Raw genomic sequence first — 288,358 nt, forward strand, 5'->3', positions numbered from 1 at the left:
TTTTCTCACGTGCATTTTTTCGACAGGAGGATTAATAAGACGGTTTATGGCGCGGGTTACTGTAGTCACGTCCTAGTTCGTGAACAATGGGCAACGGCGGAGTGGCCTAGTAAGTGGTCCTGAGAGTCGGGATGCCAGTTGCTATGGAATGGTAGTGGGCATATCGGACATATTCTGAGTCATGGCCCCCTTTGTGCTCTGGCGGCTAGGACTATACAATCCACCGGCGGTCTCTAACCCTTTAGAGGAGAGATCCTCACTTGGACTATATGTAAGTAGGGTAGCATCCTGATTCATGAATTTACCGAGCTCAGAACATTTTAAGCAAAACTCGGACCTGTGAGAGTAACGGAGTCCCACTCTCATTTGACAGGCGAGGTACTCTTTGGAAACAACTTGGCGAACGAAATGGAATTCGATGGGGAGCTTTCAATATTAATGGGGCTTATGGAAGAAAGAAGGTAGAACTGACTAGGTCTGCAAAGAGGATGCATCAGGATGTACTAGGTTTAAGTGATATTCGGGTAAGGGGAGATAACGAGGAAGAGGTAGATTATAAAGTGCACATGACGGGTGTTAAAAAGGGAAGGGTAGAGTATGGGGTAAGGCTGTTCATCAGGAATACTATTGCACGCAACATAGTTTCTCTTAGGTACGGAAGTGAGCGAATGATGTGGGTAGATTTGACAGTTGTAGGAATTAGGACGGGAAATGTGAGGGTGCAGATGAGGATGAAGTTGACAAGTTTTATGAAGCATTAGTGACATCGTAGTCAGGGTCAACAGCAAGGATAGGATAGTGCTGTGCCCGCTGTCAGGCGGTCAGCACACTATTCTCCCGGTAGCTCTATTTCTTCTCAGGGTATTCTATCTATCGCTCAAGAAATCTGAGATTTTCCATATGTTTGTTTTTAACGTGGTTTCGGAAGAGACTCGGTCTACTGAGACACGTATCACTGGGGAACCTATTCGCTCGAGTAAGTACCAACGGCCGAAAACCTCAAAAAGAATCTCTTTCATTCATCAAATCCTTCAGTTACTTATGTCTACTTAACTTACTAGCTAACTTATAAACTAGGTGTTACCAAAAGGAATTCATAACACAGGCACTTTCTAGAAAAATAATATAACAAGATTTATTGGAATAAAATAACGTTCAATGAAAAGTTGACGTGGATTCTGGGTAGTATAAGCTTGACAACCTTTATGCATAAGGGATCAGAGTCAGCGCTGGCTCAAATAAAAGTAAAATAATTGAGATTTTAAAATTATTTACACTCATTCTCATTCAATGTTCAAGTTCACATTCATTATTTATGTCTATATTCGTAATTATGTTCCGAAATGAGTTTAAATTACTATAATTATATTCAATAGATCACTGAGCAATCACAGTCTCCATATAAATACTTCTGTCTGTTGATGTGAATACTGTCACGATAATTACATTAATAATTCTCACCACATTTAAGTCAATTCTGTGTAATAAAACGGTTAGTTTGCTAGAATGAAGCGTAATAATAATTAAATGGGTTAAAGTCAGATTGTGAATCTAAATCTGAGCATATCTTTGCTTATATGTCTCCCAAATAAACTCTAGCGTGAGTATGAAATCATAAAACTGCTCTCTTAAGTTTGCATTCATAAATCTGAACTCTGATTATTTGGCCGTTCTTCTTGAATACGCTTAAATAACAACCCAAGGGCTAAGACAATACCTCCCTAGAGCCTACGACATACGGCTCCTAGCTTACCATTTTCCTACTCATTATATTCTTTAAAAACTTCAACTCAATTCATCTCTGCGATAAAAGAAATAAATCATCTATCTAACTGTTTAGGTAGTTTCCGATCCACACACACCTCTACCATCGGCTCGATGTGCTTTGGCTATCTCCTATTACACAATATCTCTCATGTATGTGAGCTACTCAACTCATATGGTCAGTACAGAATGAAATTAATACGCATTAATATTGAAATATGTCACCGCACCAAAGAATATCATAAGTAGACTTAGCCATGAGCATAGTTAAACCGTATGTTATTCTTAGGGATGAAATTTTCTTCAGTCGGAAATAAGTTCTCCGAATATATATTAATTTATGTAACAGCCTTTTTCTCCAGAATTCGAAATGTACTTTTGTTCTTCTTTAAATTCAACAGGGATACACAGCATTTACCAATGTCAGATAAAACTGTCACGATTCACAATTCTACCATAGTACATGTCAATCTTACCTTAAAATGGGTCATCTGCGCGATGTGCACTCTTTTAACGTAGTCTTTCTATGTGACACAGAACTCACCTCATATTAATCTAACGTAACGTTTCGTCAGCAAATAGCAATTCTTTTTCATACCGCAGCACATAAACAAACATCTGCATTTCAAATATTCCTTAATATACTCCGAGAAATAACCATATTATAACACCATTTCAATATACATTATCACACCGCCAGCATGCTTATAACCGTACACATATCGCCGATTACTCTTAAAGTTCTATGCCAAACATCTAAGAATTGCCTTATTATAAACGCATTTCAATAACCTCTTATATTTTAACAGCAATCGAAGTTCAATGCCCTCTTTCTATAAAGTAAGGAGTACGTAACTTAAATATATTCATGTCTGCCGCGCAGGTAAATCGTGACGTAATCATTGTACAACTAATATGAGATCAATCGAAGTTTCACGACTTGTATAGACTCATTGCTATCAGATCTTCAAAAGAAACACTTCTTTCATTTACTCATGCTAGTTTCTACTATTTGTGAGCAAGTGCGGTAGCATGTATATAATATAATAGAACTTTAATTCTACACTGCCATCTTATGTTATAGCCTTAAATATCTCACACTTCACTTTATAATTCACACGTTCTTAATTAATTCATAAATATCACCAATTAATCAGCACATGCCGAAGTTAGAGTGAGGGTGTAGATTGAAAGAAACTACTCTACTAGAAAATGTAAAGACTTAGCTCGTTAGATGTTATGTTTGGTCTGGTTGTCGCTCCATTGCTTGGATGTGGTTAGACCCTCTGTTAGGATCTGGATCTCAGGTTGGACATCGCCTTCCCGGTCATCGGCTGGTCGTCTGGTTGGCCGTTGCCTACTTCCTCATCGGCTGGTCGTCTGGTTGGCCGTTGCCTTCCCATCATCGGCTGGTCGTCTGGTTGGGAAGGTACCTTTCCCCAGTTCAGTCCATCTTGTAGATTTAGCAAGCAGTCATCATTCCAATTCTGCAGACAGCAAAGAAAATTCTTTCTGCGGAGAAGTCAGTCATAATATATTCCATTTCTTTGATGATCTATCCCAATCGATTGTTCTATTTCTTATTCTTAGGGATGAAATTTTCTTCAGTCGGAAATAAGTTCTCCGAATATATATTAATTTATGTAACAGCCTTTTTCTCCAGAATTCGAAATGTACTTTTGTTCTTCTTTAAATTCAACAGGGATAATTTTCTGCCCGTACGAAGTTATCAGTCCTCTGATACAATGAGTCCTTCTTCGCCAATCGCAGAATGGTTGCTCACGGGATCCAAGTCAGATGTAGCTCACCGTACTTTACTTATTTTTGTAATATCTCGGCTCTTCTTATACTGTGCGCCGGTGAATTATTTCGTCTGTTTTGAACGTCGATCATGAAATAGTCAATATCTTCTTCAGAAATCTTGAATAATCTTCAGATGTGAAGCTTGGCTTGGAGTTGCGTCCTTCCTCTACCGATGAAAATTTTTTAGAGATGAAGTTTTTTAACAATTACTCCGCTGCTATATTTTTTCGTAAAACAATCCAATTGACCCTCTACTGTCCTGTAGTGTCTTCCAAATTGGTCCGTTCCGAGACGTGCATGGTCTTCTATTTACCGCATTAATGAGAAGCTCATTGCCCCTAATAGATCGCATGGGCCATACCTTCCTACGCCGCCATTTTGTAAATGGTCTACAAGATGCGAACGGGCACAGTGCTAATGGGTTTTTATGCGAGAGTTGGAAATAGAACTGAAGGATACGAAAGAGTGATTAGTGAATGTGGGGAAGATGTGGAAGCTAATGGGAATAGGAAGCGTTTGCTGGACTTCTGTGTTAGTATGGGTTTTGCAGTTACGAATACATTCTTCAAGTATAAGGCTATTTACCGCTACACATGGGAGGCTAGGGGTACCAGATCCATAATAGACTATATCTTAACCGACTTCGAATTTAGGAAATCTGTTAGGAATGTACGGGTTTCTCGGAGATTTTTCGATGATACAGACCACTATCTGATCTGTAGTGAGGTAAATATCTCTAGGCCTAGGATAGAGAAAGTGAAATCTGTCTGCAAACGAATAAGGGCAGAGAATCTCCAGGACGAGGAAATTAGACAGAAGTGCATGGATATGATTAGCGAGAAGTTTCGAACAGCGGACAAAAATCAGGTTCAGGATAAAGAATTAGAAGGTGTGGCATACAGGGACGCTGTAGTCTAAACAGCAAGGGAATGGCTAGGAAAAGCTGTGCGTAAAAATGTGTAAAAGCGAACATCTTGGTGGAGTGATGAATTGAGAGCAGCTTGTAAACGTAAAAAGGAAGCTTATCAGAAAAGGCTCCAAACAAGGGCTGATGCAGACAGGGAATCGTACATAGATGAAAGAAACAGAGCGAAACAAATAGTTGTTAAATCCAAAAAGACGTCTTGGGAGGATTCTGGTAATAACCTGGAAAGGCTAGGTCAAGCAGCAGGGAAACCTTTCTGGACAGTAATAAGGACTCTTAGGAAGGGAAGGAAAAGGGAAATGAACAGTGTTTTGGGTAATTCAGGTGATCTCATAATAGATCCCAGGGAATCACTGAACAGGTGGAGGGAATACTGTATTTTGAATACCTTCTCAACGTAAAGGAAATCTTCTTGGTGGTGTCGCGAACAACCAAGCTCATAGGGAGGACAAACAGGATCGGTCCTGTTAGTGACCCTTGGGCTACGCCCGCTCTAATGTTTCGCGTACTTGATAGAGTGATGTACGTCTACTTGAAATTTCCTGTCTTTTAGGTAAGACTTAATTAGACTTAAATATCCAGGATGGAATTCATAGTCTATCAGTTTTGCCAGCAGGCCATCATGCCATACTTTATTAAAGGTCTTTTGTATGTTCAGGAATACCATGCCTGTGTCCCTTCGCTTGTTAAACCCGATAGTGGCGTGTTCAAGGAACCGCGTGAGCAGCTGTGTGGAGGAATGTCCGTTACGGAAACCAAATTGTTCGTTCCTTAGTATTCCTTTCTCCTTTTTAGCAGAATTTTCTCAAATACTGTAATTATGGCCGTTAGCAGACTTATGGGTCGATAGTTGTTGGGATCCGATTTATCTTTCCTTGGCTTCCCGAATACTAGGATTTTCGCTAATTTCCATTGTTCTGGGAAGTATTGCAACTTAAGCAGGGCATTGAGTATGTTGGTAATTATTATGAGGGCTTTGTCGTTTAGTTTCTTTAGGACTGTCGGGCTCCATGGCTAAATGGTTAGCGTGCTGGCCTTTGGTCACAGGGGACCTGGATTCGATTCCCGGCAGGGTCGGTAATTTTAACCATCATTAGTTAATTTCGCTGGTACGGGGACTGGGTGTATGTGTCGTCTTCATCATCATTTCATCCTCATAACGACGCGCAGGTCGCCTACGGACGTCAAATCAAAAGGCGGTGAGCCGAACGTATCCTCGGACACTCCTGGCACTAAAAGCCATACGCCATTTCATTTTTTCTTGAGGACTATGTTCATGATGTCATCTGGCCCTGCGGCTTTTTTGGGGTTGAGGTGATTAATGATCCATTTTATTTCGTGGGCATTGATCTTTTTAACGCCTGGCCTAGATGCGTTGTTAAGAAATTCCTCTACCTTTGCTTCTGTTCGCCGCGTGAATTCGGTGTCTCAGGGGTGGTCATTCGGTGTGAATGCCGCCTCTAATGCATCGACTATGAGTTCGGCCTTCTCCCGTGTGTCGAATACTGGGCCATTCGGTCCCTTGTTGGTTGGAATTACGTGTGGCTCGCGTGTGAAGTGTTTTGCTAATTGCCAGACTGGTCTAGTGTTCGTGTCGAATTTTCGCAGCTTGTTGTTCCATTCATTGGACCGGCGTTCTTTTAGGGCATTTTGAATTTCAGTGTTCAGCTGATTTTTCATTTCCCTGTCTATGTCGTAGTGGTATCGGGCCCAGCTACGCCTATGCCGGTTCCTTCTTCGTATGAGATCCTTTATGTTATTTGGAATTTCAAATGTGTGTTCCTTATATGTGTGGGTTGGTACGCTCGCTTCTGTCGCTGTTTGTATCGCTTTGATGAGGTTTGTGATTGTCTCCTCAATCTCGGCTGGGCTTTCGGGGGTGGTATTTTTAATTCCCTGTAGCAGTGTATCAAGTTTCCTTACGAACTTGTCCCATTTGGCTGCTTTGTAGTTTAGCCTTCGCTTGGGATTTAGTTCATATCCCTCTGGGTCAGCATCCAGTGTTAGACGTACTGGCTGATGTTTTGATGCTAGGTCATTTATCACCTGCATATTGTATTCCAGAGGGATGTGGTTGAGTAGGGCAATGTCGAGAATATCAGAGAATTGCCCTTTCGGAGCTAGGAATGTAGGTTCCTTGGGTGCCGCTATTACGTATTCGCGAGCGATCGTACGTTCGTACAGTGTGGTGCCTTGTTTATTAGGCTTAAGTCAGCCCCAGCTTTCATGTTTCGAGTTAATGACTCCGCCTATTATCGTGTTCCTGGCTAACCGTAGGAGTATATCAATGTCGCCTGTGTTGACTGTCTTCGGTGGGGAATACGTTGCTATGACATTGATTAGCGTTCCGCCTACTAGTAGGCGTATTCCGCATGCTTCCATTGCCACTAGTTCTGGAATTTTGAGCTCCGCTTTAGGTTCCTTCTTACCAGAACTTCCTCGCCACCTCTGAGTGTAGGTCTGTCGTACTTATGTACGGTGTAACCTTTAATTGTTAGTTTCGAGCCGGGAGCGAGAAATGACTAACCGTTCGCGGCTAGCCTCCTTTATATTCCTCGGGTGATGTGTACCAGAATATTCGCAACGTGGCTAGAGATGGAACATTCCCACTGCAACTCCCAGGAACTCAAAGGTAAGCCAGCCGACGAGAACAATACACGGAAAGGCCGGCCCCGCCCTCCAGGCCGGCTGGCAGATCCCCGGTCGTGTGACTCACTAGCTCCTTCCAGGAAGTACCCAACGGGGCTACCACAGGGCTGGCATGTAACGATACCTTTCTGGCTTTATCAGGCCTATCATCCATGTTCATCTTGCTGCCGTTAGTAGCAATGAGACCGAGTTTAGTACGCTATCTGAACGAGCGTACCTCCATGGTTTGTAGCTGGAGACAGAGCATAGTGGAGAGTGACTGATCCTATAGTACCGGTACCTAATCAGACAATCTTGATTTGTTGATTGAGAATTCGTAATAATGGTATTTTATATGCACAGATACAACAATAGATACTTTGATATTCAAGTTAGAATGATAATATAATAATAATTTCGTGTGGCTATCTCTAGCCGGGGGTTGGAACACTTGCACGGAGTGACACTTGCACGGAGTGACATTTGCACGGAGCCTTTCACTCTACTTGATGAGTCAGAAGTAGGAGAGCTTTCACTCTACCTGATGAGTCAGAAGTAGAATGGTCATACTAACATAAATTTTGGATACCTAATCTAATTTGATAAGTACTTTGACGAAGATGCACATAAATACTGGCCTCTCCTGGAAATCCAATACCACACGCGTAAATGCTTCCACATGTAAGGAAATGACTCAAAAAGTATAAAAGAGTCTTCAGATCGCCAGGTACAGGTCTTTTTGATTTGACTCCCGTAGGCGACCTGCGGGTCGTACATCCAGCCCCCGTGCCAGCAGAAAGAACCCAGAACCCATTATGGTTGAACTTCCCGACCTGCCGGGAATCGAACCTGGGACCCCTGTGACCAGAGGCCAGCACGCTAACCATTTAGCCATGGAGCCGGACAATAAATTCCATAAAATGACCGCATAATGACTTACAACTTTATAAAACGACATAATATAAAATGGCAAAAAATGACCTAATAAATTAGCATTTTTCTAGCTCTTTGTTTAACGTCGCACTAAGACATCGAAGGTTTTCGGCGACGGAAGGGTGGGAGATTGGGAAGGTAGCGGCCGTGGCCTTCATTAAGGTACAGCCCCAGCATTTGCCTAGTGTGAAAATGGGAAACCACGGGAAACCATCTTCAGGGCTGCCGACAGTGGGGTTCGAACCCACTATCTCCCGAATGCAAGCTCACAGCTACGCGACCCTAACCGCACGGCCACTTGCTCGGTAATTAGCATTTCTGCAATGTGGGAACTATGATAAGGATTTCTGTACAAGTTAGCAATGTCTATTTAGAACCAATTAAAAGATGACATGTCATCAAAAACCCTAGATCTGGCAATCACGGTAGTGAATTTGGATACAATTTATAAGTAACTGTTAATTTTATTAATGCCGGCCCCATGGTGTAGGAGTAGCGTGCCTGCCTCTTACCCAGAAGCCACGGGTTCGATTCCCGACCAGGTCAGGAATTTTTACCTCAATCTGATGGCTGGTTCGAGGTGATTAGATTAGAATTGAGAAGCTATCTGATGGCGAGATAGTGGCGCTGGTGTACAGAGCCAAGAATAACTACCGTGAGGATTCGTCGTGCTGACCACACGTCACCTCGTAATCTGCAGGCCTTCGGGCTGAGCAGCGGTCACTTGGTAGACCAAGGCCCTTCAAGGGCTGTTGCGCCATGGGGTTTGTATTTCTGGTTAATTTTATACATTGTAAAAGACATTTAGCCGACTTAGTGCCGTTTCCATGGAACACCACGGGAAGGTAGTCTCTTTGCGTTCCTCATAGATATATTTTTTTCACTTTATGCAAATTCGTCAAGTTTTTTTATTTTTTAAGTGCTGGTTCAAGATATTTTCATGGTTATGCAGTGATATTCCATTGTCACGTTTTCTCTTTATTAATTATGATTTAGAATATTAATATATTTACAATATTTACATGATTTACAAATCCTGTAATATTCCAGGGTAGTTTCACTGCAGTTTCTGAGCGTAAGCAACACAAACTAGGAATGATCTTAGTTCGCTATCAACTTCAAGTATTTTTAAGATCTTTGAAATACTCTCATCGATCTTCACTGCTGATTTCTTTCTTCTCTTCCCATCGATATTCAAAACTGTCCTGTCAAACTGGTGACCGTAGTACTCTGCATCATCTCGAAGAGTCTTGATCAGCGAATATACAGTCCACCTCCGTAGCGTAACGGTTAGTGTTATTAGCTGCCGTCCTCGGGGGCCCGGGTTCGATTCCCGGTACTGCCAGAAATTTAAGAACGGCAGGAGGAACGGTATGTGGTCAAAATGGTACATCCAGCTCACCTCCAACGGGGGTGTGCCTGAAAAGAGCTGCTTCACCTCGGGATGAGGACACGAGTATACTATATAGCGAATATACATTCGGGTGCGGTCTCGAAATTAAACTGTTTATTCTTTGGTTCCAAACTCCAGAAACGTTATGCCGCCTTCCACAACAGTTCCACATATTCCTTGGCATGTGCTCGTTATCTAGCCATTGATCAACGACGTTATAGTCGTAAAACACCTGTAGATTCTGATTTTCAGGCGAGCTCTCCTGAATACATAGCCAACCATCCATCATTTCTAGGGAAATGTGCGCTAACGCTGAACACATTCAAATATGAAGTCTAATTTCTTAATTTTCCCTGTACTCAGTAACAAGGTCACAATCTTGTACTTTCCTCCTTAGACATTGATTAAAATGATAGTTGCAACCCAAAATCTCAGCTTGGGGAAACAGCGTTTTAGCTGATTGGACGATGGCGATTTCGAAGTCCATAATACGTGTCACAGGGTTCCATCCTACTACGTTGTTTTTAATAGCTTCGAAGAAACGAGCATAATGTTTCCCGTTTCTTGTTTGGTAACAGCGCGTAGACAGCTGGTATCGTGATGGTTTCTTCCCACGAACTTCCAAGATCGGCGTGGATGTTAAGTAACTGCCCAAACTGCTTGCTTGAACTTTTGTAGGTCCCGTCGACATAGAAGGAAGAGCAACTTGATAAAGCAGATTTTCCTTTCTCGCTGGCAAACACTAATATCCTGTTTTTGGCCCCCTGTTGTCGTCTTCAAGTAGGAATTTTCCACCGTCGTTCATTACTATGTGTCTTTCCTGTATTATTACACCTCCAGAATCGATCGGGTCTTTTGTAGGTCCCATTCTTTTCCGTTGGATGCGATGTAATGATTGTTTGGCACTTCGATGTGATGGCAGCGATATCACAAGGTCATAGCCTCTATTGAAGAGCTGGCCGACTTCTTCGGTGTAAACTGTTGAAATCCTACTGTCTGTTTCCCTTGCACGTTTTTTGCATTTACTACACATTCTTTTCACTTCATTCGCCGCGTCGTCCGGAATGTAAACGTGACTTGTCTCGCCTAAAACTGTATTGCCTTTCGTTGTTATTCTTCCTTTACATTTACTTTTCTTGAAATATACGTACCGCCAATAAGTCATTCGATCTTTATTGGTATAGTCCACAATATACTGATGTCCATCGCAAATCAATAAAGGCGGTCTCAGTGAACTCCATAGCTGCAGAGCAATTATCACCAGTTCAACACGGAACACTAGTTGTCACACAGGTATCAACTGTAGCAATGAATTCCACTTACCGGGTGGGCCTTCCCCTACCCTGTTTCTGGTTTTCCAACCCTCCTTGGGCCTCCGTGCAAGTGTCACTGTTTGAAATAGCCATGCTTAGTAATTTCCGGGAATTGTTGGCTTTCCGTGCAAGTGTCAACACATTCCATCTCCGTGCAAGTGTCACTCCGTGCAAGTGTCACAACTTCCTCTAGCCGGTTGCAACCCTTGTAAGGCAGACCCTCCGATGAGGGTGGGCGGTATCTGCCATGTGTAGGTAACTGCGTGTTATTGTGGTGGAGGAGTATTATGTGCGGTGTGTGAGTTGCAGGGATGTTGGGGACAGAACAAACACCCAGCCCTAGAGCCACTGAAATTAACCCAGCCGGGAATCGAACCCGGGACCTTCTGAACCGAAGGCCAGTACGTTGATCATTCATCCAACGAGTCGGACAGTTAGAATGATATAATGCAGCTATTTCTTTCAAAGCTTGCACTTTGAACACATATGTTTGCAGTGATTAGAATTTACAATTTTACCTTTCTATTAATTGTCAAATGAAAAATGATAATGTGATTTTTTATTGTTAAAGGAGAGTTATTAAAATAAAAACTGACGTTGACTTCGTTTGTTAGTATTGTATCCTCCAGAATAACATAAACATTGAGCGGTGTCCGAGACCTCGCGTTCATATCAGTGGTTCTAATGATCTATATCAATTGTTAAGCGTTAATGAAATAATCGAACTTTCTTGGCTGCAAGTCTTAAATGAACACAAATCGTAAAGAGAAGCCCGTAAGTGACCAAGTGGTGCGCAGGCTTGTTATAGGGGCTGCGAGCGTATCGATTGTGCAACTGGTTGGTCTCTCAGTGGGGTTCGAGGAGCGGTCCGGGAGAGTCGTGAGCACAAACCATGTATCCGTTCCACCGCCAACATCGTAACAACGGTGCTTCATCCTCATCGAGTTCCCGCCACTCTAACCACGGCCATGGTATGTCACACACTTCACCATTCACAACATTTCCACTTTCACTTCAGTGTAGTTCATGAACTTTGAAGGACGGAAAGTGAATATTAAAACACAAGCCTTACTTTTCCTTGTTAAAGCTGACAAGTCTGGGCTAATCTCGGAGACTGATCCTCTCTGTTGCTAAAACTGTTTCATTTATATGTAATTAAGTAAAAAATGGATGACATTTATGTACTAAATGAATTTTCTTGAGACAGAATATGACATTTTATAACATTTTAAAAATTGTTTATGAGTAGCCATATACGTATTTTATCGTTCCGACAATGTACCTCTGGTTTACGGGAAGTTAAAGCTTGAAAGAGAATGGAACATTATATTATAAATCTGTTAGTGATGCAAGGTAGCGGTGGTGATTATTGTTTTAAGAGGAAGTAGAAACTAGGCAACCATCCTCTATGCAAACACGCACGTGCAAGTTAAAATTATTATTTTTAACCAGAGTTTCCCTATGAATGCAAGCACTACCAAATACCGTACTACTTCTGTGTGTTACTCTTTAAAAAATATTCTAACATAAACGCAAAGACTGTTGACACGTGGATATTCTTTGAAAGTCCTGGTGCAAGTGAACTGGAAAAATCTAAAGAAAAGCAGCTCGATTTGTTCTGGATGATTTCCGACAAAAGAGTAGCGTTACAAAAATGCTGCAAAGTTTGTGCTGGGAAGACCTAGGAGAAAGGAGACGAGCTGTTCGACTAAGTGGTATGTTACGAGCTGTTAGTGGAGAGATGGCGTGGAATGACATTAGTAGACGAATACGTTTGGGTGGGGTTTTTAAAAGTAGGAAGATATGAAGATAAAGTTGGAATTCAAGAGGAGAAGTTGGGACAAATATTCGTTTAAAGGAAGGGGAGTTAGGGATTGGAATAATTCACCAAGGGGGGTATTCAGTAAGTTTCCAATTTCTTTGCAATCATTTGAGAAAAGTCTAGGAAAATAACAGATAGGGAATCTGCCACCTGCCTTAACTGCTGATCAGTGGTGATAGATAGATAGATAGATAGATAGATAGATAGATAGATAGATAGATAGATAGATAGATTGATTGATTGATTGATTGATTGATTGATTGATTGATTGATTGATTGATTGATTGATTGACTCTAAAATATGTTGACTATTGGAAGATTTTTAAATTCTCCCTGAAAACAAACAGTTGGCATATGAGAAGTTTTCTAAATTTCGTATGGAAATAAATACAAAGACTGTCGACTCATAGTGGTGATTATTGTTCTAAAGGGAACTTCAACTGGGCAGCCATCCCCTGTTGACTTGTAGGAGATTTGTGAAAGCTCCACTGAAGATGAATGTAAGCACTGCGAATTGTTAGGAGATTGTTTTAAAAGTCCATATGGATGTGAATGCAAACACGGTTGCTAGTTGTAATGTTTAGAGAAGGTGTGTTAAGGGATCATGGATATTCGATTTGTAATACCAGAGAACGTAGCAGTTGTTTTTCTTTAAATTATTATTTTGCGAGTTCTTAAAAAAATTCGCATTTATACAGTGAATGGAAAGCTACTTTTAATTTATGAAGGAAAGAACTCTCGCCCAAAACTTTTACAACTTCTGTTTACCCTAGATTTATTCACGTTGCCTACTTCTGTTCTTCTTGTCATGTTAAATGTCCTTATATACAATAAAGCGTATAAGTTATTATTTTCTCTACTTTAAATATTATATGCCGGCCCCGGGGTGTACGGATAGCGTGTCTGCCTCTTACCTGGAGGCCCCGGGTTCGATTCTCGGACAGGTCAGGAATGTTTACCAGATTCTGAGGGATGGTTGAGGTTCACTCAGCCTACGTGATTACAATCGAGGAGTTGTCTGACGGTGAGATAGCGGCCCCGTTCTAGAAAGCCAAGAATAACGGCCAAGAGGATTCGTCGTGCTGACCACAAGACACCTCGTAATCTGCAGGCCTTCGGGCTGAGCAGCGGTCGCTTTGTAGGCCAAGGCCCTGCGGGCCTGTTGCGCCATGGGGTTTGTTTGTATATTATATCTACAATAGCCACAATGAAGCATTAACATTCACTTGTTGATTTAAATACTACTTCAACATAATACGAAGTCGGTCCTCTAAGATTGAGAACTGCCAACATCATTTCTCGAGACACAGTCATTGTTATCTCATGTATCAGTTAAATATGTGGCTTGTTGAATCGTAAGGTTCTTTACTTACGAAAACAATAACGCAAATATATCGTGTATGTTGTTTACAATGTTTCATAGAGTGTGCCTTCGAATTTCAGTGTCTTCTGCATAAGAATAAGAAACGTTTTTCTGTAAGTATTTGTTTCTTTTCATACGAACAGAGTGGTCTCTTCATATTACTGGGGCGAAGAGCAAAACTAACATCCCCTCTCAGTTACACTCCATTATATTTTTTCTCACTCTTTGAAGTTGCGTACGTATGAAACACCTGTTGCAAGTTAATTTCTTTTAAATCTCAGTGTAAATTACATTTAATTTAAATATACAGATCTGTGTTAGAAGATTATCATTTTGTAGTGTTGTTGAGAGCAGGAAAATCGCGTTGTTGTCTGACGAATTCCTGAAGTCCACATAGGAAACATTTTAGGATTCGTTGTGTGATTTGCGTAGGATGGCGTTCATTGTATGCTGCAAATGGATGATAATGATGATGATGATAATGTGAATATAGAGAAAAATCGACATACCGACAATCTACTAATAACAAATTCTTATCTGCATGAAGTAGGACTTATCGTGCTGATACTGGGAGTCTCAAATCTCACGGGCTAAAATCAGCAGAAAATAGTATCAAAACTCACGACTACAGAACTAGTAGCTAAATTAACATTCTTCGGAATGCAGAGTTTTTCTTCAATGCCGTAACGCATTAACTCGCGCGGCTACTTCGCATTACAAAGCCTGCAGTGAAACGTGTACATTTTATTTCATACAACCAATAGTGCCAACTGATAGTACTGTACATTAGGTAATTTTTTGACAGTCTCCATATCGGTTTAGGCAGACGTCGCTTTTTACGATGAGTTATATTCCCTTCTGGTACAAATCATGTCCTTGCGTGATCAGCCACTTTATCGCAAAGTGTTTCACCTCCTCCTCTCAAGCGAATCGTCGGCCTCCCAGGTGATCCTTGAAGTGAGGAATTGGGGGAAAGTCGCTTGGAGCGAGGTCCGGGCTGTACAGAGTTTGGTCGGTGATGTCTCAGCGAAAACTGCTTCAACACCGCGGGGGTCTGGTGGGCTCTATGACGGCGCGCGTTGTCGTGAAAGAAAATTACGCCCTCGGTGTGAAGTCTTGGCCGTTTCCTCTTGATTGCTTCACGCAGTCGTGTCAAGCTCTCCTAGTGTCGGTCACCGGCGACTCTGCGCCCACTTTCCAAGAACGCGAGTATGACACCCGCGCTTTCCCAGAACACTGTGGCCATCAACTTCCCGACAGATGGCCTCACTTTAAACATCTTTGTCTTTGGAAAGGAGGTTTGTTTCCACTCTATTGACGACCGCTTACCGCTGAAGGTGTAGTGGTTGATCCATGTTCCGTCACGCGTGACAATGCTATGAAGAAAACTGTTCCCTTCCGTGGAGAACCGTTGCAAAAGTTACAGACTTGCTTCCATGCGCTTCTCCTTGTGTTGGCAACCACAGACCTCGTGGAACCCATCGGGAACAAACTTTCCGGTTCTGCAGAATATCCCAAACAATGTGACGAACGCTTCCGAACAACATTCGCAATTCTGCCGTCATATGCCGTAACGTGATCCTTCTGTTGTCCTGAATCAGCTCCTCCACGCGAGCTGTGTTCAAATCTGAGGATGCCGTGCTGGGTCGGCCACTGCGATTCTCGTCGGTGACCATTTTTCTACCCCTCGCAAACTTTCCACACTATTCTGCGACATGCTGACGAGACATTACAATCTCTGCGTAAACCTCTACGAGCTGCCGATGAATTTCAGCCGCGGTTACATGTTTCACCCACAGAAATCGAATAACTGAGCGGAGTTCTTCGCGAGACCAGTTTTCCAAACGAGTCGGCATTTGTGTTTACCTGCATCTAGCGCTGTAGGTGGCGGCTGGATGAAACTCTGCACAGTTGCCAACCGCATGTATTAAAATTACCGCACACTACTAATTTCTCTAGAACAGACGAAACTCCAGGAATATCGGGTTGTAACCTTAGTTTCTGATCATCCCTCGTAGTATTAGCAATCTGGTGAAACGGACAAGTATATTCTTCAACAGTTGTGAAATGATTGTCTTCCTCTCATTGTTGGAAACCGAGCAAGTGACTGTGCGGTTTGAGGCACGTGGCTATCAACTTGCTTTCGGGAGATAGTGGGTTCGAACCTCAATGTCGGCACCTCTAAAGATGGTTTCCCATATTTTCTCATTTTCACACCCGGTAAATGCTGGAGCTGTACCTTAATTAAGGTCACGGCCGCTTCTTTCACACTCCTAGCCCTTTCCTATCCCGTCGTCACCATAAGACCTATCTGTTTCAGTGCGACGTAAAGTAAATTTTTAAAAATGTTGAAACATAACACTATATGTTTTTTATTATTTTTCACTCTATCAACAGTTACTCCTGGATCAATAGTAGAGTGTCGGCTTCAGATGTCAAGATCGCCTGTTCTCACCCTACTGAGATAATAAGTTAGGATTTCTGAAGGGCAGAAAATATCAATTCGGTACACCGTGGTGTACGATGTAGGCATGTAGAAGATCTCTGTTGACGCATTTGGTGTTTGTACGACAAAATTAATTAAATCTCAGTCATAATTCTACTATGTGGTAGAGTAAAACTGACCCGCATGCAGCTTGAACGGTATCAAATAGAAATACATGCACCCGGTAGCTGAGGCTGTACGAAATTAATAACTAGTTCGATAGAAGGCAGTTCGGGTTTAGGAAAGATTATGGCACTGAAGCTCACCTCTTAGGATTTCAGAAAAATATAGCAGATATCCTATATTCAGGAGGTCAAATGCACTGAATTGCGACTGTCCTATCTAAGGCATTTGACAGGGTAGATCATGGGAGACTACTGGCAAAAATGTGTGCGATTGGACTAGACAAAACGGTGATTGAATGGGTGGCTATATTTCTAGAAAATAAAACTCAGAGAATTTGAGTAGTCGAAGCTTTATCTGACCCTGTAATAATATTAAGAAGGCAATTCCTCAAGACAGTATTATTGGATAAATAAATGATATGAGCGAATGATGTGGGTAGATTTGGCATTTGGAACAATTAGGACGAGAATCGTCTCAGTGTATTCACCATGTGAGGGTGCAGATGAGGATGAAGTTGACTACCTTTATGAAGCATTGCGTGACATCGTAGTCAGGGTCAACAGCAAAGAGAGGATGGTGCTAATGGGCGATTTCAATGCGAGAGTTGGAAACAGCACTGAAGGATACGAAAGGGTGATTGGTAAATGTGGGGAATTGGAAGCGTTTGCTGGACTTCTGTGTTAGTATGGGTTTGGCAGTTACGAATACATTCTTCAAGCATAAGGCTATTCACCGCTACACATGGGAGGCTAGTGGTACCGGATCCATAATAGACTATATCTTAACCGACTTCGAATTCAGGAAATCTGTTACGAATGTACCGGTTTTTCGGGGAGTTTTCGATGAAACAGACCACTATCTGATCTGTAGCGAACTAACTCTAGGCCTAGGATAGAGAAAAATCTGCCTACAAATGAATAAAGGTAGAAAATCTCCAGGACGAGGAAATTAGACAGCAGTACATGGATATGATTAGTGAGAATTTTCGAACATTAAACAGTAAGCAGGTTCAGGACATAGAAAGAGGATAGGTTGCATACAAGGATACTGTAGTATAAAGAGCAAGGGAATGCCTAGGAACAGCTGTGTGTAAAGATTGGAAAAAGCGAGCATCTTGAATGTCGAAGTGAGAACAGCTTGTAAACGAAAAAAGAAGGCTTATCAGAAATAGTTTAAAACAAGGGATGGTGCTGACAGGGAATTGTACATAAATGTAAGAAACGGAGCGAAACAAATAGTTATTGAATCCAAAAAGAAGTCGTGGGAAGATTTTGGTAATAACCTGGAAAGGCTAGGTCAAGCAGCAGGGAAACCTTTCTGGATAGTAATATAGAATCTTAGGAAGTGAGGGAGGGGAAAAAGGAAATAGACAGTGTTTTGGGTCATTCAGGTGAACTCATAATAGATCCCAGGGAATCACTGGACGGGCGGAGGGAATATTTTGAACATCTTCTCAACGTAAAAGGAAATCTTTCTGGTGGTGTTGCGAATAGCCAAGCTCATGGGGAGGAGGAAAAGTTGTTGGTGAAATTACGCTCGAGGAAGTGAAAAGGATGGTAAATAAACTCCATTGTCATAAAGCAGCAGGAATAGAAGAAATTAGACCTGAAATGGTGAAGTATAGTGGGAGGGCAGGGATGAAATGGCTTCATAGAGTAGTAAGATTAGCATGGAGTGTTGGTAAGGTACCTTCAGATTGTACAAAAGCAGTAATTGCACCTATCTATAAGCAAGGGAACAGGAAGGATTGCAACAACTATCGAGGTATCTCATTCATTAGTATAGCAGGCAAAGTATTCACTGGCATCTTGGAGGGAAGAGTGCGATCAGTGGTTGAGAAGAAGTTGGATGAAAACCAGTGTGGTAACAGACCACAGAGGGGCTGTTAGGATCAGATTTTCAGTATGCGGCAGGTAATTGAAAAATACTAGGAGAGGAATAAACAACTGTGTTAATGTTTCGTAGATCTAGAGAAATCATATGACAGGGTACCGAGGGAAAATATGTTCACTATACTGGGGGACTATTGAATTAAAGGTAGATTATTAAAATCAATCAAAGGCATTTATGTTGACAATTGGGCTTCGGTGAGAATTGATGGTAGAATGAGTTCTTTGTTCAGGGTACTTACAGGTGTTAGACAAGGCTGTAATCTTTCACCTTTGCTGTTCATAGTTTACATTGATCATCTGCTGAAAGGTATAAAATGGCAGGGAGCGATTCAGTTAGGTGGAAATGTAGTAAGCAGTCTGGCCTATGCTGACGATTTGGTCTTAATGGCAGATTGTGCCGAAAGCCTGAAGTCTAATATCTTGGAATTTGAAAATAGGTGCAATGAGTAACTTATGGTATGAAAAATAACCTTTCGAAGATTAAATTGATGTCAGTAGGTAAGAAATTCAACAGAACTGACTATCAGATTGCTGATACCAAGCTGGAACAGTTACATAATTTCAAGTATTTAGGTTGTGTGTTTTTCCAGGATGGTAATATAGTGAGATTGAATCAAAGTGTAGTAAAGCTAATGCAGGGAGCTCGCAGTTGCGAACAACAGTATTCTGTAAGAAGGAAGTTTGTTCCCGCAGGAAACTATCTTTACATCGGTCTGTTTTCAGACCAACTTTGCTTTACGGGAGCGAAAGCTGGATGGACTCAGGATATCTTATTCATAAGTTAGAAGTAACAGACATGAAAATAGCGGGACTCAGGATATCTTATTCATAAGTTAGAAGTAACAGACATGAAAATAGCGAGAATGATTGCTGGTACAAACAGGTGCGAATAATGGCAGGAGGGTACTCTGAATTATGAGATAAAGGCTAAGTTAGGATTGAACTCGATGGATGAAGATGTACCCGTAAACCGGCTTCGGTGGTGGGGTCATGTGAGGCGAATGGAGGAGGATAGGTTACCTAGGAGAATAATGGACTCTGTTATGCAGGGTAAGGGAAGTAGGGGGAGACCAAGACGACGATGGTTAGACTCAATTTTTAACAATTTAAAGATAAGAGGTATAGAACTAAATGAGGCCACAGCGCTAGTCCAAATAGAGGATTGTGGCGACTTTTAGTAAATTCACAGAGGCTTGCAGACTGAACGCCGGAAACCATAATGTTCTATAATGATGTATGTATGTATGTATGTATGTATGTATGTATGTATGTATGTATGTATGTATGTATGTATGTATGTATGGTATAAGTAAAGAAGTGGATCAGAGATAAGGCTTTTTGCGGATGATGTTATTCTGTAGTTGGTTGTAGTAAGGATGTAAAGGAGAGGGCATATAAGTGTCTGGTAAGACCCGACTTGAGTATGGTTCCAGTGTATGGGACACTCACCAGGATTACTTGATTCAGAACTGGAAAAGATCCAAAGAAACTCGGCTCGATTTGTTCTGGGTGATTTCCGACAAAAGAGTAGCGTTACAAAAATGTTGCAAAATTTGGGCTGGGAGGACTTGGGATAAAGAAGACGAGCTGCTCGACTAAGTGGTATGTTCCGAGCTGTCAGTGGAGAGTTGGCGTGGAATGACATTAGTAGACGAATATGTTTGGGTGGTGTCTTTAAAAGTAGGAAATATCACAATATGAAGGTAAAGTTGGAATTCAAGAGGTCAAATTGGGGAAAATATTCGTTTATAGGAAGGGGAGTTAGGGATTGGAATAATTTATCAAGGGATATGTTCAATACGTTTCCAATTTCTTTGCAATCATTTAAGAAAAAGCTAGGAAAACAACAGATAGGGAATCTGCCACCTGGGCGACTGACGTAAATGCATTTGAGTAGTAATTGATTACTGCATCCACAAAATCTGTTGGTTCCAGATAATCATACTGAACACAATGTTTCTCGTTCAACCTTTAGATAAATACTTTGTTCATCAGTGGAATGAGTTTGTCAGACGCTTTTGTCTGTGAATATTGCTCGAAAATATTGATATCGCCCTCCAAAGCCTATCACCAGCCTCCATACGCTTATCTAAAGCCACTTCAGCGTTCCGATATTCAATAAGGTGATAAAGCACGCTTGGAAGGAAGCTACATTTCCAGTTGAAAATCATATCTATAAGACGGAAGTTTCGAGAATAGATGTTCTATTTCCAACCGCCAAACGAATCATTCATCCAGGGTAGCCGGGCTAAGTGGTTCAGACGGTTAAGGTGCTGGTTTTCTGAGCCCAAGCTGGCAGTTTCGATCCTGGCTCAGTACGGTGGTATTTGAAGGTGGCCAACCCATGCTGCGAAGTTACGCCAGCCCCACGTCGGTAGATTTACCGGCACGTAAAATAAATCACGCGGGAAAAATTCTGGCTCTTTAGCGTTTCCGAAAACTGCAGTAGTTAATGGGACTTGAAACCATTATTTTTTTTTTCTATTGACTTTACGTCGCACTGACACAGATATGTCTTATGGCGACGAATGGACAGGAAAGGGCTAGGACTGGGAAGGAAGCGGCCGTGGTCTTAATTAAGGTACAGCCCCAGCATTTGCTTGGTGTGAAAATGGGAAACCACCGAAAACCATCTTCAGGGCTGCCGACAGTGGAGTTCGAACCCATTATCTCACGAATACTGGATACTGGCCGCACTTAAGCGACTGCAGCTATCGAGCTCGGTATTATTATTATTATTATTATTATTATTATTATTATTATTATTATTATTATTATTATTATTATTATTATTATTATTATTATTATTATACAGTGTGCTTTTTGATGTGCACATTTGTATGCTTCAATATTACTGTACCAAGATTCTACAATACTTCTTCCTCTCGTGTTAATATTAATAAGAGCCCTCCCCCCCCCGCCACCTCCGCGCAAAATCAAATAATTTTGTTGTCAAATAATGGAAATATATAAAACAAACTATGTTCATCTTAATTATTCTGTGAATGAATTTCAGTAATTCCCTCGCAGTCAAGGATGACCGCCGACTGGGGTGTGGTGGTAGTGGTTATTTTTTAAGAGGAAGTGCAACTGGGCAACCATCCTCTATTGACACTACGAAGAGGGAATCATGGGAGGGACCTCACCTGATGAAAAATGGTGTCGATCAAAGAAACAAGGGCCATTAAGGGCGTGAAAATGAAGGACTTCCTGGACGTCGGAAACCTAATGCTGTCGGGGTCAGAAAAGAGCAAGATTTGACCGAGGGAGGAGCCTGGCACAAATAAGTGGAAGCAATGCCACGGCTCAGCTAAGGGCCCCATGGTAACCGACCCATGCTCCCAAATTAAGAGACTCTGTGATCCCACTTATTCGCCTCTTACCGCCCCCACCCAAAGGGGAAGCCAACTGTAGAAAGAGTATTATTATTTATTATGATAATTAATTACTCAGTGGTTATTTTAATATTTTATTCTCAACTCAGGATTCCTCTAAAAATTAGACAATGTTGACAAATATATATCTTCAGGAACAAAACAACTATTTTCGCTGGGTACACGAACGTTGGCTTTAGAAGACACCGTTATTTTCTTGTTCGATGAATCCTGCAATAGTCCTTTACGTCCCTTAGCTGCTCTGCTTATTTTAACTCATGTTACCTTACACAGATATAATCTTACGTACAACATATATTACATAAAACTTTAAGACGAATGAATAGAGAAGTTTGATATTGTATAGGCTTTTGGGCTTGTGCCGTGTCAAGAAAATAAGGTGAAATTCTTAACGTTTCGCAGAAAACTGTGCTCCGTGTCCTCAGAATAATTCTTGACTGTCTACGAAAAATGCTTCTTAAACAATGACACTTTCGAATTTGGAATGCTATAATAGAAGCAGAAGTGGAAATGGTATCGTCATTCACCACCAGATGGCCCCCAGGACGTGGCAAAAAGATAGCGTTCGAAGCGGAAGCTGACCGAACTATCACAATCAGACTAAGTGGTTCACATAACGTGTTTGCGTAACATATGACAGGTGTAAGACATAGACATGTACGAATCCAAATAATGGAAATATAAAACAAACTATGCTCATCTTAATTATTCTGTGAATGAATTACAGTAATTCCCTACTAATTCACTACGAATCCAAACTCGTACGTTCCTCGTCGCCAGATGTTTCATTCCAGGCTTATGTCTATGTCTTACACCTGTCGCATGTTACGCAAACACGTTATGTGAACCACTTAGTCTGATTGTGATAAGATCGGCGAGCTTCCGCTTCGAACGCTAGCGTTGTGTCACGTTATGGGGGCCATCTGGTGGTGAATGAACGTACCATTTCCACTTCTACTTCTATTATAACGTTCCAAATTCAAAAGTGTCATTGCTTAAGAAGCCTTTCTCGTGCACAGTCGAGAATTCTTCTGAGGACGCAGAGCACAATTTTCTGCGAAACGTTAAGAATATATACATATATTTATTTGACACGGCACAAGCCCAAAAGCCTATACAATATCATATCTATAAGTACGGACCGTGAAAGCATTAATGGCAACAATAGAGGAGTTTACTTCACGGCCAGAATTGCCAATATGTAGCCTCTCGTCCAGGACAGAAAATAAATAAATAAAATAAATAAATAAATAAAATAAATAAATAAAATAAATAAATAAATAAATAAATAAATAAATAAATAAATAAATAAATAAATACATATTATATTATATTATATTATATTATATTATATTATATTATATATATAAAATAAGAGTTTTGTCTGCACATTGCTCAGAATGTGAAAAGAATAGCATTTCTGTATCGGTCATGTATACAGTAACAAGGAAATACACTTTTTACTTCTCTGTAATTTGTCTGGCTGTATGTATGTACACGCATCACGAGAAAACGCCTGAAGAGAATTTAATGAAAATCGGTATGTAAAGTCGGGGGATGAGCCACTGCAATCTAGGCTATACATTATTTTATTCACCCTGAGAGAAATGGTAGTTTAGGGGATGGCCTAAAAATTTAATTCTCAAATATTTATATTATTAGTAGTCCTATCGATAAATACTACATAACTTAAGTTATATACAATTACATTTCCGACCATTTATGTCTTATACATTTTTACTACACCGGCTAAGATAAAACAGATATTCATGAATTTGAAATTTTGTTGCTAAGTCAATATCAAGGCCGAGCCACGAGAAAATGGGTAAACAGAATTTAATGAAAATCGGTATATAGAATCAATCAATCAATCAATCAATCAATCAATCAATCAATCAATCAATCAATCAATCAATCAATCAATCAATCAATCAATCAATCAATCAATCAATCAATCAATCAATCACTACTGATCTGTATTTAGGGCAGTCGTCCAGGTGGCAGATTGCGTATCTGTTGTTTTCCTAGCCTTTTTTTAAATTGCAAAGAAATTGGAAATTTATTGAACATCTCCCTTGGTAAGTTATTCCAATCCCTAACTCCCCTCCCTATAAACGAATATTTGCCCCAATTTGTCCTCTTGAATTCCAACTTTATCTTCATATTGTGATCTTTCCTACTTTTAAAGACACCGCTCAAACGTATTCGTCTACTGATGTCATTCCACGCCATCTTCCACTAAGAGCTCGGAACATACCGCTTAGTCGAGCAGTTCGTCTCCTTTCTCCCAAGTCTTCCCAGCCCAAACTTTGCAACATTTTTGTAATGCTACTCTTTTGTCGGTAATCACCCAGAACAAATTCGAGCTGCTTTTCTTTGGATTTTTCCAGTTCTTGAATCATGTAGTCCTGGTGAGGGTCCCATACACTCTAGCTGGGGTCTTACCAGAGATTTATATGCACTCTCCTTTACATCCTTACTACAACCTGTACATACCCTCACAACCATGTGCATAGATCTGTACCCTTTATTTTATTTACAATCATATTTATGTGATTACCCCAATGAAGATCTTTTCTTATATTAACACCTAGATACTTACAATGATCCCCAAAAGGAACTTTCACCCCATCAACGCAGTAATTAAAACTGAGAAGACTTTTCCTATTTGTGAAACTCACAACCTGACTTTTAACCCCGTTTATCATCATACCATTGCCTAATGTCCATCTCACCACATTATCGAGGTCATTTTGCAGTTGCTCACAATCTTGTAATTTATTACTCTGTACAGAATATCATTGCTTCTTTACACATGTATGTATGTTCAGTCCGTCAGCGATTCCACCGGTGGGATCCTCAACAGCTCTGCCATCAGCTGTCATAGATGGCCTAGGCATCACTGAAGAGGAGTACTAGGGAAATGAGGAGTGAGGTAGTTTCCCGTTGCTTTCCTCACCGAACCAGAGTTGCTATTACATATCAGTCTGCCAAGCCCACTGAAATGCGTACACCAACCGACCCTATGAGCAACATTTTCACACCATTCATAGCAGGGACTGGCTGCATAAGGATTGGCATTACAAGCATCGCTCATACCTCAGTCACTTTCATATTGTCAAAGCCAAGGATATGACAGAGACAGATCTATGAAAGTAACAAAATTGCTCTAGCCTATACCAGAAGACATAGTGCACTGTAAACACTAGGTCCTGCCAGCAAAGGCATTCTTTACACATATCATTGATATAATTATAAGAAAACATAAAGGTCCAATAATACTACCTTGAGGAATTCACCTCTTAATTATTACAGGGTCAGATAAAGCTTCGCCTTCTCTAATACTCTGAAATCTATTTTCTAGAAATATAGCCACCCATTCAGTCACTCTTTTGTCAAGCCCAACTGCACTCGTTTTTGCCAGTAATCTCCCATGATGTACCCTATCGGGGTCTAAGAATAAGAAACTACAGTATAAGCTATAAACAATTTTATTCACCCTGGATGAAACTGTAGTTTACTGGAAGGCGCCTAAAATGTAATTTTTAAGTGCCTATGTTATTAGTCCTATCGGAAAGCACTATATAATAAAAGTTACAGATAATACAATTTCCGATCATTTATGTTTTATTGAGTTTTACCTACCGACTATGATAAGAGTGGTATTTCAGAGTTGGAAGAAAACTAAATGTGAAGGGCTTCAATATCTAAAGCGCATAACATTGATCAACAATAACATTACACTGACCATTGTTTTTGTTGTGATATTCTTTGTCTCTTATGCTGCCACTCAACTCCGATAGATGGGATTACTGCTGCATACCGAGTATAACAGCCTGACTGAATATTGGCTGGAATTAGCTGGGGACTTAGAAAACTTTCTTCTTTAGCATGCCATTCCTCTGATTCATACATTTTCTGATACTACTGGTACGGAACACACTGGTTCATCACAGCATTCCAGCTATTCGATCCTTACTCTGAGGCAGTGTTTTGATTGAGCATTGTGGAAACTTAAGGTAGGGGCTTACTTAGTAGTAGTATAACCTGGTCTAAAAAGGCGCATTTCAAATTATAGCGCCACAATTCACTAAATAACTCAAAATTCTACCCTGAAAAGAGCTGTTTCATAAGAAAAGCTTCTTCCTCTTCACTGGTATTAAATTCTACTTTCACTTTATTCAAAATTAGCAGTGAAAATTTGCCTCCAAGTCAGATAGATTTTTCTGCCGCCAGTGTAGTGAATTGAGATTTTCCGACTCATCGGGCACATCTGGGAAACAGTTTAGTAAAAGGACATAAGTTTTGCCCTGGGACTCTATACTATTCGCCGCCCTCTTCCCCTCAAAATTAAAAGAGTGTTCACGGCTCACAGCTGTCTGCAGCCTGGTCATTCCAGGTGTGGAACTTTGGACTGTTAGATCGGCAGCGTAGTGTTGTTCCTTAAAATGAGAAAATGTGTGGTTTTTCATTTGATTGAGTATTTCATATAAAAGCATTGCTTTTAATCGCGCCATTCCTATTGACGTCATTGTAATGACCTATGTTCATTTCAGTTTGGGAAACCACTAAGACAGTCTTTCTGACGATGTAAAAAGGCAGGTGGAGAGTGAGTGTCTGTCATTATAATGAAAACTCCCCAACCTGATTGTGACTGATGGTAGGAAAGCGGGCCTACCATTACAGTGAAAATTCCCTAACCCAGTCTTCATATGAGAAAAGACGTTTGGTGACTTCCCCGTCGCATTTCTAGGGTAACGTTAAGAGCTATGCAATATAATACAATCTTGCTCACAACGTGAACGCTACTAACCTAGAATTCTGTATACAAGTAGAATTGCGTGGTGAAGCACGGGTACGTCAGCTAGTACATAAATAAATGAATCTATAAATAAAAATAGAAACTGTTGCTAAACCATCGATATTAATTCTTGTAGCGGCATCACCAACCTATAATCTGCTGTCTGGAAAGAAGTACGCCAAAAATGAGCAAAATGAAAATAATAAATGAAAATTTGAACGGGAGTGTGTAGTAGTCATGACCGCCATGTTTGAGTACATTCCGAGAGAGGGATCGACGAAATAAAGTAGCCAGTCTGATATTGTTGATATTTTATTTCTTAATTCTAAACTCCGCCTGTTGCCATTTCTTGATGGATGCAGTATTTTTGTATCCGTCTCTTGGCACAGGCCAGAGCAAAGTGTAGCTTCCACCGAAGTCCCAGTCTCATCCATGGCTGTGACAATATGGAAGCTGCTGGGGTCTGGGTGGTGCTGAGTAATGACATTTGGGGCCCAACTAGTGTCAGAGTGTTATGAAAGGTGTTGCTCATAGGATCAGTCGTGCTGCAGTGGCACCTTCTAGTCCAGTGAGGAAAGCAATGGCAAACTACCTCACTCCTCATCTTGCCTAGTACGCCTCATTTGGGTTCTGCCATTGGTTTTTGCAGTTTCCCTATAACTGCATAGCCTTCGGTGGTGCTATTTGAGGATCCAACTAGCCCCCGGCTGATGACCTAACAGATAGACAGACAATTCTAAACTCGCACGTCTTCCAGACAAAGCCGACGTACAATGGGTCTGTGATATGGGAAGTAGCATACATGTAGTATTAAGAGATCGGCATCAATATTAGGGCCGAAAGTTAAACTGAAAACTTGGATGGGCAGATAATTTAGGTTGAGATGCGATTTCATGAACCTTAGAGCGTGTAATTTATGTTTTACTTGGAGCAGTGTATGTCTCGGCTAGGTCTATAGTAGCGCGGAGATCGCCTCACGATGATCCGCTGCATTAAGGGGATAGTCCAGTGGCGTATGTTGGTATCAAGACGTGGGCTACCACTAGACTTAGGTTACCCCTTTCGATAGTTGAGCTGCAGCCAATAGCCAACGGAGAAGCCTGCTGTGTTGTCAAGGCTGCTTCGCAAGCTACTGCCCTGGCCTCTGCTACTGTCAATACTCAACAACTGATCAGTGGAGATGGTAGCCTAAGATTTTGCAAATTAAAGTCCGGCTTTGTGGCTAAATGGTTAGAATGCTTGCCTTTGTTCTGATAGGCCCGGTTCAATTTTCTGAATCAACCCCTTCACACTGTCATTTTATCCTCATTAGGTCACCCCCAAGCCTATACAGATGCCATGCATTATTATTATTATTATTATTATTATTATTATTATTATTATTATTATTATTATTATTATTATATTAAATAAACATGTTGAATTTTACAGCGATCGTACCCATCGTTCACAGGTTAATTAGCTTCCTGGAGATCAGTGGTGGTGTCCGACCTATGTTAACGGGTTCGATTGCAACCAACAAAAGAGAACACTAAACCTGAAAGATTGCATTTTAGTTCAGCAGACCTACCTGTCCAATCTAGTGCCCTATAGGCACCGTGCGTGTCGCTCTAGCGGCCGGGCGGGGAACAACACGTGAGGCAGCACGGCCGAAGTAAGTAGGCCTACACATACGTACTGCACATGTTTGCAATAAGTTCAATTGATCCGATTTAATTTAATTTTGGTTTTAATTTTTAGCACTGATGGATCACTTTGGCAACCTACGACTTACTCAAGAATATGTAATGCACATTTCATCGGAAACAGAAGATCTGGACACCCACTAAGTCGAGCCTATGTTCCGACAATTTTTTCGGATGAATACAAGAAAAGGAATGTGTCGCCAGGACAAAGGAAGAATCAGACGGAAAATTTTCAAGTACAGTTTGCCCAAGTAACATAACCAAGGATGCATCCGTGGGAACAGATACATCTGATTTTAATTGTTCAGACTTAATGTTTTCTTGTTCAATAACTGAAAACGACGTAAATACACAAGCATGTATTCCACTTAATTTCGGACTGGGAGGGGACATTACAAAACAAGATAAAATGTGTGGAACGGAAGACGATCATGCAGATATCAAGAGTCCAGGTTTTCAAGGCTACAGTTCCATAAGGAACAATACACGAATGCGTGATTTAACAGGTGTGAACTTCGACGTCTTTGCCTTGCTGCTTGCGTTATTACCAAACTGTAACGTTCCGAAATTATGTAAAGAAACCAGATTATTGATTTTCCTAGTGAAAATGGAAACCAGACTGTCATATTCTGCTTTGAGAGTGCTATTCGGTGTTCACAGAACAACATTTTCACGTATTTTTACGACCGTGCTTATGCAACTAGCACTGCGTACGAAACATTTCATATTCTGGCCTAGTAAGTTAAGTGTTCAAGAAACAATGCCTCCAGCATTTAAGAGAAATTACGGTAACTGTCGAGTCATTATTGACTGCACGGAATTTAGGGTTGAACAGCCTCAATACAAGGGTTGCTATACTGCAAAATTTTAAATTGTAATCATGCCTAGTGGTTATGATCGCCTTTAAATTTAAATGTTACGGTGGAAGAGCTAGCGATTCATTCATAACAACCGACAGTAGTTTATTAACTTTCCCTCAACCTAGCGATGAGGTCATGGCTGATAAAGGATTTCCTGGCATCAGAACTGACTTATCTGGCCGCGGTGTCGTATTCGTGACACCACCGTTCTTACATGACGGGAGATTAACAGCTGAGGAAGTTCAGAGTACTCACAATATTGCGAGTGTTAGAATTCACGTAGAAAGTTGTATTCAAAGAATCAAAATATACAATATATTACAGAAATTGCCGACAGAACTTTTTCCACACTTGGATGGCATCGTGCATATGTGTTGCATGTTAACGAATTTGCAACCTCCAATACTTAAAGAATAGTTTGAGAATTGTTCTACCATCAGTTTGTTTTTATATATTCTTTGTTTACATTTTGATCTGTTCAACGTTCAACAAGCAAGAATTGACAAATAAATAATAATAATAATAATTATTATTATTATTATTAGGAATACCGCTAATTTTTGGCAAGTGATTATTGAAATAAAACTTTGTCATTTTGGTGAGACATTCCTCGACATACTTATTGTTCTGATAAATAGGTATTGTCAACTGTTGTGCTTTGCTATATACATATACATAGATCACATTTTCCTAAGCCAGTTACGTACATCAGTATTTGTATTTGTGTGTAATACATATGACTTGTCTTTAACTGTATGTTATTTTGTTCGTCAAAATAAAGATAATGTACTCGCACATTTCCTGACTCATCTACTATTGGTTTATCTTTACAGGAAGATGGACACTTAACTCTAACACTCTGTCAGCTACATTTCCTTTGAGAACTATGCCATCTGGAGATCCACAAATCAAAGGTTGTTTCTTGTGGATTATTAACCACATCGAATAACACGAACACCAAATGAACTTCCACAGTATTCTATTGCTTCACTTTCCATTTCACTTCCGAAAGAAAGATTGTTCAAAGCAGCTCCTCCAACTGGAGATTAAGTTACAAATGAGAGAGCTAAAGTATCAAAGTTATGTCGCCTAGTTTTGATCCGATGTGCTTTCGTGCTAGCAGATATTCTTATCTTTCTTTCTTGAAACCATCGGGGGCTTCCTGATTGAGATAGTGTCCAGGGAGATTTTAATTATATGATCTGTATCAACCTGCACTTTGCTGGTGAAAGCATTTCGACACTCACAGTGTGAAAGGTGTATTTGTCTGGCAAGAGCACGTCGTTAGAGACTTGTAAATGTAATAGCTTTGTCACAATTTCCTCACATTCTTCTCTCTCCACATCTTTCACTACCCTGTCTATCAATGTGGTGACTACGGCCCTGCACGATTGTTCGATTTCAGTACTTGCTTCTGCTCGAAGCATTATACGAAGACTGCAAAGGTATGTGTTTTAAAATATCCTCAGTTGAAGAGATGTCTCCAAAGTCTTTTTACCGAACAGTTCTTCTACGCGTTTGCCTTTTCTATATTTTTCTGTTGACATTGTTTTCGGGCTCGGTTTTCCCCATTGTTGCAGACGGTCTATTTTGGAGACAACACTTTCATTATTTATATAATACACTACCGCAGCTACGTGTTTGCAAGTTTCTCTGGCGCCGGCAGGACAGGAACATTCGCTGGTAGAGACATTACGATTCTGGTCTACGTGAACACAAAATAAAAATGCGTACAACTTAGCAAACATGCATTAAGTAATCCTTACTAAATAAACTTTATAAATTGTTACCTAAACCTAACTACACCTTGATACCTCAAGTTTCACGATATAAGGCGGCAAAGTGACAGACGTTTGTCGGGTGACTTTTCCTGTGATATATCCGAAAGCATTCGAAATTAACTCTTCAACGCCGTTCACGTGGCCACTGACAATATGATTTCTTCCTTTATTGCATGATGATTAGCTGAGATCCCCGAACTGAATCGATTTAAACCCCCAACTTGTTCGAATGTCACACATGTTGTACTGAGACTCTCGCACTACGCCTCACCTCTTGTTTCAGAACGGGTCATTATGTAGTGCTAGTAGTAGCATTTCGATCTATCTGCACGGTGCCTATAGTGTCTTCCTACTAGGATGTAGAAGTAAACGGGAGTGAAGTTTGGGCTTCACCGATAGCCTGGGTAGCCCTCAGTATACGTCACTGGGATAGTCTGGCAAAAAATATTGAATTTTTGTGATTTTTTGCGTAAATATATCCATTCATATATGTGCTTTCGTACTACGAAAGGGTGTTGTGAAATTCGAAAGAGAAACGTAGAAAAAATATAATTAAATACTAGCTTGCAGCTGAGGAGGAGGCGTGGCATCATACGACAAACATTTAAATATAACTTTTCGTAGTTAATATTCTCCAAATTTGATGACGTAAAAATACTATAAAACATGATCTTCGAAAAACTCTTTAAAAAAAACAAAAAATTCTCGAAAACTGTTGAATCAATTGAGTTGTAAGTTTGTATCTATGTTTAATAATACTCACAAATTATATGTTTAAAATTTGAGACCAGTTGATAACTCCTACTAACAGTGCTAACAGTCTTGCATCGCTGACGTGGAAAAATTATTCGGTTGTCACAGTAACGAACTAGCTATTGGTGGCAGTCCAGAAGGTAATGGAGAAGAATATTGAAACGAGAAGAACATGAAGGAACGATCAGTTGAAGAATGAATGAAGGAAAAAGAATCATAAGAAGCCTAAACCTCGAATGTTTTAATATCACTGAGCCGGAGAGAATAAAAACGTGATGGCCTACAATGTCCGAAGTCCCTAAAACGTACCAACAATAACATTGCACTGACTGACTATTGTTGTTAGCTGAGGTGTTGTTTGTCTTTTCTGCTACCACTCATCTCCGCTAGATGGCGTTGCTGCTTCCCAACCCCTTCCCCCTATGGTGCAACAATCCCGTAGGGCCTTGACCTACTCAGTGACCGCTGCTCAGTCCGAAGGCTTGCAGATTACGAGGTGTCGTGTGGTCAGCATGACGAATCCTCTCAGGAGTAATTCCTGGCTTTCTAGACCGGGGCCGCCATCTCACCATCAGATAGCTCCTAAAATGTAATCACGTAGGCTGAATGAATCTCGAACCAGCCCTCAGATCCAGGTAAAAATTCCTGAACTGGCCGGGAATCGAACCCAGTGCCTCCGGGTAAGACGCAAGCGCGCTACCCCTACACGGTGGGGCCAATATTACTGCTGCAGTTATACAAAAACTACACCGCCAGTGATGGGTACGACAGCTCGTATACGGTAAGTTTCTGTACAGAATATTGAACGTAATAATAGCTGTGTTCTGAAATTTAGAGTAAATTATACGTTTAATTAACTTTGGAGGTAAAAGTCGCCCGGTTTATTTGTTGTCTGTGTTAACAGCCTGTTCCTCCACTCCTTCTGAAAGAGATGCCAAGTAGTTCTTCTGGAATTCTTCCAGATGAGGTCGATTGTTTGCCAACAGGGTCCATCCATACTTGTGATATGTAGCTAGGAGGATGCTTGAAAGTAGAGATTACAAATCGATGTGCTGGTTCTAGAATACGTCTTGTAAATAACGTTAACATTGCTTGATTCAAGGATATGAATGGTAATGACTAATGAATGAATATTACAAGCGAGAAATAGGGAGAGACGTGGAAGACTTCGTAGTATGAAAATGTGAGACCAAGAGACGTCGATGGAAGACTGGAGAAAAATCACTGGAAAATAGACTCCTGCTCTCACTTCACTTCTGGTGGTGATTACCTTTTTAAGAGGAAGTACAACTAGGCAACACTAATCAGAGAGAAAAAAATGGAAGGCGTCCAACACTTCGAAAAATGAAGATATCGGCCAAAGGAAGACAAGGGCCACGAAGGGCGTGAAAATGAAAGACTCCCTAGGCCTCCACACGTAATACCGTCGGGGTCGGAAAAGAACAAGAGTTGACCAAGAGAGGTCGGAGTGAGGTGCCTGGCACAAGTAAGTGGAAGCAATGCCAAGACTCAGCTAAGGGCCCCGTGGTCGCCAGCCCACTCTCCGAAGTTCAGAACCCCTGGGACCCCTTGTAGTCGCCTCTTACGACAGGCAGGGGATACCGTGGGTGTTATTCTACCGCCCCGACCCATAGGGGAATGCATGAAGTTAGTTTTTAGTATTGAGGAACTGCTTCGTTCATCTTTCCCGTTCGACTTTCAAATCTTATTCCTTTCCCATTTCAACGATATTAGAAGTGTAAGTCCTAGGAAGTCTTCATTTACAACGTTGCAGGCCAATTCGTTTCCCATCATTATTTAAGAAATCAGGCATACTTCTTTGATTACTTCAGTCAAGATAAAATGTAACATATAAACTTTCCAGTCTGTCAAACACACAAAAATTTCAATATAAATTATAATGTTATAAACATACCTGTAAAAACATATATACAAAAATATACACACTATTGTACAAAGAATGGCATGTTTTGTTCTACAAGAACATCCTCAGATTCTATCAAGTCACTGTAATCATGCGTAAATATGTACAGTATTGTTTACGTTGCTTAAATTTGTCAGCGATAGAGAGAGGTGATAATATGAACAAATGTTAACAAATAATGGTTGTATAAGTATTAAACTATCACAGTATTAACATAATGAAATACTTCTGTACTTATCAAGACTGCCGACTACAAATCGATGTGCTGGTTCTAGAATACGTCTTGTAAATAACGTAAACATTGATTGATTCATGGATATGAATCGTAACATGGGCGCCCGCAAGATCTTTTCCAGGGGGGGCACATTAACAATTTTCTTCAATATAAAAACCAATATAACGTCAGCAACATTAAATTGTTTACAGAAACTTCCAGTTATAACATATGCTAGATGACTGTCAGTAATTTCAGTTTATGAAATAATCTGGTATGATATTAAACAATTGAACATCAACATCTTTAGAATTCCAGGGGGGGCAAGTGCCCCCCTTGCCCCCCCCCCTTGCAGGCGCCCATGAATTGTAATGACTAATGAATTAATAATGAATATTAGAAGTGAGGAATAGTCTAGATAAGTACAGAAGTATTTCGTTATGGTAATGCGGTGGTGGTTGAATACCTATATAACCATTATTTGTTAATATATGTTCATATTATATCCTCACTATCTGTCATTAATAACTTTACGCAATGTAAACAATACTATATATATATATATATATATATATATGTATTCGCAAGATTTAAGTGATTTGATAGAATCTGAGGATGTTCTTGTAGAACGAAACATGTCATTCTTTGTTTAAAAGTGCGTATACACTTTACAGGTATGTTTATAGTGTAATTTATATTGACATCTTAGTGTGTTTGGCAGACTGGAAAGTTTTTATGTTACTTTTGACTAAGCCGACACTGAAAAGTATGGCTTCCTTCTTAACAAATCAATGAAGGTAGACAGTCTCATCTTGAATATTTAGTTTTGACTAATACATTGTGCTTGACATAGACTTCTAGCTTACTAGGTCGTGTCGAGGACGTTCATGTCGGGGAGATGTTAAGCACCGAACAAAAATGGTCAACCGGACACTGATAAGAAATGAACCCACAATTTTCAGATTTCGCACCCAATGTTCTCCCGATTGAACTACGGGAGCCTGTTTTGTTGGTAGGGATTTGACCTATAGCCAGCAGAGCTCTGTAGAGAACCCAGGGACAACTTGCTGGAATTTCATTAAAAATATTAATTAATTAAAAGTGGGCGTACCATTTCACGACAGCGTAGAACTGTACTCGCAGCAGAGAGGCATTAACATTGCATAATTATATCGTGACATGTGACTCACGCTCCAGTTGACAGTTACTATCACAGCGAGATAACGAGGCGGTTCCTACATTCATCATGAACTCTTCTACAATTTCACTAAGTACAAATACGTCTGGAAAAATAAACTGTTATAATCTAATTCCACTGTTGGCAGCCCTGAAGATGGTTTTCCGTGGTTTCTTATTTTCACACCAGGCAAATGCTGGGGCTATAGCTTAATTAAGGCCATGGCGCTTCCTTCTCGAGCTATCGTCTCCATAAGACTTATCTGTGTCGGTGCGACGTAAAGCAACTTGTAAAAAAAAAAAAAAAAAAAAAAAAAATCAGAATCTTATTCCAAGCATTCCTGGGTTTATTGGACCACCCTGATTCATTTATTCATTATGGGTTTAAATTCGGCTGCCTTTCTTGACAGTTCTTGATACTTCTTCCGTAGGGTCATCCGGTATTCGAATCTAGGTGATCCTGAATGGAATCTAGAATTTACATCATTGAACTAATCCTCCCCCTCCTATCCCCAGTAGTGATGTGAAGTAATGAACTGGCTGGTACGTTATATATATATAATAAGAGTTTTGTCTGAACATAGTTCAGGATTTAAAAAGAATGGCATTTCTTTATCGGTCGTGTCCACAGCAACGAGGAAATGCACTTCTACATTTTCTGTCATTTCTGTTGTCTGTCTGTTTGTATGCACGGGCATCACGAGAAAATGACTGAAGAAAATTTAATGAAAATCGGTATGTAAAGTTGAGGAATGTGGCATTACAATCTAGGCTATAAATAACTTTATTCACGCTGAGTGAAATGGTAGTTTAGAGGAAGGCCTAAACTTTAATTCTCAAATATTTATGTTATAATGGTCCTATCGATAAACACTAAATAGGCCTAACTAAAGTTATATAGAAATAAATTTCCAACTATTTGTCTTATACAGTTTTACCGTACCGACATGATAATAGAATTCAGGAATTCAGACTTTTCTTGCTTAGGACAAATCAACGCCAAGCAACATGGAAGTAATTTTTAATCGTGTTAAGTGGCGATGGTTTTTGTCATGATTGTCTTAAGGTGTAAGACCGTGTGGTCATCGGTCTGCATCGACAAGGAAATCTGTGAAGATGATTACAAAAAATGAGAAAAAATCGCTTGAGGAATAAGACAAGAGGGAGTCATGCCTTTACCGCCCTTTACATTAAATGCTCTAATATCCCAGAGTCGGAAGAAAAGTAAATGTGAAGGCCTACAATGTCGAAAGCTCACAAAACTGATCAACAATAACATTTCATTGACCATTGTTGTGATATGCTTTATCTCCTCTACTGTCACTCATCTCCGATAGATGGGATTGCTGCTGTGTTCCGAGTAAAACAACCTACATCAATATTGGCGGAAAGTAGCTGCACGTCGCGTCAACGACCGGTTCTGCAGCTAGTTAAATTAATATTTGCAATTAAACCTTTTTCCTAGAAGTGCAGTGAGAGTGAGGTGGTGTAGGAATAGCGTGCATGGACTGCGTGACTCTTGCCCAGAGGCCCTGGGTTTAATTCCAGGCCAGTCCAAGGTTTTTAATTCTAGACTGTGTCGGGAACGGTGTTCAATGAGTCTCGTGAAACCAACCGAGGTGAGAGGCAGCGGAATCGGTCGCGAAAGCCAAGCAGTAGGTTGGGGATAATATCACGCTGATCACGTACACTCCTATATCAGCAGGTCATCCAGTTGCGCAGTAGTATTCTGGCAGGCCTTTCCTATCCCATCGTCGCTTCAGTGCTATGGTTTTGCTTTTTGCTTTAATGCAATTGTGACAAGATTCAATTTATGCATTAAAAATTGATTAGACTAGGTAATGTAGTTTTCCGCTTGCATTCGAACCCAGCAGGCACATGCCGGGACAGTTCCTGTTTATAGGCCACAGCCAATCACCATTATTTCATTTTCATTAGCTCCTTAACTAGCCATCTGACGGTGAGATGGCGCCCGCAGTCTAGAAACCCAAGAATAACGGCCGAGAGGATCCGTCGTGCTGACCACACGACACCTTGTAATCTGCAGTCCTTCGAGCTGAGCAACGGTCGCTTGGTAGGCCATGGCCCTTCAGGGCTGTTGCGCCATTGGTTTGGTTTAGCTCCTCAACTCAAGTTATCGTCAGGAAGGACATCCAGCCACAAAAAGATGCCATATATTTTCATCTCATCTCATTCCCGACCCCGTATTAGGAAACGGGTCTATGGGGTTGAAATACTAGATATAGAACACGTTGCTGATTTACTGCTCTTCCAACTGAGAATTAAATGTTGGAGAATGTTTTTTTTTTAGCAAATAATGGTTAGATCAAAGAAAACTGTACCAAGCTCGACAGTTGCAGTCGCTTAAGTGGGGCCAGTATCCAGTATTCGGGAGATAATGGGTTCGAATCCGACTGTCGACAGCCCTGAAGAGGGTTTTCCATGGTTTCCCATTTTCACACCAGGCAAATGCTGGGGCTGTACCTTAATTAAAGCTATGGCCGGTTCCTTTCCACTCCTAGCCCTTTCCTATCTCATCGTCGCCGTAAGACCTATCTGTGTCGATGCGACGTAATGTAAATTGTAAAAACATAAAAGTAGACTGACGAACCAAAGTCAGTAATTACAGTAAATAAATGACTCTAATATACGGGGTCGTGATGCTTTGGAGAATCAGTCACTTGGCACGGAGGTTAGGCATCATTTGCCGAGAGTTGATATTATTATTATTATTATTATTATTATTATTATTATTATTATTATTATTATAGGAGCCACGTGACAATTTCAATGCTTCATCCTTTGTTGTTCCTTCTTTTTCGAATCACTATGCCTCCTTTTCCTCTCATCAGACCATTTTGAGCCTGTTTTCTTTCCCTCCCGAATTTGGAATTCATCCATTTTTAACACTTTCTTTCTAAAAAGTATCTCTCTGTGTTGCTTCTTTTTTTCCCTTATGTTGTTTCTTTCCAAATCTTTCTTGACTTCATGAATCAAGATTGTTGTTGACTTCTGGTTCCAAAAATATTTGAAGACCTGTTTGGTTAAAATGTACAAATGTCCAAAACATATAATCGCCTCATCCGTATTGTTTCTGTTATATTTTCTATGTTCTTTTTCCAGTACTTCTAATGTATTCAGCTTGTAATTCAGTATTAGACATTCACTCGCCTATAGGCATTCCGGTTTGACTACTGTGTTGTAGGGTTGTGTGTTTATTATTATTATTATTATTATTATTATTATTATTATTATTGTTACGGAGATATCCGTGGTAGGTAGAGGTGAAAGAAGGTGCGGGTGTGAATGGGTTTCAAGCTACGAAATTAACGTGCAATGTACAATTAATTTAAAATTTAACTAGGTTATATTTTCTTTTCAAAAACAAGAGATAACAATCATAACAGGTACTGCACCCGTCCACCTCCCGAGTCCCAGACTAGCATTTATCTCAGGGGTGTCGGTTCATTATTTAAATCATCAAATATAAATATAACGGCATAATAGAACACGGGGATGAACGGAGCAACTTAAAATTAAAAGGGGGGAAGGCTCGATTGTAACTTGACTTTAAGGACTCCATGATAGGACTAGGAAGTGACTGTTACTTTAAAAAGGGCATCATCTAACTACAATAAAAAGATTATGAGAGTGGTTTCCTTTGAAATAATTTGCCAGAAGGAGCGGTTTATTACGCCATTTGACGTATAAAACTTTGATACACGTGGCAACAATATTTGAATTTACACACATGTTACATATATAAATCACTTGCCATACCGCAAGTGGTATCAATATCTTGCTGCGTTGCTTCTGAAATAAAATGACATTTTGGAGGTATAATTTACGGATCGATTCCATTTGAATCGAACCGTCACTCAAAGATATAGCTTCCTTCTATCGGGAGCCCGAGCATAACCCATGTTACGGTCGGCTTCCCGATTTAACTAAGATGATGTACTCCGGCTATATACATTTTTCCGAGACCGGTACTCGGACTGGGTAATGTTTCTCGTGAAGTGCGAAAACTGGATTCCACGGACAGTTCCTATCCTACGATATCCAGCTGATGCCATACCAATGAATCAGCATTTACATTTTATTTACATGTGATCTGAATTGTCACCAGTTAGCCTCAGTAGACTACTGACACAGATGAGATAACGAGAAGCGGTGGGAAATACCGTGCCAGTGACCCCCCTCGCATCGCGAGCGAATTAAACAAACACGCAAGTATGTAACATCGTCCCATACGGAAACCGTACAAAAACGCGGTACAAAATGACTCTAATATTATCACTCTCATTATTCAAACATACGAATAGAGGGATATCGTCACCAAATAATTTAATCCACGCTCGTCACAATCTTCATGAAATTATCATCCTCGAAATTATTATTATTATTATTATTATTATTATTATTATTATTATTATCACGACATCATGATTGTCCCTCGCTCGTCATTACAATGAATACAATATACGACCATTTATGTGGAATCTGAACTCTCATTATCCTTAGATCCGTTGTATCTCAACGAATAACTGTGCAGTCTATTTATTTCGTACATGCTGTCACGGGTTCGAATTCTACCCGCTGCGTAACTCAGTATTTCTCTGTGACACTGCCCGTACATTTTACACTCATATCAATATCCTAAGTGTCTCTCGTACGGAATTTATTTTCCTCTCTATCTCAATATTCCTCGATTCATTTATTTATTCCTCACAGAATTATCAACTGACTTATTTATTCATTTCGGACATCGTACGACCTTTTATTATCTGACTGCAAATTCTTTCACATTTTCTATCTCATTTGGATCTATGCCTTAGTTCATTCTCCACAAATAATCGTAACATCTTGAAATTATATTTACCAAAATTTGACAATCATGGTCTCGTAATATTAGCACTACATGTTCCGGCTAATGAATCGCAACTTCAAAACGCGACATTTATACGTAAAAAAATATTGGACCGTAATTTAAACCACACGTTCATTAACATGTACGGATTATTAACACCGATCTACATTTCAATATTATTAATCGATCAAATTAAATTATCACGCACTTTAATTCCGAATTAAAACGACCTCCCGTCATTAAATGATTCCCAATAAACTCAACACTTGATCACATAAATTATTATTATCTCCAAATCGTATTAAAAAAAAAATATCTTCTTCAAAAAAAATAGTTATATTATTTATTTATTATTATTATTAATATTTAAAAAAAATAATAATTTCGCCTGTACTACGGTAGTCCACTCTTATTATGTTTAACGCATAACCTCTTTTACAAATTCAATTTATTCTGGCACTAATCACTCCAGATATGATTTACTTGGAAATATTATATTAATCGCATCTCACAAATTTAACAACTTCACTTTGAAAATATGACCATATTAATTTCAACAAAACACACTTGGTATGGCGAAGCTGGATTTTCCTTCCATGTCATTAAATGGCTCGTTAAAATGACAAAACATAAAAGCACATATCGGGTCTTATTTAACTAGCATAATCAAAATCAAATGTAAAGAAAATTTATCGACTACAAAGAAAATATGAATGCATGCATGACTTAACGTACTACACTATATATACAAATTTACATCTCCAACAAACTGAATACATAAAAGACCCGATTATTTACATTATTATGATTTACTACTGTCCGTGCTACAAATTTAGGATGGGGTCGTTAAGCGACCCATCTTGTTACAGAAGGTAACCAAGTATAATCAAATTATTCCCATTTTTCCCCTCACGATAACATTTCCCAAATATATTTTACAGTTTAGTACTCATCTTAGTTATCGGTATTCCATTGCAGCTTTGCAGACGAGAGGCTTCATCCAGCCCCTCTCTGCGTTTTACTCCTCCATCCTTGATGGCGTAGTTTCACAAAAGATTTCCTGGCACATTATTATTATTTTACACTCATATCTTGATTACCACAAACCTTCACCATTTACTACGTTAACACTGTATACTTTAATTTGGATACAACAAATTTCTATCCTAGACCCAAGAATTTAATATATTTACACTATTTAATCTTCGTCCACCTACCGCACAATGGACCTGGACACGTACGACGAGGTGTCAACTATTTCGCCCGTCGCGATACGCCCGATTTATACGGCATTCTTGACGTGTTCATTACATCGGTTCGGTATAGCTAAGTACAGGCTACTACTTCCTTAAAGTACTGTTCGTCACACAGTCTATTATGTACGTACTTATGGTGATATATTTTATACTACTCTCTTGCAGGATAATTACTTTACATCACTGATATTCACAAAGGACAAACACTGTCCTATGTTACCATTTTCTAATTCCTGATGCTTGAGCGCGATCACATTTTACAAACACCGGCGGATGCTCGCGCCATTAAATGACTGTACGTCCGTAGAATTCTAAGTTACCGGCGACCAACAGTTCAGCTCCCGATATTCAATTCACGTGTGCTGGCGACCGTCAATTCAGCTCCATCGATTCAAGACAAGTGTGCTGGCGACCGTCAATTCAGCTCCGTATATATGGATGAAGCCTTTTTCCCGCGGATTCGTTGACGTCATGCCCCTTAGGGAGGGGGTGGATTTTTAATATCGGTACTTGCACTCCGAATTGGAAGTTAAAATTTACATCAAATTAATCCACTCCGCTAGCATATCTGCTGGATAAAATATGAACTCCAGGTGATCACAGATTTAGGAGATATGGATGGATTTAGCTCCTCACATTTCGCGCCTTTGTAAGCGTCCCCGACAACGTGGTCTTCTTTCAGCCAATGAGATTCAAGCTGTCCGGTTTCCAAGAAATCCAGCCTTCAATTTATTTAATTTGCCATTAAGTATTGATTATTTTTCCATGCGTGACATCTAATAAATTCATTACATCCATCCGCGTACTCATATTAATTTATTACTGAATACTTTTGTAATTACGAAAATATCTCATCCATCATTCCTTAAGATGGTATCACTGAGTCTCCCATCAAATTTTTACTATTGGCCGGCAAGCGGTCACGTGATTTAAATCTCCACCTGCTCGAACTTAGGCTAGCGAACGTACACTCAGCCGCTGTAATTTTCCATGAGGTCATGGAATTTCCGTCCTACCAAAAATATCCCAAGGTCTTACTCATGTGGTGAGTTTTCTTTGTATGATTCTCCCCCTTCCTCTTTCTGACCAAGACTTATTTGTGGACTCTGTATTTCCTTGTACGCCAACTAATGATATTCCCTGCTGTGAAGTAGCTAAAAGTTGTCGGGTTGAGCTAATCCGTCAGGCTCCAGTCTGTCGTCCTTCCTTCGCTCTGATTTCGACATTACCTAAACGAAATATTTTCAACTACACTCCTCTGTATTTCAATAAATGTCTCATATTATTTTACCGATCAAATCATGATTGATTATGGGCCTAAGTCACTCGGGTTCATCACAGAGTAGCAAAAATGTAGGTACAAGATTACTGGGTTCGGGCTTAGTGCCCTTACTTCATAACTCTTGGGCAATCGGCCCCGCCTTACTCCCAAAGAAAATTTTAGCCAAGGGGCAGAAAACCCCATTCATGCCCAGGAGCACTGGCTCCAAACATTACACATAAAACCTGCACGAGGCATACAGAAACAAATTTCAAAGAGCGATCCGCTCTCAAAATTGTAAGCCTATCACAAGGCCACACCAAACTCTACCTTCAAGCTGTCCTCTAAGGACGTATTTACAGGGGTAAAATACCCAAACTACGGAGGTCTATTACATGAAAAGAAGCTTGATTACATGACCTCTAAAATAACAATTTGAGAGGAGGCGAACTTGCACTCCTAATACACTTTGTTTTTAAAACCTAATCTGGCTCTGTGCCACTAACGCAAGGGCTAATCCCATACTACAGAGGTGACTTAGAGAAGAACACTTTACATTACATAAACGAAGAATAGTTTGAGAAAATAAGTTCACCTCAAAACAAATGTGAGTGGGAGCTCGAGAGGGTTAGCACTCTCTATCCCAATATGTAGCTTTACAAGAAAAAGATGAAAAGAGTAATTACATATTAGGAAAAGGTTACATGATGGAAATGCTTCGAACCCGCCGCGAGTGTTAAACTGCCGACCTAGCAAGAAAAGAAGTTATTAATAGGCCATTACCTGGTGTTGAACGGCTGAAGAAGAAAGAGGCGCTTCCCGCCTCCTGCTATGTACTTAATACACTGAAAGATGGAACAGAAGTGGCCCGGAGACCCCAAAATCAGCAGTTTATATACTCTCGCGGAAGTTTCTAGGCGTTAGGGGAAAGAAAACACCCTCCCACAAAATCTTTATTGGTTCGGGAAAAGAAACCCCTACCCAGATGAAGAAGAAACACATTATTGGTGGAAAATTAATTAAGGAAATTCGGGGTTGGCTAGATCCAAAACAAGGGGGAACAAGAGGGGTATACAGCCAACTTAAACAATAACAGAAAGAAATTTAACAAGAAACAAACTTTTGAAATAAAAATTTCTCCAACAAAATAGTTCTTTGACTCCGCACTAGGTCGCACTATTGTTGATCTTCAGTAGTGTCCTCTAGAAGAGAAAGTTCACACTTCTTACTTCAAGCGAAACAAAAACACATCAAAAGTGACACAGTTCAAAAACTCAAAATTTTCCACGTGGTGACATCTTCTGAGAAAGTAGAGAATTAATAGAATAGATAAAGTTCAACCTTCCTCCAGAAGAGGAGTTTCAACTGGCGCAACTTTTAAATAAACGGTGTAGAGGTGTACCGCCCGGTACAGACCTCCCCCCCCAAAAGTTCCTCCAAGGGGTAACACAGAAGAACATAAACTTGTTTCCAAAATAAGGTCCAAGTTTTGATGTTGATATTAAGATTAATTGCGGAAGCATTTATAAGATTTTAGTAATTTGGTTGGTTTCAATTTCAAAATTTTGTTGTTGCAGGTGCAGTAAAGTCTTTCTGTTTGTAGTAGTTGAATTTCTGAAGATAAACCTTTAATGCTTAAAAGTGAAGAAAAGTTTTGCAATGTCCACCAAATATTGTTGTTAAATTCCCAAATGTAGTTATCTCTTATAGTAACTGTCCATGTAGTTGATGTTGATGAAGTTGGATGGCCGGACCGGCCGTTGCAGCTTGCGTCCAAAAGGAGGCCGCTCGGACCCCTCAAGTACCCTGAGATACCGCTCGCCCGCACTATGAGGGGAGCAGAGGTGTTGAAGTACGCCGCGCCCGCGGTGAACAGATACAGGCTGCGGGCATGTAGCAGGACGTGCGCCGCACATCAGCCTTGGCCGGGGGGAGAGCTCCGGCTCGCCGTGCACATGTCGTCCTCGCTGGAGAGGAGGGGGCCCATCCCCCTCCCCAGTCGCTGCACGGCGCTGCGCGGCTGCGGGGGCGCTGAAACATTAAAGCTAGGCGGCAGAATTGTGTTGGACTATCATCTTCTTTGAGGGTACAGGCTTGTGGAGAGGTTGAGGGGCCAGCGGCGTGTAGATATCCATGGCATTTACTATTATGAAGCCACAGTGTAAGGTGGAGCAGGAGACGGGAGCGTGGTAATGGCCGTGGCAAGAACAGGATGGCAGTTTAACGGGTCGGGGCAGGTTTTACACAAGGCTTACATCTAAAACCAAAATATTACAGAAGGGGCAGAATGCCTTAAAAGTGAAACTCAAAAAAAATATAACCTTCATATCCTTTCAAAATAATATGAAGCAAGTTAACACAGAAATTACACCGGTTTCACCTGGGACAGGTGAACTCTAAATATCCTCTCGGTGGCTGGATTACTTAGCAATAAGGTAACCGGCGTAAGAAAATCGAGAATGATACAAGGCCCATGAAATCTGGGGGCAAGCTTGCCCGCGGGAACAAAATTTTTGACCATAACCTGGTCACCTACCTTCAAAGTGGTGGGTCTCCGTCCACGATCATACCTTTCCCTAACCTTTTCATGAGACACTTTAAGATTGGCTTTAGCCTTCTTCCAAAGATCTTTAATGTTATCCGGATCTATTGTCTCGGGTAGAATGTCATTCAAAGACCAGAGGTTAGAGAGCGGCGAGTTGGGAACAAACTTGAACATCAAAGAAGCTGGAGTAAACTTGTGAGATTCATGAACCGCCGAATTCAAAGCAAAAGCTATCCAATGCAGGGACGTGTCCCACCTGGAAGGATCTTCATGATGATAGGCAATGAGTGCGGACCTGAGATTACGGTTAACCCGTTCAGCCAGAGATGGTTGAGGGTAATAAGCAGAAGTAGTTACATGAGAGATGGACAAGTCAAAACAGAATTGACGAAATAAATTTGATGTGAACGCCTTAGCATTATCCGATACAATATATTGACACGGACCAAAAGAAGCAAAAATAGAATTTAAGCAAGTAATGGTTGACTGAGCGGTAGCCAGCTTAGTCGGAAATAACCAGGAAAATCTTGTAAAACCATCTACACACACAAAGATGAACTTGTTGGCATTGCCCTTTGACTGGGGGAAGGGTCCCACATAATCAATATACAGGCGTTCCATGGGGCGCGACGCTTGATGAGAAGACAAAAGGCCTACTTTAGTGGACATGGTGGGTTTACTGATCAAACAAGATTTACAAGCTTTTACGAGTTCCCGAATTTCACCGTCCATACCTTTCCATATGAACATTTCACGAATCTTTTCACGAGTTTTAAAGATTCCAAGATGCCCCCCCAATGGGGTCTCATGATAATACTTGAAGATCATAGGTACAAGAACCGCTGGAACAACAACTTTCATCATCTTATCATGCCTCGAAGGGCAACATAGAACACCATTCCTCAGAACATAAGGGACAGCATGTTCCCCAGAAGAAAGGGTTTCCATTATAGGAGCCAGCGTCGGATCTTCACGTTGGTATTTCTCAATATCCCTAAAAAGCATGGGAGCATCTGTTAAGATGGCATTAACATCGGATAGTATGGACTCGGAAGGTGATGAACTGTCGACCGGTTCATGGGTCTCGACCTCGTTTGAAAACATACGGCTGAGTCCATCAGCCACCACATTTTCGGTACCTCTGATATGCCTGACATCGAATTGGAAGGCGGAAATACGGATGGCCCAACGGGCTATACGACCAGTACGACGCGGTCTACCTAAGACCCAGCTTAAGGCTTGGTTATCTGTCTCCAGGTCGAATTTGACATGTTCCAGATAGAGACGGAACTTTTCTAAGGCGAATAAGACTGCCAACCCTTCGAGCTCATAGATGGAATACTTGGCTTCTTGAGCCGATAGAGTCCTAGATGCATAGGCGATGGGACGCCTCCCTAGTTCAGTCTCTTGAAGAAGGACTGCAGCTACAGCTGACGACGACGCGTCCGTTTGGACGATGAATTTCTTCGAGAAATCAGGCATAGCAAGTACAGGGGCATTACAGAGAGCTAATTTAAGATCTTCGAAAGCGGCTTGTTGAGAAGGTCCCCACTCGAATTTGATGCCTTTCCTACGAAGAAGGTTTAAGGGCGCCGCTCTATTAGCGAAGTTAGGAATAAACTTCCTGAAGAAATTCACCATACCAATGAATCTAGCGATACCTTTGATGTCCTTAGGAGGTTGAAAATCACGGATGGCCTGTGTTCTAGAATGATCGACAGCTACCCCATCGGGTGACACAATATGCCCTAGGAATGACATAGAGGGCTTAGCAAAGGCAACCTTGGACAACTTGACAGTTAACCCAGCCTTACGAAGGCGATTCAGAACTTCTCGCAGATGATCTAGATGTTCTTCAAAAGTCTCGGAAAATACGACGACATCATCCAAGTAGTGATATAAGTACTCAAATTTGATGTCGGAGAAGACCCTATCTAGTAGCCTAGTGAGCACAGCTGCCCCCGTGGGGAGCCCGAAAGGCACGCGGTTGTATTCGTATAAGTTCCAGTCCGTGGCAAACGCTGTAAGATGTTTAGACTCTTCGGCAAGGGGAATTTGATTATAGGCCTGATTTAAGTCCAAGATGGTGAAGAACTTGGCCTTACGAAACCATGAAAAGCAAGAATGAAGGTCGGGAAGGGGCACAGATTGCAACACCACCTTCCGATTGAGAGCCCTGTAATCAATGACAGGCCTGAAGCCTCCTTGGGGTTTCGGGACTAGAAAAATAGGCGAAGAATACGCTGACTTAGAGGGCCTAATAATACCATCCTTCAACATCTGATCGATGATTTCTTTCAGAGCCTTCATTTTAGGTGGAGATAGCCTATACGGTGGAAAACGGACAGGAATCGAATCCGTGACCTCAATTTTGTATTCAATAAGGTCAGTAACACCAAGAGTATCAGAGAACACCTCGGGAAACGACTGACATAATTTACGAATACTATCAGCCTGCTCCTCAGGTAGATGTCTAAGGTCTAACAACATCTCATCCTGGGTAGGCGAAATAGATGAACATGATACAGAATTACACTTTAACAAGGGAATTCTACAATTGGACGCAAATTTGAATGTGCACGACCTACTCTGGAGATCGAGCACAAGACCAGTGTGAGAAATAAAGTCAGCTCCCAATATAATGGGGCAAGACAATTGCTTGGCCACAAACAATTTAATTTTCCATGTAAATTTGAAAATCCGAATTTTGACCAGTAAGGAACCTAGAATTTCTAATGGAGATGAATTAGCCGAAACGTATTGAACAGGAGAAGAGACATAGTCAGGGAGTTTACAAACAGATTTCAATTTAGAATACCAATCAGCCGAAATAATGGAACAAACACTGCCTGAATCTAAGAGAGCTGTTATAGGCTCGTTATTTAACCCAATCTTAAGAAAAGGAACAGGTGCGGGGGTATCCGCCGCAATCCTAAGACACTCTTTAGGGCATTCAAAAGATGAATTTGAAGGCTGGTCGTTCTCTGCATTTACAACCTGTTTACTAGGGGCTGAGTCTCGGGAATATGGATTAGTCGGCTCAGCCGACGCCACTAGTCACTTTTTATTATTGGCATAGCTGGAATTTGCACCAGAAGTTGAGCAGGAGGGGGTGCTATTTGAGTTTGGGCAATTCTTGGCGATATGTGAGAAGGCCCCACACTTAAAACAGCCTTGTGATGACCCTGCTCCATTCCTTGTCCCACTTGACTTGATCAGAGGACACTTATTCCGCAGATGGTCAGGCGACCCACAAGCATAACATTTACGGGGATTGACTGGTCGGCGAGGTGGAGGCCGAGTGTTACTAAAGGAAGGCGGGGGTTCTTTCGCCACACGCAAGGAATCGGCATACCTAACTCCTTCCGCAGAGACGGCTAATGCTTCCAGTTCAGAGAAGGTTTGCGGGCACGCCGCGAAACACAAATATGACCTGTAGGGTGGTGAAATCCCTTCGACAATAGCTTGCACGATCTGATCCTCAGGGAAGTGGAGAGCAAACACCCTAGTATAAAACTTAATATCTTGGATGAAGTCTGCCAGGTTTTCATCCAAGCGCTGTACCCGATAATAGTATTTCTGAATAAGGGAGGACCTGGCCCTAGCCGGGATGAAGTTAGCTAGCAAATGGGCATGGAAATCCTCAATAGAAGATTGCTCGGCGATGGCTCTAACTATTTTGTCAGATAGGACACCAATAGCATAAGGATAGATAATTTGCAAAATTTGACATGGGGAAAGAGAAAACACAAGGGCATGATCCTGAAATTCCACTAGAAATCTTAAAAATGAAATTACGTCACTGGTGGTGTTGACGGAAAACTTAGAGATACCTCTAAGCAACATTGCCAATGGATGAGGCAAGCTGCTGAACCCAGGTGACATAGTCGTTAAAGGTTTCAATGGCAAAGAAGTTAATTCAGAGCGGATGTTACTCAATGACGCACGGCGTTCAGATTCGTTGTTCGATGGGGCAGAGATAGTTTGAGCAGCAACGGTTATCCTATTGACTTCTCCCTGAGGAGGCTCTTCCTCGTTACCTACATTCACCGCGGCGGGTTGATCAGTTTTGGGAGGAGCTTCGCCGGTTAGCAATTGAGTGACCTTATTAGACAATTCAGAAATAGTTTCAAGGAGCGTATTAGCGTCCTTCCTCTGAACGTCATTCACCTTTAGAGACAACAGATCATTAACTCTATTTGCAAAGTGATACAGCCTGCCTTGCACACGCTTAATTTGATTAGGAGATGGATCGTTTTCATCAAAAAAGCTGACTACCGATGCTAGCCCAGTAATATTCTCGACAATCGTGGAAAGAGAGTCATCAATTTCTTTCTCTCCCAAATTGGGGATGGAAATGGGCAAATCAAGGGACTCTCTAAGCTTGTTAGTATCTATTGCAACCGTGCCTCCAGATTGAACGTTTCTGATAGTTAACTCATATATCAACTCCTCTTTGCGCAAGTAGTTAAGGAGGAGAACATCGCGAGGGCCGGGCATGATGACAGAACAATTTTGAAAAACTCAAAAAATTCCAGCAACTGAGAAAATTGTTAGAGTTCGAATTAAAGCAATGTTTAGCCGTCAAAAGGGGCTAAATTGAGACCCATTCAACCACGCTCTGCTACCACTTGTTACGGAGATATCCGTGGTAGGTAGAGGTGAAAGAAGGTGCGGGTGTGAATGGGTTTCAAGCTACGAAATTAACGTGCAATGTACAATTAATTTAAAATTTAACTAGGTTATATTTTCTTTTCAAAAACAAGAGATAACAATCATAACAGGTACAGAGTAGCAAAAATGTAGGTACAAGATTACTGGGTTCGGGCTTAGTGCCCTTACTTCATAACTCTTGGGCAATCGGCCCCGCCTTACTCCCAAAGAAAATTTTAGCCAAGGGGCAGAAAACCCCATTCATGCCCAGGAGCACTGGCTCCAAACATTACACATAAAACCTGCACGAGGCATACAGAAACAAATTTCAAAGAGCGATCCGCTCTCAAAATTGTAAGCCTATCACAAGGCCACACCAAACTCTACCTTCAAGCTGTCCTCTAAGGACGTATTTACAGGGGTAAAATACCCAAACTACGGAGGTCTATTACATGAAAAGAAGCTTGATTACATGACCTCTAAAATAACAATTTGAGAGGAGGCGAACTTGCACTCCTAATACACTTTGTTTTTAAAACCTAATCTGGCTCTGTGCCACTAACGCAAGGGCTAATCCCATACTACAGAGGTGACTTAGAGAAGAACACTTTACATTACATAAACGAAGAATAGTTTGAGAAAATAAGTTCACCTCAAAACAAATGTGAGTGGGAGCTCGAGAGGGTTAGCACTCTCTATCCCAATATGTAGCTTTACAAGAAAAAGATGAAAAGAGTAATTACATATTAGGAAAAGGTTACATGATGGAAATGCTTCGAACCCGCCGCGAGTGTTAAACTGCCGACCTAGCAAGAAAAGAAGTTATTAATAGGCCATTACCTGGTGTTGAACGGCTGAAGAAGAAAGAGGCGCTTCCCGCCTCCTGCTATGTACTTAATACACTGAAAGATGGAACAGAAGTGGCCCGGAGACCCCAAAATCAGCAGTTTATATACTCTCGCGGAAGTTTCTAGGCGTTAGGGGAAAGAAAACACCCTCCCACACAATCTTTATTGGTTCGGGAAAAGAAACCCCTACCCAGATGAAGAAGAAACACATTATTGGTGGAAAATTAATTAAGGAAATTCGGGGTTGGCTAGATCCAAAACAAGGGGAACAAGAGGGGTATACAGCCAACTTAAACAATAACAGAAAGAAATTTAACAAGAAACAAACTTTTGAAATAAAAATTTCTCCAACAAAATAGTTCTTTGACTCCGCACTAGGTCGCACTATTGTTGATCTTCAGTAGTGTCCTCTAGAAGAGAAAGTTCACACTTCTTACTTCAAGCGAAACAAAAACACATCAAAAGTGACACAGTTCAAAAACTCAAAATTTTCCACGTGGTGACATCTTCTGAGAAAGTAGAGAATTAATAGAATAGATAAAGTTCAACCTTCCTCCAGAAGAGGAGTTTCAACTGGCGCAACTTTTAAATAAACGGTGTAGAGGTGTACCGCCCGGTACAATTATTATTATTATTATTATTATTATTATTATTATTATTATTATTATTATTATTATTCAGTAAAGGATTGAAATATGACTCTTTGTTAAACCGTTAATACCATTTCTTATTTGCATTTAATCACTTGAATAGCAAACGAAAAGGTACGCCACCAACTCCTGCCTAGTTCACTGTAGACTAAGTTCATAATAATTTCTTAGTTATGGAGCGAGTTGGCGCTGTGGTTAGGGCAGTCCTGAAGATCATTTTCCGTGTTTTCCCATATTCAGACGAGGCAAATGCTGGGGCTGTACCTTAATTAAGAACATAGCTGCCTCCTTCCCATTCCTAGCCCTTTCCTATCCCATCGTCGCCATAAGACCTCAGTGCGACGTACAGCAACTTTAAAGCAAACGCCTTTAATGCCTCAGGAGAGTTAATAGCATTATGACGTGTAAAGATTGAGTTGTGGGAAAGTAATTTAAAAAAACACACTCCCTTCCAGAAGGATGAGATGCTGTGTCGAGCACCTAATGCAATTTTTATGGTGCGTTATCGACTCTTCTCACACAGAGGCTGGCACTTTGTCTCACCGTAATGATCGATATCCAGGGACTTAGGAGTTCTTGACTACTTAGTTTCGTAATCAGACCAGTAATGTCACCTAGTGGAGGGTGCGGGAGGGCGTGTTTACATCGCTTAGCTGCTGGCTTCCCGCTCAGAATGTTAAGGTTCGCATCCCGGTTGATCCTGGGTTGAGATTTTCTTCTTAAAAATGACCTCCAGCCAAACCCAAAAATTAAAAAAAAAAATTTAAAATAAGCCAGGCTGGTTCCCGCGAGCCCTGAAATATCTGGGATAACACGAAAAAAAATGTTTTCCGTCTGCGTGGCTGAATGGTCAGCGTTGAGGCCTTCGCTTCAGAGGGTCCCGGGTTCGATTCCCGGCCGGGTTTGGGATATTAATCACGTCTGATTAATTCCTCTGATTTGGTTTGTGTTTGCCTCAACACACTCGTATTCACACAACTCACCACTGAAACACGCAATAGTGAACAAATCCCTCCGCCCAGAGGGACATCCGCCTGTAAAAAGGCCAAAATAATAATAATAATAATAATAATAATAATAATAATAATAATAATAATAATAATAATAAGAATGCCATCTAGTGGAGATGAGTGGCAGCGCAAGAGACTCAGCACGCCTCAAATAACAACAATCGTCAGTTCGTTCGTTATTATTGATAAGTTTTAGACCGAATTCGATAGCATCAGTCGCGTAAGTGCGGCCAGTATCCAGTATTCGGGAGATAGTGAGTTCGAACCCCACTCTCGGCAGCCCTGAATATGGTTTTCCGTGGCTTGCTATATTCATACTAGGCAAGTGCCGGGGCTGTACCTTAATCAAGGCCGCGGTCGCTTCTTTCCTGTCCCATCGCGCCATAAGACCTATCTGTGTCGGTGCGACCTAAAGCAACTTTTTTAAAAAGACAAGTTTTAGGTGCTTAGGACATTGAAGGTTATCATATTTTGTTCTCTTTGGGGTGTCTGTGAATTACAAGAAGCTGCCAAGAACCGACGAAACATCCTAACGGCAGGTTCTCTGGAACGCGCGCTTTAACATGTTTTTACGTAAATTTCTAGAGAGTTGTTCGCCTCTGTAGTGTAGCGGTTAGTGTGATTAGCTGCCACGAACTTTTAAAAATTATACGAGGAATGGAACGGGGTCCACTCAGCCTCGGGAGGTCAACAGAGTAGAGGCGATTCGATTCCCGCCTGAGCCTTCTCGAAGTACTGTAGTTTTCTGTAGTTCTCCACTTCTTCTCCAGGCAAATGCGAGGATGGTACCTAACTTAAGGCCATGGTCTCTTCCTTCTATCTTCCTTGTCTATCCCTTCTAATCTTCCCATCCCCACAAGGCCCCTGTTCAGCATAGCAGATGAGGCCACCTGTGAGAGGTACTTCCCAGTTGTAACCTTGACCGAATGTCTCATGCTCCAGGACACTGTTCTTGAGGCGGTAGAAGTGGGATCCCTCGCTGAATCCGATGGAAAAGCCAACCCTGTACGATAAACCGATTAACTAATAATAGATTACTAGACAATTCAGTAACAAAAATAATAATAGATTATGTATCCTCGCTTAAAAACACAACACCCTGGCTTAACGAACTTCGAAAGGACCTCAAAAACACAAACATAAGTTCAACAGATATCCTAGAAAGAGACGTCTTTAGGCACAAAGTAAACAATTGGGACGCTACATCAGAGCAACCACAACAAAAACAGTACAGACCAAAGTGGGCAGAACGTAAACAAGCCGCCTCGGAAAGAATGAAAATCTATTGGAAAAGCAAGAAGACCCACAGAAGAATTGATTGACTTATTTGTTTAACGTCTTCCAGTACTGGGAGAATTCGCTACTATTACTAACACAAATAATTGGGAAGTGGTCCACAGAACGCAAGATGCAACACAGTGTATTCATGAAGAGATGTTAGGAGGATAAGAAGGCGAAAACCATCAGGCCAACGTACAAGTTGAAACGTATTCTTTAAATGGGCATAACGAAGAAGGAAGAATAATTAGCGCTACGAAGATCATGCAAATTACATTTTTGTATCAAATTGAAATGTAAGTACATCTTATGGTCTTCATTTGTGACACGACTATTTTTCCATTATTTTGGTTTTTAGCGGATAAAATACGCACAGATTCGCCAGATACTAACATATTAATGGCCGCCACATTGAAATGGTGATTTATTGCAAAATCAGAATATGTTTGAACTGAACCAGAAAAAGTAGACACTAACAAGGACATTTATATTCCGATGGCCCCCCTTCTACAAAAATTAATGCAATCTGCAAGAGATTGAAGTGATTGGGCTGATGCTTGGAGCACGCGGTCCGGTACCAGCGTTCATCAAGAAGTTCTGGAAGAAGTTTGGCTTGCCAAGAAAATGGAATACAAGACACTGTACTTAATGCAATCCGTCGTTCATTGGGAATTGTAAAATCTCATCTCTACAGTTAGTAACACCCAACACCATACAATATATTTACACAGACTATAAATTTATAGCAATGTAGGCAGCGTTGCCAACCTCCGAAAATTAAATAAACGTACAGAAATTCAAAATGAATCGTATTCTGAATCGTAAAACCGTACAGTACTAATATTCACCCAAATACACTAAAATTCAGAACAATATTAAATAGCAATACTTAACGGAACCGTATTACTAGACGTAAGAAAATGCCGTTTCAATAATAATAATAATAATAATAATAATAATAATAATAATAATAATAATAATAAAAATAATAATAATAATAATACCGGGCGAGTTGGCCGTGCGCGTAGAGGCGCGCGGCTGTGAGCTTGCATCCGGGAGATAGTAGGTTTGAATCCCACTATCGGCAGCCCTGAAGATGGTTTTCCGTGGTTTCCCATTTTCACACCAGGCAAATGCTGGGGCTGTACCTTAATTAAGGCCACGGCCGCTTCCTTCCAACTCCTAGGCCTTTCCTATCCCATCGTCGCCATAAGACCTATCTGTGTCGGTGCGACGTAAAGCCCCTAGCAAAATAATAATAATAATAATAATAATAATAATATTTGCTTTACGTCCCACTAACTACTTTTTAAGGTCTTCGGAGACGCTGAGGTGCCGGAATTTAGTCCCGCAGGAGTTCTTTTACGTGCCAGTAAATCTACCGACACGGGGCTGTCGTATTTGAGCACCTTCAAATACCACCGGACTGAGCCAGGATCGAACCTGCCAAGTGGGGCTTAGAAGGCCAGCGCCTTAACCGCCTGAGCCACTCAGCCCGGCAAATGCCGTTTCTTTACATGTTGGATCAGGACTCAGCCACTTCCTGTACTGTCTGTACTTTCCCACGACTGTCTGTACTTTTGTTTCCTTCTGGCTGTTTTAATTGAAATGTTTAATTTTTTGGGTGTTGAAGGACCTGCTTTATATTTGAAATCAGAAGTTAACGGCATCTCTACTTATTTAATATTCAAAATAAACGCCAAAGAAAATAATAAATAATTAACAATAGTACGCTAACCAACAAGAAATTGAAGCACTGCTCTGTCTTGCAAAATAATTTGTAAGTACATCGCAATATTATTCATAAGTTTGACGAGCATAATATTTGCAATTAGACGCTTAGCTGTAACTTCACTTCGCACTCGTTAAGGAACGATTGGCGGAGTTCGGTGTGGGCTTATCCAAGAGTGTGACGGCTACGAGATCCACAGTTGATAAAGCTTGAAGTGTTGATAAAGCTTGAAGTAGAGTAATCCCGGCCGCAGAAAGTTTCTACGTGTCAGACTCTTCAGGCCCATCGTATGTTCATCTGAAACCAGCTCAAAGGTGAATCACGACATTCGAAGCTTGGGAGTCCCCTGGGGAAATGGAGACTACGTCATACATGCCCAGGAAATGAGGTGCGTTCAAACAGGAGAAAAAAAATATTGCATACAAAATCTGAATAATTCCAATAATAAAAAGTATTCATTTAAAAAAATTCACAGAACCGTTTATAACGCGCACGTTTTGACATTCGAACAGTACATCATACATAAAGGGTTGAAAACCGTAAATATACGGTTCAAACCGTACGGTTGGCAACGCTGAACGTAGGGATAAATTCTGTGTTGCACTAGTTCACTTTGTCCACGTTGGCAACCTCTAAATTCAGGAAGTTGATGGTTACACAATAAATCATCTCCCTCTCACACATCCTTTTACAATTGGCTTTACGTCGCAGCGACACAGACATGTCTTATGGCGACGGTGGAATAGGAAAGGCCTAGGAGTGGGAAGGAAGCGGCCGTGACCTTAATTAAGGTACAGCCCCAGCATTTGTCCAGTGTGAAAATGGGAAACCGCTAAAACAATCTTCAGGGCTGTCGACAGTGGGGTTCGAACCCACTATCTGCCGGATGCAAGCTCAAAGTTGCGAGGCTCTCTCTCTTTCTCTCTCTGAGATACGGGACGTATCACAACTATACCGACAAAAAATCAGGAATGCTCTTCGTACTATGTTAAGCACGATTGTTCAATCGGATTGGCGGAGAAAATCTTTCTTTTCGAGAAAAATGAGGTTACCTTGTTCCTTCCAGCCGCGCGATTCACATTGAAGAACTCACCGTATTTGCTATGGCAGCCGCTGCCTGTTGTGCGTCGGAGGAGGGAAGGGAAGTGAGAAGTGGGAAATAGAGGTAATGCGTGACACACCACACATCCTGAACAGAGTCCAAAAGTCACTAATACACCGTTGTGAACTGTGAATTGAAGTAGGAGGAAAGCATACGGAACATCTACTGTAGTCAAACCATCAAACCTTCGTTTAGTATTTCATTCTATTTGCAATGTTGTGAGCAAAGGGATACACAATCGTGGGGCGGAAGCGTTGTATCTTCGAGCATGTTAAATAATAAAGAACGTTACTGCGACCAACAGACGAGATGAGAAACGATCTGGTGCATTCCTTGACTGACAAGTCGGTCTCAATTTCAGTGTGTTCTCGTAGATTGTGTGTAGTTACGTCTGTTTAATAAACGAAGTGTGGATATTGCCTGTAAGAGATAAGGACAATCCTGTGAGAGTCGAACCAGGAAACTTGTGCATACGCGAGGAGCATTATCTCTGTCTCCACCATACACTCCACTTCCCCTCCCTCCCCATTTCTTACCTGAAGCACGGCAGTGTAGCACATGCGGTGAGTTCGCCAATTTGAATCGCGCGCCTGGAAGTGACAAAGTAACCTCATTTTCTCGAAAAGAAACAATTTTCTCCGTCAATCCGATTGCACCAGCGTGCACCACACGAAGTGCATCCCTGACTTTTTTTTCCCGTATAGTTACTGTATAAATAATTTCGTGTGGCTATTTCTAGCCGAGTGCAGCCCTTGTAACGCAGACCCTCCGTTGAGGGTGGGCGGCATCTACCACGTGCAGGTAACTACGTGTTATTGTGGTGGAGGATAGTGTTATATGTGGTGTGTGAGTTGCAGGGAAGTTGGGGACAGCACAAACACCTAGCTCCCGACCCATTGCAATTAACCAATGACGGTTAAAATCCCCGACTCAGCCGGGAAACGAACCCGGGACCCTCTGAACCGAAAGCCAGTGCGCTGACCTTTCAGCCAACGAGTCGGACAGTGTATGATATACCCTGGATATCTAGTACAATTATCAGCTCAATCGGTTCTGTAGTTTTGACTTGATATAGTAAGAAAACCATGGGGACTATCTGATTTTAAGCTAGTAGGCCATTGTTTTTGCAGATAATTTCACAATTAACATAGTTTTAAGTCAATATTTCGAAATAGAACACAGTTAATCCTTTTGACAGTTTCCTCTTGAAAGTGTTTGTGCTTAATTTCGTGGAATATTGCCGAGTGGTTTAAACGTGATGAATTTCCGACAGACAGACAGACAGACAGACAGACAGACAGACAGACAGACAGACAGACAGACAGACAGACAGACAGACAGACAGACAGACAGACAGACAGACAGACAGACATCTGAGTTATATATATATATAATTTAACGATATACCGGTTTTCTTTCAGCCGAAACTAAATTGAATTTTCTAGAACTTTCTCTTTGCTGTATCTTCGTCGCTCAAACCATAATATGTTCCATAGCCAATGAGCAGCTCAGACGGGTGAGCGGAGGTCTTCTGTGCGCAAGATGGCGCAAAAATACGCCAGCCTCATAAAAGTAGTTAGTTAACATGGTAGCGTCATCTTTGCCAAGTCAGACGTTAAAATAAGTTATGATATTTCCCAGTTGGTTCATTTTTTTTTTTTTTTTTTTTGCTAGTGGCTTTTACGTCGCACCGACACAGATAGGTCTTATGGCGACGATGGGATAGGAAAGGCCTAGGAGTTGGAAGGAAGCGGCCGTGGCCTTAATTAAGATACAGCCCCAGCATGTGAAAATGGGAAACTACCGAAAACCATCTTCAGGGCTGCCGACAGTGAGATTCGAACCCACTATCTCCAGGATGCAAGCTCACAGCCGCGCGCCTCTACGCGCACGGCCAGCTCGCCCGGTGTTGGTTATTTAAAGTGGACCTTTGTGGTCTAACAGCAGCTAATATTAGGCACATTGTTGAACGATGTGTGTTTGGGACAGGTGGACGGACAGATTTTACATACTGATCGGATATTCTCTCAGTCACAAATACGAGCCTCGCTTCCATCTTCCACTGTTAAGGGGAACGGGGAAGTGTGATAGACTCAAAAAATGTCAATTTTTGTTTTTTTATCTTAAAATAATCTCCAATCTATCCTGAAGAATTTGGTGTAGCCTACCCATTATTGTGCTGAAGTTATATTTGAGACAGTCAAATTATGTTTAAAACTAATTTTGTACGCTGAATATCATTAGATGCCAGCTACCAGTCAAACGTCAGACTCGTTGGCCGAACGGTCAACGTACTGGCCTTCGGTCCAGAGGTTCCCGGGTTCGATTCCCGGCCGGCTCGGAGATTTTAGCCTTAATTGGTTAATTCCAATGGCACGGGGGCTGGGTGTATGTATTGTCTTCGTCATAATTTCATCCTCATCACGACGCGCAGGTCGCCTACGGGAGTCAAACAGAAAGACTTGCACCTGGCGAGCCGAACCCGTCCTGGGATATCCCGGCACTAAAAGCCATACGACATTTCATACCAGTCAAACATTCTTTTTGGATTTTCCAAAAGTCATATTTTTTTTGAAATTTTGTGCACATTTTTCTCAGAAACTATCACATCAATGTATTTGAAACTTGGTAGGTAGTCGCGCAGATACTATATAGATCTGTTCGCGGAAGTAAATTAAAATCAGATACCTTGATTAGTTCATGGAGGCCAGCTTGAAGAACACTGGAAATTTTACTGAAAATATCAGTTTTCAACTAGGATAAAATAATTATCAACTCCTGTAAAGAGTAGGACAATAATTATACTTCTGTATAGGGTGGCATGGAGGGCTGCATGAACTGGACTGGACTGGCGTCTCAAACAAAAGCAACAGCAGCAGCAACAACAACAAACAACGCAATCGGTAGTGGAAGGGGGTAAGAAGACAATCGTATGGAAAAAAATTAAAATTATAATTTAATGTTATTTATTTTACGTATCACTAGCTACTTTTACGATGCTAAGGAGGACGTGTCGGAATTGTGTCCCACACGAATTCTTTTCCATGCTGGTAAATTTAGGGATAACGCTGACGTAGCCTATTTGGACATTCAACTACAATCGGTGTGACCTGGGATAGAACCTGCTAACGTATGTAGAATGGAAAACCATGTCAGGAAAGGGAACATTCTCCTACTTCAATACACCCTATTTACGTAAACACCTTTTAATTTTCGTTAAGATTTCCCACTAGTAGCGTCCATAAAAACCTCGAAGTGGGTGGCGCTCTTCCTTCAGTCTAGTGAAGGTCAGCACGGACTTGACATTTATACCGCGCGGCTGGGAGATGGTCACACAGCGACGCTGGAAATAATTTACTGTTGCACACTTGAAGTGAGAATTGTTGTAGTGAGCTGTTGCAGTAGAACTAGTGGTGGCTGTGAGTGCATTAAGTAGGATATCCTTCTGCAGCTAGACCTGCATAAATACGTTACAGTTGCTCACTTTCACAAGAGGGAGTCCGACTCGTTGGCTGAATGGTCAGCGTACTGACCTTCGTTTCAGAGAGTCCCGGGTTCGATTCCCGGCCGGCTCGGGGATTTTAACCTTCATTGGTTAATTCCAATAGCCCGGGGACTGGGTGTTTATGCTGTCCCCAACATCCTTGCAACTCACGCACCACACATAACACTATCCTCCACCACAATAACGCGCAGTTACCTACACATGGCAGATGCCGCCTACCCTCATCGGAGGGTCTGCCTTCCAAGGGCTGCACTCGGCTAGAAATAGCCACACGAAACGAATTAACTGAGTATAGGGATAAGGATTTCGCTTAATGCGACCTCTTTAATTAATACAATCGTGGACAAAGATACTATTTTGATTTTACCACTTCATGTAAATATATTTCTAGCATACACAACCTCTACAGGTAGGTTTTATAAACTATTATTGACAGCGTTCGGCCTCGGGAGGCAATGGGGTCAGTCTTTACACAATGATAGATCATACAATTATAGATCTTCATGCTTAAAATAGTCATAACCTAATGCAACAGTCTGATAAATATTGAGAAATTATTTTTCTTTCTTTCCTTCTTTCTTTCTTTCCTTCTTTCTTTCTTAATCTGTTTACCCTCCAGGGTTGGATTTTCCCTCGGACTCAGCCTCAACCGCCTCAAGGGCAGTATCCTGGAGCGTGAGACATTTGGTCGGGGGATACAATTGGGAGGAGGGCCAGTACCTCGCCCAGACAGTCTCACCAGCTATGCTGAACAGAGGCCTGGTGGAGCATGGGAAGACTGGAAGGGATGGACAAGGAACGGGGAAGGAAGCGGCCGTGACCTTAAGTGAGGTACCATCCCGGCATTTGCCTGAAGGAAAAGTGGGAAACCGCGGAAAAACACTTCGAGGATGGCTGAGGTGGGAATCGAACCCTCCTCTGCTCAGTTGACCTCACGAGGCTGAGTGGACCCCGTTCCAGTCTTCGTACCACTTTTCAAATTTCGTGGCAGAGCCGGTAATCGAACCAGGGCGTCTGAGGGTGGCAGCTACTGTAATCACACTAACCACTACACCACGGAGGCGGACTATTGAGAAATTACGGCACATATTTGTGGAGTTAGGTTTGATAAGAGGATGGCAACTCAGGTTGACAGTGGAGGTAGAGAAGAGTACAGTTCGCCTCTGTGATGTAGAGGTTAGTGTGGTTAGCTGCCAACTCTGGAGGCTCGGGTTCGATTCCCGGCTCTGCCACGACATTTGAAAAGTGGTACGAGGGCTGAAACGGGGTCCACTCAGCCTCGTGAGGTCCCACATCAGCCATCCTCGAAGTGGTTTTCCGTGGTTTCCCACTTCTCTTCCAGGCAAAGCCGGGATGGTACCTAAGTTAAGGCCACGGCCACTTCCTTCCTCCTTCCTTGTCTATCCCTTCCAATCCTCCCATCCCCCCACAAGGTCCCGTTCAGCATAACAGGTGAGGCCGTCTGGGTGAGGTACTCGTCCTTCTCACCAGTTGTATCTCCCACCCAAAGTCTCACGCTCCAGGACACTGCCCTTGAGGCGATAGAGGTGGAATCCTTCGCTGAGTCCGAGGGAAAACCGATCCTGGACGGTAAACGGATTAAGAAAGAAAGAAAGAAAGAAAGATTACAGCATCCATTTTATAGTGACGATTTATTGCTTGATGAATGAGCACGTGTTAACGAAAGCTGCCGAAATAAATGTTTTGCTCATATGAAATTCTGTTCAAAAATGGAAAACTAATAGGCCTATAATCTTTCGTTTTCAAGGATTTCTATTGTTAGTTCAGTAATTTGGCTTGACTCATTTTTTTTCACCGTTTTATGCACATACTTGTAAAAGTAATGGGATATCCCGCTGCCAAGAAAGTTAGAAAATATATCTTTTTGACAAAATATTACAAATGTAGCCCTCATTGTTCCTCACCGCGGACGTACGCTCGCCGAGAGGAGGGATCAGCAGTTCATGTTGAACGACCAGGAATCTCTGTACTGCGGAGAAGTCTCTTTGTCCACGACTGTACAGACATTAGAAAGATACTCCTGCTCCTTGGCTGAATGGTTGAGAGCTCTGGGTTAGATTCCCGTCTGGACCTAGAAATGTATTTATGGTAATTCGTCTGGCTCGCCTCGATAAACTTCTCAAAACACAGCAGACTATTGACCACCACAGAAACACACGATAGTGAATACATCTCTCAACACAAGACTGGTGTAACGAAGGGCATCTAAACGTAAATCTGGACCAGATTCACTGCAAGTGCCTACCCCAATAAATGAGGAAAAAGTCCTACAAGAAGAAGAGTAATTAGAGAGATACCCCACTTTATGAAATGTACGTAAGTGCCGGTGATTGTGGTTTTGTATAATAATGTTATTTGCTTTACGTCCCTTTAACTACTTTTAAAAGGTTTTTCTGAGAAGCCGAGGTGCCGGAATTTTGCGCCGTAGGAGTTCTTTTACTTGTCAATAAATGTACCGACGTATTTGAGTACCTTCAAATACCACTGGACTGGCCCAGGATCGAACCTGCCAACTTGGGATCAGAAGGCGAGCGGCTCAACCATCCGAGTCACTCAACTCGGCAATATTTTTTGTAATCTAAACTTTTGTGCTTTAGATCGCAAGTTCGAATTTTTCCGAGGGCGATTTGTAGACCCAGAGGAAGCAAGAAAGCATGCTAGTGAGTTTGGAGTCTTATAGTAGAGTATCGCAAATCCGAGCGTTATTTGAATTTTTCTTTTTGCAAATTTAATTTTTTTACAGCATTTCATTCCCTACTTATTCCCGCCATGTCGTCGTACTGTGACTCCCCTCTACTGAGATCACGCGCGTATTTGTTGTGCCTGAAACTAAAACGTTTATGAGAAAGAAGGGTCTGCTTTATTGATGGACATCGTAGGGTCACATCCAGATGAATAGGAACCAGTATGTGATGGAACTCGTATTTTATTTTTGCAGCCTATCGTAACAAGTTTGGTACAACCTATGGATCAGGGCGTTTTGGAATGTCTAAAAAAATAGTATGGTCACCGCCTGCTACATTCACTCCTGGAAGCAACACAACGTGAGGAAAACATCACGAACTTCCTCAGACAGATAACCGTGAAGGACCGTTGTGTATTGGTTAGTAGAATCATGCGTCCGCCGAGGTGTCCGGATATTTCGTACCACATAGGTCGTTATATACCCTCGAACGGTTTTCCCGTAATCCTCAAATGTTTACTCAGGACAATCCGTACCATCTGATGTCAAATTGGAATTCCATTTCCACGCCAGCGGGCGTAATGAGCCCGAGAGACTCACTTTAGAAATCAGAAACAAAAATAATTTACAACATTTGCTGAAGTAAACTTCTATATTATTTTAATGATTGCCCTTTATACTTATCACTTATGTTTACATAAATATTATCATAAGAAAGTTGATTCTTTTGCAATATAAATCCTGAAACAAAACAATACAATAGAAATATACTGTACATCGTATTTGGGCGCATGTGCCTGGCAAGCATAAGGATGGATAATATTACTATTATTGTGAATATTTATAAACCACTGCTTTATTTCAATTTCAAGTAAAATAAAAAATTCTGATGAACTGGCCGATATGGCCTTGAAGGTCACGCGGAAACAGGAAACTACTGAAAGGTGGAAGTAGTTAGGTCCCCACGAATGACGAATGCGAAATGAGAATTAACACGTGTGCGAAACAGATCAGCTGCCCCTGACGGAAGGTTAATATCAGTAGTGGTCCCACCGTGCGCAGGCTTCTGCGCCAGTAGTGGACAATGGATATACAAGTGAATACATTCATTAGGAAATCGTTTTTACTTCGCAATACTTCCCACTCTTTCAAGTGGTACGGAATGTCCCCTCCTAAAGCAGACCCTACACGATCAATAAAACTGTCAGTACCGAAAAATATTGACAGTAATACTGATCGCGTGTGGACTGGAATGATGGAATGCAGGCCAGTACTGAAGCAGATCCGGATTTCCTGATCTCCGAGCGTCAGTACTGTAGAGTGGTGGGGATACTGACAGTTATACTGACCGTGTGAGTGCGCTTGTCATTATTTCTGTCAGTATCAACGGAGCAGCGGTGAACGACAAATGCGTTTCTCACCAAGGCCAAGTAGAGGTGCTTGTAGAACCGTCAAGTAGGCCTATTGCAAAAGTTTATCGAGCTATATGAAACGCTGCCAGAATAAACGTATGTACTTAACACAATACTTTACATGTTTCCACAACTGCTGTACTGATGGAAACTGGTGACATTATAGCGGAAAACTTTAAATCTTCAAAATTTATACCAGTTGTAAGATACCTCACTGTCACCGCCAATCTCTCTGCCACCGATAAACAGCACCGCATGTTTGTATTTTGCCTTATTACGAAAGGCTCTACCAATCTTCAAAATTTATACCAGTTGCAAGATACCTCACTGTAACCGCTAATCTCTCTGCCACCGATAAACAGCACCGCATGTTTGTATTTTGCCTTATTACAAAAGGCTCTACCATTCGTAGTAATTTTGCAAAAGTACCCTCACGCATTCGGAGATAGTTCAGATGATCTTCTGCTTCGGTATATTGTGTTTCCCTCAACACTTCATATGAGAATACTCTTCTCTTTTCCTAAACTAATCTTTAACCCATCGTTTACGTTTAAAACTGCGTTTCGTGCAGTCCTAATATGATAGCTACAAAATGCCCGTCTTTTACGATCCATTTTGATAGAATACCGCAATTACATGTTATAAATCTCATCCCGCAGTGACGGTTATTGACTTTATTTGTAAAGTGAGAATGCCGCAATGGTAAGCTAGTGCACTGGTACTGACCAAAATATTGACAGTAATAATGATCGTGTAAGGTCGCTACAATATTGATGCGTACTGTCAGTATTATTGACTCAGTATTACTGATCAGTAGTACTGACCGTGTAGGGTCTGCTTTTAAAGATTCTAGTCATTAGGTGACACTTCGCAAGTAATAATCAGCCGTTCATGTCGTACGAAATGTCCAGTGGTGCGAACTGTCCTAGAACCGTCTGCTGACAGTAACTCCGATGACAGCAATGATGATGACATACGAAACTTGTCAGATCTAACACTGACCACGCAACATGCATTGACAAAAATACTCTCGTAACTGCTGACGTGAAGTCCACTTGAGAATTTCAATTGAACGTAGCGAGCTAATCCTGACTCAGGGTGTGAAGTGTGTTGACACAAATAAGGAGGTAACATAAACTACAGCTCCCTGCAAGATTATTAATTAAATAACTCCAGATGTTTTATGTTTATTGGGAGTCTATGAGACCTCACGTCACCGGTTAAATTATATATAATAACGTTAAAAAACCAATGAAAATCTATATTTATTATTCAGCAGTCTTATATTAAATGCATACCGGTACCTAAGATATTTATTGCTTAGTACAAATGTAAATATTAATGATAAATACTCCATAATTTCAGATTGGGTGTTCACTAACTGTTGGTGGGTCTCATGATTCAACTCCTGACGAAAGATATCTTAACATTATAGCTACCGGGCGAGTTGGCCGTGCGCGTAGAGGCACGCGGCTGTGAGCTTGCTTCCGGGAGATAGTAGGTTCGAATCCCACTATCGGCAGCCCTGAAAATGGTTTTCCGTGGTTTCCCATTTTCATACCAGGCAAATGCTGGGGCTGTATCTTAATTAAGGCCACGGCCGCTTCCTTCCAACTCCTAGGCCTTTCCTATCCCATCGTCGCCATAAGACCTATCTGTGTCGGTGCGACGTAAAACCCCTAGCAAAAAAAAACAAACAAAAAAACAAAAAAAAAAACATAGCTACACTGAAAGATCAATTTGAGCATGATGAAAATCCGTTTGATTCGAGTTCTATTTTATTTGACGATTCTTTTCCCGTATGTGATGATACATCTACAGTAGAGGCGTCATACTCAGAGGAGATTGTAACCTCTAAACGGCCGGGACAGATGACAACATACAAGGGGAATCAGTGACTAAAGCCAGTGATAACGTGGAAATAAACGTACTGATCGAAATATTGTCGACTCCAGCACACCCAAGCACGTTAAAATGACAATGAATGACTGTAAATTTACTATAACCAGTTCATTATCACTTACTAATGTTTACGAAATTAATATAAGACCTCGTACGAAACGGCATGGAGTGGCGCCTCATACCGGTATTTGTTGGAATCAGCTCTAACACAGAGGTAACTACAGCTGCAGTTACCAGTCGTTGCGGAGATAACTGTGAAGAAGCCGATAACTGTTGTTTCGGAAACTCATTTTAAACGTAATGTTAAGTCAGTGATAACTACGCATCTACAGGTAACTGTCATTCCAGAAACCGGCCATTTCTAATCTCACAGATACTCAGAAGTAAAGATGCTCGTGAATTCGAAGTTACACAATGGATGAAGAAGAGTGATGAACAGTATGAACTTACATACGCACGAATTATTGAAATGTTGAATGAACGAACAGAAAATAGCGAGGAAGAAGTTTTCATAGCAAGGGTCTGACTGCATTTGAGGCGGAACTACGCTACGTCGAACGACAACCAGGAGCAACTCCCACCGGCATCCATGGCATGACAATGCTGCGCAGAAACGATGCAACATTCAGAAACAAAAGTCGATTAAGGGCTTTTACAAAAATTAACCATGAAAATACAAGATTTTGGGTTCAATCGTTGCGGAGTTTTTCATGATTCACGATTTTCCCTCTGTTGCTCCGTGCAGTCCGAGTTATTCCAAATCCGAAGTACCCTCGCCCCCATTACGTTGGATCGAGACTCTACTGTATTGCTATTTATTGTCCTCAGAAACTTCGCTTTACCCCAGTGTGTGGCGGGTAGTATACATCAACTATGTCTCCAGCCTGTCGTAGTAGTCCCATGGACTATCAGCTTGGAAGCATGGATTGGCTACCATGGGTCCTCTAGCTGAGACTGACATTGCTTCCACGTACTTGTACCAGGCTCCTCATTTTCATCTTCCCTATCTGCAGTAGCGGCGATCGGGAATTACAAGTGGAGGGGAAAAAATGTATAGATAACAAAAATCACCCAGGTTTGTGGGATATAGCGGACTGTGGGGGAGGACTATATATACATCAACAAAGGTGACGGCTATATACTGAGTAGATCATGGCTACCCTCCATAGTTAACTCATCAACGTCTTTCTCCGTGACTCTGGAGGCCCTGGAAATAACTATATTTCTAACAGGGTCTCTCTATCTTGAGTCTGGTTACTATGGAGTAACCGTAGCCATTTTGCTTTGTTGTTGCTCTGAAGACGATCCTGGTCGCAGGATTGAAACGCGTCAGCCGGTATTTATTTATTATTACACTATCTAATATCCCCAAATAATTATCGTAATGAAAGGAAAAAAGCTACAAATGGTAAGTTTTTTTATGCTCTCTGAGCGAATTTCGACACAGAGGTAAAGGTACACAGCTTACCAACTTAAGTGTGGTAATAGCATCTTTTCGAGATTTTGATTCAATACTGTATAATACAACTTTCACCAAAAGAACAATATTTCACATGTCTATACTAATAATATTATAAAGAGAAAAAATGTGTATATTTGTTTGTAACGCATAGACTCAAAAACTACTGAACCGATTTTAAAAATTACTTCACCTGTAGAAAGCTACATTGCCAGTGAGTCATAGCCTGTATTTTATTTTCAAAACAATTCGAGGGGGTGGGTCTCGGGGGGAGGATATAAAAATATAAAAATAATAGGCTAATATAGGCGAAATCGAATTTGCCCTACAAGGACGAGACAAAGCTCATTTTAAGCCCCTTGATTCAAAGAACCAAACTCGGTAAACCCTACGGGCCAGAAAACCATGTTTTAAGGCCCTAAAACCAACTGTTATGGAGATATTGGCACCTAACTACCCCTGCTCTAGGAATCGGATAAAGAAATGAACTGCCGTAACCATGACAACGTCATCTCCAGGATTCTACAGCAATGAGATTGTGCATGTACGTTTGGGCATAGCTGCCAACCAAAATTGGTACAGATATGACTTACTATCTGGAAGAAAAATATACTGTTGTGTAAGACACTCATAGGAATCCTTTGGATGGGGATGGAAAGAAGGTGAAGAATAAAAGTTATATATGTCATCGTTTGTATGTACAGTATGTATGTATGTATGTATGTATGTATGTATGTATGTATGTATGTATGTATGTATGTATGTATGTATGTATGTATGTATTACACCTCCTCCTAAACCACTGGAGTGATTTTAACCAGATTTGGTACACTTATGACTTAGTATCTGAAGACAAACCGCGTGGGGGTAAGACAACCCTAGTACCTTTATGGGCAGGGGGCGAAGGGGTTAAATTATAAAAAAATCTAGAATAGTATCGAATCAAGAGTTTTCGTGGTCGCTGAAATGAATAGTGACACTCTGAATTTTTTAAAGTTCATGTTCGGCCCCCTTTGGGGTGGGGGTTAGGGGGGGAGTGAGATGTACAAATAATTGAAAATAGTGTCGAGTCTAGAGTTTTAGGGGTCACTGAGATGAATGGTGACAAGCCAGATGTTTTATCTCTTAGGGATGGAGGGCGAGAAGGGAACAGTCTCATTGATAGTTGAAATCCTGTACATCGTATCTATAGTGCGACGGCTAAATTATTTTTTGACAGGATCAAATACTTCCCAGCTAATTCGAGCTTCCATAAGGACAACGTTTTTCTCGAAAATTAAAAAATCTAAAACTTGAAATCAAACACATCTAAATAATTCTAAAACTACATAGTAGATCATAAAATATCAATCAACTAGTCAAAAAGGAATTCTATAAAAATTCACTTGGCACATAACTAACTGGTAATACAAATTTTAAAGCTATACATTCAGAAAATATCCCGGCAACTTCGGGTACTACAGCTAGTATTAGATTTAAATAGAAGTATGGTGTGATTACACAATTAAAAATAATTTAGTATTGACTACACACTAACAAACTAACAGACACTAAAGAGACCGCCAGACTGACAAATGCGCCCGGCCAGCCGGTGAATTATGCCTCAGTGTCCATGACCTTGAAAGAAAAAACCGTAACAACTACCACCCTTCCTTACAGCACATGCAGTCTCCACTACCTGCTGTGGAACTGTACAAATCGGTTAGCCGGGACGAACAATATTGTGTGCGTATTTTCAGCTAAGTATTTTGTTAATAATTAAAGAAAATAAAGGAAAGAATTAGCTGATAAGACAACAGGGTTTGTACAAATTGCCTTTAAAAAAAAATTCCTATAATTCCTAGTTTCAGCCGGCTGAAATGGAATAAAAAATAATTTTTCCCCCCTTAGCCCCACTAATCGCCGCTACTGTCTATCAGTCCATCCTTGATCAACGTTTGTTCATTTCCGATTCCGAAGTCTTTCATTTTCATAACCTTTAGCAAGCAAGCTCATAGCTTTACGTGACAGTTGATATTATGATTACCGGACGAGTTGGCCGTGCGGTTAGAGGCGGCTGTGAGCTTGCATCCGGGAGATAGCGGGTTAGAATCCCACTGTCGGCAGCGCTGAAGATGGTTTTCCGTGGTTTCCCATTTTCACACAAGGCAAATGCTGGGACTGTACCTTAATTTTCCAAGGCCCCAGTTCAATTACCTTAATTAAGGCCACGGCCTCTTCCTTCCAACTCCTAGGCCTTTCCTATCCCATCGTCGCCATAAGACCTATCTGTGTCGGTGCGACGTAAAGCAACTAGCAAAAAAAAATCATGATTATGAGCTTGAGACCTCCAGATTCACGTGGAATCCGAACCACATATACAGATTTTCGTTCCAAGATTACACTTGCACTGACCGGGATTCGAACTACAGTCACTCAGCTATCGCGTCTTTCACACCCTTCGTGGCCCAACCCTTCCTTTAGCAGATATCTTCATTCTCAAAGGGTTAAATCCTTCCATTTCCTCCTTTGATTACCGTTACTACTAAAAGAGGATGGTCTCTTTGTCATATTTCCTCTTAAAGCAATAATCACCGCCACCACTACCCCCATTGACCTTCACTATTACGTGCAGTCCTAGGCATCAAGACGAGACTCATTTCGTAAAGTTCATTTGCACCGCCCGAGGTCCAAACCACGTTAGACTTGATGAGAGGTTAACGACGAAGTCATAGAGCGTGTAATCCATCATTCACCATATCCGTCATGTCAGCGTATAAATGAACCCCGATGTACATGTCACTTTTCCACTCCAAAAAACTCCATTCTGGTCATTCTAATCCATCAACATAGAGAGGCTGATAATCTCGCTGTCGTGTCTAAACTCTATCATAGCGGAGTTCAGAGTTTCGTCACAAGGAGCGCTGGCCGCAGTCTCCATAGCCGTATTGTTTAACACTAAAAATCTTCGCAGCATAAACCTTTAAACCTACTGTATATGACTGACTATTTTATTCATGGCTCCAGTGACCACTGTAGTTAAAAAAAAGGAACTTCAACCAACCATCTTCGCGACAAAATTATATTTCTTATTAACACTTTTGTATTATCGCACTTATTTTCATAGCAATTCATCAGAACACTGCCCGACTCCGTGGCTAAATGGTTAGCGTGCTGGCCTTTGGTCCAAGGAGTCGCGGGTTCGATTAAATTATTTGAACCGCTTTCTAATAGACAAAGCTTATCAAAAACTATTATGCTGGAGTTTTACATAAATTTGCACAGGGAAATGACATATCGATCATTTGACACAATACTGTAGTTGATATTCGAATGAAAGTCTTTACCGTACAGGCCATGAAGGCCCTTGGATGGGTGGAAGGTAAAGGCTTCCACTATCCGTAACCTCGGCACTTGATGGGGTAGAGAGGTTAGCTCTACGCCCGGCCGCCTTTGCCCCCAGGAATTAACCTGGTACTCATTTTTGGTGTAGGCTGAGTGAACCTAACGGCCATGTGCACCTCCGGAAGTGGAAATCTCGTTTCTTAAATTTTAAGACTTCCTGTCGGGGAGTCGAACCCACGTCCTTCCAGGCGAACTGAGCACGCCTTTACCGCCTCGGCCAGGCAGCCCCTATTCGAATGAAAGTTTAACAACAAACTGGATAACTAAAGGGACAACAGATTATATATCATGGCAACGGACTCCTTGATCATCGATCTTCCCGGGTCTTTGAAAAAATGACTACTTCTAGTACTACTACTACTACTACTAAGGAAAAACCGGGCGAGTTGGCTGTGCGGTTAGAGGCGCGCGGCTGTGAGCTTGCATCCGGGAGATAGTGGGTTAGAAACCCACTGTCGGCAGCCCTGAAGATTGTTTTCCGTTTTTTTTCCATTTTCACGTCAGGCAAATGCTGGGGCTGTACCTTAAAATATTAAGGCCACGGCCGCTTCCTTTCCTATCCCATCGTCGCCATAAGACCTCTCTGTGTCGGTGCGACGTAAAGCCACTAGCAAAAAAATCTACTAAGGATTTGGCGAGGATTCTAGTGGCTTTCCTTCAGAGGTTAAATTCCCCCTGTGGGTGGGGGTGGTAAAATAACACCCACGGTATCCCCTGCCTGTCGTAAGAGGCGACTAATGGGGTCCCCAGGGGCTCTGAACTTGGCAGCATGGGTTGGCGACCACTGGGCCCTTAGCTGAATCCTGGCATTGCTTCCACTTACTGGTGCCAGGTTCCTCAATTTCATCTATCCTATCCGGCCTCCCTTGGTCAACTCTTGTTCTTTTCCGACCCCGACGGTATTTAAAGCACTCGAGGCCTAGGGAGTCTTTCATTTTCACACCCTTCGTGGCCCTTGTCTTTCTTTGTCCGATATCTTCCAATTTCTCTCTCTGATTAGTGTTATACAGTATGGAGCAGAAGGGGGGGGGGGGAGGGCAGAGAGTGATAAAGGGTGGCGCCGGCACTGACTGAAATATTTATATTTAATATTCTATAACAAATATTGCTATCCTCAGATTCTCACATCCATAAACCTGGGCAGGAAGCTTTTCCACCGCCATTCAAGACTAATAAACTCGTACTTTTACTGTCTTATTTTACAACAACTGACGGGTAGATCCTGCCCAGCACGTATTCTGAGAAAATATGCGAGTAACATTTTCCACACAGCACCCTTTCACCTGCCACCCGCAGCGGTATCGCCTTACCAAACACATAACAACTGCTAATGACAATAAGCCGCTTGACGATGTGACCGCTACTTCCATACAAGAATAGATTCTTCTATTTCTGCCATTGTCGACTCGATTTGAGACCGGCCTTTGCTGTCAGTTCGAAGACAATGAGTGAGTGAACAGGTGAATTCTATTGCCTGTTTAGTGGAAGTGATTAGCTCGATTTACAATAAACTGTTACAAGTATCGCCATACTCATGGATAACTGGCTTGTTAGCGGTGGTAAAAAGAGACCCTGTGGAAGTGATTTATCGACTGCTTGCCCTCCTTCGAAAATATAGAGTCCTAATAAAGAACAAGGTTTTATTATAATCAAAGTACATTGTTCTTCCTCTCCTACTTGTGCTCCCACCAGCAACATCAATTCTACACCCAAAAGCAGTGCGCAAATATCAAGACGATTATCTTACATTAGGCTTTCTTTCTTTCTTTCTTAATCTGCTTATCCAGGGTTGGTTTTTCTCTCGGGCTCAGCGCGGGATCCCACCTCTACCGCCTCAAGGGCAGTGTCCTGGAGTGTGAGACATTGGGTCGGGGATACAACTGGGGAGGGTGACCAGTACCTTGCACAGGCGGCCTCACCTGCTATGTTGAACAGGAGCCTTGGAAAATTAAGGTACAGTCCTAGCATTTGCCTTGTGTGAAAATGGGGAAACTACGGAAAACCATCTTCAGGACTGCCGTCAGTGGGGTTCAAACCCACTATCTCTCGAATACTGGATACTGGCCGCACTTAAGCGACTACAGCTATCGAGTTCGGTTAAATTAGGCTTTACCAGCATTATTTTGAATAATATGGAAGGACCTCAATGCGTTCTTTGGAGATTTTAGCTAACGACAGTTTGAAGCCTGTCGGCAGTCCTGAAGATGGTTTTCCGTTGTTTCCCCATTTTCACACAAGGCAAATGCTGGAACTGTACCTTAATTAAAGCCACGGCCACTTCCTTCCCACTCCCAGCCTTTTCCTATCCCATCGTTGCCATAAGACGTCTCTGTGTAGGTGCGACGTAAAGCCAATTGTAAAAAAATTAAAAAGAAAAGCACATAACGGTTCCTAAAAATCGCTAAGAAAATCCTTCGAGGTATCCTATTTAATTGCAAAATCCCAACCTGCAGATGTGATTGATCTGAAATTACTTCTTCCTGCAGCCGTGAAGATGTGCGCGATCATGCATGGACTAAAGTTCGGCGAGTGTTTGAAGTCGATACCGCTCTCAAATGACACAGTGGCTCGTCGTATTCCTTCAGCAGCCTCTGACATAAAACATCAATTGCCACCACGTCTTCATGATAGTCCAAACTTTGCCCTGAAACTTGATGACAGTATTGATGTAGTAAATAGTTCCCAGCTTCTTGTTTTTGTACGCTACCGTCATGAAATGAAACACACGAGCATTTTCTGTTTTGTAAAGCTCTGGAAGGGGGAACTACAAGCGAAGATGTTTTCTCTCTTGTGAATTCCTTTTTCATTGACAACAATCAGTCACGGACAAATTGTGTTGGTGTAATTTATGTACCGATGGGTCGGCGGCATTTTCTGGAACTAAAAGGGGATTTATAGCAAAAGTGAGCGCTGTTACTAATTCTGTAAAATTCACGCATTGCATGACACAAAGGGAGGCATTGGCTTCGAAAATATTACAACCAGAAGTCCATAAAAGTGCTGAATGATGCAATCAGTGTTGTAAATTTTGTGAAAGCAAGAGCTTCAAACAGTAGGCTTTTTTCATTTTTTGCGAGGAGATGGGATCTATTGCACACAGAGGTACGTTTGTTTTCTCGTAGTTGAATCCTTCGTCGAGTTGTGAAGCTGAAGAAAGAACTTTGTCTTTTTCCATTGGACACCAATCCTACACTCGCAGCTCTGTTTCTGGATGAAAATTGGCTCCTAACATGCGCTACCTGGCTGACGTATTTGAGAAACTGGATGATCTTAACGTGCCACTTCAAGGACGAAATAGTAATATTGTCTTTCTAAGCGAGAATGTGCTTGCCTTTAAGAGAAAGCTTGAACTTTGGAAAACCCAGATTGACAAAGGTAACTGAGAGATGTTTTCTTGTCTGAACGAATTCCTGGAGGAAAATGAGCTAGATTTTGGTAAAATTAGTGGAATTGCCGCGGCACACCTCGAAAATCTTCATCAACAATTCGGGAATAAATTTCCAGATCTTTCAGCTGAGTATGACCTGATTCGCTGTCCTTTCGATACGAACGTAACAGCCCACTTGTCAACGATAGTACAGGTGGTGGTGATTATTGTTTTAAGAGGAAGTACAACTCGGCAACCACCCTCTATATAACACTAATCAGAGAGAAAAATGGAAGGGATCCGACACTTCGAAAAATGAAGATATCGGCCAAAGGAAGAGAAGGGCCACGAAGGGCATGAAAATGAAAGACTCCCTAGCCCTCGCAAACCTAATAGCGTCGGGGTCAGAAAAGAACAAGAGTTGACCAAGAGACGTCGGATAGGATAGATGAAAGTGAGGATCCTGGCATAAGTGGAAGAAACGCCAGGACTCAGCTAAGGGCCCCGTGGTCGCCAACCCACGCTCCAATGTTTAGAGCCCCTGGGGCCTCTTTCAGTCGCCTCTTACGACAGGCAGGGGATACCGTGGGTGTTATTCTACCGCCCCCACCCACAGAGGGACGATAGTACAGAATGAGCTAGTATATCTCTATATCTCACAGAACACTTCGAAATGAATTTAAGTCGAAGTCTCTTGAAAATTTGTGGGTGCAGATTTGGAATGAATATCCCAATTTATCAAGAAAAGCAATGGACGTGTTATTACCCTTCGCTTCAACTTACTTGTGTGAGTCAACATTTTCCGCAATGGCATCCATTAAGGCGAAGCATCGGTCTCGACTGCAGCTGGAAGGGGATCTGCGGGTTGCTGTTTCAAATATCCAACCAAGATTGGATCTACTTTAATAAAAATTCCCAGCTCACCCGTCACACTAACCCAGTAAGTGTCGGAGAATTACCGACTTCTGAACCATGTACCTTTTTATTCTTCTGTTTTACTGTGTTCTTTCTTTGGGTGAAGAGTTCAAACATTATTTAAATTCACATTTAAATGTTGATAATGGTATATATTATTTCTACTGTCTTTTATAAATCACGGGCTTTCAAATATGAAAAGCATTCTATAATAACTAAAAACAATACAGGCACCACAGCTAAGGAGCTAATTAGTGATTTTTGTTGTTGTTTGCTAGTTGTTTTACGTCGCACCTACACAGACAGGTCTTATGGCGACGATGGGACAGGAAAGGTGTAGGAGTGGGAAGTAAACGTCCGTGGCCTTAATTAAGGTACAGCCCCAGCATTTGCCTGGTGTGAAAGTGAGAAACCACGGAAAACCATCTTCAGGGCTGCCGACAGTGGGGCTCGAACCCACTATCTCCCGAATACTGGATACTGGCCGCACTTAGGCGACTGCAGATATCGAGCTCGGTTGCGGACAACTGAATATGAAGTTCATCCTGGATAACGATCACATACACCCAGCGCTTAAGCTTGTGTCGGACATTTTACTTTAATTCCACTTATTTTTAAAAGGCTAAATCGGAGAGCTCTTGCAGCTGACGTCATACCTGCCCTTCCCGGCGAGATCAATGCCACCCACTGAGTTTGTTTACTGTCAACCACATCTGGGTGTCAGGGGGAAGTCAACATGTTGAGGTTTTATGAGCAAATCTTTCCACACGACTAATAGCAGAAATACATGGAAATACATGTAGGCCTTCATGTGAACCAACACGTCACCCATTACTCGTATAATAACTAATGACTGTTGTACACCATCAAATGCTTCTTTCAGTTCAATACCTTACAAGAAAAAATGCCAAATCTTGTCAAATCTTGTTCAGCATTGCTGAAGGTTTGACAAGATTTGAAAAAAATTGGTAAGGTTTGATAACATTTTGTTTTAACACGGAGGAAAGGCAAACAGCTGTTGTTGGACTAGCAATAGGATACATTTTTAAAACGAAGATAAATGCTCAATAAACCATGGTTTACACGAGGAAAATATTAATGAGGTTATCCTCAACATAATTGTTGTATATTTACTGCCATAAAATCATTTACAGAGATTATGGTATATTGCATTACTCGCATTAATGGAATAAACATTATAGCAATTGAGATCTTGTTGCATGAAAACATGTTAGGAATATGATAATAATAATAATAATAATAATAGTAATAATAATAATAATAATATTAATAATAATAATAATAATAATAATAATAATAATAATAATAATAATAATAATAATAATAATTTACGTTGCAGAAACACCAGCAGAAATGGAAGATATGTCGATTGAAAAAAGTGAAAGATAGTTCCTCAGAAAGATTTTGGGCCCTAAGAAAGTTTCCGACGGTTTTGTCTTCAACTTGAGGTCAAACAAAGATGTGAATGTGAGAGTTGAAGATCACCAGCGTTATGGTCACCTGAAGAGAGTTAACCTGGGGAGATTGGCTCCCAAATTGCTCACTTTACAGGGAAAATGGAAATCTCATCCCCACTTGCTGAAGGAGGTGCACAAAGATATGGGGGTAAATGTTATAAGTCCAGAGGACATAATGGAGAGGACTGTCTTTAGGAAGAAATTTGCGGTGTTGAGGGATGATCCAGAGAAAGAACCTGCGAAACCGCGCAACATCTCGGTGGAAGAACGGCTGAACAGAAGCGTGAGGTAGAAAAACCTTTGGTTGTTTTGTAAACAAGAAGGTGTAAGCCTAAGAGTGACAGGCAGGTAGCTTGTGTAACCGTAGTCCATAGGTTGCTCTATCGATGTAAGTAATAATAATAATAATAATAATAATAATAATAATAATAATAATAATAATAATGAGGAAAATATTGTTCCTGTCCACTCAGAGGGAGTGTGAATGAAACTGAAGTCTCGGGAGCTTTATCAGCATTTTGAAAAGATCACTGTCACCATAAGGAAAAGGCGATTAAAGTTCTACGGCCACATTCTCAGAATGAACAATGATAGGATCACCAAAACTAACGTAACTGGCTTAGTGAAAAAAGAAAAGACTTTCATAAAATTGGCATCCCACAGGAAATTGTTCAAGATTGACTCCAATTCAAAGAAGCAGTTCACAACGATCATTTTGCTGAAAAAATGAATACCAGGACCAATAAATCATGGACTGAAGAACGGAGGAAAATATTCAGTGCCCAGATGAAGAGATTTTCGGAAAAGAAAAGATCACCATCAGCTAAATAAGTTCTATCGCGTTCCACAGATGGGCATAACGCTGTGAAAAATATAATAATAATAATAATAATAATAATAATAATAATAATAATAATAATAATAATAATAATAATAATAATATTATGCCGCCTCTGTGGTGTAGTGGTTAGCGTGATTAGCTGCCACCCCCGGAGGTCCGGGTTCGATTCCCGGCTCTGCCACGAAATTTGAAAAGTGGTACGAGGGCTGGAACGGGGTCCACTCAGCCTCGGGAGGTCAACTGAGTAGAGGTGGGTTCGATTCCCACCTCAGCCATCCTCGAAGTGGTTTTCCGTGGTTTCCCACTTCTCCTCCAGGCGAATGCCGGGATGGTACCTAACTTAAGGCCACGGCCGCTTCCTTCCCTCTTCCTCGTCTATCCCTTCCAATCTTCCCATCCCTCCACAAGGCCCCTGTTCAGCATAGCAGGTGAGGCCGCCTGGGCGAGGTACTGGTCATTCTCCCCAGTTGTATCCCCCTACCAAGAGTCTTAAGCTCCAGGACACTGCCCCTGAGGCGGTAGAGGTGGGATCCCTCGCTGAGTCCGAGGGAAAAACCGAACCTGGAGGGTAAACAGATGATGATGATGATAATAATATTATGGGAAGATCATCATAAATCGATCATTGCTGACAGTGTTTACTTGTAAGTAACCGTACGGTAATAAACATAAACGCTGTCTACTTCCTTGCGATATTTCTCTTGCAATCTCCTCGTACACAGCCGTGGTACTCTACAAAGTCCACTGAATATAGGCGGGGATGTGCCTCATACATAGCAATTAATAAACACACTAACTTGTAAAGTACTGAAAATTCTTGTGAAGTCTTAAATTTGACAAAAATTTGATTGTGTACAACAGACTTATTAGCAAGTTATAACACTACTTTCCATTAAATGAAATACGATTTTAATATGGAGTTTTACTTATTGCAGTATCGTATTCATAAAGACGCACACACGAAATGCTGTCAATTGTGTACACTGGTTTATTTACAAATTATATACACAGTATACACACACATTAATAGACTGCGTCTTGAACAAAACATTGCTACGATGGCGAAGAAGGGGACTGCAATATGTCCAGGGAGTAAAGAATAGGCTACAGGGAGCTGGCCGCTACACTACTCTCTGTGGCTATCGCTTGAAGCCAACGGCCACGCCCCCCATTGTTAGCAAACATGGCAATACTTACGTTGTGGATATATACAAACTAAGACATCTTCTCGGGAGTAGGGAAACTTTGAATCGCTCAATGAAGTACAATCGCTTTTAAAATAACACGGCGATTAGCTGTAACAATATTTTCTGGCAAACAGATCTATTAATGCTTTTTTACTGAGCTCTAATGTAGCGTTTCTCATGACCCGCACCCTTAAATCTACTCTCTCGCTAGTTGACTATCGGTACTAATAAACCGAGTTACTTAAAAACAGGAGATGCCAGATATCAGTAAAGATGAGGAGTAGGCTATTAATAAGGGCATACCGGAATCTAAATGCTTTAGAGGAATGTGCAATAAATCACCAAACTGGGCTTAGCAACATTGCTTACCGGTACTACATATTTTGGAGTGGTGGTGGAGGTGATTATTGTTTTGATAGCAAGTAAAACCATCAAGTAAACCATACTCTGACACAAATGGAAACAATGCAGGACTCAGCTAAGGATCCCTTGGACGCTAATCCACACTCCGAAGTTAAGATCCCCTTAGGCCCTTAATCGCCTTTTACGACACGTGGTGGCGATTATTGTTTTAAGAGGGAGTACAACTAGGCAACCATCCTCTCTTAACACTAACGAGAGAGAAATGAAGATATCGGCCAAAGAAAAACAAGGGCCATAAAGTGCGAATCCTCTTACAGGCTCGGTGTCGGAAAAGAACAAGAGTTGACCATCGGAGGTCGGACATGATAGATTAAAATTAGCCTGGTACAAGAAAGTGGAAGCAATGCCAGGACTCAGCTAACGGCCCCGTGGTTGCCAACCCATGCTCCCAAATTGAGATCTCCTGCAGTCCCTTTCAGTCGCCTCTTACGAAAAGCAGGAGATACCGTGGGTGTTGTTCTACTACCCCCACTTCCACAGGGACTTTTACGACAGGCAGGGGATACCGTGGGTCTTATTCTACCGTCCTCACCCATAGGAGGATACATATGTTAGATGCGGTGGTAGTGATTATTATTTTAAGAGGAAGTACAACTGGGCAACCATCCTCTATTAACACTAATTAGGAGGAAAAATGGAAGGGATCCGACACTTCGAAAGTGAAGGTATCGGCCAAAGGAAGACAAGGGCCACGAAGGGCGTGAAAAAAAACTCCCTAGGCCTCGAGTGCTCTAATTCTGTAGGTAAGAAGAGAATGTTTCAAAAATAGTAGGTACTGCATTCTCCTTCAAAACAACTTTATTTATGGACCGATCAAACAATTCCGGTTTGAAATCTGTTGAACATATTCTGGTGTAAGGAGAAGGTATACAATTTTCCCTACTAATGGCCTTAATCTACTCTGCTCTCCTTTCTCCATGAACAGGAAACCTGAGGAAAATTGACGATAAACAACAAGTCTAACCTAAAAGTTCTTACGAAAAGTGGACGGTGCTTCTGAGACTCCGAAATACTAGCACAGTAACAATGGAGGTAATATAATATACTGTACTACATATTACAATCCATACTTAGAATCTTACCTGTGAAATGTTATTCCACGAATATTTTTGGATTTCCGATGCGTGCAACCGTATGCACAACTCGACATTGTAAGAGCTACAACATCAACTAAATATTAAGTATCTCTTTTACGTTTTAGCGCGTCGTACAGTCTTTGCATCTGAAAATCCCGCAATTACAATTTGCTTTCACCGTATTCACTTCAATGAGCTGTGATAGATTTGACTATCGAAAATCAGCATGCGTTCTCGCGCCTATTTACGACCGCGCCCCCTGTGTAGACCACTGCCATTGGGCTTCACTATCAGAGCTCCAACGCATCTCCCTGTATTCTTTACTCCCTGAACACAACACAACAAAATCACAACGTAAGTTCACATACTTGACTAACGACTTCCACTAGCAACTCTCGCTAACAACTCAACTCCAACTCCCAAGGCTGCCTCTTTACATACATTGCCTGGCCAGGCTTCTAGAAAAGTATGACACAACATGTTTTTTTCGTAATTTCTATAGTCTCCAATAAGTTATTTACAAATGGATCGAATGTTCTGGAACTCTCTAGTGACAAAGATACGTTGTTCTGGATTATTACCCTGTGTTTTATACCATTATATTGGATTTATACATCATATTTACAGGTAATGATAAATTATGTACTATTAATTACGTTTTCTTACATTAAATAATCTCATATTAATATACTGTACATACAGCAGACGTGTTGTGACCTAACCTCACATGTTTTGTTACGACCACGATTTATAAAAAATACAGTCCGTACATAACTACGTAAATAATAATAATAATAATAATAATAATAATAATAATAATAATAATAATAATAATAATAATAATAATAATATATTATATTATATTATATTTATATTATATTATTATTATTATTATTATTATCGAGCTCGATATTTTCATTATTTACCCATGGGTTAGAGAATTGTTTCCAAGTTATGCTAATCCATTACACTTGCATCAAAATAAAGAACCACATTTCTCATACGTAGAGAATAAAGGTATTTTATATCACCTTGGGTCAGCAAATTCCTAGTTGCTGAGTTATTTGACTTCCAAGTGTGATCTTAGTAAATTCAAATATTGTTATTTTCTGTAATTATGATACACTTTGTTGTCATTCTTTAAATCCAGTATTCAAAATATGTACACTCTGTCTGCATGCAGGCCTCGGTTCGTAGCCCCGTGAACAAGCTCCGACCACATTCCCCATGGAGTTCTTATTGTATGATAGCCTTAAAAATCCACTCCCAGAAGGTTGATGTAGCATCTTTCTCTTCAGATAGATACACATTATAATACATGAGTGGTTGGATTCATCTCCAGCCGATGAACCTATAACAGACAAGCTGTTGAGAAATTAAGCATTTGATTTATTTTTATTACCTACATATCAGGAATCTGCCCGGTACCTTGGCTGAATGGTCAACATTCTTCTTATTATTACGTTTATTTAGTAGATTACAGAGGTATAAGAAGGTTCTGGCTTGATTGGGCGAACGGAGAAATGATGAGAGCCTAATTAAAAACACTAAAATTGGAAAATTTCTTTCTTTCCTTTCTTGTTTTTTCTGACTTTAAATTTTGATTAACGACAAATAACAGTTGAATAAATAAATGGTGAGCTTGTCAACTCTGATCACAACATTGACTTAAAGTCACAATTTAGTTACAATAATTTACAAAGTGACCTTGTGACTCAAAAGTTAAAGTATTTTCAAAGAGCACCTTTGCTCCTCTCAATTTACACTCTAGGAGACTGAGCTCCAACACTTACTACAACCCAGCCCCTCCAAGGCACAATTTTCTTATCCAAACACTTGATAAACCTTGAGAACAGAGTTCACTGTCCTTTCATCTCGACAGTCTATTACACGCTCATCCATAATTAACGACACCTTAAACAGAGGGAATAAGTGCCCATTCTATATGGCCTTAGTGGTCAAAAGAAAAGGTTTAAGATATCGGCCATGAACAAAATGCTAGAAGGCGAAACACTTGCCCTTCTTTTGAAATACACTTGAAAACACTTAAAATCCAATATGTGCTTATGGGCCTAAGTTACAGAGGCTAAGCCTATACTACAGAGGGTGACTAGATGGCGAAAAATACTAATTTCCAAAAATGTTTCGAAGAAAGTTTCAGAAAATCCTAGTCACTCCCATACCAAGTTAAATGGGAATTAAAAGAGGGTGCATACTCTTTATTCCCTAAGTTACACCTTTCCCAGCAGGGATGTGAATAGAGTTCTTAGACTTGCTTGAAAATTACATTCAAACGCTGATGTTAAACTTTAGACATTTACATTAAGAATGAATTTTGAAACCTTCCTCTCAAATCGCCAACGGCCGTAGCCGTGTTGAAACACCGGATCCCGTGAGATCTCCGAAGTTAAGCAACATTGGGCGTGGTCAGGAGTTGGTTGGTTGCCACGCGCTGTTGGTGGGGTGTAAGGGAATGGAGGAGCGGAAAGGAACTGGCCACCCTACCGCACGTAAACTCCGGCTCAGGAACACCTCTGTGAAGGTTCGGACCTGCCTTCGGGCAGAATAACCCTTACCTTACCTTACCTCTCAAATCAGCTTTCTGGAGCTTTCACATATTTAAAAGATGCCTGCCATTACCTTGAGCTGGTGGGCCTTCCGAAGACGGGCAAGGCTTATCCTTGCCTCCACTAACGTATGCACGCTAGACTGTAGCGAAGAAGACAAAATGGCCCAAAAGCTCCCAGCTTTTATAGCAGGGGGAAGGTTCAAGAACTCTCTAAGGCCGTTGGCCTATACACACCCCCAATTTTCATTGGTTACAAAATATATCTACCAAAATTTCTTTGGAAAAGATTTCAGGAAGAAGGACGTGATAGAAGTGCACACAAAAAACAATCTACAAATACTTCAGTTTAACCAACTTAGAAAATATAAAAATCCTTTGACAATTAATTGTACGTCCTCCCACTAGAGGGGGCACATAAGTCGACAGTAGAGACATCTGAAGATTAAAGTTCCAAACTTTTTCCAATACATAGTTACAGATTGATAACACATATGGCCTTCTAAAAGGCGCTCAGTTCAAATGCACGGAGAAGGTGTACCTCCGGTGCAATTATTATTACTACCTTCGCATTTGCTGAGTGTTCTAGACTTAGGATTGCGGAGTTCTGAGTTCAATTCCCGGCCAAATCATGGAATTCTTAACCGTTTATCGTTAATTCTTGCAGCTCGGGTGCCGAGTAAGTTTTCTCTCCCTAACATCCCTGCAACTCACACGACACACGCTAGACTTCCTACGGCAGATTCCACCCACCCTCATGGGAGGGTCTGTCTCTCTCTAACCGCCACTCGAAAGTATTACGGTATAATATCATTATCATCATCATCATCATCATCATCATCATCATCATCTCTTACAAGCCGATTTAATGGCTAGTCGATTAGTTCTTGTACTTCTGTTGCAATAATTTGTGAATATCAATAAAATCATGAAAAAAATATATAAAGAAATAACATTACTCAAAAACTTCATTAAATACTTGAAATGAAATGAATTAATAAAAATAATTTATCGAATAGTCCGTAGTATGGGCGTCAGAGCTCACCAGAATGGATCCCTCGAATTTAGATAGAGCATGATAATTCTTTATCTCCCAGGGCGTGTACATAATGATGCGTACTGGTACATCTGCTACAGGCCTTACCTAACCTTCTGAAAACGATTAAATAGGTAGGAACTGCACCTAGGTTCGTCAATAACACCACTGATTCTAAAATATCTAACTATATTCTCAATAAAATCCGTGCATGAGCACCTCATCAACACACCAAAATACACTTATAATACACAAACAAAAGATTGCTGGAAGATTCCATATTTACAACAACAACAATGAAAACAGTGGGAAAACGAAAGCGAGAACTAAGCCACCATTTGCAGTCCGTTGAACAATGCACATATATGTAGATAAATACCCTTCAATGTCTCTGTATTAACACGACTTGCCGATTCTCATAATCCGCACTTATAATATCACACAGATACTGTACCTCGCAATACTGTGTTCACAGACTTTAAGACTTGTTGTAAAGATATATACATTTGAGCAACACACGCTTGTCGATCCTGAACATAAATTATGGAAAGTCTGATGTAGCTTTCACAAACATATAATGCCAGGCCGCCACAAGTGCTATAATACTTAATGCGTAAGCATTCCACAATTTGTCGATCAGGCACTTTCCACGAACATAACAAGACTCTGTTCCACGAACGTTTGAAGTCCAGTCCAGTATATTGCAACCGTGTCACTACCGTACCGCATATCCAGTTTCACTCTCGTATCGTGTGTTAGCACTACTTCATCCCCGTACAGTGTGTCTGCACTACTTCCTTCTCGTACAGTGTGTCTGGTTCCCGCCGTGTGATCAACCTTTATAGCTATCAGCATTCCCCTTCCTCTCACATGATACGCCTAGATTGGTCCTTGCCATCCAATCATGAGTGTCTCCTCTAGTCAAGATCATGCCGTGAATCTCTTCCAGTGTCCCAAGGCAATAACACACTCTGGGGTGATTCACATGAGTTATAGAACTTTCCTAGTACAACAGCAAGCTCATCTCATCATACTGGGATACATACATGACTCATAGAACTTCCCGACGACAACAACAAGTACATCTCATCAAACACTGGGGTAGACACATGACTCATCCAAATTATCAGAATTATTAAAACAATGTTTTCCCAGCCGTACAAAACAAAACAAATTACTCATACTAAATATGTGGAGATCCCCCAGCTTACAAATATAAATGACAAAATATACAGATAAAATACTGACGATAATAATAATAATAATAATAATAATAATAATAATAATAATAATAATAATAATAAAAACATCTAATACTGGCAATAATATCTCTCACTTCTACATATAGTGCGAGGGTGTGATATATGTACTATCACACTGTCCTCACGTTTGTTGGTGGAACTTCTTCTTATCGATTTCCGAAAAAGGTCTGGTTAAACTCCTGCGGGAGAAAATTTCGATATCCTGGCGTCTCTTAAATGATTTAGTAATTACAAGAATCTCGAAACATGAACAACTTTCGTTATGAAAGTTGTTGATCAAATTCTATTCATTTTACGATAGTGACGGTATTAAGTTTACGAGGCTTGTGAGTATTTCTGTTTTCCGATTTTTTTGTCGATATCCTCATACCTTGAGGGGTCAAAATCTTCCATCCCTTCCCTTATTGAGACATGATTTGGGTGACTGCGATGCCAATGCATTTTAGAGAAAAATAAAGGAACTTACCTTTTAATTTGTATGACAAAATGTGTGTGTGTGTGTGTGTGTGAGAGAGAGAGAGAGAGAGAGAGAGAAACAATTGCGCAGGTGAGATAAGTTTATTATTCGTATTGTAATTGTACAAGGCGTGATCAAAAATTTTCCGTTTGAGGGCGTTGCTGCAGTGGACATGCAATACAGCGCGATTCTGATGCGGGTATATAAGCACGGACATGTAGCCAAAGGGATTGGTGTGGCAGTCGTGTCGTGCCAAGGTGCGAGTTTTAAATGTGGCCACGTGAACTATGGTGACGTTATTACCAAATGCGTCCAAACAGGACCAACGTGCACTTATTCTGTTCTTGGCTGCCGAAGGACAAGCACCGGTGGAAATCCATCGGAGAATGAAGACTGTGCATGGGGCAGCATGTTCGTCGAAAACCACCGTTGTGGAATGGTGCACCAAGTTCCGTGTGGCTCACATTTCGTCACAAGGCGCCAGTCGATTTGGGAGGCCAGCCTCATCATCTCAACTCAAGTGGGGACACTCGAGCACCCACCCTAGTGTCCTGATCTCTCCCCAAGCGATTATCACACATTCAGTCCCCTCAAAAAGGCCTTGAATTGTCGACGCTCCCTGTCGGACGAGGATGTACAGCAGGTGGTTTGGGACTTCTTCACGCAGCAGCACACGGTGTTTTACCACACGAGGATCTTCAACCTGCTGCGTCGGTGGGATGAGTGCCTCAATGCTTATGGCGATTTTGCCTGATTGACTTCCCGGTTGAGAAATGCACGGTCTTCGAACGGTAACTTTTTGATCTACTCTTATATAATTTATTCATTAAGTATGAGATGCAAATGTTCCAAATTCCATTGTGAAATTGTATGATATTTTCGGAAAATAAATAAATAAATAAATAAATAAATAAATAAATAAATAAATAAATAAATAAATAAATAAATAAATAAATAAATAAATAAATAAATAAATAAATACATACATAAATAAATAAATAAATAAATAAATAAATAAATAAATAAGTCAAACTTCGATATCTCGAAGTGCCTGCGGAGGCTGAAAATACTTCGAGTTATCAAAAATTCGGGTTATAGGAAAACGCAGATACTGCTACAGCTGCACAAAAAAATATCGCCTGTACACTTCTTAATTTTTGACACTTATTTTTTAATATCTAAGATTTTAATATTTTAGATGTCGTATTAAAAGTTTTATTATATCATAAGAAGCAATATTGACATTTTTTGAAAGAAAACTGTTCCATTCCTGCGTAAATTTCTCTGTAACCGAGTGCTCTTTACAACATTTTCCGACAGATTAACAGCACCAAATGCGTTCCTCGCCAACTGTTGAGTGTCCCCGAGCCAGAAGAATTAATCAGATGCGATTAAAATCCCCGATACGGTAGGGAATCGAACCCGGAACCCTCTGAATCGAAGGCCTCAACGCTGACCATTCAGCCAAGAAGTTGGACTAATTTTGTATAAGGATACCATTCAAATTTATTATCTACTACAGGAAGTGATTTTATCTGGGGATAGTCAAGTACACATAAACGTAATATTCTGCACGTATTTCAAGTTAGAGAAAAGAATTTCACACCTGGGCTTGAAATATCCTCCGAGACGTCATGCCATAGAACTTCGAGTTATCGAAAGTCTATAACACGTGAATTATATAGTGTTCCGTCGGGGAACGAAAATTCCTTCGAGGTACAGAAAATTAGAGTTTCAGACGTTCGAGTTATAGAAGTTTAACTGTAAATAAAAGAGTGACGTCTGTATGCCCGTCTCTCTTCCGAAACGATGTCACGTTAAACTGCTGGGCGAATTTGCACGAAATTTTGCACAAACACTCTCGGAATGATGTGTCTCATGACTGTGTTTTATTTGAAAATATAGACCTGAAAATATATTACTTGTGAAATTATACTGTGCTATAAACAGCTTCCTCCAGACGTGAACGTAGAAATGACATGAAGGTGATAATCAATATATTGTCGAGAGAGGTATAGAGGTTTCCTGCATCAAAACTATTCCTTAGTAAATGATTTATCTTTCGTAATTCACCTCCGATTTCTAACAGGGCAACTGCTCAAAGCTGATCAAATGTCTGGGAGAAACAACATTCAGATTTACAACTTTTTAGTTTATCACTTTAAAACCCAATCATCATTTGAAATTCGAACCGTATAACAAAAAACTTCATTGGAATATAATGATACCAAGCACATACTTAAGTATAAGACATTGAACGTAAGTTGAACCTTAAAGCTTGATATTTTCGTCACTAATGGGAAACGAAAAATAATTCATGCAGTAAAGGGTCAATGACTATAAATCAGAGTAAATTACAGTGTAACGCTAAATGTTTATTCACCGCGCAGTTAATAAGGTACAACTTTAGGGGGCCATATCGCATCACGCTACATTGATTGTAGTCCTCAAATCTCATGCGTGCTTAAAACGTTTTCATATTGCGTGTCTTAGCGGTCAAAAGTTCCGTACACCAGGAGGCCGCGGTTGCTACGATAATTACCATCTCGTGCTGTAGAGGCAGCCTTGGGAAGGAGCTCAGCCGGTGTCACCGTACCCGGGGGGACCGTGTTCAAATCCCTTCTCTGGCGAGCTGTCTGTTCTTCGATTGATACTCTCAAGCCGGTCTTAATAAGGCGTAAACACACTATTGTCCCTTCACGTGAACTCTCGCTGAGCCGAGTCAGCGTGGAGGGGAGATTGATGATGTCACTGCGTGCGGCGTGAAGACAAGAAACACACCGTTCTCACGTTCACAGATCACAGTATACTTCGTCCGATGGCAAGCTACGACTGTATATCCAGTTCATCGGATTCTGGTGATCTTTTAATAACCTAATGTCTGTAGCAAACGACAGTGGGTTCGTGAAACTAATTTGCGGAGGGAAGAAAAGGGTGAACGGAGCTAAATAGGCATTCAGAAAAATTTCAGATGCACTTCAGGCTGAACAAAGATAAATTCAGCAACTTACATAATCTCATCAAGGATGAAATTGCATTTGCAACTGATCCGGAGGAATCCTACACATAGCATACGAGAAAATTTCAAAAGGTTCCGTGCCATGGCAATTACCAATCGTTCGTCAGATCAGTCGTGGAAGAATAAACTGAAGAAAAAGAAAAGAACTGTGTGGTAGTGAATAATAAACATTTATTCACCAATCTCGAATTCAACAGGATAATTTGTATTTGTAATTTGTGTAGCATTTAAATTATTACTAGCAGTTTCCCGCTGGCTCCGCCCGTAGTGTGCAAACTATGGTGTTGTTCGTTACTATCCTCACGGATGTATTTGCAAAGTTTCGAGTTAATGAAATAAAGCACATGATCTTCTGTGGTAATAGAATGTCATATTATGTCAACAAAACACTTGAAAATACATCACACAAAGGAATTGAATTAAATGTTCCTTGGAACAACACTACGCGCCGAACTGTTAAAAAGTCTTTCAAAGATGTTAGTCATGGAGGCAAATGTACTCATAACTTTTCTCAGAATCTACCAATTTAAGGAGTTATTACCTCAAAAGAAAGCGCTTGATCCACTGAGTGGTTTTAGACCAAAACGAACTGCGTATCTCAATTAGAACGAAAGATGTGATTGCTTCAATGAGAAAAATGTTGAAGAAATGAGACGTCAAATTGAATGTGCACTCATAACATTCCTGAGAATCAACCAATTTGAATAGTTAAGAGCTGAAATGAAAGAGCTTGATCCACTGAGTGTTCTTAGGCCAAAACGAACTCCGTACCTCAATTAGAACCAAAGATATGATTGCTTCAAAGAGACAAAAAATTGAAAAAATAAATAATTTGAAGAAGGCGGAAGTTAAGTTATTTAAGGCGGAAACACATTGCTGTCACTTCACGTGAATTCGCGCGTATCGTGACGCAATCGAACTTGTCAAGAAAGATGTGCTATGCCTTTTCCACATTGCATGAAATGTAGAATGATCACACTGCACTCATGTCACGGCTGTTGACGTCGGCTGACGTCATTGTGACGTAGAATATGGTGACAGCGCTCTTCACGCGGAGCACAATTTTCTGCTCTTGCACATTCCTGGGGACGTGAAGTGCGAATAGAAGCAGTTTCTTTTAGCGATATGGAAGAAATGTTAATTGAATTGGTGCGTATGCATGAGAATCTGTATGACATAGGTTCGATTAACTATAGAAATCAGCAAATGCGGCATGAGGCATGGTACAAAATAGGAAATAAATTTAGATCACACGTACTAGTATTAATAGACATTCATTTGTTGAAAACAGTCCACAATTGTGCTTATGATTGTTATCCCAATAATAATAATAATAATAATAATAATAATAATAATAATAATAATAATAATAATAATAATAATAATAATAATAATAATAATAATAATAATAATAATAATAAATGAAATGGTGTATCTAGTTTTAAGAGGCATTCAGTTGTTGAAAATAGTCCACAATTGTGCTTAGGACTGTTATCCCAATAATAATAATAATAATAATAATAATAATAATAATAATAATAATAATAATAATAATAATAATAATAATACTGAGCTCGATAGCTGCAGTCGCTTAAGTGCGGCCAGTATCCAGTAATCGGGAGATAGTGGGTTCGAACCCCACTGTCGGCAGCCCTGAAGATGGTTTTTCCGTGGTTTCCCATTTTCACACCAGGCAAATGGTGTGGTTGTACCTTAATTAAGGCCACGGCCGCTTCCTTCCCACTCCTAGGCCTTTCCTATCCCATCGTCGCCATAGGACATATCTGTGTCGGTGCGACGTAAAGCAAATAGCAAATAATAATAATAATAATAATAATAATAATAATAATAATAATAATAATAATAATAATAATAATAATAATAATAATAATAAATGAAATCTCGTCTGGCTTTTAGTGTTGGGAGTGTCCGAGGACAAGTTCGGCTCGCCAGGTGCAAGTCTTTTGATTTGACACCCGTAGGCGACCTGCGCGTCGTGATGAGGATGAAATTATGATGAAGGCGCATACACCCAGCCCCCGTGCCAATTAAATTAACCAATGATGGTTAAAATTCCCGACCCTGCCAGGAATCGAACCCGGGACCCCTGTGACCAAAGGCCAGCACGCTAACCATTTAGCTACGGAGCAGTACATAATAATGATAAATTAATTCCTACACAAATTACAAATTCAAATTATACTGTTGAATTAGAGATCAGCGGGCGAGTTGGCCGCGCGGTTAGAGTCGCGCAAGAAAAGGCTAGAAAAAGAACAGATAGGGAATCTGCCACCTGGGAGACTGCCCTAAATGCAGATCAGTATTGATTGATTGACTGTGAGCTCGCATCCGGGAGATAGTGGGTTCGAACCCCACTGTCGGCAGCCCTGAAGATGGTTTTCCGTTGTTTCCCATTTCCACATCGGGCGAATGCTGGGGCTGTACCTTAATTAAGGCCACGGCCTGTTCCTTCCAACTCCTAGTCCTTCCCTATCCCATCGTCGCCATAAGACCTATTTGTGTCGGTGCGACGTAAAGCAAATAGAAAAAAAGAATTAGATATCCAGTTCATTTCTTCTTTGTTCAATTTATTCTTCCATGACGAACTGTTGGTAATTGCCATGGCACAGAGCCTTCAAATGAGTTGAATTATTTTTTTAAATTTTCCCATATCTGAAATGCTTGTGTAGGATTCCTCCGAATAAGTTGCAAATGCAGAGCGTACTTCGACCAACAATTTCATCCTTGATGAGATTATGTAAGTAGTTGAATTCATTTTTTTTTTCAGCCTGAAGTACATCTGAAATTTTTCTGGATGCCTATTTAGCTCCCTTACTAAATTGTGGTATTCACCGCAAATTACTTTCATGCACGGACAGTCGTTTGCGACGGACAGTACTCATGGCAACAGAAACATCATAGGCAATTAAAAGGTCATCAGAATCCGATGAATTGGATGTACTATCGTGGTTTGCCATCGGACGAAGTATGCTGTGATGTGTGAATGTGAGGACAGTGTGTTGCCTGTCTTCACGCAGCACGCAGTGACATCATCAACCTCCCCTCCACGCTGACTCAGCTCAGAGATGGTTCACGTGAAGTGACAGCAGTGTGTTTCCGCCTTTATAGTACCTGATGACACATCTGTGCATGAATACCTTTCAGTTAAAAAAATGAAGGAAATCGACCGGATAGAATGGCCGGAATGACTGACTTTAGTTTTCATAATTTTTTAAATATATTCTTCTTATTATTATTATTACTGCGATAATAATCATAAATATATGCGAGGACTGTTTTCTACAACTGACTGCCTATTAAGTAAATTTTAGTGTTCACCTGTGATCTTTTAATTCCATTCCTATTTCGTCCCAAGCCTCGTGCCGCAATTGCCAGTTTCTATAGTTAATCGAACCTATATCATACATATTCTTATACACCCGCACCAATTCAATGGACATTTCTTCCATATCGCTAAGAGAAACTACTTCAATTCACATGTGCTATGTGCTCCGCGTGAGGAGCGCTGTCATCAGATTCTACGTCACAATGATGTCAGCCGACGTGAACAGCCGTGACATGAGTGCAGTGTGATCACTCTACATTTCGTACAGTATGGAAAAGCCATAGCACATCTTTCTTGACAGGTTCGATTGCGTCACGATACGCGCGAACTCACGTGAAGTGACAGTCGTGTGTTTCCGCCTTAAGCCACGTACTAATTAAGTAACAACACCTCGCAAAGCTGAGGGGCTCACTTCAGCAGGTGATAAAATGACAACGGCGGGAGATAAACAATTATTTTAAAAAAATATTTATCAGTATGACCAACCCTTTAACGGTTCACGTTGTTTCCAACTACCCTTCGAAGCCGCAAATCTGCAGCCCAGAGCCAAACGAACGTAAGTACCATACAATTAACTTCGCAGGAGACCGAGAAAACAACATTTTGCTCACATTTGCAGCAATATCTTTAAAAGGTTTCGTTGGAGTTTTATACAACTTTTGAGTGACATACTTATGGCCGCTTCCTGCCCTCTTTCTTGTCTATCCCTTCCCATCCCTTTCACAAGGACCCCTGTTCAGCATGGCAGGTGAGGCTGCCTGGGTGAGGTACTGGTCCCCCTTCCCAGTTGTATCTCCGACCCAAAGTCTCACGCTCCAGGACACTATCCTTGAGGCGGTAGAGGTGGTATCCCTCGCAGAGTTCGACGGAAAAACTGACCCTGGACGGTAAACGGATTAAGAAAGAACGAATCATGCATTAAAAGTATTTTGAATATTTCCAGTTTTAAGCAGGAGTGCGTTAAATCATCACCAAATTTAGTATCGAGAAGTCACCATAATTCCTCGTCTAAAAAATGTGTGTAAAACAGTACAGTACCTAGAGTAGTAATATTAGTTAAAGTAATCATAATAATAGCTTTTGGCCTCTCAAGAGGCCTGGTGCAGGTCTTTGAAGCTGAGCATGACCACGGACATTACTTAAGATGAGAAATATACTCTTTAACCTGTTATATAGCTCGAATTGCGTGGCGTAAGAGGAGGTAATTACGTCATCGCTTCTGGGATGAAAATGGGCTCCGGTTATTCAGCCGGAGGCCGGCACAGGGGTGTAAAATGCAACCCGCTGCTAGCAGTGTCGAAAGGCTTGCCGAAGCGAACTACGTCACGGCTCTAGACAGTTTATTACACTCCCGGCAGTGTCGAATATTAGAAGTTCCCTTTCGTTCTCATCCTGCAAAAATACATTTAAAAAATCACGAATGTTGGGGCCCTTACACTAAATATATAATGGAATCTTTACTTTTACTTGTAAATAACTGGGCCTAGGATTGAAAAGGAAGAAATCCTATTCTATTTGTTTAGGCATTCTTTTGACCCAAGATTTTTTGAAGGAACTTGCTTTCTCTTTTTTTCAAGATCTGAGTCTGCCACCCTTGTCATAATGGTGCAACGTTCTGACCAGTGTCCAGTGATATTTTAATAGAGATGGACTTTATTTTACAATTTGCTTTACGTCGCACCGACACAGATAGGTCTTATGGCGACCTTGGGATAGGAAAGACCTAGGAGTGGAAAGGAAGCGGCTGTGGCCTTAATTAAGGTACAGTCTGGTGTGAAAATGGGAAACCACGGAAAACCATCTTCAGGGTTCTCGACAGTCGGGTTAGACCCCACTATCTCCCGAATGAAAACTGATATCGCGGCCACTTGTTGGCCATTGACATAAGGTCGGGAGCCATTCTTAATGCCACGTGACTTTTGAGATGAAAATATCGATCCAGGATTGACCGAACCCGAACCTTCCGGGCGGGAAGCCAGGAACGAAGCCACTGAGCTAAATACGCCACCCCGCTCAAGACAGTCGTACAGTAATAACAAATGTAGCAAAGCCTCTTTAGATCAAGATATTTAAAAGTCTCAACTCAATAAAAGGATTTTAAAAGTTTAATCTAATCACGTAGCCTATATTACAAAGTTTCAGTGAATAGTATATATAACTGAGCTCGGTAGCTGCAGTCGCTTAAGTGCGGCCAGTGTCTGGTATTCGGGAGATAGTGGGTTCGAGTCCCACTGTCGGCAGTCCTGAAGATTGCTTTCCATGGTTTCCCATTTTCACACCAGGCAAACGCTGGGGATGTACCTTAAATAAGGCCACGGCCGCTTCCTTCCCACTTTTTGCCCTTTTCAATCCCATCATCGCCATAAGACCTAACTGTGTCGGTGCGACGTAAAGCAACTTGCAAAAAAAAAATATATATATATAATAAAATGTCCTCTTCGTATTAATAATGCTAGTTGTTTTACGTCGCACCGACACAGATAGGTCTTACGGCGACGATGGGGCAGGAAAGAGCTAGGAGTGGGAAGGAAGCGGCCGTGGCCTAAATTAAGGTACTGCCCCAGCATTTGCCTGGTGTGAAAATGGGAAACCACGGAAAACCATTTTCAGGGCTGCCGACAGTGGGGTTCGAACCTACTATCTCCCGAATACTGGATACTGGCCGCACTTAAGCGACTGCAGCTATCGAGCTCGGCTATTAATAATGAATTGCACTGTTCGACATAAACAAAAGTCCTATTCCTGGAGTAAAAATGTGTGATTCTTATATACATTTTAACGCAAAATCAAATCTGGTTTTATTTTTCATACATCGGAGATAGTTTAGGAGTAATCCGATTTTTAATTCCTTTTAATATTTTCATATCATAACTTTAATATAGTCATACTGACAGAAATTATATTATGGGGGCTATAAACATTAGGATAGTAACAGAAGGTGTTAGTTGAAGTGCTCACCTATTGTTCTCACTTTTAACAGCCATTATCAGGAATGTTTATAAATGTTTATAAAAAATGGAAAATATGGACAGAAAATTCCCACCACAAAGTTTCATGCCTTATTTCCTCTTTTCATATTGAGCACCTTTCTTGTCCCGAATTATATACTCCAGCAATTATTGGCTAACATTGAGGGCATTCATTTCCCTTCATACAGTTTCTTCATTGTATCTATGTCTTTATGAAACTTTCTCCATGCTCATCTGACACATTACTACAACTCTCTGGAAAGAGGTCTAGATGCGAGTCCATGAAACGTACTAAACCTTTATAAGTTTTGATCATTTATTTCAAAAACTCTTTATGTTTAGGGTCTCTTCTACTGTTACTTTCTTGAAACATATCCAGTCTCGCTTTTTTTTCTTTGTCAGATATACAGACATATCGAATACGAATAAAAAAAGAGAATATCCACAGAAAAACCCACTTCATAGCCTGTATCTTAAAAAGATAAATAAATAAATAAATAAATAAATAATAAATAAATAAATAAATAAATAAATAAATAAATAAATAAATAAATAAATAAATAAATAAATAAATAAATAAATAAATAAATAAATAAATAAATAAACAGATAAATAAATAAATAAATAAATTTAAAATTAGTAGAAATCGTTGCATTCTCGCTATGATTTTGAGGTTAACATGCCACTTTATCTGGAAAATAACATCAATGTCTGAAAAACAATCAGAAATAGTAAAAGTAATGTTGCCGACTATTTGATTTAAAAAAAATATAAATCCCATATTTGCCGCAAACAATGATACCACATATGATATATATGTTCATATTATTAGAAAACTATCCCTTTTAGCGCAATTTTGATTTCAGATTTGAATTTAGCGATGTAAATTCCTATAGAATTACGTATTTTCATCCCATAAATAGAAACTCCGTAGAACAGTGTTATTATTTCTTCTGTAAATTTTGTTTAGAGACAAACCAAATACTGCACAAACCTAAACTGGGTGATAAACTGTTCACAGTTAAGTACAGTATTAATAAACTATTCAGGGATTCATGTCTTCGAGTTTTAACCTTCACCTTCCAAATAAATTGCCCTAATTAGTTAGTATTACATTTTATTTACTAAGTTACAAACTAAAGATAATTAACCGTCAACAACTTTAAGCCATTTTTTATTAAAATAAAGGATGGGATATTTAATACAAAAGACTCTGCCAGAATATTGGGGAGAAGGATCCCTCACACTCTTTGTAAATCCCACTCTGCTCCTGATGGCATTTGAGCTTGTAATAACTAATCTTTTATCAGGGACAGGCTATAATGGTTTCTCTGGGATGCCTCCCACACATAGGTCAGTTGTATTACTGTTCCCACAGCTCCAGTCCTTTATACACCACTCGGGAACGTTAGCCTGCCTGTTTCAAGTTAAATATTGCTGCGTTCCTTTCCGACGATGTTGCTCTCGTAATGTCGACATTAATTTCTGTGACGGGAGACGAGAGAAGATTAATTCTCTCTCTATCTAAACTCTAGATTACAGGACGCTCTGACTAAAAAGTACGTCTCGTCGTAGAATATTAATAACTGTGAAGTAAAAGACACTGAGAGAGCCATCAAAGATATCATTCTTCTTCTTCTGCTTCCGCTTTTCCCAATACACGCTGGTGAAATCGCAGGTGAAAATTGGCACTGTTTTATGGGCAAGTGCCATTCTTCACGCCAATACTGTATGGAGGTGTGTATTATATGGATAAGTGCGAACTGAGAAAATCACCTCCACCCAGTTCTCCAAGTCTGAGAAATTATTCGACCCGGGCCGGCAATCGAACCGAGGACCTCTGAACAGAATGCAGTGACTAAACACTTACTCGAACAGACCACCGAAGAGAGTAGTGCAGTATACGGGCTACACCCAAATAGTTATAATTTAAAGTTCAAACTCCTACAGAAACTATTACGGCCAAGCCGGCTTACGGGATAAAGAATCTATCATGTAACGCTAAAATGCGACACTATGCGATGACCAGTGGCGAAGCGTGAACTAAGTAAGGGGCTAGACAGATATTTCTTTAAACTTAAACTATTTTAATCATATTATGCATGGAATTTTGTTTTCGACGCATACAGATCTGAATTTAATATTATATTAATGACTTCGAAACTAAGACGAACCCTATCACAACCTATAACCCTACGTGCCCGCGTTTTATTTTTAAATATAGCCTACCTATGTAGACTAAATAGGCAGCGGGAGTTGTCAAATAACAACATACTTTTAGAATAAAAAATAGCGATGTAATTCTTTGTTATATAGATTTAATATGAGAAATAAGAATTAAATAGATCTTATTACAAGTCATCTTAAACAATATTCTTGCAAATGAGTTCAATCCTCCTCCCCTTAATTTCAGCAAATTCTCGTATTGAAGTCAGGCATCTTGATAAGATGCTACAGCAGTTCCTTCTCTATAGCTATAGTTCCTAAGTTAGACAGTCTCTGGTCGGTCATCGAATTCCTTAAATAGGTTTTACTTCGTTTGAAGGCACTCATAGCGCGTTCACTAGAAACTGACATTAACGGAATAGACAGCATCAAGTTAAGCAGTTTTGTTGTTTCCGTATACGCACTCTAGAGTAAATTTTTAAGAATGTAAGCCAATAGTTGTTGGGTTTATAATACCGTAACTAATATTGGCGGGCAAGGAAATGTATGTAGCTGAAGGGTTTTGATGCTACCATTCATTTATTAGGTGAATTGGAATATTATTATTTTATTTTTATATTAATACTAGCAAATGTACCCGTGCTTCTCTACGGTATTCAATATTGTATTCGAATATCGAAGTAAATAGTGTACATGCAGTAAATAAGATTGTTTTAAAATTGCATGTCCCTTAGCGTTATCCGAGAAAGAGCATGGGGAGGTCCCCGTACGTTGTTTCCAATGTAAAGTGTTTGTTACGGATTTGTGATATAACGGCAGGCTCACTTGCCCACTGCCATTCACAATCGAGTTGGAAAGTTTACATTATAATTGCAGGCCCCATTGCCTACTACGCGGACAGAATCGATTTGGGGAGTTTTCGTTAAAATGGCAGCCCCACTTTCCTACTTCCAGACAGATTACAGTTGAGGAGTTTCTATTATAATGGTAGGCAATTACCCTACTATCACTCAAAATTGAGTTGTGCAGTTATCGTTATAATGCCAGGCCCATTTTCCTACTGCCAGCCAGCTTACTGCCAGTCACACCAAGTTGGTGAGTTTCCATCAAAATAGCAGGCCACTATGCCTAATGCCAGTCACATTTTAGATGAGGACATTTCTTTATAATGGCGGGCACCCTTGCCTACTGCCAAACACAATCGGGTAGGTGAGTTTTAAAGAAAACTGCATGTTCACATGCCTTCTGCAAGTCAAATAGAGAAGGGAACTATTCATTATAATTGTAGGCCTTCCTTACTAATGACAGTTACACAGGAGTTGGAGAAGGAACCCTTTCCTACTGCCAGTCAAAGTCGGTGTGGGGAGTACTGATTACAATAGCAGACCCACCCCTTCTCGATCGCTAAAAATCGACATCAGTGAATATATATAGATCGACATACGAAAGTATATGCGTGTCTACAATATTGAAGACCTTCATTTACAGATTAACTGCTACTAAACGTACGTCATATTGACAAAGGATTATACCATAAGACGCCGGATTTAGTGGCCTAAGTGGCTGGTCGTATGATATATCATCTATTCTTGCGTCAGATTGAGATAGAAACGTGGAACATGGTAAAGTTTTTGTAAGATTATCTCACATTGCATTACTTTTGGGATAATTATGTGACAGCTACATACATAGCATTTGGCTCATATATGGCTACTGGGTGGGCCAATTTTCGTGAAGAGTTTGATGATTCTGTATTTCATATAAGTAATTGAAAGTATGAATTATGCATGTGAAAATTCCAAATTGACTTAACATCGATTAATAGAGAAAAATCAAACGTAAAAGGGATACAGATACGGCAAAAGTCATAAGACCAAGGTTGTAGATCATTCCAAATTGAACGGAGATTGTGCAATCCGTTATGTGATAGAAATTTCCGAAGGTCTGCACCATCATTAAAATTGCCTGCATATTTCGATATTCTTCGGGGATAAAAAGTGAAAAATTTAATGATCTAGGATGTTTTCCCTTCGTTACAGGCTAAAACGTATAATTTTGTCAAATTTCAATTATCTTCTTTTTCTTCTGGCAGATTATGCCAAAATCTGGATTTTGGGCGAGGCGGATAAAAATTAGGACTTTCAGGAAACTAAACCAAAAATTATGGAGATGGTGATTATTACCCCTTAAACGGAAAGCTGTACGAAAATTTCGCCAAAATAGTCAGTGTAGAGGCACACAGTCGTTACGATTTGATTTATATAGATAAGGAATCTGCTCCATGTAAAACACCTTTTGGGCTATGTCCGCTGGACTTAACCTGAAAAAGTGACCATTCATGATATCTCCCTAATTAATCCTCCTGACGAAAAATTGCACATGAAAAAAGGTTTAGAGGTGAAATTCCATCACGTTTGGTCGATTTCCAGTCAGGTTGGTCTTGTTCTGTATATATTGTGGAAGAGTAAAATCCCCATCTGTGTTCCCTATAAACCGCTAGTCCATTCCGGAACATGAAATGTTTACGTTTAAAACCTACCTTTGGACAGGTGGATGCTAAATATAAATTTTGGTTCGAATGTCTTCAGTAGTTTTCAAGTTGTAAGAAATACGCTTTACACGCACCCGCTCGTGAGTCAAGTCCGATGGGACTTGTACAGAAAAACGGTCCGTTAATGATATCTCCCTTATTAATCCTCGTATCGAAATGATGCACATGAGAATAAAGGTTTAGAAATTAATTTCTACCAAGGTAGGTAGATTTCCATTAAGTTTGGTTGTGTATATTTTGTGGAAGTGCAAAATCACTGTGTCGGTTTCGTATAAACCCCCAGTCAGTTGAGGGATTTAGAAACAATATTTGCCCTAAAACCTATCAAGTACAGGTGTATTCTAAATATGAGTCTTGGTGGAAATACATCCAGTAGTTTGTAGCACTCGCGTACATACGGCGTAATTAAGGAAGAAAATAATACAGTTAAGAAAGTTGAAAGTAATAGAAAATGGATTATAACTGAGGATAGCCGGATAACGACAAATATGTAAATGCCAAGTGAGTGTATTGGAAAATCGAATGCCCCTCAATAAATTATGCTAGTGTGAGTTATGGATATAATAAAGCGGTAACAGAGCAGAAATTTAGGTCCAGTGATTCTTAGGTAAACAAATAATAAGAAGATGACTAATGGTGTTATTACTTAATCTATTCGAGGGCGGTTATAACATCCAACGATATTCCGCCAATATCCCGCACATAGGCCGATTGACGCCTCTCTTGCCTTCTACCCAAGGAACAACCACGAATTTAAAAGCATAATGAGGAAAATGGCAATACGTTACTTCCCTGCTGGCATGCAGTCAGAGGCGTAGCAATGGTAACCTGTAGGTTCGTTGTCGGTCTGTCGGTCACTCAATGCAGAGCATGATACCAGAGGAAAATTGTAAATTTCTCCGTCATGTGAAGAGTAAGGTAAATTATGAACATAACGAACGTTGTTTATAATGAAGAGGCTTTTCACGTACGGTAAACGAAGTTTACAGAAAATCAATAGTATAAGAGAGAATGGAGGTTCCTATAAACCCCTGTCTATTCAAAGATGTTAAAATGATATGCATATCGAAACCTTCCCCGGGATGAGTATACTCTAAATATGAAGTTTGGTTGAGATCTATCCAGCCGTTTCGAAGTGATGGTGGAAAAACCATTCTGGTTTTCCTATAAACCCCCGGTCTATTAAAAGATTTTAAAATGATATGCATATCGAAACCTTCCCCGGGATGAGTATACTCTAAATATGAAGTTTGGTTGAGATCTATCCGGCCGTTTCGACGTGATGGTGGAAAAAACATTCTGGTTTTCCTATAAACACCCCGAGTATTCAAAGATTTTAAAATGATATGCATATCGTAACCTTCCCCGGGATGAGTATACTCTAAATATGAAGTTTGGTTGAGATCTATCCAGCCGTTTCGACGTGATGGTGGAACAGACAAACAGACAGACAGACAGACAAACAGACAAACAGACACGAAACGTAAAAACCATCGATTCCGTCTTGAGTTGACCTAAAACGGATAAATATCTGAAAAATTGGCAAAACAAAAGAAATTACAGACAGCGGACCCCCTACAATTTTATTTATATAGATTTTATTTTAGACGTGTTTTATAATAAAGTAAATTCAAATTAATTACATTTAAAGTATACCACAGATGGGAGCCAATAAAAGCACCTTTACTGAGATTCAAATGAGAGCAAGAAGAGACGCTGGTAAGTCTGTCTACTGGGCGGAGACATCTCGCTATAGGAAAGTCATAGTTCTCTATCTGAAAGCCTTGAAAATCGAAGGGAACATACATAGAATGGACAGCGTCTACTTTCGCCTACGTGCTTCATGAAACTGACGCGATCCCGAGCATTGCCGAAATGAGACAAAAAGTAAGTAAAGCGGGGAATACAATAATGTCATGTATGTGGAAATAATGTTCTAAAAATAATTGAATTAACTAGACAATATTTCGTTCACAAAATGTTAAGGGTACACGCTGTCTACCCTGTCTCCCCTGACGCTTCGCCCCTGACGATGACCATCCAGAACGCTGCATTGTACGCTACTGAGACCATGACATTGGGCAAACGAGCTTGTATTCGATTGGAAAAAGGAGGAAAGAAAGATCCTGAGAGTTATATGGGGTACTAAAAATCAGGGTGAAATATGGGTACATAGATCAAGGCAGGAGATAGGCCTACACGAGAAAGTAGAACCAATTTCAAGTGTGTTACAGAAAATAAGATTTAGTTGCTCGGGACATTTTATGGGGATGGATAAGAGCAGGTTGACAAAGAAGATACCGAGCTCGATAGCTGCAGTCGCTTAAGTGCGGCCAGTATCCAGTATTCGGGAAATAGTTGGTTCGAACCCCACTGTCGGCAGCCCTGAAGATGGTTTTCCGTGGTTTCCCATTTTCACACCAGGCAAATGCTGGGGCTGTACCTTAATTAAGGCCACGGCCGCTTCCTTCTCACTCCTAGCCCATCCCTGTCCCATCGTCGCCATAAGACCTATCTGTGTCGGTGCGACGTAAAGCAACTTGCAAAAAAAAAAAAAAAAAAAGAACAAAGAAGATATGGAATGCGACATGCTTAACGGGAAATAACTAGATGAAGGAAGTAAGGGAGGATTGGAAGGCTATTGGCATAATAGATAAATATCCAGGATAGATCTGTTTACAAAAAGCTCGTCGAACGTCGCAAATGGACCGATACTAAGAAAAAGATCCAAACCGCGGAAGCGGAAAGAAACAGGAGGAGTGAAATAATGAAGAGGTATTGGGAAGAACGAAGACGTGCTGAACAAGTTACTTGATATTCTAAGGGTCAAAATGAATAAATAAAATAATTAAATCAATGCTAACCATGCAAGGAGAGAGAGAGAGAGAGTTTGGGAATTTCTTTGCATATGGAATGAAATTTAGGGAGCAACTCAATTGATTTCAGTTATTATTTCGGTGAGCATTGTTGTCTTCCATTAGAAAGCGTATTTCCTTCATATCGTTATAAACCAAACCCTATGTCGCAACAGTCCCGAAGTGCCAGAGCGTACCAAGCCATCACTGCTCAGCCCGAATGCCTACAGATTACGAGGTCTCGTGTGTACAGCACGACGAATCCTCTCGGCCGTTATTATTGGTTTCTAGACCGGGGCCACTGCCTCACTGTCAGTTAGCTCCTCACTTGTAATGGCATAGGCTCAGCAGACCTCGAACCAATCCTCAAATTCAGGTAAAAATCCACGACCTGGCTGAGAATGGAACCTGCAGCCTCCGAGTAATAGGCGGCCACGCTACTCCTACATCCATCACCTAAGTATAATTACGTTAACTTTTCTGGAATGCAAATAACTTAAATAAAAATGGCCATATGGATGTAGCTTGCATTCTGGAGACCATAGGTTCGAAACGCACCATCGGCGGCCTTGAAGATTGTTTCCTCTAGTTTCCGAATTTGTACTGCAGGCAAATACTGGGGAGAAAAATCCTTGACCTGGCCGGGAATCGAACCCACGGCCTCCGGGCGAGAGGCAGGCACGCTACCCCTACACCACGGGGCCGGCATAAAGTGCAAGAATATCAAGGTAATACGGAGTAGCACGAAAGAATAATGGTCACGATCGTGGCCTATACTAGGAACATTCAGTTTCAAGCCATCCCGCTAGGAGCGCTGGCAATCAGTGCCCTGCGATATCTCGCAAAGTGGCACGTACTGTATAATGCTCGGCAGTTTTCAATAGGCAGTAAATTGGAAATGTAGCTATGAAACAATCTCCTGAATCTTAAAACTGTAAGGACCTAATGTGGCTACGGTTATCAGAGAAGGATACAAAGGACATTGTACTATTATTGTGCCTTACATGGTTCATGAAATCATCATGCAATATAGTACCTTTAAGAACGTCGTTTACTTGATGTTGTGGAAAATAAACCTAACCATTGAGGCAACACAAATTGAAATGTTAATGTTATTGAATTGATATTGGAACTGGAAAAAATCCAAAGAAAAGCAGCTCGATTTGTGATTTCCGACAAAAGAGTAGCGTTACAAAAATTTTGCAAAGTTTGGCCTGGGAAAACTTGGGAGAAAGAAGACGAGCTGCTCGTCTAAGTAGTATGTTCCGAGCTGTCAGTGAAGAGATATCGTGGGATGACATCAGTAGACGAATAAGTTTGAGTGGTGTCTTTGAAAGTAGGAAAAATCACAATATGAAGATAAAGTTGGAATTCAAGAGGACAAATTGGGGCAAATGTTCGTTTATAGGAAGGGGAGTTAGGGATTGGAATAACTTACCAAGGGTGATGTTCAATAAATTTCCAATTTCTTTGTAATCATTTAAGAAAAGGCTAGGAAAATAATAGAGAGGGAATCTGCCACCTGGGCGACTGTCCTAAATGCAGATCAGTATTGATTGATTGATTGGTTGATTGATTGATTGATTGATTGATTGATTGATTGTTCCAAGTCGTATTTAGTTAAAACGTGGTCACAGGACTTTCCCCATTTCACGTTGGATGGTAAAAAAATATTCTGTGACGTTTGCAGCCAAGAGGTGAGTGTAACTTGTTTTCCATTCCCCCTAACGTGTTATTATCAATTTAAGAAATAAACATGGTTTTTAACAGATGACTATTAAAATACGTAGAATTGAAAGTGCCTAAAATTATTTTAGAACCTATTTGAGAGTCTATTTTAGGCAGCTAAAATAATATTTAAGCACCTAAAATTCGAGGTCTAGTAATCACTTTTGCATGTTTCTGTGGTGGTTGGAAGTGCAGTGTGTTGTTTGAATGTGAAGAGGAACGTGTTGGAACAAAAACCCAGTCCCCGATTCAGAATAATTAATTAGATGGGATTAAAACTCTCGATCTGGCCGGGAATCGAATCCGGGACTTTCTGAACCGATGGCCTCCACGCTGACCATTCAGCCAAAGATTCGGATAAAACGAAATCATTACTGAGTTTAATTATTTCTATCAGCATTAACATTAAACTTTCGTAGTAGAACAAAGCAAAAATAATTATTTTAGTTTAATTATTTCTATCAGTATTAACATTCAACTTTCGTAGTAGAACAAAGCAAAAATCATTATTTAGTTTAATTATTTCTATCAGCATTAACATTCAACTTTTGTAGTAGAACAAAGCAAAAATCATTATTTAGTTTAATTATTTCTATCAGCATTAACATTCAACTTTTGTAGTAGAACAAAGCAAAAATCATTATTTAGTTTAATTATTTCTATCAGTATTAACATTCAACTTTTGTAGTAGAACAAAGCAAAAGTCATTATTTAGTTTAATTATTTCTATCAGCATTAACATTCAACTTTTGTAGTAGAACAAAGCAAAAATCATTATTTAGCCTAGTTTAATTATTTCTATCAGCATTAACATTCAACTTTTGTAGTAGAACAAAGCAAAAATCATTATTTAGTTTAATTATTTCTATCAGTATTAACATTCAACTTTCGTAGTAGAACAAAGCAAAAATCATTATATAGTTTAATTATTTCTATCAGCATTAACATTCAACTTTTGTAGTAGAACAAAGCAAAAATCATTATTTAGCCTAGTTTAATTATTTCTATCAGCATTAACATTCAACTTTTGTAGTAGAACAAAGCAAAAATCATTATTTAGTTTAATTATTTCTATCAGTATTAACATTCAACTTTCGTAGTAGAACAAAGCAAAAATCATTATTTAGCCTAGTTTAATTATTTCTATCAGCATTAACATTCAACTTTTGTAGTAGAACAAAGCAAAAATCATTATTTAGTTTAATTATTTCTATCGGCATTAACATTCAACTTTTGTAGTAGAACAAAGCAAAAATCATTATTTAGTTTAATTATTTCTATCAGTATTAACATTCAACTTTCGTAGTAGAACAAAGCAAAAATCATTATTTAGCCTAGTTTAATTATTTCTATCAGCATTAACATTCAACTTTTGTAGTAGAACAAAGCAAAAATCATTATTTAGTTTAATTGTTTCTATCAGCATTAACATTAAATTTTCGTAGTAGAACAAAGCAAAAATAATTATTTAGTTTAATTATTTCTATCAGTATTAACATTCAACTTTTGTAGTAGAACAAAGCAAAAATCATTATTTAGTTTAATTATTTCTATCAGCATTAACATTAAATTTTCGTAGTAGAACAAAGCAAAAATAATTATTTAGTTTAATTATTTCTATCAGTATTAACATTCAACTTTCGTAGTAGAACAAAGCAAAAATCATTATTTAGCCTAGTTTAATTATTTCTATCAGCATTAACATTCAACTTTTGTAGTAGAATAAAGCAAAAGTCATTATTTCTATCAGTTTTAACATAAAACTTTTGTAGTTTCAATCTTGCCACCTGATGTTTAAGGTCGGGCCGCCAGGTGCGCCACTGTCAACATGTCGCTCGGTTTAGTACGGGAGAATATGGAAGTGTCCAGTATTGTCTGACCAGCTTTATGTGGTAGATTCAAGTCTTGCGAACAGATTCGTTGCGAAAATTCTATAAAGTACCGAGGTTCAAAAATTCCATATCCATAGTCACAACGCAAGTATAAGTTTAAAAGCAAATAAATGGTCTTCCGGAGTTCAGTGTATTTTCCGTTACTTTTTTCATGCTTCCATTATCATCAGTTTGATTTATAGTCTTTGTTCGCAGCGATTGCTGCGACAGGCCAATAGTTGTTACTAATTCCAGCGCTGCTGACTAACAACACGGCAATATCACAAACACACCGGATATCAAGCGGCCACCATGCAAAAGGTCGTGAATTCATCCAATTGACAAGGTATTGAAATGCCAGTAAGAGAGTAATTGAATCTGTTATTTTTAAAACTCCTTAAGTCAAGAATTTTAAATTTGTGGAAAAAGAAGAAAACTGAATAATTAATCACTTGGGCAACATTATTTGATTTACTGCTTCTGAAACTAAAATCTTGATTGAACGTGCCATGGAGCCCTGTAGTTTGCTTGTATAAATATTACAATTGCTGCTAGAATGGCTTAAATGTTCATGAGTACGGAATTTCCAAACCTAATGAAGATTTTTTCAATTTTCCTTACGTCGCACCGACACAGGTAGGTATTACGGCGATGATGGGATAGGAAAGGCCTAGGAGTGGGAAGGGATCAGTCGTGGCCTTAATTAAGGAACAGCCCCAGCATTTGCCTGGTGTGAAAATGGGAAACCACGGAGAATCATCTTCAGGGCTGCCGACAGTGGGGTTCGAACCCACTCGCTCCCGGATGCAAGCTCACAGCTGCGTGCCCCTAACCGGACGGCCAAGTCGCCCGGTGAGAATGTTATCATAGCATCCAAATGAACACAAAATTAAGGGACAGTATATTGGTTGGCACATGTTTCTTAAATCATGTCTTGAATTACAATATTCATCTACACAGAGAATGTTTCACATATCACTTAGTAAACAATTTGCTAAAAATATTAAGAACAAGGGTTTCTATTAAAGTAAATACAAATTATTCGGAAATGACATCCTTTCTAACCAATCTCTCGGTCAGTGATATTTCAGTCATACACGGTGTTCTGTAACCTCTCAATTTCCCCTTCTTTCGGTATCTATCCTTCCTGTTTTTTAAATCCTCCATTTTCTTTACATTAATTGGAAGGTTCTGTATGAATGCTCTTTTTCCTGTATCACAATGGTAGCACTGGATAGTATTAACTAAAACAAAATGGTCAATGAAATACATAAGATAGTTACACTGTTACAACTGAAATGTTACTTTCTTATCTGGAGGCACTCCCTTTCCACGAGATTCAGTGAGGACAGATTCCTTGAACAGTGGAGGACACAAGGATTTGTAGTCAACAATAGTATCGCTGTGAAACCGCACAAACTTAGGAGTTTCAAAACCAGACCTAAAGTTCGCAGTGTCATGACTAAGGCCCTGAATTTTGAAAAATGCATATGCGCATATGGGAATGCATATTTTGAACGTTAGTGCATATTTAGAGCGTTAGTGCATATACAGGCATATTTTCTCTTATGTGTGATCGATGCTCAGGATTTCGTGGGTTGCACGACTAACGAACCAAGAAGTACTCAGAAGGGCAAGAGCAAATCGGAAACTCGTTCAAACAATAAAACTCCGGAAGATCTCTTACTTTGGCCACATCCTTAGAAATGACCGTTACCTCATCTTACAGCGGAATGTACAAGGCAAAATACAGGGTCGAAGAGGTATGGGGAGGAGGCGAACATCATGGCTTGGTAACATTTAAGAATGGACTGGAATTCACAGTGTTGAAAGACTTTTCCACCTAGCAAATAAGAGATCGTACTGCATTCGCCACAGTGATCGCCAACGTCAGCGGACGTGATACGGTACTATGAAGAAGAAGAATAAGAATAAGAGTGTGATCGATTATCTAAGATTTCTGAACGAAATGAAAAATCTAATGAACTCTGTATGTTGTACATCCCTTGGCAACATGAGAAACCTTCCCTGATTAAGGAAAGTGCTTTCAATGTCGCAATACAAGCAGGTAGACGGATAATGATGCTTTTCACAATACCTATTTCCTTCTTTCTGACATTCCTCTTTCCTTCTCCTTACAGTAGCCTTCCGAGGTTTGCTTATACAAGGTTTGCTCATCGTCTACTGCAGCGTTTCACCTGATTAAACTGTAAAAAACCTAAAGATTTTGCCAGAAGGATGTTCCGAGCAGTCAGTGCCAGTGTTCAAGTATTACCCACTCGTCCGTCGATGTAGAACGATTATTTTCAGCGTATAAATTAATTCTGACCGGCAACAGAAAGTTAATGACTCCTGAAAACATTGAAAAACTGTTGAAACCTACTGACATGCATCATTTTGCAAGGAATTAAACATGTTTATCAATTTAACATTTAGTTAAAGTTAAATAGTGCGTCTGGTAAGTGAATTTTGTTTTTATTTTTAGTGTATATTTTCGTGCACATTTGCAACATTTTAGTGCATATGAAAATGAAATCTGCAGTATATATGCATCAGATTTCGTTTCCTCCTATAACATGTTAATGACAAAATAGTCGATTCACATTGTTTTAAATATAACTGATTCAATTATTATATAGAGATATTCTCACCTACACCATTACTCCTGTGCGTGGGGACGGTGGAATTCGTCCTACCTATCGTAAGAGGCGACTGGAAGGGGAAGACCAGAAAATCTCAAGTGAACCTAAATCACAATTGAGTGTAAAATAACAGAAAGATCATATAAAAATAATATTGCGGAGTCAGGTTTAGACCAGTTTTTTTGGGAATAAAATTACAAGCAACATAAAATAAAATGAAAAAGTTTAAAGAAGTAGAAATTTAACAGTTATCCCCTTTGTGCTTTGTAGGACAGTGCTGGTTTCAAACCCATAATCTTGAGATTCGGATTACAACACTTTACCACTGATCCACGGAGGGATTGGTGGTGGTAATTGTTGATTCAAGAGGAAGTACAACTGAAGATGAAGTGAGGAGGCTCACTATTTCTCACATAGCGACAGAATGATTTTGAGCCAATTTTCTCCTGAGGCTGAGAGCACTTCAAACCAGTTCCAAAACAGGAAATCGAACCCGAGTCTCCCGGGTTACCCCCTAGACCAGGGCAGTGAGGATCGATCTGATTGACACGTGTTGTTATGGTAACTTAACGGACATGCTTGCCTAGTTTTTAACATTCACAAGGTCTTCATTTAATTTCTTAATGGCTTCGTGCATGTCACTGGAGTCTGCAGTAATGTGCATAGGTTGCACATAAAAGAGAAACTTTTAATTAATCAGTAAAGTCCAAGGTGGAAACAGCTGAAGTGGACTAGGCGGCTGTCGTCAAGGGCGTAGCTGATGTCTGCCGCTCGGATAAGAAACATGGATAATCGTGGTCCTACTAAATATTAATTATACTTGAAGTGCAAACAAAGTTGCATACAATTTAATGTTTCTCCTGTGATTGTGTTCTTCATCTTTTAGGACCTGCATTCATTTTTATTTTCTGTCTTTCCTTTTCGTGTATTTATCCGGTTTTCTTGTTATCCTTTTCTCTTTTACTTGTATCTTATTTCTATTGGCCTCTCTTCCCATTCTAATCTGCCAGTTTGTTTATCCTATTATAAGGCGTTATCAAAACGTTTCCGTTCGAGGGCGTTGCTGCAGCGGACATGCAACGTAGCGGGACACCGATGTGGGTATATAAGCACGGACATGCAGCCAAAGTGATTAGTGTGGCAATCGTGTCGTGCCGATGTGTGTGCGTTAAATGCGGCCACGTGAACTGTGGGGACATTATTACCATATGCGTCCATACAGGACCAATGTGCTGTTATTCTGTTTTGTCGAAAACCGCCGTTGTGGAATGGTGCACCAAGTTCCGTGAGAGTCGCGTTTCGACACAAGACGCCGGTCGATCTGCGAGGCCAACCTCATCCACTACGGACAACAAAAAGCGGGCGGTGGATGAGGCGATTAGGGGGGACCGTCGCATAAGCATTCGTGCGCGAAGAATGGATCTCGACATCAGCTTCCGTAGCGTGCAACACATTATCCGGCAGGAGTTAGGCCACTGGAAGGTCTGCAGCCAGTGGATACCCCGGGCGTTGAATACCGAACAAAATGCACAGCGGATGGCTGTTTTCCTGCAGCACCTAATGTGGAAGGCAAGATCTTCCTGGAGCGCACTGCTGCAGGCGACGAAGGCTCGTGCCACCACTGGGAACCGGAATCGAAAGTGTCGACTATGCAGTGGTGTAATCCATCGTCCCCTCGTCCCAAGAAGTTCAAGAGCCAACCGTCGGCGGGAAAGGAACTTGGTGTCTCTAACTCTGGGGAACGGTACTGCGCAACATTGGAGAATTTATAGTGGGAAATTGAGGCGAAACGTCCGGGAAAACTGCGACAAGGGGTCTTGCTGTTTCACGATAACGCCCGTCCCCAAACCGCAAAGTTCGTCACGCAGAAGGTATTCCAATTCAAGTGGGAGACACTCGAGCAGCCGCCCTATAGTCCTGATCTCTCCCCGTGCGATTATCACGCCTTCAGTCCCCTCAAAAAGGCCTTGAAGGGTCGACGCTTCCTGTCGGACGAGGATGTGCAGCGGGCGGTTACGGAATTATTCACGGAGCAGGAAACGATATTTTATCACATGGTGCGTCGGTGAGATGAGTGCCGCAGTGCTCGCGGTGATTTTACCTGATTGGCATCCCGATTCTGGACTGTACGGCCGTGAACGGAAACTTTTTGATAGTCCCTTAGATATGTTTCTATTAATGTTTCTGCCTCCCTATACAGTGGCTTGATTAAACACTTGTTATTTTTCATTTACTTATATTGACCCTTCCGAATGCTTTCCTCGCTCTTAGATTGTACCTACTGTGTAAAGGATCTCCATCTCTCAAAGAGGGTTTTCCTTCCTTCCTTCCTTCCTTCCTTCCTTCCTTCCTTCCTTCCTTCTTCTTTCCCACCCTCCCTCCTTTCTTTTCTGTCTTTCTTTCTTTCTTTCTATTTCTCGTCCCTCCCTCATCCTTTGTTTCTTGCTATCTTTCTTCCTTCCTGTCGTCCTTATTTCTTTCAACCTACCTTCCTGACTCTTGCTCTCCCTGACAATCGAGCACGGGGCTGAACGTCGTCATCATTAGCCTCTCCCTAAGTGAGAGCTGTAGTTCGAATCCCGGGCAATGCATTATTTCCGAAGTGGAAAGCTACTTATCAAAGACTCGAATTCGACTACCAGCCTCTCGTCAAAACAGCCGCGGCTTATTCTCGACGAGTACAAGTGATGTTATAGAAACTGAAGGCTTCTTCTCAGTGGTTCGAATTTTCGAATTCCACGTAAATCTGTAGATCTGTATAATCAATAACCCTGCAATACTCCAAGTTTTCTTTTGGTGATGACTGTTGTTTTAACGCCTTCGGTGATAGGTTGTCTCTGAGGTCTTATGCCAGAAAGGTGATCGTTTACAGAGGAAATTATACATTTGTAGGAAGCAAGAAATTAATGGCTGTTGTTGAGGGAAAATGATGCTAACACATTCTTATAAACTTCAACAATTATTAAAGGCTTAATTTACAATTTATTTACACTTTTTTACCTTTCTATTGGTGTTTTGTTGGTATTTCGTGAGTGATATTTTGTAATGAATACATATTAATCTCTGGCTTTTGAATTATTCCCATGAACAAAACCAACACAATAAACTTCCGAATTTCACAACAGTTGGTTTCTATCCAAAATCGTGTCCTTGTATAAGGAGATTTATTTACAAGTTTTGGTAGAATTTTCGCTCCTGACTTCCAACCTTAGTAACATTATTACGAAGTGCAATTTTTGGAAATCCTTTTAGAAGAGGGATGTGTTCATTGCGATATCCTGAAATCCATCATCCCACCCCAAAGCAACATTTACTTTTATAACCAAATCAAGAGCAACACTCGCCATTGTCCATTGCTGAAGTAGCTACTTGAATTCCTATTGACCAACGTAAAGTCTCATGTGACGTTATTCCCATAAATAATAATAATAATAATAATAATAATAATAATAATAATAATAATAATAATAATAATAATAAGATTATATTACCAACCTGTTTAGAATAAAAGCACAAAGACAACATATAAAGGTAACAATGGTGAATGCAGGATAGGAATAATTTTATATGAAACTTACCTTAATGCAGAGTAGGATACAGCGCTGCAGCAGTGGTGAGGGATTCAGAAAGGTAATACGCCACAACAGGGGAAACTGTATACTTGTACGCCTCCAGGCCCCCTTTCCTTGTCCTCAGATTACTGGTCTTGTCCACGCCCTACCCTAACCTATCCAGAACAATGGTGTACTTTAACTTCAATTCTTTACTTCCATTCTTTCTTTTCTACCTGCAGGTGTATGTCTCCTCGCCTTAGTTCTTAACTAGACAGGTTGGCAACCTTGTCCACCACCCCGACCACGTCCTCCACGAGAAGGCCGTGGGAAGTAAACAAAAGGCAGTCACTCTGTGCGGAGCAGGGACTCTAATAGCGGAAGTCAGGGGCTGGTATTTTCATAAAGTTTTTCAACGCACTTTTTAGCATCGAATTGGTTTTGATCATTACCAAAAATACATCATCATCATCATCATCATCATCATCATCCATTAGAAATAGTTTGAAACAGTCAATTGCACTCCCCTCTGTTAATGGAAATGGAAATGGCGTATGGCTTTTAGTGCCGGGAGTGTCCGACCTCTGGTAATAATATCAGTAAATGGAATTTTATTAGATCATGTCGTATTTACAGTTTAACATTATTTTTCCACACTAAGTTATGCTCTACATCTTCTACAATTACCGTTGTTTGCAACGTAATATCTTCTTCAATTCCACTAGAAATACCAACAAGATCAGCATCCGAACAATTACCGGTATTCGAATCATCATCACTACTAGCAGAAATACTAATACTTAGAAATTCACCTTCGATGTAGTCCCTTATTTTATTTTCAGACAAACATCTCTTTCGTTTCGTGGTCGCCATTTCTGTTTACCTCGTCAGCTGGTCAGAGGTTGTGTGTGATGGAGAGGAGTTAGGACATATTTTAGGTCAAATATTACATTAATGCAGCTGGGAACCCTTCTGCCGTCTGCTGAGAATGCTGGAAAACTCTTTCCACAGAGATTACAATACCCGAGAAATTATTGGGCGATCGCGAAACGAACACTGTAAGTAAACGAAGATTTCTCGGGAAGTGACATGCGTAAGCGCGCCCCAGCCGATAATTTATCGGGCCTGCAACTGAACAGGTTAAAGGGCCAAACACCGAGGTCATCATTCCAAGGTTGCTTTTTAGTTTTGCTTTCCTTTCTTTAACGTCTTCAATTTTTTTCTCTAACCGTTCCTTTCTTTCTTTCTTTCTTTCTTTCTTTCTTTCTTTCTTTCTTTCTTTCTTTCTTTCTTCCTTTTTCTCCTTACCACTTTCAGTCTATCTCCTTACTTCCAATATTCTTTCATCCCATCTTCCTATCTCCTTCACACTCATTGCTGTATTTCGTCTTCCCCCCTCCCCCCGCCTACTCTCTTTACTTTAATCATCATGAAATATAATAACGAATGCTAGGATTTTTGATATGAAATTCGAGATCTTTTACCCAGCCCTCTGTACTGAATAAATTATGTTACCTTAATAAGGAGCATATTAGAATATTCTGTAATAATTTGGAGCCCGTATACAAAGCAACAAGTGAATGCTATCGAAATTGTACAAACCAATTTCCTACGTTATATGTATTTCAAAAATAATTTTTTTTGCACTTTCGACATATCAGCCCAGTTATTAAGGAATATATTTCAGTTCCTTTACCTAAAACCGCAGGGTCCTTAATTTCTATACAAATACTAAGAAAAATTGAATTAGGACGATTTGTTTCTTTGGCCCTGTTAAACCACTTTTCATTTCATGTTCCGCAAATAAAATCAGGTCAGCGCCAATCATTTCACGTTCAAAGGTCGAAAACATTGCATCAGTCAAATTTACCTTTCGTAAACATGGCAACGCTTTATAACAATAATAAAAGAAGTCGATATATTCACCCAAATCGGACAACGAATTCAATAAGAAACTAAAAACCTGCCTTTACAATTTGTAATTTTTTAAATAATTCTTTTTTTCTGGTATTCATCATATTTCCCAGTGTACTCATTTGTGTTTTAAGTTTGTTTTCTGTTTTGCTTTTTGGTTTGTATTACCGCGTGATTTCTAAGTGCATTTTTCATTTCTTTTAAGTGGTACCATATATATAATTAATATTCGTTTTGTTTTGTTTTGCTTTTTGTTGATTTTTAAATTTGTTTTTTATTAAAATTTTAACTTCATAGATATAGACTGATAATGAATGTTAAGAATTTACTCAATTGGGTGTAATCATGTGTACTTTCAAATAAATAAATAAATAAATAAATAAATAAATAAATAAATAAATAAATAAATAAATAAATAAATCATTTATTGCGGTTACCATTGTCAGCCCCTTCCATGAATTCGTCCTCGAGACGCCTTTACCCAGACACCAACGACCAGAGGAGCGGATGACGTCACGTGTGATAATATTACGCCCACGCCTGCAGGGTGTTACGAAACATTCTGTCACTTGGTAAGTTATGAAATGTTACGAGAAGAAATTCGATATCGGTACGCTACCTTATGTTGCCAGCGCAGCTCTTGCCGAGCGAGGTGTTCCAGCGTTTCTCCGCAAGCGTATGGAACAAAATCTCTCACATGAGGACATGACTAGCGATAGTTTTAGCAGATGGGTTGGATAAATGTAGGATTAAAATTCAATTTAAAAATAAATTTTAAGAGTAAATGTTAAAGTAAATTTTAAATGACTGCGTTTATATTTTATCTAATAAGAGTCGAACTTCTCATTGTTAATCCTAGGACTTCGAAAAGGAAGGCTTTTTGAAACTACAAAGGGGTATAACTTCAGATAGATTTATTACTAATTTTTCATGAAGAAAGGTCAACAGATCCTTCTTCTTTCCTTGTTGTCTCTGGGCTAGTTTATCCTCCTCCTCCTCAGTCGTTTACCCTTAACAGGCAATGGCGGTGTTCACGTTTTTACTGTCCTAATTTGCTTGCTAAAACTCTGGTGGTCTGTCGCTCCAAGGACAGCCTCGTAGACAGAAGCTGCAGCTGGTTCACCAATCTGGGCCCTATTTCACTACAATTATTAGTAAAAGAAACTAACATTATTAAACAACGTGATTGGAATTAAGTTTCATAGAGTTATTAGCTAAAAATATTAGTAATTAGTTCAAGAGTCAAAATTATTAGCATACCGTATATTATTTTTTCTTTGCTATTTGTTTTACGTCGCACCGACATAGATAGGTCTTATGGCGACGATGGGATATGAAAGGCCTAGGAGTGGGAAGGAAGCGGCCGTGGCCTTAATTAAGGTAGAGTCCCAGCATTTTACTGGTGTGAAAATGGGAAACCACGGAAAATCATCTTCAGGGCTGCCGACATTGGGGTTCGAACCCTCTATCTCCCGGATGCAAGCTCACAGCTGCGCGCCCCAAACCGCATGGCGAACTCGCCCAGTAATAGATATTCCTAATAATATTAGTAAATTGTTTCATAGACAACATGACTAATAAACGTCACTCATATTTTTGGAATTATTTCCATGAGTGTATTTTGACTCATAATCCATAATCTATATATTTAAAAAAATTGATGAAAACTAAAGTCAGTCAGTACGGCCATTCTATCCGGTCGATTTCCTTCATTTTTTAAACTGAAAGGTATTCATGCACAGATTTGTCATCAGGCACTATAAATCACTTAACTTTCGCCTTCCTCAAATTATTTGATTTTTTCAATTTTTTGTCTCTTTGAAGCTATCATATCTTTGGCTCTAACTGAGGTACGGTGTTCGTTTTGGCCTAAGAACACTCAGTGGATCAGGTTCTTTCATTTCAGCTCTTAACTACTCAAATTGGTTCATTCTGAGCAAAGTTATGAGTGCACATTAAATTTGACGTCCCATTTCTTCATTTTTTCTCATTGAACCAATCATATCTTTCGTTCTAATTGAGGTACGCAGTTCGTTTTGGTCTAAAAAAGCTCAGTGGATCAAGCGCTTTCTTTTGGGGTAATAATTACTTACATTGGTAGATTATGAGAATAGTTATGAGTACATTTATCTCCATGACGAAGATCTTTGAAGGACTTTTTAATAGTTCGGCGCGTAGTGTTGTTCCAAGGAACGTTTAATTCAATTTCTTTGTGTAATGTATTTTCAAGTGTTTTCTTGACACAATATTACATTATATTACCGCAGCAGATCATGTGCTTTATTTCATTAAGTCGGAACTTTGCAAATACATCCTTGAGGATAGTAACGAACACCACCATACTTTGTACATTGCGGGCGGAGCCAGCGGGAAACTGCTAGTATTAGTGAAATTAAATGAGTGATATTTTAATATTTTGGCATAAAATCCTGAAGATTAGTGAAATGGTCGACTCAGATTGAAATAGTGATGAGGAGTGAGTGTAATTATTCACCGTCCAATAAAGTTTAGGTCAAACTGAACTAATATGTAAGAAACATATGAATTCAATTAGAGATTTAGGTTAGATTACAGAATTTTTGAGCGTTTGCTTGACAGGATTGTTAATAGAATGTTTCACTACAAGAAATGGAACATTAACCTCAAAACAACACTCCACGGGTCTGTAGTTATACACAGTTTCACTGTATTTGTTATAAGTGTATATGGAACAGCATTTCTTGATCGATATGGGAAAACTTCCTTGAACGTAATTCTCTTATGTAGACGAAATTTAGAATTCTACTATGTTTGTCCGAATTGGCCAGGTAGTGTCAGTGATGCTAGGGTTCTGAGACTAAGTGACTTGAACAGCAAGACGGCTAATGGTTGGAGACCTCTCCCTCGTGCCGTTTTGTTCGGTGACTCCATCTACCCTTTAAAATCTTGCGTTATACTACCAGTAAACCGAGATTTTGCTAGTCCATCTCAAGAGAGATTTTTAAGAGCAGATAAAATAAAAAGTAAAAATAACCAGGAGAGTTTAGTGGTGTGCAACAGGCTGCGAATAGCTGACGCTTTAACTCGAGCACTTTTGAAAGCAATGTACGCCACAAGAACGAATATATCAAGTGAGTCTATAGAACATCATATGGGTTAATAGCCGGGTGTAGTCAAGCACTAGCCTACTACTAGGAACAAACGCAAACCAACAATATATCCAACAAACCGATTTTAACCGCCAATTGTATCAGCTGACTAACGAACTAATATTACGGGAGAAGATATTTTATTAGTAATGTATAAATGTTTATGGAACATAATTTGGTTAACTATCGGTAATAATTGTGTGAGTTCTAATATTATGAGTTAGTTTTATGAAGCAGGGCCCTGATTGGATGTCTTCCTCGCGTTCTCCTTTTCCTCCACCACAAGCTCCCATAGGGCGCCTGTTCTTCTGGCCATGTGTTCGAACTATAGGAGGTAAGCCTGGCTGATCCGCTCGAGAAGTTTCGTCTGAAAATAAAGAGGAATACAGGTGCTAAAAGATTGGGAACACAGACATAGAGGAAAAGGATAAACATCAAATGTTATACAATTGTGGGCTTAATGTTGCATGGCTGCAGAATATTATTGTAGTTTGCTCAAAATGTTATACTTTTCTTCCAATACGGATATAGTGGTTCGCTTTTCAGTCCAAGAAATTAGGAAAATGTGCTGTTAAACCCACATTTTGAAGCTCTCCATTTTCCTCTTATTTACCTGTTTGATTATCCAGCTCTCAGCTGTAGAGGTGGGAATGGGGAATATGAGGGAGCTAGCTAGTTCCAGTTTTGTGTTCTTTGTAACAGTACGCTCCTTCCATATCCTACTCTGCTTTGTGCTGACTGCCCCGGTCGTGGCTGTTGTCTTGATTTCATCGCAACATCCTCCTGTGTTAGAAATCATGAAGCCCAAGTAGAGGCACATTTCTGGACGACCTTGAAACCAGTTATCTCCCTCACACTGTGTTGGTTGGGTTTCTATCTGTATTTCTTCTGTTGATTTCTTGGCTATATTCCATGCTTGTCAACATCAGATTCTCTATGAGAATCTGTAGAGAATCTGTAGTCCCCGTGCATTAGTGCGCTGGTGTACACAGACCGAGAAAGAATGGCTATAAGTGTAATCAGTACTCAGTATACTTACTGCTGATGTTAAAGTACATTTTAAAATAAATTATTTCTGCTCTTACTCACTTCTGCGAACATTCCTTATGTGTGATTACTTATGTGGGGTTTCGAAATAAATGCGTATTAGTTATGCCCTATATACCCGAAGCACAAACGAACATTTCCTTATTTTAGTTTAGTGTCGTGTGCACCAATACCTACTGGATATATTTAAAAAAATCTCCATTTAAAATATAATTTAAGAAAGCAAAGTAAACTCATCTCCGTACAGACTTTAAAGGCCCTTGGAGGGGTGGAAGGTAAAGGCTTCCATTATCCGTAACCTCGGCAATTACTGGGGTAGAGTGGTTAGTTCTACCGCCGGCTGCCTTTGCATACAGGAATTAACCTGGTACTCATTTATGGTGTAGGCTGAGTGAACCTCAGGGCCACGGGCACTTCCGGAAGTAGAATTTCGTTTCTTACATTTTCGACTTCCTGACAGGGAATCGAACTCACGTCCTTTCGGGTGAACCCAGCACGGCTTTACCACTTCCGCCAGGCAGCCGCTAATAAGAGCAAAATAAATTATTTTGTTCCTCCAGTAAACAATAATTGAAATTAAGAGAATTCCTTCTATTCAGTACAAAGATATTTAATCACATATCGTTCACATGAGGTACTAGTTTCGGCACCAAATTATGTGTCATCATCAGCCATAAAATATGGTACATGAAGATGTTGCATTTCAGTTTAAAATCCGTTAAAATAACGATGATTCCATTGTTGTATACCCATGGCGGTTTGTCCAGCTTTAGTTTTTGTAAACTGTTAAGTTATGCTGCGGAGTTCAATGTCATATGAAGCTGACACTATGTGTGTTCTGTAGTTTGGATCCGAAAAATAAACATAAACATGGAACTTGATTAAGTCCAAAGAATTAATTCCCACTTCAATATGGGTTTTGGAACCTTGAGCAGCCTAAGTGATCGGCGGACGGAGCTGGAATATTTTATTTCTTATTCATCTGTGCAAGTGTTATAGTGTATTTAAAGTTGTTTTAAGGTAACATTGTGTTTGCCCGATTTGACTTGTTGGCTGATGATGGCACATAGTTTGGTGCCGAAACTAGTACCTCATGTGAACGATATGTGATTCATTCACGTTAATAAATATCTTTGTATTGAATAGGAGGAACCCTTTTAATTTCAATTATTATAATCCCACTTCAATACGGATCATGAAATTTCTAAATATTAATCTTCCAGTAAAGTTACTAAAAATGATTTAGATAGGGTTTTCAAGGGAGTTCCTCAGTTCGATGGTAACTGGCAAGGTGTTCTAGTAGACACTAGTGATGGGTGATATTTCACGAACTGTGGTTTTTTCACTGATATCTAAAAATCACGAAGAACGACTGTTTCTTCCTACGCTGTCACAGTGATCAGCCATGATATCACGACATGTGGTACATATAAAATCGTGTGGCTATTTCTAGCCGGATGCAGCCCTTGTAAGGCAGACCCTCCAATGAGGGTGGGCGGCATCTGCCATGTATAGGGAATTGCGTGTTATTGTGGTGGAGGATAGTGTCATGTGTGGTGTGTGAGTTGCAGTGATGTTGGAGACAGCACAAACACCCAGACCCCGAAACACTGGAATTAACCAATGAAAGTTAAAATCCCCGACCCGGTTGGGAATCGAACCTGGGCCTCCGAGGACGGCAGCTAGTAACACTAACCGTTATGCTACGAGGGCGGCACGGCTTGTGCTGACGTAACGGTATCCGCGCGAAGCGATGTGATCAAGTAGGGATCATCAGCATGATTACCAACCCTATTGGCATTGGTATTATTATTTTTAAGAGACTCATATTACTGTAAAGTATAAAGTATTTACAAAAATAGAGCACATTCTTTACAAACATAAATGTAACATAAACCTCGTCATCGCAAGTAATATCAGTTTTAGGAAACTGTCGTCCTCACTCGAAGTGTGGTATTATTTTTAAGCGCGCGTTCAAATTGCGTCGTGATTCATGGGACTCGCCTAGAATAAACAAGTATAAATAATAATATAGCATTGTCATATTTAGTAGTGATTTATGCATTTTATTTCCTCTGTTTTAGCTTCATTCAGTTTCTTTTAAAAATAAATTTTTCTTTTGGATCACATGAAGCTCCGTTACTCGCTAAAGTGATTAATGATTATGTATTTAGGGAAAGGTGCAATGGTAACCCTAACCTTACATTTAGGTGGTCGAGAACGGAGTTATCGTTTAATATATTTTTCACTTGTGCCAGGAAAATGTGTTGAATTTAATTTTCTATCACGTACCAAATAATTGGTTACACGACTGTCACCAATGTTGGTCCTAACTTTTGTTCTTTTGACATATTGGTTGGATTTCAGCACGTCAAAAAATGTAGATGCAAAAATTATGTTTGTGCGCCCAGAAGTAAATTGGCAACAATCGTGTTCTGTACTGCAACCAAAATGCGGGTTCTTTATATACACTGAGTGGCCAAAACACATGGGAAGACACTGTATGATGTTAATAACGCGCTGCACCTCCGCGAGCCCTCAAAACGGCAACAATGCTGTGAGGCATTAACTCTACTAAGTGTTGGAATCGTTCTAGAGGGACATGGACCCACACTTCTTGCATTGCTACCCACAATTGGTCTTGTGTAGTTGGTGCGGGGTTCATGAAGCGTACACCACTATCGACAGCTTCCCATAAATGCTCAACTGGATTAAGGTCGGGGGATCTGGAGGGCCAATCCATGGTCGTAGCTCGTCGCTCTCCTTCAACCACCTGCGTGCCAGCACAGAACGACAACATGGCGCACTGTCCTGTTGAAACATGGCATCTACATCAGGGTACTCTAAGGCTAGTAAAGAATTGTCTGAAAGAATGTCCACATTACGTGCACTTGTCAGTGCTCCCTCTGGCTGGACAATTTCGCCCGGAGCAGAACTGAGCCACCTCCCGCTTGGACACAACCTTGTTGACACCCGGGATGTATGGCTTCATGGGGCATACGTCACCCTCTTACACGCTCATCAGCTCGATACAACTGGAACCGGGATTCGTCGGGCCATACCACACGCCGCCACTGTTTCATGGTCCATTGCCGATGTTCGCCGGCCCGTGCACCTCGTTGAGCTGTGTGTCGAGATGCCAGCAAAGGGACACGAGTTGGTCGTCGGCTGGTGAAGCCTATGCGGTGCAGGTGCCTCCTTACAGTCCTGGTAGAAATGGGTTCCTGACTCCCAACATTCAACTGGGTGGGGATCTGACTCACAGTAGCCCGTCCAGCGCCCAGTATGGTTCTGTGGAGGTGACGTAATGTGCGTTCGTTAAACTCCTGTTGTCTTCCCGTGCGGCAGTTTACGCGGGTGGTAACATTCTCTCTGCGATATTGAAGATCCACTCTCGACACTCTTGACCTCGAAAACCCGAATTCCCTTGTAATATCCGCAATGCTATGACCCATGTGCTGTGAGCCGATGATCATCCTACGTTCAGAGTTAGTTAATTCGCGGCGTGTTGCCATCTTCACGACACTGGAGTCTGTGACATACTGCTCACCCCATATAGCCGCAACGCTCAGGGATCATACATGGCACATATTCTATTGAACACCCCTTCCCGTGACTTTTGAGCACTCAGTGTGTATTTCACTTGTGCTAACTAAATATGTTGACTTTCATTTTCTAGCACGTACCAAATAATTGATTACAGTACAGAATACGATCTTTGCCAATGTTGGTCCTAATTTTTTTTTACATATTCCATGGTTCGCCTCGGTGGTGTAGTGGTTAATGTGATTAGCTGCCACCCCAGGAGGCCCGGGTTCGATTCCCGGTTCTGAAATGAAATTTAAAAAGTGGTGGTACGAGGGCTGGAACGGGGTCCACTCAACCTCAGGAGGTCAGCTGAGTAGATGGGGGTTCAATTCGCACCTCAGCCATTGTCGCAGGTGTTTTCTATGGTTTCCCACTTATCCTCCAGCCAAATGCCGGCATGGTAACTAACTTAAGGCCACGGCCGTTTCCTTCCCTCTTCCTTGTCTATTCGTTCCGATCTTCTCATTCCCCTACAAGGCCCCTGTTCAGCAGAGCAGGTGAGGCCGCCTGGGCGAGGTACTGGTCCTCCTCCCAAGTTGTATCCCCACGATCCATAGTCTCACGCTCCAAGACATTGCCCTTCAGGTGGTAGAGGTGGGATCCCTCGCTGAGTCCGAGGGAAAATCTAACCCTGGAAGTTAAACGTATTAAGAAAGGAAGAAAGACGTATTGTTTGGATTTTAGCATGTTTAAACAACAAATTTAGATGCTAATGTGTGTTTAAGCACCTAGAAGTAAACTGGCAACAATTGTGTTCTATACTGCCACTAAAATGCAGGCTGTTTATATATGACCTATGAGGGTTGCTTTTCTTATAAATATTTACACACAGAAATAGTCTCAATAACAAGGTCGTCTCGTGATCACAAAGTACAAGTAACAAGCAGTACGGGCGGTCCAGTGATTGTGATTACGTCACGGTTAAAAATCACTGATAGCAGAAAATCACGGTGTGACTCACAAATCACGGTATCGCTCATCACCCCTGCCCCAAGTAGCGCCATGTCAGCACTTGTTAGCAGAGCCCGCACCGCATGTAGAAAATGGTTTATCTTGTACTGCATCCACCCTGCCGCTAAAGCATTGACCTCGTTCTCACTATTCGAACCTGGGAAAACACGGACTCGAGGGATGACGTCTTGTAAATCCAGACAAATATTATCTTCCCCAAGGGCTGTCTTGCAAATATCAACACAAAACTTTTTGAAGAGTCTTTCGTAATCAGCAAGCGAGATCGCTTCGAGGTACGCGTCCTTTAGCTGTAAACGAAATGGTGAGTTGGAGCCTTGTCGTCAGCATCCTGCAAGGAATTTGATTTTATTCCCATTCACAGAATTGATGAACTCTGGAAATTATATCAAAGTCTGTGCAGTAGTTTTTGAGAAACGGGAGAATAAGCCAATCTTGAGTCGGTAGATTTACTGGCATAAAAGAAAACTCCTGTGGAACAAAATTATAGCACATCGGCGTCTCTAAGTACTCTAATATTAATTAGTGGAACACACAACCATTATTATTATTATTATTATTATTATTATTATTATTATTATTATTATTATTGTATTTTTTAAAATCCGTTTACCCTCCAGGGTTGGTTTTTCCCTCGGACTCAGCGAGGGATCCCACCTGTACCACCCAAGGGCAGTGTCCTGGAGCGTGAGAGTTTGGGTCGGGGGTATAACTGGGGTAGGAGGAACAGTACCTCGCCCAGGCGGCCTCACCTACTCTGCTGAACAGGGGCCTTGTGGGGGGATGGGAAGATTGGAAGGGATAGACAAGGAAGAGGGAAGGAAGCGGCCGTGGCCTTAAGTCAGGTACCATCCCGGCATTTGCCTGGAGAGAATTTGGAAACCACAGAAAACCACTGCGAGCATGGCTGAGGTGGGAATCGAATCCCCGTCTACTCAGTTGACTTCCCGAGACTGAGTGGATCCCGTTCCAGCCCTCGCATCACTTTTCAAATTTCGTGGCGGAGCCCGGAATCAATCTTAGACCACCGGGGGTGGCAGCTAATCACGCTAACCACTACACCACAGAGGCGGACGTTATTCTGTACACTCATCATTTCTCTTTACACAACCCGCACCCACTGATTCATTCTCTCTTTCCTTGTTCTTAGACTGTTGTTTCCAATACCACATGATATTCTGTTTCTGAAGATGATATCTATCTACACATCCATTATTTTGGTAATTCCATCCTCTTCTCGCCTTCTGCACTAATTTGTTTGTTCCAAACGAACGTGTCTTCAGATGTTTCAGAAGACCTTCGTTTCCACCATTTAAACTACTGGTCCTACTACGGCCAGCTCTGGTATCAGATTCGCAGGTCATCATTAGGGCCCGTATCCTTATGTAGTTGCATATTCCATTTCTTTACTTGTAGACATCCGAAAATGTCGGCGAATTATGATTCTGATATGGTTATACCTGTATCTCATTTTACATATTTTTACGTATTATGTGAAGAATGCAATTTTTTGTCCATACCTGAGTAATTATTAAAAAATGTTTAAGAAAATGTGTCAGCTCGTTTAATCTCCAGACTACGATTTCTAACCCTTTGTCTGTAAAATACAGTGCGTCAACTGCATACAACAGCGCTAATCCTTACTCAGGATCTAGGATGGCTAGGTGCCTTTCATTGATTTAATTGGTTTCTAACAAACTTTATGCAGACTTGAAACGAGATCCAGGTTATTCAAGCTCTCGATCTGTTTGCAATATCATTAGTGCCGAACAGGGAGAGCCCCTGGAATATATTCCACCAAGCGAGTTTTAAAGTATGCACCTCTGACTTCTTGCTATCTTGAACGGTCCTTCTCAGCTTACAAGAGGTTTTTATCAGATCAGCGCCAATACATCACAATGGAAAATATGGGGAGGTACTTGATGATACACTGCGCATCAGGATAAAAATATTGCCGCATATTTGTGTTACTTAATAGGGGTTTAAACAGATTCTATATTTTATTTAGTAACATTTTCTTCTTTCATTTTCAGGGCACGAGGGCAACAGGAAATTAACTACACCAGTACTCTGTGTAATATACTCCGAGATTTACAATGCATGCCATTACTTTTAAATATTTGAAGTATTTTGATTATGCCTTTATTTCGGTTATTTAATGTCAAAATTAGAAAATAAACTCTATAAATTATCTGAAGCAACAACGGTGACTGTCATCAAATATGTAGGTATTAAAAACAATTTTATTGTGTCATATCACAACTGTGTCATAACAAAAGGAATATACAAACATTTTTCGTAAATGTAGTGCACTAATACGAGGGTAAGCAATAAGTATCAGCAATTTTTGCTCCAATTGTATTTAGGTTGGCTCTATGGCCTTGTGTGCTCACCAGCCGCTAGATGACACCGTTGACTACGTCTGTGGTAGGTTTCAGCGTTATCAGATCAGTACAGCTTGCGCTGTTGCGACGTGAAGATGGCCACGCCACACTCTGTTTGCACCAAGGAAGAACAGTGTTCCGTAATCCGTTTTTTGTGGTCTGAGGGTGAACCAGGAGCGGAAATTCATAGACAACTTTCAGAACAATACGGAGACAATGTTTTGCCACAGCGAAGTGTTTACCAGTGGATTGAACAGTTCAAAAAGGGTCGCACGAGCGTGAAGGATGAGGGAAGATCCAGGCGTCCATCTGCAGCCTTAACTGATGCCAGTATTGAGCAAGTGCGTGATATGATCCCGAATAACAGACGAGTGACTGCTCTATGAATTATTTGGTAACTTGTGAAAGAATGGAAATTTTCGGGTACTGTATGTAAGTGCAGTGAGGAAATTGTATATTGAGAAATTAACAGTAGGGAATATTTTTAGGAGTGAACGGTTTAACAGGGGTTACGAATGATGGGGTCTTTTTTGTCTGCTTCTTATTGTGACGTTACGTAATGGTAAACACTCGGCGGCTTGTTATGTTATCTGAATATATAAAATTAACAGAGTAAAGACAGAAGGACGTATTGTGAAGGTCCTTCGCAAGAAAATTCTTCTAGCTATGTCAACGAATATGATAGGAGAGACAGTGACCTAACTTAAGTAAGGTAGGTCAGGTCTGAATTTACAAGGGAAGGGGTTGGGGGGAGATGGGAGGCTCCTATGTTTGGTGTTCCGACGGGGAAGCCTGGGAGTTGTTCCTCTCTCTCAGTACAGGTTTCCATGTTAGGTGAGAGGGAAGAGAGGAAGGGAATAGGTGGTGGAGTCCCCACCCGCCTAACAACAGGTTAGCCTTTGTGATTGTGTGTGTGTGTGGGGGGGAGGTGATCCAAGAGATGAGACACCGCGTTAACGCAGCTAAAGTTCATTGTCGTAGACTCGACAACTGTAACCTTTTTAATGTTTATTTTTGTTTATATTTTCTCTACGTAGCTGGTGGAGAAATCTGTAGTGTTGTAGAAGGAGATAAAAGTGTGATAGTTATGATAGACAACGGTGCCATCTAGCGGCTGGCGAGCACACAACGTTATAGAGCCAACCTAAAGACAATTAGAACAATATTGCAGATAATTATTGACTTACCTACGCACTATTACATACATAAATACATATTTTTTAGAATATTACATATTTAATTACATTTTCTCTGACATTTAATATATTTTATGTACATATTTCGCATTTTGATATTAGATACAAATTCGGGCCCTACTTCTGGCTCATGCACTGATGACACCCCGATACTCTTGCCGGTTCATTTCCATGGTTCCTAACCTCAGCACTTCTATTCTGTTATTCAATATCAACTCGAACGACTTGACTTCCACTTGTCCACGTACTTCCTGATCACCAAGTATATGCTTTTTCTGTGCTAAGATCACGCCAAACGGAAGAATGCTGGCTGTGTGAGTCCAAGCCGGTTCAATCTCGGCTCAGTCCAGTGGTACTCAAATACACCAGCCTCGTATCGACAAATTTAATGACATGTTAAAGAACTCATACTGGATAAAATTCAAATTCTTGTAAAAGTATTTAGTAGGACATAAAACCAACAGTATTACTGTCTGTGTATTAAAAGAGTATACTAAAAACAGTGTTGGCAAATCCGTCTGTCCGTTCTGCTGGACTTCATTTTTGTTTTATTCTCTCGGGAATTACTTGCCGGTGAATCACGAGGCATTGATAGGTCTCTAAGTTCAGCCAACTTCGAGTAATCATAAAATGAAATCATTAAATGATCATTCCAATAATTGCAGGCGAAGGCTTACCCTATGCTGCTGAAAGAAAACAGTCGATGTACAAACAGACCCCATCATGACAAACGCCTCAGGCATTCATTATTTTGGAACACCTATCAGAGGATAACCTAGCTACACTAGCAGAGTGAAGGCTGTATATTTTAAAAAAGGTCTCTGCCTGGCAAAAACGCTACTTCGAGACTAACCTATGAGGTCACAGGAGAATCTACTACATAGAAGAACTACAATTAAAAATACCATTGCCTTTTACGACACAATACCTAACTTTACATCAAGAACTGCAGGATAAACAAAAAACGAGGATATGGATAGATTTTGACCAAACATATGACATGATGCACGAACTGCGACATACCATAATGCGCTTCCTATTAAATGTTTAAAACCATCGGAAAGTTCAGACAAACAATATAACTACGACAGGCATATCAAGACGAGTTATCTGACCTATTTATAACGAATGCTGCGGAGCAGCACGACTCCTTTAGTTATTAATTAAAATAATCTTTGAATCTCAGCCTCGCTACGAAGTATGAGAGCCATGTCGATAGCGTAACATAAGAAGGATATTCTGAACCCCTGTCATGCACTTCAGATATGATCTTGTCCATAACGAACTTGAAAGTAGTGTGGGCTGAGTGAGTCTCTATGTTTTATTCTGAAAGAAACTGTTAAACAGTTATTGACAGTGGCGTAACGTTAAGGCGTGCAGTGCACACGGGCCTCAGGCTAAAGTGGGCCTGTAAATTTCTCGCGCAAAATAAAAGTAAATCAATAAAAATAAGTAAATAAATGTTAATTCATGGCGTATTTTACCTGCATGCAAAATATTCTTTACATGTGTTATGATAACGCAACGAACTGTCTGAAGTACGATATTAGGTTTTTCATGACAAGTATTAACGATTTCATCTCTCAGAAGTTTAAAAGTTCCGCGGAACTGTACTAGTTCCATTGCTTGACTACGTGTGGTGCTGGTGTAGTCTCGCAATCTATTTCACTCTAGAAAGAAAGAGAGCAATTGGGGAAATTAAGGGCGTAAGGCATTCAATCTTAAAATTGCATTCGTTGGCAGACATAGATATGAAACCCTCCGAATGATGTCACTGCAAATGAAACTTGGTCAGACTTTTTGTCACCCCATACACGTGAAACCCTCCGCCATCTGTTAGCAACTTGGATAAAGTCGGCATGTCCAAGTTTACAGCGAACGGGACCCACGGTTTACTCCCTGGCGAGAACCCAACGTGACGAAAGTGACCAATGCCGCTGGGGTGACTTACCTTCAGTGCTTGAGTTGTGGCTGACCAGCGAGTTCATTCTGTGTGTGTTGTTCCTGTGCTATTCGTAGTTTTCGGTGTTTGATTATATTTTGTGCATATGTGGTATTAACGATGGACGAGTCTAAAATGGATATATTTTAAGTGCGGCCGGTATCCAGTAATCGGGAGATAGTGGGTTCGAGTCCCACTGTCGGCAGCCTTGAAGATGGTTTTCCGTGGTTTCCCATTTTCACACCAGGCAAATGCCGGGGCTGTACCATAATTAAGGCCACGGCCGCTTCCTTCCAACTCCTAGGCCTTTCCTATCCCATCGTCGCCATAAGACCTATCTGTGTCTGTGTGGCGTAAAGCAAATAGAAAAAAAATGGATATCATTGTAAATCTATTTGAAAAGCCATTTACTGGCCGTTAGTTTGACGAAAATATTTAAATAGTTAAAGCCGGGAGACCTCTACCTTCTCCCGCAAATTTAAAAACAGAAAACACTAAATTTGTGCGCACGTTCAATCCAGAAACTTACAGTAAAACTGTTTGGCTTTGCGGCTCTGAGTCACTAAACAAATTATTCTATTGGCCTTGCTTATTGTTTGTTGCTAAAAATTCCCTTGGAACAGCAAGAGACGTGTTAATTCATATCTAAACAATCTGCACACTGCTATTGTGAGGCACGAGAAATCAGATTGACATATCCACGCAACGATATCCTTAGGTACCTTTGGTAAAACTAGGATGGATTTGCAGTTCGATAAGCAGAAGCAGGAAAATGTTCTAAGGCACAACGAAGCTGTTAAGAAAAATAGGGAAATTCTGAAACGGCTGATTGCGGTGACATGCTTTTTAGGAAAGCAAGAGTTACCATTCCGTGGGCACAACGAGTCTAGCGAGTCCAACAACAGAGGGAATTACACAGAACTAATTACATTGTTAGTCGAGTTTAATGAAAAATTAGACAGTCACTTCATTACAGTGAGTGTATTTACAGGACTCTCTGCACTCATTCAGAACGATTAAATTCAAATAATCTGCACCGTAATGACCACTGAAATGAAGATTCAGATTGGGGAAGCTAAATTCGTAGGAATTATGATCGATGAGACTGGTGATGTTTCGAACTTTTCACAGTTATCTATTGTCTTCAGATACGTTCATAATGGTGATGTTTGAAAGATGTGTTGATTTCTATCATATGAGTTCTGATAGGACAGCGAATGCATTGGTGAGACTTGCGATTGAATGTCTGGATAACTTTGACTGCCGCAAAAAAAATTAGTTGCGCAAGACTTTCAATGGAGCGGCGGTGCTTGCAGGTCAGCTGAATGATGTGCAAGCTAACTTAAAAGAAGTAGCTCCTGAGGTTCTATTCATCCTCTGCTACGCTCACAATCTTAATTTAGTCCTCTCTCACACCGTGTCATGCACAAAAGAATGTCGTATATTCATCCCAACGATGAGTGGTTTTGCGACATTTTTTTAGCAATTCTTCTAAGAGAACTAACCTGCTGGACAGTAACCTCAAGAAAAGGTTTCCTAAGCAAGCCCCAACAAGGTGGAACTATTCTAGCCGTTTAGTACAGACCATCGCGGAATATCGTGCTCCTCTCCGAGAGCTTTACGAAAGATTTGGAGGAACCTGGGAGCTGGGATAACAATACAATAATGAGGCAAGCGGGTTTCTCGCGAAGTCAATGAAATTTTAGTTCAATTTTCTTCTGAATGTTTTTAAATGAAATATTTTCCCTGACTGATGTTACATATAACATCTCTCGATCTAACACCGTAGACACTGCATATTGCACCAGAGAAGTGAATTATTTAGAAACTAAAGTGTCTATAACGGAAACAGTGGATTTGCTAACATCTGGGACAGAAGAGAAGAGAAATTTGATCCACCAAGGAAGAAATAAAGGAAGAAACTTCATTTTCGGTTAAAGATGAGTATGATATTACTTTTTTTTTTACGATTTGCTTTACGTCGCACCGAGACAGATATGTCATATGGCGACGATGGGAGGGGAAAGGCCTCGGAGTGAGAAGGAATCAGCCGTGGTCTTAATTAAGGTACATCCCCAGCATTTTCCTGGTGTGGAAATCGGAAAGCATCGAAAACCATATTCAGGGCTGCCGACAGTGGGGTTCGAATCCACTATCTCCCGGATGCAGGCTCACAGCTGCGCGCCCCTAACCGCACAGCCAACTAGCCCGTTACATGATAGTATTCTAGCACAGTTAAAACATCGCTTCTTTTCATTAGGAGACCTATCCTTCATTGAAATGCTTGATTGTAAGAAAATTTAATTTTTTCTGGTGATTTTCCTGAAGAGCAATTCAGTAAATTGATTTAAGTTTATGGAAAATATTTTGATATACATAGCACGACATTTATCCGAATTAAGGGCAATGTTCACTTCTGAACACTTCAAAGATAAGACTGTGGCTCAAATCCAGAAATTCCTATTGACCAGTGGTCTCCGCAGCGGACTTCCCGTGCGTTATAAGTTGTGCACATTGATTACAACTATTCCCGCTACATCATCATAACGATCTTTCTCGGCCCTAAAGCGAATACAATCGTTCGCAATTCTCAAAGTCGTCTCTGTGCACTAGGAGTGATGTCTATAGAAAATGATATTCTTGTTGAGATGAAAACACGTGAGGACGTCTGCAGTGACGTCATCAAGCAATTCTGCAAAAAGTATCGCAGGGTCGAGTTCACCTGCGTGTAATTAGGGTGAGTAGAATTGAAATTTACTTAATACATTGTGTTACTGCATGGTTACTAGTTGCATGCCTCGGTGGTGATTCCAGGATATTCCACTGAGTTAATTAATCAGTTAACTTTACCCGAATGTCACTCTGCACGACGAAGATTACATCACGATATTTATGTATAAGTCCCGAAAAAGACTGTTTTTACAATTCATAAGCAGAAAAGGTTTCAAGTGGTTGCAGCAATGGAGAGTGAGTTGGACGCGCGGTTCTGATCACATAGCTGTGAACTTGAATTCGGACTTTGGTGGGTCTGAATTCCACCATTGGCAGCCCTGAATATTGCTTTCCGTGGTTTCCTATTTTCACAAGAAGTAAATTTGGTTATTTTTGAAAGTGAAACGTCTAAATAAACATAATGACCTAAGACAACCCCACTGTGCTCAGACACCTTAACATCGAATGCGACTTCTACCGATGTCAGGGAAATCATGAGTACCTTTGCATCCCAGAAAGCATAGTCCTGTTTTATTAGACTCTAATATGATTACAGTAAAATATATAAACATATAGTTTTTAAATCTTAATAGTTTTATTTCAGCCAAATGCACTGTAAATAAGTACATTAATTTTAAAAATTCCCAAGCCACGTAAGTCTCATTCTTCTGAACAGAACTTAATCAACGATTTCCCTCTATTAGGACATGTTAACACGTAATATATAACTTATCACATTCACGATCACAAAGTTTACATATGCATCCGAATTCAGGATCATGAAATGTTTTGGTTCTGCAAAGCTTGAAGTGAAAGCCATGAACAGCCAATCTAGTCACAATATGTCTTAGTTCGTAGTTCGCTTCCATCCATCCCCGCGTTGTCATAGCATCCATTGCATAGAATTCTAACCAACTGTCTTCTCTTTTCTGCTTCAGTTCCGTAAGTAGTCGATCGTAATTTTTCGTGGATGGTAATGACATCTTGAAGCGTAGCTCTTCGATTAGGAAAGATTCCCTCAACGGTACATACACAAGTCGAGACAGTGTATATTTTGAAATCCCCAGAGCTCTCTTTAAGTATGCGGCTTTGACTTTCTCTATTCGTCGTAGACTATTAATGTTTGTGTATTCCCAGACAAGTTGTAGACCATAGGTGATTATAGGCACAACTTTAATATTGAAGAGCTGTACCGCTGCTTTAACTGACATCTTACGTAGATCTTTGATTTCGTTCACTGCTTTAAATGCCGAGATTGTCCTATTCTCTATGTGTTTTGTGAAAACATCACCTCTAGTTTGGAATATGACTCCCAGATATTTGAAGTGACTAACTCTTGTTAGTTTTCTAGCATTGTAATGAACTCTGTCAGTCACTGCTGGCGTTCCCCCGTTTCAGCCAAATGGCCATGTAAATAAGTACATTAATTTAAACATTTACAAGCCACATAGGTCTCAATCTTCTGAACAGAACCTAACTATTTTACTCCCTACACAATATTTGATTTTCAAAATAAGATCTATTAATAAACTAATTAATTTTATAATTTTAGGACCAGTCCTCCGCATATATTGAAGGTATACAGTAGAGGATGGTCGGAAACTGGTCGGAAACAACGTGAACCGAGTATATGAACGTTAGAGCGTTGGTCTTGCTGATGAGAGATTTGAAAAAATTACATCGGTATCTCGCGCCGTTCTTATTTTATCAGCTGCTGAAGTTAGCCAATCATATAGCTTCACGAGTGACTTCAGATGGGCTTTGCGAGGCGGTGTTGCTGAGCCTGCACGTGGCTTATGACCGGCTTAAGAGCCATGCCGAGAAATGCGCATCAAACACTAACACACCGTGTGTGTGCCACTGTAGCAAGCTTGCTATGCGGCGAGCCTATCAGCAAGGAGGTCCTTATTCAAGTCCCTCCGCTGGAGAAGTTTATTTTTACTCAAGCCAGTCATAATCCATGTGCAGATTTAGCAACGCCGCCTCGCGAAGCTCATCTGAAATCGCCCGCGAAGCGATCTGATTGGCTAACTTTAGCAGGTGATAAAATGAGAACGGCGAGGGATATTTCATTACCTTTTCCATTTATTTATCACCATGACCAACGCTCTAATGTTCATACAACCGACAACCGTGTCGATTGTGTTCCGGGGTTTGTGTGGAACGCAGAGTTGGTGAAAGAAGGTGCGGGCTCGAATGGGTCCAACTACAACATCAAAAATTGAATTAAAACTTTAAAAGGTTAGATTTATTTTCCGAAAACGAACTTAACAATCTTTTTCACTGAGTGAACCTAACAACATGACAGGTACAAATAGCAAACTTTAAACAAGACAGGGAAATCCAAGATTAGTGATTTTTACAGATTCTGGGCTTTAAGCCCCTAATTTTACAATTCCAGAGATACCGGATCCAGTTTACAACTTTAAATTCAAACCAGGAACCATTTACTCAAGGGCAGAATTCCTTAACTCAAGAGCACTTGCTCCCTAAATACAATATCTGGCCTTCCAGAGGCACTCTTTACAATAATCAAAACTCGGAAAAAGAGCTAACAGGCTCTCCAACATTCATTCAATTTTAACCGTCCGCTTAAGGCAACATTACACACAACTCTTACACTTTCTGGCCTCTCTAGGCGCAATTTAAAATTGACATTATTTTCACAGGGGTATTCATAACCAAACCTACTGGGCCTTCATGGAAAGAAATAACTGGCCCAAACACAAAATGAATGGAGGCGTACACTTGCACTCCTAGATAATAAAGAATAAAATCCTAACGGGGCTCTTGGCCCAGAGATACAGGGGCTAATCCCAAACTACTGAGGTGACACGAATAAAGGTTAAATTAATGCATTACGGAAAGGGAGAAAAACAGTTACAAAACGTAGTCACCTCAAACCAAGTTGAAGGGGAGCTCGAGAGGGTAACACACTCTCTATCTCCGATTTACAGTTAAAGCTTTATGAAGTTTTACATTAGCCAAAAGAAAATTTACATTTTAGAAAAGTAGGTTACATAGTTAAAGATTCGGACCTTTCCCCTCGGATTAAGCTGTGGAGGTAGCTACAACAAGAAAGATATAATTTATGTGGCCATTACCTTATAGATGTTCTGCTGACCGAAGAAATAGGCGGCCCCGCCTCCTGCCTAACACACACACACACACACACACACACACACACACACACACACACACACACACACACACACACACACACACACACACACACACACACACACACACACACACACACACACACACACACACGGTGATCAATTGGGAACGAAACGGGAAAAGCCGCAGTTTAAAAATCCTCAGGGAAGGTTCGAGATCATTCAAGACTAATCAGGACACACCCTCTTAATTTTTATTGGTTAACACAAAGTGAAGAAGAAATGCGGGATTGGTTGAAAATTAATTACCAAAATTTATGATTGGTCCGATTCGAAACTGGCGGAAAGAACAGGAAGTGTTGCCAATCCAAAAATAAATGAACAGAGATCAGTTAGGGACAACCTAGAAATACAAAATTTCTTCAAATTATAAGTTCTTTCACTTTTCACCAGAGTGCATGATCATAATTTTTAGTGGTATCATCTGTAGAAAAATGTACAAACTTCTTGGTGTATAGCAAAACAAAACAAGCAGAAATTTAGTCAGTTTAGACAAATTCACAATAACAAAATTACTTAACATTTCAGTGATGACATCTTCTGATTAAATTTCCAACTAGTTATGTTATCAGTATCACATTTTGACCGATAGAGGAGTTCATTCAGGCACTTATTTTGAATGCGCAGCGTTGAGGTATACCTCCCGGTACAGATTGTATTAAGTTTATGCTTGTATCTGATACAGTTGAAATTTTATGTGTTATTGTTAGGATTTATACAATCAGTGAGTCAGTGGACATTTTTCACTCACCCCCGTCTAAAATCAGACGTGCTCTTACGACCACATGGATGAAAGGTCCTCTCCGTAAAATATATTAATATGTAAATATCTTTAGATGTGGATTTATCATGACAATTATTTAACGAGATTCATTTTTATTTATTTATTTATTTATTTATTTACTACCATGTGCCCCCGGCTTCGCCCGCGTTTATTAATTCAACCACGTTAGATGTTTCTAAACAGTTTAGTGAAATGCAAAATAAAAACTATATTTATTAACATACATCGTTTTCACTTTTAATATTGGTCATTTTCTATTATTTTAATATTTCACCCCTTTCCTCTCCCGCCCACCCTACAGTTTTCTTTCCCAAACAGTACGTCATATGAGTATTATTATGTTTGGTTGACAGCTATGCTGGAATATGCACACGTACATCCATGATCTCGGTCATTTTGGACATTCCGTTAACCCTTTCTAACCCCCATCCCGATTGGGAATGCATTTTGGCTCAAATGGCATCCAGAGTGTCACGGTTCATATCAGCTACCTCAAAGATAATGAACTCACCACTAATATAGGTAATTGTTTTGGATTTTTACATTTCACCCCTATCTTTAGGGGTGCTAGGGGTTTCTTGCCCCTACAGTAATTTTTCCAGATAGGAAGTTATATGTGAGCCTCCGTGGCTCAGGCGGCAGCGCGTCGGCCTCTCACCGCTGGGTTCCGTGGTTCAAATCCCTGTCACTCCATGTGAGATTTGTGCTGGACAAAGCGGAGGCGGGGCAGGTATTTCTCCGGGTACTCCGGTTTACTCTGTCATTTTTCATTCCAGCAACACTCTCCATTATCATTTTATTTCATCTGTCAGTCATTAATCATTGCCTCAGAGGAGTGCGACGGGCCTCGACAGCCGGCACAATTCCTATCCTCGCCGCAAGATAGGGGCTTCATTCATTCCATCCCTGACCCGGTCAATGACTGGAAAACAGTTTGTAGGTTTTCATTTTCAGTAAGTTATATGTGTCTCTAGTTTGGTTCAGAGCTATGCTGAAACATACACATTCACCCGTAATCTCTGTCATTTTCGACATTTTCTTTCTCACTCCTTTTCACAACCTATGCAATGGGGACTGAACTTCGGCTTTTCATTTTTATTTACCGTTTATATAATAAGAATAATAAGAATAAGAACACATTTAAGAAACACATGAAGGGGTCGGGGCAAAATAGTGCCAAGCAGCATTTTCTTAACTTTAAGGGAGAGCAGTTAGAAAGTTTGTTCAAATCGTGAAATCGTACTATTCACGGGAATGATGTAATAATAGCTTTGAAAGGTTCAGTAATATTCATTGTATGTGATTTGCAGGCATAATTTCTTTTGGGCTGTTATCTGTAGAGTCAAAAGTCAATACTTTTAATACCACGTCACAGAATACTGTGGCTTGGCACTTTATTGCCCCAATGGGAGTGACACTTATGTTAGGAATATTATTTTATGATAATGAAACAATTTCTGATATTTCAACTATTTTAATCAGAAATGAAAACTAACACCAATCTTCAATTAAAATTACATTTCCAGCAATAATATTTAAATTGGTAGCAGTGGAAATCGGGGTAGAACTGGCAACTGAAAAGAAATGTAAATAAATCAATATAAACCCATCACGGAAAAAGGTCTGTTTGTATCTTTTAACGATGATGTTCTTTTCAAAATATGGAATTTAGGAACTTGTAACTGCACATGCATAACATTAAAACTAAAATATCAGCTGCTCCTTTCCTACACTTCTTCAACTTCATTAGTGTCTTCAGAATCAGGAATGAAGCTGAGATAAAACTGGTGATGGACAGGTGGGACATAGTCCAGGAGTTTCAACATATATTGCAGTTTACTTTTCTTTATTTTTTGCACAGTAGTGTACTTTCGTTTCAAGCCCAACGTTGTGGTGTTGCCTCTTTTTTGCACGCTACAGTCTTAAAAATCCATATTCACTCTTGTTTTTAGTTTGATAAACTATGAATTACTTGCTTCAAATTTGAACAAATTACGTCTGCGAATTTAAATTCCATGCCACTTACACATGTTTTTCTACTGGTGTTCAGGAGTCCAACTTTTAATGCTGCCAGGTCATAAAAGTCGTCTTATTTCATGTCTGTTACACTGAAAACTTCTTCTTTCTCCCACATTTTTGAATGATACGTTTCTAGTCGGCAGCGTCGTACACAGGTGGTTGATTTCGTTGGTGCTTCTCAGTTTTAACAAAGTCTCTATCTGATGGCAAGAATATGTGGCCAGATGTTAAAAACCAGTGTTCGATCTCATTAAATCGTTTAGTATGAATTAAATAAGGCCAGAGTGCCATTATATTCCAGTTTTTTATTCTGGCCCCCGCAGTTATCAGAAAAAATCACAAGCTTTTTAGCATCGACGGCGTTTGTTTTCAGATAATTCAAAACTGCACTGCCTATTTCGTTACTGCCTCTTACTACAATACTCTCATCCCACAAAAACATGCACACTAAGTCTTTACCACAGTCATGAATGCCTACATTGTATGTCCACAATTTCCGTAGCTTGGCTATCCTTCAGGTGTCCTGTATCTCCGTTTTACAGGAATAGCTCCAATACATCCAAATAAATAAGCATTTTGCTTATCAAAATCAGCGAGATCCCAAAACCCATTAAATATTGACAATATATGTTGTTCTTCAAGTTCAAAACATCTCAGGGGACAGCGACATAGCTCTCCAACTTTTGTTCCTGGAACAACTTTTCCGGTCTTACGCGCTACATAATCTCTTCCTTCGTTTCGCTTCTTATTCATATGTATCTCCTTAATACGTCTATTTCTCTTTTTAGAATTCGGGCCTTTCTCAGGCGAATGTAACGGTGTCCTTGAATGATCCAGGATATCCTAAACAGTGCAAAACACCAAGTCTTAGTACGAGGAATACCAGTGTTGTATCCTCTGTTATGTAACTAATAACGATTACTTTAACAAGAGTGCTGCAAAATGATGCACTAGTTTTTCTGTTAACTTGTATAAACCTCTGGTCGCAAGTGACAATGTAACCTTTCTTGAGAAAACTGATGACTGACAGCAACAGATTTAAAATATGCGCAATATAGTGCCAAGCCACATAATGCATATTTGCGAATGTTGGCCAACAAAGGCCTTAAACTAACCAGAGTAAACTTTGAACTGAAAAAGCCACTTACTATAGAACAAAGAGTGTGTTATAACGGTTCCTAAAACATAACCTAGTGACTTAATAAGTTACATAACCCCAGCAAGAATGGCGGAAATTTTAGTTATGGTCAAAATAATGCCAAGCAACACTTACCTCACTTCCACTTTGAGAGGAAATTTCACATGCTTTGTGAGGAAGATAGTCAGCGTCTACATCAGGATCACTGAGATATTCTTTAGAATCACTCGAAAACACAAGCTTCCTCCTACAATCCATGGTAATCTGCGTCTCCTGGTTGCTTGACACTGTTTTGCTCCGAGTTTTTCTAAGAACTGTTGGGGGCAACAAGATGAAAGTCACCTGCAGTGCCACTTGAATGTGTTTCTATGCAAGTTTCCAGTGTTTACTGATAGCTTATCATAATCCTCAACAAATGGCACCTACAGCTCAGTTTTGTCAAAAATGTTGCTTGGCACTCTTTTGCCCCGACCCCTTCACATGATCTACACGTACTGTTGGTTATGCAACCCACTGATCAGAGTTGTCATGCCGTTTACTTACCTTCCCCTGTTTTCTTTTTTACATCCTTCTCACCCGTATGCCGAACTACCCTTCGGATTTCGTTTAAATCAATTCCTAAACCCACCCAGGAGTAATAAGAACAAATTGTGAAATTTTCGTCCAGATCGCTTCAATAGTTTTTGAGTCCATTCGAGACACACATACACACCAACATTCAGTTTTATGTATAGACTTATGTAGTTAATTAATTTATTTAAGGTGCATTTGTTGCATATTATGTTTCATCGAATTATCTGTAACTGGGCCAATAACGTGTTGAAGATAAATACATCTATCTATAAGGGGGTCCAATTTTGTTTCGTACAGGCGGGCCGGTATCACAGTGGTTACACCCCATTTTATTAATAAGATACGTTTTGTCATATTCAGGGCTTCTAGACGTCAATTACATCCTCTGGCACATTTCCCTCCCCCACTCCCCCTCATTTTGATGAGTTTGTCACATTTCAAGAGCCCAAGACCTGTACATTTAAGGGCATCCCGATCCGACGGAGAACACGGAGAGATCATTGGTAAAAACCATTTATCTGTTTAGTAATGCATACTTAGTTCTACAACAGGAGTTTCCAATTAGTAAGGGCTCGAGTGTTCCACTGGAAACCTTATGTATGATCTCGGGCCGCCTTTTAATAATAGACCAATTTTCGTAGAACTCCGCAAACAGAACAGAGGTATCAGTATGAAATAGTATGCATAGTTCAATCGGATCCTCCGTGGCTCAGGCGGCAGCGCGCCGGACCCTCAACGCTGAGTTCCATGGTTCAAATCCCGTTCACTCCATGTGAGATTTGTGCTGGACAAAGCGGAGGCCGGACAGGTTTCGGCAGGTGGCACAATTCCTATCCTCGCCGCTAGGAGGGGGCTCCGTTCAATTCCATTCCTGACCCGGTCGAATGACTGGATTTCATTTCATGCGTAGTTCAATGTAAATGAAGGTTTAATAATTTGAATGGCTTAAAACACAATTTCACAATTGCACAAGAGTGCGAAATTAAACATAAATACTATTATACCCAGGACGATTGAATTTAGAAGAACACCCAACAATATCAGTTCATTTGAATTAATATTTTATAAATGACAACAAGTAAAAGAAATACTTAAAGACAAACTGAAATTAATAATGTGGTCAGAACAAAACTTAAAGAAGTTCAGTTTAGTGGGAGTAGTGTGAGGGGAACAATGGTATACAGTTATACGAGCTGGCCTGCGTTAACCAAGTGCAAGTGCGGTTTCACAATATGAGTGCTCCCGTATTACAGCGTGAACGTGAAAAAGAAGTGGAAGAAACGAACAGTGGCTCTATTGAATGTACTTGATTTATTTGAAATTAGTGTGGAACGTTTTGAAACAAAAATGTTTTGACTTTTCTGGGTGTACAAGTTATTATTCAATTACTAATTTGTTGTTTGTCAGTTTAAAAGTATAAATAAGTAATACTAAAACAAGCCTAAAATCCCAGCAATGTACTTCCAGGAGAACTTCCCTGAAAATATCTTCGAGTGTGCAGCGCTGTGTACCAGCCGGTAATGCCAATGGCAGGAGAACGGAGAATTGAAACCGCTTCTTACATCAATGGCAATTAAAGTATTTATTGGTATTCATTGCATACTATGTTGCATAAAATGGAGCTCAAATTTTGGTATGGATCCCATAGCCATTTCTATTATGGATAAGACCTAGCACTGGCATTTGTGAGGGCTCATTTTCCACCCAAAATTTGGATTTTAATTTGTTTTATTCAAAATTAATCTATTCATACAGAGTGAATACTTACAGACAGTAAATGATATTAACGAACGAATTAGTTTTGACTTGTGTATAAAAATTAATCCATTCTTTAACGAGCTATGAAATATTATTTTGTAATTTTTTTCACATTCCTTAAAATACATGTTTAAAGCCCTCACGGGCCGCAAAGTATGGTATCACGGGTCGCATTTGGAAACCCCTGTTCTACAACTATTCTGTCTGTTGCAGGTCGGAGTTCCCGAGAGAGAAGTGGCCGTTCAGAGCAGCGCCATGTGGAGTCTGAACCTCCCAGCCCTACTCACGAGCAGTCCGGTGGGTCATTGCATCGTCACATACCAGCACACCACGTGCTCAAGTCTGTGAGTGTCCTGAGAGCCAAGGAGCGGGTGCTTCTGTCCTCCATGTCCCGTCTTTACGAGCCCTGTCCGGCAGACAACCGGCGGCGACTGGGCCCCAGCACCGAGGATGTCTTTAGCAACCTGCGGCACCGCGCCAAGAGCTGTGACATCATCAACCAAGTCCCGGACTCCAGCTTCCCCAAAGACCAGTGCAAAGTGGAAAGTGAGGACCTGAACTTGCCCGGTACCATCGGTAAGAAACAGCAAGCCTCAGATCCTGATCTCAACTTCCCTGTTGCACAGTGTAACATCTCCGGTAGAGACGCAGTTAGTGACTCCGATAGTGATAATTCAAATAAGAAAAAGTTATCTTCAAAGATGAGGGAAGTAGTGAGTTGTGAGGCCGATGTCATGGAACCTCTGAGGCAAGTTGGTTCTACGGTCACTCCGGACTCAGTAGTGGTGGAAATAAACGATGGCAACGTAAAATTACCTGCTGATAACTCTATCAAAATAGTTCTGACCCCTTCAAATATCAGGACAATTAATACCTCACCCAGTGCCAGTTGCAAGGCCTCGTTAGACGAAGCCACCACGCCGAATGTTGAGAAGGAAGTGAGCGATGTGGACGCAGCAGAGCAGATAGCGACTTCATGCGACGAGGCGTCCCAACTGTCCGACAGTCATGATGATGACGATGTGATCTGCAAACCACTCCCTGATCCGCCACCTCTCACCAACGTGCCCGAGCCCCTCACTCTGTCGTCAGCTGTCGAGCTAAAGAGAGTGCTCCTGGGATCAGGGACTAGCGCAATTAGCTCCCAGTGGTTGGTCCAAGGATTCGTCTTCAACAGCCACCAAAGAATGCGATATGGATTCGTCCAGATCAAAGTATGTATTTTATTTCAAATGAGTTTTCTTCAAGAATGTAAGCCTTTAGAAGACAAAATAATTTCTTCCTTTGCAAGTTGCTATTGTTGTTTTAATAGCGACATACGGGTTTACCTTGAAGTAGAAAAGTAAGTTTTCCTTTGCAAAAAGGTAATGATCATGAATATGTCTTTCATTAAAGACAGAGATGGGTACAGAGGAAACATATTTGGCAACCAAGGCCTACGGTAATGACAAACGTGACGTCACTGACAGTACACTTTCTATTTCAACACACTTTTTTTTATAAAAATCCACAGCCGCAGCATCTTTGGCGACCAAGGCCTACGGTAACGACTATCGTGACGTCACTGACAGTACACTTTCTATTTCAACACACTTTTTTTTATAAAAATCCACAGCCGCAGCATCTTTGGCAACCAAGCCCTACGGCAACCAATGTGACGTCACTTCCGTCACACAATTTTTTGCGTTACGCTACATACATTTTCGGATGACCTGCAACCATATTGATGTCCAAAAAAAAAAGCACTGCAGGAAATACAATGTCAGGTTTAAGAAACAAATTTAAGAAATAGGTGTCAGCATCGTGACCACCGTCCGTTTAAGGTGACATTAAATTGGTCACAATCGGTCTGAGTCAACTGCCTCTTCATCCCTAATTGAGTCAAAGATTGCATTGATTTAATTTTGAGTAATCGATTGCAATTTCTCACCAAAACTTTTGCGAGCAATGGTGGAAAATGGCAGGTAAGATATTTGAGTTTCTACTACCTCCCGCAACAACCAATGATGTCAAGGTAATTTGCATATAATTCGAAAGCTAAATGTTATATTGAAGGTACAATATAATAAATTATAGTATGTAAGAAACCTTTAAACTCTTGAAATTTCACACAATATGTCACAAGCAAATAGTTTGTTTGTAATACGAAGAATTGCAGTAACGAAGTTCCAAATGAATCTCGCATATTTTGATATGTTTAATAATTACTCCTTTCGGTTAGAAAGAAAACTACTGTCACATATTCAAAATTACCGCACATAAGCACAACAGCATAGCTCTCACCTTAATTGAAAAAATATAAATCATCACCCAAAACCTTAACAAAAACAAAATCTCACTAAGACGAACTCTGTAGTAGATGGTGGTTCTCATGAGTGCTAAAACACTGCTACCAACTTTATAATTCTGAGGTGGATGTACACGGGGTGTATCAGGACTATACCGACAAAAAAGGCAGGGATATTCCTCGTGTTATGGTAAGAGCGATGGTGCAATCGGATTGGCAGAGAAACTTTTTTCCGTGAAAATGAGGTTACTTTGTTACTTCCGGGCGCAGGATTCAAATTGACGAACTTGCCGTATTCGCTATGCCAGAGTCCAAGCCGCTGCCGTGCTTCGGAGAAGAGAAGGGGCGGGAGGGGAAGTGGGGGTGTATGATGGAGACAGAGATAATGCTCTGCGCGTTTCCTCCTTCGACTCCCACAGGATTGTCCTTGTCTCTTACAGGCAACATCCACAGTTCGTTTCTTAAACAACCGTTACTGCACACACAGTACAAGAACACACTGTAATTACGACACACTTGTCAGTCAAGGAATGCAACAGATCGTTTCTCCTCTCATCTGTTGGTGGCAGTAACGTTCTTTATCATTTAACATGCTCGAAGGTACAACGCTGCCGCCCCGCAATTGTGTATTCCTTCACTCACAACATTGTAAGTGGAATAAAATGCTGAAAAAGGAAACAATACGCCCAAAGGTTTGATTACAGTAGATGTTCAATATGCCCCCCTCCTACTTCGATGCACAGTTCACAACGGTGTAGTGGTGACCTTTGGACTCTGTTCAGATTATTTGGTGTGTCGCCAACGACCTAGAAAACTGCCTGTATTCTTGGTACAAGTTCATACTCTCTCTCTACGGAGTTCACATGGTAGTCAATTTGTGCAGAACAAACTGTAAACTGCCTACTGGGGCTAGGAAGCTACCATATGGAACAAATGATAAACTTGTGCATTCGCACCGAGCATTACCTCTTGTCTCCCACTTCCCCTCCCTTCCCTCCTCTGACACACAACAACAGGCAGTGGCTGGCTCTCTGGCAAAGGAAGCACGGCAAGTTTTCAATTTGAATTGCGCGCCAGGATGTAACAAAGTAACCTCCTTTTCTCGAAAAGAAAATTTTGTCGCCAATCCGATTGCACCATCGTTATTAACATAACACGAAGAGCATCCCTGAGTTTTTGTCAGTACAGTCCTGATACAGCCTGTATATCAATACACCCCATCTCCGTACGCCCGAACAGTTGTGTACGGATCACCTCACGTTAACTAAAGCCTGCATCGTCGCACTTATGGCAGCTGGTTGCTACCACTTTCCTTCATTAAAGCAGAAAATAAAATCTTGGCGATTCCATAAGACACGTTTATTACTCAGCTCGATATTTTCCATTGTCTTCAGCCTCACCTTCTTTGCAATCTTCCCTCCAGTTACCAAGGAGGTCATACTCATGTCGTCGTCCATAATATTTACAAAAGTTATTCACTGCATGAAGGCGGGTCTAATAGCAATGACAATTCAGAAAATGAGATGCTAAACTTTAACTGTCAGCCACCGATCTTGTGGTCATGATTGTTAAGGCATCAAGTCGATATGGTCCGACACCCCGGTCAGCCGGTTGGAGTCCCGTTGGTAAAAAATATCACAAGCAAAAATGTTGGCAGCTGGAAGAAGAGAAGTGGTGGTATACCATTCTTAGTCACTAGATTGCGAGCCAAAAGCCTGAATTCAATCCTGAATCTCTCCGCAGTGCTCATATGGAGTGAGGGCATATAGTGCTCTTGATGGTGATTCGCCCGTCGGATGGGGAAGATAAGCCTTGAGCAGACCCCTTGGTGTTATTCGACAGGAGTAGGCTACGGGCCAACACCGGGTTTCACCCTCTCCCTACCTCATCATCATCTTACATCCAAATACGCAGGTCGCCCATGAGCGTCAAGTAGTGAGACCTGCACCAGGTGAGCCGAACATGTCTTTGGACACTCCCGGCACTAAAAGCCATACGATAAATATCAATGATCAGCTTTATTGACGTCAAATAAGAATGTCTGCACAATGTAGCCAAGGCCATAAGATTTATTATTATTATTATTATTATTATTATTATTATTATTATTATTATTATTATTATTATTATTATTATTATTATTATTATTATTATTAAACAGAGAAAAGCCCTCAAAGAATGTGCTGAAAAATTCGGGCTACAAATATCATTTGAGAAGAAACTTATTTTGTACTGCATTCAACGCTCAGACATTAAACACAAAGTACAGACAGATAAAACGGGTTCCACACTTTAGATACCTTGGTGAGATTGTAGAACCAAGAAAGTTAGAAAAGAAAGCACAGAAGGTTTGCCTACAGAAACTCAAAGAGAGTGTACTGGAGAAGATCCGACATTTACAAAATGCATGTCTACAAACACAAAAATCAGGCACTACAGTACTGTGATCAAACCTGAAGTTTTATACGCGAGCGAAACGCTGGTACTCAATAGAAAAGGGGATCTAGAGAACATTCTGAAGAGGAAACGAAAGATCATGAGGAAATTTCTCGGTCGAGAAAAAACTGAAGACGGATAGAGGCTGAAATCCCGTAAAGCAACGGAGAAACTGTCCAGCAGCTGTTAGAAAATGAAGATTGAAATTATATGGACACGTTCATAGACTCCCAACAACAAGACTTACACACAAGATCATGACATGCAGCAGGAAATTGTAGAGTCTGCCATAGATCCAAGATATAAAAAAGGAGATGGAGAAAGCTCAGATAGATATATCAGAAATATTAGACAGAGATCTGTTCCTTAAGAGAACTAAATAAATGACTAGTGCAGCTAGAGAATGACGTTCCCAGAAGACCAAGAACCAAGTAGACTGAAGAAATAGAGCCCACGGAAAAAAATGAAAGTCATTGGGAACACCAGAAAGGTGAATCATAAAAGTACTGCGTGATCCAACAGGGTCCATACTTAATAATAATAATAATAATAATAATAATAATAATAATAATAATAATAATAATAATAATAATAATAATAATAATAATAATAATAATAATAATAATAATAATAAAAACCTTTGTTAATGTGGCAACAAACAGTGTAAGGTTGGAAGACATGTTACTCACTGTACGCTAGCTTCTACAGTAGTTTATGTTATGGTAGCGATGACTGAACGCGTGGTACATGTGTCCGGTGATATTTATAATAATAATAATAATAATAATAATAATAATAATAATAATAATAATAATAATCATCATCATCATCATCATGGCCCGTGGACAACGAATAATATTATTTGGCATAGTAGTCGTCAACCACCTACTCTGTGGCGAATACCGACCCGCAACACATAACGTCTAAAGATTAATTATTTTGTTCGTTCAAACTTTCAGCCTGACTGCTGAGTCGGGGGGGGGGGGGGGGGGAGAACCCAACGCTGAAGAACCACACTCAAGTCAGGCAACGAGTGTAGGGCGTACTTTCTTTGTTACAAATTTGTGAACCGTAAATTCATACTAATCTACTTTCTGTGTTATGTCAGAATTCATGGAGAGGATGGCAAGAGTGTTGATTCGATCTTGCGACATGGAAAGCTCGTAAATAATTATTGAGTTGGAAAGAGATCTGGTTGTGGTTATAGTGGTTGACAAAAGAAATCGTAACGCGATCACTAAATTAAGAAATATTTCTTGAATGTCGTTTTCTAGTAACACTCTATATAGTGAATTTAAGGAGAATGTTTTTTATATTTTATTTAGTTACCCTTGATGCAGTAAGACGTGCTGAAAGCGGAACTTGAATAAAGCGGAAATTTGTACACTACGAAATATTTTCTCGGTCCCGGCCAAACTTACGGCGTTATAATGTTCTTAGTTTTGTATAATGCGGAATCTCCTCAACAGGGAAACGGAAACGAAAAATGAGAGAATTCTTTAACATCAACTTGTACAATGCGGAAAATATTAGGAACTGGTGTAGTCCTACGTACAATATTTGTGTATTTCTGGCCCTGGCATGATCAATGTCATTACTTGGACAGACTGACGCACGTGTTTTGAGGGAGTGATAATACGGGTGATGGAACGAATGAAGCGCTTGAAAACGCATCAGCAATAACCAACTCATGTCAAGCAAGAAATGTTCCCTGCGAGGCACAGAAGTTCGTTCGAAGTTTTCGAATAAGCTACAGCTTTTCTAGCAGTGAGAAAGGTCGAGAAAGTTGAGGAGACGGAAGAGGACGAGTAAGAAGACGAAGATCGAAACAAGATTCGAACCCACGAACTGGCTTTGTGACGTAAAGCAATTTTCCATTACATCTTCTCTTCCACTCTCCTCGAACTAATATACTCAGCTCAGGACTGCATTTATAAAGACACGATTAGCAAGAAGAGGAAACAAGTTTCTTTGTTTGATCTGTGAAAGAAAGCTTATCGTTGTGAAGTACTCTATAGAGTTTTATGATCGAAGTAAATTTAAGGAGCGTGTATCTTGCGTTCTGAAATAGTATAATATAGTGTTATGGTAGTGTCAAAATGATATACTGTGTATTATGCTGCATTTAACAACAACAACAACAACAACAACAACAACAACAACAATAATAATAATAATAATAATAATAATAATAATAATAATAACAATAAAAATAATTAACAAATCAGTGTACTGCGGTACACTGGATAGCCGAGCGTCATGCGTAGGCAGATACAGGAAAGCTCCTAATAATATTTTAAAACACTGTATACTGCATCATGTTTTGTGTAACGGTGATGGTGATTAGTGCTTTAAGACAAAAACCCGATAAGATATTTAAGGTTATCACATGAAGAGGTAACTAATTGAAAAACGTGCTGTTGATCGCATTGTGACTATGTGACGTTCTTACTAGAACAAAACCTGATGACCTCATAATCCCTAGAAACATGGAAAATTCCAAAAATTCCCCGAAGGGGCCAGGCAGTTTTCTTTTTTCAAATTTGGGGCTCACCAAAAGAAAGCATGTGTAAGCATTTCTTTCGCCTTGTGGGTATATCTTTCCAAAGCGACGGCCTATAGGTTTCATGGGCTTAAAAGTTTCCTGAAAGTCCTAACTTTTACACGTCCCTCTCACCCAAATCAAGATGGTGGCACAATCTGCCAAACGAGCTAGAAAATTGAAATTTGGCAATATTATAGCTCTCAGCCTGTAACCGGCGGAAAAATTCCAGATGTAGAAACTTTTAACTATTTATCCCCGAAAAATATCGAAATATGGACGCAATTTTAATGACCATGCAGACCTTCGTTTCGAGGTATTTGATGGCTAAACGGTAAGTCGTATCACAAAGCGGATGGCCTAATCTTAGTTCAGTTTATAGTGATCTACAACTTTGGTCCTATGATTTTTTGTCGTATCTCTATCCATTATACGTTAGATTTTGCTGTATTTCTCGATTGTGCGTACATTTTTTTTTTTACTTTTTACACGTATCCTTCATAGTTTGACACGCTTATAGATTTATAGTAAAGATAGAATTATCAAATTCAGCACAGTGGCCTATGTAAACCAAATTCTATGTTTTTAGCTGTCGCATAAGTATCCGAAAAGTAATGCAGTGTGTGGATAATGTAGCCAAATTTCACCCTATTCAAAGTTTCTAACTCAATTCAACCCATAAATAGAGGAGATACGAGAAAATATCATACGATAAACCATGTATATGGATAAAAGAGACGTCTTATGGTGCAATCCTTTTGCTGATATCACGTACCGTTTAGCAGCAGTTAATGAAGGTCTGCAACATTGTAAACGTGGATATACTTTCGTACATCGATCTATATATATATATATATATATATTCACTGAAGTCAAATTTACCGATCTAGAAAGGGTGTGTCTGCCATTATAATTATTACTTTACAAATCGATAGTGACTGTCAGCAGGAGGGGCGTCTGCAATTATAATCAATACTCCCCATATCGAATTTGACTGGCAGTAAGAATGAGGGCCTTCTCTAACTCCTGTGTAACTGGCATTAGTAAGCAAGACCTACCACTGTAGTGAATTCCCTTCTCGATTTGACTGGTAGGAGGAAAGGGAGTATGCAATTTTATTCAAAACTCCCCTACCCGATTGTATCTGGCATTAGGCAAGAGTGCCCGTCATTATAAACACATTTATTCATCTAAAATGTGACTGGCATTAGGCAAAGTGGCCTGCTGTTATAACCGAAACTCACCAACTCGAGTGTGACAGACAGTAAGCTGACTGGCATTAGGAAATGGGGCCTGTCCTTATAAGGATAACAGCACAACTCAGTTTCGACTGGCAGTAGGAAAGTTGACTGCCATCATAATGAAAACTCCTCAGCTGGAATGTGTCTGGAAGTAGGAAAGGGGCCTGCCATTCTAACGAAAACTCTCCAAATAGATTGTGACCTGCAGTAGTCAAGGGGGCCTGCCATCATAATTAAAACTTACCAATCCGATTGTGAATGGCAAGTAGGCAAATGAGCCTGCCGTTAAAGTAAAAACGTCCGAAATCGATTGTGGATGGCAGTAGAAAAGAGGGCCTGTCATTATCATCACAACTTCGCAACTCGCACTTTACAAAGAAAACAATGCATGGACACCTCCCTATGTTGTTTCTCGAATAACGCTAAGAGACATGCAATTAAAAAAAACATCTTATTTACTGCGTGTAGAGTAATTTACTTCGAAATCCGTATGCAATGTAGAATACCATAGCGAAGCACGGATACATTTGCTACCCAATGTTATAATTATAAAACCGCATGGTTGACTGACTGACATTAATGTTTACCCATTTCCAGACGAACTAGAAACTTGAGATTTGGCAAACTTATAACCATTAGCCTGACACCCACGAGAAAGTTCCGAATCATAGGCTCAACCATGTAGATCGCTAAAAGAGACGTCTTATGGTGCAAATCAAAATGGCGGACGCAAATTCCATGTACGTTAGAAAATGGAAAATTTAGCAAAATTGTAGCTCTTGGCCTGCAACTGTCAGAGAAATTTCATAAAGTTACGATGTTTAACTTTTTACCGCCGATATATCGAATTATAGAGGCAATTTTAACGACGGTGCAGATCGTCGTTTCGAGGTATTTTGTGGCTATATGGTAGGTCGTATCGCAAAGCGGATAATACATTCGGCATCAATCAAGAAGAGCTCTACAACTTTGGTCCTATGACTTTTAAGTCTATCTCGACCCCTTCTACCTTAGACAGAGTTGCATTTTTCGATTGCACGTCAATTTTGTACATTTTCCATAATTACTTTTGCTGTTTGGCACACTTACAAGACTGATAGAATCATGGAAGTTGGTAGGCATCTTGGCGTGTGGCCCAGCCATCCGCCTGACAAATTCGATTATTCTAGCTCGGACGCATGTATGGTAAAACGAAAGGAATACGCGACAAATTTAACAAAATTACTCTAGGTTAATTTAAGGTTCATCCGATCGAGATAATACTAAACGTAACAAGACTAAAATTGTAGGTCGTTTTATTGTACAGACTCTTGAGAAGTTTGCGAACTTTAGCCGCCCATTAGGTGAGGGTTAAACAGTCATGGCATGTGAAGAAAGTAATCAAATTTCCCTAGCTCGAAACATTTAGGCCTATGTATCTATTGTATAATCATAAAACCAACATTAATAGGTCTACCGAGTTTGAAGAATATAGCTGTGTATTCAATGTAAAATTGTATTTAGGAAGCTGTAAAAAATATATATTTTCAACAGTGGAATGACATCAGTTAACATCCACATCTCGGGAAGAGTGAATGGGGGTTTGGGGCCGGAGCCCCCAACGAGCAAAAGCGAGTAATATCTATATATTTAAAACACAAGGCGTTTTCGTTTGTAATCCGCCACCAACTCCTTACAGGATCAATTTTTATGAAATGTGATTTAGATGAAATCTACTTACATGTGTATGTGGCAAAAGTATTTTCTTTATTTCAACTATTATTAGTGTTTTATTTTACAAATTTAACATACCCATAATGGTATTCGCCTGTATGCGACAAATATCCTTTCTGTCTACAATTCGTCAACGACTTCTTTCTTTTTTTGCTATTGGCTTAGCATCGCACCGACGCAGATCGGTCTTATGACGACAATGGGATAGGGAAGGACTAGGAGTTGGAAGAAAGCGGCCCTGGCCTTAATTAAGGTGCAGCCCCAGCATTTGCCTGGTGTGAAAATGGGAAGCCACGGAAAGCCATCTTCAGGGCTGCCGACGGTGGGGCTCGAACCCACTATCTCCCGGATGCAAGCTCACAGCTGCGCGGCTCCTACTGCACAGCCAACTCGCCCGGTTCCACGACTTCTACTTGGCCGATTTTTAAAATTAAATATACATATCTCTACATTCCGCATCATTGCGGTTTTTCCTTGATAGTTATAACTTGAATATGAATTTTCTTCAGTATTCGGATGGAGCTTCTTTTCGGCTTCAAAAAGCAGCAGTTCCAGTCACTGGCAAGGGATGGCAATACCGTAGTTCATTGTGTATGTAACAGATGTCACTACCACAGATACATTCTAGCAAGGTCAATATACACAGGTCAGGACACGAATGTTATTACTCAACCAAGGCGAGTGGATCCGCGGAAAGAATGTGAACTAGTGCTGTGTCGTTGGTGCAGCGCACGGAAATACCGTATAGTCAGGTTCAACGAACTAGAATAACAGAGAGATGAAAGCGCTGCCTGGCTGAAGTTATTTGAACGAACGTCCGCCATGTTTCCAGTGGTCACATACGCAAGGGGGCGTGGCTGTCGAATGACTAAAAATGTTGAAAATATACATTATAGAATTACTGGTGCAAAATTAAAGACCGTTAGCTAGCTGGTCCGGTTAGATGATATGATGCCTCATCACTTGCATTGTGACGTTCTTTGAAATGCTTGAGAACTTTGAGACTGATTTAGCTAAACCCCCGTGTATCTGTTTAATTGAAAGAACAGGCATTGCCCATTTTTGACTTACAGAGTGGTACACAACGCGATCTATCCAGGCTATATCAACACCACTCACACACAATGGTAAACAAGGAAACAAACAACCTCCAGGTATTTTGAGCTTCCGCGTAAAAGCACCTAGTGATTAAAATACCTCAAATACGTTGTTATAGGTATTGAAAATCACGAGGTACGATCATAAGCAGATTCGAAATAATTATTTCACAATTATGACTTTAACTCATAACCGCGATCACATACAACTTATGCATGGGTGGCTTTCGCGGCCATATTGCCGCTAATCGAAACCTGTCTTACGATCTGAGTATTGTAGTCGGTCTTGGTCAGTGCTCCAGTTGTTCTCCTTGGCTGACTGTACTGCGATGACGTCATGGTCGTTACTAGTGGCGCTGTGCTGTGCAGGACTCCACTCCCCTTGGTCGGGTAATACTTATGGAGCCGCTATTTTGGGACTAAGTCTGGGCGTTCCCCACAGCATTTCGATGCTGCATATAGGCGAGTTTCGAATTTAAAAGAGGGGATTTAAGCACACAAATGGTGTTAAGATTAGTTTTTGCCTTTGATTACATGTAATTAATAGTTTTCCTATAAAATGCGAATTGTGAGATAATGTTATGATTATATATTTTGACATCTGTAAGAAATCGGTTTACACGTATTATGAATAGTTGCAGTGACAATAAGAACAGACTATATGACAAAATTATCATAATAAATTTTTCAGCTCTTAAGCCTGATTTATGGTACCTATGCATGAACAAAGTAATTATAATGGGCACGGGTTCGATTCCCGGTACCGCCAGAAATTTAAAAATGGCAGGAGGGTTGATACGTGGTCGAAATTGTACATGCAGCTGACATCCATTGCGGGTGTGTCTGCAGAAAGAGCCGCACCACCTCGGGATAAGGACACGAGTTTACTATCATAACAGAGAGATACAACTTTTATTACAATTCTCTTTACGTCGCACCAACACAGATACGTTTTATGGAGACGATGGGATAGGAAAGGGCTAGGAGTGGGAAGGAAGCGATTGTGGCCTTAATTAAAGTACAGCTCCACCTTCTGCCTGGTGTGAAAATGGGAAACCACGAAAAACCAGGGCTGCCAACAGGGGGGTTCGAACCCACTATCTCCAGAATGCAAACTGATAGCTACGTAACAGTTGCTCGGTGATATACAGTGCATTCTATATAATAATAATTATTACTTTTAATGAATAGGCCTAAGATATGCAAATTTTATATTATTACTAGCAAGATACCCGTGCTTCGGTACGGTATTATACTGAAATTTATAATTAAATGCTTATCGTTTTGTATATAACCCGCCGATATTCGCGATCTGACTCGTTTTCTGAGAGATTCCGCCAAAATTCGCGATCTGCCTCCTTTTCTGAGAGATTACGGTAACGTTCCTCCTATTTTTCAATCTTTTTTCCAGCAATCGATTTCGTACTTCCCGGGTTAGGTCCAGGTATTCCACCCGGTCAGTTGGGTCCCTAAATCATTGCCATGTTTTCCTATAAGCATTTTTAATGTGGATCAAATCCTTGAGGAGATCCGGCGTGGTGTCGTCTTACGTGCCTTGGCGGTACCGAACTGGCGGCCGGACTGCAATTGTAGTCATTACCCGCCCAGGACCCGTTTTCAACACGGTCCGCACATTTTGACGACGGTCCAGAACATTACTATTATTATTATGGTTATTATTAGTATTATTAGTGTGCGTGAAATTAGTTGAATTTAGGTATTATTATTATTATTATTATTATTATTATTATTATTATTATTATTATTATTATTATTATTATTATTATTATTATTATTATTATTATTATTATTATTGATGTTCTGGACCCCACAGCAAGATGCAAGACCTCTACTTGGCGGTAAATTACATCTGCTGCCATTGCCATTGATGACAGTATGACCAGCACCATTGTTGCCCGTAGGCAAGTGCGCAGGACTTCTGGCGATAAGAATGACATACTTCCGTATATTATTGACCTTATTATAGAAGTTAACAACTGCATGGTCAATCTTATACTTATAGTTTATTTCAAATGTGTTTAAAGTTTTATTTATATGCCAGAAGAATTTACTGTAATCTAAGAAGGTTCTCCAAACGAAAAGATGGCTTTTGAAAACGAACCCAGGAAAGATTAAAAATGATCGGTTTATGATCAGAATAAGTACACTGAAAATCCACAGCCTGTTTCCAGTCATTCAACCGGGTCAGGAATGGAATGAATAAGCCCCCAGCTAGGGGTGAGGATAGGAATTGTGCCGGCTGCCGAAGCCTGTCGCACTCCTCTGGGGCAATGATTAATGAATGACAAATGAAATGAATATTGGAGAGTGTTGCTGGAATGAATGATGACGGGAAAAACCGGAGTACCCGGAGAAAAACCTGTCCCACCTCCGCTTTGTCCAGCATACATCTCACATGGAGTGACCGGGATTTGAACCACGAAACCCAGCGGTGAGAGGCCAGCGCGCTTTCGCCTGAGCCACGGAGGCTCCTTATAAGTACGTTAGGAACAGTAAAATCAATTGGTCTCACCTCCGTTTTCATCCCACCGCAGTTGATTTACCCCCCTCCCCCCAAAAATGAAGGCGTGTTTCTTTATGTTTAAAGGAGATTCCAAATACCAATGTTCACGCGTGTTACCTTCAGTTTTGAGATATAAGTATTCCCATAAAAATAAATCATTTTTTCACTTACTTTCACCCCCCCCCCCTTAAGTGAATTTTTCGGCAAAAATATTTGTTTCTTTAATAGTAAAGGATCTTCTAAATATCGATTATCTTCAGTTTTTGAGATATGTGTCCTCATGAAACGAATTCAACTCCTTTTCACACCCGCTCGCCCCCCAAACGCGTCGTTTTATTTTTAAAGAAAATCTAAATACCAATGTTCACGTCTGTAACAACTTTAGTTTTTATTAGATGTAAGTATCCTCATACAATTAATTCAATTAATTTTTCACTTTTCACCCCCCCTCCTTCCTTTCATTGGATTTTCCGAGAATACCTGTTTCTTTACTTTAATAGGAGATTCCAAATACCAGTTTTTACGTCTGTAACAATTTACGTTTCTGAGATATACTGTAGATATAGTCTTTCTAAAAATACACCCCAATTTGTCACTCCTGTTTGACCCCCTTTAATTAGATTTTCCAAAAACAAAAAAATAAATGTGTCTATTTTTAAAGGAGATTCCATATACCTACTAACTGTCTGGTCTGTAATATCTTCAGTTTCTGAGATATAAGTATCCTCATTAAAGACATTCAACATCTTATTCACACTTTTCACCCCTCCTATTGGGATTTACAGAAAACAAAATAATACGTGTTCTTTTATTTTTAAAGGCGATTCTAAATATCAATTTTATATCTGCAAACTTTTGAAGTTTTGAGATATAGATACACTAATTTTAAAAAACACCCCCACTTTCACCCCCACTATTTGGATTTTCTAAAAACAAAAAATACATGTTTCTTTATTTATAAAGGAGATCCGAAATACCGATTTTCAGGTCTGTAACATCTTCAGTTTCTGAGATATATGGATCCTTATTAAAGGCATTCAACCATTTTTCACTCCTTTTCACACCCCCCCTATTGGAATTTTTCGAAAACAAAAAAATACGTGTTTCTTTATTTTGAAAAGATATTCCAAATACCAATTTCTACGTCTGTAAACTTTTACAGTTTCGAGATATAGATACACTCATTTTAAAAATTCACCGCCCCTTTTCACCCACCATTACTTGGATTTTCCAAAAGCAAAAATATGCGTGTTCCTTTATTTTTCAAGGAGGTTCCAAATTTAAATTTGCATGACTGTAACCTCTTCGGTTTTTGAGAGATAAGTCTCCTCATAAAAGGTGTTCAAACCATTTCCCCCCTTGTCCCCCCCTCCTTCATGGGATTTACCGAAAACAAAAATACGTGTTTCTTTATTTTGAAAGGAGATTCTAAGTACCAATTTTTACATGTGTAAACTTTTAAGGTTTTGAGATATAGATACACTCATTTTAAAAATTCACCGCCCTTTCAACCCCCCACTATTTGGATTTTCTAAAAACAAAAAATACATGTTTCTTTATTTATAAAGGAGATCCCAAATACCGATTTTCAGATCCGTAACATCTTCAGTTTCATAAGGATCCTTATTAAAGGCATTCAACCATTTTTCACCCCTTTTCACCCCTCCTATTGGGATTTTCCGAAAACAAAAAATACGTGTTTCTTTATTTTGAAATTAGATTCTAAGTACCAATTTTTACATCTGTAATCTTTGAAAGTTTTGAGATATGGATACAGTCATTTTAAAAATTCATCCCCCTTTCGACCCTCCACTATTTGGATTTTCCAAAATTAAAAAGTACATGTTGCTTTATTTTTAAAGGAGATCGCAAATACCTTTTTTTCAGATATGTAATATATTCAGTTTCTGAGATATAAGTATCCTCATTAAAGGCATTCAACCCATTTTTCACTCCTTTTCACCCCTCCTATTGGGATTTTACGAAAAAAAAGTGTTTCTTTATTTTGAAAGGAGATTCTAAATACCAATGTCTACGTCTGAAAACTTTTACAGTTTCGAGATATAGATACACTCATTTTAAAAATTCACCCCCCTTTTCACCCCCAGTTATTTGGATTTTCCAAAAACAAAAAATACTTGTTTATTTTTAAAGGAGGTTCCAAATTTAAATTTTTATGACTATAACATCTTCAGTTTTTGAGATATAAATCTCCTCATAAAAGATGGTTCAACCAATTTCCCCCTTTTTTACCCCCTTAACGGGATTTTCCGAAAACAAAAAATGTGTTTGTTTATTTTTAAAGGAGATTCCAAATGCCAATTTTTATTACTCTAAGCCTTTAAGTTTTTGAGATATAGATATTCTCATTTTAAAAATTAACCCCTTTTTACCCCCTTAGCGACGGAATATCAAAAAATCCTCCCTTAGCTTGCACCTACATGTTAATATGAATGTATTTCCAAAATTTCATTTCTCTATGTCCAGTAGTTTCGGCTCGGCGATGATGAATCAGTCAGTCAGTCAGTCAGTCAGGTCAAGTTATTTTATATATATATAGATTATTATTATTATTATTATTATTATTATTATTATTATTATTATTATTATTATTATTGTTACGGAGTTATCCGTGGTAGTTAGAGGTGAAAGAAGGTGCGTGCTGGAATAGGTCTCAACTACAAAATTAAAGTTAATTTAAAACTTTAACAAAGGTTATATTTTCTTTTCAAAATCAACAAATAACAACAACAACAGAGTAACAGGTACCAAGTAGCAGGAAAACAAGTTAAGAAATTACAAGTCGCTACAAGATTTGGGCTTCGAGCCCCAAGATTAATTTCTGAGCTCTCAGCTCATCACCACAATTGCTAAAGGGCAGAAAACCCCTAAGTACGAGGAGCACTTGCTCCTAATTACAATGTTAAGAAAAAGAGCAGACCCGCTCTCAATTTTACAAGCCTATCAAAGGCTACAACAAACTTCATTTCTATCTGCCCTTAAGGCCCACAAGGAAACAGGGTTAATTAATACCCAACCTACGGGGCCTTCGCATGAAGAAAACAAAATATCAGGTTAAGTTACTGGCCCAAAGTACAGAAGAGATTGGAGGCGTGAACTTGCACTCCTAAATACACTTTTAAAACCTAAGTGGCTGTAGGCCGAAACACAGGGGCTAATCCCAAGCTAAGGAGGTGACCCGTGTGAGAAACTTTAATATTTTAAGGAAGAGAAGAAACGGTTATGAAAACGTAGTCACCTCAATTTCCAAATGAAGGGGAGTTCGAGAGGGTAAAGCACTCTCTATCCCCTCTTTACAGTTATTTATAGATTTATAATTTATAGATTTTACATAGACAGAAAAGAATTTACATTTTAAAACGGCAGGTTACATACTAAAGGTTTCGAACCCTCCCCGAGAGTTAAACTGCTGAGTTAGCAAGAAATGAAGGTGTTAACAGGCCATTACCTTGTAGAAGAACTGCTGCTTGAAGAAAGAGGCGCTTCCCGCCCCCTGCTACATATTCACACACTAAGAAAGAGGTTACTGAAGTGGCCCCGAGACAAGAAAATCAGCAGTTTATATACCCTCGTGGAACATTCGAGATCTCTCAGGAATGAGTAGACACACCCTTTCGTTTTTATTGGATAACAGCAAAAACTAATACACAAGACGAGGAAGAAACACCTTATTGGTAAAAAATTAATTACATAAATTCCTGATTGGTTACATTCAAAACGGGCGGAAAGAAAGGATTTATATTGCCAACCCACAAACCACAGAACAAAATTTAGTAAAAACAAAACTTAGGAATACAATATTTCTTCCGGAGAATACATTCCTTTACGCCAGAGTGCGTTATCATAGTTTTTGGTAGAGACATCTGTTAGAGAATGTCCCAACTTCTTGATACGGAGCAAACAAACACAAATCGAAATAGACACAGTTCAGAACACTTCAAAATTACCAAAGTGACATCTTCCGAGAAACCGTTGAGTTAATTCAGTTTGTTAAAATTCAGGCTTTCTCCTGTAGAGGAGTTTCAACTGGCGCAATATTTGAATTAGCGGCGTGGAGGTGTACCTCCCGGCACAATTATTATTATTATTATTATTATTATTATTATTATTATTATTATTATTATTATTATTATTATTATTAAGGAAAACTGTGTCCAAAGGTTCAAGTGTCTGAGAGGCCATAGATTTTAGCGAGGAAGACTCTTCTAAAGGAGAAGAAAATAGGAAATCAGTAGGAGCGCAACAAACCTCTTCCCCATTAGACAATGAGTCTGAACGCCGTACCTCTTTGAATAATGCACGTTCTGAATTAGCTTCTTCGCCATTTAGACCTCTACCTACTATGTCACCAGGGTTCAACAGTTTGCCCCATCCATTAGCAATGTTGCTCAGGGGTATTTTTAAGTTTTCTGTTAATTCTACCAGTGACGTTATTTCATTCTTAAGGTTTTTAGTTGAGTTTCAGGAACATGCCCTTGTTTTTTCTCTTTCTCCGTGTCAAATTTTGCAGATCATTTATCCCTATGCAATTGGGGTTCTATCAGACAAAATAGTTAGAGCAATTGCTGAACAGTCATCCATAGAAGACTTCCATGCCCATCTGTTGGCAAATTTTATCCCCGCTCGAGCTAGGTCATCACTCATTCAAAAGTACTACTACCGAGTACAACGGTTGGATGAAAACTTGGCAGACTTCATCCAAGATATTAAATTCTATACCAGGGTGTTTGCCCTTTACTTCCCTGAAGATCAGATTGTACAGGCTATTGTGGAAGGCATTTCTCCATCATACAGGTCATACTTGTGCTTTGCGTCGCGTCCGCAAACTTTTGCCGAGTTAGAGGCTATGGCTGTCTCTGCGGAAGGAGTTAGATATGCCGCTACCTTGCGTGTCGCGAAAGAACCCCCTCCATCCTCTAGTAATTGTCGGCCTCCACCTCGCCGAACTTTCACTGCCTGTAAATGTTATGCGTGTGGGTCGCTTGACCATCTTCGGAACAAGTGTCCGTTAATTAAATCTAGTGGGACAAGGAATGGAGCAGGGTCATCCCAAGGCTGTTTTAAATGCGGCGCGTTTTCACATATTGCCAAGAACTGCCCTAATGCTAACAGCACCCCCTCCTGCTCAACTTCGGGTGCAACTTCCACCAACAATCAAAAGTGACTAGTGGCTCCGGCTGAGTCGGCAGATTCATCCTTTCAAGGCTCAGCACAAGTTAAATCTGACTAAAATGCAGAAAAAAGTCAGAACTATTCTATATTCCCATTTGAATGTCCCAGAGAATGTCTTAGGATTGCGGCGGATTCAACCGCACCGGTTCCCTTCCTCAAAATTGAATTAAATAATGAACCTGTAACTACTCTATTAGATTCTGGCAGTGTTTGTTCTATTATTTCGGCTGAATGGTACTCCAAATTGAAAACCGTTTGTAAACTTTCTGATTTTTGTTCGACTTCGGTTCATTATGTTTCGGCAAACTCATTCCCTTTAGATATTTTAGGTTTTCTGTATGCCAAAATTCGTATATCTAAATTTACTTGGAAATTTAAACTGTTTGTGGCCAAGCACTTGTCTTGCCCCATTATATTGGGAGCTGATTTCATGTCTCACACCGGTCTAGTGCTCGACCTTCAGAGCAAGTCGTGCACTTTCAAATTTGATAGTAATTCCAAAATCCCTTTGTTAAAATGTAGTTCTGTATCATGTTCATCTATTTCGCCTATCCAGGATGAGATGTTGTTAGATCTTAGACATCTACCTGAGGAGCAGGCTGAGAGTATTCGTAAGTTGTGTCAGTCGTTTCCAGAGGTTTTCTCGGATACTCTTGGTGTTACTGACCTTATTGAATATAAGATTGAGGTGACGTATTCCATCCCGGTTAGATTCTCGCCTTACAGGCTATCTCCGCCTAAAATGAAGGCCCTGAAGGAGATCATTGACCAGATGTTGAAGGATGGTATTATTCGGCCCTCTAAGTCGGCGTATTCTTCGCCTATTTTTCTAGTCCCGAAACCCCAAGGTGGCTTCAGGCATGTGATTGATTATAGGGCTCTCAATCGGAAGGCGGTGTTACAATCCGTGCCCCTTCCAGACCTTCACTCTTGTTTTTCTTGGTTTCGTTAAGCTAAATTCTTCACCATCTTAGATCTTAATCAGGCGTATAATCAGATACCGCTTGCAGAGGAATCTAAACACCTGACAGCTTTCGCCACAGATTGGAATTTGTATGAGTACAACCGCATGCCTTTCGGGCTCCCCACGGGGGCAGCTGTGCTTACGAGACTGCGAGATAGGGTCTTCTCGGACATCAAATTTGAATACTTGTATCATTATCTTGATGACGTCGTCGTGTTTTCTGAGACCTTCGAAGAACATTTTGATCATCTGAAGGAGGTCCTTAATCGTCTTCGTAAGGCAGGGTTAACAGTTAAGTGTTCCAAAGTCGCTTTTGCTAAGCCTTCTATGTCATTTCTAGGGCATATTGTGTCACCCGATGGTGTCGCTGTAGATCATTCTAGAACACAGGCCATCCGTGATTTCAAACCTCCCAAGGACATCAAAGGTCCAGGTTCATTGGTATGGTGAATTTCTTCAAGAAATTTATTCCAAATTTCGCCAATAGAGCGGCGCCCTTGAACTTACTTCGTAGGAAAGGCGTCAAATTTGAGTGGGGACCTTCTCAACAAGCCGCTTTTGAAGATCTCAAATTAGCCCTTTGTAATGCCCCTGTCCTCGCTATGCCCGATTTCTCTAAGAAATTCATCGTCCAAACCGACGCGTCGTCGTCGGCGGTAGCTGCAGTCCTTCTTCGAGAGACGGAACTAGGGAGGCGATTCATCGCCTATGCCTCTAGGACATTATCGGCCCAAGAATCCAAGCATTCCATCTACGAACTTGAAGGTTTAGCAGTTTTGTTTGCGCTAGAAAAGTTCCGCCTCTATCTGGAACATGTCAAGTTCAATTTGGAGACTGATAACCAAGCCTTAAGTTGGGTCTTAGGTAGGCTGCGTCGTACTGGTCGCATAGCCCGCTGGGCCGTAAGAATTTCGGCCTTTCAATTTGATGTTAGGCATATAAGAGGTACTGAAAATGTTGTGGCAGACAGACTAAGCCGTATGTTTTCTAATGAGGTAGAGACCCCTGAACAGGTTGATTATTCTTCACCTCCCGAGTCCATACTACCTGAGATTAATGCCATTCTAACAGATGCTCCCATGCTCTTTAGGGATATTGAAAAATATCAACGTGAAGATCCGACGCTGGCCCATATCATGGAAACCCTTTCTTCTGGGGAACATGTCGTCCCTTATGTACTGAGGAATGGTGTTTTATGTTGCCCGTCGAGGCATGATAAGATGATGAAAGTTGTGGTTCCAGCTGTTCTCGTGCCCATGATCTTCAAGTACTATCATGAGACCCCATTAGGGGGGCATTTAGGCATCTTCAAAACCCGTGAAAAGATCCGTGAAATGTTCATTTGGAAGGGTATGGACGGAGAAATCCGTGAATTAGTAAAAGCTTGTAAAACTTGTTGGCTTAGTAAACCCTCCATGTCCACTAAGCAAGGGCTCTTGTCTTTTCATCAGGCGTCGCGCCCCATGGAACGTCTTTATATCGACTACGTAGGACCCTTCCCCCAGTCAAAGGGGAACGCCAACAAATTCATTTTTGTGTGTGTAGATGGTTTCACAAGATTTTTTTGGTTATTTCCGACTAAGCTGGCTACCGCTCAGTCCACTATTTCTTGTTTAAATTCCATTTTTGCTTCTTTTGGTCCACGTCAATATATTGTGTCTGATAATGCTAAGAACTTAAATCTAGTACGTAATTTTTGGTTTCATTCACTCGTCATTCACTCTTACATTCATTCGAGTCAACTGTATGTACTCTGGAGGAATTTACGGTAGGCTGTTTTAAATGTCCTAGACGAGCAAGACTTTTTAATATCTTCCGGGATCGTATTCCATAACCTCGAAGCAGAGACCAGGAATGAATGGCTGTAGGTATTTGTTCGATGCGGTGCTATTTCAAGCAGTGATCCGGAACGAGTGTTAATTTTGTGGAACGAAGAAAGAGGCCTAAAATTGGACGATAGATAGGTAGTGCTGTTTGAAGAAAGCAACTGATAGACGAGGGTCATTTGGTTCGTTTTTCTACTGTCATTTAAACGTAGCCATCCCAACGTTTGTAGTATGGTGTTATATGTGCATCATGTCGGAGCTGGAAGGCATATCGAATGCAAGAGTTCTGTACAAGTTGTAGCTTTGTTGCTTGTTCACAGGTTAGGTCAGTCAATAAACTGTCACAGTAGTCAAAGATTGGAAATAGAAGTGTTTGTATGAGTTTTAATTTAAGGTCCAGTGGGAGAACATTTTTATGACGCTTCAAAGGATAAACAGATGCATGTACTTTTCTGCACACATTAGTTATATGCTCATTCCAGGTCAAAGTCTCATTTAAGGTGATCCAAAGGTTTGTAACAATCTTGGAGTATGGCACTTCGGTATCATCAATGGTAATTGGAGGAGGATTGTGATTACTATTTAGAGCACATAGTAATTTTTTGTGTCGAATTATTATGCTTTCGGTCTTCCGTGGGTTGATGAGTAAGGCATTGTTCCTGGAATACGTTGTGAGTCGATGTAGGTCTGTATTCATATGCTGGATCGCTTCGCATATGCTATCTACACTCATATGGTAATATACCTGTAGGTCATCAGCATACAGATGGTATTTACAGTGGACAAGTGGGAATGAAACATCATTGATATGCAGGCTGAATAATAAAGGTCCCAACACAGATCCTTGAGGCACGCCAGATAATCTGATAGCCCATTTGGACGTAACATCGTTTACTGAGACACACTGACGACGATTTGTGAGGTAGGATATAAAGAAATTGAGCGCATTGCGGTCGGCGCCAAGGGAGCGCAATTTTGAAAGGAGTAGTTGTATGTTGACTGTATCAAATGCACTGCTAAAATCAAGGAGCGTGAGTACCGTCACTTGTCGCTTATCCATAGCAAGCCTGATATCATCTGTTACCCGAAGGAGTGCTGTCGTCGTACTGTGGCCCTTCCTGAAGCCAGATTGCAACGGGTCTAGTAGTGAATGATTTGTGAGGTATTCAGCTAGTTGCTCGTGAATTAGTCGTTCAAGGGCTTTCGCAAGCAGAGGGAGTATTGATATAGGGCGGTACTCTGATGGATAATTTGATGTGGTGTTCTTTAATACTGGAATCACTAGAGCATCCTTCCAAATGTCTGAAAAAGTTCCTGAATTTATACAGTAATTGAAGATATGAGTAATGATCGGTAATACTGCGCCGATGACATTTTTATGAAGCCTTTTGGAATATGATCTGCTCCTTTCGCTTGAGATTTAATGGAATTTAAGACTCGTTTTACTTCGTTTATATTGACAGTTCGCAGTGAGAATGTTGGTTCAATATTCAAGTAATTGCCATCTTCATGTAACGGGATTCCGGATTGGGGTCGAGTTTCTTTGATTTGTTTACCAGTGAAATGAGAGTTAAGTGTGTCCAACGATATTGTTGGAATATGAGGTTCTTTAATTTTTCCTATTCCTATTGAACGTAACTGATTCCACGCATTAACTGTATTGATTTTTTTGGTTTGATTTCTGACATATTTAAATTTACTGTTTCTGATTAATTGTTCCGTTTTGTTCCGTAGACGACAGTACTGTTCGAAATCCGTTAGCTCTTTTGTTGCTCTGTACCGGCGGAACAAAGCATCAGGGCGGGCCATTGTTGCTTTTATCTCAGTGTTTAACCACGGAGCAGGAGAGCGAGTAACCTTTGCCTGCAGAACGGGAGCATGCTTGTCATAGAGTCCTAACAATAAGGAGTTAAATCGATGTATTTCAAATTCACGTCGTGCAATTGTCGTATGTCGTCCCAAGGCAAATTATATGCGTCATATTGTAGTAGAGTTAAGTCCATATTTTTCATGTCTCTGTAGTTTACATACTTTACACTTCGGCACTCGCAGTGAGTAGCACAGATAGATAAGATCGTGTGTAGAGATACCAGGGACAGAGATTTATCGGTGCTTGACAGCCTTATGGGGATTATTTGTCACTAAGTAGCCTAGTCAATTAGAGTGTGGGTTGAGCTGTTACGTGTGTGTACGTGATCAGTTGCGTCTAATGGTAAAATGGTCTTGTCCATTGAAATGAACAGTCTGCGAATTCGTTCCGAGTCGCTAGTCTGGGTCAGGAGATTTATGTTAAAATCACCGAGGATTATGATGTGTTCGTAACCTGGTATAAGTTTCAGCAGATCCGCTTCAAGTGCGTCTATATTACTTACCTTGGGTGGCTTATATACTACTACTATTAACACTTTCTGGTGGTTGACAATCGCCTCAAGTAACATATATTCAGTATGCGGAGTGTCATTGGGGAAAGATTTACAGATTATTTTGCTCTTAATGTCGTCTCTACAGTACACTGAAACACCACCGCGTCGTTTACCTGCGCGGTCATTCCTGTATAAAGTAGCCTATAGCCACCAATTTTTACAAGCGCGGAACTGATACTGTCAGTCAACCAACTTTCACTCAGACCGATTAAATGCATATTTGTATCAGTAATTATAGAACGGACTTCGTCAAAGTGACTTAAAAGTGATAGACAGTTAATGTGGCAACATTGCAGGGTTCTGGTAAACTGCGACAAGGTACGTTTCAATAGGATTCCTGTGGGCTCGGGTTGGGGTAGGGGAGCTACTGGTGATTGTGAAAGAGGGTTGTCATTGTCTTGGAATACGTCCGGGTCAATGGCATGCAGGAATTCCTCATCTGCTACAAGCACAGGCTCATTAGTCTTAGCCATTATCATGCATAACTAAAGAAACACTTACCGTGAATTTCCCAGGTACATTCGCTGACTCAATTCGCACACACTCAGACACCCACACAAATATATACACATGAAAACTACTGAACATTTTAAGACTTAAACCTTAATTCACTGTTACACCTGCTGAGTTTAGAGTTCTGTTCAAGTCACCTACAGTACTAATATATTCTTTCCTTCCATTATTTAGTAACACTACTATGCGTCCTTCGACTGTCCATACCCGCTTATGCCCTAGGATATCCCTAGCTCTGTTTAGAATCTGTTTCCGGATACTCGTAAGCGATTCAGTTATTAGAAATTTAGATCCTTTGAGAAGTTTTTTAACTCTCCAAACCCGGTTACGATCTTGAAACCTAAGGAATTTCACGATGATCGATCGTCTTCCCATCACTACGGCTTCAGCTGTTGTACGTTTCCGCTCACCAAGCCTGTGGCAGCGGTCAATGTCTCCTAGTGAGATGTCCAGTTGTAGCTTATCCCTGAAGAAGTCCGTAATTTTTTTATACACGTCTTCATCAGGTTCCTCAGCAACGCCATGCAGTAGGAGGCAGTTACGACGGCTATACTGAGCCAAATCGTCAATCATTTCTTCATGACGGGTTAGAGTCTCGTCCATCGTCGATATCTTAATCCTTAGTTCGGCAATTTCGGTGGTCACTTGGTCCTTGAAGGTTTCAAAGTCGGCAGCCAGGCTCTGTATTTCTTGTCGTGGGTTGGTAGTAGTGTCGCCAGCACTGGTGGTCGCTGCTGCTAGGCGAGCTTGGATGTCACTCAGTTGACTTTCAAAGACAGTTATTCTTTAATTAACTTCTTTAAGTGTCATGTTTTAGTGATATATTTCAACTAGAACACTGTGCAAATGTTTTCCGTGACAGAGTTCGTACCTAGATGCGGTTGTTCTTGCTGTTTTCGCAGGATATAACAGAGAGCACTTAACACTCACACTGCACCGGCCGCCATCTTGTTCAAAAAATCCTAAGTACTGAAGGTGAAAATGAAACTCTCCAATTTCCTATACAGCTTTTGAACAGCTTAGAATTAAGTGGCTGGCCTCCTCATGTCCTTAAATTAAAACCTGGAGCAATTGTAATGTTAATAAGAAACTGAAATGCCTCACAGGGGATTCTAAACGGGACAGCATTAATTGTACAAAAAATGCATGACAGTGATTTGGATCTCGAAATCATTACGGGGTTAAGTGTTGGACAGAGAGTTTTGATTCCTCGAATTTATTTAACACCATCCGACACTACTCTTCCATTTCATTTTAAAGACGCCAGTTTCCTATTCGCCTTGCATTCGGTATGACGATTGAAGAAGCATAAGTGCAGACTTAAGACCGTGTTGATTCATATTTACCTCGACCTGTAAATAGCCATGGCGAGCTGTACGTATCAATGTTTCCAGTTCGATCATTTGACAATTTTAAAAGTACAAATAGTGCCAGCGAGCAAATAGGTACCGCACTCTTCAGTCTATAAGTTAATTCCTGGAGTCTGTATTTAGCCACTGAAAACTACATGTAGCAAATGCTGTCACTCAAAATGTGTAAGTGCCAGATAAACATACTTTACAGAACCAGGGACTTAGTATTCCGATGAATTTCAATGTGTTCAGCCTAGTAATTGATTTATTTTACATTGCATATTGAAGAATGAAACATTATAGAAGTATGCGATGTTTGATTCTGTACTCTGTTTCTGTTTTGGTTTCTTTTTAAACAGTTTTAGCTAACAGCGTTTCATTATGGGAAATATATTTTCTCCCGCGATCCTTTCTGGTAAAAACCAAATAGGATATTGATTAACTCACTCATAGATGTACCTTGTGTATTCTGATTTGATACTTCAGTAGGCCTAATATTTTCATGAATATTTTCATTCAACGTATCGCATTATGTATTTGTATTTCTCCTTGGTAGGCGGCATCGTAATATTTCTTGGACAGAATAACGTCCCAATGGAAGTCAGGTTTTCACTATTCTTTGATATATTATCACAGCTTAACTTGATCAAAATAGGCGTCTCACAGCGGAGCAAACAATGGTTATATTTCCTTTCGCAATTCACTCCCCATTTACTACACACTATGAGCAACACTATCTATTGAGAAGGAACACTTTCTATATATAGATCATTCACTTTTTGAACTATGTGAAGCCTCAAACACTATCTAATGGTTTCGAAAATATCACCTCGAATTTCGCTTGTCTGTTATTTGTCACTTCTAACGTTGGTAATTGATTCTCACACTAAGCTATACACTGTCTCCAAATCCATTTAATTGACCGACCACATTGTCACTCACTATTTAAAAACTACTAAACAATGAGGACATTATCAGTAATTCTATAAATTTGTATTTTCGTTGTCTAAATGCCTATCCTCGTTTAGCGCATATGTCATATATGTGTGAAAGTCCTACCACAGTACGAGCATGAGTACATTTCCTCTCCTGCGTGAGTGAGATGAGTAAAGATCATACCGTACTTGCTGCATAAGATAAGCGTTTCACCTCTATGTGTAACTTCCTGCTGCATGCGGTGGAAGTGCAGTAGGCGAGTTGTTTCACTGTTCAACAGACCGACATGTAACTAGCGTGTTATGTACCTTATTGAGGTTAGGAGCCTCCCGATTTTTTGTGTACCGATCTTCAAGTTTCTCCCATATTTTCGGGTTTCCGTTAATTTATTCCGTTGCTATACTTCCTTGCGACTGAACAGATAGTGTCTAAGTATGTATTCAGTTCGTTTATCACTTTTATTTGCCGTATTTCCGGGACCGACTGACACACGACTTATTGAATTCGTACCTCTTTTGGATTCTATTCTTCAGGAGGTTACCCTACTAACGAATAGAATCCAAAAGAGAAATGAAATTTGGTTGGATTTCTATAGTACAGATGCAATGATCGATCTAACTGGACGGAAGCAAACAAAGACTTACGCAGTGCTGTGACCGGATTGGCTGTTCATGGATTTCACCACACCTTATGTACGTGACAAAGGTACCATGACCCTACACCGCAATGTGTATGCAAATTGAGCCAGAGGATATGTGAACGTTACCATTTTAGCGTGTGCACTAGGAGAATAAAATCATCAATGGAATACAGTAAAGAACACTAGTAAAATTCATATTAAGTTACATATCTATATAGACGTTTGTGCGCAATTCATATTAATAATAATTGTGTATTTGTATTCATTGGTTAGCACCAATTTTCTTGAAACTGGAAATGTAAGAGTTCATTACGCATTAAAATGATACGCATGAAATAAAAAGACATTTGGTTAAGGTTATAAAGTGAACTTTACTTTGAGAATATTGAAGATATCTACAACCTTCATTAGGTCTATCTAGAGTAATAAATTTGGTTTATGTCTTCGAAGATCTCTGCTTTCTTCGTGACTCCTCAAGGTTTAGTCGAAGGTAGTGACAAGTATTCTTGTAGACATGATATAGGCTTTTGGGTTTATGCTGTGTCAAGAAAACAAGGTGAACTCTTTACGCTTCGCAGAGAACTTTACTCCGTGTCTTCAGAAGAAAATCTTGACTGTTCACGAGGAAGTCTTCTACAATAATCAATGTTAACAAGAATTCTTCCGCTATAAACTGACAGAGAGATAAAAAGAAGCATACACAATACCTCTGAGCTGTTGTGTGTTTGGGGGAGCCCCACCCCGCTCCCCCAGAAACCGTGGCGACCAACCAGTGTATTATGTCGCCTCAACCTGCCCGTAACATCATGCGAAGAAACATAACGACAATCAGTTTGGGGGAGATTTCAAATTAATCCTTTATATTAAACCTTTAAGTCCAAACAAAATGAAAAGATAGCGGGAACTGGAAACAGCTCAAATAAAAACTCAGTCTAATAGCTCACATTACTGCTGAATCCTTCTACTGTATTCGCCCATTGAGGTCTGTACTGTCTGTATCTGGTGGTACCTCGATTATTTCATTCCAAAGCTGTGAGTCCTGCCGGTGTTCTTAGCTGAGTTGTTTCAGTGTAAGTTTTAAGAGGCTTGGGGAGTCTTTCATTCCATTCCATTTTCTATTTCAATTTTCGAAGATTCAGACCTTTTTCCATTTCTCCTCTATGATTAGTTTTAATTTAGGATGGTTGCCCAGTTGTACTTCCTCTTAAAATAATAATCACAACGATTACCTCAGTGAGTCCTGCTCAGTAGGCACTAGATTTGGCCGAGGACGAACCCTGTAAAGGGCTCGTCATCGAACTCAGTACCACCGATATAACAGCCAGATACTCTAACCGATGATTTCATTTTTTGGACAAATTTGTGGAAATTATGCCTATCCAGCGTTATCCTGCACTTAAGTTCGTACGTAAACTAACGAATTCCTTACCTGTATACATACATCCACTTTAATTATAGACCGTTACGCCATCCATTGTTGTGTCTGCAAGCCTCTGTGAATGTACTAAATGCCACACAAAAATTCTCTACTCTGTGGGCTCTTTTAATTCTACAGTATTCCTCTTCGTCTTCTTTATCTCAGCCTTTCCCACATCACGTAGGGTCAGCGTTGCTTTGGTGGATTCTCCTCTTCCATAAATGTCTATCCAGTGCTTCTTCCCACTTCCAACCTTTCTCTCTTAGATCCCCTTATACCTTGACTTTCCACTTCATTTTTGGTCTCCCTCTTCCTTGACCCTTCAATTTCCAGGTTTCTAATTCTTTTCCACACGTAGTCTCCCCTCTTCTCTGCACATGTCCATACCATCGTAGCCTACTTTCTTGAACCTTATTTCCTATGGGTTCCACATTCACTGATCCTTACTCTATTCTTTCTTAATAAGGTAACCTAAACGGGGAATAATGTAACTTATCCTTTCTTGTAACTCCACTCATCCATCTTGACATTCTTATTTCTACCACTTCCATCTTTCAATCTTGGGCTTTTGTGATGTACTATAAAGCAACCCAGGTCTCATCATAGATTTATAGAGCTTTGCAACTGACCTTCTTATCACACAGTACTCCACTCAATTTCTTCCAATTCATCCATCCATTATTTACCCTGTGTTGTATTTCAGCCTCTATCTTATCCTTAAATCATTATAAACTGTGTCTAACCATTGTCGTCTTGGTCTCCCTCTACTTCTCTTACCCTCCATGGCAGAGTCCATTATTCTCCTAGTCCTTCCTAGTGACAACTTTACCACCTCGTCTGGGCAACCCATACTACTACGATAAATACACAGTTCAAAAAAATTAGGGGAATATGTTTCTGAACGTATGCCACGCTCCACAAACCAATCCTCACACAGATGTATATTGCCTACTAAACCTTTATTCTGTAGCGTTGAAGTATGCAAAAGAACATCGATGGATTCGAGTTCATTTTCAGAACACAAACCTAAATGTTCAAATAGGCGCGAAAACAAAGTGCTAACAGTCCTTCAGTGTGAATTTTTATCACAGTTGGAGAGCTTCAGTATGGTGTATGTCCTCCACGAGCATTTATCACAGCTTGACAACTGCGTGGGATGTTCCGTATATGTCGACTGAGGTCACGTTGCGGTATCAGGTCCCATTTAATGAGAGACTGTTCGAGGTCTTGGAGAGCCTATGGTGGAACAGGACGTCCACAAACACTTCTGTCAATCCTATCCCACACATGCTCAATGGGATTAAGGTCGGGACTCACTGCTGGCCATTCCATCTTTTGAATGTCCAGTTCTTGCGCTACATGAGTCCTGGTATTGTCCTGCATGAGTACGAATTCAGGGCCAACACCGTATGCAGCAACCAACACATGCTGTAGCAGTATCTGCTTGATGTACACCGCAGCGCTAAGATTACCACGGACGACGACAAGATCCATACGGCCATCAATACTGATGCCATCCCACATCACAAAGATTTGTCCGAATCGGTCACCTTCGTTGACAACATTTGGCATGTACTCCTCAACTCGGCGTCTCCATGCACGTTGAAGTCCATCACGCTGTGGCAGGGGAATCTGGACTTGTCTGTGAACAACACAGGTCTCCATTGGCGAAGTTGCCAGTTGACGTGGGTACGGGCAAACAGAAGGCGAGCTGTGCGATGTTGCTGCGTTAAACGGGGCACTCGAACAGGACGTCTGGGTCGTAAGGGCACTTCTCTTAACCTGTTCCTTGCTGTCTGGTCAGACACCGTGACTCCAGTGACCTCTTCTGAGGTCTTGTTGCAGTTCTTTGACGGTTGCTTAACGACGCCGCAACGCACAGATGGTCAGATATCGGTCATCCTGTGGGGTTTTCATGCGTCCACGACCTTGTCCAACTCTCCTTGTGAACTGGCCTGTCTCATTGTAGCGATTCCACAAGCGTTGAGTAACTGACGGAGAGACATTGAGATCCACAGCAACACGACGGAAAGTCTATCCTTCCTGGATCAAAGTGACGGCCCTTGCGACTTGAATCTCGTTAAGACGTACAACGTGCTCAAACGACCGCAGTAGTCTGTGTACCTCACAACGACACACGGATGCACCGCTATTCACTTTGTTTTGAGGGGTCATCTGACAGGTGAAATGCATGGCTACGCCTACAGATGGAGTATAACTTTGATTTGACATACCCTGAGTAGCTAAGGTCTCAAAGTATGATGTACGACCATTGGAACCCCGTCTACCAAATAAACGTTCATATACCAGACGTTAAAAAACATGTTCCTCTAATTTTTTTGAGCTGTGTATTACGAATATCGAATAAACGTGAATGCTTTTTTTCTTTAATTTCTCCCCAAAAATGACACTAAACCGTTTGAAATCAAAACAGGAGTCAGATAAGGAGTTGGATTATCTCCCTTACTGTTTAGATTATAAAAGTGATTAGGATATGGCAAAATGAAACTAAAGGTATAAATATTGGTAGATGTCTCCGAAACAAAATTCATCTTAATTGCCTACCATTTGCTGACGTCATTGCTATCCTATTCAACAACAGACAGGAAGTAATCCAGTCTGTAGCAAAACGCCATGAAATAGCATCCAAAACAAGACTTCACATTTCTTACTAAAAGACAATGTAGGCCTATCTGGAAGGGATTACATCAGGTTTCAACAGTCGGTCGTTAATCACAAATATGGAAATATCGCTCAAGTACACAAATTTAAGTGCCTAGGTAAAATTATTGAAACAGCAGTGTTAAATCAGCAAGCTAACAAAGAAAGAACTGCGAAACTTCAAAGACCATACAGAATTACTTGGAACAGATACAATAAAACAACTTTATCAAAAAAGGAAAATTACGTCATTATAACGCAGTAGTTAAAAGAGAAGCAATTTATGCATCTGGAACTATTACAATTGGTGGAATATCTCGATTAAGAATGATAGAAGAACTAGAAAGGAAAATTCTCAGAACAATCTTAGGACCAAAGTGCGAAAATAGAATTTGAATGAAAAATAAATCACATGTAATCTGTCAAGTTACATAAAAAATCACAGATACAATCAGGAAACGGCGATTACAATTTTATGGTCACTTGTATAGAATGGATAATAACAGGCCCACAAAGAAAATGTTAAACTTAGCCTTATTAATGAAGAAACACAATAATTGCCTTAAAGATACCGGTGAAGACCTAAATGAAATTGGCATTAATGAAGAAACCATTCAAGATAGAATAAAATTCAGAACCGTGATTCACAAAGACAAAATTTTCTGTAAATCCCACCCGACTAAATACAGGATGGACTGAAGAACGTAAAAAGGAACACAGTGAGAGGATGAAGAGATACTGGGAAGAGAAGAAGAATAAACAAAAAAGTGCTAATAATAATAAATAATAATAATTGTATGGCCTCAGCTACCGTGTGCAGACATTTCGATTTGACGCCATCTGGCTGTCTGCTCGTCAATTTCGACGTTCCGTATTACTCTAGGTCCGCTAGATGGCAGACAGAGTAAATCGGATCTCTCTTGGGCGTCTATGGCTGAGATTTAATTAATTTTGTCGGGTAAATACCAAATGTATCACCAGAGATCTTTTACATGCCGACATCGTACGACATGGAGTGTCGAATGGACTTTTTTCCGCCTTTCAAAAATCCGACTACCTCTGCCGGGTTTGAACCCGCTATCTTGGGATTCGGAGGCCGACACTTTACCACGGATCCACAGAGGTAATCTTAATCAGACCACTGTAGTAACTACGGTAATTCAATGTACAGTAGATATTTGAGGTTGGGACAAATATTCATTTATAGGAAGAGGAGTTAGGGATTGGAATAACTTACCAAGCGAGATGTTCAGTAAATTTCTAATTTATTTGCAATCATTTAAGAAAAGGCTCGGAAAACAACAGATAGGAAATCTGCCACCTGGGTGACTGCCCTAAATGCAGATCAGTGGTGATTGATTGATTGATTGGTTGATTAATTGAGTGCTTGAACATTCCAGGAGGTTTGTTAGAGCAAGTCGTCAGCTAATATCGAGCTTTGTAGTGATTTCTCTATCTGTTACCAGGATAGTCTGGCTTTAAGGGCTGGTTTACACGGGTAGAGTAGCGAGGCGAGTAGAGTAGTTAGTAGAGTAGCCACGTTACTCTACTCTACCGCTGTCTGGTAGAGTTGACACTCGTATCGTTCATACGGGAGTAGAGTAGAGTACAGTAGTAGCACCATGTCAAGACGTAAGCACATCGTAAGGAAGTGTTTAAAGACATTTACAAACATATTACTGCAAGAGGTTAGTGAAGCGTTAGAAGAAGAAATAAATGAGGAAAAAAGGGAATGGGTAAGAGGCTGGCTTAGTAGGAGAGATACACTCGGGGCATCGGCATTAATTCTGAGAGAACCTGGCAATTTGGAGAAATATGGGGGGCTCCTTTCCCCAGTTAGACTGTAGTGATGTTTCTATTTCCATTTTTTTAAATTTTATTTCAGCCAACCTAAATCTTATCCGAATGAAATTTTACAGAATTCATTTCAAAAGTTATAGAAAGAATACCCATTGGCCATCAGTGTGTCGTCTCAGAACCCACGAGTCTCAAAACTCACGAGTATCAAAATTCACGAATTCTAAGAAGAGGATTAGCAAGAATAGGTTTCTCTATCTGGGCCAGTCTCAAACCTCACGAGCAGGACCAGTTCTTCCTTGAATGGATATGTGCCCACCCTACTATTGATGATATAGTCGGATATTTTTTTAAAAATCAAATAGCTTCCATCCGGTTATTTAAATAATGGAATAAATAATCAAATGAATTTCAAATATCATTCAGTTATATCGCGTAGAATAATCGGTTGCGTCCTGAATACATTTTTCGGTGTAAGTGTGTCGGATGGATAATCGATAGAATTATGTGAATAGATTAAAAATAGAAGTACGCCTCTTTTTTTGCAATCCATGAAGTCCAATGCTGAAGACGGCACAAATACTCAGTTCCCGAGCCATAGGAATTAACAAATGAAAGTGAAAATCCCGGCCAGGAGTCGAACCTGGGACTCCCTGGATCCATTGGACCACAGACCAGCATGCTAACCATGTATCCATGCAGCCGGATGACTTAAAATTAAAGTAGGTATATTGCCTGCTGCTAGTTAAAATAAATTTTCAGTTGGTAGTAATTACCGGGGCTTAGTTCTATTATGAGGCCAGAAGACGGCATTTACTTATATAAGAAACTTTATTTTACCGATATTAAATATTACGACTGTTAATTCACTCATTTAATTTCATTAGAGATTAATTTGGTCATGAATCTCATCGCAGGGAAATTAAATTACTTATCTCCATTCCCTTCAGAAAGTGGGCGAGTATGATGAACGGTCTCTGATACGCTTTCCGAAAATAATATGAACTCATGCTCCACACGTATGACTGAGTCATGTACTCCCAGATGCCTTACTTAGCATAGATTAATATATTACATCACGCCCCCACGCGATTACACGATACGCAATGTTATATACTTGTAGTATTGACTACTTGGCTCACCAAATTTATAAAATCATAAATTAAAATGTGTCAGAATTTTATCTGAAATATAGCGAAGTAGCCAATCGCTATCTTTGACGTTCTGTTGCTATATGACTTAAAAAAGACTCCACAGCGCTGATGTTGATGATATTTTATGATGGTGGTTCTTTCCCCAGCCAAGAAAATGTGGAAAGGTTCATTAAAAATAAATAAGTGTTGAAAACAATGAAGGAAAAGGTGGTGGTGGTGATTGCTGTTTTAAGAGGGAGTGCAACTGGGCAGCCATCCTCTATTAATACTAATCAGAGGGAAAAAATGGAAGGTGGCCCATGCTTCTAGAAAATGAAGGTTTCGGGCAAAGAAAGACAAGGGCCTTTGCTAAAAAATGTAAGTACCCCTGGGGCCCCTTTTAGTCACCTCTTACGATAGGCAGAGGATACTGTGGATGTTACTCTGCCACCCCAACACACAGGGGAAAATAATGGTCGGTGAATGACACAGAGGTGTATTATTATTATTATTATTATTATTATTATTATTATTATTATCATCATCATCATCATCAAAACATTTTTCTGTGGTCTTAAAGGTAATATAACGTATTTTTCCTTTTGATATAAATTTAATGTGGCCTCAGGAGAGGCCTGGTCAGTGAGTCACCGCTCACCTCACCCCTCCTGCCGTCATCGCAGGCACCTGCTATCCGGAGTCGTGGATTTTGAGACTCATTGGAATATTAATTTAGCTATTAGTTTGCAGTCGTGAGTTTTGATACCATTTGCTACTAATTTTTGCACGTGAGTTTTGAGACGTAACCGGCCATACGTACACTGTAAATTACGCTCGCGTAGGCGTAATTTGCAGTAGCTTCTTCGCCATAAATATCCCAATTACTGATCTTTTTCTTTTTTTTTTTTTCGTTGCTTGTACGGCCCAGGTGTAGAGCTTAAGCTGCTAGATCTGACACTGTACTGTAAACAATAATTATTTTGGATATTCCAAACAATATATGGAAACTATTCAATTTGTTGGGGAAATTACTGTTATTGCTGAAAATTAACGGCAGTGGCAAGTGATATGTAGAAGATCCCTATGTATGTTATTAATATGATTAATGTACACAGCCCTGCACCATTGTATTGCCTAACTTAAACATGTCGAGACACATGATGAACACGCTGTGTAACATTGAAACTTGAGAAATCTTCATATTAAGTGAAAATCCAGCTGACACTTGTTTATATTTTATGTTGCATCTTCGAGTGTAGATGTCTGCGGCACCACCTCCAGACTTCTTGGATCTTCGTATTTTCATGAGTATTTGACTGTATGTACATCGTAATTTTTTTATTTTCTGTTTCAGTTCCGTTAACCCAAAACCCTCTTTACCCATTTTCGCAATCAAGTCCTCTTCCGCCGCCCGTCTCATATTCTTATTTCTATAAGTAACGCTGTTTATGTTCCATAAACATTCTTTTTCGCTGTAGAGCTCCACAAATTTGCAAGTTTCTTCTTCCGTCCACTTCATTTTGCCGCCAAATAAACGCTCGACGTAATACCATCGTATGTACACACATGCAAATACAGCAGTCGAATAACGCGTCAGCTGAAAAATCGAACGTCCTCGGACTTCTCCGCCAGCTCTCGGAGCTCGGTTCCGGTGGAGGGGGAAGGATAGTGGTAGAGTTACTTTACCGCAGCGGAAACCCACTCTACTCTACTGCCTACTAACTACTCTACTCTACTTGCTACTATCCCGGTCGTTTACACGATGCTAGTAGCTCTACTATCCACTCTACTCGCCTCGCTACTCTACCCGTGTAAACCAGCCCTTACTTCCGCTTCATCCGAGGATTTTAATCCTGGTAGTGAAGTTTGGTAGGAGATTAATTGAGGAGCAGCGAACACTGCCATGCAAGTCAAGTAATTCGGTGAAGGTAGTCTTCACGTCTGCGGGTCATCTGACTGGGCAGCAGTCTCTTGGCATGCAAAAGACTGTAGCGAATACTTGTTCAATTATTTTAGCATGGAGGCAAACACGGTAAATTGCCGAAATAATCATAATTTTGTTACATCACTCTACTACCGGTAGAATTGTGGAAGGCTGAGTCAGGAAAGGGAAAAAGGAAACAACTTTTCCCGTCGCAGAAATCAAATGATTATACATACGTCTCTTAGTCATAGCCATCTATCAACGGCTGCTAATTTCACATGACCACCAGCTATAAGACATAGCATGTACGGTTGCTAGGGTACACATCCGTCACGCTAACTTCCGTACGGTAACGCAAATTTTCAGATGACCCCTAGCTATAAGACATATTTATGTCAAAGAATCCACAGTTCTAGCCCTTCAGACAAGCAACTCAATGTTGAAACCAGCATAGGGAAATGAGCTACGAATTTTAGGTAGCCTAAATAAAATATAACAAAGTATGACAATATATCCTTTATTTATTTCTAATAATTACGATCCTTTCCTTGATTATCACTATCCGGTCGATTAGATCAGCAGTTTACCTTTTTCCACCACTACGAGCGCCACAGTGTTTCACTTAAGCCCTTATAACTACATTCGGCGTGAACATATTTCAAAAATTAAAATAACACCTGAGGGTATTGAACCAAGGAACACATTACAAAAATAATAACGTAAATAAGTTAATTTGTCTAGGATTTGAATAAAAAAGAAAACGAGTAAAGAAACAAGCGATTTTAGGCTGTTTTCCCGATGTTAGGCGACCAAGGGCGACGTCACTGACGGTACACTTCCTATTTCCACACACTTCATTTATACAAATCCACAGCCGCAGCATCTTTGGCGACCAAGGCGTAAGGTAAGAACTAATGTGACACCGCTTTTGTGACACATTTCGTCACGTTACTAAAATTTTCGGTTGAACCCCAGCTTTAAGACATATTCATGTTAAACCAGCGTGATTAAGTAAATTAACGTACACTGTTAGAGAGTAAATTACTTGTTGTTGCGGGCACTATTGTTGAGTGTGGTCGCTCTATATTTCAGGGAGGATGTTGTTTCGGAGTGCTGGCCCCAGTACAGGCCTACCTGCTACGTGCTCTGCTGTTCGAAGTTGGCGCCACCAAGTGCACTGAGCCACTACGACCTACTCGCTCGGAGGTGCGGGCTGCGCTTGTCCGAGCCATGGCTCACATTCTGTGGCAGGCCGGCGACCACAGCCGGGCAGCTCTCGCCACGTAAGTGTCGCTTCTTTCCTTGTTCTAGTGCAAGTATGTGGAGCAAAACACCAATGTGCTAATGTTTAATCGCAAATATATCGCAGCTTAGATATAAATCTAATACAGGTGTTTAAACTCCGTTCGAGCATCTTATTACTGTCTTGAGATATGTCCGTAAGTACAGTGTCGCAGTAGTCTAGAACAGGCAAGATTAGGGATTTTATCAGTCGTATTTTAAAATGTTTTGAAAATATAATAGAGTAGCGTTTGAGAAGAAAAAAGGGATTTCTGAACTTTCCGGCATGTATTTGTCACCTATTCGGTCCAATTTATCGTCTTAGTCATTATAACACCTAAGTTTCTTACTGACGTACAATAGAGCATGACAGTATTATTTAACATAATTGGGGATACATGTTAACATTTTAACAAGTTAAAGTTTCTCTTAGTACTAAATATTATAGTCTGAGTTTTGTTAGGATTTCTTAATAAGCTGTAATTTTTGGCATAGTCATTGAGTCGTCGAGAGTCAAAATTTACGCTGTAATGTCTGTGTTTGGAGAGGTATTTTGGTTGTAGATATTCTGGATGAGACGATATGCTATCTCCGTGCATCATTAACACACTTTTCCGGTGATGTATTTCAGACTCTGCTGTGAGGTACTGTGCGCGTTAGCGATCAATTTCTGCATTTGTGGCGACTGGCGAGTTGTAAAACCGGTTAATTATTATGCTCCAAATCCTTTCGTTGCGGACTTCAAACGGTTACGCTGAGTCGAGTTAGTTGCAATCTCATTTCATCCATGTGCTGCAAACATGACTGCACGAATAATGACAATGCTTTGAAAAAAGAAAGTTCTAGACGTTCAATATTCTTGTATTGCGTTTGATAATGATCATTATAATAACTGGCGCTCTTTCGAAGTACTACAGACGTGAAAAACAAGCTAACGCATTCAAATTACGCCGGATTTTCATATGCATACATCTTATAAATTAAGTTGTGGGTGTCCGCTGTCTGTAATGTTATTCATTTCGCCATATTTTGATGTATTTATACGTTTTAGGTCAACTCTAGATCGTATCAGTAGTTTGTCTATGTGTCTGTTTGTTTGTTCGTTTGCTTGTTTGCCCCACCATCACGCATAAACGGCTGAATAGATCTCGACCAAAATTCATATTTAGAGCCTCTACCCATCCAGGAGCAGGTTTAGATATGAATATCATTTAAAATTCACGCAACTGACTGGGGGTTTATGGCAGAACCAGAAGAGCCTTTTGCAATTTTCTTTTACACTATTGATTATATCTCGACAAAACTTCACATTTAGAGTCTACTCATTCAAGAGCAGATTCTATGTGCACATAATTTAAAAATCACTGAACTGACTGGGGTTCTATACGAAGACCAGAAGATTTTCTTTGAAATGTTCTCTTGTACTATTGATTACATCTCCACCAAACTTCATACTTAGAGTGTACTGATCCAGGAGCAGATTTCGATATGCACATAATTTAAAAATCACTGAACAGACTGCGGGTTTATAAGAAGACCAGACGATTTTTTAAATTTTCTCTTATACCTGTAGACTATATGTGAAACGCTCCTTCTTAAAGAATTTTTGTTATGTACTGCACCTGTCCCGAGAACGTCAGGGTGCTGATTATAAAACTTAATTTCACAAATAAATATTTGGATTGAATCTACTGGATGAGGAACTTCTGAATCATTCCCGGGCATCAAAGTCCCATCCTCCCTACTTTCACTTTCACAACGGCTACGCTCAAGAGCATACAGGTCAATGGTCCGTTCGCAAATAAATGGGCACTTAATCTAAATATACAGAAAGTAGGGTGCTCTGTAATAAGAGAGGAATACACTATCCTATGCAATAAGAAGAATGTTTGTTCCCAATTCAAAACATAAATTAAATAAAACTGATAGTCACATGAGAATTGATACACACGAGAAGATGCCATATTATTAAACACAGAAAAATCAATTATATGGGAAATGTCGTTAATGTCCATGTCAGTCCCTTTAACTTCTGAATGTCATTTTGGCATTCCCATATCAGCTTATTAACACACACACATATATATTAGCACTTCATAATAAATAGGGGACTATCCCTTTATATAGTATCAGTACCTGCTGGTGTCCGTTATACTAATACCTAACAACACACACAGAGATGCGTTTCTCACGAGGAAAACAATATTATATGACAAAAATCATAGTTTTGAGATATTTCTATAAGATACAATTCCGGATACTTACCTAACCATGAAAACCATGCCGTCGCTCGACGCAAATACGGTCTACTTGATTACATTAATTATATATCACATATACGCGCTTCTCCGGGATACTATCTTATCCTACTATTTTACAAAGCGGACCATACAAGGTTGGTATCCTGTAAGTCACCATACAATGATATAATACATAAAATATAAACACATGAAGAATGAAGCAATCACCTATAATTTTTTTGCTATTGGCTTTACGTCGCACCGACACAGATACGTCTTATGGCGACGATGGGACAGGAAAGGGCTAGGACTGGGAAGGAAGCGGCTGTGGCCTTGATTAAGGTACAGCCCCAGCATTTGCCTGGTGTGAAAATGGGAAACCACGGAAAACCATCTTCAGGGCTGCCGACAGTGGGGTTCGAATTCACTATCTCCCGAATACTGGATACTGGCCGGACTTATCACCTATAAATACATCAACATACGATATAATTCATACACTTTAATACCTTCTGAAATTGTGACCCTTTACAGGTCTCCTGGTGTCAATCCAACGGCGTCGATACCACACGGTATCGAATCCGTGTTAGTTTGACCTCGAGGTGCAATCTGAAATCCCTATTACGACCTCATTTGAATATAAAATTGGGAGGATTACTTCACCTATCGGATCATGGAACATACAACGCTGATGGTAATACATTATTGGCACGTGAATAATCAATAGAGTGTGATAGCGAGGGAAACATCTTATGTGCTCCTGCGAGCATTGTGACAGATATGACGGGCCAGCCTCGCAGGCTTGGTCCCTTCAACCCCATACATTCTGAGGGCTGAGAGGGACACTTTCACTTAATCACGAGACGTAAATACGTATTTCTCAGTTCATTTCTCTCGTAATTCTCCAAGCAAATAATCATTCATGGCTACCTTCAAATGTAATTTTATCAATGTTTCGACCATATACAACCTTGTTCACTTCATCACTATTATTATTATTATTATTATTATTATTATTATTATTATTATTATTATTATTATTATTATTATTATTATTAGTGTACCGGGCGGTACACCTCCACGCCGCTAATTTAAAATGTGCGCCAGTTGAAACTCCTCTGCTGGAGGAAGTCTGAACTTTATTGACGGTATTAATCTTCTACTTTCACAGAAGATGTCACTACCTGTAAATTTCGGAGTTTTAGAACTGTGTCATTTTTGATGTGTTTTTGTTCTGCTTGAAGTAAGAAGTGTGAACTTTCTCTTCTAGAGGACACTACTGAAGAACTACAAGAGTGCACCCTAGTGCGAAGAAAAATAACTGTTCCTTGGAGAAAATTTTATTTCAAAAGTTTGTTCTTTGTTAAATTCCTTTCTGTTATTGTTTAAGTTGGCTGTATACCCCTCTCTTTCCCCTTGTTTTGCATTTAACCAATCCCGATTTTCTGTTATTAATTTCTGACCAATCATAGGTATCTTCCCCCAACTTGAATATGTTGCTGTATCCTACCCAATAAAAGTTTGTGGGAGGGTGTTTTCATTCCCCTAACACCTAGAACCTTCCGCGAGAGTATATAAACTGCTGATTTTAGGGTCTCCGCGCCACTTCTGTTCCATCTTTCTGTGTGTAAAGTACATAGCAGGGGGCGGGAAGCGCCTCTTTCTTCGACAGCGGTCAACAACAAGGTAATGGCCAATTAATAACTTCTTTCTTTGCTAGCTCAGCAGTTTAACTCTCGGGGCGGGTCCGAAGTTTTTCCATTATGTAACCTTCCGTAAAATGTAAAGAAACTGGTATCTATCCTATCTTTTAAACTGCATATCGGGATAGAGAGTGCTTAACCCTCTCGAGCTCCCAATCATATTGTTTTGAGGTGAACTTATCTTCTCAACCTATTCTTCGTTAACGTAAAACAAATTGTTCTTTTCTAAAGTCACCTCTGTAGTATGGGATTAGCCCTTGCATTAGTGGCCTAGAGCCGGATTAGGTTTTAAAACAAGTGTATTAGGAGTGCAGATCGCCTCCTCTCAAATTGTTATTTTAGAGGTCATGTAATTACCCCTTTTCATTTAATAGACCTCAGTAGGTTGGGTATTTTACCCCTGTGTCTATGTCCAGTGAGGACAACTTGAAGGTGGAGTTCGGTGTGGCCTTTGAGAGGCTTAAAGTTGAGAGTGAGTGGCTCTTTTTGTAAATTGAGTATTGTATGCCTCGTGGAGGCTTTTCAGTGTAATTTGGAGCTAGGGCTCCTAGGCATGAATGGGGTTTTCTGCCCCTCTGTTGAAACTTGTGTTTGGGGTAAAACTGAGCTGATTGCTCAAGCATTGTGTTTTCAGGGCTCGAAGCCCAAATCCTGTAAATATTGTAACTACCCTTTGACTTGCTACTTTGTACCTGCCATGCTTGTTATTTCTTTGTTTTTGAAAAGAAAATATAACCTTGTTAAATGTTAAATTAATTTTACTTTCGTAGTTTGAGACCCGTTCACACCCGCACCTTCTTTCACGCATAACTACCACAAAAATACGGTAACAATTAGTATTATTATTTAATCTGTCATCTTAAACATTTTCACACATACCATTTCACCCTTCACTTGACACACGTGTATCTCAAACCCACGTTATTTACGCATTAAGATGACCCCAAGTCGATAGGTAATTATTTATCATAGCATTCACCCGCGTTACTATATAAATCATTGATTGCACCTCGAGCCATTCTCTCTTTCTTCCAACCATCAGCATCATTAAGATTTAAAGGGGAATAGTTGGGCACATGCATTAAGTCGTGAAGCCTTGAAATAAAATACATATGGATAATTGTGATGACCCATCTCAACTAATTAAACTTGGAATGGATTATGAAGTCTGCTGAAGTATCAATTCCGCCATTAAAAATGCTTCACTCAAGCACAAAACACTATGGGGCCTTACATACTGATTCATACAAAAACCCAGGGATTAAATTCGTGATTATCCATAATTACAGATGAAAAACATAAAATCAAACTAATAAAAAACCTTACCCCATTGAAACACCCATATTGCGTCACCTACACATTATCAAATTACATGCTGGAAAATTCTATATTTACAGTTAAGTTAATGCGACCCTTATGATTTTCATGCTTAGGAATATGGGATGCACTCAACATTTGCTGCATATAACCGCGCCGTCATCAGAGAGTGGTACATCTATGTGTTTAGGCCTCCATCACTGACACCTCGTTAGCAGAGAGTCCTAGGTTCATCTTCTTCGGATTCACGTCCAGGGTGTCTTGATCTGCAGTCACCTACAGCCGGATGATCTGGATGGTCCCTGAAGGAAATATTGCAGGCACAATGGCGCATTCTGGTAGAGAATAATCCAGCAATGCAGTCACAAAGGCGCGCTCTGGTAGAGTGGAATCCGGGATTCGACGAGCACTCACACGCATGTGGATAAATGAGAAACTGATTACTGAAGCACTGTCTATATGCCTTCAAATAACATAATATGGCTATACCCACTCATAAGCTCGAATTCACTACCCGAGTACCGGTTGCAGTCCCTGGAGGTCACTACTCGACTCCCCTTTGTTACAACAAGACACTGTTACTGGCTTTCTCTGTTTTTACGTGAGCGTCACTTGTTCAATTATACATCACTTCTTGGCTAGTCTAACACTTTCTACTGGTTCGAATGACGTCCCCTATTACTGCACATGCCTTAATTACGGCAAAATAATAATTGGTAGAATATAGTCAATAACTCAATACGCTTTGGCGATCATTGGAATTTTACCCGTTCTTTGAAATTTATGGTGGTGTTTTCGTGAACACGTGTATATGCAGAGGCGGCGATAAGGACTACGTAGTCCACGCGGGGCGGGGGGGGGGCATGGCTTGTGAGGGGCCCATGACTGTTTCTTACTTCAGTAGCTGAAGAGTGATTTTACACATCGATAAAGGTGCAGCACGCAACAAAACATTATTTGTATTACAGAGGGTTATTCCAAACATTGGCCGTCGTAGTGCGGAACTTCCTTCGTCAATAGGAGTACGGTAGTTACTTCTGAAATAATGTTTGTTTCCCAGCCTGTTCCAATAACAACGATCCTTTGCTGCCACTCACGACAATCAACAAGGTTTTTGAAGTAATTAGCCAGTTCTGAGAACCCATTAGTCAGCGAAGATACGATAACAAAGACATCCTCGTTATCTTAACTCGAATTACTGAAGTTTCAATTATGTTTATAACTCTCGGTAGTCAGTGTAGCTAAGTAGGCTTACGATGGACGGTTGAGTTGTAAAGTATTTGGTCCTAGGAACGAGATTATTTCTCGATATTGTGACGGAATATGAATTCCTTGTGTGTATGTGTGTTCGTAACATATAAGTGTATTATTTTAATTCCATTGGATTTGAAAACTAAATTGTGATTATTATTAATATTATTATTATCGTCGTTGTTGTTAATTGTGATAATATACAACCTTGTACTACGAAATAAACTTGTAACGTTCCGTAGCAGGAAACGACGGGGCCATTTTCAATTATTGTGGGGGGGGAGAGCTTCTTAGCGCCGTTACTGTGTGTGTGGTAGTTTGCAATTACATCATGGGAGGAAAGGTGGAACAACGAGGCAACGTGAAATTTTTGCGTTAAACTGGGGCTCGGAATTCAACTTGTTTTCGATACGCATTCTAGTGATTACGAACTGGATACCACCACCTGTCCTACGGTGGAGAGCTCGTCAGTGCTATTCCTGACTCTAAGGAACTTGGGTATTGATATATGAATTGTATAGATATTATTAATATCTACGTACTGATGTGTGATTCCATGTCATACATTTAATAATAATCTTCTACTCTGCCGGTTAACATTCCAGTGAACAAACGGTTTTCCACCAACGAACCTGATCCGGCTAACTACGCTGTCAAACCATAAAGATCTGACACCTCATGGCCACAAGGTGAATTGAAGACATCCCTGAAATGAGGATGTAACCAACAATTTTTTTGAGAAGTGTGATTTCAGTGGAAATCTGTGTATCATCAAATACACTATAGAGAACACGTGCCACTTTGCGAGATACCGCAAGAAATTGATTGTCGGGACGGCCTTGAAACTGAGTGTAGTAGTTGACTATGAATTATGCCGAAAGTGCCAGGTTCGAAGTCGTCTTTAACTGGTTACAGCAGTTTCCCCATTTCACATCGGATGGTAAAATTATATTCTGTGGCATTTGCAGCAAAGTGCTGAGTGACACTTGTTTTATATTTCCCCTTAATTTAGCAGAATAAACATGATATTTTAATTGATGCCTATTAAAATACGTAAAATTGAAGTTATATAGAAGTATTTTAGAACCTATTTGGGAGTCTATTTTAGGCAGCTAAATTAACATTTAAGCACCTAAAAATCCAAGGTCCAGTAATCACTATTGCATGTTTCTGTTGTAGTTGGAAGTGTAGTGTGTTGTCTGAATATGAAGAGAAACGTGTCGGAACAAACACAAATACCCAGTCCCCGAGCCAGAATAATTACTTAGACGCGATTAAAATCCCCGATCGGGCCGAAAATCGAATCCGGGACCTTCTGAACCGAAGGCCTCAACTGATCATTCAGCCAAGGATTCGGACGAAACGAAATCATTATTTAGTTCCATTATTTCTATCAGTATTAACATTCAACTATTGTAGTTTCAATCTTGCTGCCTGATGTTTAAGGTCGGGCCGCCAGGTGTGTCACTGTCGAGATGTCTCTCACTTCAGTATGAGAGAATACAGAAGTACGGTCTATGGTGTATTTGGTATCATCTCGCCTCGCTGTGATGTAATCTTATGTCTTAATCACATCTATATTTTGAAATATTTTCTTGATATTTGTATCGTTATTCATGTTATTTTTATTATTTGCTATCTTTATTTTCCAATGTATCACTTTCAATTCATTCATTACTTTTGAAACCTGAAGATATAAGTAGGGCTCGAAAGTTGAGGTAAAGTCCTTTTCTCTTCTCGAGTGTCTAAATACGAGACCAAACATATTATATGTTCACTATGGGTCATTGTAAGCCAGAAAATGGTGGGTTTTATTTGTCTTTGTTTGCCTTTTTCGGCGTTTTTGTCTTATAGGTCCACATTTAGCCTTTTTACGTCCTAACGGCTCTTTTTGCAACTTCACCTTCTTTCGACCACATTCTCAATTCGAATCATCATTAGTTCATCCATTACCTGTAGTAAGGGAGAAAATGAAATGAAACGAACTGAAATAAATGAAACTAACGATTGAAGAAACGAGGAGTATCAAATTATGTCCAAGATAATTGAAACAGTTAAAGGAGAACATTTTGATGCGAGTATTTTTTGAAGAGGAAGATCTCACTTGCTTCAAGTATGAACCCTTAACATCCGTTAATGCGGAGAGAAGTTTCTTGATGTTTCGCAAGGTGCTGTCTGAAAACCGACGATCCTTTACACCTAAGAACCTGGAGATGACTTGATATGCTGCAAAGCCAATTGAGGTAAGATTTCCGAATTCCAATTTCTGTAACCCTAGTGTGGTGAAGCGAAATACGATTACAGTTATATTAATTTCAATTTATTTCTCCAGGATGTCAGTTGCGGGTTCGTTGAATTCATTCTAGATGAAAAAAGAAAGATTCTAAATTTTGCAAGTACTTTTTTTAACAAACATGGAATTCCTTTTTAAAATTGTTAATTAAGAAACCGAAAATATCTCAGTGTAACAAATTCTTATCTAAGCTATCTGGCAGCACATGGGGATTCACAGCGGCAACTGTACGTATTTCTGCCTTAAGTCTGGTTTATACAACAGCTGAATACTGCTCTTCCGTCTGGCTGAATAGCGCCCACACCAAGAAAATTGACACCGTCCTGAATCAGACATTGCGGATTATCAGCGGTGTCATCAGATCAACCCCCACTGCACTGGCTTCCACTCTTTAGCCACATCCTTTCTCTAGTTCTACGCCGCATGAACAATCTCATCCGAGAAACAAGTAAAATACAGGCCAAAAAATCATCCAAAGAATCGCTTCAACCCGACTGAAATCTAGACATCCTCCCGTGCTGCTGACTAAAAAAAAACTGATGTAATAAAACTACTGTGGACTGCGAACCTGGAATGAAGAATGGACCGCTAAGGCCCCCGACGAATGGAGATTGATCGTTTACCCTACGCAGCCCCCGCCCGGATTTCATCTCCGGCGGAGTGTATGGGTCCCACTAAACAGACTGCGCACTGGGCATGGAAAAAGTGACTCTGCAATGCATTCTTGGGGCCTTCGACCTTCTCCAAGTTGTGATTGTGGTGAAGAATTCCAGGCAATGCCACATATCACCTTCAGATGACATATAGTACCCTTCCACGGAACTATCGACGAGCTTCTCCTGACAGCTTCAACAACGGCTGTTCACTGGCTGCAACAACTGGACAGCCTAGTTTAGTTTTCATTTGTTAATTTATGTATTTACTTATATTTTACATCATTTCTGGGTTTTTGGATTTTTGTACTTTTTCTTTTTATATTTCTATATTGTACATATCTCTCTCGATTTCAACTTTATGTTTTACCTTGACATTTTGTATTTATTCTGTTTTGTATATTATTTGTTGCTTGTACAATGTTACTCAATTTCTGCGCGGCTTAACTTGTACCATAAGCTAAATAAGTAAATAAATAAAATCTAAAAATGTACACTGACTGAAAGAAGATGTATTTTACTCATATATATTTTCACTGTGTTTCATACCACCAGAATTTTTGCATTTAAAAACATCATATTCTTCATTAAATATGTAATATAGCCGGCCCCGTGGTGTAGGGGTAGCGTGCCTGCCTCTCACCCGGAGGCCCCGGGTTCGATTCCCGGCCAGGTCAGGGATTTTTACCTGGACCTGAGGGCTGGTTCGAGGTCCACTCAGCCTACGTGATTAGAATTGAGGAGCTATCTGACGGTGAGATAGCGGCCCCGGTCTAGAAAGCCAAGAATAACGGCCGAGAGGATTCGTTGTGCTGACCACACGACACCTCGTAATCTGCAGGCCTTCAGGCTGAGCAGCGGTCGCTTGGTAGGCCAAGGTCCTTCAAAAGGGCTGTAGTGCCATGGGGGGGGGTATATGTAATATAACTAAATGAATGAATTTGAATTGCATTTTACCTCCTTTTTGACAGTTTTTAGGTCCTTTTTATGCAGTTTGTAGGTCTTCTTCAACTTCCGGGCCCTAGTTATAACAATAAAATATTGCTTATCGGGCGAGTTGGCCGTGCGGTTAGGGGCTCGCAGCTGTGAGCTTGCACCCGGGAGATAGAGGGTTCGAATCCCACTGTCGGCAGCCCTGACGATGGTTTTCCGTGGTTTCCCATTTTCACACCAGGAAAATGCTAGGGCTGTACCCTAATTAAGGCCACGGCTGCTTCCTTCCCACTCCTAGCTCTTTCCTATCCCGTTGTCACCATAACCTATCTGTGTCGGTGTGACGTAAAATATAGTACAAATAAAATCCTGCAGAAGCATAAGTCGCTTTTATAATTATGATTTTAATTTCCTTACAGTATAAAAGCGATACACTCCCCGAGATAATAAAACTTTATCTACGGAGATCACTTTGCTTACCAACATTGTTTAATCCAGTGCCTTCCCGTTAAAACATGACTTCCAATCACGCGCGCCGACTTCGGGGGGGGGGGGGGGGGGGAGAGAGACATGCTTAACATGGACACAGGCATGTGAAATGAGGAACAACTATTAATATAATAACAATATTCACAAAGAAACAGTCTGAAATATATCTTGAACGAGTCTTCAATAACGGAGTTTTCAATAATATTCGCAAGTAAACAGAAAAATAGAACTTGATTCATAAATACATTTTTTAATAAATGTCCTATTACTGTATATTATGCATTTCATGATTAATCTGAAAAGCTCTACTACCTGATGCACTGCCTGAACCGTCTCCATTGGGAAATGTAGTTCTCTGAAGGAACGCCCGCTTTCTAATCTCATTTCTTGATATAAAACCATCTACCGCCTTCTCCAGATTTAACACCTTAGCAGCCTCCGAAAACTACCAAACCCCACGTTTTAACGGGACTTAACATCAAGGAGAAGAATTGTTTTGAGGAGTGGGTGGGCTAAATGACACTCTGCCCCCTCCCCCCCAAAGTCGGCACCACTGCTTCCAATCCTTTCATTACGGGCGATTTCAACCACTTATCAGAGATCAGAGATAATGGGATGGCACAGTCATGACCCTGTCTCATTTCTCTGAAATACACTTCATCTTCAGAAACAGACATGAAGACTTCATTATATCAACTCCAGTCTCTTACATTTTAAGGTTTCGTGTAGATCCGTATATTTTATCCAGATAAACGAGTAACGTAATACAAATGTTTGAACTGGAAAGACTTGTGAGAAACGAAAGGAGCTACTCGACTAAGTGGTGTGATCCGAGCTGTCAGTAAAGGGATGGCGTGAAATTACATTAGTAGTCGAGTAAGTTAGAGTGGCGTTTTAAAAAGGAGGAAAGATCACAATATGAAGATAAAGTTGGAATTCAAGAGGACAAATTGAGGCAAATATTCGTTTATACGTGGAGGAGTTGGAGATTGGAATAACTTACCAAGGGAGATATTCAATAAATGTCCAAATTACTTGTAATCATTTAAGAGAAGGCAAAAGGACAGACAGGGAATCTGCCACCTGGGCGACTGCCCTAAATGCAGATCACTGTTAACTGATTGATTGATTTAGTTTTTACTTGGCGTTTGACATTATGTTGTAAATATAAACAATCCTATTGGCTCAAACGACACCGTATTTGCCGATTATGTTTTTGCTTACAGCACGTGGCTGTTTTTTAAATGTGTTTGTGCTTTGGGTGCCTCAACGTTCATTATGGTTGAGGTTTCGGTGTGACTTTTTTCTAATATTTCGTTACCACTTCGTTTAAAATTTATTTAAATTACTTCGTGATGCATAGTAAAGAGTGTAGTGTTTAGTGTCTTGTTACGTTGAAAACCAACCAACGCCCATGGCCCAACAGCCCCGAAGGTCGACGGTCTGCCAAGGGAGCGCTGCTCATCCCGTAGGGCTACAGATTTCGAGGTGTCGTGTGGTCAGCACGACGAATCCTCTCCGCCGTTATTCTTGGCTTTCTAGACCGGGGCCACTACCTCACCGTCAGATAGCTCCTCAATTGTAATTACGTAGTCTGCGTGGACCTCGAACCAGCCCTCAGATGCAGGTAAAAATCCATGGCAGTAATCAAACCCGGGGCCTCCGGGCAAGAGGCAGGCACGCTACCGCGGGGCCGGCTCTTGTTATGTTTGCCGTTATATATGTTATAAGAATGTTATTGAGATTACTGAGTCATTTTAGGTTAGCCTACTTAATTGTAGTAAGAATCTCTCCTGACACTTCATATTAGGATATAGTTGCACATTTTATTGATTGTTTGAAGACCGGGCGAGTTGTCCGTGGTGTTAGGGGCACGCAGCGGTGAGCTTTTATCCGGGAGATAGTGGGTTCGAACCCCAGTGTGGGTAGCCCTGGAGATGGTTTTCCGTGGTTTCCCATTTTCACACCAGGCAAATGCGGGGCTGTACCTCAATTTAAGGCCACGGCCGCTTCCTTTCCATTCCTAGGCCTTTCCTATCCCATCGTCGCCATAAGACCTATCTGTGTCGGATCGACGTAAAAACAAATTGTAAAAAGAAAGAAAACGGATTGTTTGAATATCTCCGTTATTGATTCGTTTTATAATAAATTTTATTGCGCACGAATGTACATAGAGGTTCACAATTATATAAAAACAGCGTGGCGTTTAATGTGCTCTGCATAAGTGTTAGTCCTTAATAAATTCACTAATCGAACAGGACCTCGAAGAACACTTCTGGATATATCTTTCACATACTTGGTCACATAGCCTACACACACAGTTTATGTTCGGTTCGTGAAATACTTTGTTTTTATACATCTTGAAGTGGAATCCGTGCACAGCCAATCTCGTAACTATGTGTCTCAGTTGGTAGCCCGTTTCCATCCATTTCCGATCCGTCATGGCCTCCGTTGAGTAGAATTCTTCCCAAATATCCCTCTTTTTTTCTCTAAGTTTATGCGACAGGTTATCGTATGCTGCGCCTCCTGGTAAAACAAGATTGTATCTCAGGTACTCACTCAGGAAAGTTTCTCTCGCGAGTTCATATACAAGTCGAGATCTTGTAGTCTTTGATACACTCAGGACTCGCTTCAGATATCTGGATTTTGTCTTTTCCAGATCTTCTAATTGCTTCATGCTCAGAAATTCTCCTATGATATCAAGCTGTACCTACTGCAATTTGTGTGATATTCTCAATGTCATTCATCGCTTTCACAGCTGCAATCACTCTAGCTCTTATATGGATCCTGAAACTGCTGCATGTGGTCTGCAAGGTTACACCTAGGTATCTGAAACTGCTAACTCTGCGAAGGCGGACGTTATTACACTATATATGTGCTCTGTTTCCTTTAGTTTACCTCCTTTCCTGAATACGACTAGCTCAGTCTTCTCCTCATTTATTTTCATTTCATTCCTGTTTGCCCAGTGCACTAGCAAGTTCATCGCACGTTGTAGTTCTGTTATGTCTTCAGCCGCAATTGCCATGTCAGCATATAGGTACATTTCTGTGTCTGTCTTTTCCTTTTTCTCTGACACTACACCAGAGGTGAAAGCGTTAAATAATATAGGGCTAAGTGGATCACCTTGAAGAACTCCTATAGTCTATGGCATCCAATCTGATGATGATGATGCTTGTTATTTAAAGGGGCCTACAGCTAGATCATCGGCCCCTAATGGTACGAAATGAGACGAAATATAATGACAATTTAAAAGTACAAAATCATCCACTGACCAGAATTCAGAACGTGATGATGAAGACGGAATGAATGAATATGCATTTAAAACAATCAGTGGATCCGACCCGCAATGCCCCCTTCCCCCCTTTCCAGAAACTGTCTTAAAACAATAGCATTATTAACCAAGGGACTGCTTCTAAAGCACAATCCTGAATTGATGATGCTAGCTGACTAAAGGAGTCCAAAATCCAGGTCAACGGCCCTTCATAATGGTACTTATCGCTAAGAAAGTAGAACCATATTATTTGTCATGTTGCGGTACTACTCATAAGTCGCACAGGTAACGCAGATCTATGGTGTTTCTCACATAATGGCGCCACTCATAGGCAACGCAAACCCATGGTATTCCTCACATAGGTATAATAATCACAGGGACTCGTACTATCCCGTGGTGTTTTTCACATAGTGGGTACTATTCACAGGCAACGTAGACCCACGGTGCCGCTCATATAGCGGCACTAATCACAGCCAACGCCCAGACCCGTGGTGCTCCGCATATAGTGGTACTAATCACAAGTAGTTTCATGTTTCTAATTTAATCATTCCTTGGTCGCCCCTTTTAGTTGCCTCTTACGACAGGCAGGGCATACCGTGGGTGTTTTCTTCGTCTGCGTTCTATTACTTTCCTCGCTAATCCTAGCTCTTTGTTTTCGTGTTTCATAATTATTGACATATCTCCAAAGTAATGTAATGTAACGTAAGTGCTGGCGTGTGATCATATAATGCTGTTTTGAGATCTTGCATTTTCCAAGTGAACCTTGCATGCGCGAGTGACTCATTCAGCTGATGTAGTTGCCGTTTGTAAATAACAATTTGATCGTCACTTGTTTTAAACTTGGCAACATCTGTTGAAACGTCAAGTAAAATCTAGGCCTAGATCGTTGCCTACGCTATAATACAAGGCCTTGAAATGCACTCGCGGAAATGGGTTGCTTCCTAGTTCACCATTCAGCCGCCAGGATCGCGTTCTTGCCCCCTTGTATTCGCATGGCCGTATATGTCAATAAGTAAAGTATATCCTAAATAAAAAGAACTGAATGTTTTTGCGAGTATTGACAGTACTTTATTTATAGAGCGGTGCTGCATTGGCTTGGATATGTCATTGAAGTTTCAAAACTTTCCTTTTGAGGGGCTTCTTATCAAGTTTCAAAACTTTCTCTCTTCTACTTGAGTGGCTCAAAGCAATGTTGTCTAACAGAGGTTTCAGAAATTTTCATAGTAGAAAAAGAGGTGGTTTGTCGCCTTTACACTTTCCACACTTAATTTCACTGTTGAACATGTCTTTCGAAAAATAAACGTACACCTTTTTAGTGACTCTCTTCGGGGCAAGTACTGCGTAGCGGAGGTGACAAATTTCGTCGTTCACTGCAGAAGTGCCACAGACGATGATTTTCGGTATCTGAGGACTCCTCGATCTTGAAAACGAATAAGACACAATGTTGGACTTTGAGTAGCTGGAGAAGAGGTATGTTCTAAACAGCCTTTACAGTCTGTTTTTTTCTTTTGCCACACGAACCATAATGTCATTTTATTCCGCTTGGCGTCTTAGGTACCGGTAGCTGAAGAAGAGCTCGATGTCATAGCTCGTTAGGGTCCTCGTCAATGCATAAAGCCAATGTATACTTATGAGGTATTTTACACAGGCCACAGTGGATTGGGTAGTCATTTCTCATTTCTCTGATTTCTCTGATTTCTCTGATGAATCTTTATAAATTTCTCTGACTGCATTTGAAGTTTCTTAATATATGACAGGAAAACATTAATTAACCAACTGAGGAGTTCATCTTCAGTCGTAAAAGATGCTTTTTTTTTTTGCTAGTGGCTTCACGTCGCACCGACACAGATATGTATTATGGCGACGATGGGATAGGAAAGGCTTAGGAGTTGGAAGGAAGCGGCCGTGGCCTTAATTAAGGTACTTCCCCAGCATTTGCCTGGTTTCAAATTGGGAAACCACCGAAAACCATCTTCAGGGCTGCCAACAGTGGGATTCGAATCCACTATCCCCCGGATGCAAGCTCACAGCCGGCGCCCCTAACCGTACGACCAACTCGCCCGGTTAAAAGATGCTCGTTTGTTCTCGTTCCTGGAATATGTCCCATGTGAGGCGTTGCAGACGTCATGCGGGTCGAACAATTTAGCTCCATAAAAGAAATGGCTTATTTTAAACTGCATTTAATGCTCTCGGGACAAACCACCTCCATACTTTTCAAACCAGAGATGGTTTCGGGGAAAAACACAATTTTTTTAAGCTCTTGCTACATTCATTTTCGCCAAATTTGTTGGGCAAATTATTTTCCTTGTTGGTTTCCTAATTTAAGATTTCTGAGTTTGAAGATGCCTCTCAAGTGATCGCCGGTCACGGTAGCATTGTTTACAAAAAAGTCCAGTGACAAATTTTGGGATCGCCCTATCCTTATGACGTAACTCGGATCAAAACTTAGGAACAGAGGCCTACTTCGATCAGCTTGAATTCGTATCTCATGCGTAATACTTCCTCTGTATAATGTTTCGAACATTGAACATTCACTGGAAACTTGTGAAACGAAATTCCACTACCTTTAATTTCTCGTGAATAAACCATGACTGGAACTGCGAATGCTTAACATCGGACGAATACATAATACATTCACAACCAACGCAGTTAATGAACACGTTTAAAGGTGCGAACCTGGTAGACAGGGGGCAAGAAAGCGATCCTAGCGGCCCGGCATTGAACTTCAGTGTAACCACTTCCATAGCGTTTTACGGGCTCTATTTCCAGGCCTTGTATTATAACGTAGGCAACGGCCTAGATAAACTACCCCGCGTTGGATACTTATCGATATGTGATGGCTGAAGCAAGACAAACTACAATACCTCAGACCTTAACCGACCTATCGAAACTGTCCATAACGGCGGCAATTGGAGTGCTATCATGTGTTTGTTTGGATTTGTGTAAGTCGTGTTGTTACCAGATATTTTAGGAAATTTGAAAATTATTAAATATGATTCATATTTATTTGTAGTCCTCCAAAAGGCTATAGAGCTTCCTTTACTGCCGTAAGAAGCTGTATGTTTCAGTTACTTGTGCGGTATATTTATATATGAATGTGCTGTGTGCGTGGGTGTAAGTCCAATTTTAGGGTAGTGCACAAGCTTCAGTGTTCAAATTTCCGAAAAGACCCAGTATTAAGTTAAAAATGGGTTAACTGCATTTATAAGAGAAATCTTCTAACCAAATGATAGGCTTATTTTATACCCATAGTTGGTGGTGATCCAGTTCGAGTGCCACCCAAACTTTCTATTGATTCCTATCCTAGAATTTTCCCCTATAGTCCAACGTAGCTTACTAAACGAAAAGTAAGTCAGTCCCGGAAAGATCCGAAAAATCGCGACCATGTGTTATGATTGAGAGACGAAAATAACTTTAAGTGGTGGTGCAAGAATGATGTAATTAATAAATTTCAGTGTTCTACAACGGAAGTACGTAAACTAAACATAACCCCACTTCTCATGAGTGAAAAGGAGGGTGACGTTCTTTTTTTTTATAAATTGCAAGAGGGTAATTCCGTTAAGTTTTAAGGTAACTGGTGAGCTTGAATTCAGGAGATAGTGGGTTCGAACCCACTGTCGGCATCCCTGAAGATGGTTTTCCGTGGTTTCCCATTTTCACACCAGGCAAATGCTTCCCACTTCTAGCCCTTTCGTATCCCACCGTCGCCATAATAGGTAGGTGCGACGTAAAGCAACTTAAAAAAGTGACTAGTGCTTTAGATATTCAAGTGTATCGTACAAATATCACTCTGCCTACTCAGCAATTCAGGTGGATTTTGGAGATGTATTTTTTGTATGTTTAACATAATGGGTTGTGGTTAATGGTGATGTGCATTTTCATGTAAGGTTAATCATGTTATTTCTTGACATTTCTTTAGCTTATTTGCTGGATACAGTTTCTTACGTGAAACATTTTTATAGTGTCTCTTTCAACCTGACGTTGATAAAATAATTCTCTCTTCGTTGTTTTCCCACTGAAAGTACAATTAGACTTACAATAGAATTACGCGATAACGCTACTTTTAAAGTATAATTATTCATATTTTGAGTTAGTGAGTTGCATTTCCTGACGTTAGACTGGTGATATTTTCTTTAGGAGACTTGGAATCAACTTCTCATGTCGCCCACCAATGTCCGCCATGTTTTTTCTGGATTACGGTCTGATGTAATTGTAGTTGGCCTTGGCTGAAGCAAGACCGACTACAATATCTCAAACCTTAATGCTACTATCGGCTGGCGGGAAAATGGTGGGATACGTGGTGATCGTAAGTGATGTGTGATTCGCACATGGATATATGATATTGGAATTATTAGTTTCAGTACAGTACAGTATCTCCCAAAACTTCTGATAGGATCTGCTACAATTTCTTACACGTATCCAGGAGCTTATCAGTTAATACAAAGAACTAACATCATGATTATCTCAGCATGTATATCTTTGATAGAATAGGTTCGTAAGAATACCATTAAAGCTTGCTCTACATTTGACAAGGAACTCCCTGTATCCCACACCTATCGAGGGGCACAAGGTTGTTTTAGCTATAAGCATTTATCATAACATTATTGAGGCATAAGAGAATTTACTTAATGAGTATAGTGTTATTTCTGAGGGCACTAATTTCTGAATGTAATATCTAAATAGTGGATCAAGAGAGATATTCTAAGTCTATATGCTCACAATAATTTACTTGAATTTTCTACCGTAGCAATTCTGTCTTAATATTCCTGTAACTGTCAGTTAGAATTGCATTAATGGATATCATCAGATCTACCACCATTGTGTCCCTTAATAAAAGGAACGCTATCATCCTTTATTACTAATTATATTAAGTGAAACCAGCTGTTTCTTTGATAAATTTTTTCTGTTGCATGTTATATTTATTTACTTGCATGTTTCATTATAGCAGTGTTGTTTCATTCATATTTTAAACGAAGCTAATGTAATGCATTAATCTAAATTATGTATTCGTTCGTAATCGTTTTCTTCTTTATTGTGCATCATTTCAATTATTGTCTACTACGTACATATTTTTGACATTACTCTTGGAGTTCCTGGAGGAAAGTAATCTAATACGCGATGCTTTGGCGTCGAAATAAAGTTATTTAGATGACTCCCTAACCTTGAGCAGTCTTCAGCTGATCCCCCCTATGAAGTCCAGCATTTTGGTTTTGATATTACGGTCTAAGATATTGTAGTTGGTCTTGGCAGAAGAAGTCAGCAGCTGTTTTCACACACAAGACGTTATGGATTGCAGTCACTACCTTCTAAATCATTTTCTAGCCCTCTCATGCTCCTCATATCTCTTGTTATGCTCACTGCTGCTTCTCACGACACTTTCTGGTATGTTTCACGTCATGGTTCAATTTCCTGTATTCAGATACATTGTATAAGGAAGTGACCAGCTGTTATTTTTCTCACGACCGGTGTTTATTCAGTCCCTCACGTGGAAATTACTAAAAAATATGGCAACTTCTTATTTCGAAATAATGGGTTACATTTTCAGCGGTTACTATTTTGTCTGATACGCTTGCAGTAGTTTTCCCACAATTTCCGGGGACACACAAGTAAAATCTACTTATATTGTTAAAAAACTCTAAATACCACTTACATGCAGATGACATACATAATGCAGACACAAACGGCATTCACCTGGCCATAAATTCTGTGAACGAAGACCCCAACAGAATTCGAGACTGGACTGTTAATAATTCCCTTAAAGTTAACCAAAATAATCACAAGCCACTATAGTAGGATCCAAAAATAACCACAATATATTGGAGAGAAAAAAAATACTCCTCCGATTGTGTTCCAAGGAATAGAAATCGGTCTGAAAGACTCCGTGAAGAATCTTGGCCTAATCTTTGACAAAAATCTCAATTGGTCTGAACATGCAAGAAAAATCTGCCAGCGAACTTTATACACACTACACTCTTTTAAAAGTCTGAGATCTTTTCCCACTTAAAACAAAGAAATTACTTATACAAAAACTAATTACACCCATTTTCGGCTACGGGAACGTTGTATATAATAGTTTAAACAGCACACTCAGTGCCAAATTACAACGCGTATAGAACGCATGTATCGGCTTCGTCTTCAATAAACCGAGACAAAGGCGTATCTCCCCCTACCTCAATGAATTATCTTGGCTATGTTTAGAGGAGAGACGAAATCTACTCTCTGTGTCAGTTATTCATAGTGTTCTACGGAGCAAAACACCGGTTTACTTGGGAGATGAAGTTCACTACCTATAATCCAGAAATAATGATCAAAAGAGGTCATTAAACAACTCCCTGCTAAGTTTCCTTACCCATCACACTGCTAGTTACATTGCTTCATTCATACCCGCTACTATCCGCCTGTGAAATTCCCTGCCGGCTGCAATTAGAGACATTCCTAGTACTCAGTTGTTCAAAAGAAGGTGTTGCAAACATTACCTACGTATAAGAACATGATATATAGCACATATCCAAGATAATTTACTTTCTTCATGTAAATATTAACCGTAGGAACTAGACGATAACCGGGAGAGTTCGCCGTGCGGTTGGGGCGCGCAGCTGTGAGCTTGCATTCGGGAGACAGTGTATTCGAACCCCATTCTCGGCATCCCTGAAGAGAGCTTTTCCGTGGTTTCCATTTTCAAACCAGAAAAATGCTGAGGCTGTACCTTAATTAAGGTCTCGGCCGCTTCTAGGCCTTTCTTATTCCATCGTCGCCATAAAACCTATCTGCGTAGGTGCGACTTAAAGCAGATTGTAAAAACAAAACAAAAACTAGACGATAAGCTTTTCCAGTTAGTCTATAAGTTACACAATTTTACTATGTTGTAGAATTTAACTTAACTTAAAACTTGGGCATAATAGCAGACTCTATAGCCTGAGCCACGCCATAGAAACCAGGAAGATAATAAATAAATAAATAAATAAATAAATAAATAAATAAATAAATAAATAAATAAATAAATAAATAAATAAATAAATAAATAAATAAATAAATAAATACACAAAATATTAATTCTACATTTACTTAATTCATGTCACCACTTTCAAAACTCGAAGTACTTTCATGCTTTTCTATTCCCATGTTTTCTACAACAGAGGTTTCTCCCACCGTTTCCGACACTAAAGGTTGTTTGGCAAAATCAACAAGCGAAAGCACCTCGACGGAGAAAAGGGAACATAACAACATAACACTGAAACTCTCGTCTTTGAGACATTTTCGCTTGCATCCGGGAGATAGTGGGTTCGAACCCCACTGTCGGCAGCCCTGAAGATGGTTTTCCGTGGTTTCCTATTTTCACACCAGGCAAATGCTGGAGCTGTACCTACCTTAATTAAGGCCACGGCCGCTTCCTTCCCTCTTCCTTGTCTATCCCTTCCAATCTTCCCATCTCCCCGCAAGGCCCCTGTTCAGCATAGCAGGTGAGGTCGCCTGGGCGAGGTACTGGTCATCCTCCCCAGTTTTACCCCACCTAGAGTCTGAGGCTCCAGGACACTGCCCTTGAGGCGGTAGAGGTGGGATCCCTCGCTGAGTCCGAGGGAAAGACCGACCCTCGAGGGTAAACAGATGAAGAAGAAGAAGAAAAGGAAAATATGACCGCCTCTGTGGTGAAGTGGTTAGTGTGATTAGCTGCCACCCCGGAGGCTCGGGTTCGATTCCCGGCTCTGCCACGAAATTTGAAAAGTGGTACGAGGGCTGGAACGGGGTCCACTCAGCCTCGGGTGGTCAACTGAGTAGAGGGGGGTTCGATTCCCTCCACAGCCATCTCGAAGTGGTTTTCCGTGGTTTTCGACTCTTCCTCCAGGCAAATGCCGGGATAGTACCTAACGTAAGGCCACGGCCACTTCCTTCCCTCTTCCTTGTCTATCCCTTCCAATCTTCCCATCCCTCCACAAGGCCCCGGTTCAGCATAGCAGGTGAGGCAACCTGTGCGAGGCACGGGTCATTCTCCCCAGTTGTATCCCCCAACGCAAAGTCTCACGCTCCAGAACACTGCCATTGAAGCGGTAGAGGTGGGATCCCTCGCTGAGTCCGAAGGAAAAGCCAACCCTGGAGGGTAAACAGATTAAGAAAGAAAGAAAAAATAAAATAAAAATATTGGTACGTATGCTTATACGTAACACGATCTGATAGGTTGAAAGTCAATTTCTATTACAATGCGGTCGTAAATATAAATTGACTTGGCCCACAACGGGCACTTGCATGCACCCTACGGTGAGATGGCAGTAGTGCCAGACCTGTAGCTTGGATTCTTTCCAACAGAACGAACATGACCTTGTAACGTTCCAGACGTTACAGTGTAATTATGTTAATTTTATTATGTGTAATTAATTCAGGAATTTAACGTCATGATATTTATTTTGGTATGTAATTGTATTATAATTCATGTTTAATCATTTGCTCACTATCATTTCATTACTTTGTAACTACGACTTGTAAACGAGGGCTGAATATCCTAATATTCACTTAGATTCTTGCGACAGTTGGTTAAAATTAACTTGCAGTAGATTTCAGTTATCTTGCCACATCACCGAGGAGGAAGGGAGGACAAATTTAGACAAGTTCTGGGAAAAGCGAGCACGTGTTCACGCGTCCTAACGTAAGCTACCGTATTTCGACCAGAATGATTCGAACTGATCAACGCCTATATTTTCAAAGGAGCGTCATGTTGCCATGGATACTGAGTGAAAGGACGAATAGAAGAACAGTTGATATCATGATTTTGGCCCGTCAACTCTAATATCTGGAGTGGGGAGAGAGGTGTCATCTGATTGGACCACGTGTAAGCGACCTGTAATTAGCGCGAGAGAAGGTTATAAAAGAGCGTGTTGGAGCTCGTGGCATCACTTATTCATACTTATTCTGCTGACTTATTCGCTCTCTACATTATTCTACGAGTTATTCTACAGCTTCTACTTGATTTTCTACTTGATTCTTCGTCTCGATACTTAGAAATTCTGAATGAGGGGTGTATAGCCACTCTCATGAGGAAGTACGTACAGCACGGCTACAGGACCGGTTTGAACCAGTCTAAGTCAATAGATAGTTTTAATCTAGATAGAAATGAAACTTCAGAGAACATTTTCAGTAAAGTTGGAAGGATTCTTAATTGAGTATCCTCTCCATATAACCCAAGGTGGTTCTTCTAACTATGACTTAGGGCTTATCTCCAATATATGGGATAGAGCATAATAGGGAGTGTTAGTTTTGAAGTCATCTTCCAATTAGTGGTGGGTGCAATTGGCAAGGCAGGAATGGTATTGAGCTGCAGATGAAGAGATCTCAAAGACGAACGGTGATGTTCCCGCTACAAGGAGGGAAGCTTTCCAAGGACCAGCAGAACAAGACGACATGGTGAGCAAGCGAGTTAAAGATATTGCAAGTTTTCGCGAAGTAGAGTCATTCAATTTTTTATTAAATTCATTTTCTATTTTAAATTCAGTTCTCGTTAAACCGTCGTCATTTATATTAAATATAATAAACAGTATTTTTCTAGTTTACTTTAATCAATTTGCCTTAATTAGCCTTTTAATTTCTAATTCTCCTGCTTAATGATTAGTGCACTATCACCTCACCCCTGTGATAAGAGTCTGTCCAAGCTTGATTATAAATTTTATCTTTAAGTCCTCAACTTAAAGATTGGCGCCCTTTGCTTGCTTGGTTGCATTTCTCATTTGATGATTGTTCTCCGAGAGGGGAAGTCACATAAATGCCGCTCCAACGTGTGGCGAGAAAATCATTAAGTACGGAGCAGTTAATGACAGTAACGATATCAGAATTCGTATTATGGGCAAAATTTGGATATCCACGTTTCATTAAGAGTGTTTGATTGTGGGAAGGGTCATGGCTGATCAGACGAAAGAGGAGAGGATGTTGCACAGTGGACGGGCGATAAAAGGCAATAACGTATTGAGTTCAGAGGAAGAGTTGTGTAGTCTTGTAGAGGAAATTGAAGATAGAAGTGTAAGTAGTATGGAGAGTGAAGGCAAGCAGAAAGAAGTCAGTATGGAGTCAGATGATAGTAGGATGGGGGGCGAAGCGGAAGTGAACACTAACAATGAAAGTAATAATAATGATCAGTTAATGGGAATGATGCAATTAATGTTAAGTAAGATAGAGGACAGTAAAACTGAAATTAAAAGAGAATTAGAACAAACTAAATCTGAGCTTAAAGGTGAATTAGAACAAACTAACACTAAAATTGAGAATATTAAATATGAACTTAAAGAACAGTTAGAGCAAACTAAAGCTGAATTAAGCAGGGAGATGAGGGAAAATAAGGAGGAAGCGAATCGGAGAATGGACGAACACAGTAGGCAGTTACGCGATCTGGTGGTAAAAAATGAACATTTTAATAAGCGATTAGAGGACCAGGAAAGTGAATATGTACGGCAAGGGAAAAAGGTAGAAGAAAAGTTTGCGGAACAGAGAAGTGAATTCCTGGAATTAATGGGGAAGGAAAACAACTCTACTAGGGAGGAAGTAATGAGGCACGTCACTAGTATTGATAAGAGAGTTGAGACTCAAAGAGGGGAAATACGGGTATTTAAAGACCACGTCCAACAAGAGATTGACACGGTAAAGCTTAGAATAGAAGATGAGACCCGGGCAAGTGAAGAAAGGTTTGCGATGGCTGAAGAGAATAAGATTGAAATTAGGACATTGAAAGAGAAGCAGGTTAATTTGGAGAGAGAAATTGATAGGAGAGACAGAGATGTAGAATGCCGGATGGAGAAAGCAGAAAATAAGTTAAAACAGGTGGCAAAGGATAAACAGGTTTTCACGGGAAGGCACTGTCTAGGAAATAACTACATTAGGGAAATTGAACTACCTAAATTTAATGGGAAACAAACGAACCCGCTAGATTTCCTTAAGATGATTGAAAAACGATTTGAAAAGCGTCTAGAGGAAGGGTCTATGGACTGGGAAGACGTTATGGAAAATATTGACCATGCTTTTGTAGGAGAAACTCGGTCTTGGTTCATGGTATATAGGCAGACGATGACGAACCTGAAAGAATTCAGAAATAAATTTAGAGAGAAATTCTGGAATGAAGCGATACAAGCTAGGGAGAGAGAAAGGGTGGTATTTGGGAGGTACAAACAGCATGAGGGAGTTACTATGACCGAGTACTTCCTGGCACATGTCATGATTTGTCAGAACTTAGATGGTATAACCGAGGGGTCTGATGTAGTAAGACTACTTTTGAGACATTTTCCGGACAGGGTGAGAGAAGCGGCCTGTATGCAAAAAGTTGGAACTATTCAGGAGATGGAGAACCTACTAGGCAGTTTTGATGCTTTAGGTAACCTTAGGAGTAGAACGGAGAATATTAACTTTAGTCATCACAACGGAATGAGACATAACGGTAGTACACAGAATCACGAAACTCGCAATCACTTCAGACCTCAGCAGAACAGCAGGAGAGGAGCATCTGAATATAGGACAGGAAATTCCCAACGGAGGCCAGAGCAATGTACTAATGAGTCCAACGTCAATACACAAAGGGAACCTTTAAACTAACGAGAGGCTGTAATGTTAGGTCAGAATTCCAGCCTAGTAAGAAGGTAGCGAAGTGTCTTGCCATGAAAGTGTTACCATATGACCTCGATGTTAGAGACGATTTGTTGTATGAACCCGAGCAGAATAATGGAGATTCAAGTAATAAAGTAGTCAATCCCGTGGTTAAATTGAAAGTTTGGGGGGCGTGGGTTAAAGTTTTGATTGATTCTGGTAGCCAAATATCATGTATTAGTTCTCAGTGGTATGAGTCATTAGTGAAACAGGGTATTCAGTTGGAGGAAATGCCTGTTAAGTCTACTTTCATCATTACGGCTGTTGGAAAGAGGTCTAAGCAAATTTGTAAACAAGTAGCTGTCCCGATCTGTATTAATAATTTTATTAGCGTTCAGATATGTTTGGTAATTCCGCATTTAATATTTGATCTTATCTTGGGATCTGACTGGTTAACGTTAAAATTGGCTCAGTTAAATTACAATGATCTAGTGCTAAATTTGAGGTGGAATAATGAGGATATTAAGGTCAAGTTTGAGGAGGAAATTCAGAGGAAAACGGAAGTTAGTACAGTGTGGAGAATGAGAGAGGTTTCTAAAGTTAATGAAGAGGCTAGTAAGGGCCTGAAGTTGTGTCAGTTGTGGATTCATGAGGATAAAATATGTGGCTTGAAAGAAGCCGTAAGTAGAAATGAGTTGAATGAAGTCCAGGAGGACAAGTTATTTGAAGTGTTATGTGAACACGTGGAGATTTTCTCCGAGAAACCTGGTGTTACCCATCTGTATGAACATTCTTTTTCTGTGCTGGATAAGACTCCATTCAGCGGACCGCGATATCCGATACCACACAAATATGCAAAAGCCGTAGAGGATCAAATTCAAGCTATGTTAGCAGACGATGTGATTGAATTATCAAACAGTCAATATGTTAATCCCTTAATTGTCGTGCCTAAGTCTGATAGATCAATACGTCTGGGTATTGAATACGAGAGCGTAGTGAGAGTGTTAGGTTTGCCTGAGGAACCCCCTCGTAATGCTGAATTTTACGTCCGACTGGCACGGGAGAACCTGATTAAATCTGGAGATAAACGTAAGAGGCAACAGAAACGTAAGGTACTGGATAACTTTGAGGTAGGTGATATGGTTTTGGTGAGAGTTCCCATGTTGTCAAACAGTGAGGATAAGGTAACGAAGAAATTTTTTCTTTTATATCAAGGCCCTTATAAAGTACATAGAAAACTTGGACCCTGTGCTTACAAGTTAGCGGATGGCGAGAGCGTAATGAATGGTTCATATAACATTAGTAGTTTAAGGAGATACCTGTCGTGTGAGGTGGCTGAACCGGATTGTGAGATATAGGTCAGTAACTCGGGGAAGTTGCCACTTGTTATGTCAGACTACGAGCGGTATGTGTTTACGTCTCAATTGTGGTGGTATTTCCTAGTTGTGTTTGAAAACAAGGAAAGTGTTTGTGTGGCGGTAGATTTACGCGTTCATTGACGATAGATCATCTGTTTTCCGTATGTGAGGCCATGAAATTTTATATATTTGTTTTCTGAGAGGTTACATAAGGCTAATTAAAGCTGACGACGGCAAATAATTAATTTTCCCGTATGTGCATTTCTAACTTGCAATAATTTTACCGTGAGCTTAAATCACGTGTGTATTTGTGTGAAGTGTATTACATCCTGCTTCAAGATAAGGTTGAAACATTCGAAAGAGTGATAAAAGTGTAAATTGTTTGTATCATATGTTTTCCATTTTTTTAATGTAAAAGATTGGAAGAGAACGTGTTACTGCTATCTAGCAAAGAATGTCGGAAAGATGGGGAAAAAGGACAAAAAGACACTCGGCAGAGTTGGTAATCTGAATTGTATATATTATGTTATATTCTCTAGGATAATCTTGTTTTTTTTTACAAAAGTGAAAAGTTGCTTATGATGGGCATAATTTAGCATCTAAACCTCAAGATGAACTGAAATAACAGACAGTCGCAATGGGAAGCAGTCTAAGAGAGATATGGAAAGAGTGAGATATAATTAATTGTATGAAAATACTGTCGCTCGTTATGGGCAGGTAATAGAGGTATTTCAAGTCAATGTGGGAGTAAGTGTGTGAGTTCTCAACTCATGTGATATTTGTTAAGAACTCATGGGGGCGTATGTAACGTTCCAGACGTTACAGTGTAATTATGTTAATTTTATTATGTGTAATTAATTCAGGAATTTAACGTCATGATATTTATTTTGGTATGTAATTGTATTATAATTCATGTTTAATCATTTGCTCACTATCATTTCATTACTTTGTAACTACGACTTGTAAACGAGGGCTGAATATCCTAATATTCACTTAGATTCTTGCGACAGTTGGTTAAAATTAACTTGCAGTAGATTTCAGTTATCTTGCCACATCACCGAGGAGGAAGGGAGGACAAATTTAGACAACAAGTTCTGGGAAAAGCGAGCACGTGTTCACGCGTCCTAACGTAAGCTACCGTATTTCGACCAGAATGATTCGAACTGATCAACGCCTATATTTTCAAAGGAGCGTCATGTTGCCATGGATACTGAGTGAAAGGACGAATAGAAGAACAGTTGATATCATGATTTTGGCCCGTCAACTCTAATATCTGGAGTGGGGAGAGAGGTGTCATCTGATTGGACCACGTGTAAGCGACCTGTAATTAGCGCGAGAGAAGGTTATAAAAGAGCGTGTTGGAGCTCGTGGCATCACTTATTCATACTTATTCTGCTGACTTATTCGCTCTCTACATTATTCTACGAGTTATTCTACAGCTTCTACTTGATTTTCTACTTGATTCTTCGTCTCGATACTTAGAAATTCTGAATGAGGGGTGTATAGCCACTCTCATGAGGAAGTACGTACAGCACGGCTACAGGACCGGTTTGAACCAGTCTAAGTCAATAGATAGTTTTAATCTAGATAGAAATGAAACTTCAGAGAACATTTTCAGTAAAGTTGGAAGGATTCTTAATTGAGTATCCTCTCCATATAACCCAAGGTGGTTCTTCTAACTATGACTTAGGGCTTATCTCCAATATATGGGATAGAGCATAATAGGGAGTGTTAGTTTTGAAGTCATCTTCCAATTAGTGGTGGGTGCAATTGGCAAGGCAGGAATGGTATTGAGCTGCAGATGAAGAGATCTCAAAGACGAACGGTGATGTTCCCGCTACAAGGAGGGAAGCTTTCCAAGGACCAGCAGAACAAGACGACATGGTGAGCAAGCGAGTTAAAGATATTGCAAGTTTTCGCGAAGTAGAGTCATTCAATTTTTTATTAAATTCATTTTCTATTTTAAATTCAGTTCTCGTTAAACCGTCGTCATTTATATTAAATATAATAAACAGTATTTTTCTAGTTTACTTTAATCAATTTGCCTTAATTAGCCTTTTAATTTCTAATTCTCCTGCTTAATGATTAGTGCACTATCACCTCACCCCTGTGATAAGAGTCTGTCCAAGCTTGATTATAAATTTTATCTTTAAGTCCTCAACTTAAAGATTGGCGCCCTTTGCTTGCTTGGTTGCATTTCTCATTTGATGATTGTTCTCCGAGAGGGGAAGTCACAACCTAGGCTCAATTGGCAGAGCAGCCCACGCGAAATCGGGGGTTTGTAGGTTCGGATCCCACTGGTGTCCGGGTGGCAATTTTTGTTCTGTACTCAACATCTTTTCAACACGTACTGCATATGTGTAACACGACCTAATAGGCTGAAAGTCGGTTTCGAAAAATATTGGTGTTTTAGAAATATATTATTCGTGGCATTGGTGATTTCTTTCTGAACTAACATAGATCCTGTTGAAAAGTCACGATGTTTGGGGAAGTAATAAGGTCAGCACGGTTTATATAAGACTGACGCTATTTATTACACATGTAAAACACAGATGGATACAATGAAACAATAGACATGGAGATTATACTCGTGACGTGTCAGAATGGAAAAAAAAATACTTAGTGTGTGGGTGGCGCTACTTGATGTTGGCTCAGCCAGTGTCATATGAATATATATCTAAATATTCTCAACATCCCCCGTCGAAGGCCCAACCAGCTGCAATGTTTCAGTCTTCTGACACCCAGATTTCCTAAGCAGTTCCAGTGCTTATCCTTCAGTAGCCCCTTGGTTAATATGTCTGCAGGCATCTTCTCAGTCGACATGTACAGTATTCGAGATGAATGCCTCCAAATGAAAGAATCGCTCCTACAAAATTATGTTGCACATCAATGTGCTTAGTCTGAGAGTGTAAAACAGGATTTCCAGCAAACTTTTGAGGTTCACTGTTGTTATTATATATCTGTACCGTCAACACACTGTTAATGCCTACCTCCTTTGCTAGTCGTAGTAAGTGCACTGCCTCTTTTGAAGCCTCACACTCAAGGCTATATATTCAGCCTCCGTTGAGGACAATGCCACTGTCCGTTGTTTCCTGGATTCCCAACATACGACTCCGCCGTACATTATAAAGGCCAAGCCAGTGTATGATCTGTGATCGTTGGTGCATGCTGCCCAATCAGCATCTACATATCAAGTTAAATTACTGATATCGCTCCCAAAAGTGATCCCACGTCAGAAGAACCCTTCAGGTACTTCAGTACCCTCTTTGCCACTTGCCAGTGTTCTTTGCCAAAAGAATTATTGTATTGGCTTAACACGCTCACTGCATGAGATATGTCTGTACGCGTTGCGGTTGGTAGGTACATAAGAGTACCTATAAGCTCTCTGTAGGGGGCCTCTCACCATATCCTTGGACCAAGTACACGACCTTGACAGCTTAATTCAAGCTTCAGTTGGTGTGACCAGGGGATTGGAAGCTATGTAAGATGTCCATAACGTAACCTTTCTGTTTCAATGCGATACCGGATTCATCTCGAGAAATCTCAATCCAGAGACAGTACTTAATGTCTACTAAGTCTTTGACCTCAACGACTTTTGTAGAAATTTGTGGAACTCGTCAATTTCTCTCGAGTTCCGTAACAAACCTAAAATGTCATCAACCTAAACTATGATTAGAAGAACATCAGAATCTGCACCCTTCACATAGACAAACAAATCGCCAGACGTTGGTTTGACACCAAGCTTTAGTAGTTGCTCGTTCAAGCGTCGGTGCCAACAGCGGCTAGCCTGCTTCAAGCCATACAGAGCCTTTTAATACGTCACACACAATCCTTGTTCAGCATCTTCGGCACCCTGTTAGCTTCGACAATGACCTCAGATGTTGCATGGCTTTCCTGTGTGATGAATTCGAGTATTTCTCTTGTGTAATTTGGTACGTACATAAAGATTTCCTCTTCAACAATTGCATTTAAGTATGCAGTTGCTACATCGAATTGTCGGACATACATTCCGCGGTGAGCAGCGTGCGCAACGGCCATTCATATTGAGCTGAGTCGTGCTACTGGTGAGAACGTTTCGGTATTATCTAAGTTATACCTGGCTTCCGGGAAAACCCTGGCCACGACTCTAGCATTCTTCTTATGATCCCGCCATTTGCTCCGTACTTATTCCTAAATACTACACGATTACCAATTTTGTGTACTGTTTTCTGGGCAGTCTGCGAGATCCCAGGTCTTGTTTCCTAGAATATACAAATTCAACTGCCATCGCCAGCATTCACTAATTTTCTCTGGACCAGAAAATGCCATTTGAATTGAACCCTCAGCCAAACATACCGAATCAATTTGTCCTCCAACATCTTACTGGCAAAGCTTTTGGAGTCTGCCTCCTGTTCCCGAACGAATCAATTTTGGTCTCCGTTGAGAATGTTGAGATTGCCGTTCTGGTTCATTTTCAAAACCAAGAAATTCCTCTTCTGAACTATCCGAATTTTCAATGCTTTCTTTACGTTCTGTGCATCTAAGAGTTATGTTTTCATTCATTGATGAAGGAATCAACCTGCTTCGGCTCCATGTCGGGATGATTGTCATCAAAATGCTCTTGTTGAAGAAATACATTTGTGTGCAGACTTGGGAAAATATCATTATTGTAGTTTTTCTTTCTATCTCATTTCATTGCATCCGGGAGATAGTGGGTTCGATTGCCACTGTCGGCAGCCCTGAAGATGGTTTTCCGCGGCTTCCCCATTTTCACGCCAGGCAAATGCTAGAGCTGTACCTTAATTAAAGTCACGGATGCTCCCTTCCAACCCTTAGGCCTTTCCTATCCTATCGTCGCCATAAGACCTATCTGTGTCGGTGCGACGTAAAACAACTAGAAAAAAATCCTTTCAGAAACTTGACATCGCGTGAGATTTCCACTTTTAGTTCCTGTGGTATCCACATTCTGAAACCTCTGGACTGCTGCGCATATCCGAGGAATATGTCCTTTTTTCCGTGAGAGTCGAATTTTCACACGTTCAGCGATCAATTTGGGCAGTAGGTTTCACATCCAAATGTTTCGAATTAAAAACATTTGGAACCTTTCCAGTCCAGGCTTCGTAAGTTTGTCCATCCAGTTTACTTGTAGGGCACCTGTTCTTAATGTAATTTACTTTTTCAACAACCTCTGCCCAGATAGAGGGCGGAAGTTCGGACTGCATTAATAAACATCTGACCATCTCGACGAGTGTACGGTTTTACTTTCCACTACTCCATTTTGCTCCGGGTTATGCGGAATCGTCAGGCGTCGTAGGAATTCGGAGCTCTTCAACAGTGCGTCGAAGTGGGAATTCACATATTCCGTACCGATATCACATTGTACAATCTTTATCTTCGCGATTTTTGTTTATGTTTCCAAACGTTTTCTGAAGTCCTGAAACTCATTAACGGCTTAATGTTTCTGACGAAGAAACTTCACTTCGCACCATCCATTCGCATCGTCAACGAATGTGACGAAGTAACACGCGTTTCCGTTTGAGGAAACTCTCATGGGGCCATAGATATGGGACTGAATCAATTCCTTTGTTTCCATTTTCCTATCGGACTTCTTCGGAAAAGGGGTACGTGTCATCTTTCCTTGGAGAACACATCTCACATTCAAAATCCTCTTCAGCGTGGATGACTTCGATTCCCTCTATCCTTTTATTCTTCACTGCCTAAAGTAGATCCGTTATGTTTAGATGTCCGAAACGAATGTGCCAGCCCATAATAGACCCTCTTTGCGCATCTTCAGCTCAGGTAATTTTTCCCTGTAATTTGGTGTACGACCCATTAACGTAATAGAGTCCATCTTCTATGTGCAACGAATAAGGTACTATCGTTCCCGTCTGTAACTCGAGCGGATGTTTTGTCGAACACCACGCCATGATCCCTGTCTACGATCTTCCCGACTAACAGTGGGAGAGTACGCAGATCAGGTACGCATAATGTATCGCATAGGTTGAAACTTTTATCACAACCATCAACGCTCATTGACATTGTCACAACACCGTTTGCACTTATTTTCGTCGTGGAACTGTTCGCTAACTTTAACTTGCCAGGAACATAGGATTCCACTAGCGAAAAATAGTCCAGAGTTTTACAGCCACTTCGGGCACCACACTTTATCTGCGTCGTGGTCCGTCACAAACTTGCACGAGTTCAGTTCTGATGTAATATATAGTGAGGTACATTCTTCGACCTTGTGAACATTTTCATGATCATTTTTTCTCGATTTGGAGTCCTTCGCATTATGACCTATCTCTCTACAACTACAGCAACGAAGGGATGTGGATCCTCCTTTTTAGCCTTTATCCATTTTGCTTGTGGGCTTTCTGTAATTACAGTTCTTGTATATTCGTTCAACAGTCATACAGTTTTGCATCATGTTGTCTCGGTCACTGTTCCTCGCGTCACTTTCTTCGACAATTTTTATGCGTAATACCTCGGGCTTTGGAAATTCATCGCGAGATTCTATCGCGCACCGAAGGTATTCGAAACTGACTGGCAGCCTATACAGAAGTAAATATGGATAACAAATCATCGTTGACTGCCACGTTCATACCATTCAGCTTGTCCACGGCGTCGAAAAATCTCCGCAAATGATCACGTACGTCGCCATATTCACGCATCCTTTAAAGCACAATCTGCTTTAAACCCAAGGTACGTAGAATACAAGGTAGGGATCACGAGAGAGGTGCGCAGTAGCAAAGCAGAGCTGTGACGTCACGCAGGACCCTCGCGTTGAATCTGCCCTGAATGAGGTAGAGGTAGTTCGAATAAGAATAGCTGTACACGCAGAACCTAGGTGCTAATAGTACACGATAGTAACATATCTGTGGTATATAAGAAACCGTGTGTGTTTATTTTATGTGATGAAACGTAAAAATCAGTAATAGTGTACACTTTTCAGTATGGTTTGTCATGCAGGCTGCACAAAACATAGCAGGCACACGAAGGAACGAAACATACACTTTCATGTATACCTTAAAGCCACTGGCCTAAATAAATGGTGACAGAAGTAATCAAGACATTATTGAAAGCTATCTTTCTCAGCTTCGAGGGTTAGGGAGACTTCATGACCATCCTCTTCCGACAGCTGTGACGCAAAAGGTGAAATCTTTGCTGTCAGCATCAATGCTTCCGAGGCGATAAGAAATTCCAACTGTTCTCCGGAAGATTATGAAACATTACGTCCAAATATGTTACATGATACTGATGAACTCCATGGATATCGGGGGGCAACGCGTCCGCCTGTCACCCAGCGGCCCCGGGTTCGATTCCCGGCCCGGTCAAGGGTTTTTAATTGTAAATGATTAATATACCTCGTCTGGGGACTGGGTGTTTGTGTCGTCCTTAACCTTCCTTTCCTCACATTCAACACACTACACTTCCGCAATTACACTTACCGTACCCTCAGGATCCTATCATATGGTGAATGTAGTGGCAAAAGATCTACAGAGGTCGACGCCAAGAACAAATATCATTAAAAAAAGGCCAGCGTTGAGCCCACAGCATCCTATTCTTTACTGCAGGATGAGCAAGGGTTCGTTAAAGCCCCTTGAAGAGCTAGTAAAACAGGTCGAGGACAGTCGCGAAACCAAGGATCGTGATGAGCTGCTTAAAGACTTCACTGGCTGTATAGCTTTTAGGGTAAAGAAGAAGAACCTCGATACAGAAATAGAAAACAGGTCAACATACAAAACGTGGAAATTAGATTTCAAAAACGTCTAGAGACAGTTTGATGCAGCCTACAGAGAGATGGAACTCCACTGTGGTGCAGATGGAAAAAGAGTTCAAATTTTACCACGGGTAAGAACTGAAAGAGGGTTTTAACATCATCACAAACCTTACGGATATCCTGAAGAAGAAATTCCCCGAAATTTATGAGCTTACAAGTTGCTTTGTGAGAAGCCGTTCTTTTATTCGAATGGACGTTTTAAACAAAAGTAAGAAAGACACTCAAGAGACCGGGTTTCAGTTAATACAATACCGATAAAAAAAAGAAGAAAAGCAAAGAAATTCCACTGATGCTATAGAGTGTGTTTGATGTTCTTTTTTAAAAATATCAGCATTATTCTTTGTGTATAACATACCAATTTTTATGAAAGGCTATTTATTATGGTGTATATGAAACCAGTGCTAAGAAGACCGTGCCCAACGGAATATTTCCACGCGTCTATTTTTCAGTGTATTTTATCACTATACATTTAAGCACTTTCCAAACGCGCATTCTGGGCTCATAACCTGTTGAAAAGGCACGATGTTTTGGAAAGTAATGAGGTCAGCACGGATTATATAAGAATGACATATTTATTAAACACGTCAAACACAGATGGATACAGTGAAAACAATAGACATGGAGATAATAATTGTGACGTGTCACGTAGTGCGTAGGTGGCGCTACTTGATGGTGGCTCAGCCAGAGTCATGTGAATACGTATATAAATATTCTCAACAGATCCGAACTCACAATAGTACATTGTCACTTCGATCTTCTGCTTACGGGAATACACCACCGACCTAGAGTCCAGTCTCCCGCACTCTTTCACGAAGAAGAATAATGCCATTTTCAATTCTACTTTTTCTCGGATTACTCTTATATGTTTATCAGTTTGGAATTTTGACAGCTTCAAACTGAAGAGGTGGATTCCAAAAGACACTAAATCAATTTGTTTCAACTTTCAGATTTTAGTTGATACAGAATGTTTGAATCCAGTTCTACACGATTCTCATGGTGCTGCCCGTCAAAACGAGCTAAGTCTACTGTAAAATAAATCATGAAAAAATAAATTTTTCCAAATAACGCTAAGTCAGTGGGAGTTTTATTCCAAACAGCTCAAGTCTTGTGCGCATGCGCACCATTGCATCTGATCTGTTATGCAATACATAACCTCTTACTTCTGTCAAATCTGTTTCTTTCTGTTAATGTTATATTGTGATTATTTGTTATTTCAAGTGGAAAAAATGTGTGATAGCAGTTTGGTAGCATTAGAAGAATACAATACAAATGTTAGTGTGTCAAAGGGAGGACGAAAGAGAATCAGAGATGACGAAAACTGGGACAAACGTCGGCGCAAATATGCTAGTAACAGTTCATTCTCTAAACGAAAGCCTACTACTGACTGTAAACATAACCTTAAACATGGCTCTTTAGCTGCTTATTTATCAGAAGAAGACATTACTGATTTTTTCAATTAATCTCTAGCAGTACAAGATATTTTTTGATGAAATATATTCACACTTCTCAGCCTAAAACAAGACGACCTGGAAAGGAAAACCCTAGTTGCCGTAGTGTTGCGGCATATTTCATCCGCAAAGCTAATGGGCCTATTGTTCGAGTCTGTGCCAAAACTTTTTGCTTCATAACACAAGTTGGGAGAAAGAGACTAAGCAGTTTAAGTAAATATTTCAGGGGACACGGCGAGTGTAGGCATCAAAGAGGGGAGGGGGGCGAGTATAATCACAGAAAATGACAAGAATATTACCAAATCAATAGTAGCATTTATTTCCACCTTGAAATGTAGAGAAAGCCACTATGTTAGGAATACAAGTCTGAGAGGTTACCTGCCCCCTGAACTCAGGGTAAAAAAGCTGTGGCGTATATGGAAAACTTAAGCAAACTCTAATTGTCTGAAGGTGTGTTCATACTCCAAATTCTTTAAATTATTCAATTTCCGTTTCAATCTAGCCTTTGGCGATCCTGAAACAGATGTATGCTCATTTTGTGAGGAATGTAAATATATTATTGAATCAGCAACTGATATCAAGATTAAACTGGAAAGCATGACCAAACTAAGATTTCACAAATTGTGTGCTAGAAAGTTTTTTTAAATTAGTAGGAAGCGAGGTTCCTGATACTGTTTGGTATCTTTTGATATGCAATAAAATAGACCATTGCCTGTTGATGAAGTCTACTATTCACGACAAACTTGGATGTTTAATTTGACTTTTGTTATTCATGGGCCTACCTAAGATAAGGAAAATGCGTTTATTTACACGTGGGAAGAAAACCAATCCCCTAGAGGCTCGAACGAAGGTGGTTCTGCATTAATGAACTTCACTGAAGTTCTTGAAAACAAGTTTAAACAAAATCCTGACAAACCAAGCAAACAGGTTGTTTCTGGATAACCGAACAGTTATAAGCAGTTTGTTCAATATTATGTCAATAATAGTGAAAACCCATTATTCTCTACCGTAGAACATTATTTTTCGATTCGCGATCATAGTTACCTGACCAAGTCTTTCATCGGATGGAACACGAGTTTCGAAAAAAAAAGTTATTAAAAGCCCAGCAGAATAGTTGGAAATTTATGAAAAATATGGTAATGTAAAAGTGTTGGGTAAAGATTGGGATGTATTTGACAATCAGTTGTGTTCAACTAATATGTTGAAAAACCATTTCCGTCCAAAAAAAGAGAGCAAAGAGTTTTTGTATTTTCCAAAATAGGCCGACGCAAAAGGTAGGTTACAAATGTGCGTACAATGGTGATTCTTCTTCTACGATCTAAAACAAGAGTAATGTAATCTTAGGGATGTCTACAAAAACATTTCAAAAGTTCAACCCAAAAATTGCATCAGCAAAGAAAAGCGTAAAGATGTTAGCAAAACTCTTAAAATTCGTCAGTCACAATCCATAAGTCAAAGTTTTATGAAGAAGTATAGAAAAATCCAGCTGGAGAGGGTGATAATACTGAACGTTTGTACACTGACTGACAGAGCAAATGCAACACCAAGAAGGAGTGGTTAGAACTTTATGCCAATTGCAGGGTAGACTGACGTCACTGAGGTATGCTCATGATGTGAAATGCGCCGCTGTGCTGCGCACGTAGCGAACGATAAATGGGACACGGCGTTGGCGAATGGCCCACTTCGTACCGTGATTTCTCAGCCGACAGTCATTGTAGAACGTGTTGTCGTGTGCCACAGGACACGTGTATAGCTAAGAATGCCAGGCCGCCGTCAACGGAGGCATTTCCAGCAGACAGACGACTTTACGAGGGGTATGGTGATCGGGCTGAGAAGGGCAGGTTGGTCGCTTCGTCAAATCGCAGCCGATACCCATAGGGATGTGTCCACGGTGCAGCGCCTGTGGCGAAGATGGTTGGCGCAGGAACATGTGGCACGTGCGAGGGGTCCAGGCGCAGCCCGAGTGACGTCAGCACGCGAGGATCGGCGCATCCGCCGCCAAGCGGTGGCAGCCCCGCACGCCACGTCAACCGCCATTCTTCAGCATGTGCAAGACACCCTGGCTGTTCCAATATCGACCAGAACAATTTCCCGTCGATTGGTTGAAGGAGGCCTGCACTCCCGGCGTCCGCTCAGAAGACTACCATTGACTCCACAGCATAGACGTGCACGCCTGGCATGGTGCCGGGCTAGAGCGACTTGGATGAGGGAATGGCGGAACGTCGTGTTCTCCGATGAGTCACGCTTCTGTTCTGTCAGTGATAGTCACCGCAGACGAGTGTGGCGTCGGCGTGGAGAAAGGTCAAATCCGGCAGTAACTGTGGAGCGCCCTACCGCTAGACAAAGCGGCATCATGGTTTGGGGCGCTATTGCGTATGATTCCACGTCACCTCTAGTGCGTATTCAAGGCACGTTAAATGCCCACCGCTACGTGCAGCATGTGCTGCGGCCGGTGGCACTCCCGTACCTTCAGGGGCTGCCCAATGCTCTGTTTCAGCAGGATAATGCCCGCCCACACACTGCTCGCATCTCCCAACAGGCTCTACGAGGTGTACAGATGCTTCTGTGGCCAGCGTACTCTCCGGATCTCTCACCAATCGAACACGTGTGGGATGTCATTGGACGCCGTTTGCAAACTCTGCCCCAGCTTCGTACGGACGACCAACTGTGGCAAATGGTTGACAGAGAATGGAGAACCATCCCTCAGGACACCATCCGCACTCTTATTGACTCTGTACCTCGACGTGTTTCTGCGTGCATCGCCGCTCGCGGTGGTCCTACATCCTACTGAGTTGATGCCGTGCGCATTGTGTAACCTGCATATCGGTTTGAAATAAACATCAATTATTCTTCCGTGCCGACTCTGTTTTTTCCCCAACTTTCATCCCTTTCTAACCACTCCTCCTTGGTGTTGCATTTGCTCTGTCAGTCAGTGTATGACGAGCGAAACACCTTTTTTTGTAAAAACCATCAATGATTTTGTATATAATAGCTGGTGATTTTTCAGATGCTTATAGACATAACGTACTTATTTCAAATACTTTTTTTTTAAATATTGCAAATAATGTATAGTTTGAAATTTTTCTTGACTGAAAAAATATTTGTATTTAAACAAACTGGGTTTCTTTTAAACAACTTAACTAAACATTTTTAGGATGTTTTCCAAGAAGTGCTAAGTCAAATGGCTTAGTGCCCTTTTGAAAAATATTTTCAAAATAATTGATTGAAAATTAGATTTATACATATGAACAAATAAATAACATTAAAAGTTGCGTAAGGTCTTTAAAACAATGTAAGCATGTTACTAGACTTTTATACATTTCCTGAAAAATTGCAGAAAACGTCTTAGCGCCTTTTGGAATCCGCTCTATGTGCAGTATTTCTTGTATTGCGCAGGTGTTCCGAGCAGCGACACCTGTCCGGTTCTTCCCAGTATAGCCCAGATGGAGTGACAGAGCGCCTCCAGGTGAGTCACTACGGTAGCCGAGCCCAGCTGGAGGACGCACTCAGCAGCCGACTGGACCAGCTGCTGGAGGTGGATGGCGCAGGCTGCCTGCTCTTCCTCTTGTCCGTGGTGCTCTCTCGCGGGCCAGACAGGTGTGTAACCGAAAACAGAAGTGAACTGACCGATCTTTGTATCTGATCACATTAGTCCCTGACAGTGACCTCCCTCCTCACTCACTCAAAGAGAATTCCATTTCAGAATCTTATTGTACATCCTAATATAGGGTAAACGAATTTCTAAAACGTACGTAATAAACTGAACGCCTGACATTCGGTAGTCGAACTTCTTTATTTATAATTCAACCGTACGTTATCGCGGACCGAATAAAATTCTGGCTGGTATCCTATTTCTAGCAGAGAGACTCTCTTGACAAGCATATCCCCAGAATAAGTTACATACACTGCAACACACACAAATTCCAGTAGGCAATATGTACTCTCGGTTAGAACACGAGGCCAATGACGTTATTGTTAGCACCTAGCGTAGGTAAAGAAGACAATCGACCTATTATTCAATTATTCAAGCAATTAATCTAGAAAGTTAGTTCATACTACGTAACAAAGTAAGAATGTAATGCAATACGGCAAGAAAGTAAGTAAGTAACCTAGAAAGTTTACCCGTATACAATCAGACATGAAACATATCTATCAAGTAAGCAAACCCTCGCAGTACAATAGCTAGTATGTAAACTGACCCGTTAAATATCTCGGTCAGTAAAGCACTGACTTTCTGAGCTCAAGGTTCAATTCCCGTTCAGTACGATTGTAATTTAAAGGTGCACGAAGTCGACAATCACGTAAACATAATATCCTGTGGAACAAAATTCTGGCACTTAGTGCCTTGGGAAATCATAACAGTAGGATAATAAACCCATTCCTTTAAATACACAAACTAGCTGGCTGGTAACCAAGAAAGCTTGTGAGTACGAAAGCAGTCATCCACACTATGTAACAAATAAAAAAGAACGCACATCAAGTATACAAACAAATAAAAAACTAGCTAATAATAATCAAGTACGTTTGAAGTATGTAAACAAGTTTACTAACTAGTTACCAATTGAAGAAGCAGGCTTGAAATAAGTAAACAAGTTTACTAACTAGTTACCAATTGAAGAAGAACGTTTGAAGAATGTAAACAAGTTTAATAACTAGTTACAGAATAAACAGAAACGTTTGAAGTATGTCAACAAGCTTACTAACTAGTTGCCAAATAAAGAAGAACGATTGGAGTATGTATACAAATTTACTAACTAGTTAGCAAATAAACAGCAACGCTTGAAGCATGTAAACAAGTTTACTAACTAGCTACCAAATAAACAGGAACGTTTGAAGTATGTCAACAAGTTTACTAACTAGTTACCAAATAAACAGGAACGTTCAAAGTACTGAAATAAGTTTACTAACTAGTTACCAAATAAACAGGAACGTTTAAAGTACACAAATAAGTTTACTAACTAGTTACCAAATAAACAGGAACGTTTGAAGCATGTAAACAAGCTTACTAACTAGTCACTAAATAAACTAGAACATTTGATGCATGTAAACAAGTTTACTAACTAGTCACTAAACAAACAAGAACATTTGATGCATGTAAACAAGTTTACTAACTAGTCACTAAACAAACAAGAACATTTGAAGTATGTAAACAAGTTTACTAACTAGTCACTAAACAAACAAGAACATTTGATGCATGTAAACAAGTTTACTAACTAGACACTAAAAAAACAAGAACATTTGATGCATGTAAACAAGTTTAGTAACTAGTCACTAAACAAACAAGAACATTTGAAGTATGTAAACAAGTTTACTAACTAGTCACTAAACAAACAAGAACATATGATGCATGTAAACAAGTTTACTAACTAGTCACTAAACAAAAAAGAACATTTGATGCATGTAAACAAGTTTACTAACTAGTCACTAAACAAACAAGAACATTTGAGCATGTTAACAAGTTTACTAACTAGTCACTAAACAAACAAGAACATTTGATGAATGTAAACAAGTTTACTAACTAGTCACTAAACAAACAAGAACATCTGATGCATGTAAACAAGTTTACTAACTAGTCACTAAACAAACAAGAACATTTGATGCATGTAAACAAGTTTACTAACTAGTCACTAAACAAACAAGAACATTTGATGCATGTAAACAAGTTTACTAACTAGTCACTAAATAAACTAGAACGTTTGATGCATGTAAACAAGTTTACTAATTAGTCACTAAACAAACAAGAACATTTGAAGTATGTAAACAAGTTTACTAACTAGTTACCAAATAAACAAGAACATTTGAAGTATGTAAACAAGTTTACTAACTAGTCACTAAACAAACAAGAACATTTGATGCATGTAAACAAGTTTACTAACTAGTCACTAAACAAACAAGAACATTTGATGCATGTAAACAAGTTTACTAACTAGTCACTAAATAAACTAGAACGTTTGATGCATGTAAACAAGTTTACTAACTAGTCACTAAACAAACAAGAACATTTGAAGTATGTAAACAAGTTTACTAACTAGTCACTAAATAAACTAGAACGTTTGAGGTATGTAAACAAGTTTACTAACTAGTTACCAAATAACCAAGAACATTTGAAGTATGTAAACAAGTTTACTAACTAGTCACTAAACAAACAAGAACATTTGAAGCATGTAAACAAGTTTACTAACTAGTCACTAAATAAACTAGAACGTTTGAGGTATGTAAACAAGTTTACTAACTAGTTACCAAATAAACAAGAACATTTGAAGCATGTAAACAAGTTTACTAACTAGTTACCAAACAAACTAGAACGTTTGATGCATGTAAACAAGTTTACTAACTAGTCACTAAACAAACAAGAACGTTTGAAATATGTAAACAAGTTTACTAACTAGTTACCAAACAAACAAGAACATTTGATGCATGTAAACAAGTTTACTAACTAGTTACCAAATAAACAAGAACATTTGATGCATGTAAACAAGTTTACTAACTAGTCACTAAACAAACAAGAACGTTTGAAGTATGTAAACAAGTTTACTAACTAGTCATTAAATAAACTAGTACGTTTGAAGTATGTAAATAAGTTTACTAACTAGTCACTAAATAAAGTAGAACGTTTGAAGTATGTAAAAAAGTTACTAACTAGTCACTAAATAAACAGGAACGTTTGAAGTATGTATACAAGTTTACTAACTAGTCACTAAATAAACTAGAACGTTTGACGTATGTAAACAAGTTTACTAACTAGTTACCAAACAAACAAGAACATTTGAAGTATGTAAACAAGTTTACTAACTAGTCACTAAACAAACAAGAACATTTGAAGTATGTAAACAAGTTTACTAACTAGTCACTAAACAAACAAGAACATTTGAAGTATGTAAACAAGTTTACTAACTAGTTACCAAACAAACAAGAACATTTGAAGTATGTAAACAAGTTTACTAACTAGTCACTAAACAAACAAGAACATTTGAAGCATGTAAACAAGTTTACTAACTAGTCACTAAACAAACAAGAACATTTGATGCATGTAAACTAGTTTACTAACTAGTCACTAAACAAACAAGAACATTTGAAGTATGTAAACAAGTTTACTAACTAGTCACTAAACAAACAAGAACATTTGAAGTATGTAAACAAGTTTACTAACTAGTCACTAAACAAACAAGAACATTTGATGCATGTAAACAAGTTTACTAACTAGTCACTAAACAAACAAGAACATTTGATGCATGTAAACAAGTTTACTAACTAGTCACTAAACAAACAAGAACATTTGATGCATGTAAACAAGTTTAGTACTAGTCACTAAACAAACAAGAACATTTGAAGTATGTAAACAAGTTTACTAACTAGTCACTAAACAAACAAGAACATTTGATGCATGTAAACAAGTTTACTAACTAGTCACTAAACAAAAAAGAACATTTGATGCATGTAAACAAGTTTACTAACTAGTCACTAAACAAACAAGAACATTTGATGCATGTTAACAAGTTTACTAACTAGTCACTAAACAAACAAGAACATTTGATGAATGTAAACAAGTTTACTAACTAGTCACTAAACAAACAAGAACATCTGATGCATGTAAACAAGTTTACTAACTAGTCACTAAACAAACAAGAACATTTGATGCATGTAAACAAGTTTACTAACTAGTCACTAAACAAACAAGAACATTTGATGCATGTAAACAAGTTTACTAACTAGTCACTAAATAAACTATAACGTTTGATGCATGTAAACAAGTTTACTAACTAGTCACTAAACAAACAAGAACATTTGAAGTGTGTAAACAAGTTTACTAACTAGTTACCAAATAAACAAGAACATTTGAAGTATGTAAACAAGTTTACTAACTAGTCACTAAACAAACAAGAACATTTGATGCATGTAAACAAGTTTACTGACTAGTCACTAAACAAACAAGAACATTTGAAGTATGTAAACAAGTTTACTAACTAGTCACTAAACAAACAAGAACATTTGAAGTATGTAAACAAGTTTACTAACTAGTCACTAAACAAACAAGAACATTTGATGCATGTAAACAAGTTTACTAACTAGTCACTAAACAAACAAGAACATTTGATGCATGTAAACAAGTTTACTAACTAGTCACTAAATAAACTAGAACGTTTGATGCATGTAAACAAGTTTACTAACTAGTCACTAAACAAACAAGAACATTTGAAGTATGTAAACAAGTTTACTAACTAGTTACCAAATAAACAAGAACATTTGAAGTATGTAAACAAGTTTACTAACTAGTTACCAAATAACCAAGAACATTTGAAGTATGTAAACAAGTTTACTAACTAGTCACTAAACAAACAAGAACATTTGAAGCATGTAAACAAGTTTACTAACTAGTCACTAAATAAACTAGAACGTTTGAGGTATGTAAACAAGTTTACTAACTAGTTACCAAATAAACAAGAACATTTGAAGCATGTAAACAAGTTTACTAACTAGTTACCAAACAAACTAGAACGTTTGATGCATGTAAACAAGTTTACTAACTAGTCACTAAACAAACAAGAACGTTTGAAGTATGTAAACAAGTTTACTAACTAGTCATTAAATAAACTAGTACGTTTGAAGTATGTAAATAAGTTTACTAACTAGTCACTAAATAATGTAGAACGTTTGAAGTATGTAAAAAAGTTACTAACTAGTCACTAAATAAACAGGAACGTTTGAAGTATGTATACCAGTTTACTAACTAGTCACTAAATAAACTAGAACGTTTGACGTATGTAAACAAGTTTACTAACTAGTTACCAAACAAACAAGAACATTTGAAGTATGTAAACAAGTTTACTAACTAGTCACTAAACAAACAAGAACATTTGATGCATGTAAACAAGTTTACTAACTAGTCACTAAATAAACAAGAACATTTGATGCATGTAAACAAGTTTACTAACTAGTTCCCAAACAAACAAGAACATTTGAAGTATGTAAACAAGTTTACTAACTAGTTACCAAACAAACAAGAACATTTGAAGTATGTAAACAAGTTCACTAACTAGTTACCAAATAAACAAGAACATTTGATGCATGTAAACAAGTTTACTAACTAGTCACTAAACAAACAAGAACATTTGAAGTATGTAAACAAGTTTACTAACTAGTTACCAAACAAACAAGAACATTTGAAGTATGTAAACAAGTTTACTAACTAGTTACCAAATAAACAAGAACATTTGATGCATGTAACCAAGTTTACTAACTAGTCACTAAACAAACAAGAACATTTGATGCATGTAAACAAGTTTACTAACTAGTTACGAAACAAACAAGAACATTTGAAGTATGTAAACAAGTTTACTAACTAATCACTAAACAAACAAGGACATTTGATGTATGTAAACAAGTTTACTAACTAGTCACTAAACAAACAAGAACATTTGAAGTATGTAAACAAGTTTACTAACTAGTCACTAAACAAACAAGAACATTTGAAGTATGTAAACAAGTTTACTAACTAGTCACTAAATAAACTAGAACGTTTGATGCATGTAAACAAGTTTACTAACTAGTCACTAAACAAACAAGAACATTTGAAGTATGTAAACAAGTTTACTAACTAGTTACCAAATAAACAAGAACATTTGAAGTATGTAAACAAGTTTACTAACTAGTCACTAAACAAACAAGAACATTTTAAGCATGTAAACAAGTTTACTAACTAGTCACTAAATAAACTAGAACGTTTGAGGTATGTAAACAAGTTTACTAACTAGTTACCAAATAAACAAGAACATTTGAAGCATGTAAACAAGTTTACTAACTAGTTACCAAACAAACTAGAACGTTTGATGCATGTAAACAAGTTTACTAACTAGTCACTAAACAAACAAGAACGTTTGAAGTATGTAAACAAGTTTACTAACTAGTTACCAAACAAACAAGAACATTTGATGCATGTAAACAAGTTTACTAACTAGTTACCAAATAAACAAGAACATTTGATGCATGTAAACAAGTTTACTAACTAGTCACTAAACAAACAAGAACGTTTGAAGTATGTAAACAAGTTTACTAACTAGTTACCAAACAAACAAGAACATTTGAAGTATGTAAACAAGTTTACTAACTAGTCACTAAACAAACAAGAACATTTGATGCATGTAAACAAGTTTACTAACTAGTCACTAAACAAACAAGAACATTTGATGCATGTAAACAAGTTTACTAACTAGTCACTAAACAAACAAGAACATTTGATGCATGTAAACAAGTTTACTAACTAGTCACTAAACAAACAAGAACATTTGATGCATGTAAACAAGTTTACTAACTAGTCACTAAGCAAACAAGAACATTTGATGCATGTAAACAAGTTTACTAACTAGTCACTAAACAAACAAGAACATTTGATGCATGTAAAGAAGTTTACTAACTAGTCACTAAACAAACAAGAACATTTGAAGTATGTAAACAAGTTTACTAACTAGTCACTAAACAAACAAGAACATTTGATGCATGTAAACAAGTTTACTAACTAGTCACTAAACAAACAAGAACATTTGATGCATGTAAACAAGTTTACTAACTAGTCACTACACAAACAAGAACATTTGAAGTATGTAAACAAGTTTACTAACTAGTCACTAAACAAACAAGAACATTTGATGCATGTTAACAAGTTTACTAACTAGTCACTAAACAAACAAGGACATTTGATGAATGTAAACAAGTTTACTAACTAGTCACTAAACAAACAAGAACATCTGATGCATGTAAACAAGTTTACTAACTAGTCACTAAACAAACAAGAACATTTGATGCATGTAAACAAGTTTACTAATTAGTCACTAAACAAACAAGAACATTTGATGAATGTAAACAAGTTTACTAACTAGTCACTAAACAAACAAGAACATCTGATGCATGTAAACAAGTTTACTAACTAGTCACTAAACAAACAAGAACATCTGATGCATGTAAACAAGTTTACTAACTAGTCACTAAACAAACAAGAACATTTGATGCACGTAAACAAGTTTACTAACTAGTTACTAAACAAACAAGAACATTTGAAGCATGTAAACAAGTTTACTAACTAGTCACTAAACAAACAAGAACATTTGATGCATGTAAACAAGTTTACTAACTAGTCACTAAATAAACTAGAACGTTTGATGCATGTAAACAAGTTTACTAACTAGTCACTAAACAAACAAGAACATTTGAAGTATGTAAACAAGTTTACTAACTAGTTACCAAATAAACAAGAACATTTGAAGTATGTAAACAAGTTTACTAACTAGTCACTAAACAAACAAGAACATTTGAAGCATGTAAACAAGTTTACTAACTAGTCACTAAATAAACTAGAACGTTTGAGGTATGTAAACAAGTTTACTAACTAGTTACCAAATTAACAAGAACATCTGAAGCATGTAAACAAGTTGACTAACTAGTTACCAAACAAACTAGAACGCTTGATGCATGTAAAGAAGTTTACTAACTAGTCACTAAACAAACAAGAACGTTTGAAGTATGTAAACAAGTCTACTAACTAGTTACCAAACAAACAAGAACATTTGATGCATGTAAACAAGTTTACTAACTAGTCACTAAACAAACAACAACGTTTGAAGTATGTAAACAAGTTTACTATCTAGTTACCAAACAAACAAGAACATTTGAAGCATGTAAACAAGTTTACTAACTAGTTACCAAACAAACTAGAACGTTTGATGCATGTAAACAAGTTTACTAACTAGTCACCAAACAAACAAGAACGTTTGATGCATGTAAACAAGTTTACTAACTAGTCACTAAACAAACAAGAACATTTGATGCATGTAAACAAGTTTACTAACTAGTCACTAAACAAACAAGAACATTTGATGCATGTAAACAAGTTTACTAACTAGTCACTAAACAAACAAGAACATTTGATGCATGTAAACAAGTTTACTAACTAGTCACTAAATAAACTAGAACGTTTGATGCATGTAAACAAGTTTACTAACTAGTCACTAAACAAACAAGAACATTTGAAGTATGTAAACAAGTTTACTAACTAGTCACTAAACAAACAAGAACATTTGATGCATGTAAACAAGTTTACTAACTAGTCACTAAACAAACAAGAACATTTGATGCATGTAAACAAGTTTACTAACTAGTCACTAAATAAACTAGAACGTTTGATGCATGTAAACAAGTTTAGTAACTAGTCACTAAACAAACAAGAACATTTGAAGTATGTAAACAAGTTTACTAAGTAGTTACCAAATAAACAAGAACATTTGAAGTATGTAAACAAGTTTACTAACTAGTCACTAAACAAACAAGAACATTTGAAGCATGTAAACAAGTTTACTAACTAGTTACCAAACAAACTAGAACGTTTGATGCATGTAAACAAGTTTACTAACTAGTCACTAAACAAACAAGAACATTGGAAGTATGTAAAGAAGTTTACTAACTAGTCACTAAACAAACAAGAACATTGGAAGTATGTAAAGAAGTTTACTAACTAGTCACTAAACAAACAAGAACATTTGAAGTATGTAAACAAGTTTATTAAATAGTTACCAAATAAACAAGAACGTTTGATGTATTTGAAGAAGTTTACTAACTAGTCACTAAATAAACTAGAACGTTTGAAGCATGTAAACAAGTTTACTAACTAGTCATTAAATAAACAAGAACGTTTGAAGCATGTAAACAAGTTTAGTCACTAAATATACTAGAACGTTTGAGGTATGTAAACAAGTTTACTAACTAGTTACCAAATAAACAAGAACATTTGAAGCATGTAAACAAGTTTACTAACTAGTCACTAAATAAACAAGAACTTTTGAAGCATGTAAACAAGTTTACTATCTATTCACTAAATAAACAAGAACGTTTGAAGCATGTAAACAAGTTTACTAACTAGTCACTAAACAAACAAGAACATTTGATGCATGTTAACAAGTTTACTAACTAGTCACTAAACAAACAAGAACATTTGATGCATGTAAACAAGTTTACTAACTAGTCACTAAACAAACAAGAACATTTGAAGCATGTAAACAAGGTTACTTACTAGTCACTAAATAAACAAGAACATTTGATGCATGTAAACAAGTTTACTAACTAGTTACGAAACAAACAAGAACATTTGAAGTATGTAAACAAGTTTACTAACTAGTCACTAAACAAACAAGGACATTTGATGTATGTAAACAAGTTTACTAACTAGTCACTAAACAAACAAGAACATTTGATGTATGTAAACAAGTTTACTAACTAGTCACTAAACAAACAAGAACATTTGAAGGATGTAAACAAGTTTACTAACTAGTTACCAAACAAACAAGAACATTTGAAGTATGTAAACAAGTTTACTAACTAGTCACTAAACAAACAAGAACATTTGAAGCATGTAAACAAGTTTACTAACTAGTCACTAAACAAACAAGAACATTTGATGCATGTAAACTAGTTTACTAACTAGTCACTAAACAAACAAGAACATTTGAAGTATGTAAACAAGTTTACTAACTAGTCACTAAACAAACAAGAACATTTGAAGTATGTAAACAAGTTTACTAACTAGTCACTAAACAAACAAGAACATTTGATGCATGTAAACAAGTTTACTAACTAGTCACTAAACAAACAAGAACATTTGATGCATGTAAACAAGTTTACTAACTAGTCACTAAACAAACAAGAACATTTGATGTATGTAAACAAGTTTACTAACTAGTCACTAAACAAACAAGAACATTTGATGCATGTAAACAAGTTTACTAACTAGTCACTAAACAAACAAGAACATTTGATGCATGTAAACAAGTTTACTAACTAGTCACTAAACAAACAAGAACATTTGATGCATGTAAACTAGTTTACTAACTAGTCACTAAGCAAACAAGAACATTTCATGCATGTAAACAAGTTTACTAACTAGTCACTAAACAAACAAGAACATTTGATGCATGTAAACAAGTTTACTAACTAGTCACTAAACAAACAAGAACATTTGAAGTATGTAAACAAGTTTACTAACTAGTCACTAAACAAACAAGAACATTTGATGCATGTAAACAAGTTTACTAACTAGTCACTAAACAAACAAGAATATTTGATGCATGTAAACAAGTTTAGTAACTAGTCACTAAACAAACAAGAACATTTGAAGTATGTAAACAAGTTTACTAACTAGTCACTAAACAAACAAGAATATTTGATGCATGTAAACAAGTTTACTAACTAGTCACTAAACAAACAAGAACATTTGAAGCATGTAAACAAGTTTACTAACTAGTCACTAAATAAACTAGAACGTTTGAGGTATGTAAACAAGTTTACTAACTAGTTACCAAATTAACAAGAACATCTGAAGCATGTAAACAAGTTGACTAACTAGTTACCAAACAAACTAGAACGCTTGATGCATGTAAAGAAGTTTACTAACTAGTCACTAAACAAACAAGAACGTTTGAAGTATGTAAACAAGTCTACTAACTAGTTACCAAACAAACAAGAACATTTGATGCATGTAAACAAGTTTACTAACTAGTCACTAAACAAACAACAACGTTTGAAGTATGTAAACAAGTTTACTATCTAGTTACCAAACAAACAAGAACATTTGAAGCATGTAAACAAGTTTACTAACTAGTTACCAAACAAACTAGAACGTTTGATGCATGTAAACAAGTTTACTAACTAGTCACCAAACAAACAAGAACGTTTGATGCATGTAAACAAGTTTACTAACTAGTCACTAAACAAACAAGAACATTTGATGCATGTAAACAAGTTTACTAACTAGTCACTAAACAAACAAGAACATTTGATGCATGTAAACAAGTTTACTAACTAGTCACTAAACAAACAAGAACATTTGATGCATGTAAACAAGTTTACTAACTAGTCACTAAATAAACTAGAACGTTTGATGCATGTAAACAAGTTTACTAACTAGTCACTAAACAAACAAGAACATTTGAAGTATGTAAACAAGTTTACTAACTAGTCACTAAACAAACAAGAACATTTGATGCATGTAAACAAGTTTACTAACTAGTCACTAAACAAACAAGAACATTTGATGCATGTAAACAAGTTTACTAACTAGTCACTAAATAAACTAGAACGTTTGATGCATGTAAACAAGTTTACTAACTAGTCACTAAACAAACAAGAACATTTGAAGTATGTAAACAAGTTTACTAAGTAGTTACCAAATAAACAAGAACATTTGAAGTATGTAAACAAGTTTACTAACTAGTCACTAAACAAACAAGAACATTTGAAGCATGTAAACAAGTTTACTAACTAGTTACCAAACAAACTAGAACGTTTGATGCATGTAAACAAGTTTACTAACTAGTCACTAAACAAACAAGAACATTGGAAGTATGTAAAGAAGTTTACTAACTAGTCACTAAACAAACAAGAACATTGGAAGTATGTAAAGAAGTTTACTAACTAGTCACTAAACAAACAAGAACATTTGAAGTATGTAAACAAGTTTATTAAATAGTTACCAAATAAACAAGAACGTTTGATGTATTTGAAGAAGTTTACTAACTAGTCACTAAATAAACTAGAACGTTTGAAGCATGTAAACAAGTTTACTAACTAGTCATTAAATAAACAAGAACGTTTGAAGCATGTAAACAAGTTTAGTCACTAAATATACTAGAACGTTTGAGGTATGTAAACAAGTTTACTAACTAGTTACCAAATAAACAAGAACATTTGAAGCATGTAAACAAGTTTACTAACTAGTCACTAAATAAACAAGAACTTTTGAAGCATGTAAACAAGTTTACTATCTATTCACTAAATAAACAAGAACGTTTGAAGCATGTAAACAAGTTTACTAACTAGTCACTAAAAAAAAAGAACATTTGATGCATGTTAACAAGTTTACTAACTAGTCACTAAACAAACAAGAACATTTGATGCATGTAAACAAGTTTACTAACTAGTCACTAAACAAACAAGAACATTTGAAGCATGTAAACAAGGTTACTTACTAGTCACTAAATAAACAAGAACATTTGATGCATGTAAACAAGTTTACTAACTAGTTACGAAACAAACAAGAACATTTGAAGTATGTCAACAAGTTTACTAACTAGTCACTAAACAAACAAGAACATTTGATGTATGTAAACAAGTTTACTAACTAGTCACTAAACAAACAAGAACATTTGAAGTATGTAAACAAGTTTACTAACTAGTCACTAAACAAACAAGAACATTTGAAGGATGTAAACAAGTTTACTAACTAGTTACCAAACAAACAAGAACTTTTGAAGTATGTAAACAAGTTTACTAACTAGTCACTAAACAAACAAGAACATTTGAAGCATGTAAACAAGTTTACTAACTAGTCACTAAACAAACAAGAACATTTGATGCATGTAAACAAGTTTACTAACTAGTCACTAAACAAACAAGAACATTTGATGCATGTAAACAAGTTTACTAACTAGTCACTAAACAAACAAGAACATTTGATGTATGTAAACAAGTTTACTAACTAGTCACTAAACAAACAAGAACATTTGATGCATGTAAACAAGTTTACTAACTAGTCACTAAACAAACAAGAACATTTGATGCATGTAAACAAGTTTACTAACTAGTCACTAAACAAACAAGAACATTTGATGCATGTAAACTAGTTTACTAACTAGTCACTAAGCAAACAAGAACATTTCATGCATGTAAACAAGTTTACTAACTAGTCACTAAACAAACAAGAACATTTGATGCATGTAAACAAGTTTACTAACTAGTCACTAAACAAACAAGAACATTTGAAGTATGTAAACAAGTTTACTAACTAGTCACTAAACAAACAAGAACATTTGATGCATGTAAACAAGTTTACTAACTAGTCACTAAACAAACAAGAATATTTGATGCATGTAAACAAGTTTAGTAACTAGTCACTAAACAAACAAGAACATTTGAAGTATGTAAACAAGTTTACTAACTAGTCACTAAACAAACAAGAACATTTGATGCATGTAAACAAGTTTACTAACTAGTCACTAAACAAAAAAGAACATTTGATGCATGTAAACAAGTTTACTAACTAGTCACTAAACAAACAAGAACATTTGATGCATGTTAACAAGTTTAATAACTAGTCACTAAACAAACAAGAACATTTGATGAATGTAAACAAGTTTACTAACTAGTCACTAAACAAACAAGAACATCTGATGCATGTAAACAAGTTTACTAACTAGTCACTAAACAAACAAGAACATTTGATGCATGTAAACAAGTTTACTAACTAGTCACTAAACAAACAAGAACATTTGATGCATGTAAACAAGTTTACTAACTAGTCACTAAATAAACTATAACGTTTGATGCATGTAAACAAGTTTACTAACTAGTCACTAAACAAACTATAACGTTTGATGCATGTAAACAAGTTTACTAACTAGTTACCAAATAAACAAGAACATTTGAAGTATGTAAACAAGTTTACTAACTAGTCACTAAACAAACAAGAACATTTGATGCATGTAAACAAGTTTACTAACTAGTCACTAAACAAACAAGAACATTTGAAGTATGTAAACTAGTTTACTAACTAGTCACTAAACAAACAAGAACATTTGAAGTATGTAAACAAGTTTACTAACTAGTCACTAAACAAACAAGAACATTTGATGCATGTAAACAAGTTTACTAACTAGTCACTAAACAAACAAGAACATTTGATGCATGTAAACAAGTTTACTAACTAGTCACTAAATAAACTAGAACGTTTGATGCATGTAAACAAGTTTACTAACTAGTCACTAAACAAACAAGAACATTTGAAGTATGTAAACAAGTTTACTAACTAGTTACCAAATAAACAAGAACATTTGAAGTATGTAAACAAGTTTACTAACTAGTTACCAAATAACCAAGAACATTTGAAGTATGTAAACAAGTTTACTAACTAGTCACTAAACAAACAAGAACATTTGAAGCATGTAAACAAGTTTACTAACTAGTCACTAAATAAACTAGAACGTTTGAGGTATGTAAACAAGTTTACTAACTAGTTACCAAATAAACAAGAACATTTGAAGCATGTAAACAAGTTTACTAACTAGTTACCAAACAAACTAGTACGTTTGATGCATGTAAACAAGTTTACTAACTAGTCACTAAACAAACAAGAACGTTTGAAGTATGTAAACAAGTTTACTAACTAGTTACCAAACAAACAAGAACATTTGATGCATGTAAACAAGTTTACTAACTAGTTACCAAATAAACAAGAACATTTGATGCATGTAAACAAGTTTACTAACTAGTCACTAAACAAACAAGAACGTTTGAGGTATGTAAACAAGTTTACTAACTAGTCATTAAATAAACTAGTACGTTTGAAGTATGTAAATAAGTTTACTAACTAGTCACTAAATAAAGTAGAACGTTTGAAGTATGTAAAAAAGTTACTAACTAGTCACTAAATAAACAGGAACGTTTGAAGTATGTATACAAGTTTACTAACTAGTTACTAAATAAACTAGAACGTTTGACGTATGTAAACAAGTTTACTAACTAGTTACCAAACAAACAAGAACATTTGAAGTATGTAAACAAGTTTACTAACTAGTCACTAAACAAACAAGAACATTTGATGCATGTAAACAAGTTTACTAACTAGTCACTAAATAAACAAGAACATTCCATGCATGTAAACAAGTTTACTAACTAGTTACCAAACAAACAAGAACATTTGAAGTATGTAAACAAGTTTACTAACTAGTTACCAAACAAACAAGAACATTTGAAGTATGTAAACAAGTTCACTAACTAGTTACCAAATAAACAAGAACATTTGATGCATGTAAACAAGTTTACTAACTAGTCACTAAACAAACAAGAACATTTGAAGTATGTAAACAAGTTTACTAACTAGTTACCAAACAAACAAGAACATTTGAAGTATGTAAACAAGTTTACTATATAGTTACCAAATAAACAAGAACATTTGATGCATGTAACCAAGTTTACTAACTAGTCACTAAACAAACAAGAACATTTGATGCATGTAAACAAGTTTACTAACTAGTTACGAAACAAACAAGAACATTTGAAGTATGTAAACAAGTTTACTAACTAATCGCTAAACAAACAAGGACATTTGATGTATGTAAACAAGTTTACTAACTAGTCACTAAACAAACAAGAACATTTGAAGTATGTAAACAAGTTTACTAACTAGTCACTAAACAAACAAGAACATTTGAAGTATGTAAACAAGTTTACTAACTAGTTACCAAGCGAGCAAGAACATTTGAAGTATGTAAACAAGTTTACTAACTAGTCACTAAACAAACAAGAACATTTGAAGTATGTAAACAAGTTTACTAACTAGTCACTAAATAAACTAGAACGTTTGAGGTATGTAAACAAGTTTACTAACTAGTCACTAAATAAACTAGAACGTTTGATGCATGTTAACAAGTTTACTAACTAGTCACTAAATAAACTAGAACGTTTGAAGCATGCAAACAAGTTTACTAACTAGTCACTAAATAAACTAGAACGTTTGATGCATGTAAACAAGTTTACTAACTAGTCACTAAATAAACTAGAACGTTTGATGCATGTTAACAAGTTTACTAACTAGTCACTAAATAAACAAGAACGTTTGAAGCATGTAAACAAGTTTACTAACTAGTCTCTAAATAAACAAGAACGTTTGAAGCATGTAAACAAGTTTACTAACTAGTCTCTAAATAAACAAGAACGTTTGAAGCATGTAAACAAGTTTACTAACTAGTCACTAAACAAACAAGAACATTTGAAGCATGTAAACAAGTTTACTAACTAGTCTCTAAATAAACAAGAACGTTTGAAGCATGTAAACAAGTTTACTAACTAGTCTCTAAATAAACAAGAACGTTTGAAGCATGTAAACAAGTTTACTAACTAGTCACTAAACAAACAAGAACATTTGATGCATGTAAACAAGTTTACTAACTAGTCACTAAACAAAAAAGAACATTTGATGCATGTAAACAAGTTTACTCACTAGTCACTAAACAAACAAGAACATTTGATGCATGTTAACAAGTTTACTAACTAGTCACTAAACAAACAAGAACATTTGATGAATGTAAACAAGTTTACTAACTAGTCACTAAACAAACAAGAACATCTGATGCATGTAAACAAGTTTACTAACTAGTCACTAAACAAACAAGAACCTTTGATGCATGTAAACAAGTTTACTAACTAGTCACTAAACAAACAAGAACATTTGATGCATGTAAACAAGTTTACTAACTAGTCACTAAATAAACTAGAACGTTTGATGCATGTAAACAAGTTTACTAACTAGTCACTAAACAAACAAGAACATTTGAAGTATGTAAACAAGTTTACTAAGTAGTTACCAAATAAACAAGAACATTTGAAGTATGTAAACAAGTTTACTAACTAGTCACTAAACAAACAAGAACATTTGAAGCATGTAAACAAGTTTACTAACTAGTTACCAAACAAACTAGAACGTTTGATGCATGTAAACAAGTTTACTAACTAGTCACTAAACAAACAAGAACATTGGAAGTATGTAAAGAAGTTTACTAACTAGTCACTAAACAAACAAGAACATTGGAAGTATGTAAAGAAGTTTACTAACTAGTCACTAAACAAACAAGAACATTTGAAGTATGTAAACAAGTTTATTAACTAGTTACCAAATAAAGAAGAACGTTTGATGTATTTGAAGAAGTTTACTAACTAGTCACTAAATAAACTAGAACGTTTGAAGCATGTAAACAAGTTTACTAACTAGTCATTAAATAAACAAGAACGTTTGAAGCATGTAAACAAGTTTAGTCACTAAATATACTAGAACGTTTGAGGTATGTAAACAAGTTTACTAACTAGTTACCAAATAAACAAGAACATTTGAAGCATGTAAACAAGTTTACTAACTAGTCACTAAATAAACAAGAACGTTTGAAGCATGTAAACAAGTTTACTATCTATTCACTAAATGAACAAGAACGTTTGAAGCATGTAAACAAGTTTACTAACTAGTCACTAAACAAACAAGAACATTTGATGCATGTTAACAAGTTTACTAACTAGTCACTAAACAAACAAGAACATTTGATGCATGTAAACAAGTTTACTAACTAGCCACTAAACAAACAAGAACATTTGATGCATGTAAACAAGTTTACTAACTAGTCACTAAACAAACAAGAACATTTGATGCATGTAAACAAGTTTACTAACTAGTCACTAAACAAACAAGAACATTTGATGCATGTAAACAAGTTTACTAACTAGTCACTAAACAAACAAGAACATTTGATGCATGTAAACAAGTTTACTAACTAGTCACTAAATAAACTAGAACGTTTGATGCATGTAAACAAGTTTACTAACTAGTCACTAAACAAACAAGAACATTTGAAGTATGTAAACAAGTTTACTAACTAGTTACCAAATAAACAAGGACATTTGAAGTATGTAAACAAGTTTACTAACTAGTCACTAAACAAACAAGAACATTTGAAGCATGTAAACAAGTTTACTAACTAGTCACTAAATAAACTAGAACGTTTGAGGTATGTATACAAGTTTACTAACTAGTTACCAAATAAACAAGAACATTTGAAGCATGTAAACAAGTTTACTAACTAGTTACCAACAAACTAGAACGTTTGATGCATGTAAACAAGTTTACTAACTAGTCACTAAACAAACAAGAACATTTGAAGCATGTAAACAAGTTTACTAACTAGTTACCAAACAAACTAGAACGTTTGATGCATGTAAACAAGTTTACTAACTAGTCACTAAACAAACAAGAACATTTGATGCATGTAAACAAGTTTACTAACTAGTCACTAAACAAACAAGAACATTTGATGCATGTAAACAAGTTTACTAACTAGTTACCAAATAAACAAGAACGTTTGATGTATTTGAAGAAGTTTACTAACTAGTCACTAAATAAACTAGAACGTTTGAAGCATGTAAACAAGTTTACTAACTAGTCACTAAATAAACAAGAACGTTTGAAGCATGTAAACAAGTTTACTAACTAGTCACTAAACAAACAAGAACGTTTGAAGTATGTAAACAAGTTTACTAACTAGTCACTAAATAAACTAGAACGTTTGAGGTATGTAAACAAGTTTACTAACTAGTCACTAAATAAACAAGAACGTTTGAAGCATGTAAACAAGTTTACTAACTAGTCACTAAATAAACTAGAACGTTTGAGGTATGTAAACAAGTTTACTAACTAGTCACTAAATAAACTAGAACGTTTGATGCATGTTAACAAGTTTACTAACTAGTCACTAAATAAACTAGAACGTTTGAAGCATGCAAACAAGTTTACTAACTAGTCACTAAATAAACTAGAACGTTTGATGCATGTAAACAAGTTTACTAACTAGTCACTAAATAAACTAGAACGTTTGATGCATGTTAACAAGTTTACTAACTAGTCACTAAATAAACAAGAACGTTTGAAGCATGTAAACAAGTTTACTAACTAGTCACTAAATAAACTAGAACGTTTGAGGTATGTAAACAAGTTTACTAACTAGTTACCAAATAAACAAGAACATTTGCAGCATGTAAACAAGTTTACTAACTAGTCACTAAATAAACAAGAACGTTTGAAGCATGTAAACAAGTTTACTATCTAGTCACTAAATAAACAAGAACGTTTGAAGCATGTAAACAAGTTTACTAACTAGTCTCTAAATAAACAAGAACGTTTGAAGCATGTAAACAAGTTTACTAACTAGTCTCTAAATAAACAAGAACGTTTGAAGCATGTAAACAAGTTTACTAACTAGTCACTAAACAAACAAGAACATTTGATGCATGTAAACAAGTTTACTAACTAGTCACTAAACAAAAAAGAACATTTGATGCATGTAAACAAGTTTACTCACTAGTCACTAAACAAACAAGAACATTTGATGCATGTTAACAAGTTTACTAACTAGTCACTAAACAAACAAGAACATTTGATGAATGTAAACAAGTTTACTAACTAGTCACTAAACAAACAAGAACATCTGATGCATGTAAACAAGTTTACTAACTAGTCACTAAACAAACAAGAACCTTTGATGCATGTAAACAAGTTTACTAACTAGTCACTAAACAAACAAGAACATTTGATGCATGTAAACAAGTTTACTAACTAGTCACTAAATAAACTAGAACGTTTGATGCATGTAAACAAGTTTACTAACTAGTCACTAAACAAACAAGAACATTTGAAGTATGTAAACAAGTTTACTAACTAGTTACCAAATAAACAAGAACATTTGAAGTATGTAGCAAGTTTACTAACTAGTCACTAAACAAACAAGAACATTTGATGCATGTAAACAAGTTTACTAACTAGTCACTAAACAAACAAGAACATTTGAAGTATGTAAACATGTTTACTAACTAGTCACTAAACAAACAAGAACATTTGAAGTATGTAAACATGTTTACTAACTAGTTACCAAATAAACAAGAACATTTGAAGTATGTAAACAAGTTTACTAACTAGTTACCAAATAACCAAGAACATTTGAAGTATGTAAACAAGTTTACTAACTAGTCACTAAACAAACAAGAACATTTGAAGCATGTAAACAAGTTTACTAACTAGTCACTAAATAAACTAGAACGTTTGAAGTATGTAAACAAGTTTACTAACTAGTTACCAAATAAACAAGAACATTTGAAGCATGTAAACAAGTTTACTAACTAGTTACCAAACAAACTAGAACGTTTGATGCATGTAAACAAGTTTACTAACTAATTACTAAACAAACAAGAACGTTTGAAGTATGTAAACAAGTTTACTAACTAGTTACCAAACAAACAAGAACATTTGATGCATGTAAACAAGTTTACTAACTAGTTACCAAATAAACAAGAACATTTGATGCATGTAAACAAGTTTACTAACTAGTCACTAAACAAACAAGAACGTTTGAAGTATGTAAACAAGTTTACTAACTAGTCATTAAATAAACTAGTACGTTTGAAGTATGTAAATAAGTTTACTAACTAGTCACTAAATAAAGTAGAACGTTTGAAGTATGTAAAAAAGTTACTAACTAGTCACTAAATAAACAGGAACGTTTGAAGTATGTATACAAGTTTACTAACTAGTCACTAAATAAACTAGAACGTTTGACGTATGTAAACAAGTTTACTAACTAGTTACCAAACAAACAAGAACATTTGAAGTATGTAAACAAGTTTACTAACTAGTCACTAAACAAACAAGAACATTTGATGCATGTAAACAAGTTTACTAAATAGTCACTAAATAAACAAGAACATTTGATGCATGTAAACAAGTTTACTAACTAGTTACCAAACAAACAAGAACATTTGAAGTATGTAAACAAGTTTACTAACTAGTTACCAAACAAACAAGAACATTTGAAGTATGTAAACAAGTTCACTAACTAGTTACCAAATAAACAAGAACATTTGATGCATGTAAACAAGTTTACTAACTAGTCACTAAACAAACAAGAACGTTTGAAGTATGTAAACAAGTTTACTAACTAGTTACCAAACAAACAAGAACATTTGAAGTATGTAAACAAGTTTACTAACTAGTTACCAAATAAACAAGAACATTTGATGCATGTAACCAAGTTTACTAACTAGTCACTAAACAAACTAGAACATTTGATGCATGTAAACAAGTTTACTAACTAGTTACGAAACAAACAAGAACATTTGAAGTATGTAAACAAGTTTACTAACTAGTCACTAAACAAACAAGGACATTTGATGTATGTAAACAAGTTTACTAACTAGTCACTAAACAAACAAGAACATTTGAAGTATGTAAACAAGTTTACTAACTAGTCACTAAACAAACAAGAACATTTGAAGTATGTAAACAAGTTTACTAACTTGTTACCAAACAAACAAGAACATTTGAAGTATGTAAACAAGTTTACTAACTAGTCACTAAACAAACAAGAACATTTGAAGTATGTAAACAAGTTTACTAACTAGTCACTAAACAAACAAGAACATTTGATGCATGTAAACAAGTTTACTAACTAGTCACTAAACAAACAAGAACATTTGATGCATATAAACAAGTTTACTAACTAGTCACTAAGCAAACAAGAACATTTGATGCATGTAAACAAGTTTACTAACTAGTCACTAAACAAACAAGAACATTTGATGCATGTAAACTAGTTTACTAACTAGTCACTAAACAAACAAGAACATTTGAAGTATGTAAACAAGTTTACTAACTAGTCACTAAACAAACAAGAACGTTTGAAATATGTAAACAAATTTACTAACTAGTTACCAAACAAACAAGAACATTTGATGCATGTAAACAAGTTTACTAACTAGTTACCAAATAAACAAGAACATTTGATGCATGTAAACAAGTTTACTAACTAGTCACTAAACAAACAAGAACGTTTGAAGTATGTAAACAAGTTTACTAACTAGTTACCAAACAAACAAGAACATTTGAAGTATGTAAACAAGTTTACTAACTAGTCACTAAACAAACAAGAACATTTGATGCATGTAAACAAGTTTACTAACTAGTCACTAAACAAACAAGAACATTTGATGCATGTAAACAAGTTTACTAACTAGTCACTAAACAAACAAGAACATTTGATGCATGTAAACAAGTTTACTAACTAGTCACTAAACAAACAAGAACATTTGATGCATGTAAACAAGTTTACTAACTAGTCACTAAGCAAACAAGAACATTTGATGCATGTAAACAAGTTTACTAACTAGTCACTAAACAAACAAGAACATTTGATGCATGTAAACAAGTTTACTAACTAGTCACTAAACAAACAAGAACATTTGAAGTATGTAAACAAGTTTACTAACTAGTCACTAAACAAACAAGAACATTTGATGCATGTAAACAAGTTTACTAACTAGTCACTAAACAAACAAGAACATTTGATGCATGTAAACAAGTTTAGTAACTAGTCACTAAACAAACAAGAACATTTGAAGTATGTAAACAAGTTTACTAACTAGTCACTAAACAAACAAGAACATTTGATGCATGTAAACAAGTTTACTAACTAGTCACTAAACAAAAAAGAACATTTGATGCATGTAAACAAGTTTACTAACTAGTCACTAAACAAACAAGAACATTTGATGCATGTTAACAAGTTTACTAACTAGTCACTAAACAAACAAGAACATTTGATGAATGTAAACAAGTTTACTAACTAGTCACTAAACAAACAAGAACATCTGATGCATGTAAACAAGTTTACTAACTAGTCACTAAACAAACAAGAACATTTGATGCATGTAAACAAGTTTACTAACTAGTCACTAAACAAACAAGAACATTTGATGAATGTAAACAAGTTTACTAACTAGTCACTAAACAAACAAGAACATCTGATGCATGTAAACAAGTTTACTAACTAGTCACTAAACAAACAAGAACATCTGATGCATGTAAACAAGTTTACTAACTAGTCACTAAACAAACAAGAACATTTGATGCATGTAAACAAGTTTACTAACTAGTTACTAAACAAACAAGAACATTTGAAGCATGTAAACAAGTTTACTAACTAGTCACTAAACAAACAAGAACATTTGATGCATGTAAACAAGTTTACTAACTAGTCACTAAATAAACTAGAACGTTTGATGCATGTAAACAAGTTTACTAACTAGTCACTAAACAAACAAGAACATTTGAAGTATGTAAACAAGTTTACTAACTAGTTACCAAATAAACAAGAACATTTGAAGTATGTAAACAAGTTTACTAACTAGTCACTAAACAAACAAGAACATTTGAAGCATGTAAACAAGTTTACTAACTAGTCACTAAATAAACTAGAACGTTTGAGGTATGTAAACAAGTTTACTAACTAGTTACGAAATTAACAAGAACATTTGAAGCATGTAAACAAGTTGACTAACTAGTTACCAAACAAACTAGAACGTTTGATGCATGTAAAGAAGTTTACTAACTAGTCACTAAACAAACAAGAACGTTTGAAGTATGTAAACAAGTTTACTAACTAGTTACCAAACAAACAAGAACATTTGATGCATGTAAACAAGTTTACTAACTAGTCACTAAACAAACAACAACGTTTGAAGTATGTAAACAAGTTTACTATCTAGTTACCAAACAAACAAGAACATTTGAAGCATGTAAACAAGTTTACTAACTAGTTACCAAACAAACTAGAACGTTTGATGCATGTAAACAAGTTTACTAACTAGTCACTAAACAAACAAGAACGTTTGATGCATGTAAACAAGTTTACTAACTAGTCACTAAACAAACAAGAACATTTGATGCATGTAAACAAGTTTACTAACTAGTCACTAAACAAACAAGAACATTTGATGCATGTAAACAAGTTTACTATCTAGTCACTAAACAAACAAGAACATTTGATGCATGTAAACAAGTTTACTAACTAGTCACTAAATAAACTAGAACGTTTGATGCATGTAAACAAGTTTACTAACTAGTCACTAAACAAACAAGAACATTTGAAGTATGTAAACAAGTTTACTAACTAGTTACCAAATAAACAAGAACATTTGAAGTATGTAAACAAGTTTACTAACTAGTCACTAAACAAACAAGGACATTTGATGCATGTAATCAAGTTTACTAACTAGTCACTAAACAAACAAGAACATTTGAAGTATGTAAACAAGTTTACTAACTAGTCACTAAACAAACAAGAACATTTGATGCATGTAAACAAGTTTACTAACTAGTCACTAAACAAACAAGAACATTTGATGCATGTAAACAAGTTTACTAACTAGTCACTAAATAAACTAGAACGTTTGATGCATGTAAACAAGTTTACTAACTAGTCACTAAACAAACAAGAACATTTGAAGTATGTAAACAAGTTTACTAACTAGTTACCAAATAAACAAGAACATTTGAAGTATGTAAACAAGTTTACTAACTAGTCACTAAACAAACAAGAACATTTGAAGCATGTAAACAAGTTTACTAACTAGTTACCAAACAAACTAGAACGTTTGATGCATGTAAACAAGTTTACTAACTAGTCACTAAACAAACAAGAACATTGGAAGTATGTAAAGAAGTTTACTAACTAGTCACTAAACAAACAAGAACATTGGAAGTATGTAAAGAAGTTTACTAACTAGTCACTAAACAAACAAGAACATTTGAAGTATGTAAACAAGTTTACTAACTAGTTACCAAATAAACAAGAACGTTTGATGTATTTGAAGAAGTTTACTAACTAGTCACTAAATAAACTAGAACGTTTGAAGCATGTAAACAAGTTTACTAACTAGTCATTAAATAAACAAGAACGTTTGAAGCATGTAAACAAGTTTACTAACTAGTCACTAAATATACTAGAACGTTTGAGGTATGTAAACAAGTTTACTAACTAGTTACCAAATAAACAAGAACATTTGAAGCATGTAAACAAGTTTACTAACTAGTCACTAAATAAACAAGAACGTTTGAAGCATGTAAACAAGTTTACTATCTATTCACTAAATAAACAAGAACGTTTGAAGCATGTAAACAAGTTTACTAACTAGTCACTAAACAAACAAGAACATTTGATGCATGTTAACAAGTTTACTAACTAGTCACTAAACAAACAAGAACATTTGATGCATGTAAACAAGTTTACTAACTAGCCACTAAACAAACAAGAACATTTGATGCATGTAAACAAGTTTACTAACTAGTCACTAAACAAACAAGAACATTTGATGCATGTAAACAAGTTTACTAACTAGTCACTAAATAAACTAGAACATTTGAAGTATGTATACAAGTTTACTAACTAGTTACCAAATAAACAAGAACATTTGAAGTATGTAAACAAGTTTACTAACTAGTCACTAAACAAACAAGAACATTTGAAGCATGTAAACAAGTTTACTAACTAGTCACTAAATAAACTAGAACGTTTGAGGTATGTATACAAGTTTACTAACTAGTTACCAAATAAACAAGAACATTTGAAGCATGTAAACAAGTTTACTAACTAGTTACCAAACAAACTAGAACGTTTGATGCATGTAAACAAGTTTACTAACTAGTCACTAAACAAACAAGAACATTTGAAGCATGTAAACAAGTTTACTAACTAGTTACCAAACAAACTAGAACGTTTGATGCATGTAAACAAGTTTACTAACTAGTCACTAAACAAACAAGAACATTTGATGCATGTAAACAAGTTTACTAACTAGTCACTAAACAAACAAGAACATTTGATGCATGTAAACAAGTTTACTAACTAGTTACCAAATAAACAAGAACGTTTGATGTATTTGAAGAAGTTTACTAACTAGTCACTAAATAAACTAGAACGTTTGAAGCATGTAAACAAGTTTACTAACTAGTCACTAAATAAACAAGAACGTTTGAAGCATGTAAACAAGTTTACTAACTAGTCACTAAACAAACAAGAACGTTTGAAGTATGTAAACAAGTTTACTAACTAGTCACTAAATAAACTAGAACGTTTGAGGTATGTAAACAAGTTTACTAACTAGTCACTAAATAAACAAGAACGTTGAAGCATGTAAACAAGTTTACTAACTAGTCACTAAATAAACTAGAACGTTTGAGGTATGTAAACAAGTTTACTAACTAGTCACTAAATAAACTAGAACGTTTGATGCATGTTAACAAGTTTACTAACTAGTCACTAAATAAACTAGAACGTTTGAAGCATGTAAACAAGTTTACTAACTAGTCACTAAATAAACTAGAACGTTTGATGCATGTAAACAAGTTTACTAACTAGTCACTAAATAAACTAGAACGTTTGATGCATGTTAACAAGTTTACTAACTAGTCACTAAATAAACAAGAACGTTTGAAGCATGTAAACAAGTTTACTAACTAGTCACTAAATAAACTAGAACGTTTGAGGTATGTAAACAAGTTTACTAACTAGTTACCAAATAAACAAGAACATTTGAAGCATGTAAACAAGTTTACTAACTAGTCACTAAATAAACAAGAACGTTTGAAGCATGTAAACAAGTTTACTATCTAGTCACTAAATAAACAAGAACGTTTGAAGCATGTAAACAAGTTTACTAACTAGTCTCTAAATAAACAAGAACGTTTGAAGCATGTAAACAAGTTTACTAACTAGTCACTAAATAAACAAGAACGTTTGAAGCATGTAAACAAGTTTACTAACTAGTTACCAAACAAACAAGAACATTTGATGCATGTAAACAAGTTTACTATCTAGTCACTAAATAAACAAGAACATTTGAAGCATGTAAACAAGTTTACTAACTAGTCACTAAATAAACAAGAACGTTTGAATCATGTAAACAAGTTTACTAACTAGTCACTAAATAAACAAGAACATTTGAAGCATGTAAAGAGGTTTACTAACTGGTTGCCAAATAAACGAGAAAGTCTGAAGTATGTAAACAAGCTTACTAACTAGTTACCAAATAAACAAGAACGTTTGATGTATGTGAAGAAGTTTACTAACTAGTTACCAAATGAAGAAGGGCGTTTAAAGTATGTGAAAAGTTTGCTAACTAGTTACCAAATGACGAAATGCGCTTTGAAGCATGTAAACAAAGTTACTAACTAGTTGGCAAATGAAGAAGAGCGTTTGAAGTACGTAAACAAGTTTACTAAATAGTTAGATAATAAGCAAGATTTGTAAGTACTCGTATGTAAGCAAGTGTGGCAAGCCGGCTAGAAAATAAAAAGAACGTTTGCAAGCAAGTGAGCAAGCTAGAAAAATATTCAAATAATTGCCCAAGTAGACAACAAAAGGAAAAGGAAGTAAAAACACTGATCAGTGAGAAGGAATGCAAGTTCGTAATTAAGAGTGTACACTAAGTGCGTAAGCTCGTATACAAGAAGATAGGTAATACGTAAGTAAGTAAGTAAGTAAGTAAGTAAGCAAGCAGATACGTAGCCAGTGCGGAAGTAATTAAGTAGGCAATTTATGAAGAAGGAATACATTTTTAAAAAAGGCAGGCAAGTAACAAACATGTATGTATGTATGTATGTATGTATGTATGTATGTATGTATGTATGTATGTATGTATGTATGTATGTATGTATGTATGTATGTATGTATGTAAGTATGTATGTACGTATTTACTGAACCACGTTATTTTACAAGCCCCTGCGTACCATTTACGAATATGAAAACGGAATGCCGATATCTTTAATGGTTTAGAAGTTATGTCCGTGTAACATGTTAGGTGAATAACCCTGTATAAAAATTGATGTGTGTGTGTGTGTGTAAATGACACACCTCCTCCTAAACCACTGGAGCAATTTCAACCAAACTTGGTACACGTATTACTTACTATCGGGAGACGAGCACTGTGGGGTAAGCCACCCCTAGCGCCCTTAAGGGAGGGGGGTCAGAGGGGTTAGTTATAAAAATAATCGATAATAGTGTCGAATTCATTGTTTTCGGGCTCGTTGAGTTGAAAAGTAATACTCCAGAATTTTTCAAATCCAAGTTCAGTCCCCTTTTAGGTGGGGAGCGAATGGGGGTGAGATATAGAAATAATTAGAAACAGTTTTGAATCCATAGATTTCAGGATCTCTGAGATGAATAGTAATACTCCGAATTTTTTCAGGTCCAAATGGGGGGCGAAGGGGTGAGATATAAAAATGATCGAAAAACTATATATAAAATATTTTCTTCTTCTTTTTCTTCTTCTGCTTCTGCTTCTTACTATATATAAAAATGGATGTATGTGTGTGCGTGGCTGTGCGTGTGTGTGTGGGTGTGTAAATGACACATCTCCTCCTAAACCACTGGAGCAATTTCACAAATCTTGGTACACTTATCAATTAGTATCAGGAGACAAACCGCGTGGGGGTAAGACACCCCTAGCACCCTTATGGAAGGGGGCGAGGGGGTATAAAAAATCTAGAATAGTATCGAATCCATCGTTTTCTTGGTCGCTGAAATGAATAGTGACACTCCGAATTTTTTAAAGCTCATGTTCCGCCTCCTGTGGGGTGAGGGTGAGGGGGGAATGAGATATAAAAATAATCGAAAATGTCGAATCTACAGTTTTCGGGGTCACTGAGATGAATTGTGATAATCCAGATTTTTTATCTCTTAAGAGGTGGGGGCGAGAGGGGGACAGTCTCATTGACAGTTGAAATAATGTACATCGTATCTATAGTGCGACGGCTAAATACATATAATTGAAAATGAAAACCTGCAACCTGTTTTCCAGTCATTGACCAGGTCAGGGATGGCATGAATGAAGCAGATATAGGCTATTAGTACGATGGGGTCGCCACTCCCAATGTGATTTATTAATGACTGATAGATGCTATGAAATGAGAATGGAGAGTGTTGCTGGAATGAAAGATGACAGGGAAAACCGGAGTACCCGGAGAAAACCTGTCCCGCCTCCGCTTTGTTCAGCACAAATCTCACATGGAGTGACCGGGATTTGAACCACGGTATCCAGCGGTGAGAGGCCGACACGCTGCCGTTTGAGCCACGGAGGCTAAATACATATAATTATCACTTATTAATTTTTGACAGGATCAAATACTTCCCAGTCGATTCGAGCTTCCATAAAGACGAAGTTTTACTCGAAAATTAAATAATCTAAAACTTGAAATCAAACACATCTAAATAATTCTTAAACTACATTATAGGTCGTAACATATCAATCTGCAAGTCAAAAAGTAATTCTATAAAAATTCACTTCACACATAACTAACTGGTAATACAAATCTCAACCCGGGGTTACTCGCATGGTGAGCGCGGCGCTCACCTCCTTAGTATATTGCCTTTTGTTGGCGCTTTGCAAGACCTCTACTTCTGAAACTCCCTATACCTTTCAAACACATATTTAAGAAGGGGATGTGTCAGTCATTTCCATTATATTTGGAAACGAAGTCCCTCAATCCATTATTAGGTGCGACAGTGCATATTTGGTGAGTGGTGCGCTCAGTAGCGAGTAAGTGCTACACATACTGCGCGCATTGTAATAAGTCAAAGTTAGTCTTATGATTGTGTGTAATTTGAAATGTTTATACTGTGACGGTTGTTCGTGAATTTACACAAGTTATACTGGCATCCACTGATCAGATAATTTTGTGTTTGGATGAAACGGTGGAGGATGTGGACTTGAACAACGAAAGTGACGATAATGAAACAAATGAGATTTACGAAAGTGATCATAAGTCTGAAACAGAGTGTATACAAGTTCTGATGAAGAAGAGTCACTTTCGTTGATTGAAGGTGCATTCCATTCGTTTTCGGAAAGGATCGAATTACCAACTGGGGCCTCCATGGTCCCGTTAGAAATGTTCCAACACGGAAACAAAATTTGCAAAGTTTTCCAGGAAAGATCCTGAAAACAACAGAAGTGATGACTGTGTAAAATTTTTTTTCCTATTATGCAGGATTATACGTTTGCATTATTTAGTTCGTACTAAGCATACTCCTCGTACTTCAAATTTGTTTAAATTTAAGCTTTCGTGTTCCTAAATAAATTGTTTGTCTACCCCTTCTTAATACGGGGTCGGGAATGGGGCGAGGTGAATTTATATCGCTTGTTTTACGGCCAGACGCCCTTCTTGATGCCCAGCCCTGTAGAGGAGCTAATTAAGATGGAATGAATGATGGTGAATGAAAATGTTGAGTGGGTGGAAGGTACAGGCGGTGGTCTTTGAATATAAACTGTCCCTGCATTTGTCTGGAAGCGTAAACAGAAAACGATAGAAAACTGTTTTCAGGTCAGCCGACGGTGGGGTTCGAACTCACGCGTCTCCCGAATACAGAGGTTGGCTCCAGAGCACTCCGCTCGGCCGTGTTCCTAAATAAATAAATATCTCAAATTGACATATTAAAAATACCTCTATCTTTATATGGGCATAAAGGTGAGCGCTGCGCTCACTACCGAGTAACGCCGCACGTAAAGACATAGCGAGTAATGCCGGGTTAAAGGGAAATATTCAGAAACTATCCGGGCAACGCCGGGTACAACAGTTATATTAATACAACATCGTGATTATTTGTTAACTACAAGGCACAGACGTATCATGTGCTTGCATTGCACGGGTCGGACGGAGGAAACTGTTAGCTTTTTTGCGTGACGTCATCGGAGCTACAGTATGGCATGTACATCACGAAGTCAGTGTCAGGAGAAATCTTGACTGTTCATGAGGAAGTCTTCTACAATAATGAGGGTTTGAATTTAAGAATATTTTTACCGTTGGAGAATTGTAGTGTTACGGTCGTTCGTCACCAGGTGGCTCGCTGTATGCTCGCACAGCGCTCCGAGCGGGAGCTGACGACAACATTAAGCCCCTAACCACGGCCGACTGGATCACTTGCTACAATCCTTATACGGCCTTGACAATCGCTTGTGAAGCCCAGCATAAAGCTGTAATTGAAAAGTTTCATCATAATGCCGCTGGAGCGCTGGCCGCCTAAGTCACTGACAGGAAGCTGTATACCGCAAATTACCGCATTTCCAGTTTTATTTATATGGTTTTGCTGTCGAAAATTTCGGCAATGTGTTCGCAATGAGGTGTTTGTTGGCTTGATATTGAGAGCTGATGGTTATGTGCTGATCAGTTTAAATTTTTGTATAGTGTGGTGGTTTGATTTTTTAAATTTTGTTTACAAATCTCGGAATATATGATATTATTGTGCGCCTACTTCTCCTTCGAACAGAAATTTTCTGCAAACAAGAACAAATGTAATGAGTGGCTCAAAGTGATTTCTCGTCGTAACTTCGTCCTAAACAAGGTTTTTTAATTATACGCTAATTCGTTTTTTTTTAAATTGTGTAGTGATTTACTTTTCTTTAACTGTGTTTGGAAATATTCGAATATGTACTGTTGTGTGCCTTTTTGTACTTCGAACAGGAAGAAAAGCGCAAAGGGATACTATCATTTCACGAATTCTCTCTAGACTAGGACAAAACTACGGAGTGGTTCAAAGCAGTTAGCAATTTCATCTTAGTTTTCCGTTTCTATTTCGGATATATCTTTTTTCTTTCCTTCTTTCTTAATCTGTTTACCCCTCCAGGGTTGGTTTTTCCCTCGGACTCAGCGAGGGATCCCACCTCCACCACCTCAAGAGCAGTGTTCTGGAGTGTAAGACTTCGGGTCGGATGATACAACTGGGAACGATGACCAGTACCTCTCCCAGGCGGCCGCAACTGTTATGCTGAACAGAGGCCTTGTGTTGGGGATGGGACGATTGGAAGGGATAGACAAGGAAAAGGGAAGGAAGCGGCCGTGGCCTTAAGTTAGGTACCATCCCCGCATTTGCCTGGAGGAGTAGTGGGAAACTATGGAAAACCATTCCGAGGATGGCTGAGGTAGTAATCGCCTCTCCCTCCCCATCTCTACTCAGTTGGCCTCCGGAGGCTAAGTTGACCCGTTTCAGCCCTCGTACCACTTTTCAAATTTCGTGGCAGAGACAGGAATCGAACCCGGGCCTACGGGGGTGTCAGCTAATCGTGCTAATCCGGTATTTATTACCCCTAAATTTTCTTTCATTAAATAATCCTTTAGGCGGAGTCACATTTGCCACATGACAGCAACACAAGAAATGTTTATCCAAGATAATCTGAACTTTATCTTTTAAACACTGACAAGTAGGAACCATTGCTGTCATGACGATAAGGCCAAGGTATGAAGTGTTACCTGTGTAATGAACAGTTTACAATGTATTTACTCAAAATACTTTTCTCTCACTGACTTTTTATTTAAAATTATATTTTTTGCTATATTTTTACGTCGCACCGACACAGGTAGGTCTTATGGCGACAGTGGGATAGGATAGGGCTTGGAGTGGGGAAAGAATCGGCCGTGGCCTTAATTAAGGTACAGCCTGGTGTGAAAATGGAAAACCACGGAAAACCATCTTCAGGGCGCTGCCGACAGTGGGCTTCGAGCCCACTATCTCTTGGATGCAAGCTCATAGTTGCGCGCCGCTAACCGTACGGCCATCTTGCCCGGTAAATGAAAATTCTAATGGAAGGTATGAATGAAATGTAATCTGAAACTATATATATTGAAATCAACATGTAAACGTGTTTGAGTCAAAATATTTATATTATCCATATACTGAATATAGAAAAAGTAAGACTCTTATGCTTTATCCAGCCCCCTTCCTGACAGCAACACTTGAAGAATTTTAAAACGAATTGAACAATGACTCTGAATCTCAAGATTAACTTTAGAAGAAAAAAGTAGTGTGATAAGTTCTGCTATGTATTTAAATGCTATGATTGTTAAAAGTGATTACGGTACTATTATTCCTCACAGTTAAAGAACGCCAGTTGGACAACTCCATCTCTCCGTAGTTTCATTTCACGACGTTATTTTGGGAAATATCAACGAAAGTAACCTTTAGGATTAATCATTTTAACAGTATTAACCTGTGTAACATTATCCATACCTCTAAATTACGATAAATCGGCAATCAAAGTCAATATATTTTCCATAGTGGAGTATGTATTTCTACCGCAAAAACTTAGGTCACCAGCGCCACGTGTCGATCTATGAAACTACTCCGATAACAGTGCGTGGACCCGATTGTCAACGCCGGTAAGTGGCGAGCTTGAGCGACGCATCAAGTCGTCCGTGCCCCTAACACATAGATTAGACTGAACAAACTAGTGATGACGAACGTACGAATTTCGAAAACACGGAAACGAAATAACAATGAAGAAAAGAGAGGGACGAGAACTACCTACGTAAATCCTTAATGGCGAAACGTAAAGAGTTTTACCTAGTTTTCTTGACACGGCATAACTCTAAAAGCCCGCACCATGTCTACATTTCACATTGTTTCCTTAGACACGTCCATCCAACCACCATGAATCCAGTAAATTGCATCAAGGGTCGTATAAATTCGATTGCTTTGTTACACTTATCAGTCAAGTTACAGGGAGAGACTCTGTCTTAACATTACTGTTTCTAAATGCTATTGGACAGACAGCATTCCCAATTTTAACATTAAAATTTGCTTGCACTAAACCATTACAAAACAGCAAAACGAAACAGTTTTGAGCCTATGCAGACTGTTATTTAATGCTTGGCCAATGTCCGAAGTTGAGGGGTGTTCAACGTACAGAGGATTTTTAACATGTAAATGTATCAGGAATTAAACGGTGGATTCAATATATGTCCAATTATAAAGAGTGTCTAGGCTATACGGGTGTCCAAAGTGAGAGGTTTCAAAGTATGTATGCATGCATGTATGTAACTAAATTCAGTCCTACTTTCCAGTCCACTTAACATAGTGAATAACAAGAATACAGGAAGTACAATTACTACGACTTTTCAATTAAATCTGGTTCATTGCGCAATAAGGATGAAATAAAAACTTTACAGCAGGAAACTTCGCGTTCAAATTTAACGAGGAGTCTCATAAGGAGCTGCATTGCTCTTTGGGAGAATACTTATAAAGTTTAATTAGATTCCGCTCTGCTGAGAACAAAGGCGACGTTCAGAATCAGTCGTGCTCATATCCTCCTGACTAATTCCCACTAAAAGTCTGTAATTGACGACGACGATCACCTCGCAAAAAAAAAAAAAAAAAAAAAAAAAAAAAAAAAGAGAGAGATTTCATTTGCATGCTCACATTACAACAAATCTCTAGATCATCTCAATTATGCGCGGTTTTAAGATCGCGTCTCATTATCTATTCCATACGAAAGAATACATTAAATAAAAAATAAATACCGAACGACTTCAGTTCATGGTACGGATCCTGTAGCGGTAAGTTTGCATTCAGGAGACTTGTACTCGAACCCCTTGTACGGCACGGCTTTCCGTGGTTTCCCACTTTCGTTGTAGACAAATGCCGGGATAGTACCTTAATTAAGATATTGGTCCCCGAGTTCCGAATCCTAGGCCCTTCCCAATCATCGTCACTGAACACCTACCAATATTTAACAGCCTTGTAAATAAATAAATAAATAAATAAATAAATAAATAAATAAATAAATAAATAAGCTCACGGGACAAAACATTAGTCACCCCAGTGTGCACACACAGACGGATCGTTAAATCTGTACAGATGCGGCAGCGAACGAATTCCGTGCTCAACGGCACGCGTAACGCCTATACGTGAGCATAAGGCAGTAGCAATCAGTGACACATTGATGCTTCACGCGGACGATGTACGCCAACATGGGTAAGGATGTGACATAGTGGCAAAAAGGGGGCAATCGTGTTTCACCGTGCCCATGGCCATACGGTGCCTGAAGTTGCTGCATTTGTTGGTGTTTCCCAGCGGACTGTTCAGCGTGTCTACAAGCAGTGGTCATGAAACACGTCAGAATTGTGGTCGGGAAAAAATCCTGACTGAGAGGGACCGGAGAAGCGTTTCACGGCTTGTGAATCAAAATCGCTTCCAAACCCGACAGGAATTGCTGCAGTCAGTGAATGAAGGCCCATCCCAACCTGTTAGCGAGAGAACATTCCGACGGGAACTGCATGCAGTGAACATTAGGAGTCGGTCACCTTGCAATAGGTCATTGCTCAGACAGGAACATAAAGATGCGCGTCTTCAATGGGCTAGAAATAATCGAACGTGTACAGCGGCTGACTGGTGGAACGTAATGTGGTCTGACGAATCACGTTTTTGCCTGTATTCCAATGACGCTCGTCGTCGAGTGCACCGAAGGCCAAATAAAGTATTTCATCCTGGATGTGTGCAAGGTCAGGTTCAATTCATAGGTGGGTCTGCGATGTTTTGGGGGTGTTTGTCGTATCATGGATTAGGCCCGGTCACTGAGGTGACTACTAGCATGAAACAACACGTTTATTTAAACATTGGATGATCAGGTGTTGCCTTTCAGTCAAGATCTGCATGATGAGTATCCTATTGATACCTCTCTTTTTGAAGATGACAACGAACTGGACGCATATGTGACTGATTTTATGAACATTCCCCTACCCTATATCTGTACATCTCCATTGCTCTGCAATATCACTTGATCTGAACCTACTGAATATCTATGGGACATGTTGGAACAGTGGGTAAAACGCCGACATCAGCATCCCAGAAATTTTGTAGAATTATGCAATCAAATCCTCTGCGAGTTGCTGAACCTGAATGCGGCGTAACTGCAACACCTTGTGTACTCACTCGGTAAACGAATCCAGGCGGTTTTCAAGTCCAGGGTAGGAGTTACACGGTATTAAGTGACGCTTGTAATGATTTCTCCAGACGTGACAAATTTTTTGACTTGTAAGCTTAGATAGATAGATAGATAGATAGATAGATAGATAGATAGATAGATAGATAGATAGATAGATAGATAGATAAAGTTTTCAGAAAGATCCTTGCCTGATACTGGAAGATAAAGAATACCGGACAAACACAATTTAAATTTCTACTCCCAGATTGAGAAGATGTCTTACTGTGCCACGAATAGCAGGGTAACTTTCTATGGTCACGTGGCAAGATCTCCCCCCTAAAATTTAACTTCCTGTTCACCTTTCGGCGAAACAGACTTAAAAGACTGTGAAACAAACTCTGGGGTAAGTTTGTGATTCTCAGGGAAAACCTCTGCAGAAGAAAGTTTGGTCAGAGGAAATAAACTACACCGGGAGAAGATGCGACAATACTGGGCAAAGATCAAAACCCAGCGATTGAACAAGCGCGGCCCATTCGAAAGAAGAAGAAGATATAACAGATATGTTCTTTCCTCAGAGTTCTCAAGGGTATGGACGAATCTACTCCGCTCATCACACGGGAGGAAGTCGCTGTTTCTTGGAGCTTGTCATGTTCCTTAAGGCGCATTTAGACAGGCAACAGATGTCCGGTAATCTTCGGAAATATGTACTCTTAAACATGTCTCATTATTTCCGGCAACACATTTCCCGGCAATACTGGACACAAAAGATCGCGAAAACTTTCTCGGAAATGTAGAGCACTTGAATGGGTGAACAAGAAAGTATTTAGTCGAGCAAAAATTCTCACTGCGTTGCCTGGCGGTTCGCAGCATGGATATCGCAGTTGCAGCAGCGACGTATGTAATAATTCACTAAATTATTACCAACCGACGGACACGTAATAAGAAGAGACGATTGTGTATAACTTCGTACTTAGATAAAACTCCAGCCCTGAAAGCAAGACTTTTTAACGTTACAGGTAAGAGAAAATTAATGAAATTTTACTTGGAATGCATCTCAGAGGAGAGATGTGTTCATAACGATGTCCAGGAATCCACCACCCCGCCCTCAGAAGTACATTTACTTTTATAATCTAATGAAGAATCTTACACGCCATTTTCACTGCTGAAGTGTCCGACTCGTTGGCTGAACGGTCAGCGTACTGGCCTTCGGTTCAGAGGGTCCCGGGTTCGATTCCTGGTCGGGTCGGGGATTGTAACCTTAATTGGTTAATTCCAATGGCCCAGGGGCTGGGTGTTTGTACTGTCCCCAACATCCCTGCAACTCACACACCACGCATAACACTATCCTCCACGACAATAACACGCAGTTACCTACACATGACAGATGCCGCCCACCCTCATCGGAGGGTCTGTTTTACAAGGGCTGGACCCGGCTAGAAATAGCTACACGAAATTAATTAAAACTGCTGAAGTAGCTACTTGCATTCCTATCGGCCAATGTAAAGTGGCACGTGATATCATTCCCGTCAATTATGGTAATCATACTCCGTTAACAACACCAGCATAATAAAAGCGTTTGCTTGTCCCTGTATCGCTGGTCTTGTCCAGGTCCTATCCTAACAGTCCGCACGGCAAGAACCAGTCCAGAACAATGGTGTAACAAAAATCACCACCACCATCACCTATTTGAGCACCACTCACTCGTTAGTATGGTTCATGTTTGTGGATTACTGTAGTCACGTCCTAGTTCGTGAACCATGGGGACGGCTGAGTGGCCTAGTAAGTGGTCCTGAGAGTCGGGATACTAGTTGATATGGAATAGGAGTGGGCATCTCGGACATATTCTGAGTCGTGGCCCTCCTTGTGCTCAGGCGGCTAGGACTATACAATTCACCGGTGGTCCATAACCCGTTAGAGGAGAGATCCTCACTTGGACTATGTGCAAGTAGGGCAGCATCCTGCTTCATGAATTTACCGAACTCAGAACACTTTAAGCAATCCTCGGACCTATGGGAGTAATGGAGTCCCACTCCCATTTGACAGGCGAGGGAAACAACTTGGCGAACGAAATGGAATTCGATGGGGAGCTATCAATATTAATGGGGCTTATGGAAGAAAGAAGGTAGAACTGGCTGAGTCAGCAAAGAGGATGCATCTGGATGTGCTAGGAGTAAGTGATATTCGGGTAAGGGGAGATAAGAGGGAAGAGATAGGAGATTATAAAGTGTACTTGACGGGTGTTAGAAAGGGAAGGGCAGAGTCTGGGGTAGGGCTCTTTATCAGGAATACCATTGTACGCAACATAGTTTCGGTTAGGCACGTAAATGAGCGAATGATGTGGGTAGATTTGTCAGTTGGAGGAATTAGGACAAGAATTGTGTCCGTGTATTCACCATGTGAGGGTGCAGATGAGGATGAAGTTGACAAGTTTTATGAAGCATTGAGTGACATCGTGGTCAGGATCAACAGCAAGGATAGAATAGTGCTAATGGGCGATTTCAATGCGAGAGTTGGGAATAGAACTGAAGGATACGAAAGGGTGATTGGTAAATGTGGGGAAGATATGGAAGCTAATGGGAATGGGAAGCGTTTGCTGGACTTCTGTGCTAGTATGGGTTTAGCTGTTACGAATACATTCTTCAAGGATAAGGCTATTCGCCGCTACACATGGGAGGCTAGGGGTACCAGATCCATAATAGACTATATCTTACTGACTTTGAATTCAGGAAATCTTTTAGGAATGTACGAGTTTTTCAGGGATTTTTCGATGATACAGACCACTATCTGATCTGTAGTGAACTAAGTATCTCTAGGCCTAGGGTAGAGAAAGTAAAATCTGTCTGCAAACGAATAAGGGTAGAGAATCTCCAGGACGAGGAAATTAGACAGAAGTACATGGATATGATTAGTGAGAAGTTTCGACCAGTAGACAGTAAGCAGGTTCAGGATATAGAAAGTGAATGGGTGGCATACAGGAATGCTGTAGTAGAAACAGCAAGGGAATGCCTAGGAACAACTGTGTGTAAAGATGGGAAAAGGCCAACATCTTGGTGGAATGATGAAGTGAGAGCAGCCTGTAAACGTAAAAAGAAGGCTTATCAGAAATGGCTCCAAACAAGGGCCGAGGCAGACAGGGATTGGTACGTAGATGAAAGAAACAGAGAGAAACAAATAGTTGTTGAATCCAAAAAGAAGTCATGGGAAGATTTTGGTAATAACCTGGAAAGGCTAGGTCAAGCAGCAGGGAAACCTTTCTGGACAGTAATAAAGAATCTTAGGAAGGGAGGGAAAAAGGAAATGAACAGTGTTTTGAGCAGTTCAGGTGAACTCATAATAGATCCCAGGGAATCACTGGAGAGGTGGAGGGAATATTTTGAACATCTTCTCAATGTAAAAGGAAATCATCATGGTGGTGTTGCAAACAGCCAAGCTCATGGGGAGGAGGAAAATGATGTTGGTGAAATCATGCTTGAGGAAGTGGAAAGGATAGTAAATAAACTCCATTGTCATAAGGCAGCAGGAATAGATGAAATTAGACCTGAAATGGTGGAGTATAGTGGGAAGGCAGGGATGAAATGGCTTCACAGAGTAGTAAAATTAGCATGGAGTGTTGGTAAGGTACCTTCAGATTGGACAAAAGCAGTAATTGCACCTATCTATAAGGAAGGGAACAGGAAGGATTGCAACAACTATCGAGGTATCTCATTGATTAGTATACCAGGCAAAGTATTCACTGGCATCTTGGAAGGGAGGGTGCGATCAGTGGTTGAGAGGAAGTTGGATGAAAACCAGAGTGGTTTCAGACCACAGAGAGGCTGTCAGGATCAGATTTTTAGTATGCGCCAGGTAATTGAAAAATGCTACGAGAGGAATAGGCAGTTGTGTTTATGTTTCGTAGATCTAGAGAAAGCATATGACAGGGTACCGAGGGAAAAGATGTTCGCTATACTGGGGGACTATGGAATTAAAGGTAGAGTATTAAATTCAATCAAAGGCATTTATGTTGACAATTGGGCTTCAGTGAGAATTGGTGGTAGAATGAGTTCTTGGTTCAGGGTACTTACAGGAGTTAGACAAGGCTGTAATCTTTCACCTTTGCTGTTTGTAGTTTACATGGATCATATGCTGAAAGGTATAAAATGGCAGGGAGGATTTCAGTTAGGTGGAAATGTAGTAAGCAGTTTGGCTTATACTGACGACTTGGTCTTAATGGCGGACTGTGCCGAAAGCCTGCAGTCTAACATCTTGGAACTTGAAAATAGGTGCAATGAGTATGGTATGAAAATTAGCCTCTCGAAGACTAAATTGATGTCAGTAGGTAAGAAATTCAACAAAATTGAATGTCAGATTGGTGATACAAAGCTAGAACAGGTCGATAATTTCAAGTATTTAGGTTGTGTGTTTTCCCAGGATGGTAATATAGTAAGTGAGATTGAATCAAGGTGTTGTAAAGCTAATGCAGTGAGCTCGCAGTTGCGATCAGCAGTATTCTGTAGGAAGGAAGTCAGCTCCCAGACGAAACTATCTTTACATCGGTCTGTTTTCAGACCAACTTTGCTTTACGGGAGCGAAAGCTGGGTGGACTCAGGATATCTTATTCATGAGTTAGAAGTAACAGACATGAAAGTAGCAAGAATGATTGCTGGTACAAACAGGTGGGAACAATGGCAGGAGGGAACTCGGAATGAGGAGATAAAGGCTAATTTAGGAATGAACTCGATGGATGAAGCTGTACGCATAAACCGGCTTTGGTGGTGGGGTCATGTGAGGCGAATGGATGAGGATAGGTGACCTAGGAGAATAATGGACTCTGTTATGGAGGGTAAGAGAAGTAGAGGGAGACCAAGACGACGATGATTAGACTCTGTTTCTAACGATTTAAAGATAAGAGGTATAGAACTAAATGAGGCCACAACACTAGTCGCAAATCGAGGATTGTGGCGACGTTTAGTAAATTCTCAGAGGCTTGCTGACTGAACGCTGAAAGGCATAACAGTCTATAATGATAATGTATGTATGTATGTATGTCACTCGTTAGTTCCTAAGTAGATAGGTTGGCACCATTGAGCACGGCTTGACAACATCCTTCCCGAGAAGGCTGCGAGCATGTAAACAAACGACATTCGTTCCGTGCGTGTGAAAGTCTTGTCTCCAAGGCTAAGGTATTGATAGTATTTAAATACAATGCATTGGAATACGAATTTGTGTCGTGATTTGACTTTGACAACTTCACTACGTTGTTATTACAGTAAGTCCAAACGCCAGGTGTTCGTAGAAAAACCAGGAACTCTCTTGTCCACTACAACTACTGCCACTTTCTTCTTAGCCGCCAATTTATTTTTTGCACTTCTACCACATGTCCTTAAACTTTTAATTTGGAACGCGCAACGTCTACGGAAACACCAAACTTATTTGCAATATAAGACCATTTGTGATTTTTAAAAATCTCTGTCTCTGTAGTTGTCGGATGATATGTCCCAAAGTTCAGTATGTTACTGGATAGGATTGATAAAGTCGATTAATTTCTCTTTACTCCAAGATATTTTGACTTGAAAATCACAAAACGGACTACCACACTCACTTCTGCAGTGTCACACTTATCTGGCAATATCATGTTTCCCGTCGCCGTTGGAACACTTGGCAACACGCAGATTGCCGGACACAGCAACACTTGCTGGTGTTCGCAACATTTTGCTCAACATTACCCCACTTTTGCTAGCCACACTCGGAAACATATTGCTGCAATTCATTTCCGCAAAAATGTTTCCAGCTTAAATGCGCCGTTATGTTAACTGAGAAAGTTGGCCGTGTGGTTAAGGGCTGCGCAGCTGAGAGCTTGCATTCGAGAAATAGTAGGCTCGAACCCCACTGTCGTCAACCCTGAAGATGGTTTTCCGTGTATTCCCATTTTCACACCAGGCAAATGCTAGGGATATACCTTAATTTAGACCATGGCCGCTTCCTTCCCACTCCTGGCTCCTTCCTGTCTCATCATTGCCATACCTATCTGTGTCGGTGCGACGTAAAGCCAATTGTTAAAAAAAGAGCTTCTTATGACAGGGTTGTTCTCTCCCCAAATTTATCAAGGATATAGACGAACGTTCCTCGCGCATCATACGAGGGACAGTCACTGTTCCTTGGCGCTTCTCACGCTCATAATAACGTGTTTGTTTCCCCGTCAGTGTTCTCAACGACATGGACGGACCTACCTTGCTGATCACAAGGATTGGGTGGTGACTAATCATTGGAGCTTTTCACGCTCTTAGTAAAAACGAACCTAGCTCGCTTATCACACGGATTGAGTGGTCACTGTTCCTTGGAGCTTCTCACGCTCATAATAACATGTTTGTCTCCCCTTCAGAGTTCTCAACGATAATGACGAACCTAGCTCGCAGATCACCTGGAGGGATGGTCACTGGTCCTTAGAGCTCGTCAGCTTTCTTCCACAAGTCGGCCACTATTTGGTTTTCTTTGGTTTTTGTTTCTTAGTTCTGAAATGGTCTTTTGTAATTCTTCAGTTGTCAGTGGTTCTGAATCTGGCTTTTCAAAGTTATTTAGGATTGATTTTTCTAGGATTGCTTCACAATTCAATTTGTTTTAAGATATTCTGTGTTGGTACAGATCCCGGCTTTAATCTGAGGAGAGGGATAAAAGAAATAAAAATATGTAAATGTTATCGATAGTTATGTTTTGAGAATGAATATAACATGCACTTGGTTGTATAGTCGTGAATTTCTGAAGTCGCTGACCTGGAAATGATTTGAACAGATCTTATAATTCTTATTCAAGCGTAACGTCCCGTCTTTCTTCTATACCTTATCCAAGTGACATTTCAAAACCCGAAGATCACATCTACAACATCACATCGATATTAAAGGTTAACTGCTGCACTATACAACAAAATAAGTTTAGGTTTTAAACCAGTTAAAATAAGGGTCCTGCAGCTCAGAAGCTTAAGAACAGTCACAGCATGCAATTAACATTTGGAGTCGGTCGCCTCGCAAAAGGCCATTGCTCACACAGGCACATTTTCTTTTCACGAGGGAAACGGAAGCCCGCGGATTCTTCTGCACTTCATAACTATTACAGCCAATCACAGCACATATATTTCCACTCATGATGAGAGGAGATATAAATGAATGACACACGCTATTATTTACTGGTTTCGACTTACTCCAAACGTATAAATAATACCAAACATTTCAGAAACTAATGCGCGCACTTTTATGACAGACTAAGTAACTTCAGGCCACACCGCTAGACAGAGCTCTAATAGCAGTCCCTCGATATCTCGCAGACTGTCCTGTATTATCTCTACTGTATCCGATGAACCTACTGTATTGATCGCCCCGAGGAACAGCCACTGTTCCTTGGAGCTTCTCATGTTTATAATAACATGTTTATTCCATTCTTAAGGCTTTGTCAAACAGGAAGCGGACTGTCCACGCGGACGAAATGACCACAGGCTATCGGGGTCTGGGGTAGTCAAATAGAATGCGGACAAGTCAAGGCGTACCAGTGTGAAAGGAAAGCAGTTGCAATCAATTGCGTACCGACTGAATTTTTTCTTTCTTGAACTAGGGTTATCATTTTGTTGTTTTAATCAAATGTCCAGCAACCCCTGTGGGTGGGGGACGCAGATGAAGAATACGCCCACGGTATCCGCTGCCTGTCGTAAGAGGCGACTAAAAGGGGTGACCAAGAGATGATAACATTACAACCATGAGACTACTTGTGATCTTTGCAATCGACGTGCCGTGTGTCGTACAGGTGTTCATGACCACGCACTAGATCAATTAATTCCTCCATATCTTCTGGAGACATTGTTCAGTGTTGGCCGCGCGACCTCTGTGAAAATTTACAACTGTCCGCCAGTCCGCTGCGGTAAGCCGTCTTCTGTTTGATCAGGATGATGTAATATCACAGTGTACAGAGTCCGCGCGCACAGTCCGCTTCCTGTTTGACAGAGCCTTAGGGTTCTCAAGGATATAGATGAACCTCCCCCGCTGATCATCTGTTGGAATGGAGCATGCCGTGATCCTAATAACTGGTCTGTTCTCTTCCTAGAGTTCTGAAGGACATGGACGAACCTACCCCGCTTATCACCCCGAAGGACGGTCACTGCTCGTTAGAACTTGTCACGCTGCTAGTCACAGGAAAAGCTGTGTCCAATCTCTTCGACAACAGTATCAAGACTGCTACTAGTGAACTTCGTGGCGTGCCCGCGAGGGGTGAAGTAGGGCTTCTGTCCCTTGAAGAACATCACAAGGTGTGCCAGGTAAGACCAATAAGACCAGGGTTGGGTCAAAAGCTATTGTAACTATTTTATTGACACGGATGCGAGATCTACCAGAGAACTGGAAATATACAGATGGGAGTGCAGAGTGTAAGGTGCTGGGGAATGTACTGTTATGAATAAAACTCCGTTTCTTTTATTACTCTAATTTATTTCAGGATGACCCAATAAATGTACACACACACACACACTTAGAGTTATAATCAACCATGAATGACCACGCGTACTAATTGCTGTATCCTTACAAGTCTCTCTTCCTTACGGCACAGCAAGTTGTCCGGCCCGTCACTGTACCTGTGGATGGCTAATCTTTACTTTTATTTCCCCAAGTTCACTCACCTCATACAGCAGTTGTGTGTTAACCGCTGGATTTGAACACGGCGCGACTGGTTACACAACCTACAGTGACTATTCCTTGGTTCTACTCCAGAGACAGCCTAGTAATTCACACAGTCGCATGCAGTGGACAACCAAAGAGCAACAGCTCAACAGCAGGACGATACTCACAACAGCGAACATTAACACATTTACCCTCACACTCACGATAGCGGCTTCCAAGCTGATCCTCAGTCCACAGAAATACACAAACACAGAGTACTCTCTCGTAGGACATTGTTTTCCGTTCCGTACGTCGTCTCCAGCCCACCTACTCATTGGCCTCTCCGACACCTCAACAACAGTTCCTCCTTCAGACATCGGTGAGACACTAGAGACAGCCAACACCTTTGTCGCCCTCAGCCCAGCTACCGAATCCCAACACACTGACTCCACCATGGGGACCAACACTGGCTCCGAGTCCAGCAGCAACTCTGACTCCACCACGGAGCCCAGCCCTGACTGATCGCCCGCGACTAGCCTCTCTTTTTATGGCTCGGGTGATGTGAACCAGAACATTCGCGAGGTGCCTAGAAGCGGAACTTTCCCGTTGAATCCCAAATACCGGCCATGCCTTCCAGGCCGGCTGGAAGCTCCCCGATTGTCTGACTCACTAGTCCCTTCCAGGAAGTACCGAAAGGGGCTACTACAGGCCTGTTACGTAACAGTATGAAAAATGCCGAGTAGGTTTACCAATTGTAGGATATACAGCGATGAAACTGTCAGCCATTAAATTCTTGTGCTGCTCGTACATAATGTTTATTCTCAGAGAGTACAGTATCTTTTACGGTAAACCCTCAAAGTAGTCCTCTAGATATATATATATATATATATTGCTATTTGCTTTACGTCGCATCGACACAGAGAGGTCTTATGGCGACGATGGGGTAGGAAAGGCCTAGGAGTTGGAAGGAAGTGGCCGTGGCCTTAATTAAGGTACAGCCCCAGCATTTGCCTGGTATGAAAATGGGAAACCACGGAAAACAATCTTCAGGGCTGACGACAGTGGGGTTCGAACCCATTATCTCCAGGATGTAAGCTCACAACGGCGCGCCCCTAACTGCACGGCCAACTCGGCCCGTAGTCCCCTAGATTGTCCACAACTCGTTGCCAATGACGCGGGAGATGTCGGATACCAGGCGCCTCACCACATGTGAATTTTGCAGTCTCATGTTTCACAGCGTTGTCAGTATCCTCTCCTGAACCACTCCATCTTCCACGAAATGATTATTTCAATTTGGGGATGAGGTGAAAATTGCACGGAGACAAGTCCGGTAAACATGGCGGGTTTTCCAGTACATTTCAAAACTGTTCTTGGCTCGTCATGTCCATTCTGGACTTGGCCTGACTCACTACTGCTGTCCCATCGCCCTGTGCGGGGTACCTGTCCAATACAGCGCCGTCTCGTGCTATGTCCATGTACTATGAATGTCATGCTTTCCGGGACATATCAGCATTATATGGTAGCACTGTGAAAATGTGCGGGGAAAATAGTTACTATGAATTATATCACAAACTTCGTACCTTCATTTGCCAGATGTTTTGTTTCTAGTCGCTTTTCTCGAGGTTATTGTTTATTTATCATGTTTCAAGCGGCTAAATTAGAGCGGACTGTCCTCTCTTACACTTAACCACACTCACAATACTTTTCTGTTGATATATTACGTTATAATTTAGTAAAACATCACGCTATCACTCTCACACATTCATAAAGGAGTTAAAATATATTGTACATCAAAATATTCTCGAGAATAATTTACAATCGGTGCAAATGTCAACTGGAGAAAGAATTAGGGGAGGGCCAGGAAGGGTTTCGACCATGGCGTAGGTGTCCAGATCAAATCATAACACTAAAATTATTAATGGATATCTAAAAAAGACTACAGAAACAAATGATTATCACTTTCATAGACTTTCGGAAAGCTTATGATTGCATTCACCGACCTTGAGTATTGAAAATATTACGAAATTTTGGATTATATCCTAAATTAGTTAAAATGATAAGCTTAACGTTATCAAGTACTAAATCAAAGGTGAAGTTTAGACAAGAATTATCTGAAGCATTCTCAGTCAGAACGGGACTAAGACGAGGTGATGTATTGTCACCATTTTTGTGTTTAATTGTTCTCTGGAATACTTGATGAGAGAAAGGTATGAAGAGAATAACAAGAATATAAAAATTGGATACACAAAAGATGGAATTAGTCTAAATTGCTTAGGATTTGCAGATGATCTTGCACTAGTAGCTAATAACCTTAATGAAGCTCGGAATCAAATCACATGTCTACAGACTATTGCTGAAAAAATGGGATTAACAATTTTATTTGAAAAACTAAAATGATGGCAACAGATCCCATTTTAATAAGCAGCGTTCTGATATGTGAGAATGAAATAGAAATTGTAAAACAATTTAAATACCTCGGAGAAAGTATAACATACAATTAAATGAAAAAATTCTGGGACAGAGAGAACGAATAAATCATCCAGAGCCCAAAAAGTAACCAGAAATGCATACAACAGGAAATGCTTGTCAATAAATACAAAATTGAAACGTTATAAGATTTTAGTCCAACCTGAAATAACTTACGGAAGTGAAACATTATTTAAACTAAAGCAAAAGAATAACATATGTAAAATTTTAAAAATTGAAAGAAGAATAGTAAGAACATGCATTAATAAGAAGTACCAAAAAGAAGGAGAATGCCGTATCATCCCAAATGCGGCAGTATATCAGGAAATAGAACCGATAACGGACTTCATAAGAAGGAAGAGAATACCATTCCTTGGTAATCTGTTGAGAATACCTCAAGACAGGTTAATACGCAGAATTTTGGAGAAGCTTTGGAAACAAAAACAACAGCCTGTCTGGATAAAATGATTAACAGAAGACATGAAAGAATTAAACATAACACTGGAGGATTTAAAGAATAAATCAAACAAAGTAAATAAATTAAAGAATAGTGAAATTAGATTCTTACCAAAAATTGATAAAGGAGAAACAACTAAAAGGGTATTTTCAGAAGAAGAACGATAATGAAGATCAGGCAGAAGGAAGAAATACTGGAAGAACAGAAAGGAAAAGAAAAAAAACATCACAGAAAACCGGACAGAAGTAGACTACAGCGGTCCGGTGCGGCCGTAAAAGCGCAATAATAACAATAACTGTACAGTAATCAATATGAAATAACATTGCTCAAACACACTACAAAATAAATGCACAGAATACACAACTATCAACTAGGTGTACATATACCAGAAAAACACAACCTATCGCCATTCACACACTCAGCAGTACAGTGCACACGTCAGGCGGTAGTTTTCAACAGGCAATCTCGCCAAGATCTCTTGAATTTAGTTAACGTGTCACTGTCTTTGACACTGACTGGTAAGGAATTCCAAATTCTGGAACCGGTCACAGTAAAATATTTGTTATACGCAGATGAATGGTGAAGAGGAATTGCAAGGGCAGATCCAGCGCGAGTATTACAGTTATGAAATGAGGGGAGAATGTGAAATTTAGAGGAAATATACTGATGCGAGTTGCTATGTAGGAGTTTATATATTAATACAAGTATGTGATATATACGTCTTTTGTCAGGCTTAAGCCAGTGAGTTCTTGACAGTAAGGAGTTATATGCACATCATAGCTCAAGTTAAAAATGAATCTCAACCAACAGTTGAAGGTTCGTTGCAGTTTCATCGTTTGTTCCTTAGTTGCTCAAAAAGGATTACATCACAGCAGTCACGGATAGGAAGAATTAAAGTCTGCACTAGTCTTTATCGTATATCTGGTGGCAAAATGTGTTTGTTTCCTTTCAAAGGATGAAGCGAAGAAAAAACATTTATTCTTGGTATGTTCCGTCCAATTTACAGTTTCACTCATAGTCACGCCAATGTTTCTCACTGTTGTACTATAAGGAATGAATTTATCGTTTATTAGCATAGGTGGAGTATGAGCACTGTTGATCAAACGTAGTAACTTTCGAAAACAAACAATGATTGCTTATGTTTGTGATGGGTTTATGAGAAGCATATTTGATCGTGCGTATTCGCTTACTTTTTCAAGTCAGTATTAATATTTTGCACCGCATTTGACAACTCGCTTACTCTACAGTTGCAGGGTAGTGGTTTGGGACCATTATTTTGTTACTGTACAACAATGACATCTCGTCTACACTAAAATCATGCAGATACCACTTATATGCAGATGACCTTCAAATATATAGCCACCCTCCTGGTTCTCCATTTTGAAATGCTGTCATGGGTTAATACCCACTGCCAACGATTATTCAAATAAGATAGAACTGGAGCGTTAAAGATTCGAAACTGTAAGATTCCAGTTTTCTAAGTAATTGTTGTAAGTCTATTGTTTCAAAAGCACCACCGAAATCCAGCAGCGTTGGTGACGTTGTTCCATAGCGAGTCTGATGTATTCTGTCACTTTAAGAGGAGCAGTTGCAGTAACCCCTCCTAGAGCCTGACTGTAAGGAATCAAGGGGAGAATGTTCATTTAAATATTGCAACACTTGTTAGTACACAAGTCGTTCCAAAGCCTTAGAAAGAGCCAGAAGGATAGGGACGGGTCGATAATCAGAAGGTAGTTAAGGATCGGCTTTTCTGGGTACTGGAGTAACATTTGCGCGCTTCTAGAGAGATGGAAGACAGTAGCTGAGAATGTGTGTCACAATGGGAAGGATGGCACCCGTCATATTGTGAATGAAATGTATAGGAATGTTATCTACATCTACGGCTTTAGATTTAATTGAATAAAGTACATTGTTAATTTGGTTGCCAGAGACAGATTCGAAAGTAAAACGTCAGCAATTAGGTGATGGGGTGAATGATTGGTACTCATTTACGTCTGGCCGGTTGTTAAGCGGTTTTCTATCTTCTGAAAAATATATACTAAATCATCAGGAGGAATAATTGGTTCTGTCTGCTGCTGCTGACTTTCCAAAATACCCAGTGACCGAAGATGTTTGCAAGCGTCAATTCCATAATAATTTCGGAGATTGTTTATACGACTATGAAAACGAATTCGTTATGTCATATTAATATATCATGTGCTTTAGGCCAAGCATTTCCTATGCGAATTTCTATCTAGAATTTTCTATTTAGCTGCAAGACGCGCTGCTCGGTGACTTGACTACATTGGTACAGCATGATGCCTAATAGGGACGAATTTGTTGGTGACCTACCCTTTCGACTGCAAGTCTAAAGTTTTGCATTCGAATGCCGAAAAAACTATGTCCTACTTATTTTTCTTCTTGGCCTTTTCTTTTAGCCAATTTCTTGAGTCAGCACTTGGCGTTGATTTGAACGGAAGTCCTTCCTAACATTAGCTTTTGCGTGGTAGTGTGATGTGTTGTGTATAGATGAAGAGGCGTGTATAAAGAAGAACAAAATCTGATTCGATATTATTATTATTATTATCCCCACAGACAAAGGTCTGGCGATGGTCGTGGTGATAATTTTTTTGCTATTTGTTTTACTCCGAACCGACAGAAATAGGTCTTATCACGGTGATGTCATAGGAAAGGCTAGCAAGGAAGTGACCCTGGCCATAACTAAGGTAAAACCTGTTGCCTGGTCTGAAAATTGGAATCTACGGAATACCATCTTCAGGACTACCGACAGTGGTATTCGAACCAACTATCTCCCGAATGCAAGCTCACAGATACGTGACAGCAACCGCATAGACAACATACTCGGTCGGTGGTGGTCCCAAGTAAGTGACCGCCTGTAGCATAGCGAACCCGTCATGCAGACAAGTAGCCGAAACATCACGGTGACGTAGTGTGCAACATCAGGGCTAGGTTTAGTTAGTTTATTTTCTTATCTGTGAATGTCAATGGTTGGTCCAACAGTTCAGTAGACAAGGATCATATCGTGTCTTTTTATAATCTTAAAATTTACGTATTTCACAAAGTAATTGTTCAGGTAAATCTCCAAAGAACACATCTTAAATAGAATGACGATTTCCGAAGGTTAAGCTTGTATAGCAAATAATTAATGGGTTATTGCATGCTAGTTGAATGGTAGTAACGGTATATCTTAAACATCACTTCGTCTATTTAAGAGACGACGAAATGCCATACTTTTGACATGAGGAGGATTATTTAATGAGTATGGAAAATCTACTGGGACGAATATCTGTCGTTTAAGTAGGCTTAAATTGATACCGACTACATCGAGGTTAGATCCAGCAACGATAAGGATAGGGGATACGTAGCTATAGACCTGAAGACTCCGTGGCTCATGCGGCAGCGTGCCGGCCTCTGACCGCTGGGTTCCGTGGTTCAAATCCCGGTCACTCCATGTGAGATTTTTGCTGGGCAAAGCAGAGGCGGGGCAGGTTTTCCTCCGGGTACTCCGGTTTTACTTCATTCCAGCAACCTTCTCCAATCTCATTTCATTTCATCTACAATTCATTAATCATTGCCCCAGAGGAGTGCGACAGGCTTCGGCAGCCGGCACGATTGCTATCCTCGCCGCTAGATGGGGCTTCATTAATTCCATTCCTGACCCGGTTGAATGACTGGAAACAGGCTGTGGATTTTCATTTCATACTTAGCTACATGCCTACTATAGTATTCAGCCAGTTCAGTGTATCGTCTGCTAATGTGGTGGTTGTGTTTGTTTTAACAATTAGATAACAGTCTTCTGTGCGCTAATCGGAAGGAAAAACTAAGTGGTTAAGGGTAGGAAAATGAGACATTCTCTAGGTCTTACAAACGTCACACCGTCAGCTTTGGGAAACAATTGTCCAGGGAGTGTTGGACAAGAAATACGATAAGGAGAAGCAATTTGTGACTCAGTGAGCAGCCCAGTGGTCGCCAGCTGGGACTGCCTGAGGGGAGGATATACACTGAAGAATATAAATTTGGTAAACAGACATATTCATCTCTTCTATTTCGAAATAAATATCAAGCGTTTTGTTTACTAATAAACCTGCTTCAGACGTTATAGGCCTAGTAACATCTCTGCTTTCAGTGGTTATACATAAATAATAATAATAATAATAATAATAATAATAATAATAATAATAATAATAATAATAATAATAATATATCATTTCCTGAAGTATTAAGCTATATCGTAAACTTCAGCAAATATCTTTTCAACTCATTATTTCACCCATTTTAATTGATAACCATATTTTTTCTTTCTCTGATACTTTTCCCCGTACCTTGGTGGGGTAACGGGTGCAAAATATGTACATCATTTTACCCAATTTTACGGCAGGGTGCCCCTAATGAAGTGGTAGGATATTTCTGTTGTTGTTGGCAGTGTGATTTGTAAAAAGTAAATAAAGATTTGTGTCTTAATATAAACATAAACTCCTTTTCCTCGATACAGAATAATTTATTAGATGTTGCTAAAATCCCCGGCTCGGCCCAGTCGGGAATCGAATCCGGGACTATCTGTATCAAAGACCGCTGCACTGAAAATTTAGGGCAGTGATTCTCAATATTTGTGCGCCTGCGCCCCCTTTTCATCCGTAAAATATTTTATGCCCTCCTAATGAATTATTGATTTACACAAGTTCTATTTTTATGTTAGGGTTAATATCTCGACAAACATTTTATTATGATTTTATTACACTGAAGAAAATGGAAATTGCAACACCCAGAAGGAGTAGTGCTACATTGCTGCAATTGAACATGCAGGACGAGTGTTCGGTTGTGATTCGGTGATTACACGTTCAGGTCCCTCTGACCGCAAGTTTGGACAACAATCAATACAGGATGTGCCCACCACGAGCTGCAATACATTGATGAATTATTCGGGGCATGGAGTCAATAAGGCCCTGGATCGCTTCCTGAGGAATTGTGGCCCATGCTTGCAGCACTGCACGGGTCAGTTGTTCCAGAGTTGTGGGTGGCTGAGGACGGTTGGCCAGTTGTCGACCCATCATGTCCCACACATGGTAAATAGGACTGAGGTCCGGGGATCTGGCGGGCCATTGTAAGGTTATGATGTCGTGCAGAGCTTCTCTGGAGATACGTGCAGTGTGAACCCGGGCATTGTCCTGCTGAAACATCCCATTAGCAATGTTCGCCATCATAGGTACAACCACTGGATTGAGTATCCTATCAACGTACTGTCGAGCAGTCATAGTGCCCTCAACAAGCACTTATTGTGATTTCACATTAAAGCCAATAGCTCCCCAGACCATAATGCTTGGTGTTGGCCCTGTGTGCCTCTCGACAATAAGATCTGGGCGGCCCCTCTCCCCGGTACGTCGGCGCACACGATTCCGGCGACCACTGCGGGCAAGACAGAAGCGCGATTCATCACTAAAGACGACCCTATGCGATTCGCCGACCCAAGTCGATCTTTCTCGACACCAGGCCAGCCTTACACGTCGCTGGTGTGGGGTCAATGGAACACCTTCTGCAGGGACACGGGCTCATAAGCCAGCTGCACACAGGCGATTACCAACTGTTTGTTGTGCAATGTGGGGTGCCACAGCTGCTCGAATTTGCGCTGTTGTTGCATGGGGTTCCATCCGGGCCATCCAAATGATTTGACGATCCTCTCTCACAGTTGTCTGTCGCGCTGGGCCTGTGCCAGGTCTACGAGTTTGGGTACCTTCGTTTGACCACTGCTGCCATACACGTTGTACCGTAGATGCCTGTCGGCCAACACGTGCAGCGACAGTCCTTAGCGATAACCCAGCCTCACACAGCCCAATAATCCGAACCCTCTCAAACAGCGACAGTTGTTGATAGCGTGCTCTTCTCTGTCGTCGAGGCATGTTTGACGGGGAACACTTCACTGCACAGACTGCAAGTCAACTACGCTACACCAGAGTCCGTATACTGGAGTTGATTCCTCCGCGACCAATCACGTGGGGAGACCTGTAACAAAAATCCAATGGGTCTGAAACTTCGATCGTTTACATACCTACATGGCATCGTTCCATATCTTGAAAATCAACACAAACGACCAATGCCTTCATGGTGTTGCAATTTCCATTTTCTTAAGTGTATTATTAATTATGAGTGATAATACATAACATTACTTGTTTTAAGGTAATAATTATAACGCTATCACTTTACAAAGAATGTTACGGTTCATGAATAACACAAATAATAATACAAGAAAATAAAACAAATGACAGAAAATATATTACGGAGGATTCTACACTCAGTGCAATTAACATTTCAAACTACATAATTTGATTTTGTAAGAACAGAATTAATGATTACCGGTAATTCCGTTTTACTTTCACACCTTTTTAAATGATTGGTTCCAACTGTGATAGTGTACACCTCGATCAATTTCAACATCTAGCCCTGCTCGGTATTTCGATTTGATATAAGCCGGCATAGGAAACCTAGATTCACGTAGATATATTGATGAAAACTGCACCAACAACTTTACGGCTTCCATAGCACTTGTGGGTATATTAAAAAATAGAACCAAAATTGTTCAGCAGTCAAATGTAGAAACTAAGCTTATACTTCGGAATCACATTTTAGGTCTATTGCTTGCTCCTGAAGTGAATCAGGAATCAAAATCCAGTTCTAATTTGAACGGATTTCGTGTCAACAGAAATTGCCAGAAATCTGAAGAAATGTCTTGAAATTAGCGTCCAACTCCGGTTTTCAAGGATGACAAATGTTCTGAAATCAAGCTGTTCAACTCATTTTCAAATTCAATGGAAGATTCTTTGTATAACATTCTGTACATCAAGAATGAAACGCTCTAAAAGAAAACTGAAAAGCTCTCAGATACTATGCGAAAAAGGCAGGGGCGTATTCTCCTTGAATGCAAGGCATTTATTGCTTGCGTTATGATAACACAAAAAACTATCTGATGTACGATTTTAGGTTGTTTCAAGTCAAGTATTAACGATTACTAGTTCCGTTGCTTGACTACGTGTGGTACTGGTATAGCCTCGCCGTCTACTCCAGACTAGGAAGAAAGAGACAGCAAATGGAGGAGTTAAGGATGTAAGGCATTCAATCTTGCATTCGGTGGCAAACGTAGTTCTGTACCCTCCGAACGATGTCGCTGCAATTGAAACTTGGTGAGAATTTTTCACCCCATACCCGTGCTACCCTCTGCCATCTGTTAGCAACTTGGAGAAAGTCGGCATGTTTACAGCGAACGGGACCCACAGATTACCCCCCAGCGAGAACCCAACGTGACGAAACTGACCAATGCCACTGGGGTGACTTACCTCCAGTGCTTCAGTTGTGGCTAACTAGTGAGTTAATTCATTGTGCGTTTTGCTGATTAGTGAGTTCATTCTGTGTGTGCTGTTCCTGTGCTATTCGTCGTTTTCGGTGTTTTATTATATTTTGCGCACATGCGGTATTAACGATGGATGAGTCTAAAACGAATATAATTGTAAATCAGTTTGAAAAGCCATTTACTGGCCGTTCGTTTGATGAAAATATTCAAATAGTTAAAGCCGGGAGACCTCTACCTTCCCTCGTAAATTTCTTCTTCTTCATCTGCTTACCCTCCAGGGTTGGCTTTTCCCTCGGACTCAGCGAGTGATCCCACCTCTACCGCCTCAAGGGCAGTGTCCTGGAGCTTCAGACTCTGCGTCTGGGGATACAACTGGGGGGATGACCAGTACTTCGCCCAGGCGGCCTCGCCTGCTATGCTGAACAGGCGCCTTGCTGGGGATGGGAATATTGGATGGGATAGACAAGGAAGAGGGAAGGAAGCGGCCGTGGCCTAAAGTTAGGTACCATCCCGGCATTTGCCTGGAGGAGAAGTGGGAAACCACGGAAAACCACTTCCAGGATGGCTGAGGTGGGAATCGAACCCACCTCTACTCAGTTGACCTCCCGAGGCTGAGTGGACCCCGTTCCAGCCCTCGTACCACTTTTCAAATGTCGTGGCAGAGCCGGGAATCGAACCCGGACCTCCGGGGGTGGCAGCTAATCGCACTAACCACTACACCACAGAGGCGGACCCTCGTAAATTTAAAAACAGAAAACAAGAATTGTGTACGCACGTTCAATCCAGAAACTTACAGTAAAACTGTTTGGCTCGAGTTCACCTACATGTAATTAGGGTGAGTAGAATTGAAATTTACTTAATATATTGTGTTAACTGCATGGTTACAAGTTGCATGCCTCAGTGGAGATTCCAGGATTCGCCACTGGAAAAAGGATACATTTATACGGTCATCTAGTCAGAATGAACTAGAATAGATTAACCAAACAAATCTTTGACTTCTTCCGTAACCGCAAAACAAAACCCAACTGGTTTAAAGAAGCTGAAAAAAACCGAGTAGAATTAAAAATTACAGAAAATTAACTATTCGATCGAACAGCTAAAGTAATAACTAAAGACGAAAATTTAAGATTCCAAGACAAATCTACATTAATAACCAAGCCTATTATCTCGGAAGACGAGAGGACACGAAGATCAGAAAGAATGAAGTAATTCTGGGCACTAAGAAAAGAACAACACGCAAAGAAGTGATTGATTCAACGTACTTCAAACAGGGTGAAACGAAAGAAGAAAACAAAGAATAATAATAGTAATAATAATAATGTTACTGGTCTTACGTCCAGATAACTATTTTCACAATATCCGTAAACGCCGAGATTCCATGAATTTGTCCCACACGAGTTCTTTTACGTATCACCAAATCCATTGACACAAGGCTGGCGTAAATGAACACCTTTAAATTCCACTGGACTGAGCTGGGATCGTTCGTTCGTTCGTAATCTGTTTACCCTCCAGGGTCGGTTTTTCCGTCGGACTCAGCGAGGGATCCCACCTCTACCGCCTCAAGCACAGTGTCCAGGAGCTCAGGACTCTGGGTCGGGGATACAACTGAGGAGGATGACCAGTACCTCGCCCAGGCGGCCTCACCTGTTATGCTGAACAGGGGCCTTGCGGGGGGATGGGAAGTTTGGAAGGAATAGACAAAGAAGAGGGAAAGAAGCGGCCGTGGCCTTAAGTTAGGTACCATCCCGGCATTTGCCTTTAGGAGAAGTCGGAAACGACGGAAAATCACTTCCAGAATGGCTGAGGAGGGAATCGAACCCCCTCTACCCAGTTGACCTCCCGAGGCTGAGTGGACCCCGTTCCAGCCCTCGTACCACTTTTCAAATTTCGTAGCTGAGCCGGGAATCGAACCCGGGCCTCTGGGGGTGGCAGCTAGTCACACTAACCACTACACCACAGAGGCGGACGAGCTGGGATCGAATGGGCAAATTTGGGCTCAGAAACAGCACTCTTCCTTCTGAGCCACTGACCCCGGTTTCCTTTTTGTTTTGTTTTTTCCCGCTTGTTCTTACGTTGCCATATTAGTGAAGAAAACTTTGAGTTACTCAATATGTAAAACGAGAAACACTATCAATTCATACTTGACGACTGATAACATTGACAAGAATGATCTACTTTCGGTTGAACCAAGTGCACCCTTACATCCTAGCTACGAAACTGCCCATCATCGTCACTCGATATTCCTTCTTCGCATCTAAAAGCGTAATAGGGTTGAATTATAAGAAAGAAAACGCCTGGCTTAAAAACTTGCGAACTCTGAATAAGTTTATAGCGTCTCCTCATGAATGTTTGGTAACTTGACTCTCGTCTTAATGTATTAGGAAGAGAGAAGTGAAAAGTTCTTGAGAAAAGTTATCTCAGAAGTGCCAGAAGAAGTTACAAGTGCCCGACAAGGGCTGCACTTGCCTAGAAATAGCCACACGGAATTAGCAGTAGAGTTAACAAACGTGATATCGTATAGCATTGGTCGTGAGGAAATGTTAAAGGTAAAACATCTTAGGCCTTGTTGGCTGGAGGTATTTCAATATATACAGTGGGACCTCGATTCTCGAATCACCTCGGGAGCTAAATTTTATTTCGAGTTACCGAAATTTCGAGATGTAGAGAATACCGTTTTTGAGCGTGTATAGCAAATAATTGAATCATATGTGTCTACGGGCTGTCCGACTCGTTGGCTGAATGGTCGGCGTACTGGCCTTGTGTTTGTGCTGTCGCCAACATAAATGCAACTCACGCACCACACATAACACTATCATCCACCACAGTAACACGCTGTTACCTACATATGGCAGATGCCACCCACCCTCATTGGAGGGTCTGCCTTACAGGGACTGCACTCGGCTAGAAATAGCCACACGAATTTTTTAAAATTATTATTATTATTATTATTATTATTATTATTATTATTATTATTATTATTATTATTATTATTATTTTGCTAGGGGCTTTACGTCGCACAGATAGGTCTTATGGCGACGATGGGATAGGAAAGGCTTAGGAGTTGGAAGGAAGCGGCCGTGGCCTTAAGTAAGGTACAGCCCCAGCATTTGCCTGGTGTGAAAATGGGAAACCACGGAAAACCATTTTCATGGCTGCCGATAGTGGGATTCGAACCTACTATCTCCAGGATGCAAGCTCACAGCCGCGCGCCTCTACGCGCACGGCCAACTCGCCCGGTATTATTATTATTATTATTATTATTATTATTATTATTATTATTATTATTATTATCTACGGGCTTATATTGAATATATTATTGTTAACAGTATTTAAAAATATACAAACTAACTCCATTTTAAGGCATCACTTTAATTATAAAACTTATCACAGTAACTTTTTAGAAGACAGGATACAGTAGTGAAACAAGAAACATACCTCCTTTGGAAAAAAAAAAAATCCGTTAGTCTCTTCTGTTTGTTACTGTTAACCTTTCCTCCCTTCACGTTGAAACTTCTCGTCAATACCACGCAGCCGAGATTCGTAAATGGAGCTTGTCATCCGCGACTTCGGGGCTTGCTTTCGTACGTGACCGGTAATTAATTTACAGCCGAGCAACAGCGACACTTCACCGATTTTCCGATCACTAGAAGTTTTAGTGTTTCGGTTCCCGTCATGTTAGCTCACAGCATCACTGTAACCCTGTCTTTACCTGTCAACTGTTCCTCACAAAACACAAATGCCGTATTGCACAGTTAATGTTGCACACAATTCGAGTTACAGAGTATTTCTTGCTTCAAGGGAGGAAATGTTTGCTTCGAGAAATCGAGAAAATCGAGTAACCGAATTTCGAGTAATGGAGATATAAATACACGTGAAGAATAGGACAAACGGCCGGAATGTCTAGGTTACTTCGAGATACTGAAAATGTTAGTAAAGACGGTTCGAGATATCGAGGTTCGACCGTATATTCACAAGAACATCAGCACATATACTGTGTGCGACAACAAAGTTCCTGAACTTGACAACAACAACAACAACAACAAAAATCGCTAGTAAACGTAAAGTTCCAACTTGGAAAAAAATTAAAGCTCTTCTTATGCACAAATAACATTTTTGCATTAAGCGTAAAATGCCCCACTTATTGATGTCACACAAAAATTATGCAGTGTATTATTTATTACTTTAATTAATTAAATAATGCATGGTTCATGGTGTGGGTTACTGTAGTCACGTTCTAGTTCGTGAATCATGGGAACGGCTGAGTGGCCTAGTAGTCCTGAGAGTGGGATACCAGTTGCTCTGGAATGGGAGTGGGCATCTCGGACATATTCTGAGTCATCGCCTTCCTTGTGCTCAGGCGGCTAGGACTATACAATCCACCGAAGGGCCCTAACCCATTAGAGGAGAGATCCTCACTTGGACTATGTGTAAGTGGGGGTAGCATCCTGCTTCATGAATTCGCCGAGCTCAGAACATTTTAAGCAAGCCTCGGACCTAAGGGAGTAACGGAGTCCCACTCCCATTTGACATTTGGAAACAACTTGGCGAACGAAAAATGGAATTTGATCGGGAGCTATCAATATTAATGGGACTTATGGAAGAAAGAAAGTAGAACTGGCTGAGTCAGCAAAGAGGATGCATCTGCATGTGCTAGAGTAAGTGATATTCGGGTAAGGGGAATTAACGACGAAGAGATAGGAGATTATAAAGTATACTTGACGAGTGTTAGAAAGGGAAGGGCAGAGCATGGGGTAGGACTGTTTATCAGGAATACCATTGCACGCAACATAGTTTCTAGGCACGTAAATGAGCGAATGATGCGGGTAGATTTGGCAGTTGGAACAATTAGGACGAGAATTGTCTCATTGTATTCACCATGTGAGGGTGCAGATGAGGATGAAGTTGACAACTTTTATGAAGCATTGAGTGACATTGTGATCAGGATCAACAGCAAGGATAGAATAGTACTAAAGGGCGATTTAAATGCGAGAGTTGGGAATAGAACTGAAGGATACGAAAGGCGTATTGGTAAATGTGGGGAAGATATGGAAGCTAATGGGAATGGGAAGCGTTTGCTGGACTTCTGTGCTAGTATGGGTTTAGCTGTTACGAATGCATTCTTCCAGCATAAGGCTATTCACAGCTACACATGGGAGGCTAGGGGTACCAGATCCATAATAGATTATATCTTAACCGACTTCAAATTCAGGATATCAGTTAAAAATATACTGTTTTCGGGGATTTTTTCGATTATACAGAACACTATCTAATATGTAGTGAACTAAGTACCGCTAGGCCGAGGATAGAGAAAGTGAAATCTGTCTCCAAACAAAAGATAATAGAAAATCTCCAGGACGAGGAAGTTAGACAGAAGTACATGGATATGATTAGTGAGAAGTTTCAAATAGTAGAGAGTAAGCAGGTCCAGGATATAGAAAGTGAATGGGTGGCATGCAGGGATGCTGTAGTGGAAACAGCAAGGAAATGCGTAGGAACAACTGTGTGTAAAGATGGGAAAAGGCGAACATCTTGGTGGAATGATGAAGTGTGAGCAGCTTGTAACGTAGAAAGAAGGCTTATCAGAAATGGCTCTAAACAAGGGCCGAGGCAGACAGAGATTTGTACGTAGATGAAAGAAACAGACCGAAACAAAGGGTTATTGAATCCAAAAAGAAGTCGTGGGAAGATTTCGGTAATAATCTGGAAAGGTCAAGCAGCAGGGAAACCTATCTGGACAGTAATAAAGAATCTTAGGAAGGGAGGAAAAAAGAAATGAACAGTGTTATAGGTAATTCAGGTGAACTCATAATAGATAATAATTTTGAAAATCTTCTCAACGTAAAAGGAAATCTTCATGGTGGCGTCGCGAACAACAAAGCTCAAGGAGAGCAAAAAATGATGTTGGTGAAATTACGCTTGAGGAAGTGAAAAGGATCATAATAAACTCCATTGGCGTAAAGCAACAGGAATATATGAAATTAGACCTGAAATTGTGAAATATAGTGGGAAGGCAGGGTTGAAATGGCTGCATAGAATAACAAGATTAGCATGGCGTGTTGGTAAGGTATCTTCAGATTGGACAAAAGCAGTAATTGCAGTTATCCATAAGTAAAGGAACAGGAAGGATTGCAACAACTATCGAGGTATCTCATTGATTAGTATACCAGGCAAAGTATTCACTGGCATCTTGGAAGGGAGGGTGCGATTAATGGTTGAGAGGAAGTTGGATGAAAACCAGTGTGGTTTCAGACCACAGAGGGGCTGTCAGGTTCAGATTTTCAGTATGCGCCAGGTAATTAAAACATAATACGCGAGGAATAGACAGTTGCGTTTATGTTTCGTAGATCTAGAGAAAACATATGACAGGATACCGAGGGAAAAGATGTTCACCATACTGGGGGACTATGGGATTAAGTGTAGATTATTAAAATCAATCAAAGGCATTTATCTTGACAATTGGGATGCAGTGAGAATTGATGGTAGAATGAGTTCTTGGTTCAGGGTACTTACAGGGGTTAGACAAGGCTGTAATCTTTCACCTTTGCTGTTCGTAGTTTACATTGATCATCTGCTGAAAGTTATAAAGTGGCAGGGTGGGATTCAGTTAGGTGGAAATGTAGTAAGTAGTCTGGCCTGTGCTGACGACTTGTGTCTTAATGGCGGATTGTGCCGAAAGCCTGCAGTCTAATATGTTACAACTTGAAAATAGGTGCAATGCGTATGGTATGATAATTAGGCTTTCGAAGACTAAATTGATGTCAATAGGTAAGAAATTCAACAGAATTGAAGGTCAGATTGGTGATACAAAGCTAGAACAGGTCGATAATTTCAAGTATTTAGGAGGTATGTTCTCCCAGGATGGTAATATAGTAAGTGAGATTGAATCAAGGTGTAGTAAAGCTAATGGAGTGAGCTCGCAGTTACGATCAGCAGTATTCTGTAAGAAGGAAGTCAGCTCCCGGACGAAACTATCTTTACATCGGTCTGTTTTCAGATCAACTTTGCTGAACGGGAGCGTACCCGTATCTTATTCATAACTTAGAAGTAACAGACATGAAGGTAGCGAGAATGATTACTGGTACAAACAAGTGGGAATAATGGCAGGAGGGTATTTGGAATGAGCTCGATGGATGAAGCTGTGGGCATAAACCGGCTTCGGTGGTGGAGTCATGTGAGGCGAATGGAGGAGGATAGGTTACCTAGGGGAGTAATGGGCACTGTTATGGAGGGTAAGAGATCTATAATGATAATCTATGTATGTACGTATGTATGTATGTATGTATGTATGTATGTATGTATGTAATTAATAATACCTTCGTTTACTTGGCGGGGTTAAGGCAATAGTCTTTTCTCACACTGAACCAAGTTTAAATGTTATACAAAATGGTATGATTTACGCGCGCTCTACTGCTGAGTAGTTATTGACACATCAGTTAAATAACCAATAGAAATAGGTTCAAATTTAACCAACCGTAATAATAATAATAATAATAATAATAATAATAATAATAATAATAATAATAATAATAATAATAATAATAATAATAATAATAATAAGTTTGTCCGACTCCTTGGCTGAATGGTCAGCGTTTAGGCCTTCGCTTCAGAGTTTCCAGGGTTTGATTCTCAGCCGCGTCGGGGTTTTAATCGCCTTTGGTTAATTCTTCTGGCTCGGGGACTGGGTGTTTGTGTTTGCCCCAACACTCTGCTCTTCATATTCAGACAACATACTACACTACCAACCACCACAGAAACATGCAATAGTGATTACATCCCTCCATATAGGATTGGCGTTAGGAAGGGCATCGGGCTGTAAAACAGGGCCAAATCCACATGTGCGACACAGTTTGCATCCGCGACCCCACACGTGTGGGAGGAGCGATAGAAAAAGAAAGATTAATATTAATAATTGTAATGATTATTATCCTAAATTGCACAAATGTTTCTTATATTGCCTGACGCGTCTCATGTAAGTAACACCGAGCATGTAGGCTGCACGGTTTGGGACATGTGGTTGTGAGCTTGCATTAAGGAGATAGTGGGTTCGAACTCCACTGCCGGCAGCCTTAAAGATGGTTTTCCGTGGTTTTGCACCTTAATTAAGGCCACGATCACTTCCGTAGCTGTCTTAGTCCACTGTCGCCGTAAGACCCTAAGAATGGGCTGTGTCGTGCGACAGGTATAAAATAGGCTATCTAATTAGCATGTTTTGAAAAGTTATTGTTCATATTTTATTTCTTAACTCTAAAAATGTTTACACATATTGAGGATCATGAGTCCCCCGCTGGGGCAGCAGTCCTGCTCGGCTGGGATTGCTCACGGTGCTAGGCCGCCTTAATTTTAAGACGCTCCCTATAAGGCATTTGACTCCCACCGTTGCTGATTTTGGATTTCTTAGAATTCTGATAAATCGCTATATTCTCTAGAATCCTTCCGGCCGTAAAACTGGGCTTGACCCTTTGAGGACCAAGTGACACAAACGTCCTCTACAGAAAAGCTCCCTTTTCCGCACTTTCACTATAAAAGAAATCAATATATTTGAAAATTTCCAATCAATGATGTCTGTAACTACCTGCCTACTACCAAATACCACTAACGAAGAAATTTCAGAAACTTAAAATTCCCTTTTCAGATATCATTTCATTAATTCACACTTTCATAATTTACAAATTGTATTTTATTACGCCTCTGTAATATTAGTTGTTCTTTAAAAGTGTATCCCTCAGAACGACAAGAAGAAATATTACAAAACATATTTTTATAGCTTCGGGGCAAAAAATGTGCATATGACACACGTGTCCTTCTGGGCCATAAGAGAACGTAGTTAGTAGTACTGGCCAAAACCATTACGGTGTTGTTTTTATTTATATTCCCTGTTACTGTGTATTCATTGTTGCACTGCTGTGCATTTTCTAGCTACTGATGTTTCTAAATGTTCTAAAATGAATTCTGAAATATTGCCTTTGATATAAAAAACAGAGATTTTACAGTGTTTGATTGCAGATACAAGTGAAAGTGAAGAAAACCTTGTTCATGTTGAGGAGGAGGACTGTATGTTTCTATCACAAGGTGTTGATGCTGTTAGACAGGAAGTTATAATTAAAAATCCTAATCTACGTATCTTAGACATAGCAGTGAATAATGCTTGAATTATTTACAGTTAGCTTTCGAAGGAACATTCACAAAACATAACTACTGTTGAATATGGAGGACTTATTGAGGAGTACATTAGTCAAAAGAGATCACTTCCCCAAACGACTATTTCAAAAAAGAGAAAAAAATGTGTTTCAGGAAAATTAAGAAAAAAAGGACCAGTCCGACATAGATATACGGAATGTGCTAACAGCAAAGTTGGAAAATGTACAATTAATCTGTATGAAGTGTGTAATGTCCATTTGTGATTCACGAACGATGGAGCTTTGAAGCATTTCATGTAGAACAATGATTTTGAATTTCTTTCCTCTAAAGAAATTATACAAGCATAACGTCCTGGTACTTTGATGGACAAAATGTATAACCGTAGACCAACTGAAATATCTATGTACTTTCCTGCAGATACTTCACTCACTTAAAATCAGTCCAAATATTTAATCCTTAATACCTTTAAAAACATAAATTACGGAACAACAGCATTGGGTAGCCTAAAAAGTCTTATCACAATCGTAGTTGATATTATAAAATAATGTGGGGATATCCAGGTCCCTCATGGACCACAGAGACACCTATGTCGCATACAATTCTAATTAGTCTAATCACGACAGCTTGAAATGTATGCATATAATGGTTATTAGAAGTCTCCGTGGCTCAGGCGGGAGCGCGTCGGCCTCTCACCGCTGGGTCCCGTGCTTCAAGTCCCGGTCACTCCATGTGAGATTTATGCTGGACAAAGCGGAGGCGGGACAGGTTTTTCTCCGGGTATTCCGGTTTTCTCTGTCATCATTCATTGCAGCAACACTCTCCACTATCATTTCATTTCATTTGTCAGTCATTAATCATTGCCCCAGAGGAGTGCGACAGGCCTCCGCAGCCGGCACAATTCCTATTCTCGCCACAAGATGGACCAGGTCAATGACTGGAAAACAGGTTACAGGTTTTCATCTTTTCAATATTTATTAGAGACCATAAAGACATGAACTATGCTAATAAAATCTCTTAATACTTTGTCGCAGTCCTTATGGTCCCGAAAGGGTTAATGTACATTAGTTTAAGTGCTAGATAAATGGGGAGAAAGCCAGGAATGAAGTATTCATCATCATCATCATCATCATCATCATCATCACCCACTGCTAATAATTCTCAGATAATCAAGGTCGTAAGTGACGACACTGCGACATCTCAAAGTCAATGACGTAGCAGGAATTAGATTGCTCTCTTTCAGTGCCAGCGTCGTGTTCAATTGCAACTTCATTAGTTAACGAGGATGTCATTAGCTCAATAAACTACACTCCACGAGCCGTTGTTGCATTTTATTCTCAGTCTGCTGATCTTCAAAGGGCGGCGGGAAGCAACGTCACCGGTTACGTCTTTGGGTGACGTCAATGCCTCGCCAGAGTGGAAATCGGAAGGTTAACTTCCTCTTCGAGAGAATCGATCTAGCGCTCAGAGAAAGTAATTAGTGCAGTCATATTTATTTGCTATGGCTGTGTTCTTCAATTGTGTTTCAATGGAACTGCATACACATATTTTAGACTAGAATCAAATATCCCCACCCCTAGTTCCGGATCGCCGGACACTGAGGAGAAAGAAATCATTTACTGCCACTCAAGTTATTTGATACATGGATGATTTCTGGTACCTTACATATTACAGTTACGCCTATTCAATAATTACACCCGATCTCTACAGTCTGTCTCGCCATGTTTGAGACTCGGCATATGCGAGATTTTCATAGTTAAGGAGTATGAAGTATGAACATCTCTTTATTGCTCACCCTAGTATCCACCATCGGCTTACAGGCAATAAAGACAACAAAACACACAGAAACAAAACAAAACTTTAAGCAAACAATATCTAATCTATGTCTCTTAAAACTACTAACTACATACCCTAACGAATTTGGTGGCGTAGCCCAGGCGGATCCCCATACCATGGGCTGCGCCACCCTACCCTAAACTAACAAATCTACTATATTTCTCTTAAAACTACTTAACTCTATAAAACAACTTACTCCATACTTAAACTAATTTGGTGGTGCTGCAGAGGCGGATAGCCGGACCATAAGCTGCTCCACCCTTCACTAAAACTAAAAATTCTACTCCCTACAACTAACTAACAAAAGAAAAACGAGACACCTGACTGATCGCGGTATCCCCTGATAATGAGGGAACCCCTTCCCGCCATGATACCGCTCTCAGCCACACCCGTGGGTCAGATGTCATCCCCACCTAAACCTCTATGACAATGTGTTTCCCTCCCATTCTTTGCGTGGCGAATCGCCGAGGTGGAAACCAGACCATCCAGCGATTCGTCACGCCCTTACCTATTATCCCGCCTACTAATCTGAGTCGTCTTGTTACACATTGCCTACTCTCATCTTGAACCTCCATTTTCTCTATGTGCGGACATGTTTGTTTATCACACCTTCATAGTTAAGGAAGTGTGCACAACTAAATCTCATCTACAAAAATGGCGGCAAGTGAACGCCTCAGTGTGGGTATCCTCTGTGCTACTTTAGTAATATGTGTGATTAATCAAGGGTTTGCTGTCTCGAATTGTGTTGGAATTCCTTCCGGGGAATTTAGTGGTGTTGTGGAGTGTAGTGAGTTTGGAATCTGTGACGATATAATGCTGGCATCAGTGAGATTGCGTTTGTGCACCACGTGGTCAAGCTATGACCAGCTAACGCACACTACGGGGCCGGCTTCTTCAACTGCTGCGAGTGATCCACCTGCAAGTACGCAATGGAACGTGGAAAATTCCCTCGCCCTCCCACAGGCAGGAGACTGGTTAACTTCGGATCGTAAGTTTTATTTTCCTTCCTTAACGACGGCTAATCTGTCTTGTTTTCTTGCGGTCCCAACATCGACCGACGATTCGTTGAAATTACGCTGTCATGCACGCCGTTCCCCGTTAAGTTTCTTACTAACATTTTTACTCCTGTATGGTGATGTGCAAATTAACCCTGGGCCTACAACGAATAATGAGTTCTCTGGGTACCGTCAAAATATCAGGTCCATAAAAAATAAGATTACAGACTGTGAACTTCATGTTCATGAATTAGCTGCTTTCGACGCTATCGCCTTAAGTGAAACTTGGTTGACGGATTTTGTGTTAGACTCTGAAATCCCATTCTCTAAAGAGTTTTCCTTATTCAGGGCCGATCATAGAACTGGATCCCGGGGAGGGCGTGTTTTAATCTCTGTCAAATTTAAATGGCATGCGACCCTACGCTCCGACCTGATGAATGAATGTGGAGCTGTTTGGGTTGAAGTTACATTTCATAACACTAAATGTGCGTAACACGACCTAATAGGTTGAAAGTCCGTTTCAATTACAATGCGGTCGTGAAAATTCAATATTCATTGACTTGGCCCTCAACGGGCAACTTAAACGCACTCTACAGTGTGATGGTAGTAGTGCCAGACCTGTAGCTTAGATCCTTTCCAACAGAATAAAGATGGCGTAGGCCACCATAGCTCAATTGGTAGAGCAACCGACGCGAAATCGGGAGGTTGTGGGTTCGGATCCCACTGGTGTCTGGTTGGCCATTTTTGTTCTGTACTTAACATTTCTTCAACACGTACTAAATGTACGTAACACGACCTAATAGGTTGAAAGTCCGTTTCGATTACAATGCGGTCGTGAAAATTCAATATTCATTGACTTGGCCCTCAACGGGCAACTTAAACGCACTCTACAGTGTGATGGTAGTAGTACCAGACCTGTAGCTTAGATCCTTTCCAACAGAACAAAGATGGCCTAGGCCACCATAGCTCAATTGGTAGAGCAACCAGTCTAGCTCGAGCGGTCGAGGAGAGAGGTCGTGTAGAGTAGTGCGTGCGGTGAATATGGTTGGCATCGAGCAATACCGGGCCGCTATTGGCAAATGGCAGGCGAAACGGAAGAAGGAGAACAAGAATGGATTGGTGATAAGTAAGGACGGATTAAAAATGAGTGAAACGGTGCTGGTAGTGGCAGTGGTAGCGGTGCTACTAGTCATTGGGGGGGGGGGGGTGGAATTAAACCCAGGCCCAAATACCAGTGGAAAATATAACACAGAGGATTTGGCCGCACTCAGGGTGGTTGTGAGTGAAGTCATGCAGGAGAAATGCCAGTGGGAGAAAGTGCAGGAAATAAAGGACATGATGGAGGAGCAGAGAAAGGAGATAGGCAACATGAAGAAATGGCTGGAAACGAGGACGGAGGAATCAAGCAGAAGAGTTGATAATAATGAGAAAGAAATCGAGTTATTGAGAGGGGAAGTGAAATATTTGAAAGAGGAGATGATGAGGATGAAGAAAGAAGGGGAGGAGTACAAGCAGGAGAGATGGAAGAAAGCCATATTTATATATGGAGTTGAGGAAGATGTGAGGGAGGACAAGTTGGAACTGATAGGCAAGGTGATCGAAGTTATACGTGATACAATGAAGATAAATTTCAGTAGTGTTGACATAGACGATGTAGAGAGAATTGGTAAAACTAAAGGTCGGAGGCCAATTAGGGTAAAATTTTTATCTACCCTAATGGCAGAAATTGTGGTAGGTAACAGTAAGAATTTACAGGGACAGAAAATAAGGGTGAAAAGAGACATGGGAAGAGAAGGAAGTGAAAATATGAGGATCTTGAATAGGCACCTATGGAGAGCGAGGAACCAGGGGCTAAAGGCCCGAATAAGAGGTCTGAGGTTGGAGGTGACAAACGGGCGATGGGTTAGAGTACATTCAGTGACGAAGCTAAAGGAGATGGACGAAAACGAGAGGGTTGAGGGTGGTGAGATGACAAGGCAAGATGGGAAGAAGAGAGAAGAAAAGAAGAGGAGGAGAGACGTGGCAGGAGAGGAGAGCATCTCAGAAGAGAATGGGCAGTGCAGCCGGGAGACAGAAGATCAAGATAGTGAAGTGGACGGTGAGAGTGAGCAGCAAGAAACTGGGAGAGTAGAGTGCAGTGTTGCAGTGAGCAAGAAAGGACAAGGGAAGGTGGATTCAGAAGTCCAAAATAGTGAGGGGGTGAGTGGGGGTGAGCAGCAAGAATCGGTGAGAGCAGGGTGCAGTGGTGTAGTGAACAAGAAAGGACAAGAGGAGACAGATCGACAGGAAGGTAAAAAAATTATGAGTAAAGTCAGAAGTAGGAGCTTAAAAGACATATGGGGAAAAGTACGTAAAGGGATGGAAGATACAGAGGACATGGAACGGTATAGGTTGGTTAAAGAGGGAGGAATGGAGATGAGGGATGAGAAGTCGTTAACTACTAGAAGTAAGAATAGAGGGGGAGACCTAGAAGGGAGGGAGGGAAAGTTATAACTATATTGGAAAATAGGATGTGTGAATATTGGGGGACTAAGGAATAAATTAGGAAACAAGAAAGTTCGGGAAGAAATTGAAAGTTTTGATGTTGTGGCACTCTTGGAGACGTGGCTGGAAACAGGGAGGGAGATTGCATGGAAGGGGTTTGTGATAAAATATAAATATAGAAAAGAGAGGAATAAGGGACGAGCACCAGGAGGGATGATAGTTCTAATGAGGGAAGAAATTAGTGAAAGAGTAGAGGATATAGAGACCGATATGATGGAAACCATATGGTTGAGATTGAATATGGGAGGGGGTGAGGGAAGGAGGAAGAAAATAAATCTAGCTTTTGTTTACTGCCACCCTAGTAATTCAGCATATGCAAATAAATATTTTTTTGAAGAGTTATTGGTAGATATTGGTAGGATAAGGGGAATGTTTCCAGGTGAAGAGGATATTTTGTTATTCGGGGATTGGAACGCGAGAATAGGGGAACAGAGCCCAGTTTATAGTAGGGAGGATGGAATGTGTATGTTGGAAAGTAGAAGGAGTGAGGACAAAATTACAAATAGTTATGGAGAGAAGCTCCTAGAGATGTGTGCTGTGGGAAATTTGTATATTCTGAATGGGTGGATAGAGGGTGACAGGACGGGGAAATTGACATATGTTACTGAGAAGTGTGGTAGTGTGATAGATATGGTTTTAAGTTCGGAAGGGATGATTGAGGAAGTTGTAAGAATGGAAATAAGAGACTGGATTGAATCACACCATTTCCCGGTGAGGGTTATGCTGAAAAGGGGGGAAGAGAAGTGTACAATGAAGGAAGATGAGACAAATGATAAACGAGGGAGTGGTTATAATAAGTATAAATGGACAGAGAAGGTGGGCCGGGATTGGAATAGGGTAGTAAAAGAGGAGTTACAACTTCTGAAATATGGGTAGGAAGGGGCGTTAGAAGAGAATAATACTGATAAAGCCTTGGAATTGCTGCTATATCCAATAAAGATAATAGCGCAGAAGGCGAAAGCTAGAAAGGGAAATAAGAAAGAGGGAGAAGAATGGTTTAATAGGGAGTGTGAAGGAATGCGGAGGAGGGTGATGGACGCGTTAGGAGAATATAGAAGGAAAGGTGGGAGCCAAGAAAGGAGGAAGGAGTATAAAAAGAAAATTTGTGAGACAAAAAAGACGTGGTTAGAGGAACAAATGGAAGCCATAAATAATGACTGCAAGACAAATAATTTTTAGAGAGTTTGGGATAAGATTAATAAAATTATTAAGGGTGGAAGGAATATACAGAAAACGAGTATTGAGGAAGTGCAATGGGTCAGACACTTTGGTGAATTACTAGGGAAAAAGGGGGATGAAAGATGCAGAGGTTCGGGAGAAGAAGTAATTTGGAGGAATAAGAGAGTGGCAATTTATGACCTGGATAAAGAAATCACAAGGGAGGAAATCCTGAGAGTGATAAGCAGAGC

Source organism: Anabrus simplex, chromosome 1 (genome assembly GCF_040414725.1).
Source record: "Anabrus simplex isolate iqAnaSimp1 chromosome 1, ASM4041472v1, whole genome shotgun sequence".
Taxonomy (NCBI): domain Eukaryota; kingdom Metazoa; phylum Arthropoda; class Insecta; order Orthoptera; family Tettigoniidae; genus Anabrus; species Anabrus simplex.